Source organism: Podarcis erhardii (genome assembly GCF_964252035.2).
Source record: "Podarcis erhardii genome assembly, chromosome: 2".
NCBI classification, from domain to species: domain Eukaryota; kingdom Metazoa; phylum Chordata; class Lepidosauria; order Squamata; family Lacertidae; genus Podarcis; species Podarcis erhardii.
Window position 1 is genome coordinate 125,378,801 of NC_138498.1, and position 237,011 is coordinate 125,615,811.

Consider the following 237,011-nt stretch of genomic DNA (forward strand, 5'->3'; position numbering starts at 1 on the left):
CATCATCATCAGCTTCGATCAGCCACACAGTGGAAATAAGAGCTAAAACCGGAAGCCTGAGAGAGGGAACTTCTCCTCTCCCAGGTGGACCAATGGTTTCATTTGGTATAATGCAGCGTCCTGCGTCTCTGAGGCAACAGCTGACCTGAACCATGGAGGGGGTGGGGGAAGTGGACCCCCCTTTCCAGGGACCCCTCTGTCGAAGAACTTGGAGGTGTAGCAGATTCCTCGCCAGGAGGGAGAAGCCAAGGGCAATAAACTAAAATCTGCCCTTATTCCCTTATGGGGGACACAAGAGCCCTTCTAGAGTCCTTTGTAGGTTCTCCATCGGTCAGAGAGAATAACAGAGGGAAACCAGGATGGAGACGACTCTCCAAAAGGCCACATCTCTCTCTCTCTGTCTCCCCACTGCCAATATCCCACTGGGGGAAATGGGGGGACGTGTTGCAGGGGAGCCAGACCTGCCGGTCTTTCCCTGGGAAGCAGAACTGGTGCCGCTGCCTGACCTGCATTGCAGGATCCGGGTGCGAGTCAGGAGGGGGGCTTGCCCTCATAGCGGGGAGCTGAATGGGGGGAAAACTGCTCTGCCACTGAGTTGCACCACTCCCCCCCCCCCCATTAGCAAAGCTCAAGTTCAAACACCAGCCCCTATTTTAAAAAGGCCCCCATAATGACGACACTGGACTACCCTTTAGGGTTGTCGCACATCAAAGTGCAAGTAAATGGGTACCGCTCTGGCGGGAAGGTAAACGGCATTTCTGTGCGCTGCTCTGGTTCGCCAGAAGCGGCTTAGTCCTGCTGGCCACATGACCTGGAAGCCGTACGCCGGCTCCCTCGGCCAATAAAGCGAGATGAGCGCCGCAACCCCAGAGTCGGCCACGACTGGACCTAACGGTCAGGGGTCCCTTTACCTTTAACAAATAGACAAAGGAAGAGATTCAACTTCAAAAGACCAGATTGATGGACTGCCAACTACCTTTCTTTAGCATAACACTTGATAGATTCTCCAGCAGAGACATTTAAGCAAACACAATTATACAGCTGTGAATATAGCTGGTTATGTTATATAAAAACAGGATCAATAATAATTTCTGACCCCACAATGGGATGTCGCCAAGATAAATTAATAGATTTTGATGTAAATTGTATTTCCTCTTCTCCTTCCTCATGGCTGGACTTGAGACAACGCAGCAGCAGCAGCGTTGGAAACAGAATCTAGCCTGGGACTTCTGGGGGTTCGAGGGAGAGGATGAAGCTGCCAGGAAGGAAGACATAGGGGACAGCTGATTGTCATGGATCCCTTTTTCCAACGCTTCATAAGATCCCTGGGCAGGAGGGAGAAGCTCAGGCAGCCCCTCCAGAGACGGGGACCTCCCTCTCCCTCTGCCCCTCTGGCAATGCCGGGCTACGCGGTAGTCTCGTAATCTGGGGAACCGGGTTCGCGTCTCCGCTCCTCCACCTGCAGCTGCTGGGTGATCTTGGGCCAGTCACACTTCTCTGAAGTCTCTCAGCCCCACTCACCCCACAGAGTGTTTGTTGTGGGGGAGGAAGGGAAGGGAGAATGTGAGCCGCTTTGAGACTCCTTAAAGGGAGTGAAAGGCGGGATATCAAATCCAAACTCTTCTTCTTCTTCTTCCCCCAGGGATGATGCTTCCCATTCCTCCCTCAGTCCCCCAACTTCCTCTGCCCCCTTCCTCCCCACAGGCTCTCCTGCGCCCAGAGACCCCCTTGGCCCGGCTGCCCCCTCGCCAGGCAGGGAGAGGGTGGGGTCCCCTTCCCCCATGAGAGGAATGCAATGGGGTTGTGAGGGGGGGGGAGAGAGACCCCTTTCTGCTCCCCTCACAAGAGGGTCCCCGTTGTGTCTCTGAGGTACAAGAGAGGAGGAGCTTCACTTTAAGTTACTGTTCCAGGCCCCAAACCCGTGTCAGGATGCCAGAGATTATCACTCAGGCAGAGGGGCTGCTGAATACCTGGCCTCCCGCTTTGGGCATCATGGCCCCCCCGCTCATGGCCCAAGCTCCCCCCTTGGTCGCCACTTCCTTCCCAAACAGAACAACGTGGGACAGTTTGTGGCGTCGGGGCGTCATGCGGGGCTTTGAGGAGACACTGCGTGTGTGAATGAAGGGGGGGACACTGCCTGCTGGAGGGAGGGGCAACCCCCCCAATCATTCTAAAAAATTCTGTAACATCGGCAAAGGATTAAAAGAGATGAAGGGGGCGTGTCCCCTTCCTGCCCCGGAGGACTTTTTCCCAGGTGGGGGGGTCTCCTTCCTGCCCCGGAGGACTTTTTCCCAGGTGGGGGGGTCTCCTTCCTGCCCCGGAGGACTTTTTCCCAGGTGGGGGGGTCTCCTTCCTGCCCCAGAGGGCTTTTTCCCAGGTGGGGGGGTCTCCTTCCTGCCCCGGAGGACTTTTTCCCAGGTGGGGGGGTCTCCTTCCTGCCCCGGAGGGCTTTTTCCCAGGTGGGGGGGGGTCTCCTTCCTGCCCCAGAGGGCTTTTTCCCAGGTGGGGGGGTCTCCTTCCTGCCCCAGAGGGCTTTTTCCCAGGTGGGGGGGTCTCCTTCCTGCCCCAGAGGGCTTTTTCCCAGGTGGGGGGGGTCTCCTTCCTGCCCCAGAGGGCTTTTTCCCAGGTGGGGGGGGTCTCCTTCCTGCCCCAGAGGGCTTTTTCCCAGGTGGGGGGGTCTCCTTCCTGCCCCGGAGGACTTTTTCCCAGGTGGGGGGGTCTCCTTCCTGCCCCGGAGGACTTTTTCCCAGGTGGGGGGGTCTCCTTCCTGCCCCAGAGGGCTTTTTCCCAGGTGGGGGGGTCTCCTTCCTGCCCCGGAGGGCTTTTTCCCAGGTGGGGGGGTCTCCTTCCTGCCCCGGAGGACTTTTTCCCAGGTGGGGGGGGGTCTCCTTCCTGCCCCAGAGGGCTTTTTCCCAGGTGGGGGGGTCTCCTTCCTGCCCCAGAGGGCTTTTTCCCAGGTGGGGGGGGTCTCCTTCCTGCCCCGGAGGGCTTTTTCCCAGGTGGGGGGGGTCTCCTTCCTGCCCCGGAGGGCTTTTTCCCAGTTGGGGGGGCATGTCCCCTTCCTGCCCCGGAGGGCTTTTTCCCAGGTGGGGGGGGTCTCCTTCCTGCCCCAGAGGGCTTTTTCCCAGGTGGGGGGGGTCTCCTTCCCTGCCGCCTCCGGGGATCGAACCCGGGACTTTCTCAGGAGAGAATCCGGAAAACGGAGCTGGTTTGGAAGGAGGAGAATTTGTGTCTTCGGGGAGGGAGGGGCCACTCATTCCTTTCCTCCCCCCCCCCCGTCAGTGAGCTCCGCTTCCTAGAGAGGCAGGGAGGTTTGGAGGGGAGGGGCCAAGGGGGGAGGGGAGGGGCCTGATCCACCTTCCCGGAAGAGGAGCAGCTCTGCGGAGGAGGAGGAGGGAAAAGAGGTGCGAAATATATCTATATATGGGGGGGGGGGAGAAGGAGGCGCTTTTCCTCCCCCGGAATCTGCAAACAGGGCAGCTGGGAAGGGGGGCAGGATTTGGGGCGGGGGGAGAAAGGAAAGGGGGGGATTCCTCCCCCTCCCCCTCCCTTCTGGGGATCCGGCGAGCGGGGGAGGGGCTTGTTTAGGAGAAATGAGCCCCTCCCCCCGAGGGGGCGCCTCCTTGGAGACCCCCAGCCCTTTGTCTTGCGGGGAAGGAAATGGGAATAGCAAAGCGAGCAAGGGAGGGGGGAGAAGAAATGCTCAGCCCCCCCCCCCGGGAAGGAAATGGGAGCCCCCCCCCCCGGGCAGGGAATTGAACCCAGGCCCCAGTTCCGGCAGGCAAGGCTTGGTGGGTCACCTTTGGGGGGAGAGTGGGGAGTCCATGGAAGGGTTAGTAGGGGCGAGAGAGGCCTGGATGGAGACCCCCCCCCCCGTCTCCCTCCTGGGATGGGGAGAGATTTGGCAGGAAGGCTGAGCCGGCCAGGGGGGGCCTCGGGGCAAAGGGGACCCTGGGGGGGCGGAGGGAGGAAGGGAGCATCCCTGGGGAGGGATCGAAGCCATCTCGGAGAAAGAGAGAGGGCCTGGGGGGCCGCCTGCCTTGACTTCTCCCTCCTGCCCAGGAATCTGCCAGGACTAGACCAGGGAGAGTTCCCTGAGCAGGGGCCCCGATCCAGCCACCCTCTCCTCCCCTGAAGCTCAGTCCTTGCCCTGCCTCAGGTCCCAGATCAGGATCTGCAGGGGGCACTGGGGGGCTGTTTGAGCGAGTCCAACCATGGGGGGAAAGAGGAAGCCCCCTTTATCATCCCCCCCCCTTTGAGACTTCTCTCTGGGCAACTCCAGTCGCTCCCACATGCCTGTGTTTCTGTGCAGAAGCATCTAAGGGGCTCTCCCCCCCCCCCCAGACACCTGGGCCCAACTCCTTCTCGCCTGGTTTCCATTATTCCCACTATATCAGTTCACTTAACTCTGTGGGATTTAAGGGATGGGGAAGATTGTTATGGAAAAGGGTGGGTTCCCGTGTTCCCCCCTCAAGAGCCTGCCTTATTATTATTAGCTCATACCTAGAACTAACTCAGTTGGTCTTTAAGGTGCTACTGGAAGGAATTTTTTTATTTTGTTTTGACCATGGCAGACCAACACGGCTACCTATCTGTAAGTGGTACCTCAGGTTAAATACGCTTCAGGTTACAGACTCCACTAACCCAGGATGAGAACAGAAATTGTGGTCCAGCAGCGCAGCAGCAGCAGGAGGCCCCATTATGTTAAGAACACTTTCTTAACCACCGGAACGAAGTAAGTACTTAACCCGAGGTACCACTGTACTGCAGTTTCAATTATTGTTATTTTTATTTATTTATTTATTTATTTATTTATTTAATTAATCTATTAGTTGCTTTCTCTTGCCCAGGGCAGCCCAAAGTGACTTACAACCAGTTGTTGTTGTTGTTGTTGTTATTGTTATGTTCCACGGTGACGCTCCAAGGCCTTCTTTGTGCGTGTTTCCTGTATTTTGGGGAAAGAGAAAAGGCTGTTCTCAGGGACTGCTCCACCAGGAGGGAAACTGAGGCAGCCCCCTCAGGCAGGAGATGCAGGGAGGGGCAAGGAGGGGACAGAGCTGAGTCCCATTTGGCCAGCCCTGATTTAACCCTCTATCCTCTCATCCAGTGGAAGGTGCTGTCCCTTTGCCAGTGTCCCAGCCTTGGGAAGTCAAGGCTTGGGAATGTGAGCTGTTGGTTGGACTTCATCAGGAAGATGTTGGAGATCACGGAGGAAAGAGAAATGAAAGCGTTTTCAGGGGAGGGGGAAGAAGGGGAAAGTGTGTCCCACCAGATAAGACTCCCATCCTCCCTGGCCATGGGCCATCCTTGCTTGGGCAGGTGGTACTTTGAGTCCAACCACATATGTAGGGCCAGAGGTGCCTCACCTCAGTATAGACGGTTCCTCTAGGGCTCAGTGTTACTTGGGAGTTGGTGAAATTGGACCTTAAGGGTTCTTGAGACATTTTTGAGGGATTGTGATTGGTATCCAGACCCTAACACTATAAAGCCAAGGTGTCCACACTGAGCAGTTTATCAACCCTGCTGGCCGCTGGGGAAGACCTTCTTCTTTTTTTTCTTTTTTTTGAAATAATATTTATTCAAAATTTGAAAATTACAAAAAGAAAAATAGAAAAGACAGAAAAAATACAATCATTTAAAAAAAGAAAAATAACATATTAAATCTTTACATAGCTTTCTTCCTTTACTTATTTCCTTGACCTCCTCACACCTCCCATTTTTGTATTCTAGTTTAAATTGTTATTTCAGCAAATCCTTCCAACCTTGTTTCTATCTTAAAAATTTGTTTTAATATACTGTAATTTTACGTTCTCTCTTTCATCAATTCATTTTTAATTAATCCTTTATATCATTTCTACCAAAACCACGTAATTTTCTTTTTCCAACATCTTTCTAACAATCCTTAATTTTACAATATTTTTGAAAACAAAACAAATTCCTTCCAGTAGCACCTTAAAGACCAACTAAGTCAGTTCTTGGTATGAGCTTTCGTGTGCATGCACACTTCTTCAGATACACTGAAACGGAAGTTTCCAGACCCTTCTATATAGTGAGAAGGTGGGGAGGGGTATTACTCAGAAGGGTGGTGGGAATGGGTAATTGGCAGATAGCTGTGATGAGCCTGTTGACGACTCTTAACGACTGCAATAGGTCTTACAGGAAAAAGCAAGGGGTGAAAAGGTGAAAAATGGCTTTGTCATGTATAATGAGATAAGAATCCAAGGTCTTTGTTCAGACCAGGTTTCTCCATGGTTTTAAGTTTGGTGATAAGTTGTAATTCAGCAGCTTCTCTTTCCAGTCTATTTCTGAAATTCCTTTGTAGTAAAACAGCTACTTTGAGATCTTGTATAGAATGTCCTGGGAGATTGAAGTGTTCTCCTACTGGTTTCTCTGTCTTGTGATTCCTGATGTCCGATTTATGTCCGTTTATTCTTTGGCATAAGGTCTGGCCTGTTTGTCCAATATAGAGAGCTGAAGGACACTGTTGGCATTTTATGGCATACACAATGTTAGACGATGAGCAATTAAATAGTCCCGAGATGGTATGTGTGATGTTGTTGGGGCCAGTAATGGTGTTGTCCGGGTGTATGTGGCAGCAAAGTTGGCATCTGGGTTTATTGCAGGCTCTGGTGCCAGTGTCCGTGTTAGGTCTGGTTGTAGTATTATTGTGGGTTAGGAGTTGTTTAAGACTGGGTGGCTGTCTGTAGGCAATGAAAGGTCTTCCTCCCAGAGCTTGAGAAAGAGAACTGTCATTGTCCAGGAGAGGTTGCAGATCTCTGATGATGCGTTGTACTGTTTTAACTTGGGAGCTGTATGTGATGACTAGAGGTGTTCTGTTATTTTCTTTTTTGGGTCTGTCTTGCAGCAAGTTCTCTCTGGGTATCAGTCTGGCTCTGTTGATCTGTTGTCTAACTTCATCTGTTGGGTATTTTAGTTCTAAAAAGGTTTGCTGTAGATCTCTTAGGTGAGAGTCTCTGTCTGTAGAATTGGAACAGATGCGGCTGTAACGTAGTGCCTGGCTATATACAATGGACTGTTTGGTATGTTTGGGATGGTAGCTAGAGGCATGTAGATATGTTTGTCGGTCAGTTGGTTTACGGTATAAGGTGGTGTCTATGTGCCCATCCTGTATTTTTATAGTAGTGTCCAAAAAATGTATTTCTTGCATAGATTGATTCATTGTTAGGTTGATTGTGGGGTGAAAATCATTGAATTTCTGGTGGAAGGTGTTCAGGGTCTGTTGACCATGTGTCCAGATGATAAAAATATCGTCAATGTATCGCAGGTACAAGAGAGGTTTGAGTGGGTAGGAGTTTAGGAAACGTTGTTCTAAATCTGCCATGAAGATGTTGGCATACTGTGGGGCCATGCGGGTGCCCATTGCTGTGCCGCTGATCTGAAGGAACAGGTCATCACCAAATTTGAAGTTGTTGTGGGTAAGGACAAATTGGCAGAGTTTGGTGGCAAAGTCCGCTGTGGTTTTATCTGAAATGGTGTTCCTTATAGCTTGTAAACCATCGTTGTGTGGGATGTTGGTATACAGAGATTCCACATCCATAGTAGCTAGTATTTTTGAAGAAATACTTTAATTTTTTTCCAATCTTCTTCCACCGACTCTTCTCCTTGGTCCTGGATTCTGCCAGCCATCTCCGCCATTTCCATGTAGTCCATCAGTTTCATCTGCCATTCTTCCCTGGTAGGTAGGTCTTGCGTCTTCCAATACTTTGCAATAAGTATTCTTGCTGCTGTTGTGGCGTACATAAAAAAAGTTCTATCCTCCTTTCGCACCAATTGGCCGACCATGCCCAAGAGAAAGGCCTCTGGTTTCTTCTGGAAGGTATATTTTAAATACCTTTTTCATTTCATTATAGATCATCTCCCAGAAGGTCTTAATCTTTGGGCACATCCACCAAAGGTGAAAGAATGTACCCTCAATCTCTTTACATTTCCAACATTTATTATCGGGCAAATGATAAATTTTTGCAAGCTTGACTGGTGTTAAGTACCACCTGTAAATCATTTTCATTATATTCTCTCTTAAGGCATTACATGCCGTAAACTTCATACCTGTGGTCCATAACTTTTCCCAGTCAGCCATCATAATGTTATATCCATGCCCATTTAATCATAGCAGATTTAACCATTTCATCTTGTGTATTCCATTTCAACAGCAAATTATACATTCTTGATAAATTCTTAGTTTTAGGATCTAACAGTTCTGTTTCCAATTTTGATTTTTCCACCTGAAAGCCAATTTTCTTGTCCAAATTATAAACCTCCCTTATTTCATAATAATGAAGCCAGTCTCGTACTTTATTTTTTAAACTGTCAAAGCTCTGCAGTTTTAATCTATCTCCATCTTGTTCCAGAATTTCCCAATATTTCGGCCAATTTGTCTCCATATTAAGTTTTTTCAGAGCCTTAGCCTCCATTGGTGACAGCCACCTTGGCGTTTTACTTTCAAGCAAGTCCTTATATCTCATCCAGACATTAAACAATGCTTTCCTGACAATATGGCTTTTAAATGCTTTATGTGCTTTGACCTTGTCATACCACAAGTATGCATGCCACCCAAATACATTGTTAAAACCTTCTAAGTCCAAAATGTCTGTGTTTTCAAGAAGCAGCCAATCTTTGAGCCAGCAAAATGCAGCTGATTCATAAAAAGTTTAAGATCTGGCAGGGCAAATCCACCTCTTTCTTTGGCATCAGTTAAAATCTTAAATTTTATTTGAGGTTTCCTGCCCTGCCAGACAAATCTAGAGATATCTCTCTGCCATTTCTTGAAACAGTCCATCTTGTCCAAAATTTGCAGTGTTTGAAACAAAAACAGCATCTTAGGCAATACATTCATCTTTATCGGAGCAATTCGGCCCAGCAGTGATAACTTCAATTTTGACCATATTTCTAAATCCTTTTTCACTTCCATCCAACATTTTTCATAATTATCTTTAAATAAATTCACATTTTTAGCAGTCATATAAACCCCTAGGTATTTCGCTTTCTTAACCAATGTTAATCCTGTCTCCTTCTGAAACCTCTCTTTCTCAATCACTGTTAAATTTTTCTCTAACACCTTAGTTTTCAGCTTGTTCAACTTGAATCCCGCAACCTGACCAAATTCTTGAATTAATTGCAATACTCTTTTAGTATTGGATTCTGGCTGCTGTAATGTCAAAACTAAATCATCAGCAAAAGCTTTCAATTGTTACGGAAGGGGGGGGGGCATGTCTTCTTCACCTTCTTCTTCGCTACAATATATCAATTTATTTCCAATTGTCAAAAGGGACTAAAATCTATAAAATTCATAGAAAATCAGCGTGCCAGTTTGCTCAATTACTCTAGGACTCCATCACATCTCCCCTGTCCAGCATAATCCCTCAAGCAAAGTGTCAAGACCTTAATCCTTTCAAATTGTTCTGATCAGCCTTTCCTCCAGACAATGTCAGGTGGCAGACTATGCATATTTGAGACCATTGTCTTTTCATCCCCAGGAAGTGTTTATCTGTGCATATCTCCAGCTCTGCATATTCCCCCCTCCCTCCTCCATATGTTAATCTGTGCAACCCCTACCTTACTGAACTGCTGATCTGTGTAACCCCACCTTTCTGTGATGTATTCATGACGTGTTTTGCACTGTATTCTGGGACATGGAGGGAGTTTCAAAAACTCATGTCACCCCTTTCTCACTGTTCAATCTCGCCTTGAACCTGTTGCGCAATAAACTTGGATCTTCTGCAGTTTGCTCCTGTCTCCGGCTGAGCTCATTTTCCTCCGCAGGGACCCACGGACTTAGTCCGATGAGCTGGGTGGCAGAGCAGCCTCGCACCCAGATTTTTGCCGTAACAGTTGGCGCCCAACGTGGGGCATGCGGTTCTCCCGCGTTGCTGACCGGGGGCCCTGAAATCTTCAGCCGGCACCAGGCCATTTTGCCTGGGAAGATCCTTTGGACCCCCGGCCATCCTCCGGGCGGTAATCGAAAGCCCCAGGAGTTCAGCCGGGGAGCAAAGAGGGATCCAGCCGGCTTATTCATCAATCCGGGGATCATCATAGAAGACATGTGAGTATAAGGAAAAGGAAAAATCCAGTGCACTGGTGGGAAAGGGGTGGAAATCTCCTGGCAACTGAATCTCTGCCCTCCTCCTATCGCTCTTTCTTACCTTTCTCTCGGTCCGGTTAGTGAGAGAGACCGTGGACCACCGCTCGGCCCGAAAGGGGGGCTCTGAGCTCTATCCCTTTCTCTAAACCCTCCAGCCAGCCGCACCAATTGGGAGTCCGAAAGTAAGACGGAGAGACCCGACTTGAAAGATAGCCGACTCTCCGCAATGGGTATCCCAGTTGAAAGCAAGGGGCTGGAGTTCTTCTTCCGAACTTCCCGAGCGCCCTTACGGAGGGGGCAGGAAGGGGTCTTGCTTTCTGTATCAATCCCAGCCGCACTGGTCGGTGCCACGTAACACGTGTATCGTGCGTGAGCCCGCTTCCAAAAGCAAGGGGGATTTTCGGTTCGAAACTCTATCCAGGGATCACCCGATCTGGCACCGCACGGCGCGGGCGTTCAGTAGGGCCCCTTTTCCTGAGATTGACGATAGGTAGGAGGTTGCCAGGAGGGATAGCCCATGAGGAATTGGGCGGGATCGGCAGAGTGGAAAAGGACCCCAGGTTATTGACTAAGGAAATAGGAAGGAATACCGGATAGCTAGAGCTCTTTAAAAACCCTCTAAGGAAGTTGCCAAGCGACTAAAGACCCCTCTTTACTATAAATCCCGTATTAAGTATATCAATCTCCTAGATATACCAATCCTTACCACCCTTTCTCTTCCCTCTTTCTGTCTAGACACGCGTAAAACATAAAATGGGTACCCAGGCTTCCAAACGCGAGCGGGCTCACTCTGGGAAGAAGGCTTCTAGAAAGCCATCTCAGTCTCAGAAGGACCCTGACTCTCCTCTCCAATTTGTCATCACGTATTGGAAGACGATTCCTGGCCACAAATTATTATCGAAGCAAAATTAGAGAACCTCTGTTCTGAAATCTGGCCTGCCAGCACCGCCTCCGCCAAGCCCGAATTGCGTTGGCCGGCTGGTTAACTGGTGGTGTTTGAAGAGGCAAGGAGGCTCTTAAAACCATGTGGGACCTTCCTACTAATTTCACTTAATGAAGCTAAAGGAAGCAGCCCAACTCCTTGCAATAACCAACTAAAGGATGAGAGTATATATGTTTACATGTTGTCTGTTATGTGTGTTGTGTGTTAATACATATATGAGAATATGTGTGTTTACATGTTGTCTGTTATGTGTGTTGTCTGTTCCTTCTGTCTCTGACAGACTGCCTTTCTTAAGCGCGCATAGTTTAAACTGCAAGCTTGCTTCAAAATTTAATTTTTAAGGAAGCCATGCTGGACCTTATCAGTCCTAAATAAGACAAAATGAGAATGAAAGGTGCAAATGTTTACCCCACCTCGTGCTCTGCCACAACTTTTCAGATTGTGAGTCTACAGTCTATTTTGGAATGTGAATGTTTCTAATGTTTCTGGAATGTGAATGTTTCTAATGTGAATTAGATGTTTCTGCTGCAAAAGCGTAGTCGAGCACAACTGCTCTCTCAAGCTAAAATGCAGTGTATTTATTTCATGAAGCACATGCCTATGAAAGTATGGTCTTCCTTCTAAGAAAATATCTGAGTCCAGTTTTAACTTTGATTTGGTTGGACAGAAGAGTTATTGTAAGGCTCCTGATATCAGGCCTCTTTTCTTAGAAAATGCCCCCCCCCCCCGTTTCATTCTGTCTCTTTCAGGGTTTTTTTTTTCCCTTTCTCTTCTTCTGTGCCAGGTAAATTTACTTCTGAGTAAGCTTCCTTTAAAGGAAACTGCAAAAGGGGGGGGGGGCATAGATTAGGTTTACTATTCCTCTGCAAATTCAGGAAAAAATTGTCACTTTTGTATTCCCTTTAAATCAAATCTATGGCTGTTTTAACTATGCTTTATAAGAGATCCTCTCCCTATCTTAAGAAAATGTTCACTTCAATCTTTCTTTAAAGATCATTTGTCTAGGAACTTGCACTCTAAGGAACTTGCACGTCTAAGGAAGTAAACTCAAACTAATCTCAAGATCTGCTAAAGGGTTCTGTATAAAGTTGGGAATTTTTATTTTCTTCTTCCTTAGTACATGATAGGAGCACTGATTGTGCTCTCTTCCCCAGTAGTGCCTGTGTACATAAGTATGTGTGTGTAGTACAAATCTTGCTGTGAAATCTTGCTGTGAACCCTTTATTTTGGAGGGTTGGACTAGATGACCCCAGGGTCCCTTTCAACTCTCCCAATTTGTGGCTGTGTGGAAGGACATGTGTCCGCAAGCATTGCAGGGTAATTCTTAAATTCTGGTGTGGTGATGGAGTTGAAATTCAGCCTAGCTTTGCTCTTTAGTTTTAAAAAGGTGAGAGGTGAAGCTGTGATGTTCTGGCCATTTTTTCCCATATATAAGGGCGCGGCATTGTTCCACGAATGGCCAGAGGGATATTAGCCCTTTCCTGTACATAAAGGAAGCAGTCGCTTTGCTTGGGCTGAAATTGCTAGCTTTTGTTGGTGAATACTTCAATTGCTGAGTTTCTCTCTTTTGTTTTAAATCTAACCCTCTTTTAAAATCTACTTACCCTTCCCTTATTCAAATTCTAATTTTGCCAAAAGATGCAACATTTCAATAGTATAAAAGGTTTGCTGAGACATGAACTCCACACATGCACAGAGACTAGATCAGCAAGAAAAAAAAAAAAGAGGATAGGAAAAGAAATGAGAGAGAGAGAGAGGAAGGAGGGGGAACTGTAGAGGGGGGGAGAGGAGGTTTATGTAAAACTTGGAACCATTGAGAGAAATCACCCTTAATGTGTCCCAAGTTTGAAATCTTAACATGCCAAATTCTTTTCACAGGTAAATATCAAAGAATTCCACCTCTCAATGGGATTTAAATCACAGACTTTGTTTGTGTGCATTTTAGGAACAGCATTTCCTGATAGGCTTCTCACATGAAATAATTTTCCCTTTTAACAGGATATGTGAACCCCGATAACAAAGTGTTTGTCCCTTTTTTTCTCCCACAACAACTTTCTTTCTGTTCTGTGAAATCCCTGCTGTATTAATTTTCTTTCTGTTCTGTGAAATCCCTGCTGTATTAGTGACTTCCATCTCTTCGTGGCTTTGACACTTTTTAAGTTACAAATAATCTGTTTTCATTTATTTAATCCGTTTTTCCATGATGTCTATGAAGCTAATCGAAGCACAACCAAACATTGTTTGTGGAATGGTATTTGTTTACCTTTTGCCTGAGCATTTCTTATTAATTCTGTCATTTTGGCTAGTTCAAGGTACTTGCACAACTTTAAATTGCCATTCATTTTTTCTTGGTATTAAGTCATTTCCCAGTATTTTGCTGTTAACATTCTAGCCGATATGGTCACATCAAGAAACACTCTTTTATTTTCATTGTTACTTCAGATTTCTTAAAATTCTGTGTCTTAGCATTTATTTATTTTGGTTCCTCATAGGTCATTGTGTGTGTGTGTGTGTGTGTGTGTGTGTTTTATTATTATTTTAACTGTGTCTTTTAAGTCCACCCTGCCCTTACAGGATATCACTTCTACAAGTGTGTTATTACAGATCCAATGAAAGACTTCGCCACCACAACAGAAGACACCAAAGTTTCAAAGTGATGTCTCTTTCAAAGGATATAGACTGCCGGGGGGAGTGGGGCTGACAAAGGGGGGTGGAGTTGAATTACAAGGACATTTTCTGACTTTTGAACCTCAAGATACATATATAAAATATCCCAATTGTCTCAAGATATGCAACTGATATTTAATTAGTTTGTTTTGTATTATGTGTTATTACGTAGGAATGTTGAAATGTGTCTGACAGTGTGTCATTTCCACAAATGGGGGGGGCTATTTTGTGGCTATTTTTGTGTGTAAGTGTTTTATGTCTAATGTCTTATTCCTTACACCCCAGTGGAGGATCCTCATACATTTTATACCTTTTAACAGATCAGGATATTATGTAGTCCAATGTTTAGACTTAGATAAATTTATTACCATATTTCGTTGTTTCACCTGGCACTCTGCCAACTTCCCTACCCATTTTAAAAAATGTGCTAAAACCCACTTTACCAAGGAGAAGCTTCTAAGATACATGAAGGTGGATATGCTTTGGTTTAGCAGGAATGATCCCTTATACAGTTAAATTGACTTATTTCGACAAGTGCCCCTTTAAGAATGGTTTTCTTTTAACAGATTGGTTTGAAGAGTTGAGAACCATGGGGAAAGATAAATTCAAATTGGACTCAGTTTGAATTGGGCAAGTGTATCCAGGCTGCAATTAGCTTTTGGTCCTTAAAGTGCAAGTGCGCAACTTCCCATGACTGCAAGACCAATAATAAAACCCCCATAGGAAGCCAAGGCAAGGACATTTCCCTCAGGACGTGCCCGAACCTATGGCAGCTGTGGTGAGTGCCAGGCAACATGGTTAATATGAAAGCCCTAAGTGGATTCACCAGGGATTGCCACTACTGTGAGACCACAGAAAAGCTACCTTGACACCTGAGAACACAAAAATGGCGGGGGACAAAGCAAACTGCATTTTTTTTTTCAGTCAGTAGTGGACCTTCCTGCTAAATGTAAAGCATAGACCACTATTGAACAAAATACAACAGGTGTCCTTTTTGCACTACTATACTTGCAAATGGCCTTAAGAGGCATGATTTGCAAGTCCCCTTCAGGTTTGCACAAACCCACACATCTAGTACGATAGATACAAAGTTATTATTTAGTGCATATCTATATAACATACACATACATTGTATTGGTCCGTGTTGCTCCCTCCTTTGTTGCCCTGCTCAACCCACCTCCTTTTCCATTAGGGCCTATTCCCACTCACACGGCACCCCTACCTTCACCGAGATTTAGGGTGCGGAGAAAAGATTTGCAAGTTCTTACAGAACTTTAATGCAAATCTATCTCCGAATGGGGGACTGTTACGGAAGGGGGGGGGCATGTCTTCTTCACCTTCTTCTTCGCTACAATATATCAATTTATTTCCAATTGTCAAAAGGGACTAAAATCTATAAAATTCATAGAAAATCAGCGTGCCAGTTTGCTCAATTACTCTAGGACTCCATCACATCTCCCCTGTCCAGCATAATCCCTCAAGCAAAGTGTCAAGACCTTAATCCTTTCAAATTGTTCTGATCAGCCTTTCCTCCAGACAATGTCAGGTGGCAGACTATGCATATTTGAGACCATTGTCTTTTCATCCCCAGGAAGTGTTTATCTGTGCATATCTCCAGCTCTGCATATTCCCCCCTCCCTCCTCCATATGTTAATCTGTGCAACCCCTACCTTACTGAACTGCTGATCTGTGTAACCCCACCTTTCTGTGATGTATTCATGACGTGTTTTGCACTGTATTCTGGGACATGGAGGGAGTTTCAAAAACTCATGTCACCCCTTTCTCACTGTTCAATCTCGCCTTGAACCTGTTGCGCAATAAACTTGGATCTTCTGCAGTTTGCTCCTGTCTCCGGCTGAGCTCATTTTCCTCCGCAGGGACCCACGGACTTAGTCCGATGAGCTGGGTGGCAGAGCAGCCTCGCACCCAGATTTTTGCCGTAACACAATTTATACTGTTTAGCTCCAAGTTGTATACCTTTAACCAATTGGTCCTTTCTAATCATATTGAGCAGAACCTCCAGGACCGATATAAAAAGCAATGGAGAGATTGGGCAACCCTGTCGTGTTCCTTTCTCAATCTTAAACTCTTCTGTAACTACATTATTCACGATTAACTTAGCTTTTTGTTCTGAATAAATTGCACCTATACCGTTTTCAAAACCTTGGCCTACCCCCATTCCCTGTAAATTTTTCTTCATAAAACTCCAAGAAAGATTATCAAAGGCTTTCTCCGCGTCCACAAATATCAGAACTGCTTTAGTGTTAATATTTACTTGTAATTTTTCTAAAATGTTAATTATATTCCTTGTGTTATCTGACAAATGTCTCCCCGGGAGAAAGCCCGCTTGATCTTTATGAATTTCTTCTACCAGTACCTTTTTTAATCTTTTGGCCATAATTTCAGCAAAAATTTTGTAATCCACATTGAGCAAAGATATGGGACAGTAGTTCTTAAGCTGTGTCTTCTCCGATTCTGTTTTCGGTATAAGTGTAATGTAGGCTTCTTTCCACAACTCTGGTGCCTTTTTTTCCCTCCAGTATTTCATTACAAACTTCCTTCAAAGGCTGTACTAACCATTCTTTCAAAGATCTATAATATCTTGCAGTCAAGCCATCCGGCCCTGGAGATTTGCCCAATTTCATATTCTGAATGGCTCCTCCCACCTCTTGGTCTGTTATTTTATAATTTAGCATTAATTTATTCTCTTGAGAGATTTTTTGTAATCCATTTATTCTCAGAAATCGGTCAATGTCCATTTCTTTCTGGGTCTCCTGTGTATATAACTGTTTAAAATACTTCTGAAAGGTTCTGGAGGTTTAAGTATATTATGTTGGTATGAAACTGTCGTGTGACGGGCCAATGGCCGTAATAAAGATCAATCCAATCCAATCCACTTCCTGATCTCCACAGGATTCTGTATGTTCTTTCCCTCCACTACCAAATTAGTAATAGTGTTAAGTTTTTGTCTTTTTTTTCATTTGCCCAGCCAGCAGTTTCCCGCATTTATTAGCTGATTCAAATGTCTTTTGTCTCATCTGTTTAATCTTCCATTCTATTTCCTGATTCATCAATTTCATAAATTGTACTTGATGTAATTTTATCTCTCTCAGGATCTCCTGTGATTTCGGTTTTGCCCTCAGTCTCTTTTCTCCTTCCTTTATTTTCTCCAGATTTTTTTCCTTTTTTTCATTTTGGGCTCTCTTCTCAATTGCATTTTGTTGTATCAAAAACCCTCTCATAACTGCTTTACTTGCGTTCCAAATTACTCTTTTTTCAGTAGTGGTGCTCATATTTATCTCAAAGTAGTCTCTCAAGTTTTTGGGGGCCTTTTTAGTCATTTCCTCATTCCTAAACAAAGAGTCATTCATCTTCCATCTAAAGGCGCCAATTGGTGTTAATGTCATTTCCATCTTCACAGCATTGTGGTCAGAGCAAGTTTTAGAGCAGATTTCCGCTTTTTTTTTATCTTCGGGGCCAGTCCCCTAGTTACCCAAATTTGGTCAGTTCTTGTCCATGTCATTTTGGCTTCAGAGAAGAAGGTTCCTTCTCTTCCCAAGGGGTTCTTGGTTCTCCAAATATCAGCAAGGTCCATATTGTCAGCCATTTCAAAAACCGTCTTTGGTAATCTGCCATCTTTTGTCACCGCCTGTCTCTGGGCTTTATCCATATTTGTAGACACCACTCCATTCATATCTCCCATCAAGATCTAGATAGTCCAACAAAATTTCATGCAATTTCTTGAAAAATTCCAATTTCCCCTCATTCGGTGCATAGATACCTACTATCAAAAACTTCTCTCCTTGTAATTGGATTTCAATTGCAACAAATCTTCCTTGGTCATCTTTAAATAAAAATTTCGGTGACAGGCTTTCCTTTGCATAAAGTATTACTCCTCTTTTCTTAACTTTATCTGATGAAATAAATTCCTCTCCTAATCTTTTATTACTCAAAATTTTCCAATGTAGCCTTGTCACATGCATTTCTTGTAAGCAAATCAGGTCCAAATGTTCTTTTTTTAGTATATGAAATACTCTCCCCCTCTTTTCCGGGGAGTTAAGTCCATTCACATTCCAACTTAATGCTTGCAGTGTCATGATGTAATTACTCTCCTTCTCCTCCAACAGCACCCAGTAGTTTGTCTATATCAGTCGGTGGCATTGGTTTCCCTTTTTTTGGTGAACTCTTGTCCAATGCTTCTGGCTCTTTCCCAGGTCCTTTCTGCAGGTCTTCTTCATGACTTCTCAGGAACTTGTCTTTTTCCTCCACTGATCTTATTTTTATCTTTATTCCTTTGTAGCTGAAAGATAGGCCTTGGGGGAATTCCCACCTGAAAATAATGTTGTTTTTTCTCAGTAGGGCAACCAAATCTCCAAAATTGTATCTAAGATCCAAAAGGTGTTTAGGTATATCTTTGAAGATTTCCACTCTTGATTGCAGAATTATCAAAGGGTTCTGGAAATGCAAGCCCAAAATTTTATCTCTTTCTTCTTTAGATCGGAGGGTAATCAAACAATCCCTTGTTTTAATCTTTTTTCCTCCTTTTCCTAATCTGAAAGCCCTCACGATCTTAAAGTCTTATTGTTTCAATTCCGACTTCCAAAATTCTGCAAATTCTTGTGTCAAAAAATCTGTCAAGGTGCCCTTCTCCAATTCAGGTACAGCTCTGATCCTTAGGTTCGTCTGTTTTTCCTTCAATTTAGTCATGGACAACGTCAGCTTATGGTCTTCAATTTGTTTCTGTAGGCCTGGAACCTTCTCTGTTTCCAATTGCGCTAGCTTAACTTCCACAGCAGCAGTTTTTTCCTGGGTCAAGGTCGATTCCTGCAACAATTTCTGAATAGATTCTGCATTACTGTTGACCTTTTTCCCCAGACTATCTAATGTTTCTGTATTTAAGTCATTTTTTTATTTGCATTATCAACCTTCTTATTGGTCTCCTCAACCCTCGTACTGAGTTGTAACAAAGTTTCATTAATCTTAGCCAATGCATTTGCTAAAGCTTCTTCTGACATTCCACTAGGCTTAGATTATGTTGATAAAGTCCCAGATACAGTAGGAAGGCTAGCAGTTGATTGCCTTCGCTGCCCCCAGGTCTTCCCAGACCTCGATGTTCTGTCTAAAGATGACGCGTCTATTTTCTCTTTCCCATCTGCCATAACAATAAAACAGCGGAAGAGCCAAGGTCAGTCTCAGATAAGCTATTCCTGTTTACCAGTGGAAAATTCCCTTTGTTGCAGTTTCTAAGGGTCCCTCTAGGTGGAAACAGTTGCAATAGTCCAGAAAAAAGTAACTTTCTCTTCTTTAAAAAACTCCAATCGAGAAAATGAAACAGTTCCAATTTTTGTTACCTTCCAGTTGCTTTTTCTCCCCCCCAGCTGCCCCCCCCGGGAAGGAAATGGGAGGCCCCCCAGGGCTGGGACTTGAACCCAGGCCCCTCTGCAAGTTCCGGCTTCCCCCTGGCAGGAATCCCTGGGGCGCCGCGATCCTGGCTTGGTGGGTCCCCTTTGGGGGGAGAGTGGGGAGTCCATGGAAGGGTTAATGGGGGCGAGAGAGGCCTGGATGGAGGACCCCCCCGTCTCCCTCCTGGGATGGGGAGGGATTTGGCAGAAAGGCTGAGCCGGCCAGGGGGGCCTCTGGGCAAAGGGGACCCTGGGGGGTGGAGGGAGGAAGGGAAGCATCCCTGGGGAGGGATTGAAGCCATCTTGGAGAAAGAGAGAGGGACTGGGGGGCCGCCTGCCTTGACTTCTCCCTCCTGCCCAGGAGAGATCCCTGAGCAGGAGCCCCGATCCAGCCACCCTCTCCTCCCCTGAAGCTCAGTCCTTGCCCTGCCTCAGGTCCCAGATCAGGAGCTGCTGGGGGCTGTTAGAGCGATTCCAACCATGGGGGGAAAGAGGAAAGGGAGGAAGCCCATTTTATTATTTTCCCCCTTTGAGGCTTCTCTCTGGGCAACTCCAGTTGCTCCCACATGCCTGTGTTTCTGTGCAGAAGCATCTAAGGGGCTATCCCCCCCCCCAGAGACACCTGGGCCCAACTCCTCACCTGGTTTCCATTATTCCCACTATATCAGATCTCTTAAATCTGTGGGATTTAAGGGATGGGGAAGATTGTTATGGAAATGGGTGGGTTCCCGTGTTCCCCCCTCAAGAGCCTGCCTTATTATTATTATTACAGTGGTACCTCAGGTTACATACGCTTCAGGTTACAGACTCCGCTCACCCAGGATGAGAACAGAAATTGTGGTCCAGCAGCGCGGCATCAGCAGGAGGCCCCATTATGTTAAGAACACTTTCTTAACTACCGGAACGACTTGAGTACTTAACCCGAGGTACCACTGTACTGCAGTTTCAATTATTGTTATTGTTATTTATTTATTTAATCTATTAGTTGCATTCTCTTGCCCAGGGCAGCCCAAAGTGACTTACAACCAGTTGTTGTTGTTGTTGTTGTTGTTGTTGTTGTTGTTGTTGTTGTTGTTGTTGTTGTTATGTTCCACGGTGACACTCCAAGGCCTTCTTTGTCGTGTTTCCTGTATTTGGGGCGGCAGAGAAAAGGCTGTTCTCGGGGCCTGCTCCCCCACTAGGGAAACTGAGGCAGCCCCCTCAGGCAGGAGATGCAGGGAGGGGCAAGGAGGGGAGGGAGCGGAGTCCCATTTGGCCAGCCCTGATTTAACCCTCTATCCTCTCATCCAGTGGAAGGTGCTGTCCAATTGCCAGTGTCCCAGACACAATGCAGCAGCCTTGGGAAGTCAGTGGTGAAGGATGATTTGGGAATGTGAGCAGTTGGTTGGACTGTATCAGGAAGATGTTGGAGATCACGGAGGAAGGAGGAAACGAAATACAGATACAGTGGTGCCTCGCAAGGCGAAATTAATCCGTTCCGTGAGGCTCTTCGTATAGCGGTTTTTTCGTCTTGCAAGCAAGCCCAGTGACAGCTTAGCGGTTTAGCGGCTTTTAGCGGATCAGCTGATAAGCGGCTTAGGGGAAAGGGGGGGAAACCCACAGGAACTCGCAAGACATTTCGTCTTGCGAAGCAAGCCCATAGGGAGATTCGTTTTGCGAAGCACCTCCAAAACGGAAAACCCTTTCGTCTAGCGGGTTTTCCATCTTGCGAGGCGTTCGTCTTGTGGGGCACCACTGTATTCAGCGTTTTCAATGGAGGGGGAAGAAGGGGAAAGTTTGTCCCACCAGATAAGATTCCCATCCTCCCTGGCCATGGGCCATCCTTGCTTGGGCAGGTTGGTACTTTGAGTCCAACCACATCTGGAGGGCCAGAGGTGCCTCAACTCAGTATAGACGGTTCCTCTAGGGCTCAGTGTTACTTGGGAGTTGGTGAAATTGGATCTTAAGGGTTCTTGAGACATTTCTGAGGGATTGTGATTGGTATCCAGACCCTAACAGTATAAAGCCAAGGTGTCCCCACTGAGCAGTTTATGAACCCTGCTGGCTGCTGGAGAAGACCTTCTGAAGGAAATGGTTTGTCCCCAAAGTTGCTTCCTTCCTTTCTCCGCTGCTGCTGCCCACACTAAAGGAATGTCTGGATGAAATCCCAGGGATGCTTGGCTCCTATTACAAAGAGATCCAGTTGATATTCTAGAAAAAAGTGTGGCTAAGACTGAGTCACAATCGTGGCTGAGAAATACAGCCAGGGAATATGAAACTGATTAGAAGATAGATTTTTTCTTTACACATTATTGTTATTAGTATTATTATATTACATTCAGGTGGACACACCACTGGTTTCATCTTTCTATTCTTTCCGACAATTAGTGTTATTCACCTTTAATACTCACCTTTTTCAGTGTCACACATATTTTCATCTTGTGATCTTCATATGAAGAGAGGTATAACAATTTAATAAATAATTCCCAGTTGGAGCAGAGCTAGAATATCCAGAAGCCCTGGGCCACCCACAGCGAAGGAGGAAGAACAGTGAGAGAGGCCTGGACAGGGAATGTCCACTAAGATAAGCCAGTGTCAGGAGGCAGGTGCGAGACCTGGCGGCATATAATTATTATAAATCATAATTGGGGTGGGTGTCTCAATCTGGCCATCCCAGCGGTCAGGCTCCAGCTACTTTCCTTCTGCATCTCCAGCTCTCTCCATTCAATAATGCAAGGCTGAGAGATGGAGGTCCAACCCCAAGAACATTCTCCAACTGAGCACTCCTTCAACTGACCACAAGAACCAAGCCTTGTTACCAGACTTATATATGGGTCTCCCAAATCTACAGGTCAAAGGGGACAGAATGTGGCCCAAGGGGTGGAGGATTATAGTGCAGAGGATGAAGAACTTCACGATGAATTAATATTGGCCAGGTTCATGGAACATAGAGCTGCTCCCTTTCCTGTGAGAAACCACTTTTTATAAAACGTAAACCGCACAGTTCAACCGTATTCTAAGATAATGCTGCTTCATTAATGCTTAATTAAGGGTTAGGAAAGGCTGATGATGCATTACCATTATTTAACATTATTTCATCTGTCTTTCCTAAAAACTTGGAACATAAGGAGGACAGGAAAGAATGTACGAGACGTTAAAATAAGAGCAGGTGCTAATTGATGTGTGTAATATTCCTTTGTTCTCTTCCTAGGTTTCCTTCCCCCCCCCCCCGCTCCTCCCTGTTGAAAGAAGACAATGGAGAAGGCAGTCAAAATTCTGGAGGGCCATGTCCAATGGGAATAACAAAGAAACCATATAAATTCATGGAATGTGAAAAGAGAGAGGAGAAACAATTTGAAAGTATGGAGTGTGGGAAGAGTTTCACTGACAGTGGAACACTTGGAAAACATCAACGGACTCACACAGGAGAGAAACCATTTAAATGCATGGAGTGTGGAAAAAGCTTTGGTTGGAGTTCAAACCTTCGTATACATAAACACACACACACGGGGGAGAAACCATATAAATGTAAGGAGTGTGGAAAGAGCTTCAGTCAGATTGGACACCTTAAAAACCATCAACGAACCCACACAGGGGAAAAACCATATAAATGTATGGAGTGTGGAAAGAGCTTCACTGATAGTGGATCATTTAGAAAACATCAACAGACACACACGGGCGAGAAACCATTCAAATGCATGGAATGTGTAAAGAGCTTCAGTCAGCGTAGATACCTTAGAATCCATCAACGGATTCACACAGGGGAGAAACCATTTAAATGTTTGGAGTGTGGAAAGAGCTTCACTGATAGTGGAACATTTAGAAGACATCAACGGACTCACACAGGGGAGAAACCATTTGAATGTATGCTGTGTGGTAAGAGCTTCACTGTTAGTAGAACACTTAGAATGCATCATCGAACTCACACAGGGGAAAAACCATATAAATGTATGGATTGTGGAAAGAGATTCAGTCACAGTGAATCACTAAGAAAACATCAATGGACTCACACAGGGGAGAAACCATTTAAATGCATGGAGTGTGGAAAGAGCTTTATTGATGGTACAGCACTTAGTATCCATCATCAAACTCACACAGGGGAAAAACCATTTGAATGTATGGTATGTGGAAGATGCTTCGCTTGTAGTGGAACACTTAGAATCCATCAACGGACTCACACAGGGGAAAAACCATTTGAATGTATGGAATGTGGAAAGAGCTGTATTGATGGTACGGCACTTAGAATCCATCAACGGACTCACACAGGGGAAAAACCATTTGAATGTATGCTGTGTGGTAAGAGCTTCACTTCTAATGGAGCAGTAAAAAGACATCAATGGACTCACTCAAGGGAAAAACCATTAAAATGCATGGAATGTGGAAAGAGTTTTATTGAGAGTAGAGACCTGAGAGCCCATTATCGAACTCACACTGGGGAGAAACCTTTTAAATGCACCGAGTGCGGAAAGAGCTTCAATCGCAGTGGAACACTTAGAAAACATAAATGGACTCACACAGGGGAGAAACCATTTAAATGCATGGAATGTGGAAAGAGCTTTATTGATGGTACAGCACTTAGTATCCATCATCAAACTCACACAGGGGAAAAACCATTTGAATGTATGCTGTGTGGTAAGAGCTTCACTTCTGATGGAGCAGTAAGAAGACATCAATGGACTCACTCAAGGTTAAAACCATTAAAATCCATGGAATGTGGAAAGAGTTTTATTGAGAGTAGAGAGCTGAGAACCCATTATCGAACTCAGACTGGGGAGAAACCATTTAAATGCACCGAGTGCGGAAAGAGCTTCAATCGCAGTGGAACACTTAGAAAACATAAATGGACTCACACAGGGGAGAAACCATTTAAATGTAAGGAGTGTGGAAAAGGTTTCACCAATGCTGGAAATGTTAGAAGACATCAACGGACTCACACAGGAAAAATCATTTAAATGTATGGAGAGTTGAAAGAGTTTCTTTCAGAGTGGAACCCTAATTTCACACACAGGAAACTTAGACGACATCAACAGACTCACTCGGGGACAAGCAAATAAATGTATGGAGTGTGGAAAGAGTGTCAATAGAAGTGGAAACCTTAGCAAACACCAGCGAACTCAAAAAGGGAAAACCACTTACGTATATGGAGCGTACATCGAGCTTCAGTCCTGATGTTCTTAGAAACCATCAATGGACTCGCAAGGAGGAAAAGCTTTAAGAGTTAAAACCCTACAATCCACAAACTGAAAAATCTTAAATGGTTTGAATGGAAGGAGTGTTGGAAGTGTTTCAATTGCTTTATATATAGATAATTTTATTAATACAGTGGTACCTCGGGTTACATACGCTTCAGGTTACAGACTCTGCTAACCCAGAAATAGTGCTTCAGGTTAAGAACTTTGCTTCAGCATGAGTCTTGGAACTTTGAAGTGTCAGGCATAGCTCTAATGGCTTTAGCCCAAACGTAGCAGAGTTTTCCTGCACAGCGAAGAAGCTAGTTGAGGTGGAAATGACTAGTCAGCTAGACTCAGAATAACTATTTACAGGATTTATTAAAAGGAAAAGAAACCAGCAGAGTTTCTGCATACAAAACAAAGTAAAATAAACCCTTTCTCTCTCTCTCTCTTAACCATACACAGCACTCCTACTTCTAACACACCACACCCCAAACTGTGCTAGCATTCCTAGATAACAGAGTTGAGTGCTGGTCGTTAACCAATCGGAGTAAGTAGTTTTTAGGTCAAGCAGACCTTGGCTTTCTGCCAAGAGTAAATTGACACTGCCTTGAGTTAATTGTGTGAAGCCAGAATCTGTAAGTTTTCATGAGAATCAATTAACAGAAACTGAACACCCCCTCACAGATTCTGCTGGACAATTAACATCAAATAACACCTATGTAGGAGATTATTTTTCCAGCAAACCTAAACCCTTGCACATTTGCTTGTTCTTTATCTTTGCCAATGGTTTAGTTAATACATGTGCTACATTTTCTTCACTTGATACATAAAGTACATGTGATTATATTGTCTTGTACACAGCAACGTACATTTTGGTATTTTACAGAGATATGTTTGGAACGTGATTTGAAACCCTCTGTTTTACTTAAGGTTATACAAGCCTGATTATCAATGTAAATTTGTACTGGTTCTCCACAATTTACATTTAAATCTGCTAACAAATGCTTGAAATAAATCACTTCGTTGCACAATTCACTCAATGCGGCGTACTCGGATTCCGTTGATGACACACTTACAACGTCTTGCTTGCGTGACCGCCAGCTGATTAAAGCTCCACCGACCATTATGACTAGTCCTGTGACAGATTTTCTATCTGGCAAATTTCCCCAGTCACTATCACAGTAGCAACTCAACATTTCATCCTCTGAAGAATTTAATTGTAACATATAGCCAATTGTCTGTTTGAGGTATCTCAGAACTTGTTTTACCCCTTTCCAGGCATTTAGTGTGGGTTTTGAGACCAATCTACTCAATATGCCTACTGCATAGCTAATATCAGGTCTGGACCATTGTGCTAGATACAATAAACTTCCAATTACAGAATGATATATATCAGGATGTTCAAATTCAGGACTCTCATCTATATGAAGTGTTTTTATGAAACCTGGATCCATAGGCACCACTGCCCCTTTGCAATCCTGCATCCTGTATGTAGTCAGTAGTTGTTTAACTTTGTTCTGCTGACTAATTAGGCAGCTGCCATCTTGGGCCCAGCACACTTCCAACCCTAGATATGTCCTAACCGGGCCTAAGTCCTTCATTTTGAACTTACTGGACAATTGCTTGGCAAACCTTTTAGTTTATCTGTTTTGCAAGCATACAATATATCATCTACATAAATCAGACAAAACTCTTGATCACTGCCTGTACCACGTACATAAACACAATTGTCAGCTGTACTCTGCTTGAAACCAAATGACACTAAGGCCTCATGGAAACATTTGTTCCAAGATCTTGCCGCCTGTTTGAGACCATATAGAGCTTTGTTTAATTTCAACACTCTATAGGAACCTGTCTCATAACCAGGCAGTTCGGCTAGATACAGGTCTTCTGATATTGATGCATGTAAATATGCAGTCTGGATATCAAAATGGTTTAACAGGAGTTTTCTCTTTGCTCCAAGCGTTAGAATCAGCCTTACACTGTCCCCCTTAGCAGTAGGGGGGAAAGTCTCATCATAATCTTTTCCAGGCCTCTTTTCCAGGCCCACCTTCTCCTGCTGGTCTAACGCACAGTCTCTTTCCTGTAGCGCAGCAAACTTTAACTGTAAACTGTGTAGGTGTTCCTGCATTGTAACCCCAGGCTGTAACATTGCCTTGTACAATGCCTTGCGAATGAACAGCTTGGAAACCGCTGTCTCACGCACATGGAGTTCTTTAAGTGCTTGCCACACACCTCTAGCTGTCTTGATTCCCCTCACATACGGCAACTGGGAATCTTCCAGTCCCAAGACAATTGTGGCCCTTGCTCTTTGGTCTTTATCAAGGTCTTCATCATCAGGCTTCGCAGGAAACTTACTCACCACTTGCCAGAGACGATCCCTCTGCAGCACTGCCTGCATGCGTTCCGACCACAGGCTAAGAACAGTTTCAGGTTAAGAACGGACCTCCAGAACGAATTAAGTACTTAACCTGAGGCACCACTGTATATACGGTAATTTTATTTACAAATTGCGTTCAAAAATGGAAGCATTCACTTCTGGGTTCTTGGCATTTGAAAGCCCCAAACGTTCAACTTACAAAGCGTTCTACAACCGAGATTCCACTGAGAATCCAGCAATAGTGTGTTGTCTAACAATAACGAAAATCTAGCAGTGCGAAGCCACCTCTATTTTTAGTATCTATCAAAATTTTATACTTTATTCTTGGTGTTTTCCCCCTGGCAGAGTAATCATGAAATATCTCTTTGCCATTCATTAAAGAAGCTTGTATTATTTATTATTGGTATCATTTAGAATAAAAACAGTATCTTAGGTAAAAGATTTCTCTTTATGCTTGAAATCCTTCGTAAAAGTTAAAATTTAATCCTGCCCCATATTTCCAAATGTTTTTAACATTTTTTGATACTCTAACGTAATTGGAATATGTTGTAATTCAGTGTTTTTCAAATAAACCCTTATTTAGTCTCCATCTATACAATGAACTCTTTTCACCCCTCATTATCATCCATGTTGAGTTTTGATCTGATATAGTTCTTGGCTGGATCTCTACAGTCTTTAATCCTGTAGGCAGTTCCTTCAATATCCAGATCATGTTTCTTCTTCCCGCAGAATCCTTTGAATCAGAAGAACATGTTTACTCTTGTTCTAATGGGGATCTGAATCTCCAAGCATCTGGGTTGGCAAACTAAGGCCTGTGGGCTGGATCAGGCGCAATTGCCTTCTAGATCCGGCCTGCGGATGGTCCGGGAATCGCCGCATGGATTGCCAGCACGCACGTTCTTTCCCTCTCCCTCACCCGGCGGCGCTTTTCTCCTCAGGGACGAGCAATCTTGTCCCACACCGGGTGCCATCAACGGGGGGAGTCGGCTCACCCGCCTGCCTGCCTCCGAAGGGTGGCACTGGGAAGGGGGTGTGACGCTGGCTGCTGCTGAGTTTTCCTCCTGCTCCTCCTCCCTCTCCCTCAATCCGCCCTTCCTTCCTTTTCTGCGCACCTTCTCCGTGCCGCTTCCTCACGCGCTTTCTTCGTCACCCCCTCCCTCCTTCATTCCTCCCATGGCATTCAGGCGGTTTGTTGCAGCGGCCGCAGCTGCCACTTGCGGGTTGGGAAGCAGCAGCAGTTGGTGGGTAAATGCTCTGGCAATGCCCCCGTTCCCCTGCCTCCGTCTGTGGCTCCGCCGGGGCTTCTGCTTCTGTCTTCACCGGCCAACACAGCCTCCAACCTGCCCTGGCACCTGGCTGGAGAAGCCAAACTGGGGCTACTGGGACGACAACTGGGACAGGTAAAGCCAAACATCTTCAGGCCTCTTTGCGGGCGGACCAAAATTGCTCATTTCCCCCCAAAATATAGTCCGGCCCCCAACAAGGTCTGAGGGACAGTGGACTGGCCCCCTGCTGAAAAAGTTTGCTGACCCCTGATCTAGTAGATCCATTGTTGTAACAATATCAAAAAAGTATTTGGTATTTTGCCTTCTTTTGAGATACTTTCCCTCAGTGTTCTGTCATAGTCCAGTGATACTACTCCATTTTTTTTCGTGAAGAATTTATTTTCTGTACATTTGTGTGTATATGTGTGTATGAAAATTAATAAAGAGAAATTAAAAAAAATAATAAATTCACCAGTAATAATTATATTTCTGTCATAAACCTCAGACATACTTTCCTCCAGTAGTTGGAAGAAATCTCATGCGAAAAGTGGGTCTGAATCTGAAAGTCCCAGTCCCAAATCTTAATCCTGCCACCCTAAGATATTATAAGCAAGCCCCACATTCCTCTTTCCACCTGCAATAGGGAGGTTAGAACAACACTAAATACCCTGCGGGGATCATAAGAGCCACAATTGCTTAAAATTGCAGGGAGAGATAGAAAAAGTGGATTTGAAATGACCCAACCACAAGATGAAAAGTCTCCCTACTAAATGAGGGAATGGGGAGGCATGGGGGTGGGGCTGTTGAAGTCTCCCTGCTGGCAAGGGAATTCCAGAGCAATGGCGCCTCTGTCTGTCTGGAATCCCTCCCTGCCTCTGAATCCAGTGGGGGGTTTTTTAAGGGGGGGAGGAGGGGGGCTGGTGTTTGAAGCGGGGCTTGGCTGTTAGGGGGCGTAGCTCAGCAATGCAGCAGTTGCTCTGCATGCAGAAGGACCCAGGTTGAGTGCTTGGCCTGCAGAAGGAGGCCCAGAAGGAGACCCTCCCCCTCCCTGCCGCCCCCCGTGAGACTCCCCGTGAGGAGGAGAGGCAGTTGGGGGGAGGGGGCCGGGTCCCCATGGAGCCCCCAGAGCAGGAGGCCAGAGGCAGCGCCGTCCCGTCTTCTTCCCCTCCGGACGCAGGGAGGGGCTGCTCTACGTTCGTAGCTCTAGGGATGCGCGCGTCTGAAAAGTGTCGCCCGAAGTGTCGCCGCGAAATGCGCCGGAAGTTGCCAGACCGGAAAAGGAGGAGGGGCGTCGATGAAGAGCCCCCCTCCCCCCCCGTCGCCGCCCTTTCTATTGCAGACCAGGAAAGCGGACTAATCTGGAGCCAGGGAGGCGGAGGACCAAGAGGTAAAGAGGGAGGGAGAGGAGGGGGGGAATAGGGGAGGGGGGATTAGGGGAGACCCCCCCGTAAGGAAAGCGCCCTCCCTGGGGCCCGTCGACAGGGGCCCCGATCCAGGCTCCGACCCAGGGGGGAAGGGGGGACCCAACACCTGCAGGGATCTACACCTGGCAAGATCTCCTGGGCAGCAGCAGCACCCCCAGACTCCCCTTTCTCTTTCCTGGGGGGCCGAGAGATGCTCAGCTGCCCTGCCCCCCCCCCTGGACGCCTTGGCGGGAAGGGGAAGGAGGACCCCAAGCAGGGCTGGGGGTGGGGCTGAGGCCCCCCATTCTCCCGCTTTGCCCCTGGCAGGAATCCCTGGGGTCGTGGGGCGCCTGGCTGGGGAAAAGGAGAGAGGGAGTCCAGGGAAGGGTTAAAGGAAGGGGAGGAGCCTCGACAGAGACCCCTCCCCTTCCATCACATCTTATTCCCCAGTCTCCCTGCTGGCAGTCCCAGATCATCATTGCCATACAGGATTTCCCTGAATTCCACCATTTGCTAGCCAAGCCCAAACCCAAAAGTCCCACTGAGATGATGATTGATAATATTGTCATTTATCCATTTTAGACCCCTAAGTAGTAGCAATTGCAAGGACATTGTGCTGCTCTCTTCTGTACAGTTCCACCCCTATTTCAGACCTTGTGGCCGATTTAAATGTTTAGCTGCTGATAACATGGCAACGTTTAGCAGGTGATATTGGAGGTTTAGCTGGTAATAAACCACAAGTGATATTGTGAGTTTTGGTAAAGATAACATTATGATTTTTATCTGCTAATAGCCCTGCAATATTTAGCAGGTGATATTGTGAGGTTTAGCTGCTACTAACATTACAGTGTTTAGCTGGTAAGTTATCGCAATGTTGAAAAGCAGGTGTTGCCTAGGCCTTGCACACACTGTGATTCATAATATATTGCCAGCTCAGTATTAGGAAACAGTTATCACGATGTAAACTTCAAGCCAGTCTTGGGCAATATACCAATATATCACCCAGCTCTAATCATGACCTATATTTCTGACCCAGCGTACCATTGCTGATTTTACCAGTTTGTCCCCAGGAATCCCTGGGGTCGTGGGGCGCCTGGCGGGGGAAACGGAGAGAGGGAGTCCATGGAAGGGTTAAAGGAAGGGAGAGGAGCCTTGACAGAGACCCCTCCCCTTCCAGCACCCCTGACCCCCACCCCCATCACGCAACCTCCCTGCTGAGGGTTTTGGCTGTCCCAGATCATCTGTATTCACTAAGACTTATCTCCATACTTTGGATTGTCCTGAATACCACCAATTATAGCCTAGCCCAAACCCAAAAGTTCTGCTAGGATGCATCTTGACTTCCCTGCTGATGAAACTGAGTGTGTGATGATTGATAAGAGGTTGCCAGCCCTGAAAAGCCTTCAGCGCTTGCCTCAAGTCTTTGCACAATTATTACACAAAAACCCCAAGATGTGTGGAGTATTCTGCTCACAAGGTTGCACATTCATTTTTACTGCTTCATAGAATCATAGAATCATAGAGTTGGAAGAGACCACAAGGGCCATCGAGTCCAACCCCCTGCCAAGCAGGAAACACCATCAGAGCACTCCTGACATATGGCTGTCAAGCCTCTGCTTAAAGACCTCCAAAGAAGGAGACTCCACCACATGTTCCAGTTTGTCAGTGTCCTTCTTGAACTGTGGTGCCCAGAACTGGGCACAGTACTCCAGGTGAGGTCTGACCAGAGCAGAATACAGTGGCACTATTACTTCCCTTGATCTAGATGCTATACTCCTATTGATGCAGCCCAGAATTGCATTGGCTTTTTAAGCTGCCACGTCACACTGTTGGCTCATGTCAAGTTTGTGGTCAACCAAGACTCCTAGATCCTTTTCACATGTACTGCTCTCAAGCCAGGTGTCACCCATCTTGTATTTGTGCCTCTCATTTTTTTTGCCCAAGTGCAATACTTTACATTTCTCCCTGTTAAAATTCATCTTGTTTGTTTTGGCCCAGTTCTCTAATCTGTCAAGGTCGTTTTGAAGTGTGATCCTGTCCTCTGGGGTGTTAGCCACCCCTCCCAGTTTGGTGTCATCTGCAAATTTGATCAGGATGCCCTTGAGTCCATCATCCAAGTGGTTGATAAAGATGTTGAATAAGACCGGGCCCAAGACATAACCCTGTGGCACCCCACTAGTCACTCTTCTCCAGGATGAAGAGGAGCCATTGATGAGCACCCTTTGGGTTCGGTCAGTCAGCCAGTTACAAATCCACTGAGTGGTAGCATAGTCAAGTCTGCATTTTACCAGCTTCTTTACAAGAATATCATGGGGCACCTTGTCAAATGCCTTGCTGAAATCAAGTTAGGCTACATCCACTGCGTTCCCTTCATGTACCAGGCTTGTAATTCTGTCAAAAAACGAGATCAGGTTCGTCTGACATGACTTATTTTTCAGAAATCCATGCTGACTATTGGTGATCACAGCATTCCTTTCTAGGTGCTCACAGACTGTTTGCTTAATGATCTGCTCCAGAATCTTCCCTGGTATTGATGTCAGACTGACTGGGTGGTAATTATTTGGGTCCTCTCTTTCCCCCTTTTTGAAAATAGGGACAATATTTGCCCTCCTCCAGTCTGCCGGGACTTCGCCTGTTCTCCAGGAATTCTCAAAGATGACTGCCAGTGGTTCTGAGATCACATCTGCCAGTTCTTTTAATACTCTTGGATGCAGTTCATCTGGCCCTGGAGACTTGAATACATCTAAACTAGCCAAGTATTCTTGTACTATCTCCTTAGTTATTCTGGGCTGTGTTTCCTCTGCTGAATCATTTGTTCCAAATTCTTCAGGTCGGGCATTGTTTTCTTTATCGGAGAAGGAGAAGACTGAGGCAAAGAAGGCATTGAGGAGTTCAGCCCTTTCTGTGTCCCCTGTTTGCATTTCACCATCTTCTCCTCTGAGTGACACCAGATAAGACTCCCATCCTCCCTGGCCATGGGCCATCCTTGCTTGGGCAGGTGGTACTTTGAGTCCAACCACATCTGGAGGGCCAGAGATGCCTCAACTCGGCATAGACGGTTCCTCTAGGGCTCAGTGTTACTTGGGAGCTGGTGCAACTGGATCTTAAGGGTTCTTGAGACATTTCCGAGGGATTGTGATTGGTATCCAGACCCTAACACTATAAAGCCAAGGTGAGCAGTTTATCAACCCTGTTGTTCGCTGGGGAAGACCTTCTGAAGGGAATGGTTTGCCCCCAACGTTAATTCCTTCCTTCATAGAACATAGAGCAGCTCCTTTTCCTGTGAGAAACCCCTTTTTATAAAACGTAAAGCCCAAAGTTCAACCATGTTATAAGATAATACTGCTTCAATAACAATAATTAAGGGTTATAAAAGGCTGATGATGTATGACCATTATTTTACATTATTTCATTTGCCTTTCTTAAAAATTTGGAACATATGGAGGACAGGAGAGATTGTAAAAGACGTTGAAATAAGAGCAGGTGCTAATTGTAATAGTACTCTGTTCTCTTCCTAGAAAACAAATAGGATTTTCTCCCCACCCCATCGAAAGAAGACAATAGAGAAGGCAGTCAGAATTTTGGTGGGCCATGTCCAATGGGACTAACGAAGAAACCATTTAAATAAATGGAGTGTGAAAAGAGAGAAGATAAACAATTTGAAAGTATGGAGTGTGGAAGGAGCTTCACTGACAGTGGAAAACTTAGAAAACATCAATGGACTCACACAGGGGAGAAACCATTTAATTGCATGGAGTGTGGAAAGAGCTTCACTGAGAGTGGAAAACTTAGAATTCATCAACGGACTCACACAGGGGAGAAACCATTTAAATGCATGGAGTGTGGAAAGAGCTTCACTACTAGCGGAAGCCTTAGAATTCATCTACGGACTCACACTGCGGAGAAACCTTTTAAATGTATGGAGTGTGGAAAGAGCTTCAGTGGGAGTGGACAGCTTAGAATACATCAATGGACTCACACAGGGGAGAAACCATTTGAATGTATGGAGTGTGGAAAGAGCTTCACTACTAGTGGAAGCCTTAGAATTCATCAACGGACTCACACAGGGGAGAAACCATTTAAATGCATGGAGTGTGGAAAGAGCTTCGGTCAGAGTGGACACCTTAGAATTCATCTACAGACTCACACAGGGGAGAAACCATTTAAATGCATGGAGTGTGGAAAGAGCTTCAGTCAGAGTGGACACCTTAGAATTCATCAACGGAGTCACACAGGGGAGAAATCATTTAAATGCATGGAGTGCGGAAAGAGCTTCAGTCACGGTGCATACCTTAGAATTCATCTACGGACTCACACAGGGGAGAAACCATTTAAATGCATGGAGTGTGGAAAGAGCTTCAATAGAAGTGGAAACCTTAGAATTCATCTACGGACTCACACAGGGGAGAAACCATTTAAATGCATGGAGTGTGGAAAGAGCTTCAATACAAGTGGACACCTTAGAATTCATCTACAGACTCACACAGGGGAGAAACCATTTAATTGCATGGAGTGTGGAAAGAGCTTCAGTAGGAGTGGACACCTTAGAATTCATCAACGAAGTCACACTGGGGAGAAACCTTTTAAATGTATGGAGTGTGGAAAGAGCTTCAGTGGGAGTGGACATCTTAGAATTCATCAACGGAGTCACACTGGGGAGAAACCTTTTAAATGTATGGAGTGTGGAAAGAGCTTCAGTGGGAGTGGACACCTTAGAATTCATCAACGGAGTCACACTGGGGAGAAACCATTTGAATGCATGGAGTGTGGAAAGAGCTTCAGTGGGACTGGACACCTTAGAATTCATCAACGGAGTCACACAGGGGAGAAACCATTTGAATGTATGGAGTGTGGAAAGAGCTTCAGTGGGAGTGGACACCTTAGAATTCATCAACGGAGTCACACTGGGGAGAAACCATTTGAATGCATGGAGTGTGGAAAGAGCTTCAATAGAAGTGGAAACCTTAGAATTCATCAACGGAGTCACACAGGGGAGAAACCATTTAAATGCATGGAGTGTGGAAAGAGCTTCGGTCAGAGTGGACACCTTAGAATTCATCAACGGAGTCACACAGGGGAGAAACCATTTAAATGCATGGAGTGTGGAAAGAGCTTCAATAGAAGTGGACACCTTAGAATTCATCAACGGACTCACACAGGGGAGAAACCATTTAAATGCATGGAGTGTGGAAAGAGCTTCGGTCAGAGTGGACACCTTAGAATTCATCTACAGACTCACACAGGGGAGAAATCATTTAAATGCATGGAGTGCGGAAAGAGCTTCACTACTAGTGGAAACCTTAGAATTCATCAACGGACTCACACTGGGGAGAAACCATTTCAATGCATGGAGTGTGGAAAGAGCTTCGGTCAGAGTGGACACGTTAGAATTCATCTACAGACTCACACAGGGGAGAAATCATTTAAATGCATGGAGTGCGGAAAGAGCTTCACTACTAGTGGAAACCTTAGAATTCATCAACGGACTCACACTGGGGAGAAACCATTTCAATGCATGGAGTGTGGAAGGAGCTTCAGTACAAGTGGAGGTCTTACAAAACATCAACAAACTCATACAGGGGAGAAACCATATAAGTCCTAGGGAAGTGGACAGAGGTTCTGTTGTAGTGGAAGTCTTACAAACCACCAAAAGACTCCGAGGGGTAAGAGCTGTAAGAGTGGAAACACCTACAGGCCATGAATTAACTCAAAGAAGAGAAAGGGTTTAAATAGAAGGAGTGTGGATCCTGATTTGGTTATTATGCAACACATTTTAGACTCTGGAACCTTTTTCTCTCCGAGTCGACACTTTCTTTCACATCAATAACAGGAAATCAGTCTTAATTGCATGCAGCGTATGTGAGCTTCTGTTGTTTGTAACGTGGTCTAGACATTTATTTAAAGTAATGAAGGTCACATTTCACAATAGTAAGCATAATATAATATTTAATGTGAATCAGTCGTGTTGCTGCTGAATGAGGGTGGACTGAGAGTGAGCTGGTGTTGGTGTTTGGTGGAGGGAGTTGGAAATGCTTGTATCTGGGAATGGAGAGCTGCTCAAAGTGGAGCTGAGACTGGTGGTCTTGCGTGAGGAGGGAAGGGGGCACAGGGAAGAAGGGGCCGTACCAGAGCATCTCAAAGCAATGTGCTGGGGGGCAGGAACCATGGTGACACAAGTGTGTGCAGAATGCTATCCCCACAAGGAAAGCGTAAGGATGAGTATAATGGGGAAGGAGGTTCAGGCAGGTCCCCAACCCAGAGTGCTAAGGGTCAGCTTCCTCCAAATCCACCAGCTGCCCCAAGGCAGGAGCCACCTCTTGGCCTGAGGGTGGAAAACCTCCGTCCACCTTTGCGACTGGACATGATCCGAGGGCAGTGATGGCAAACCTTTTCCAGACCGAGTACCCAAACTGCAACACAAAACCCACTTTTTCATCACAAAGTGCCAACTATTGCAATGCACTCTGTGTGGGGCTACCTTTGAAGGTGACCTGGAAACTACAACTAATGCAGAATGCGGCAGCTGCACTGGTGACTGGCAGTGGCCGCCAAGGCCACAGAACATCGGTCTTGAAAGGCCTATATTGGCTCCCAGTATGTTTCCGAGCACAATTCAAAGTGTTGGTGCTGACCTTTAAAGCCCTAAATGACCTCGGTCCAGTATACCTGAAGGAGCGTCTCCACCCTCATCGTTCTGTCCAGACACTGAGGTCCAGCGCCAAGGACCTTCTGGCAGTTGTCTCCCTGCGAGAAGCCAAGTTACAGGGAACCAGGCAGAGAGCCTTCTTGGTGGTGGCACCTGCCCTGTGGAACACCCTCCCACCAGATGGCAAAGAAAACAACTACCACCATTCTTTTAGAAGACATCTGAAAGCAGCCCTGTTTAGGGAAGCTTTTAATTTTTTATGCATTATTGTAATTTAATATTTTGTTGGAAGCCGCCCAGAGTGGCGGTTGGTGATGCCTGGGTCTTTTTTCCTCTGAGGAAATCCCTTCTTGTCTGCAGATGTTATAGTGTTTGCTCCCTGTCTTAGGGTGAGCTTGATGGTCCTGCTTCCTCCTCTGCCATCACATTGTGAACCGCCCTGAAATCTACAGTTGAAGTATAGAAATTTTAAAAATAAATGAATACATGTAAATATGGGTCCCTGGGAGTGTTTTCCCCTCCTTTCTCTCCTTTGGAACTCCCTGCCTAATGAAACCAAGAGGCGCCTTCTTCATTGTTCTCTTTTGGCACCTTTTGAAAATATTCTTGCTCAGACAAGTTGACCCAGATGTTGAGGAAGCTGAGGTGGTTTTAATGTTTTTTTTCATGTGTTTGAGCTTTAAAGCATGGTTGCGATTTTCCCCTTGTTTTATATTTTTGTAAAGCATTTTGAGGTGTTGCTTTTTCCCCACAATGAACTGATGTATAAATTTTATGAAGTGAAATAAATAAAACTACCCAGAGTGTTTTCCCCTCACCAGCCTCCTGTGATTCTTGGCAGGCTGAGGGGATTTATGACCCGCCCTCCCCACTAGCAAAAAGTGGTTTAAAAATGGTGTCTGGTCTGCTGCTCTGCTGGCTGACGCTGCCTCCCAGTCTGATAAAGGGGTGCAAAGGGGGCGAATGGAGTTTGTCTCATTTCCTCAGGAGGACTGTGGTGGATAAAGTCAGGACCCACCATGGGGGCCTAGGGTCTCCTTCCTCCTTGTTTCCCAGCCCCCAAATGCCAGGGTTTGGGGCCAAAAAGTGGGCTTGGGGGGTTTGTGGAGGTGCCATCACTTAAGGGGGTCATGAGGTGTGGCAGGTGGGGGTTTCATCTGGACATCCTTTGTGTTTCCTTCCAAGTCCTGAGGGGATACTAGAAATTCCCTCAGACCTTGGTCAACCTTGAGATTTCCTGTCAGTTTCCCCCAGAAACAACAAACAGGGCAGAGTCGGGGGGGATAATAATAATAAATAACAACAACAACAATTTATTATTTATACCCCACCCATCTGGCTGAGTTTCCCCAGCCACTCTGGGCGGCTCCCAAACAAGTATTAAAAACAATACAGCGTTAAATATTAAAAACTTCCCTGAACAGAATCCTGGAGTGTTTCTGTGGAGAAAAGGGCGGATATTTTTTTCTCCTCAGAACAGGCAGGGAAATTTCTGAGGAACCTGAGCAGGCACTGTAGCACCCTGCTTGTGGTTAATGCGTAGCTGGAATGAAATATTCAACGCAGCAATAGAGAAATTAAAATAATAATTTATTTGTCAGACAAATAAATGATAGGTACAGTGGTATATGGTTACCAAAGCTCTGCCTGCCCTCCAGCCCTGATGGCCAGCACTTATATTTCCTCAGTCCAGCCCCCTTGCTCCTCCTTTGGCTGCCTCTGTCCAATCAGCCTGGTTGAAATTCCTATTGGCTGTTTGCTAGAACCAATAATAAAAGATACACCCATTTCCTATTACCTTTTATGGGAGACAAAGAGCTATATTTCCTTCTATCCATAAATGGCAGACAAGTAGCCATATATCTTACATTTGCCTCGACAAGGCACCTTAATTACCAGATCACCTTTTGCCCGTTGCCCCTGCATTCCAAAACAAATGGCTAAAACAAATGGCTCGTGGTATTAAATTCTATCTAAACAGAGATCTTGGGTTCACATTCTCACACACCATCAATGAAATAAGAATCTAACATAAGAATCTAACATTTCTTACTTTCTAAATCCTTTGCCTAATTACATTAAGCCAACAAATCTCATACATAACATAGATAGCTTTTTAGAAGAAAATGCCTTTGCAAAGTAAAAAGGAACTCAGTAAAAAACAGCTTCAAAAGAAGCCTCTTCAGTTTACACCCCCCTTTCCCAGCCAGCTGCTTTTCCCATTAGCTCTTCCCAAAATTTATTGCCCTTTAACTCTCTCAGTATACCTTAAACCTTAGGAAAATATGGCTAGAGTCTGATGGGAGGCACATGGTATTATTTTCTGTTAAACAATAAATCTTACTATTTACCAACTCTTAATTAGTGTTTTTGCAGCTTGATTGTATTCTGTAATATGTAGGGTCAGTGTAACATTTGCTCCCAGCCTGTAATTCCCTTTTACAACTTTGAGAAACTTGTCTCCTACTACTGCTATAAATCAGGGGAGCCCTTGTTCAGGAGAGCAAGAAGATAAACAACTGCCAAAGTACTTAGCCAGCTGGTTTCTGCCTGGCATGAAACATACAAACATTGGCAAATATATCTTTAAGCTCATTTTAAAATACAGGCCTTGATCAGATGCCTCAAGTCAAGGGAGTCTCCCTCCGCCTGAGGTGTTTCCCGCTCTTTTCTCCTGAGGGAGCCCAAACATGAGGAGAAAATGGCTTCCCTGTGGAGATTGGCATCCTTCCCTCCTCAGGGCCTGAAGGATCAAGGAAGGGATGCCAAGGGGGGCAACGGACTCCATGTTTCCTCCTCCAAGGGGCCCAAAGTCAGATAAGTGGAGGAATAGAAAATTCCCTCAGGAATTTTAGTCACAGGAGGATTCAAAAAATGTTTTTCCTCCCCCTAAAAAGTTCATGTTTGTGGAAACACTAGAGAAGGCATTTGGCTCTCCTGAATAGCTAGTCTGAAATCAAATTCATAGTAGAATCACCTCAGGAGACCATGTGGAGGGTTTTCCCAGGGAAAAATGGCTCCTAAATCAGTTCCCCTTTGATGGTTTCCACATAGACTGGATTGAAACACGACTTTTCTTGCTTTTATTGGGATGATTGTGTGGTAAACCACCTTGGGGTTTTGAATGGTTACATTAAAAGGCCTTAAAGAAGTCAATAACCCAAAGGTGGTGAATGTTGGAGGTATGACTGAAGGTCACCTTCTTTCAGGTGAAGTTGTGTGGAAATGGGCAGATCAACCCTTTTTCTTACACCCAGGATTGTCAAGTGTGGCGCTCCTTGAATGTTGAAATCTAAAAGAAATAAAATAGTTAAAGGACCACAGAGGGAAGCTGAAGAAAATTTCATTTGTGCGACTCAGGGGAAATACTCTCAAGGCTGTGAAATCTGCTTCTGCCTTGAAGTGGGTCAGATGAGGATCCCAGTCAGAGGGCTGATCCTTAAGATCACAAAAAAGCAGGATATTTACAGAAAAATTAACAAACTACTCTCCCAGAGGAGATAAAGTCAGCAGGGTGAGGGTGGGGAGCAGGGACTCTCTCCGAAAACGGGACTCATCCTCTGTGTCGCAGGGCTGTGGGGAGAAGCTTGCAATAAATATATTTGGCCATTCACCATTTTACGGAATCGTAGAATTGGAAGGGACCCAATGTCATGGCTAAAAATTGGCCGCTGTTTCTTTAATGCTTAAAAAAGCTGGGTCAGCATGAGTCAGCGGCCTGTACCGGGTTGTATATATAGAGTGAGAAATGTTAGTTTCGTGTTGGGTTGGTTGGTTAGTTAGTGAAAGCTGGTAGTGTTGATGTGTGTACAGTTGGTCAGTCGCTCTTGCAAAAAGACTTTTAAGAATAAAAGCATAAAGTACTCTGCAGGGATACTCTTCTCATGGGCTCTTTTATGCCAACAAGGGTCCGAGGACCAGGCTGAGGCGACAAAGGGAGATCAGAACACTTTTTTATTTTTTACAAACACTGACAGGGTCATCTAGCCCAACCTCCTGCAATGAGTAATCTCAAGCATCCATGACAGATGGCCACCCAACCTAGAAACCTCAAATGGAGGAGAGTCTCTGGACAGTGGCTGAAGCAATAAAAATATAGACTCTCCCAAACCGTAGATGCAAACTGTATCTCAGGAGATGCAAACTGTATCTCAGTGGCGGAGCAGCTGCTCTGAGTGCAGAAGGCTCAATCCCTAGCGTCTCCAGGAAGGGCTAGAAGACTTTCCATTTGAAACCTCAAGGGAGCTACTGCCAGTCCGTGTGGGCATATTGGAGCAGATCTAGTGCAGACACTGCTGAGCTGGATGGAGTCAGTCCAAGGCAGCTTCCGGTGACCCTTTTTCCCCAGGTGAAGGGCAGCTCATCCAGGGAGAGTTGGGGGGAGGAGGTGGGTGTGGGGAACCTTCTCCAGCCCAAGGGCCACGTTCTCTTCTGGGGAACCTTCTGGGGGCCACACACCAACGGTGGGCAGGAGCAGAGCATCAAAGGCGAGTGTGAAGTTTTCACAGGAGACCAGTCTCTGCAGAAGTTCACCCTCCCCTCTCCATCCTCCGTCAAGGCAAGCAAGAAACATGAATAGAAGGACAAAATCCCAGCCAGGCAAAGACTCTGCAGGAAGGGGCAATGCAAGGCTGGGGAGAGTCCCAGGGGCCACATGTAACCCCTCCCCAATTCAGTTGTGAGGCTCCACATCAGGGCTTGAAGGACCAGTCCTGGCAGTCTGACGAGATTCATGGTTGTTTTCAGGGATGTAGCAGGAACGCCCCCCCCTTCCTTTCAAATGTACTGCACAAGCACCACACGCACCCCTCCCACCTTCCCCGACCCCGGAGATGCCCCATTTAGAGGGGCATCCCCTAAAAGCCTTCCGTAAATAAGGAAGCGCTAATTTGACAGCTCTCCGTATTGAAACCCTTCTTCTATAGCTTTTCCATGGGTTGACCGTAAAACTCTTCTTCGCCGTATTCTTTTCATGGGTAGACCAGTTTTCTGAACCCTAGGTCAAACGGCTGCTGCTTCAGCCAATCAGCGTTACCGAACAGCGCCCCTTGTGGCAGCTACACAGGTACTGCAGGCTAATGCGCACCCTTCTCTATACTTTGACAGCTCTCGATACAAAGTTTCCGGGTTTAATTGACCATGACTAATCCTATCAAAATGTGTTAAGTTGCTTCCGGAAGTGAAAGTGTCTTTGAACTCTCTTTGACAGTTTTTGTTATAAATTCACTATAAATCAGCCGTACGTCGGATTTGCACCGGACCACTTTTATTTTACTTCATATGACAAGGACTATCAAAGGGGGGTGGTCAGCCATAATCCCTAAAGCATGTGAGCACGTACTCTGCAGCCCTTCCCAGTTGGCATGGCAACCCTGATAGCCATCTTGATGGGCTCAGACAGAAGACCATCAAGGACACAACGGACTGCATACACGAATGGCTTCAACACAGACTATAACAAAAGAACAGTGACCGGATTCCCCCTCAGGGGGCAGGAAACTGCGCCTACCCTTTTGTCTTCCGAAAATGACTCATGGGGAGGGAGAGAAGGGAACCAGCCAGGTGTCATGATACTCACGTTACCTGTGCAACCCTTCCCCCGACCCCTCCTGTTTATAATGTAGTCATGATGTAGTTATGATGTATTTCTAGGGGTGTAATTTAGGGGATTAGGAACTAATAAAAGTTGGGGTCCTTCTTTGTTTGGGGCTTCCATTTTGCTTCGCCTAGTAGCGGGTGGGAGTCCTGTCGCGACAGTATCTAAATAAAGGCCAAGCCTACAGGCTGCTGATTTGCTTCAAGTCATCCTGATTGGTGTCTTTATTTTTATCCAAGGGAGCCCTCGGATTTTCCGGTAACAGGGACAGCTCAGGCTCCTCCTGGGAGATTCAAGGCACAAATTCTCTAGCAGAGAGGTGCAAAAAAGTAAAATCAGGTTGAGATAACTTGAAATCAACAAGCGGAAAGGGAAACGCAAGAAGAAGCTTTCCCCAAATGACAAGCAAGCAACAGAGGTGGGGGAGGGGTGGACACTGTTGTTCTTGATCTGTGACTCCTTCCATCCACCTTCCAAGGAGGTTTTCACCCTCTGAGCAAGGACAGAGGGCAACAGGCAGGAAGAACAGAGCTTCTCCACATCCCAGGATCCTGATCGAGCAGTGAAGTCTAACTGATGAGTCCTGCAGGCAGAGGAGAGAGAGACAAGCCCATCACTGTGGGGTGAGGAACGGGGAGAAAGGGGCAGAAGAATCCTTGGGAAGATTTGGGGGACACTCCATAGGGCGGCCATCAGATATTGTGAACTTCAATTCCTATTGCTGCCAGTTATGGGCCTGGCAGGGGGGACTCTGAGGAGGGAAGGAGGCAGAGGGAGGGAGACTTGGCTGGCTTTGGCAGTGGAGAAGAGGAGCTTCAGAAGAGACGAAGGAGATCTGTCTAGATCAGAAATGGGGAACCATGGACCCTGGAGCAAATGTGGCCCCCAAGCCAAACGCCAGCCCTGGTCTCCTCACTCAGCCTCTGCTAAGGAACTTTACTTGACTGTCTCCCAGGTGGGACATTCCCCTGGAGACCCCCTTCCAGGACATGATATTGGAGTGTGTGCATCAGGGGAAGGATTGATCCATAGAAAGCCCCTCCCCTCTGTTCCAAAGGGTCTGTGGCGAAAAAGCAAGCCATTCTAAAAGCAAGCCATGGTGGGGGGCTCACCAAGAAGCCAAGAGAAGGGGGTTGGGGGGGAGGAAGATGGAAGAGCAGAGAGGAAAGTTACCTGCAGGCTGAGGATCAGCTTGCTCTGGGAGAGAGAGAAAAGGATAGAAAGATTCAGTCAGCACCAGATATCCCCTGAAATAGCTTCTCTGGGAACACCCCCCCCCCACCCCACCCCCAAGATCAAGATCAAGATAACACAGTCCAGGCACAGCTAGGAACTTTTTTCTCTTGTTCTATGCTATGGACTATGAGGGGCAAATTAATAAAAAAAACAACTTTAAAATAAGGAATTAAATGTTTTGTAGTAAGTAATTGTATGTTTTGCAGTAAGCTGCAAAATATTTGTGTCCTTTTGAGTTGAGGAGGTTTAGGTCTTCATCTACAGGTTTAAACCTCAGACCATCTCCATAAGAGCTGAGGCTCCTTTTGAGGCACCAAGAGGGACCTCCTAGGAGTGGAGAAGGAACAGAACCTTCTCCAGACCCGCTGCCTAAGAAGAGGAGGGGAGCTTGGAGCCCAGTCCAGCCCCACACCCAACCCTCCCTCTCCCCCTGGCACCCCACCCTCACCTTTCTTGTTCTTCAGGTAAAGGGCGAGTCCAGTGGCCCCAAAGACCAGCCCCAGTACAATCCCCACAATCCCCGTCCACATCTTGCTCCTGGCAGAGTCCGACTGTGGCTCTGAAGGAAAAAGCCGAGAGTGAGGAAAGGCAGGCCTGGGATCAGCCCCCTGAGGGGGGAGCAACCCATCCAGCCCCCCAGCAATGCCCCCCACTCCCTTGAGCAGGAGATGGGTCAGGGCTGGCAAGGCGTCCTACCCCATTTCACCGTGACGGGGCCTTCGAAGCTGGCGTGCTCCACCTGGCAGGTGTAGACGTCTCCACGTTCTGGCTTTGTCTCCAGCATCACCTCAATATGGAAGGTCCAGTCCCCGTTCCGGATGAGGTCCGTGGTCCACACTTTGGGCTCCTCCTCCCCGTTCCTGAACCACTTGATCTCGATCCCCGCAGGGAAGAAACGGTTGACGGTGCAAATGAGCAGAGTGTTGTGTGGTGAAGATTCAACGTTGTCTGTGGGGGTGATCTTCACCTTGGGCTGGACTGTGGGGGGGGGGCAGGCAAGGGAGATGTGGAAGGAAGGTCAGAGATTTAGGGAGGGAGGGACCCAGAGGCTTCAAGGGAGGGAGGAGAGGGGAAGGAGGGGGAGTTTTCTTTCTTTTTTTCTTTCTCTTTCTTTCTTTCTTTCTTTCTTTTTTAGTGACGCGGCAGCTAAAAAAGCCAATGCTGCATCAATAGGAGTATAGCATCTAGATCAAGGGAAGTAATAGTGCCACTGTATTCTGCTCTGGTCAGACCTCACCTGGAGTACTGTGTCCAGTTCTGGGCACCACAGTTCAAGAAGGACACTGACAAACTGGAACATGTCCAGAGGAGGGCAACCAAAATGGTCAAAGGCCTGGAAACGATGCCTTTGAGGAACGGCTAAGGGAGCTGGGCATGTTTAGCCTGGAGAAGAGGAGGTTAAGGGGTGATATGATAGCCATGTTCAAATATATAAAAGGATGTCACATAGAGGAGGGAGAAAGGTTGTTTTCTTCTGCTCCAGAGAAGCGGACACGGAGCAATGGATCCAAACTACAAGAAAGAAGATTCCACCTAAACATTAGGAAGAACTTCCTGACAGTAAGAGCTGTTTGACAGTGGAATTTGCTGCCAAGGAGTGTGGTGGAGTCTCCTTCTTTGGAGGTCTTTAAGCAGAGGCTTGACAACCATATGTTAGGAGTGCTCTGATGGTGTTTCCTGCTTGGCAGGGGGTTGGACTCGATGGCCCTTGTGGTCTATTCCAACTCTATGATTCTATGATGGCTGTTAATAACCTTTCCACTAGGGCGGCGTGGGAGATTGTGAACCGGCACTATCAGTATAGATGGTTGTCCTTTTCCCTTCGCTAATCTCACAAGCCCTTATGAGGGCAATTAATACTGCCACCTGGGCGCTGTATGGGGGTTTATGGGATTAGCTTCTAGCACCTCAAAGTCGGAGACTACAGCATATCCCATCTTTCTTTCCCCGTTTATCACCTTGGAACTCCCGTCTGTGTAAAATCTAAGATCAGGGTTTTCCAGAGGGAGGTGGTCTAAATCCTCTCGGGGTTTCTCCGCTTGTTGGACTATCTTTGCACAGTTTTGGCGGGGTGCGCCATCCTCTGGGAGAGGTAATAGGGTTGCCGGATTGAGGGAGTTGACTCTTTTAATGGTAACGTTGAATGTGGTTAGGAGGAGGGCTTCGTACCGGTTTAAACGTGGATTTGAGAAGTGGTGGCAGCCTCTCAGAGTTAGAAGGGTGGAGACAGCATGAGGAACATGGATGGTGATCTCGTGTCCCAACACTGTCTCTTGGGCCTTTTGAAGAAGGAGTGCAGTGGCAGCAATGGCTCTCAGACAACTCACTGCCCTCTTTGCCGTATTATCAAGTTGTAGGCTGTTATAGGCTACAGGCCTCTCCTGATTCCGGAAGGGCTGGGTAAGGACTCCTGAGGCTACCCCCATTTGCTCATGAATAAACAGATTGAAGGGAATACGATAATCTGGGAGGCCTAAGGCGGGGGCTGATCAAAATTCCCTCCTAAGTCGTTCAAAGGATTGATATGCTTCCTCTTCCCAGACTAATTCGTTAGGATGATCTGGCCGTGTCATAGCGGAGGGGGCTTGGTTATCTCACTGTAGCCAGCAATCCATGCCCTGCCATGCCAAGGAAGCCCCACAATTGTCTTTTGGTCTTGGGGAGTGGAATCTTGGTGACCGCTTCTATTCTGTCTGTTGCTAGGCTCTGGGTGCCTACCCCCAGGATATGTCCGAGATATTTCACTTCCTGCTTGCAGTATTGTAACTTCTTGGGGGATACTTTGTGCCCTGTGTATGCTGGCTCAATGAGGAGATGTTTAGTGTCTGCTTTACACGCCTCCTCACTGGTAGAACATATTAAAATATCATCTACATAAAGCAGATACTTGGACCCAGCAGGTAGGTGTACATCTTGTAAATCTTGGTGCAGTATTGTGGAAAATATGGTGGGCGATTCTGTGTACCCTTGGGGTAGTCTTGTCCAGGTTAATTGACTTGGTCCCCAGGTGAAGGCGAAGAGGAATTGGCTTTCAGGGACTAGAGGGATACTGAAGAACGCAGAACATAGATCAGCAGCACTGTACCATGTGGTTCCTGCTGGGATGGCATTTAGAAGGGAATTTGGGTTGCCCACCACTGGGTGGCGTGGAATTACAAACTGATTTACGAGCCTTAGGTCCTGTACAAAACGGTAACAAACTGGGGTTCCCTCCCCCATGGTTTTTTTATGGGGAGTACTGGGGTGTTGCAGGGTGATGCACAAGGAACTAGAATTCCCTTTTCGAGGAAATCTTCAATCACGGGCATCAGTCCTTCTATGGCTTCGTTTGGTAGGGGATATTGTTTAGTGCAAGGGAAGGGAACGTCTGCCCTATAGGTGATCTTAACCAGAGTAGCAGATTTAAAAAGTCCCACCGAGGTGGACTCTGTACCCCATAGCCAAGGAGGCATTTCCTCTTCTAGCTCAGGGGAGAGATCTGGAAATTGGCGTTCCAGTTTAGCATCCTGCACTATTCCTTGGAAGGTGGGGGTGGACTCTTCAGGCATGTATAGGTAGATGCATTCCCCCGAGCACTTTATTGTGACGTTTAATTTGCAAAGTAAGTCTCTGCCAAGGAGGTTTACTGGGCTGCTGTTAAGAGGAAGGTGTGTTCCGCCAATAAGGGTCCCAGAGTGACCTTGGCTGAGTGGGAGAGTGGACACGTGTGGGGTATCCCGTCCAGCCCCATGACCTTCCTGGTCTCCGATCCAGGTTCCAGGTGGCTATTTGCTAGGGTTGAATATGTGGCTCCTGTATCCAGTAGACATTCGTAGGGATGCCCATCAATCTCAATCGTGCAAGTAGTGTCTTCGGGTGATAGCGCAAGGACGGGGCAGATGGCTTGGGTTTGGTCGGGATCCCCTGTTACTTGTCAATAAGGCTCTCCCCCTCCCATCATTATATCAAGGGGAGGAGATGACGTATCCGACGAATGCATAGTTGAGGCGGAGGCTGTACCGGCGGGCCAGGATTCCCTGCACAGGTCTTCCAACTTCTGTTTGGACAATAGTCTATGGCCTGGGATCGATTTCCAGTATGTTAACACAAATGCAAGGGGAGAGTCAGGGTCCCTCTTGGATTTGGATGGCTCCCATGAAGTCTTCCTCCCGGAGGGAGCCCGCTTGTGTTTGGGCGCTTGGGTAGCCATTTCCTGAATTCACGTGTGTCTGGGATAGAGAGGGAAAAGAAAAAGGGTTCTTGTTATCCTATATAGGGGTTTTCTCTGATTCTCTTATCTTCCGTTAGCTAGCTAGTCTCACAGGGTTTCTCCCGAGTCCTGAGCTATCTGATTTCCTCCCCAGACCTTTGGCACTCGTCTTCCCCTTTTCCTATGCCTGGGGTGTTTTTCCCACTCTGCCCAGTCCTGCCCAGTTCCTCCCAGGCTATCCCGCCTGGCAACCGCCTACCTATTGTTGCAAACTTGAGAAAAGGGACCTTACTGGATGCTCGTGCAGTGCGGTGCCAGCTCAGGCAACCCCTGGATAGAGTTTTCAAACCAGAATACCACCTTTGCAATCTTATCTCCGAAGGGGGGAACTGTAGCAGGAACCCCCCCACCCCAATCATTCTGTTTGTATAAACTACACACTCACACACTACATACGCCACATTTCTGTTATAAATTCATAGAAAATCAACCATACATCGGATTTGCACTGTTCCATTTTTATTTTACTCCATATGACAAGAACTAACAAAGGGGGGTGGCTTAGTCCTGGTCAGCCATAATCCCTTCACTGTCTCAGCACATACACAGGAGCCCTGCCCATGCCAACCCTGATGATCCCAGACAGAAGACAATCAAGATCACAAAGAACTTGCATATGGGAGTGGATTCAGCAGGGATTGAAACAAAGGACAATGATCAGATCTTCCCTCAGGGGGCAGGAAACTGCAAACTCCCCTTTGTTTCCTAGAAGTTCCTGGAAGGGGAGGGGGGAAAGGAGGAACCAGCCAGGTGACAAGACATTCTGGTTACCACCAACTCCTCCCTCAGCCCCTCCTTTCTGTAATGTATGCCTCCCTCAACTCCTCCTTTCTGTAATGTATGCCTCCCTCAACCCCTCCTTTCTGTAATGTATGCATGATGTTTCTGGGGGTGGGCTAGACCTAGAGGAGGGGAATTTCAAAAGTTTTTATAAGACCTTGCACACTATTCTTCTGGGTCTTTCCTCTCACCTGCAAGTGAGGGGAATACCCTGTTGCAACAGTTCAATAAAGACCAAGCCTACAGGCTGCTGTTTTGCTCCAAGTTATCCTGGTTGGTGTCTTTGTTTTGTCCAAGGGAGCCCTCGGATTTTTCCTGTAACAGGGCTTAAAGGCAAAATTGCAAATGGTAGCCTCTTTATGTTCCAACAACAACGTTTGCAAGCTGTGAGATTGTGACAGCCTCTGCATTTTGCATTCTGCTTCAAAGAGGGAGGAGGCAATTTTATCCCAGCACTCTGCCCCCCCCCCCTATAGTGGGAATTCTCTGCATCTCGTTTTTCTGAAGGAAAAAATGCTTCAAAAAAGGACCAATCAAATAGCGTGTAAGAATGGGCACAGCCAGGGGGTGGGGGTGGACTGCTGCCCCCAATCAATAAAAATCAATTAAAATACAAAGCAAACTGAGGTTCTGACCCCAAACAAAAGGCCTCCCCCCCCAAAAAAAAAAACAATCATGGCTACGCCCACGGTTGCAGGTTATCTGTACATGAGCTTCCAGTCCCATAACTGGATTTGCACATTGGCCTGCACACTTTCTCCCTGATGTGCTAGATTTCTCCTTGCAGGCAGTGCCAATGTAATTTGGGTGTCCATGCAGCTCCTGCCTGAGGCTGGGAAGGAGGCCTTGTAGCAGGAGACCCCCCCCTTCATTGCCCCGTAAGGCACAAGCACCACACATCCCACCATCCCAACCCTGGAGATGCCCCTATAAGCCTTCCGTAAATAAGGAAGCGCTTCCCTGACAGCTCCTCATTGAAAACCCCGTAATTTTCTCATATATTTTCCCGTAACACTCCGCATCGCCCTATCTTTATTACGGGTAGACCGGCCGCCTGAACTCTAGGTCAATCGGCAGCCACCTCAACCAATCAGCGTTATCGAACAGCGCCCCTTGCGGCGGCCATGCTGGTACTGCAGGCTGCAGGCGCTCTTTTCCCTCACCTTTTGACAGCTCTCAATACAAAGTTTCCGAGTTCAATTGACCGTGACTGATTTAATCAAAATGTTGCAAGCTGCTTCCGGAAGGCGAAAGTGCTTTGAACTTCAGGGACAGTATTCTTTATAAATTCACCAAAAATCAGCCGTACCTCGGATTCTCACCGGACCACTTTTATTCTACTGCATATTACAAGGACTATCAAAGGGGGGTGGCCTGATACTGGGCAGCCATAATCCTTTGACCGAGCGGTCACGTACTCTGCGGCCCTTCCCAGCTGACGTGACAACCTTGATAGCCATCGTGATGGGCTCAGACAGAAGGCTATCAGGGACACAATAACCTGCATGTTTTAGTGTATTCCGCACGGACTTTCACAAAGGACTCTGACCGGATTCCCCTCAGGGGGCAGGAAAACTTCGCCCTTCTCTTTGTTCTTGAAAATGACTCATGTGGGGAGGGGAGAGGAGGCTCCGGCCAGGTGTCAGGACACTCGGATTACCTGTGTAGCCCCTCCTCGACTCCTCCTAATTTTAATGTAATCATGATGTAAATATGATGTAATTCTGAGGGTGTAGCTTAGGGGATTAGCAACTAATAAAAGTTAGGGTCATCCTTTGTTCGGGGCTTCCATCTTGCTTCACCTCGTGGGCGGTGGGAGTCCTGTCGTGACAGTCTTTTCCTTGAATAAAGACCGAGCCTACTGGCTGCTGTTTTGCTCTGAATTGCTCTGATCGGTGTCTTCATTTGTCCAAGAGAGCCCTCGGATTTTCCGGTAACAGCCTCTTGGAGGAAGAAACAGACCAAGAGGAGGGGGCAAGGGGGTCCCTGGACAGAAGGGGCAGGATCCAGGCAGTCTGCTCCCTGGTGACAGAAGCAGGACGTCTGGGCCCATAGCACATGTCTCCCTCCCCCACTTCTCCCTCCTTCTGCCCCCTTGTTTCTGGCAGCAGAAAGGCGCTGGGGGGAGTTTCGCTTCCCCCCACATGGAGGCCTGGAGCACAGCTCAGCATTCAGGGAAATGAAAGAGGGAAGCTGGCCACGATCCAGGAGACGGAGGTCAACCGTGAGCACAGCAAAACCTCCTCACAGAGAAGTAGCTTCCAGGCCCCCCCCCACAGCACAGCCCCCCCCCTTCAGCCCAGCAGCAATGGCTTAAGAGATTTCCTTGGAGAGCAGCCCCCTCCCTCTTGCGTCAGGAGAGCAATGTGGGTCATCTGTTCCCAAGGCAGGTGGGAGGAGGAAGACGGGAGAAGGGGCAGAGACCCCTCCAAGTCCTCAAGGCTATGGGTCACAACCCACAGGAGAGGGTGGGGGTGTTTCAGGTCAGGAAAAGCCAGGATGTGGCCCAGTCAGCCTGGCCAGGCCTCCTTCATGAGTCGGCTGTGGGGCAGAGAAAGGTCTCTTCAACCTCTCCAGACCCCAGACCCCCTTTCAACTCAAACATGCATTTCTCCATCTTTATATCTGTGAGGTTTCAGGGCTCCTGTTTCAGCCCACATGGGATCAGGCTGCGACCCACCAGTGGAAGACTAGGGGCACAGAACATGTGCTAACACCCCCAGGGAAGGAGTCCCTGCTTTCGGGGGTCTTGATCTGCCGTTTTCCCTCCTCTCCCCATTCTGTCCCTTGTAGAAACGCCTCCTTCCCAAAATGAATGCAAGTCGAAAGAGTCGTCCGGCTCTTCCTCCCCCTGGCAAGAGGCTCCAGGAGGGACATGACCCCCCAGAGAGGGGTTTGGGAGAGGCATCCCTTCTGGGGCCAAGGCTTGTGCAGGGACATCACAGGGACTGGCAGACAAGGCCCAGCCTGCTCTGCAATATTATACCTTGCAGTTGTCACAGTTTCTTTAGAAGGGGAAATGGGATCCTTTTTGCAGATCCTCTTTCAGCAAAAGAGCAAACATTCTCCTGGATCTCAAGGCAGAAGCAAAGGAGAACCTTCAGCAAAGTATCGTGTGGGGAGGGGGGTCAGGGGAGCTGCCAGGGCAAGGCTGTGGGGCAGGAGGCCAGGGCACCCCTCAGCAGAAAGAGCCGCAGGTCCTGTGAATGTGAAAGGGCCCATTTGCCTTGAAATGGGACCGTTGGAAGAAGGAGAGTCTGCCAAGGGCACTTGGTCCCAAGAGCCTAAGATCATCAAAGGGCCTCCCCCAAATTTCATCCCTTGGATCTGGGACGAGGCCTTTTCCTGGAAGGACCAAGCAGAGGGCTCTGAAGCCTTTCTCCTCCTCAAAGACTCATGGAGTTGTAGAGACCTCAGGGGTCATCTAGTCCAACCCCTACAATCCCTCTCTTCCGCAGACCAACCCTGCCTGTGGTTGGTGATGCCTGGGTCTTTTCCCCTCTGAGGAAATCCCTTCTTGTCTGCAGATTTTGTAGCGTTTGCTCCCTGTCTTAATGTGAGCTTGATGGTCCTGCTTCCTCCTCTGCCATTACATTGTGAGCCGCCCTGAAAGCTACAGTTGAAGTATAGAAATTTAATAAATAAATGAATACATGTAAATATGGGCCCCTGGGAGTGTTTGCCCCTCCTTTCTCTCCTTTGGAACTCCCTGCCTAATGAAACCAAGAGGCGCCTTCTTCATTGTTCTCTTTTTGGCACCTGAGGAAAACATTCTTGCTCAGACAAGTTGACCCAGATGTTGAGGAAGTAGAGGTGATTTTAATCTGGTTTTGTGTGTGTGTGTTTGTGCTTTAAAGCACTGTGGCAATTTTCCTCTTGGTTTATCGTTTTGTAGAGCACTTTGAGGTGTTGCTTTCCCCACAATGAACTGATGTATAAATTTTATGAAGTGAAATAAATTAAACTACCCAGAGTGTTTTCCCCTCACCAGCCTCCTGGGATTCTTGGCAGGCTGAGGGGGTTTATTATCTGCCCCCCCCACTAGCAAAAAGTGGTTTAAAAATGGTGTCTGGTCTGTTGCTCTGCTGGCTGACGCTGCCTCCCAGTCTCATCAAGGGGTGCAAAGGGGGCTAATGGAGGTTGTGTCAATCCCTCAGGAGGGCTGTGGGGGATAAAGTCAGGACCCACCATGGGGGGCACAGGGTCTCCTTCCTCCTTGCTTCCCAGCCCCCAAATGCCAGGGTTTGGGGCCAATGAGTGGGGCTGGGGGGGTTGTGGAGGTGCCATCACTTCAGGGGGGTCGTGAGGTGTGGCAGGTGGGGGTTTCATCTGGACATCCATCGTGTTTCCCTCCGAGTCCTGAGGGGATACTAGAAATTCCCTCAGACCTTGGTCAACCTTGAGATTTCCTGTCAGTTTTCCCCAGAAACAACAAATGGGACAGAGGAGTCTCTTAGGGAATCCTGGAGAGTTTCTGTGGACAAGAGGGCAGACATTTTTCCCCCTCACAACACGCAGGGACATTTGTGAGGAACCTGGTCAGAGACAAGGGAGCCTCACTCCGCCTGAGGTGTTTCCCGCTCTTTTCTCCTGAGGGAGCCCAAACATGAGGAGAAAATGGCTTCCCTGTGGAGACTGGCATCCTTCCCTCCTCAGGGCCTGAAGGGTCAAGGAAGGGATGCCCAGGGGGCAACGGACTCCATGTTTCCTCCTCCAAGGGGCCCAATGTCAGATAAATGGAGGAACAGAAAATTCCCTCAGGAGTTTGAGTCACAGGAGGATTTAAAAGATGTTTTTTTCCCTCCCCCTGAAGTTTGTGGAAACACTGGAGAAGGCATTTGGCTCTCCTGAATAGCTAATTTGAAATCAAATTCATGATAGAATCACCTCAGGAGACCATGCGGTGTGTGTGTGGAGGGTTTGCCCAGGGAAAAATGGCTCCCAAATCAGTTCCCCTTTGATGGCTGACACACAGACTGGATTGAAACAGACGTTTCTTTCTTGTATTAGGATGTTTGTGTGGTAAACCACCTTGGGGTGTTGAATTGGTTACATTAAAAGGCCTTAAAGAAGTCAATAACCCAAAGGTGGTGAATGTTGGAGGTATGACTGAAGGTCACCTTCTTTCAGGTGAAGTTGTGTGGAAATGGGCAGATCAGCCCTTTTTCTTACACCCAGGATTGTCAAGTGTGGTGCTACTTGAATGTTGACATCTAATTGAAATAAACTAGTTGAAGGACCACAGAGGGAAGCTGAAGAAAATCTTCATTGGTGCAACTCAGAGGAAATATTTTCAAGGCTGTGAAATCTGCTTCTGCCTTGATGTAGGTCGGGTGAGGATCCCAGTCAGAGGGTGTAGGGATCAGATGGGATTACCATGAGGAATTATAAAATATACATCAAGCCATCGTGTCCACGATGAAAGCATTGTGTTGACTGGGTTTAAATCCCATAAGATTCTACATTCATGCCCCTTTTGACTCTACTGCCCATTTCTCTCTCCTCACATGTCACGTTCACAGCAGTACACAGCAGTTGCTTCGCCAGGCAGGCATCTTGTGCCATAAAAGATAATGGGCAAGTTACTTTGATGTAGTTTCTTATATATAATCTTAAAATGTTAATCTTGGAGCCAGGAAACAGATCTCACATGAAGGGGATAGTGATCTGGTCTTTCTGGCCATCCTTCTTATCATGTTTATTTCTTACCTCTGGGGTTGCCAGATGCTCCCCTTTGTAGTTCTCAACTTATTTACCCCAAAATATTTGCATGCTAATTAGTGATGTAGTGTAACTTTTTCCCCACGTGGGGTTTGATGAAATGCTCAGAGGAAATATGATTGGTTCTTATGAGCACTGTGTAAAAGATTATTTTGCTAATAAAATGGCCTGGTGAGGGGTGTGGTTTACGCACTTTTCTCTGAGAGCTTTGTTTCTTGTTTTTTAATCAGGGTCCAGTCCTTCCTTTGGCCACAGAATGCAACAAGAGGGCTGATCCTTAAGATCACAAAAGAGCAGGATTATTTACAGAGAAATTAACAAACTACTCTCCCTGAGGAGATAAAGCCAGCAGGGTGAGGGTGGGGAGCAGGGACTCTCTCCGAAAACAGGACTCATCCTCCGTGTCGCAGGGCTGTGGGGAGAAGCTTTCAATAAATATATTTGGCCATTCACCATTTTATGGAATTGTAGAATTGGAGGGGACCCCAAGGTCATCTAGCACAACCTCCTGCAATGAGAAATCTCAAGGATCAGGCTCCCCATCAGGGCTTGAAGGACCAGTCCTGGCAGTCTGACAAGATTCATGGTTGTTTTCAGGGACAGCTCAGGCTCCTCCAGGGAGATTCAAGGCACAAATTCTCTAGCAGAGAGGTGCAAAGAAGGAATCAGGTTGCCATAACTTGCAATCAACAAGCGGAAAGGGAAACACAAAAAGAAGCTTCCCCCAAAGGACAAGCAAGCAACAGAGGTGGGGGAGGGGTGGACACTGTCGTTCTTGATCTGTGATTCCTTCCATCCACCTTCCAAGGAGGTTTCCACCCTCTGAGCATGGACAGAGGGCAACTGGCAGGAAGAAAAGAGCTTCTCCATGTTACCGGAAAATCCGAGGGCTCCCTTGGACAAACAAGACACTAACCAGAGCAATTTAGAAGCAAATCAGCAGCCTGTAGGCTTGGTCTTTATTGAAGAAAGACTGTCGCGACAAGACTCCCACCGCCCGCAAGATGGAAGCCCAGAACAAAAGAAGACCCCAACTTTTATTAGCTCCTAATCCCCTAAGCTACACCCCTAGAAATACATCATATTTACATCATGACTATATTAAGAACAGGAGGAGTCAGGGGAGGGATTGCACAGGTAATCTGAGTATCCTGACACCTGGCCGGAGCCCCCCTCCATTCCTCCCCATGAGTCATTTTCAGAAAACAAAGGGAAAGGCGCAGTTTCCTGCCCCCTGAGGGGAATCCGGACACGGCCCCTTTGTCATAGTCTGTGTTGAATACACAAGTGTATGCAGTTTGTTGTGTCTTTGATAGTCTTTCGTCTGAGCCCATCAAGATGACTACCAAGGTTGCTATGTCAACTGGGAAGGGCTGCAGAGTAGGTGCCTGCTCGGTCAAGGGATTATGGCCACCCCCCTTTGATAGTCCTTGTAATGTGAAGCAGAATAAAAGTGGTCCGGTGAAAATCCGATATATGGCTGATTTATGGTGAATTTATGAAGAATACTGTCATTGAAGTTCAAAGCACTTTCGCCTTCCGGAAGCGGTTTGCAACATTTTGATTAAATCAGTCACGGTCAATTGAACTCGGAAACTTTGTATTAAAAGACTGTCAAAGACAGAGAAGCGAGCGCCTGCTGCCTGCAGTACCTGCGTGGCCGCCACAAGAGGCGCTGTTCGGTAACGCTGATTGGCTGAAATGGCAGCCGATTGACCCGGAGTTCAGGCGGCCGGTCTACCCATAATAAAGATAGGACGAGGTGGAGCGTTGCAGGAAAATGCATGAAAATAAAAGGGTTCTACGCGGAGCTAGCGCTTCCTTATTTACGGAAGGCTTTCATTGGGGGGGTGATGCCCCTCTAGAAGGGGCATCTCCAGGCTCGGGAGGTGGGAGGTGTGTGTGTGGTGCTTGTGCATTACGATGTAATGAAGGGGGGGGTCTCCTGCTACAGTTCCCCCCTTCGGAGATAAGATTGCGAAGGTGGATACCGCGCAATCCTTTTCTCCGCACAAGCTAGTAAATGTCTGACGTGCCGTACCTAGGATCCGGTTTGTGCGGGGCTCCTAGGGGTCCCATCTCGATGAAAGTCGAAGGGGCTCCTGGTGGGATCATCCTATGAGAGGCAGGCGTGCGGGAGTGAAGAGACGGAACGCAGTAGTCGCACGTTTGACAGCAAAGCGGGAAGCAATAGATAGCGCAGCAGAAGAAAGCGATGCAGATGGCTACGGTGATCAGAATCAGAAGGCCATTTCCCAAGAGCTGTTTTATCCATGTGGTGCCTGGTAGCCAGCTCCAAAGTTGAGTATCGGATAGACCTTCGTGTTGAATATCTCTAAGGTCGTCGGTCAGTTTGTGGATATTGTTGAGATGACCCGTAATGTTCAAGGTCTGATCAGAGACGTACGTGCAGCACTCGGTTCCTACGAGTGCACAAACCCCTCCGGTCGACGCCAGAACGTAATCTAAAGCAAGGCGGTTAAGTATCGTTGTCTGTCTGACCAAGGTAGCAAGTGCCTCGGGCCCACATGTAGCCGCGGTGACCACACACCCAAAACAATCCCTGTAGGCAGGAGTCTATGCGGCCCGTGAGAAAGGTACAGAAAAAGCACTGGGAAACGGGGGAGGGGTCCCAAGAATCAGGCAAATTCATCACTTGTTTCCAGGCTGACAACAGATCTGGATGGGTAGAGGGGGTGCCCTGTCGCCACACAGTGATTCTACCGGTCAGGGTGATATCAATGATGTACTTACAGGTACTTTCTCCAATCATCCTGTCGTTGCCGCTGAACTTCTGACAGAGGTCACCTTTTGTAGGTCCAGTTAGGTAAATGTACTGGTGAGTTAAATTTACAGCCATCAGGTTCCAGGACTGTACGTCGGCAGAGAGGTGTTGTTGTAAGGTGAGGGGTACTCCAAGGAATGGAATGCCGCTATGGAGGTGAGCAGGAGCGTTGGCACAGATCCAGCAGTCGTCGGTGGTAGCTTGTTTTGCGATTTTGGAGACCAGTTTCACGTAGGTGTTAGAATGCCAGGTGGATAATAGGTCGTTATTGGTAGGAGTTTGAGATATGGACAGTTCCCCCCTTTGTCGAGGTGCAGTGCCTGCGGGGTGGAGGGGGTCTTGTCGATGTAGGTAGGAGAGGTTTGCAGCTACACCTCCACATCTTTGAGGTCCGGAGGTATCCCACTCCATGGGTGGGGTGGTGGAGTGATACCAGCCCTCAAGGTACGCTCTGCCATCCCAGGTGGAGGCAAGGCCCATGTCCCAGACGCAGCAGTACCTTTGGAGGCAAAGTCCTTGGAGGGTGGTGGGGCGAGGTATGGTGTCCGCTCGTTGGCAATAAAATCCATGGATCAGGCAGTCGGTTGGGTGATTTTGGTCAGTGTAAACTGATTCCCCACCGCCATTGTCTAGAATTGTCCAGTTCAGCAATTGTTGGGGTACACTGTCAGAGAATAGTGTATAGGAACCATTTATACAGCGGGCCCGGTTCCAGGGACCATCTCTGCTGAGTATAAGTTTGCCGAGTGGGGTGTAGTTCGGAGAACGGACAAACAGTTCCCAAGTTTGGTGTGTGGTTAGGGTAGGCAGTATGGAATGGCGAAGGAGAACACAGGTTTCTGGTACGCAAAAGTCAAATTCCCCAAGGCGGTCTGGCGTTCCTCTTTTCACCATTATTACATTATTTCATGTAATGAAGGGGGGGGTCTCCTGCTACATCCACATCCCTGGATCCTGATGGAGCAGCGAAGTCTAACTGATGAGTCCTGCAGGCAGTGAAGAGAGAGACAAGCCCATCACTGTGGGGGGAGGAACGGGGAGAAAGGGGCAGAAGGAATCCCTGGCAAGACTGGGGGGACACTCCATAGAGCGGCCATCAGAGATTGTGAACTACAATTCCCATCGCCACCAGTTACGGGCCTGGCAGGGGGGGCTCTGAGGAGGGAAGGAGACAGCGGGAGGGAGACTTGGCTGGCTTTGGCAGTGGAGAAGAGGAGCTTCAGAAGAGACCAAGGAGATCTGTCTAGATCAGAAATGGGGAACCACGGACCCTGGACCAAATGTGGCCCCCACGCCTCTCTTTCTGGCCCTCATGGCTCTCTCCAGACACTCCTCCTGTCCCTGCTTTGAACCCTCCAGGAGTGATTCCACCTCCCTTGAACTCTGAAGATGCCCCTTGCTTGCCTGGACCAAGAACAGAGAGGGGCAGAAAGTAATCCACTCAGCAATACGGAAATTGAGGGGATGCAGCCTTTGGGGCGAAAGAGGACCCCCCCCGGAATAGATGCCCTGCAATGGGCAGAAGAGCTTTGTTCCCCAAGGGCCAAACACCAGCCCTGGTCTCCTCACTTGGCCTTGAACTTTGCTTGACTCCCAGGTGGGACATTCCCCTGGAGACACCCTTCCGGGACATGATATTGGAGTGTGTGCATCAGGGGATGGATTTATCCATGGAAAGCCCCTCCCCTCTGTTCTACAAGGAAGCCATGGGGGGGGGGGTACACTAAGCAGCCAGGAGAAGGGGGTTGGAGGAGGAGGGGGAGGATGGAAGAGCAGAGAGGAAAGTTACTTGCAGGCTGAGGAACAGCTTGCCCTGGGAGAGAAAAAAAAGAATAGAAAGATTCAGTCAGCACCAGATGTCCCCTGAAATAGCTTCTCTGGGAACCCCCCCCCCAAGATCAAGATGACACACTCCAGGCACAGCTAGGAACTCCCCCCCCTCGTTCTGTCCTATGGACTTTGAGGGGTGAAAGAAAAGTCTTTGTAGGAAATAAATATTTCCTTCCCAATACAGAAAGGACCCTGGGGGGAAAACTCGCCAACTAATCTCTTTCCCATTACCCAATGCCCCCACCCCACACACCCTCCCATATTCCTTAGGCTGCCTCTTTTGGGGCTCTGCATTGCCCAGTTGCTGATTTGGGGATTTATTTCAGACCCAAGGGAGATGAATTCCGCCTCCTGACTGTAAGTGTCTCAAAGGCCCTTCGCTCAGCAGGGAGAGAGAGCCTTTGAATAGTAGTAATAATAATAATAATAATAATAATAATAATAATAACAACAACAACAACAATAATAATAATAACAATAATAATAATTTATTATTTATACCCCGCCCATCTGGCTGGGCTTCCCCAGCCACTCTGGGCAGCTTCCAACAAAATATTAAAATACAGTAATGCATCAAACATTAAAAGCTTCCCTAAACAGGGCTGCCTTCAGATGAAAAGTGCTGGGACCAGGAAGCTGCAAAACCTCTGTGTCCTTGCTCTGCTCAAAGGCTTCAGAGCCAGAGATGCTTTTGAATTTCTCCCTCCTATGTTGGAGGTTTAGGTCTTAATCTACAGCTTTAAACCTCAGACCATCTCCATAAGAGCTGAGGCTCCATTTGAGGCACCAAGAGGGACCTCCTAGGAGTGGAGAAGGAACAGAACCCTCTCCAGAGCCTCTGCCTAAGAACAGGAGGGGAGCCTGGAGCCCAATCCAGCCCCACACCCAACCCTCCCTCTCCCCCTGGCACCCCACCCTCACCTTTCTTCTTCTTCAGGTAAAGGGCGAGTCCAGTGGCCCCAAAGACCAGCCCCAGCACAATCCCCACAATCCCTGTCCACATCTTGCTCCTGGCAGAGTCCGACTGTGGCTCTGAAGGAAGAAAAAGCCCTGAGTGAGGAAAGGCAGGCCTGGGATCAGCCCCCTGAGGGGGGAGCAACCCATCCAGCCCCCCAGGAATGCCCCCCCACTCCCAGTAGGAAGGCGTCCTACCCCATTTCACCGTGACGGGGCCTTCGAAGCTGGCGTGCTCCACCTGGCAGGTGTAGACGTCTCCACGTTCTGGCTTTGTCTCCAGCATCACCTCAATATGGAAGGTCCAGTCCCCGTTCCGGATGAGGTCCGTGGTCCACACTTTGGGCTCCTCCTTCCCGTTCCTGAACCACTTGATCTCAATCCCCGCAGGGAAGAAGCGGTTGACGGTGCAAATCAGCAGAGTGTTGTGTGGTGAAGATTCAGCGTTGTCTGTGGGGGTGATCTTCACCTTGGGCTGCACTGTGGGAGGGAGGCAAGGGGGATGTGGAAGGAAGGTCAGAGATTTAGGCAGGGAGGGACCCGGAGGCTTCAAGGGAGGGAGGAGAGGCCACAGTTAACGGGGGAGGGGTGCTAGCCAGGGTGAAGCCTCTAGAGGGGTGCAACTGAGGCTCCCAGCTTGCAGGGGGGGCCCTTTCTCACCGCAGCCCCCCCCCCCGTGGCTCTAGAGTCTAAAAGCATCTGCTGAGCACCGGGGTGATACTAATCTGCAAGGGGAAGCAGGAAAACCTAGAAATGTATCTCCCATTCTCCCATGTTTTTGGAACTGAGTGCTGTTACGGAAGGTAGCCGTAACAGTGCGAAAGAGAAATCCTGGAGAAGGTTGCTCTCCAAGCAAAGTTGAAATGGGAAAGTTTTCTTTTTCTTTCTTCTTTTGCTTCCCTTAAAGTCTCAGAGATGAATTAGAAGTGGTGAAGAGATCAGAACATCCCCTCCTGCCCTTTTGGGAACAGAAGAAGCACTTAGGAGTATTGCTTGCTTGTGTGCTCATTTTGTGTGTGTGTGTGTGTGTGTGTGTGTGTGTGTATTTGGATCTCTAGAAGACTACATACATGTTTACACCACGTGAACACACAGAGAGGGCACTGCTGCCTACAATCAGCTACAAAAACTGAGTCCTCTTTATACTGAAAATAAAATACCTGCAATGAATGATATGTGATGCTGACATATGAAGCTCTTTGTATTTATCCCTTCCTGTAATTTGGAAGGAAAATGTAGCCAATTCTTTAATTGCAATGGTTCAGCAGCCAGCAATTTTTAAAGAAAACTTGTGGAGTATTTATTCTTTTATTTTATTCTTTAGAGCCTTAAAGTTTAATTTAAATCAAGGAGTAGATCTAGAGACGGTTTGGGACGCGAGTAAAGCCGTTATAAGAGGTTTCTTTTTAAAGGAAAGTTGTGGAGTATTTATTCTTTTATTTTATTCTTTAGAGCCTTAAACTGCCTTTACCACTCAGAAGTCCCATTGAATTCAATGGAGCTTACTCGGAGATAACTGTGTAAAGATTCTGCAGTCTTATACTGCAATCTTAAGCATTTTTACTCAGAAGTATACCACTGAGTTCAGTAGGACTTACTCTCTGGTATAATAAATAATAATAATAATAATAATAATAATAATAATAATAATAATAATAATTTTTTATTTATACCCCGCCCTCCCCAGCCAAGGCGGGGCTCAGAGCGGCTTACAAGCAATAATAAAAACAAGTTGAATGATTACAACTTAAAAACAAAATTAAAATACAACATTAAAATATTGAAACATTAAAATATTAAAATGCAGCCTCATCACAGGAGGAGAAAGGAAAAAGAAAAAAAAGAAGGGGGAGGGAATCAAATTGGCTAAAAGCCAAAGGCCAGGCGGAACAGCTCTGTCTTACAGGCCAGGCGGAAAGAAATCAGATCCTGCAGGGCCCTAGTCTCATGAGGCAGAGCGTTCCACCAGGCCGGGGCCAGAGTTGAAAAGGCCCTGGCTCTGGTTGAGGCTAATCTGACTTCCTTAGGGCCTGGGATCTCTAGGGTGTTGCTATTTATGGACCTTGAGGCTCTCCGGGAGAGGCGGTCCCGTAGGTACGAGGGTCCTAGGCCGTGAAGGGCTTTAAAGGTCAAAAGCAGCACCTTAAATCTGACCCTGTACTCTACTGGGAGCCAGTGCAGCTTGAAAAGCACTGGGTGAATATGCTCCCATGGCAGAGACCCCATGACAAAACTGGGTCTTTGCCTGAGTGACAGAAAGCCTAGTTTAGCCCACCCCCCGGGACAGTCAGTCTATCCTATGCTCCCACCCCCAACTTCCCACTCCCACCTGTGTGATCTCTGATGCCCCCCCCCATCTACCCAAAGTCAGCCCAGTTTCCCCAGTGTCAGGTGTGGGAGTTCAGAACTTAACTGGTTAAGTGTTCTGAGCTGTGCGTCACTTTCCGACGTCAGCTGTAGAAGCTGGGAGGAGTCTGGGAGGAGTCTGTATTCTTGTTGTTCTCTCTGTGTGTCTTGAGAGAGACGGACATGTTTTAACATGGCTGCAAGCAGTGATGGACAAATGTTTGAATAAAGTGCTGTAAACAGACAGATCTGTCTGTGTATGCTTGCATGGAGCAAGGGAGAAAAAGACTGTTTTACACCGCTGTATGCTACTCTGCTAAGCCGTGGCCAAAGAGACAGCAGACTTTGGTGCGCAGCTAGAAGGAAGCGTGCCGGACGCTGCAAATGACTGATTGGGATCGTAAAGCTGTCTGAGATCGCGGCTCCATCGATCAAGCTCAGAGATCGATTTCCGCATAGGTTATGGAAGGTCAGTAAACGCTCGTAAAACAGTCGGTGTGAGCTCCAGGAACGCTTTGAAGTCGGCACGGAAGCTAGCTGGAGGTTGGAAGCTGCATTCCTTGAGTCTAGCCTAATGCCGGGAAGCAGAGGGAGTTTTTGCCTGCTTCCGAGAGACAGTGAGAGCTTCTGATACAGAGAGCTGGCCGGAGGCGTAGGCTGCTTTCAGTGAGTCTTGCCTGATGCTGGAAGGCAGAGCTGCTCAGAGACAGAGCTAAAAGCTAAAAGGCAGCTGAAAAATCGTTTCTCCACGGAAGGGCGAGGCAGAGAAGCTGTACCTGATCGTAAGTAAGCTTGGGCCCCCTTGGGAGAACGGGAAGAAAATGGCAGAGAGCCAAGATATACCGGTGGAGAAGCTCACTTTAAAAAATTGGGCAACCTGGAGCAGAAGAATAAGGGGCTGGTTCTTGGTCACTGGGCTTTGGGAAGGAAGCCAGTCAGAGCCAGCTGAAGCAGGCTGTGAATCTGCGGTGCCTGGAGATGGCAAGCAGAGAATGCAAAGAGAGCTGAATATGCTCAGAGCATGCGTTGATGCTTCACTGAGGCCTCATTTGGAAGGTGTACAGACACCAGGGGCTGCCTGGAATGTGCTGCGAAGTTTGTGTGAAACTGCAGCAGGAGGCCAGGGCCCTGGAGAAGAAATGGAGAGCCCCAAGATGGCTGCGGCCCCAGTTCCCGGTACTTCAGTCTCAAGGAGCACTGTTGGGCAGATCGGGGGGGCAAAGAGTTCCAAAGGCAAGTTTAAGAAACTTTCCACTGTTGCTGAAGCGAAGAGCAGCTTCAAGGGGGGCAAGGCTGGTGGGAGGCGCCGTTCCAGGAGAAGGAAGGCCAGGCCAGCTGGGAGGAGCCCCGGGCAGTATTTTTCCAATGGAGTTCAACATCTGCGTGGCAGTTGCCCCCACCGGAGCAGAGAGCCGATGCAGGATGTTTGCAAGGACACTTCCCATGGGAATCAAGCGGGTTTCCATGGCAACAGGCCTGGGAAGACAGGCAGGCGTGGAACTGAGCCAGGTGGTCGTGGTAAACAACAGGAAGAGGCTTATCAAGTCTCTGCGAGTATGGCATTGTTCGAAGACGGCCGAATGGAAAATTTGGAAATGGCTTTTGTAATCGACTCTGCAGCTAACCGCAACATGGTTCCAGAGACATCTGCAGTCAAGATGGGGAATTGCACGGCAATTCCGGCCGGACAAACTGTTATGTTTGCAAATGGACAGAGAACCCAGATTAAAACTGTCACTAACGTTTTCCTTTCTGTTTTGCAGGAAAGGATGGAGTTTTGTATTGTTCCGGAGGTTCATCATTGTTTGTTATCTGTGCCTTATTTGTTAAGTAAGGGGTTCAAAGTTTGTTTTGAAAATGATGTCTGCACAATCTCCAGAGGAGGGAGGTTACTTGCCAAGGTTAAGAAGGGGCAGAATGACCTTTTCATTCTTAAAACGTCTCTTGGGGGTGAGGGGAAGGTTGAGAGAGCACAGGCGCAGCGTGCTACAGTTCCCACCCATGTTCAATGTGCTTGTGCATGGCATCAGAGGACCAATCATAGTTCTCTAGAAGAACTGCAAGTGCTTCCTGAGGTTACCAGAGGGTGTAAAATTAGGGATTGTGGACGTGCCATTAGTTGCACCACATGCAAGCAAGCAAAGGTGAGGGGGTGCAGTTACCCAAAGGTGGAACGGGTAACCACTAAACCTTTTGAGCTGGTTCACATAGATTTGGCCGGTCCTGTCAAGGAACCAAGTCTGGGAGGGGCCAGGTTTCTGCTAACTTTTTTGGATGATTTTTCGCAGACCACCTGGACCCACGGTCTCAAATCCAGGGAGGATGCAGCACAGCTGATCAAGAGCTGGATTGAGGGGGTGGAACAGAGATTCTCCACCAGGGTTCAAGCGATCATCAGTGACAGAAATGCTAGGTACACTGGTTCTGCTTTGCAGCAGTTCTTTTACAGAAGAGGGATACGTCACACAGTTACTTCACCCAGTAAGAGGGGGGTGGCAGAGCTGAGGAGTGAAGCTCTGGTTAAGGCTGGACAGGTGATGCTGAAAGAAGCCAGGTTACCTCCAAAGTTTTGGCTGGAGGGAATCCGTTGTGTGTCGTTCACCTGGAATCGTGTCTACAACTCACTGGTAGGTGACACACCGTACTCGTTGTTGAATGGCAGGAAACCTCAGGTTCATTTTCTGCGCAAGTTTGGATCTCCTGCGGTTGTCCCTGTGCCTAAGGCTTTGCAAGGGCCAGATGGAGCCAAAGTCCAGAAAATGATCTTCTGTGGGTATGAGCCAGACGCTCGTGCATGGAGATTTGCTTATCCGTCAGGTGATCAGAGTAAGGTGCTGGTCAGTAAACACGCTGAATTCTTTGAGCAGGATGAAAGGCCAAAGATTTCTGCACAGCGTGATGTTCTTTCAGAATGTCTCTCTGATCCAGAAGACAGTTCTGATGAGGCAGAGGAAGAAGGGGCTGAGTCTGCTGATGACGACCAGGTCACTGACCAGGGTCAGGAGCAGGGTGGGGCGTCTCCACAAGTTGTTAGGAAAGGACAGCCCAAGAGTGAGCCTAGTTCTCCTGTAAGTGTAATGGAGAGGATTCGAAGACGCTTTAAGTCAGAGGGGGAATCCTGTGATGCAGAGGACACACCTGCTGGTGACAGTGAGCCAGAGGAAACACCAGAGTTTGTGCCTAGGCGATCCAGTCGCACAACCAAGGGTATTCCACCTGAGAGGTACCAGGCCACAGGTACGTGGGTAAGTTTCGCACAGTGCGATTCTGAGAGTTGTGAGGTGATTCCACAGATGCCCAACAGGTACGCCAAGGTAGGGCGCAAGGCATTGGGGAAGGGATTGATCTCACAAGGTGTTGCTGAAGATGTTACACAGGTTTTGTCAGAAAGCAACGCAAGGGGGTGTGTGGGAGTTCAGAACTTAACTGGTTAAGTGTTCTGAGCTGTGCGTCACTTTCCGACGTCAGCTGTAGAAGCTGGGAGGAGTCTGGGAGGAGTCTGTATTCTTGTTGTTCTCTCTGTGTGTCTTGAGAGAGACGGACATGTTTTAACATGGCTGCAAGCAGTGATGGACAAATGTTTGAATAAAGTGCTGTAAACAGACGGATCTGTCTGTGTATGCTTGCATGGAGCAAGGGAGAAAAAGACTGTTTTACACCGCTGTATGCTACTCTGCTAAGCCGTGGCCAAAGAGACAGCAGACTTTGGTGCGCAGCTAGAAGGAAGCGTGCCGGACGCTGCAAATGACTGATTGGGATCGTAAAGCTGTCTGAGATCGCGGCTCCATCGATCAAGCTCAGAGATCGATTTCCGCATATCAGGCTGCGCATTCCGCAAACTGGGGGTTCCTGGGATGCCCCTCCCCTTCCTAGGACACTTTCCATCCTTCTGTCTCATTTCCCAGTCCTGGGAATCTCAGGAGTTTGTCCTTCCTTTTTTCCTAGCAAACAGGATGATCTTCAGAATTCACTGCGCAGTATCCTTAACTTACAGTACAATGGTCTCCTCAGTGTTTCCCAAACTTGGGTTTTTGGTCTATAATTCCCATCCTCCCTGACCACTGGTCCTGCTCGCTAGGGATGATGGGAATTGCACAAAAACAGCTGAGGTTCTTGTGCCTTTTAGAGCTGAGTGGAAGGCAGAAATTCAACAGGTTAAGGCATTTTCTCCTGTGGAAATGGAATTATTGGGAAAGCTTCACCTGTCAGACATCTGGGTGTGTGGGTGTGTGGGTGTGGGTGTGGGTGTGGGTGTGTGTGTGTGTGAGAGAGAGAGAGAGAGAGAGAGAGAATGAATGAGAATATCACCTATTTATATTGGGGCCCTTCACTCCAACTGAAAAACAGCACAGCAATTTGTGTGTGATATAGAGCAGATGTTATGCAAACCCACAACCCCCCCCCCCAAGTCATTATAGTAATTTTCCTTTCAATATACTTTTTATTTAGGGATGATCCCTGGAGAATAGGGGGGGGGGAGGTGGAGGGCAGCCTGGTGGCTGAAGGAAATGGACCATGTTTATAATAATAATAATTTAATCCTGAATGTATGTGATTTTGAGGTTAATTTCTAACCCCCCCCCCAATTTAAACACCCCAATTCCCTGGGAAACCTGGACATATCGTAGCCCTACCTGAATCCTTGTCAAGTGTGCAAGAAACGACATGCTAAGGTGTCACAATTATTAACTGAGTGATGTCCAAATAACAACATATTGTACTTTTAAAATGTTCAGGGTTTCTGCTTGAAATGTGCTCTCTTCTCCCCTTGAAAGGCTGCCTATTCCCCCCTTGCAGCCCCCCCACTCTAATGGAGTCCAGCGTTGGACTGCGTCCCGGGTTCAAATCCCCCCTGGGCCTTGAGTCTCCTGGGTGTCCCTGGCCAGCCCCCCCCCTCAGCCTGGCCTCCCTCACAGGGTCGTTGTGGGGGTGGAATGAGGAGAGGGGGAACCATGGACAGCACAGGCAGTAAATAAAGTTTAGGGAAGTTTTTAATGTTTGATGTTCTATTGTGCTTTTAATTCTGTTGGGAGCTGCCCAGAGTGGCTGGGGTATGATTAATAATAATAATAATAATAATAATAATAATAATAATAATTCATTACTTCTATTATTGTTGTTGTTTTATTATTTATTATATTATTGTTGTTGTTGTTGTTGTTGTTGTTGTTGTTGTTGTTGTTGTTGTTGTAAATACTGCAATTTTGTGTTGCAAGCTGCCCTGAGACCTACAGGTATAGAGCGGGATGCGAATTTAATTAATAATAAATAAATAAAGTAAGAGAGACACCCTCCAGATTGCAATACGCGAAATAGTTTGTGATGCTTCCAGGGACACAGAAACCCTGCCAGGGGTGGGGCATCAGGAGAGGCCCCTTTATCTCTCTGAAAAGCGGGAGGGGAGGGGGCGGGGGGGGGAAGTCCCGGGTCCACCCTGTTATGTACTGATGTTCTCACCCTGGGCCAGCAGGGGGATACTGTAGATAGTTATGCAAATGAAGGATCGAAAAGTGACGTTCAGTGATTGGATAGTTTGTATGCAAATGAAGGATCGAAAAGTGACGTTCAGTGATTGGATAGTTTGTATGCAAATGAAGGATCGAAAAGTGACGTTCAGTGATTGGATAGTTTTAGAAAGTTGCAACAGTTACAATTGTTCTGGAGCTCTATATAAGCAGGCTGACTGAGCTCCTCAGTTAAGTTTTTGTTCCAGCTTACAAATAAAGAGCTGCTTTGGAAGAATCGCTGTGTCGTCTGATATGTTTGCCCACAACTTAACACACCCCACACTCCCCCTCATTTTGGGTTCTTCCGGGGGGCCCATTTCCCATGACGCCCCCCTCCCCCATTCCGGACTCACCGCGCCGGGACTGGGAGAAGGGATCGAAGATCCCGTAGTTGTACCGGCAGAAGGAATCCCCGGCGGCCATCTGGCTCCGCAGGAAGTCCTTGTCCTGGTTCCATGCCTTGGCTTGGGACTCCGCCAGTTCAGCCACCGCCACGAACTTCCCTCGGTCGCTGTCGAAGTACATGAGCTCCTGCCGGTCGAAGAAGTGCCTTTGTAGGTAGCGGATCCGCTGCGTCCCGTTGAATAAGTGGCACTCGGCCTTCCCCTGGTACAGGAAATGCTCTGCGGGGGGGGGGGGGGGAGAATTAAAATTGGAGGGTGGAGACTTCCGGTTTCCAGTTGCCTTGAGGGCGCAGTTCTCACTATAGCAGAGTTGCCCCCGCCCGGCAGGAGACAGATGGTCTGTCTCTCTCCCATTCTCTCTCTCGTGTCACGTGATCCCATGGCGGGTGGGGAGGAGGGCACCACAGACTGAGCTGGGAGACCCCCCCCTCACCTCCTCCCAAAGGAAAGGGGGAAATCAGAAGGAAGGCCCTTGTGGAGAGGGAGCCACAACCTCCAAGACCCTGGACCCCATGGGCGTAGCCATGATTAAGGGAGGGGGGAGAGAACCGAGCTATCTGCTTTTGTTTGTTTGTTTGGGGGGGCAACTGCTCCCTGCCCCCGATGGCTCCGCCCATGCTTCTCCCAGTTTTTTAAAAAAGTAAACCTCCCTCCCCCCTTTGATTGCATTGCTCTCCAGCTGGAAGAAGAAATGTTGGGGGGTGGGAGAGAGACCAGGAAAAGGGCAAGATGCCGAGGAGGGTGGGAGAGCTTCTCTGCTCTGAAGGGGGCTTCACTCCAAAAAAAACCCCTCCTCTCGAGGAGACCCGCGGGAGAGCCGGTTTCACTTTCGCTTTCCCTCCCAGAGCGCAGGAAGCAACGCCTGTCTACGCAGGAGCCCATTTCAGCACCCAGAGGACCCCAAGGCAGGGAGGGTGGGCGGGGGGGGTGGCTGAGAGAGGGGACCTGCCGCGAGTAGGGGCGAGTTCAGGATCCCCGGAGCAAGGACCCATTTGACCCAGTTTCGCTGCTGCTTTCATGGGCGTAGCCAAGGGGAACAGGGAGGGGCAACTGCCCCATCAATAAAAACCAATAAAAATACATAGCAAACTGAGGTTCTGCCCCTCCCTAACAAAAATCCTGACTACACACTTGCCTGGGTTTCTTACTATTGAGAAAGAGCAGATGAAAGGTACCCTTATGCGGAAAAAGGTAAAAGGCGGATCTACACGGATCCTCGTGAATTCATATGATTTTTTCATTCAAATTAAATAAAACCACCATGATACTGTAGACCACGTCTTACTCTGTAGACAGCATCAAAAAAATCATGCACCCACTATTTCGTGGGGCCGCAGGGGCGCAAAAACATGGTTAAAAAACACAGATCCTCATGGATCCTCATGATTTTTGCACAAGACCAGCCCAAAGTCACCATCAGATCAAACATCATGGCCAGGGGCACAGCATCCACCACAAAAATTACCGATCCATGGCTTCCTGGCCATACCGTGGCCCAAAAACGTGGTTTTGAAGCACGGATCCTCATGGATCCTCATGATTTCTGCACTAGATCAACCCAAATTCACCGTCAAATCACATATCATGGCCAGGGGCACAGCATCCACCACAAAAATCACGGATCCACGGCTTCATGGCCATACCGTGGCCCAAAAACGTGGTTTTGAATTACGGATCCTCATGGATCCTCATGATTTTTGCACAAGATCAGCCCAAAGTCACCATCGGATCAAACATCATGGCCAGGGGCACAGCATGCACCACAAAAAACTCGGATCCACGGCTTTCTGGCTGTACCGTGGCACAAAAACGTGGTTTTGAAGCACGGATCCTCATGCATCCTTACACTTTTCGCATTGGGCCAGCCCAAACTCACCATCAAATCACACATCGTAGCCAGAGGCATAGCCTGCACCACTAAAAACTCGGATCCACGGCTTCCTGGCCATGCTGTGGCCCAAAAACGTGGTTTTGAAGCACGGATCCTCATGGATCTTAACGCTTTTTGCAGTGGGCCACCTCAAACTCACCGTCAAATCACACATCATGGCCATGGGCACAGCATCCACCACAAAAATCACAGATCCACGGCTTCATGGTGAAACAGTGCTCCCAAAACATGGTTCCGAACCACGGATCCTCATGGATCTTCACGCTTTTTACATTGGGCCACCCCAGACTCACCATCAAATCACACAGCATGTCCAGGGGCACAGCCTGCACAACAAAAGACTAGGATCCATGGTTATCTGGCAACACCATGGCCCAAAAACGTGGTTTTGAAGGTCGGATCCTCACGGATCCTAACGCTTTTTTCATTGGGCCAACCAAACCTCAATGGCAAATCACATATCATAGCCAGGGGCACAGCCTGCACCACAAAAAACTCGGATCCACGGTTATCTGGCAACGCCATGGACCAAAAACGTGGTTTCGAAGCACGGATCCTCATGGATCCTCATTATTTTTGCACTAGATCTGCCCAAAGTCACCATCGGATCGAACATCATGGCCAGGGGCACAGCATCCACCACAAAAATCACGGATCCACGGCTTCCTGGCAACACCATGGCCCAAAAACGTGGGGTTTTTTTGTTTTTTTTTTAAATTTTTATTAAGTTTATAAAATACAGAAAAAAAGAATAAGAGATAGGTATAAGAAAGTAGAATAAAAAAGTAACAAATTTCCATAGTCTTTTTTTCCATCAAATCTAAAGGACTTCCCCACATCCTCCAAACCCTGCATTCTCTGTAAAATACAACATCAGCAATTTGTTAACTTATTTCCAAACTTATTGTATCTTCCATTTTATCATGTTACTTAATTTCAAAAATACTGTGACTCAATTCTTATACATTTTATGTTAAACACAATAAAGTTGTTTCATTATTTTACCTCTAAGTTCTTGTGTCTTAATTTCCATTTCATTAACTTACATTTGCTGAAGCTAGAGTTTCCTAAAAGGTGCATTTTTTTTTTAACATTCATACAGCTTATAGTGTTTTTTCAAATAGTCCTTAAACTTTTTCCAGTCCTCCTCAATTGTTTCTTCTCCCAAGTCTCGGATTCTGCCAGTCATTTCAGCCAATTCCATGTAGTCCATCAACTGCGATTGCCATTCCTCCAGCGTGGGTAGATCTTGTGTCTTCCAATGCTTTGCAATCAAGATCCTAGCTGCTGTGGTAGCATACATTAAAAAAGTTCTATCTTTCTTAAGTACTCTCTGGTCCACAATGCCCAGAAGGAAGGCCTCCGGTTTCTTGGGTAAGGTAAATCTAAGTACCTTTTTTAGTTCATTATGAATCATCTCCCAAAAGGCCTTCACTTTCGGACAAGTCCACCAGAGATGAAAAAATGTCCCTTCCGCCTCTCTGCATTTCCAACATTTATTATCAGACAAGTGGTATATCTTAGCAAGCTTGACTGGGGTCATGTACCACCGGTATATCATTTTCATAATGTTTTCCTTCAAGGCACTACATGCCGTGAATTTCATTCCGGTGTTCCATAACCTTTCCCAGTCTTCAAACATAATGTTGTGCCCAATATCCTGTGCCCACTTTATCATGGCGGATTTAACTGTCTCATCCTGTGTGTTCCACTTAAGCAGCAAGTTATACATTCTCGAGAGTAATTTGTTTTTAGGCTCTAACAATTCTGTCTCTAGTTTCGATTTTTCCACCTGGAATCCATTCTTTTTGTCTATTTTAAAGACCTCCTGAATTTGAGCATAATGCAACCAATCTCGCACCTTGTTTTTTAGTTTTTCCAAGCTCAGCAACCTCCAATTGTCTCCAATTTTTTCAATTATTTCCCAATATTTAGGCCAATGGGCCTCCATATTGGGTCTCTTACGTGCCTTGGCCTCCACCGGTGAGAGCCACCTCGGTGTCTTACTCTCCAATAAGTCTTTGTATTTTGTCCAGACCATCAAAATTGCTCTTCTGACAATATGGTTTTTAAACAATTTGTGCACTTTAACCTTGTCATACCACAAATATGCATGCCACCCAAACGCATTATCGAACCCTTCCAAATCTAGGACATCAGTGTTCTCCAATAAAATCCAATCTTTCAACCAGCAGAAGGCTGCAGCTTCATAATATAACCTCAAGTCTGGCAGGGCAAATCCCCCTCTTTCTTTCGCATCGGTTAATATTTTAAACTTTATTCGGGGCTTTTTGCCCTGCCAAACAAACTTAGACATATCCTTCTGCCACTTTCCAAAACATTCCACCTTGTCCACGATCTGTAGGGCCTGAAACAAAAATAGCATTTTCGGCAAAACATTCATCTTTATAGCAGCTATTCGGCCTAACAAGGAAAGTTTCAATCTTGACCATGTTTCCAAATCTCTTTTGATTTCTGACCAACATTTCTCATAATTATCCTTGAACAAATTCAAATTTTTGGAGGTCAGATACACCCCTAGGTATTTTACTTTTTTAACCACATTTAGTTCTGTTTCTTTAGAGAACTCATCTGTTTCTGTAACTGTCAAATTTTTGGCTAAAACTTTGGTTTTTTGCTTATTTAACTTAAACCCCGCCACCCGACCAAAGTCAGATATTAATTCTAACACTCTTTTAGTACTAGAGACTGGTTCTTGTAATGTTAATACCAGGTCATCTGCAAATGCTTTCAATTTATATTGTTTCACTCCGACCTCAATTCCCTGAACCAACCGGTCCTTTCTAATCATGTTTAGCAACACCTCCAGAACTGAAATAAACAGTAGGGGGGATAGGGGGCACCCCTGACGTGTCCCTTTTTCAATTTTAAACTCCTCTGTCACCACATTGTTTACTATCAATTTAGCTTTTTGTTCTGAATAGATTGCTTCTATACCATTTTCAAACCCCCGCCCCACTCCCATCCCATCCAAATTTTTCTTCATAAACATCCAAGAAATATTATCAAAGGCTTTCTCTGCGTCAATGAAAATTAATACCGCTCTAGTGTTGAGATTTGTTTGTAGAAGTTCCAAGATATCAATAATGTTTCTTGTATTGTCAAACAAATGCCTGCCAGGGAGAAAACCAGCCTGGTCCTTATGGATCACTTCATTTAGCACTTTTTTAAATCTACTTGCCCAAATATCCGCAAAAATTTTGTAATCCACATTTAGGAGTGAGATGGGGCGGTAGTTCTTAAGCTGGGTCTTTTCAGTTTCTAATTTAGGTATCAATGTGATGAAAGCTTCTTTCCACGTTTCCGGTGCCCTCCTCCCCTCCATGATCTGGTTACAAACCTCCATCAGAGGTTGTATCAAGTAATCCTTTAAAACCTTGTAGTATTTGGAGGTTAGTCCATCAGGGCCTGGAGACTTGCCTAATTGGAGATTCTGAATGGCACTTTCAATTTCTTGCTGTGTGATGCTACAATTCAGGGTTGTTCTCATTTCCTGGGGTATTTTATGAAGTCCATTAGTTCTGAGAAATTGATCCACCTCGGAAGCTTTTTGCGGCCCTTGTGAGTAGAGTTCTTTGAAGTATCTCTGGAAGCACTTTCTAATTTCCTCAGGTTTCTGAACCATTCTCCCTTCAATCTCTAGATTAGTAACTGTATTAAGTCTTTGTCTCTTTTTCAACTGCCATGCTAGCAGTTTCCCACACTTATTAGCTGATTCGAAGGATCTTTGTTTCATTTGTTTAATTTTCCATTCCACCTCTTGATTTATCAATTTCGAGTATTGCGCCTGGAAAAATTTCACTTCTCTCAGCACGTCCTTCGACTTAGGCCTTGATCTTAATTTTTTCTCTCCATCTCTTATTTTCTCCAATATCTTCTCCTTCTTTTCATTCCAGAGCCTTTTCTTAATCGTGTTTTGTTGTATTAGAAACCCTCTCATAACTGCTTTACTTGCGTCCCAGATTATTCTTTTTTCCACGGTGGTATTTAGGTTTATCTCAAAATAGTCCTTTAAAGTTTTTTGGGCCTTCTTAACAACCTCCTGATCTCTTAATATGGTGTCATTCATTTTCCATCTAAAGGATCCAGTTGTGTTTAGTCTCAATTCCACTTTCAAAGCATTATGGTCGGAGCAGGTTTTTGGGCAAATTTCCACTTTTCTGGTCTTAGGTACCAGCCCTCTAGTTGTCCATATTTGGTCGATACGTGTCCATGTCAGATGAGCTTCAGAAAAGAAAGTTCCTTCTTTCCCTAGAGGGTTCTTAACCCTCCATATGTCAGTTAAGTCCAAATTGTCAGTCATTTCAAAAAAAGTTTTAGGTAGTCTGCCATCTTTCGATATGTTGGCTCCTTGTGACTTATCCATGTTTACAGAAACAACCCCATTCATATCGCCCAACATAATGATGTTATTATAGTCCAGGTATTCCAGCATGGTCTCATGCAACTTCTTAAAGAATTCCGATTTTCCCTCATTTGGAGCATATATTCCTAGTATCAAAAATTTTTCTCCCTGTGTCTGTATTTCAATCGCCAAAATTCGGCCGTGGTCATCTTTAAATAAAAATTTCGGTGACAGGCTCTCTTTAGCATATATCACCACTCCTCTTTTCTTGACTTTGTCCGAAGAAATAAATTCTTGGCCTAATCTTTTATTAATTAACACTTTTCTGTGAAGCCTTGTCACATGTGTTTCTTGAAGGCAAATAACGTCCAATTGTTCTTTTTTCAAAATATGGAAAACTTTCCTTCTTTTTTCCGGGGAATTTCCGCCATTTATATTCCAACTAAGAAGCTGCAGAGACATCCTGGTTCAATTTAGTGGGTCTTACAATGGGGTATCTAGGTTTCCCTCCGATCCCGGAGGTGGTAGTGCTGGTTCAGATCCAGACGGTGTAGCTTTTGAAGGTGGTCCCGGTAGTGGTGGTGGCCAAGCGGCTGCCGCTCCTTTTTGCAGGTCCTCCTCGTGGTCGTGTAGGAACTTCTGCTGGTCCTCAGGTGATTTAATTTTTATTTTCCTTCCTTTGTAAGTAAATGATAGTCCTTGTGGAAACTCCCACCTATAAGGGATTCCGTTGTGTCTCAATAATTTGGTCAGGTCTATATAAGTAGTCCTGAGATCCAAGAGATATTTGGGTATGTCTCTATAAATTTCAGCCTTTTTACCTTCTGTTTCCAAAGATTTCTTGAAATGTAGGCCTAATATCTTATCCCTCTCTTCTCTTGATCTCAGAACAACCAAACAGTCTCTGGATTTGTCTTTCTTTACAGATCTTCCCAGTCTAAAGGCCGTCACGATTTTAAAATCCTTATCCTCCTCAATTCCCCAAAATTTGGAGAACAAAAGTGTCAAAAATCCCTCTAAGTTGTCTTTCTCGAGTTCCGGAATGGCCCTTATCCTGAGGTTGTTTTCCTTACTTTTCAATTCAACCAACGACAGGTAGGCTTGTTGTTCCCCTACCTGTCTTTTCAGAGGCCTTACTTCCCCTTTAATCTCATCAACCTTTTTGTTCGCCTGTTCTGCTTTTTGATTGGCTTCCACAGCTAATTTGTAATTTTCAGCCGTAGCTCCTTGCAATTTCTCGATTGCCTGAGTGTGCTGCGAAACCTGTTCAGTTAATTTGCCAATAGAGGATGTGGCTTGGTCAATCTTTAATGTTTGATTATCCACTTTTTGATTTAGAACTGCCAGTTGTTCCAAAATTTGTTTTAAGGTTGTTTCAGATCCTCCAGTTGCCATATCTTCTGCAGCAGGTTGTACAATTTCCACCTCCTGTGCTGTCGGCACAGTTGGGACAGATAGTCTGCGTTGATGAGTTAAGGTTGTTTGCAAAAGTTGCCCAGATTTTTTCTCTTTTTCTTTATCTTTGGCTTTAGCTGCTCTTGTTCTCCCTGAGCCGCTCATTCCACACCTGCCTCTTATTCAAGGTCAAATCCTTTGTCCCATGGGAAAGGCAGGTCCAGAGTATAAACAATTAAACCACAAAAAGTTTCAATAAAGTTCAATTCCCAAGCCTCTATATCTCCACAGTCCTTTAGAGGGGGTATTTCAAAGTTTCAAGGAAGGAAAAAACTATTTTCCGCCATTAAAGTTCCTACATTCCCCCTGTTTAGATTTTTGTAGTTCCAAAACACAAAAGGAAGGTTTCCAAAGCTTCCAATTTCTTTTAGCCAAGCTACAAGGTGACAAGAGAGGTCCCAGCAACAATGTTAAACGTTAATGTCTCAGTCTATGCAACAGTTTAAATCTCCGCTACAATGTCGTCAGATTGACAGCAGTTTGACAGTTCTCTTTTAAACACTGGCAGCCCGATGACAGGGTTACCCCTTCTAACTCCGTTTAGCTCAAAAGTGGGAGGATAGTTCCAAAAAGCCAAAATCCATAAATTTCACAATTTCTTTCCCTTTTTATCTTCAAAATGCAAAGTCTATAAATGCACTCTTTATTCCACTTTTACTTTTTAAGCGCTTCAGCTCACTTCAGAGCCCTTGCTTTGATCTAATAAGCAGGACCGGGAGGCGGACTTCCTGTTACTCGCCTCCCGTTTTCAGCCGAATTTCTTCAATTTAATTAAGAATTTAAGCCCCTTACTCACGGGTATGTTGCTCCAATTCCGAAATTTTCAAGAAGAAAGGTCAGCGCTCATCAGCAGCAGCAGCGCGGCTTTGCTTCCACAAAAAGAGCGATGAACTCACAGCGCCGCTCCCCCTTTCACGTTCCGGAGCCTCTTACGAGGTTCCTTCTCCGTTTCTGGGGGGGCTCAAGGCGCCCGCCGAGTCCCACGGCCGTAGGCTCACTCTGCCTACGGTTTTTCTTAATGGGTCTCCACTTTGCCGTAGCGGACGACCCTTTTTCGCGGAGCCCCTCTTCACAGAGTAAAGAGGATCCATGGTTATCTGGCAACACCATGGCCCAAAAACGTGGTTTTGAAGGTCGGATCCTCACGGATCCTAACACTTTTTTCATTGGGCCAACCCAAACTCAATGGCAAATCACATATCATAGCCAGGGGCACAGCCTGCACCACAAAAAACTCGGATCCACGGTTATCTGGCAACGCCATGGACCAAAAACGTGGTTTCGAAGCACGGATCCTCATGGATCCTCATGAGTTTTGCATAAGATCAGCCCAAAGTCACCATTGGATCAAACATCATGGCCAGGGGCACAGCATGCAACACAAAAATCATGGATCCACGGCTTCCTGGCCGTACCGTGGCCCAAAAACGTGGTTTTGAAGCACGGATCCTCATGGATCCTTACACTTTTCGCATTGGGCCAGCCCAAACTCACCATCAAATCACACATCGTAGCCAGAGGCATAGCCTGCACCACTAAAAACTCGGATCCACGGCTTCCTGGCCATACTGTGGCCCAAAAACGTGGTTTTGAAGCACGGATCCTCATGGATCATCACACTTTCTGTATTGGGGAACCTCAAATTCATCCTTTAATCAAATATTTTGTACATAACCACAGATCTGACCACAAATATCATGGATCTACTGCTTCATGGCCCTTGTCAGATGCTACCCTGGATATATTGGCCAATTTTTAGGTGGGTGTGCTGGGATGGAGGAAACGGAGTCGGCTGAATCTCTACCTGTAATGGTTATGAGTGGGTTACTTGTGCGTAAATTGCCTTCAGTTTAGTTAGATTGTTTGCTCAACCATGTTTAGGGTTAGAGCTCGCCCTCCGTGACCTGTTAGTAACTTGGGCGTTTCTTGAATCTCTTCCAGCATAAAAGCTGTTTGACCCCAAGTCTCCTCCTATGTTCCCTGTGCGGAACGCGTCTGCGCAAGTAAGGGGACGGTAAGGGCATGCCAGCGCTCTCTCCACTGGTTTCGGTTGAAGGGTCTTGGAGCCCTGACACCGATTCCTCCATCTCCCTCTCCTCTCTATTGGTGTCACGCTGAATTCCTTCCCCCCGACTGGTTCCTTCTCCGGCATCGCTCTGGAGCCCTGCCTCCGCTTCTCTCTCTGATGTCAGTTCCCTGACACTACCCATTAAAGATGGGCGCCCAATGGCTTGGCCAGAATAATTTCAGTTTGGTTTGCCAGCTCCCAGCTCTTCATGGGGTGCAATAGTCACCTGTATCTGCCATCAGGAGTCTCGGTGTGATCCTGGATGCTTCTGTCTCTATGGAGGCATTGGTCACAAATGTAGCCAAACTGGAATTTTTGAATCTATGTCAGGTTAGGCGATCTGTACTGTAGCTGTCCCTTTCCAACCTAGCCATCCTGATCCATGCAGTAGTCACCTGCAGACTAGACTACTTTAACTTGCTGTGCATTTATACCCTGCACTCCCTGGCTCAGGTATACAGCAAGTTAAAGTAGTCTAGTCTGCAGGTGACTACTGCATGGATCACCATGGAGAGAGAGAGAGAGAGAGAGAGAGAGAGAGAGAGAGAGAGAGAGATATGCAGGACTACCCTTGAGACTGCTCCAGAAACTCCAAATGGTCTAAAATGCAGATGCATGAGTTCTTACTTGGACCTTGTGGAGAGCCCACATTCAGTTGGTTGTTCATCAGCTGGATTGGCTCCAGGTGGAGTATCGAATCAGGTTCAATGTTTTGGTGCTACTCTTTAAAGCCCTAAGCAGTCTGTGACCTTTCTTATCTGTGGGAATTATCTTCCAATACACCACCCATGAGTGTGACGCTCATCTAACATCTAACAGGTCCCTGGCCAAAAACATATCCAGCTGTCCTCAACCAGAGCCAGAACCTTTTTGGTGGAACGCTTTGTCTAATGAGACCAGGGCTCAGTGCAATCTATCTCAGTTCTCTCACTTGTCATGGTGAATGGGCTTGCACATTCCTATGACCCTTGTGAGTGAAGCGGTTGGGAATCCCGTACTCCCAGCAGGGTCACCCAAGGCGGTAAGGTCAAAGAAAATTAAATATGCTCAGAGTCCTGTAGTGATTTCGTGCTCTTTATTACAGCTTGTAAAACAGTGACTGAATTTCCCCCAAAACCTCAGGCTTTTATATACATTATTTACACAATGAGTCCCGTCTGACTGGCTGGTTCTGCTTCCCTCCTGGAGCCTGATTGGTCTTTTCCTGCAAGCCAATCAGTTCTTGCATTCTAGGATCCTACTTGCCTATTGTTCTGGGATCCAAGCTTAGTACATAACAGGGAAGGAGCTAGACAAAGAATGATCCAAGAAGTCCTCAACGGCAGAACAGGCGGGTGATAACAAGCAGTGTGTTACAACGGCTGTGAAGGTGAATGAAGGCTACAGCAGATAGGATCCACCAGTTCGTCATGACTACTCATGCCATCAGAACAGAGCCCTACTGCGAAGGCTGTGCGTTGGTCACGCACAGGCGTCTTCCAAAAACCCAACCCAACCCACCCAAACCCTCCCCCCATGGCGATCACTAAATGGCTACGGGGGCAGGAATGTGAAGCCCCTAGTCATGAACCGACACATGGGCGGTGGGTACAGATTCAGTCATTCTGACTCAAGGAATGAGGCAGTTGAGCAGCTCAGCAGCTGTATCCATGACTGAGCAGCCTTTTTTAGGATGCACTATGCTCACCCCAAAAAGGGGAAGGGGCTGGAAATGGTGCCCTAAACATAGTATGCCTCCCTTTTTCCCTGACTGGATTACCATGCCCAGGTGGAATCTCTTTTCCCATAGTTTGAATCAATTATTCTGCATCCTAGTCTCTAGAACAGCAGAAAACAAGCCTGCTCCCTCTTCAACATGACATCCCTTCAAATATTTAAACATGGCTATCATGTCACTCCTTAATCTTCTCTTCTCTAGATTAAACAAATCCAGCTCCCTAAGTCTCTCCTCATAGGGCTTGGATTCCAGACCTTTTACATTTTGGTCACCCTCCTCTGGACATGCTCCAGCTTGACAATATCCTTCTTCAACTGTGGTGCCCAGAACTGGACACAGTATTTCAGGTGTGGTCTGACCAACCAGAATAGTGTGGTAGCATTCCTTCACTTGATCTAGACACTATACTCCTATTGATGCAGCCCAGAAATGCATTGGTGTTCTTAGCTGCCACATCACACTGTTGACTCATATTCAGCTTGTGGTCGACTAAGACTCCCAGATCCCTTTCACAGGTACTGTTGTCAAGCCAAGTGTCCCCCACCTGTGCATTTCATTTTTTCTATCCAGGTGTAGTACCTTACATTTCTCCCTATTGAACTCCATATTGTTGGTTTTGGCCCAGCTCTCTAGGCTATTCAGGTCATTTTGAATTCTGACCCTGTCCTCTGGTGTATTAGCAACCCCTCCCAGTTTGCAGTCATTTGCAAATTTGATTAGCACGCCCTCTATTCCATCATCCTCAGCAGCCTGCACTGAATCAGATGCTGGAGCTACTGTTATCTTTTCCTACAGTCTGGGGAACTTTCTTCCCGATCTACTCTTCTGTCTTTTATTTCACTTCAACTGTGTGAGCTGCCACTGGCAAGGCTTCCCTGGTTCTGGTGGCATGCCGATAGATTTTGTGGCAGCTACAATATGGTAACAAGTCCTGGATGATGGGTGCACACACAATGTCCTATACGGACTGTGCATGCATGGCAGACCGTATGGACGCCGCACGTGCGGCAGCCCGTGTGGTCACCAGGAGAGCGGCTGCCCATACAGCCTGTACGGCCGCCGTGAGATGGGCTGCCAGTATGAACGCTACACGAGTAGCAGCCTGTACAGTCGCTGCGAGATCAGCTGCCCGTATGGCCCATACAGTCGCTGTGAGAGGGGCTGCCTGTACAGTTGCCGCAAGAGCGGCAGCCCACACAGACGCTGCACAAGCGGCAGCTAGTACAGCGACCGTACTGTCACTCTCCCCCCAGCATGGCACCCCGGGGCACCACCACCCCGCTGCCCCTTCGTATGCCCCTGCAGTCAATCAAATGTACTATGAACAATCTGAAGTCATGCTGGGCACAATTCACCACTAATCCTGTTCTTTTTCTAAAAACACGTGGTGGACTCCAGGAAAGCTGTCAGCAGGCACCATGATGCCCATGGGCACCACGTTGGAAACCCCCTATTTCAAAGTTTGCACTGACAACATCTGTTGGCAAGAAAACTTGCAGTTAAACCTCCATTTATAATTACCACCCCCGCAAAGCAACCAACTTTTGTCCCAAAACCATTTGTAGCTGAATTGACGCAAGACAGGTGATTGTTTTTCATGGTTACTTTGGTGGTCTCCATCTAGTTGGTTTGATAATTTACATTCACAGGTAAGATCATCACAATCTCTGCCTTGGATATTCTTGAGGTTTAGCAGCGTCAAAAATTTCCACGTGGATCCATTTGGATCCATTAAGTGGCGGGGGGCGGACCATCCGAATTGGTCCCACCTCCCTGCAGAGGAGAAGGGTCACGGAGAAGTCCAGTTGCACCAGGCAGTGATCTGACCATGGCACTTCTTTTGTTTCACTTTTACTTGGTGTCAGATCACCCACGTCACTAGAGGTGAACACCAGGTCTAAGGCATGTCCGTGACTATGAGTTGGGCCAAACTTATTCAGGGACAGCCCCATGGAGGCCATGCTTTCCACGAAGTCCCAAGCAGCCCTTGTAAGGTCGTGTTGGCATGGATGTTAAAATCCCCTAGGACAACCAAACTAGGTATCTCCAGGAGAACATCCGCCATGACCTGAAGCAGCTCAGGCAGGGAATCCTTGGTGCAGTGGGGAGGTCAGTACACCAAAATGAATCCTGTACTGCCCCATTGCCCAGCTTTCAGAACATGCACTCAGAGAACTGGGTCTTCCCAGTAGGACACCTGATGCAAGCTAGTGACTTCCTAAAAATCACTGCAAACCCCCCCCCCCAACATGACCTGGGGTTGCTGTGTGTAAGAGAAACCTGGTGGACAAGCAGCAGCTAGGACAGGACCATCTGCTTCATCCAACCAAGTCTCTGTTACACATGCCAGGTCAAGTCCTCCATCCATGATCAAGTCATGGATGGCAGCGGTCTTATGAATCATTGACCTGGCATTGCACAGCAGCACCTTCAGGTCATGTGGGTTTCCCTTGTTGAGCGTAAATATAACATTGAATCACAATTGTACAAAATAACTCAGCAAGCTGACATTTATCAAGAGTTAAACAAAGGTTAGTGTACTAAATATTATTTCCAATTCTAGGTAGTTTGCTATTGGAGAAATACCATATATGATTCTAAAAATCTAAAGCAAGAATTATTTTAAAATAAGATTTCATTTCTAGATCAGACAGACAAGATTTCTTCTACTATATATTTCTTTCTTTATCATATACACACAAAGCTTCTATTTTTAAACAGGAAATATTTTTGTAACTAAGGTCTATTATACAAATCCTTACAGATGTTCATTTTGTTACAGTTCTGTTAAGTTGTATACAAATTATAAAGATGAGTCAATTATTTACTAAATTCGCGAGTTTTGCCATTACTGCATATTCTGATAGTTTCTCTTTCGATGCATCTATTTCAGGACATATGTCAGATCTCCATATTTGGCCAACACTACTCTGACTGCTGTGGTCATATAACTAAATACTTCGACTGATGATTTCACAATACAGTAGCTGAAGGAGTCATTCCCAACAGCATAGTTTTGGGGTCCAATGCAAATTTAGGGTATTTTTTACATTTTTTCATTTCGAAATAAACTTTCCTCCAAAACTTTTTGGTCTTTTCACAGGTCCACCATAAATGGAAGAAGATTCCTTAAGGTCTATCACATTTCCAGCAATGTCTATTCATTGCATTATTCATCTTCTGTATATTTTTCCAAGTTATATACCATTGAAAGAACATTTTTGTACAGTCTTACCTCATGTTACGCCCGCTTCGGGTTATGTGTTTTTGGGTTGTGGACCACGGGAATCCTGGAAGTACCAGAAGGGGCTACTTCCGGGTTTCGCCGCTTTCACATGCGCAGAAGCGCCAAATTGCGCCGGTGCCTGTGCAGACGTGGCGCTTCAGGATGCGAATGCTGTGGGTTGCGGACGTGCCTCAGTCACGGGTTATGTCTGCAACCTGAGGTTCCACTGTACCAATTTTGTTTTAGGGCTTAACTTGCAGTAATTTTATTCCTTTATTAATAATGGTTCTCAATGTTCCACTGTGAACTGCTCTTAAAATTTTTGCATCCATTTTGTCATATAAGGTTTTGCTTGTTGGGGCTTGGTGTCATATTTGAGTAATAGTTTATAAATTTTACCCAAAAGGTAGAACTCTGTTATGATGGACTCAAATTCTGTCTTTTCACTGATTTAAAGGTTTTTCATACATTTTTTCTTGAATCTGGTTATTAGTTGACAGTATTTAAGTAGTTTCATATTTTTTCTTCTCTTTAATACTTTGGCATGTATTTGATCTGTTCTTGAAGATGAACCATATCTTGGTACAATATATAGCGTATTTTTCGCTCTGTAGGACGCACCGGACCATAGGACGCACCGAACCATAGGAGGGGGAGAACGGGGGGGGGATTCTCCCCCTATCCGCTCAGAGCCCCTTCAGCGAAGCGGGAGGAGAAACGGAGCCCCTTCCATTTCTCCTCCCGCTTCACTGAAGGGGCGCTGCGCAGAGAGGAAAAACTGTGCAGCGCCTCTTCAGCGAAGCGAAGCCTGGAGAGCAAGAGGGATTGGTGTGCACCGACTCCTCTCATTCTCCAGGCTTCAGGCGGCTATCCGCAAGCCTTCGGAGCGCAGCGGGAACTTGCGCTGCGCTCCAAAGACTTCAGGCGGCTATCCCTGAAGCCTGGACAGCGAGAGGGGTCGGTGCGCACCGACCCCTCTCGCTCTCCAGGCTTCAGCGACAGCAACGCATAGCCTCTGGAGCGCAGAGGGAGTGCTCCATCTGCGCTTCGGAGGCTTCGTGTTGCTATTTCTGAAGCCAAGGAGTCTGCATTCGCTCCATAGGACGCACACACATTTACCCTTACTTTTGGAGGGGGAAAAGTGTGTCCTATAGAGCAAAAAATACGGTACTCATATATTCTCCTATCGGCTCTAATAATAATATTGCAGTGGTGACATTAACAGTGCAGGTAAGGGCATTTTTGTGATCTTTGCAGTGCAACTCATGATTTTTGTGGTGCAGGCTGTGCCCCTGGCTATGATGTGTGATTTGACAGTGAGTTTGGGTAGCCCCGGTGTGAAAAGAGTGAGGATCCTTGAGGATACATGCTTCAAAACCACGTTTTTGGGCCACGGTATAGCCAGGAAGCTGTGGATCCATGATTTTTGTGGTGCAGGCTCTGCTCCTGGCTATGACATGTGATTTGACAGTGAGTTTGGGGTAGCCCAAAGCAAAAAGCGTTAGGATCCATGATGATCCGACCTTCAAAACCACGTTTTGGGGCAACGGTATGGCCAGGAAGCCGTGGATCCTATTTTTTTGTGGTGCGGGCTGTGATCCTGGCCATGATGTGTGATTTGACAGTGAGTTTGGGTTGGCCCTCTGGAAAATGCGTGAGGAACCATGAAGATCCATGCTTTGGAACGACGTTTTAGGGCCAAGGTGTGGCCAGGAAGCCGTGGATCTCAGGTTTTTTTGGTGCAGGCTGTGCCCCTGGCCATGATGTGTGATTTGACGCTGAATTTGGGCTGATCTAGTGCAAAAAGCGTAAGGATCCATGTGGATCCGTGCTTCAAAATCACGTTTTTTGACCACGGTATGACCAGGAAGTCGTGGATCCATGATTTTTGTGGTGCAGGCTGTGCCCCTGGCTATGACGTGTGATTTGACGGTGAGTTCGGGTTGGCCCACTGCAAAAAGCGTGAGGATCCGTGAGGATCCGTGCTTCAAAACCACGTTTTTGGGCCACGGTATAGCCAGGAAGCCGTGGATCCATGATTTTTGTGGTGGATGCTGTGCCCCTGGCCATGATGTTTGATACAAAGGTGACTTTGGGCAGATCTAGTGCAAAAATCATGAGGATCCATGAGGATCCGTACTTCGAAACCACGTTTTTGGTCCATGGCGTTGCCAGATAACCGTGGATCCGAGTTTTTTGTGGTGCAGGCTGTGCCCCTGGCTATGATATATGATTTGACAGTGAAAACAAAAAAAATTCCTTCCAGTAGCACCTTAAAGACCAACTAAGTCAGTTCTTGGTATGAGCTTTCGTGTGCATGCACACTTCTTCAGATACTTCAGATTTGACAGTGAGTTTGAGTTGGCCCAATGCAAAAAGCATGAGGATCCGTGAGGATCCGCGATTCAAAACCTACATTTTTTGGGCCATGGAGTGGCCAGGAAGCCGTGGATTTCAGTTTTTTGTGGTGCAGGCTGTGCCCATGGACATGATGTGTGATTTGACGGTGAGTTTGTGTTGGCCCACTGCAAAAAGTGTTAAGATCCGTGAAGATCCGTGCTTCAAAACCATGTTTTTGGGCCACGGTATGGCCAGGAAGCCACGTGGGTCCGTGATTTTTGTGGTAGATGCTGTGCCCCTGGCCATGGTGTTTGATCTGATAGTGACTTTGGGCTGGTCTTGTGCAAAAATCATGAGGATCCATGAAGATCCATGCTTTGGAACCACGTTTTTGGGCCACGGTAAGGCCAGGCAGGTGTGGATCCGAGTTTTTTCTGGTGTAGGCTGTGCCCCTGGCGATGATATCTGATTTGACGGTGAGTTTGGGTTGGCCCAATGCAAAAAGCGTGAGGATCCGTGAGGATCCATGCTTCAAAACCACGTTTTTGGGCCACGGTATGGCCAGATAACCGTGGATCCGAGTTTTTTGTGGTGCAGGCTATGCTCCTGGCCATGATGTTTGATCTGATGGTGACTTTTGGCTGATCTAGTGCAAAAATCATGAGGATCCATTAGGATCTGTGCTTCGGAACCACGTTTTTGGGCCACAGTATGACCAGGCAGGAGTGGATCCGAGTTTTCTTTGGTGTAGGCTGTGCCCCTGGCTATGATGTGTGATTTGACGGTGAGTTTGTGTTGGCCCAATGTGAAAAGCGTAAGGATCCATGAGGATCCGTTCTTGAAAACCACGTTTTTGGGCCACGGTATGGCCAGGAAGCCATGGATCCCTGATTTCTGTGGTGGATGCTGTGCCCCTGGACATGATGTGTAATTTGACAGTGAGTTTGGGATGATCTAGTGCAAAAATCATGAGGATTCATGAGGATCCGTGTTTTTTACCATGTTTTTGCGCCATTGCGGCACCACGAAACAGTGGATGCGTGATTTTTTTGGTTCCTCCTACAGACTAAGATGTGGTCTACAGTAGCATGGTGTTTTTATTTTTTTTCAATATAAAAATCATATGAATTCATGAGGATCCGTGCCTCGGATCCATGTTTTTGTGGTGCTGCAGCGCGGCAAAGTGTTGGATCCACGTTTTTTATAGTCCAGTTTGTAGGCGTGCCTTCTAGGTGTGATTTGACACTGCATTTGTTGGAATTATTCTTTAAAAAGTGGAGGATCCATGAGGATCCGTGTAGATCCGCCTTTTATGGAGACCCCATTTATGCCTTATGTGTAGTCCTTTATAGACTTAATAATTGGTTATGGACTAATAATGATGAGGATCATTTTGAGAGGCAGGTGAAGAAGAGCTCAGGGCCAAATTCAGCTGCGCTCCCTCCTCCCCGCCCCCCAAAAGTCCCCCAGGGCTGCCTGCCATCAGCTGTCCTGCAGGAAGACTATTTAAGGTGTGTATATTGTGGTTTTATTAAAATTCAATTGACTGTTATTTGTAAGCTGCTGGGGTAGGATTTTAATCCTGAAAGGTGGGATATAATTAATAGCAATAAATAAATGCTCTCTTCTTCCCAGTCCAAGAAGCCTGAGCTGCTCTTTTTCAGTGGGGGGGGGGAGTGTTTCCCCTTCCCTCCTGCCCCTTTGCCCCCCGTGTCTCTTGGCTCACCTGGAGGCGCCTCCACGCCCAGCCCCTCCGAAGCGGAGACCACCAGCATCCCCAGCAGGAGCCCCCCCAAGGCCAAAGGCGCAGCGCCGGAGCCCCCCATCCTTCTCTCTCCTTCGCCCCCCAAGACTCCCCAATGGGACTTGCTCCGCTCAGCCCCGGGGGGAACTCCTGCCCAGGCCCCGCCCACTCCACCTCCCCGCCCCGCGAGCGTCCAATCCGCCTCCGAGCCCAGGCAGCGTCATCGGTCGCCAGGCAGGGAACTCCTGGAAAGAGCATTATCGGGGCTCTCTTGGCTCTCGCTCGACCGGCAAGTTCCTCTTCGCCTTCTCAGCTGCTTCTGATGTCTCCATTGTTGTTGCGTCGCGTGTGAATCAAGATCTTCCCCAGAAAACCTTTGGGGGGATACAAAGCTTAACATGAATCTGTCAGTTCCATTCAAAAGTTTACTAAGGCAGCAAAAAAGGAAATTTCACACTCAGGCTTCGAAACAGCGAGATGCGCTTTTCTTCTGCTGCGTTTTAAGCCGCTAAACCTTCGTTCCTTCAATGTATGCAGAAAGAGGAAGGAAGTTTCAAGGGGGGAAATAACTGTCTCCTGAGGGAGGGGGCTCCCCCTCTTCGCCCCCAGCCTGCATCCCGAGGAGACCTGGCAGCCCCCCAGTAAGAAGACCCCTCCCCCCAATAAAAGCCCCCTCCAGCCCCCAGCTCCCCTTTGCAAGAAACATCCCCGGCGCTGGTGTCTGAGGAGCCCCATGAAGAAACACACAGGGGGGAGACAGAGAGGAGCCCCCGCAGCCCCTTCCCTGGAGGAGACCCTCCCCTTTTGGGGAGATCCAGCCCCCCCCCCAATATTAGCTGCCCTTTCCCTGCTGCTGTTTTCGCTCGGTTTCCGGCTGAGGCTTCTGCCTGGGGATGGTCCCCGTCTCTGGAGGGGCTGCCTGAGCTTCTCCCTCCTGCCCAGGGATCTTATAAAGCGTCAGAGGGAGGGATCCCTGAAAATCAGCTGCCCCCCCCTCTTCCTTCCTGGCAGCTTCATCCTCTCCCTCAAACCCCCATAAGACCCAGGCTAGATTCTGTTTCCAACGCTGCTGCTGCTGCTGCGTTGTCTCAAGTCCAGCCATGAGGAAGGAGAAGAGGAAATACAATTTACATCAAAATCTATTAATTTATCTTGGCGACTTCCCATTGTGGCGTCAGAAATTATTATTGATCCTGTTTTTATATAAAATAACCAGCTATATTCACTTCTGTATAATTATGCTTGCTTAAATGTCTCTGCTTCTCTGCTGGAGAATATATCAAGTGTTATGCTAAAGAAAGCTAGTTGGCAGTCCATCAATCTGGTCTTTTGAAGTTGAATCTCTTCCTTTGTCTATTTGGTAAAGGTAAAGGGATCCCTGACCATTAGGTCCAGTCGTGGCCAACTCTAGGATTGTGGCGCTCATCTCGCTTTACTGGCTGAGGGAGGCGGCATACAGCTTCCGGTCATGTGGCCAGCATGAATAAGCCGCTTCTGGCAAACCAGAGCAGCGCACGGAAACGCCGTTTACCTTCCCGCCGGAAGGTACCTATTTATCTACTTGCACTTTGACGTGCTTTCGAACTGCTAGGTTGGCAGGAGCAGGGACCGAGCAACGGGAGCTCACCCCGTCGCGGGGATTCGAACCGCTGACCTTCTGAACGGCAAGTTCTAGACTGTGTGGTTTAACCCACAGCGCCACCCGCGTCCCCTGTCTATTTGTTAGGGACTCGTTAGCTACCTCTTATCAGTTTACCAGGGATGTGTTAGGGAGTCATTTTATTGCTCAAGACCTTTAGATAGCCAAGAGTGAAAGATTTACAATACAAGATAACAAGGAGAATTAGCAGATGCTGGGTTTAAGACAGTATTGTTGTCGTTGTTGTTGTTGTTTAGTCGTGTCTGCCTCTTCGCGACCCCATGGACCAGAGCACGCCAGGCACTTCTGTCTTCCACTGCTTCCCGCAGTTTGGTCAAACTCAAATACCTCTTGAATATTAAAAGACACACCCCTTGCCCTTAAATTACTAATTTAAATGTACGTGGGATGTATGTGACTGTGTGTAACAGTGAGGGCACATATCAAGGAGTAAGGTGTGAAAGAGGCATTCAAGGAAGTCTGTCCGCTGCAAGTTCTTAAACCAATAGGAATTAGGGGAGGTAGAAAGGAGGAGTAAGGAGAATGAATGTTTAAAAGCATGTTACCAAGAGTCTGCCGGGGCGGCCAAATTTTCTCTGTACTTTTATTCAGTTGAATAAAACAAAGTACCGGTATATACAGGGCTCTTATTGGCATCAGCAGTGCCTGAAACAATTTAAGGTTTGATTAGCAAACCCAACACCATCCTTACATCTGTGCTGGTCTAATACTCTCTCTTCCCTGCTGCCTATCTAACCTCTTAAGCTAAAATCCTATATTACAAACTGGTGTATTTTCTTTCCATTCATAAGTCTGTTACCGGAAAAATCCGAGGGCTCCCTTGGACAAAAAGTAAAGACACCAACCAGAGTAAATTGAAGCAAATCAGCAGCCTGTAGGCTTGGTCTTTATTGAAGAAAGACTATCGCGACAGGGTGTTCCCCTCACTTGCAGGTGAGAGGAAAGACAAAGAAAAATGGTGTGCAAGACCTTATAAAAACTTTTGAAATTCCCCTCCTCTAGGTCTAGCCCACCCCCAGAAACATCATGCATGCATTACAGAAAGGAGGGGTTGAGGGAGGAGTTGTGGTGGTAACCTGAGTGTCTTGTCACCTGGCTGGTTCCTCCTTTCCCCCTCCCCATGAGTCACTTCCAGGAGACAAAGGAGAGTTTGCAGTTTCCTGCCCCCAGAGGGAAGATCTGATCATTGTCCTTTGATTCAGTCCCTGCTGAATTCACTCCCATATGCAAGTTCTTTGTGATCTTGATTGTCTTCTGTCTGGGATCATCAGGGTTGGCATAGCAACTGGGCAGGGCTCCTGTGGATGTGCTGGGATGCTGAAGGGATTATGGCTGACCAGAACCAAGCCACCCCCTTTTGATAGTCCTTGTCATATTGTTACGAAAGGGGGGGCATGTCTTCTTCACCTTCTTCACTACAATATATCCATTTATTCCCAATTGTCAATGTCAAAGGGGACTAAAATCTATAAAATCCATAGAAAATCAACGTGCCAATTTGCTCAATTTCTCTAGGACTCCATCACCCCCACCCCCTGTCTTCCATAATCCCTCAAGTAAGGTGTCAAGACCCTAATTCTGTCAAAATCACTCTGCCAAACCTTTCCTCCAGGAATGCCAGGTGACAAACTATGCATACATTGGCCATTGTCTTCCCATCTGGCACTCAGGAAGCGCTTATCTGCGCATATCTCCAGCTCTGCATATTCCCCCCTCCCTCCTCCATATGTTAATCCGATGTAACCCAACCTCTCCTTAATGTATTCATGATGTAACTGGGATGTATTTTGCACTGTATTCTGGGACATGGAGGGAGTTTCAAAAGTTCATATCACCCCTTTCTCGCTGTTCAATCTCGTCTTGAACCTGTTGCGCAATAAACCTTGGATCTCCGCATTTTGCTCCTGTCCGGCTGAGCTCATTTTCTTCCGCAGGGACCCGCGGACACTTAGTCCGACGAGCTGGGTGGCAGTGTAGCCCCGCACCCAGATTTTAGCCGTAACAATATGGAGTAAAATAAAAATGGAACAGTGCAAATCCAATGTATGGTTGATTTTTCTATGAATTTATAACAGAAGTGTGGCGTATGTAGTGTGTGAACGTGTGTGAAGTTTGTACAAACAGAATGATTGGGGTGGGGGTGGGGTTCCTGCTACAAGTAAAAACCAGTTAAAGAAATTATTTGGCGGTATTGCGTTCTTATATTGACCGAAAAGGGTCTCCGTTCTTCTTTCTGTATTTTCGTCTTTCTGGTTGCCCCAAAGAGCAAGAAGCAAAAGGCAGCTCCGTCACGTCCGCTTCGCACAGGCGGGGGGGGGGCTCCTCTACGGCCATAGCTCTAGGGGCACGCGAAGTGTTCCCAGGCAGGAGGGACGAGAGGCGGGAAGTTTGGGGAAGGGGAGGAGGGGCGACAATGGAACAACGCCCCCCTTTATATTGCAGGAAAGGAAATCGGAGTAATATCAGCAAGGGAGTCGGAGGGCAAGAGAGGACCCAGAGGTAAGGAGGCCAAGTGGGGGGAGGAGGAGAAGGGGCGGAGGGAAAGGGGCAGAGACTCCTGTCCTGGGACCCACCGACAGGGGCCCAGATGCATGCATAACCCCCGCAGGGTCTGCATTGCACCATCTCCTTGGAAGCCCCACCACCAAACTCCCGCTTCTCTTTCCTGGGGGGCCGAGAGATGCTCGGCTGCCCTGCAACCCCTTGGACGCCTTGGCCCCCATCCCTTGGCCCCCATCCCCAAGCAGGACTGGGGCGAGGCCGCCTTGGTGGGTCCCTTTGCGGGGGGGGGGGGGAGAGGGAATCGATGTAAGAGTTAAAGGAAGCGAGAGAGCCTGGACTGGATGCTGCCTAGAGAGGCCAGGAAAGAGACCCCCTCCTTCTCTCCGCCCCCTCCCCTTGGGTGGTCCCTCTGGATGGAGAGGGGGGTGCGCTGGGTGAGTTGGGCCAAGGAGAGACAGGGGGCAGAGGAAGTTTGGGGGGGGCTGAGGAGAGAGGAATGGAAGCAACATCCCTGGGGCAGGGAAGCCCAGCTTGCCAGATTTGGAGACTCCATGTAAATGAGAATTGGTGGGTGGGATTATAGTGTGCAGCAGCCCTGTAATATTCTCCTTCTATAACTTTTCTTGAGCTGATGTTGCCATACAAGTTCCAAAATAACTACGCAAAATCTACAAAGAGAATCAAAGGCCAATGGTGGCGTGAGCTTTCCAGGACCAGAATCCTCAGCCTCAGGCTTAAGCACACAAAAGCTGAAGCCATAATAATGTAATAGGTCTGTGGTGCTCAGTGTTTAGGTATATTAAGTATTTGGATTTAATTAGAACTTGTGTCTTATAGTGTGGATATGTTTTAAGACAGTCTCAATGTATCTTAGAAAGGGAGTTCTGCAAAGGGTTTTATGTGTTTGATCCGTGTTCCTGGGTAAATGCGGTGTGTCACACTTTGAGAATGTAATCAAGAAGGTATAGGAAAGTGTGCACCTGCTTCTGAGCATCAGAAATGAGCATGGAAAAAGTTAATTAACTCGTGTAAATGCCTTAAGTGTGTACCAGTTCCTTAATCCTCCTCAAACAAAAAGTGCTGATGAACACAGGGAAACTCCTTTGTTAGGTGACACCTGTGGTGGATTAATAATTAATACTTCAAAGCATCAAAAGAAGTAAATTGGTGCAGGATGATTTGGGAATGTGTGCAGTTGATTGGACTATATCAGGAAGTTGTTGGAGATCACAGAGGAAAGAAGAAATGAAATAAAGATATTAAGCATTTTCAGAAGAGGGGGAAGATGGAGAAAGTGCGTCCCCCCCAGATAAGACTCCCATCCTCCCTGGCCATGGGCCATCCTTGCTTGGGCAGAGTTCAACCACATCTGGAGGGCCAGAGATGCCTGAACTCAGCATAGAAGGTTCCTATCAAAGGTGTCCACATTCAGCAGTGTAGCAACCCCTGCCAGCACAAGGGAAAGAGCTTTTTAAAGGAAATTGTTCACCCCCAAAGCTACTTGCTTAGGATCCTACAGTGGGTCCGCCAACCTGAAGCGCCAGAGCTGCCCCTCCCCCCGCCCTGCCTTCCTCCACTGCTGCCCACACTTAAGGAATGTCTGTATGAAATCCCAGAAATGTCTGGCTCCTGTTCCAAAGAGGTCCAGTGGATATTCTAGAAAAAAGTGTGGCTAAGATTCTGAGTCACAATTGTGGCTGAGAAATACAGCCAGGGAGTATGAAACTTTATTATTATTATTATTATTATTATTATTATTATTATTATTACACTCAGGTGGACACACCACTGTTTTCATCATTTTTCTTTTCTTTCCCACAATCAGTGTTATTCACCTTTAATATTCACCTTTTTCAGTGTGACACATATTTTTATCTTGTGATCTTCAGATGAAAAACAATATACAAATTTACTAAATAATTCCCAGTTGGAGCAGAGCTAGAATATCCAGAAGCCCTTGGCCACCCATGGCAAAGGAGGAAGAACAGTGAGAGAGGCCTGGACAGGGAATCTCCGTTAAGATAAGCCAGTGTCAGGAGGCGGGTGCGAGACATGGTGGCATATAATTATTATAAATAATAATTGGGGTGGGTGTCTCAATGTGGCCATCCCAGCGGTCAGGCTCCAGCTGCTTTCCTTCTGCATCTCCAGCTCTCCATTCAAGAATGCAAGGCTGAGAGATGGAGGTCCAACCCCAAGAACATTCTCCAACTGAGCACTCCTTCAACCGACCACAAGCACCAAGCCTTATATGTGGGTCTCCAGAAATGGTCACTATGCACCTACTGAGGCCAAAGGGAGTGTGCAGGTGATTAATAAAGATCTGGAGGTTGAAGGGGACAAAATGTGGCCCAAGGGGTGGAGGATTATAGTGCAGAGGATGAAGAACTTCATGATGAACTTAGGACCCTGATGAATAGTGGGCGGGTTCATGGACATAGAGCAGCTCCCTTTCCTGTGAGAAACCACTTTATTTAAAAAGTAAACCCCACTGTATTCTGAGATAATGCTGCTTCATTAACGTTGATTAAGGGTAATGAAAGGCTGATGATGCATTACTATTATTTGACATTATTTCATTTGCTTTTCCTAAAAATTTGGAATATATGCAGGACAGGAGAGATTGTACAAGATGTTAAAATAAGAGCAGGTGCTAATTGATGTGTGTAATATTCCTTTCTTCTCTTCCTAGAAAACAAATAGGATTTTCTCTCCCCCCCCCCCCACCGCCACATCGAAAGAAGACAATGAAGAAGGCAGTCAGAATTCTGGGGGGCCATGTCCAATGGGAATAACGAAGAAACTATTTAAATGCATAGAAAGAGTGGAAAGAGAGAAAGTGTGGAAAGACAGAGGAGAAACAGTTTGAAAGTATGGAGTGTGGGAAGAGCTTCAGTGACAGTGAAACACTTAGAAAACATCAACGGACTCACACAGGAGAAAAGCCATTTAAATGCATGGAATGTGGAAAAAGCTTTGGTTCGAGTTCAAACCTTCGTATACATAAACACACACACACAGGGGAGAAACCATATAAATGTACTGAGTGTGGAAAGAGTTTCAGTCAGATTGGACACCTTAGAAACCATCAACGGACCCACACAGGGGAAAAACCTTTTAAATGCATGGACTGTGGAAAGAGCTTCACTGATAGTGGAACATTCAGAAAACATCAACGAACTCACACAGGCGAGAAACCATTTAAATGCATGGATTGTGGGAAGAGCTTCACTGATAATCAAGTACTTAGAATTCATCAACGGACTCACACAGGGGAGAAACCATTTAATTGCATGGAGTGTGGAAAGAGCTTCAGTCAGAGTGGAGACCTTAGAAAACATCAACGGACTCACACAGGAGAAAAGCCTTTTAAATGTATGGAGTGTGGAAAGAGCTTCACTTATAGTGGAATACTTAGAAAACATCAACGGACTCACACAGGGGAGAAGCCATTTAAATGTATGGAGTGTGGAAAGAGCTTCAGTAGAAGTGAAAGCCTTAATTTACATCATCGAACTCACACAGAGGAGAAACAATTTGAAAGTATGGAGTGTGGGAAGAGCTTCAGTGACAGTGAAACACTTAGAAAACATCAACGGACTCACACAGGAGAAAAGCCATTTAAATGCATGGAATGTGGAAAGAGCTTCACTGATAGTGGAACATTCAGAAAACATCAACGAACTCACACAGGCGAGAAACCATATAAATGTACTGAGTGTGGAAAGAGTTTCAGTCAGATTGGACACCTTAGAAACCATCAACGGACCCACACAGGGGAAAAACCTTTTAAATGCATGGACTGTGGAAAGAGCTTCACTGATAGTGGAACATTCAGAAAACATCAACGAACTCACACAGGCGAGAAACCATTTAAATGCATGGAATGTGGGAAGAGCTTCACTGATAATCAAGTACTTAGAATTCATCAACGGACTCACACAGGGGAGAAACCATTTAATTGCATGGAGTGTGGAAAGAGCTTCAGTCAGAGGGGAGACCTTAGAAAACATCAACGGACTCACACAGGGGAGAAGCCATTTAAATGTATGGAGTGTGGAAAGAGCTTCACTTATAGTGGAACACTTAGAAAACATCAACGGACTCACACAGGGGAGAAGCCATTTAAATGTATGGAGTGTGGAAAGAGCTTCAGTAGAAGTGAAAGCCTTAATTTACATCATCGAACTCACACAGGGGAAAAACCATATCAATGTATGGAGTGTGGAAAGAGCTTCATTGATAGTGGAACACTAAGAAACCATCAACGGACTCACACAGGGGAAAAACCATTTAAATGCATGGAATGTGGAAAGAGCTTCAGTTGGAGTGGGCAACTGAATTCACATAATCAAACACACAGGGGAGTGACTATTTAAATGTATGGAGTTTTGAAAGAGTTTCTTTCAGAGTGGAACCTTTAATTCACACACGGGAAACTTAGAAGACATCAACAGACACACCTGGGGAAAAGTATATAAATGTATAGAGTGTGGAAAGACCTTACTGCTAGTGAAACACTTACAAGCTATCAACGGACTCACAAAGGGTAGAAATCATTTAAATTCCTGGAATGTGGAAAGAGCTTTTATTGGAGTGGAAACTTAAGCAAACACCAGCGAATTCACAAAGGGGAAACCACTTACTAAAATGGGAGTGTACGTAGAGCTTCAGTTCTGCTGTTCTTACAAAACATCAATGGACTCACAAGGAGGAGGAGCTTTAAGAGCTGAAACCCTACAAACCCCTCAACACTGAAAATGCCAAAATGATTTGAAAGGAGTGCAGGAAGTGCTTCTGTTAAATTATATATATACATATATATTATTTTATTTACAGATTGCAACATACTTTCGAGGTACACATTTGTTTCACATATGACTTCCTCTCCATGGTTTCCCCACATAATTTTAAAAATTGCTGTATATTTCAGATTTTCTACAGCTTACCTTTTCTACACTCTTCTCCAACAAGTATTCAACTGTTTTTTTTCATTCAGCTCCTACCTGTGTTTGTACATGTTTACAAAAATGCTTTAAATATTCAACAAAAGGTTTCTACTCCTCCTTAAAGCCTGCCTTGATCTCTTATTTTCATAGTTAAATTTGCCAAGCCGGCATATTCCATCACTTTTAACTGCCACTCTCTTGATCAAGTGTAGCTATCTCTTGATTTTGCCATTTTTGTGCATAAAGTACTCTTGCTGTTGTCGTTCATCTGTCTTCTTGGAACATCTAACCCAGTTATCCCTAAAAGAAATGCTTCATGGTTTCTGCAGGAGCATCACCTTAAGTAATTTCCCCCCTCGTTATAATTCATCTCCCCAAAGCACCTAACCGCTTTACATGTCTAGCAGATAAGGAGAAAAGTACCTTCTGTTTCTTTACATTTCCAAGATATATATCTCACTCCAGCTTACTCAGTTTCAGATACTGCGTATAAACCATTTTCATAAAATTTTATTTCAAAGCCTAACACACTGTGAATTGTACATTCAATTTCCTCAGTTTTTCCCATGCTTCCATCTCTAGACCAATGGATTGTAGATCATTTGTCTATAATTTGCCATTGTAAGAGCATCTTCTAAATGAATTTTTCTTTGTTCTCTAGTAACTCTTTTTCAAACTGAGATCTTTGCTTAATAAACCCACACTTCTTATTTTGTTTTAAGACTTCAGTCAATTGATAGTATTCCAACCAATCTGTCTCCTGATCTTAATATCCTCTGACTTCTTTAACATTGCACCCTCTTCTGTGAAGGCCGATAGCTCCCTATAGGTCACCCATCTCTTTTCCATGTTCAGCTTCTTTTGTGAGATTGCTTCTATGGGCGAAAGCCACAAAGATATTTTCCTTTCCAACTAATCTTTATACATTTCCAAAACTCTAAATAAGTTTTTCAACATGCATGCCAAATTTATTACCGTATGCTTCTACAGTGGAACCTCACTTATCCAGGCTAAACTTATCGAAATAATAACCGTTAAGAGGGACCAACTGGCCAAAGACTTGCCTCATGTTGTAATGTTTAGTTTTGCTCCTTATGTTATTTTCTTACAGTTTTCTTTATTATTAAAGCTTAGTTTACATTTACATAAACGACTTATTTTTCTCAAAGAAAAAGGAACTCTACTGCAGAAAGGTGTGGAATGTCCTAAACGTGGGTGGGCGAGGAGGGTTGACTTTTATCTGTGTGAACCACCCCCCTTCCTTCTGCTCTCACTGGGCTTTGCTTCCCCACACAGCCAACCCTGCTCAGCATTCAGGGAAATGGAAGAGGGAAACTGGCCACGATCCAGGAGACAGGTCACCAGAAAGCAAAGCAAAACCTACTGAAAAATAATAATAATAAAAAATTGATTTATACCCCGCCTTTCCTGGTTCAGAAAACTGGGCTCAGGGCGGCTAACAACAAATTTAAAACACTTAACTGATACAACAAAGAACGGCATAAAATACAATATAAAACGTGAATAATGATAAATTCAGAATTCAAAAATCAATTTAGGGGGAATGGCGGAGCTGAAGTAGGCGGGGAAGCCCCACAAGCCCCCCTACTAGAGGAATAGTAGCACTGACCCCGTACTCAAAGCCGATGGCCACTTCTGAGACCAGGAAAGAATTCCACCCACCTTGTCACTTGCAGCTGGGCTCACTTGCCAGAGCCCACTAGAGAGCTTGTCTCCACAGGCAACTGGGTGCAGCCCACTTGCTCCCTGCTTGTGGCTCAGGGTGGCCTGCACTGCAGGGGGCTCCTCTCTCAGGTGTGGGGAACTTCTGCAGAGGGAGGGGTGTGTGACATGGCCTCTTTCTCCCTGCCCACCTCCCGTCACCCAATCCCGGGAGGTACCTCGTGGCTCTCCCACCTATCAGCACCTAGGGGAAAAAAGAGTGCCCTTTTTGCTCCAGGTGAAGTGCTGATATATTTGGTGTTGAAAGGGTGGGGAGTGGCGAGAGAGATCTTTGTGCCCAAAGTCTCTGCCACCTCCTCATCCCCAGGGGTTTGGCCTGTGTCTGGACTGCACCACTTCAGCCTGCAAGGAAGACCCTGCTGTGGCCTTGTATTGTGTGGCAAGGCAACACTCAAGAACAGTTCCCACCAACCAACATTACATCATTCCACCACTGCCCACAAGAGGGCGATCTTTCCTCTACACAGGGTAGAATCCTAGAATTGTCAAGTTGGAAGGGACCACAAGGGTCATCTAGTCCAGCCCCCTGCAATGCAGGAATATTTTGCCCAAAGTGGGGCTCAAACCCATGGCCCTGAGATTCAGAAGCTTATGCTCTACTGACTGAGCTCTAAAAAGGAGTTTCCGTTCAAGCAGAGACCAGGATAATTAGGGTTATCATATTTCAAAAAGGAAAAACCAGGAGAACCCCAAAATTGTAGAACTTTTTCTTTTTCTTTTTTTAGACAAGACCCCAAAATGCAAAAAAGCCCGTGAGTTTTCAGTTGGCTTTTCTTAAATCCAGGACAAAGTGCCATCTTTTGGAAATCCCCCCCCCCCCACATCAATTCCACCTTTGAAATCTCAGGAAAATCCAGACGTATGGCAGACCCACAATATACTCTTTCTCTAACTTGCAATGCTTCATACATTTCTCCTTACACACTTCTTGTAGTCCTACTAGCCTAATTTGTTGGTTACAGCTGCACTTCAGATAATTCGTATATTTCTTCCAATCTTCTGTAAATCTCTGGTCCTGCAGGTTTTGAATCTTTCCTGTCATTTTGTCTAATTCTGCGTAGTCCATTAAATTTGTCTGCCATTCTTCTTTTGTCGGACTTTCTGCCTCTCTTCCAACCCCAACCCCCTCCACCCGTTTAATTCACCCTCTATTTAAAACCTTTACTTATGAGGTAATACTCGTTATTTTTCTTCACAGACATTTTTATGGACATATTTTTAAGGCGATTTTGCGCCTCCCCACCCCTTAGCAACGGCCCCGAGGGGGCTGCCTGGGGGTCTCCTGCCCATGGATCTTATATGGGGTCCGTATGCCCCCCAGACCTTCACGGAAGCTCCATCCTCTTCCCTCTCTCTGTGGGGAGGGAGGGGATAGAAAGGAGACCCCCCCCTCTCTCAGGCAGCCCCATGTCTCTTCCCACCCCCAGAGGCTGGCTCCATCTCTGGACTTCACAGAGGACCTTGAAAGGCAAACTTGGGCGGGGGAAGGAGTGACCCCCCCTTTGGCTTCCCTGGATCCGCCCCTCCCCCACTCTCCTGATCCTAAGAAAGAAGTTGGGGGGCTTCCTTCCTTTTCACCCCCATCCTCTCCCCTCCCATCCGTTCTGCTTGTAGATTGAAAACCACGTCCTTCTCTCCCCCCCCCAAACCCAGGTCACCCCCATATATGATGCCCCTCCCGCACCCATCTCGACCCCCTGCTGTGGGGAGGAGGAAGGAGGGGGGCCAGGTCCCTATGGAGCCCCCAGAGGCAGCGCCGTCCCGGCATCTTCCCATCCCAACACAGGGAGGGGCTGCTCTGCAGACGTAGCTCTAGGGGCAAGCGAATCCCAAAAGGAACCGGAAGTGTCGCTGCGAAATGCGCCGGAAGTTTCCAGGAAAGGGGAGGAGGGGCGTCAGTGAAGAACCCCCCCCCCCAATCCCTTTCTCTTGCAGACCAGGAAAGCGGACTAATCTGGAGCCAGGGAGGCGGAGGACCAAGAGGTAAAGGGGGAGAGGAGGGGGGGAAATAGAGGGGGGGCATGAGAGGGGAGGACGAAGAGACCCCCCCGTAAGGAAAGCGCCCTCCCTGGGGCCCGTCGACAGGGGCCCCGATCCAGGCCCCGACCCAGGGGGGAAGGGGGGACCCAACACCTGCAGGGATCTACACCTGGCAAGATCTCCTGGGCAGCAGCAGCACCGCCAGACTCCCCTTTCTCTTTCCTGGGGGGCCGAGAGATGCTCAGCTGCCCTGCCCCCCTCCCTGGACGCCTGGGCGGGAAGGGGAAGGAGGACCCCAAGCAGGGCTGGGGGTGGCGGCTGAGGCCCCCCATTCTCCCGGCTTCCCCCTGGCAGGAATCCCTGGGGTCGTGGGGCGCCTGGCTGGGGAAACGGAGAGAGGGTGTCCATGGAAGGGTTAAAGGAAGGGGAGGAGCCTCGACAGAGACCCCTCCCCTTCCAGCACCCCTGACCCCCCTTCTCCCCCCCCTTCCCTGATGACAATACCAGGTTATCTTATTCACTAGGACTCATCTCCATACTTTGGATTGTCCTGAATACCACCATTTGGTAGCCTAGCCCAAACCCAAAAGTCCCGCTGAGATGATGATTGATAATATTGTCATTTATCCATTTTAGACCCCTAAGTAGTAGCAATTGCAAGGACATTGTGCTGCTCTCCTCTGTACAGTTCCACCCCTATTTCAGACCTTGCGGCTGATTTAAATGTTTAGCTGCTGATAACATGGCAACGTTTAGCAGGTGATATTGTGAGGTTTTGCTGGTGATAAACCGCAAGTGATATTGTGAGTTTTGGTAATGATAACATTACGATCTTTATCTCCTAATAGCACTGCAATATTTAGCAGTGCTACTAACATTACAGTGTTTAGCTGGTAAGTTATCGCAATGTTGAAAAACAGGTATCGCCTAGCCCTTGCACACATTGTGATTTGTAATATATTGCCAGTTCAGTATTAGGAAACAGTTATCACGATGTAAACTTCAAGCCAGTCTTGGACAATATACCAATATATCGCCCAGCTCTAATGATGACCTATATTTCTGACCCAGTGTATCATTGCTGATTTTACCAGTTTGTTCTTAATTTCCCATTCTGATAGCATCTTGTACATTTTGGAAATCGGTTTCTCTTTACTCGCAATAACAGCTCTTTCAAATTTTGAGTAAAATAAACCTCTCCTTTTATCTTGTCTAAACAAGACGATTTGATGGTATTGAAACCAATCTGCCACCAAACGTCCCATCTCATCCTTTTTTTCAATTTTATTTTTTCTTCCAAAAATTCCACAATATCTCTGTAAGTTGCCCATTGTCCTTCCGTATTGCATTTTTTAAAAAAAGGTATTGCTTCTGTGAGTGAGTTCCTTTTCTGCTTATACTTTTACTACTTTTTTGTCTGTTGTTTGTATTTTCTTTTATTTATTTATACTTTTCACAATCTTTATATTGTACAGATTGTATAGGATGTATGTTAGTACTGTATGTTCTGTGTGCATTTTAAGATTTGTTTTGCTTAATAACATTCAATTTTTTTAAAAAAAGAAACATATAGAGGTTGATTGAGGAAAAATATGGCCCGGAGCTGGAGGATTAGTGTTCATGGACATTTCTGCACTGCTGGGGGTTGGATTATATGGCCCCCAGGGTCTCTTCCAACTCTCCAGTTCTATGATTCTATGACATGTGGGGGGGGGGGACATGGAAGGATGTACGAGATGTAAAAATAGGAGAAGGTGCTAATTGAACTTGATGTGCTTCATATTCTTTTGTTTTCTTCTTTGAAACACGAACAGGAGTTTATGTTCCATGCACTCCAAAGAAAGCAGTGGAGAAGACAGTCAGAATTCTGGGGGGACATCTGAAATTTCCTTAGGCTTAACAAAGAAACAATTTAAATGCATTGAAAGTGGCATGTGATTCAGTCAATGAACACACAAACTTCACATCAATGAACTCAAAGAGTGGAGAAACCATTTCAGGCTATGGAGCGTGGAAAAAGCTTCAGTGATAGTGGAATGCCTGGAAAACATCAACAGACTAACACAGGGAAGAAACCATTTAAATGTGTGGAGTGTGGGAAAAGCTTCACTGGTAGCGGAACACTTAGAAGACATCAACGAACTCACACAGGAGAGAAACCATTTAAATGTATGGAATGTGGTAAGAACTTCACACAGAGGTCACACCTTCATGCGCATCAACGAAGTCACACTGGGGAGAAACCTTTTAAATGTATGGAGTGTGGAAAGAGCTTCAGGCACAGTGGAACGCTTAGAGTTCATCAACGGATTCACACAGGAGAGAAACCATATAAATGTATGGAGTGTGGAATGAGCTTTACTGATTATAGAACACTTAAAAAACACCATTGGATTCACACAGGGGAGAAACCATTTGAATGTATGGAGTGTGGAAAGAGCTTCAGAGAGAGGTCGCACCTTCACGCACACCAACGAATTCACACAGGGGAGAAACCATATAAATGTATTGAGTGTGGAAAGAGCTTCAGTGATGGTGGAACTCTTAGAGTTCATCAACGGATTCACACAGGGGAGAAACCATATAAATGTACGGAGTGTGGAAAGAGCTTCAGTGATAATAGAACACTTAGAAAACATCAACGGATTCACACAGGGGAGAAACCATTTGAATGTATGGAGTGTGGAAAGAGCTTCAGTCAGAGTTCAAACTATAGAAGGCATCAAAGGACCCACACAGGGGAGAAACCATTTAAATGTATGCAGTGTGGAATGAACTTCACTAATAGTTCACACCTTCGTTCACATGAACGAACTCACACAGGGAAGAAGCCATTTAAGTGCATGGAGTGTGGAAAGAACTTCAGGGACATTTCACAGCTTCGTTCACATGAACGAACTCACGTAGATGAGAAACCATTTAAATGCATGGATTGTGGAAAGAACTTCAGGGACATTTCACACCTTCGTGTACATCATCAAACTCACACGGGGGAGAAACCATTTGAATGCATGGAGTGCGGAAAGAGGTTTAATCGGAGTGAAACACTTAGAATCCATCATCGAACTCACACAGGGGAAAAACCATTTAAATGCATGGAGTGTGGAAAGAGCTTCAGTGACAGTGGAACACTTAGAATTCATCAACGAATTCACACAGGGGAGAAACCATATAAATGTACAGAGTGTGGAAAGAGCTTCACTTATAATAGAGCACTTAAAACACACCAACGGATTCACATGGGAGAAACCATGTAAATGTATGGAGTGCGGAAAGATCTTCAGTGACAATGGTAAATTCAGAATTCATCAATGGATTCACACAAGGGAGAAACGATATACAGTCGTATCTTGGATCCTGAACGCCTTGCAAATTGAACATTGTGGCTCTCAAACGCCACAAACCTGGAAGTAATTGTTCCGATTTGTGCGTGTTCTTTGGAACTGAACATCTGATGTGGCTTCTGCAGCTTCCAATAGGTTGCAGGAGCTTCCTGCAGCTAATCAGATGTTGTGCTTTGTATCCGAACATTTTGGAAGTCAAACAGACTTCCAGAACGCATTATGTTTGACAGAATAATATGAAATTACTTTCTAAAATGTATAAATTATTTCTAGAAGGATTTACAAAGATGAACACGTTAAATTTGTCATATGTGGTGGACATGCATGATAGTAAAAGCATTTTGGAAAATGATATATAGTGAATTGGAAAAAAATGTTTAAAATAACATTAAAAAACTGAAGCTTCTCTTTTAGGACTCATAGGTGGAGAAATTTCAAGGGAGCAGGAAAGGTTATTTATGTACTCAACGACAGCTGCGCATATGGTATTAGCCCCGATATGGAAAAAAGACAAAGTCCCTACCAGAGAAGAATGGCAGATTAAGTTGATGGACTGTGCTAAATTGACATGTGAATTTAAATAATAATTTGGAAAATTTAATAAATAGATTTCCAGAAAAAGAGAGGAAAACATAGAATTCATTAACAGATTCACACAGGGGAGAAACCATATAAATGCATGGAGTGTAAAAGGAGCTTCACTGAGACTTGAAACCTTAGAAAACATCAAGGAATTCACATAGGAAAAAACCATTTAAATCTATAAAGAAAAAGCCTCAGCCAGAGTACAGAGCTTGATATGCATCAATGGACCCACAGAGGAAAGCATTTAAATGCATGGTGTGTGGAAAGAACCTCAGACAACATCAGTGGACTTTCAAAGGGGAGAGACCATTTCAATGTATGCAGTGAGGAAAGAAGTTCACTGATAGTGGAAAACTTAAGACCTCAAGAAGCTCAGACAAGGGTGAAATCATGTAAATGTCAGGAATATAATTAGAGTTTCGTTCAAAGTTTCAGTCTTTAATGTATAGACATGTAGTTAGGGTCTCACAGTAGTAAATGTAATGTAAGATTTAATGTACTGTAATGTTACATAGGGAGGGGGAGTGTGTGAATCTTCTTACATCCCCAAGGTAATATTGCAAACCACATATATTCTTTACATTTTATAAATTAATTTTTGTTGCAACACCTCATATTCCGCTACGTGAAGTGTCCAGATAAAACGTTATCGCTGCACAACTTGCATGAGGAGGGGAGGTGGCATATTGAAGAGGAGGCAGTGCCTGAGCATCTCGAAGGAATGTGCCAGGGTAGAGGATGTTGACACAGGTTTGTGTAAAATATTTCACTGTGAGCTCAAATATCTATCTATTCCCTGAATAACAGGGGAGAAACCATACAGATGAATGTAATAACATGGAATGTGAATGGACTAAATACGAAATCCAAAGGCAATAAGATAACACATGTATTAAGAAAGCAGAAATTAGATTCAAGAAGCTGGATCCATCTCTGGGCTTCACATAAGGTCTTGCAGTGCACACCTGGGTGGGGGTGGGAAACCCCACTTTGCGGCTGGCTTGCCTGGATCAACCCCTCCCCTGCCACCCTGGCAGCTGCCCCTCCCTTACCCCCATGGCTATGTCCATGTGCTGAGATACAATCCATCTGCATCCAAAGATGGTAAATGCACAAACCTTTCCAGCTTGGGTGCTTCCTGGGCAAAGGACCCATTTTCATGATAGACAATACCTGTGGCTGGAGGCTCTACACACAGGTGTGCATATGCAGGCCAAAGATTGCCAGTATTATAGGCAAGGTGGGCGAGTTTGCCAAATTTACAGGCTGTACATAAGGAAGAGTTAGTGCAGAGGTTAGCAACCTATGGCCCACGGGCCGGTAGCAGCCTGTAGAAGTCGTCTGATTGGCCCGTGATGACCCCTGCCACCACCCGCCACCCACTCTTACCGGCACAGCACAGTGTGGGGACCAATTTCCGGGTGATGGAGCCTTTGCGCTTGTGCACAGGCACTCCTCCGACCCAGACGTGCGCCTGAAATAACGTGTGCACATGCATGCGGGAGATGCACCCATGTACACTTGCTATTGCCATGCACATCTGGGTCATTATTTCCATGCACGCCAACCCAGAAGAGTGCACATGCGCACACACTCCAGCCCATCCTCTGACTGGCGGAGCGTGGACCAGCCCATCGGCTGATAAGCTTGCCGTCCCCTGAGTTACTGGATGAATTATAGGTCACAGCAACCCTGTTATATTTTCCCATCTGTAACTTTTCATGAGCTGAAATTGCGGCACAAATTCCAAAATAACTGCAAAATCTATGAAGAGAACCACAGGTGAATGGTGGTGTGAGCTTTCCTGGTACAGAGTCCACATCATCAGCCTGCAGTCTTGTCACTAGTTCTCTGACAAACCCCCGACCCCAGAAACAACTCAGACGTGGGTCTCAAAAAATGGTCAATATGGACCTCCTTCAGCCAAAGGGACTGTGCAGTTGATTCATAAATTTCTCAAGGTCAAAGGGGAGTGGAAAATGTGGCTCAAGGGGTGGAGGATTATTATGCAGAGATTTTTTTTAAAGTACCTTATTTTTTGCTCTATAAGACTCACTTTTTCCCTCCTAAAAAGTAAGGGGAAATGTGTGTGCGTCTTATGAAGTGAATGCAGGCTGCACAGCTATCCCAGAAGCCAGAACAGCAAGAGGGATTGCTGCTTTCACTTCGCAGTGATCCCTCTTGCTGTTCTGGCTTCTGAGATTCAGAATATATTTTTTCTTGTTTTCCTCCTCCAAAAACTAGGTGCGTCTTGTGGTTTGGTGCATCTTATAGAGCGAAAAATACGGTAATTAGGAACAGAGGGCATGTACATAGACAGAGAGCAGTTCCCTTTCCTGTGAGGAACCACTTAATTGATCATGCTCCTTTATTATCGATATATATAAGACCTTAAATTTTCTTTTTCAGCCTCCCTCATAATGCAGCTGAATAATGGGATACTTTTATCAAAGTCTACTTCCAACAGGGGAAAGGAGGAGCTCCAGGGCAGGCTCTTGGTGGCCCCATTTTCCTTCATCGTCCCCATGGCTCCTGCTTTTGGGGTTTGGATTGGCCTACGGGAGAATCCCGGAATTAGCCAATCACGTGTGGCCCATTGTGTAAATAATGTATATAAAGCAGACATTTTGGGGGAACTTTCATTCCTCCTCACCACTATGAGCTGAATAAAGAGCATGAAATCCACACTCGACTCCGAGTATATTTCAGATGCATACATCCCAAAAGGAACCAACTTCTAAATGTGCCACCAAGAGTGTAGATTCGGAATAAGGAGGAGGGGCATTAGTGAAGAAACCCCCCCCCCAAAAAAAACCCTTTCTATTGCACATAAGGAAAGTGGAATAATCTGGAGCCAGGGAAGCAGAGGACCAAGAGGTAAAGAGGGAGAGGGGGGAAATATAGGCCTATATAGGACCTTCAGTCCTTGAATCAGATCATTTATAAAAAAAAAGTTTGTAATCAGTTATGTAATCACTCCTAACAGTGCCTTTTTGCCTGTGTTAAGAAAAGCTGAAACCTCTACAACAGGTATAGGCAACCTTTGGCCCTCCAGATGTTTTGGACTACAGTTCCCATCATCCCTGACCACTGGTCTTGTTAGCTAAGGATGATGGGAATTGTAGTCCAAAACACCTGGAGGGCCAAAGGTTGCCTATGCCTGCTCTACAAAAATATTCCTCCGCCATCACTCATTTCATAACACCTCCAAAAGTTCCCTGAGGGTTATCTAGTCCAACTCCCAGTATTGCAGCAATATTCAGATGTCCTTTACGGGGATTGAACCCCCAACCTTGGCATGATGAGCACCATGCTCTAACCAACAGAGCTATTGCAGCCTCAAATCAAAGCTTGATTTCGGTTCCAGCTGATGTCCGTCCTGAGGGTGTTCTTTCCTGCAGCAGGATCTTAATCCTGGCCACTTAATTCGGAGGAAACCTTGACTTCTGAGTCAAAGCGACAGATTACCCTGTGGATCTCTTAAATCTCTGCCCTGCCCACTTCCGTCCATGCGCCCTTGTGCCTTTCCTCCATCTGACTGTCCAAGGGCCAACTCAGTATCCTGTTTTTTTGTGGAAAGTCATAACCAGAAAGGGAAGTTTAAAAATTATTTGACATCTGTTAAAAAAACAGTACTCAGTCCATTGAGAATTCCTCATATGCTTATTTATTTATCGACAGACAGGAGGCGATGCGGGTCCCCAAAGTTTACACACAAACACACACACGTAGCTACAGCCCATTTATTAATTTAGCATTATTAAATTTGGACCCTGCCCGTCCTCAAAGATCCCAGGGCGGCTCACAGCATGAAAATACATAATAGAAACAAAAACGAAGGGGAAAGCCAATAAAAAAGCGCGCAAACCCGATTACACGTGGGTCGCATTCACACGATGCATTCAGAAACACTTTACTTTTCTCCAACCAACCGTTCCCCCCCCCCCACAAAAAAAAATCCCCTCCTGGGAACTGTAGTTTGTCAAGGGCTCCGGGAACTGGAGCTCCGCTGGGGACAAACTACACTTCCCGGGATGCTTTGCGGCGGGGGAAGTGTTCATAGTCGACCCGGGTCTCCGAGGCGGCCGCTCTAGGACTACGTTCCAGTACTGTTTTTAAGCCGCCATCTTGGCAGAGGGCGGAAGTGACGCGTCCAAAGGCCTGGCGGCCCCTCTGCGCCTGTGCGGGAAGGAGCGAGACCGCGGGGGATCCTGGGTGACGCGGACGCGCTGCGGGCGGAAGTTCCTCGGGTTAGAGGTCGGGAGGAGGAGCTTTAGCGGGACGTGAGTCGGGGAGGGGGCAGGTGTTGGGGGTGGGGGCAGAAAAAGAGGGGCAGGTGGGTGGGGGCACCAAGGGGAGAGGAGAGGGCGCCATGGGTGCTGGGGGGGCTGAATGGGGGAGGGGGCTTGGGTGGGGAGGGGGCTCCAGGGGTGCCTGGGGGGATCCATTGGAGGTGGGGGGGGGCAAAGGGGAGCTGGGTGGGGAGGGACCCTGGGGGGTGGCTGTCCCCTTCCCCCGTCTCCACACACCCAGAGGGGGTCAGGAAATGCCCCTGGGAGGGGGGAATGCAGAGAGTTGGGGCGGCCCCCGTGGTGACCCATAGGCAGAGGGCAGCTTCACCATGCAGAACCCCCCCCCCGGGTTCAGTGATCCCACACGGGCTTTTGTTTTGAGGATAGAGACACCCACCCACTCCAGGAGCTGGTGGCGAGGGGCCGCTCCAAACTGGAGCCCTGAGCGGGTCGTAAGCAGAGCCCTTTGACAGCTGGATCTGCCCTGTGTTTTCTCCTAGTTGCAACTTCCTGGGGGCTCTTGGCTTTTCTACCAGCAAAGCTGCACTGGCAGTTACTTGCTTTTTCTGCAGAGAGTGCCACCCCCACCCCTGCTCCTGAGCTGCCTGAGAGAAGGAGGCGATGGCTGAAGCCCTGCAGAAGAAGCTCCAGGGAGAGCTGGAGAAATACCAGCAGCTGCAGAAAGGTAAATTCCACCACCACCTCTCATCATGTATACACACACACACACACACACACACACACACACACACAGCTATTCATAAGAAAGTATCAGAGCGCCTTAGAATAGTTGTGCATGCAACAGTTCGAAAAGTTCAAATCAGACAGCAGAAAAGCTCTCATCAGGCCTTTGAAAGCTGGCTGAACTCCAGTGGCAGGGAGTCGCACAGGATGGGGCCGATTACTCTAAAGGCTCGGATTCTCCTTGTTGCCAAATGGGCCTCACCAACTTGGGGAACGAACTGCAGGTGACCTGAGTGATGAAGCTGGGGAATTGGGGTTCAGGCGGTCCCTGAAGCACCCGGGACCCAAGTTGCCCAGGGCTTTGTAAATTAATTCAAGGACCTTGAACCTGGCTCAGGAAGTGAGTCACAAGAGCACCTCAGAATCCCATTTCCCTGCTCTAGAACGTTATAGCAGCACCTCTCAGTACTGGACTTGCCTTTAAAATGTGGGAGTCTTTCCCCCCATTTCTTATACAGTGGTACCTCGGGTTAAGTACTTAATTCGTTCTGGAGGTCCGTTCTTAACCCGAAACTGTTCTTAACCTGAAGCACCACTTTAGCTAATGGGGCCTCCTGCTGCCGCCGCACCGTCGGAGCACGATTTCTGTTCTCATCCTGAAGCAAAGTTCTTAACCCGAGGTACTATTTCTGGGTTAGCAGAGTCTAAAGTGTATGTAACCTGAGGTACCACTATACGTGCTGTCTAGACACCTGTCATGCCTCAACCTCCCACCAAGAAGTAGCTGGGCCCACTTAAAAGTTATGTTCTTGGAGGTTTTGAAGCACAAGTTGGGCGGCCATCTCATGGATGCTTCAGTTGAGATTCCTGCATTGCAGGGGGCTGGACTAGATGACCCTCGGGGGTCCCTTCCAAAACTATGCTTCTGGGTTGGATTTCATTCCTGTGGACTGCCAGTCTATGTTGGTTCTAATGTTTTTCCATGTGTGTTTTACACTTTTAACTGTGTGGATTTCCGTTTTTTGTTTATTTTACTGGGGGGAACTCTTCCTCTTCCCTTTATTTTTAATAATAATAATAATAATAATTTTATAAGGTTTTACAAAGTACAGAAAAAAGGGAAAAAATCCAAAAATATAAAACACAAATGATATTCCATATTTGTCTTATTATGACTCCCTTCCCCCTCCTTCTTTGGTTCCTTATATTTTATATTATTTCCTGCCTTTCCCAATTAAGTCAAATTGTTATTTACAATCTCTTCTGCATACATAAATGTGTGTATGTGTAAAATTTATACTGCACGTTATTTATATTAAGCCTGCTAGCGTCTTTGTTTACAGTAATTTTGCAAATGCTCTATAAATGATTTCCATTCTTCCTTACAAACTTGATCTTCTTGATGTTTAAAATAAAAAAAATTCCTTCCAGTAGCACCTTAAAGACCAACTAAGTTAGTTCTAGGTATGAGCTATCGTGTGCATGCACACTTCTTCAGATACCTCATACCTAGAACTAACTTAGTTGGTCTTTAAGGTGCTACTGGAAGGAATTTTTTTTATTTTGACTATGGCAGACCAACACGGCTACCTATCTGTTTCTTGATGCTTCTTATTCTTCCGGTGAGCTTCGCCCTTTTGCATAGTCCATCAATTTCTGTGCCCGTTCTTCTTCCCCGCTTCCAGATATCAGCAAGTGCATGACGGCCCGGCAGAAACTGGAGGCTCAGCTGACTGAGAACAATGTGGTGAAGGAGGTGAGCCCCCGCCCGCCCCCCTGACCTTTGCAGAAGCCACCGCTTGAGCCGCCTCCCTCCCTGCTGACCTTTCCTTCCTCTGCAGGAGCTGGACCTGTTGGATTCGTCCAACACCGTCTACAAGCTGATTGGGCCCGTCTTGGTGAAGCAGGACATGGACGAGGCCAAAGCCACGGTCGCGAAACGGCTGGACTACATCGCAGGGGAGATGTGAGTGCTGCCTCCATCCTGCGGGGAGGCTCTGCTACTGCGATTTTTCACATATATACACACACACACACACACACACACACACACACATATATTACACACACACACACAGTGTCATACCTTGGGTGGAAGTTGCTTCAGGTTGAGCTCTTTCTTGTTGCGCTCCGCGGTGACCCAGAAGTAACAGAACGCATTACTTCTGGGTTTCGCCGCTCACGCATGCGCAGACGCTCAAAATGACGTCACACACATGCTCAGAAGCGGCAAATACAGACGCGGGTTGCGTTTGCTTCAGGATGCGAACGGGGCTCCGGAACGGATCCCGTTCGTATCCAGAGGTACCACTGTATATATACATAATTTTATTGGGATTATTCTAGTAAAGGAAAGGAGAAAAAAGGGGGGGAAGACAATAGGGGAAATTGTGTGCACTTGAAAACGTGCGCGGCATTAAGATAAATTCAACAGTGTAAATAAGTTTTGATGGATGCGATAATGGAAAACTGAATTGCTTAGTTTATGTAAAATGTGTAGGGATTTGTGTTATGCAAAATGAACCATGGAAAGAGAAGAAGGGAAGTCATTGATATTCTAAGGTTGTTTAAATGAATATTCTAAATTGTTAAACAGAATATATATATATATGAATGAAAATACAGTGGACACTCGGGTTAAGAACGTAATTTGTGCGGGATGCACGTTTGCAACCCGCAGTGTTCACAACTTGCAGCGGCGCATCTGCGCATGCGTGAGTTGCGATTCAGTGCTTATGCGCAAAGTGTGCTTTACCGCTTCTGTGCATATGCGACTTCCAAAATCCGGACGTAACCCTGGTTTCAGAGCGTCCGTAACCTGAAAAAACGCAGTCTGAAGTGTCTGTAACCCGAGGTATGATTGTATGTAAAAAAACATTTTAAAAGCAGAAGAATACGGCAATAATGGACTACTGCAATGCGCTCTATGTGGGGCTACCTTTGAAGGTGACCCAGAAACTGCAGTTAATCCACCGGTCTTGAAAGACCTACATTGGTCCCAGAACGTTTCCGAGCACAATACAAAGTGTTTGTCTGACCTTTAAAGCCCTAAATGGCCTTGGTCCAGTATTCCTGAAGGAGCATCTCCACCCCCATCGTTCTACCTGGACACTGAGGTCCAGCTCCAAGGGCCTTCTGGCAGTTCCCTCTCTGCAAGAAGTGAGGTTACAGGGAACCAGGCAGAGGGCCTTCTCATTGGTGGCACCCGCCCTGTGGAACACCCTCCCACCAGATGTCAAAGAGATAGACACCTGAAGGCAGCCCTGTTCAGGGAAGTTTTTAATGTGTGACATTTTAATGTATTTTAAATCTTTGTTGGAAGTCATTATTATTATTAATTATAACTAATTAAAAACTAAAAATAAGATAAAAGGACAGCTGGCTAGCCAGCTTGGGGAGGGGGAGACTGACGTTGGCCAAGAGCTGCAAGGTCCGTGTTCCAGCTCTGCTGTCAGAGGGGTCACTTCTCTGAACACCAGTTCCTGGGGTTCTTCGAACTGTAGTGTTGGGAGGGCTCCCCGGGTGTCATCTAGCCGAACCCCCTTGCAGTGCAGGGCTCGTGGTGTTCTCAGCCTCCCTAGGGCTTGTGAAGCCACCAGCGCTGACGCCGCCTCCGCTGTGTCCTGTCATTTCAGCAAGCGCTACGAGGGCCAGATGCAGGATTACGAGAAGAAGTCGGACCAGCAGCGGGAAACGCTGGCGCGGCTGCAGCAGGAGTTCCAGAAGGCCCAGGCCAAGGGGGCTGTGAAGGCCTGAGGGGAGTTGGGGGGGCCATTCCTGGACTGTGGGGGGAGGGATGGGGACACCGTTGCGAGGCCTGCTCCGCTGGGCAGAAATAAAAGCTAGGACCAAGTCTCCCAAATCTCTCTCAGCTGATGCCTTCCTCTTTTGCACTCGGACCTTGCCATGTGCAAAGGGGAGGGGGAGGCCCCTGAAAAGGAGACCACCACCCCCAACACAAAGCCAGCACACAAAATCCGTCCCTGTGCCCTGGCACCTGTAGGGCATCTCGACCCCATTGCTGTCTCGCGAGGAGCTCTCTCTAGAGTCAGGCTGTGGCAGCTTCGAAGGGTGGCTGGGCTGGGATCCCGGAACGGTAGAGTTGGAAGGGGGGGACCCCCGGGGCCATCTAGTCCAGCCCCCTGCCAAGGCGGGAGCAGAGCACGTTCTTTGGATGGGACCCTCCTTCAGCCAACCCACTTCCGCAAGGGCTGCAGAAAAGCCGAGAAGGGTGGGGTTTCTGGCAACTCCCGCTGCACTGGCAGAGCTTTTTAGGGAGGAGGGACATTGGGTTCGCGCTCTAGGGAAAGGATGGAAATGTAGAGTTCGGTGGGACCTCGGGGGGTCATCCATTCCAACCCCCTGCAAAGGCCGGAATCTCAGCTAAAGCATCCCTGGTGGAAGACCACCCAACCTCCAAGGAAGGAGAGCCCGCTGTGGAACAGCTCTTCCTGTCAAAAATCCTCTTTTATTGTAACCTGAAGCCCTGTGTTCGAGTCCTCCCCTCCAGAGCAGGAGAAAACCAGCTTGCTCCCTCTTCCATGTGACAGCCCTCGAGATATCTGAAGACGGCTATCATATCTCACATCTCCAGGCTTGGAGAGGTCTTGCCCCTTCTCGGGTCTCTAGGGCCAGACTGCAGCTGCCTGCTGGCTTCTCTGGGGCTGGCAAAGAGCCTGTGTTGCCCCCTACGTCAGGCTCACCTCCCCGCCAGGGACAGGTGCCTGGGAATGTTTCCAACTTTGCTGCTGTAGGCAAGAAGAGGCGAGAGCCACCTACAAGCTGGCAGAGGAAATCCTTGGGACACGTCCAAAAGGCCAAGAGGCAGCTAAGGACTCTTGGTTGTAAACAGAACCTCTGAGCACTTTGTGAAGATGGCCCAAATATTGCCATTTTGTTTAGTGCACTCTTCACGTCCTCAGAGGTACTCCCATCTCAGTCTGAGTCCCCAGGCTAGGGGGTGAGCCCTCCCCTTCTCCCCACGCACAAAGCTTTTCATACCACAAAGCTTCTTTTTATAATCATATTTTATAGAAAGTTTCAGTGTCCCTGATGCAGCCGAGTACAAATGTTTTTAACATTCAAAACATCGTTTTTCCTCCAGAGAAAGAGGGGGGGGGGAGTTATAGGCAGCAGGTAGAAAGTACTGGTTGCCCATGGGCAGCGGCAAGGGGCAGGCAGCAGCCCAACCGGTGCAGCTCAGCCCACAGAACGTTAAGGAAGGTGTTAAAAGGCTCCCGTGAAGAAGGCGTTTCTTGGGCTGAAACTTAAATAGTATAAAAATATATTGGGGACTCTGCAGAGTTTCAGACATGCTGGTGTGGAGGGACAGGAATTGCCTCCAAAAATACGTGAAAGACGAGAGCCAATTTGGAAGCTGTTTAGGATAGTATATAAAATGTTAGCTGCGTGGTGAGAAGTAGCAGCCTGCAGGAGTGCAAAAAGTGGGGAAACTCCCAACCTTCCTCGACCTGAGATCTCCTCTGGGGTTTTAAACTACAACTCCCCATCAGGTGCTGGTGGGAACTGTAGTCCAAAAGTCCTGGAATCTCAGAACTGTGACATTGGGACACCCAGGGTCATCTAGTCCAACCCCCTGCAATTCAGGAACCAGAGCTCAATGATACCTGACAGAACCCCGCCCAACCTCCAATGAATCATAGAATTCAAGTGTTGGAAGGGACCCCTAAGGGCCATCTAGCCTAACCCCATGACACACAGCCACCCAACCTTGGCTTAAAAACCTCCGAGGAAGGAGAAGGCGGTTCAGAAACACATTTACGCAGAACCTCTTTTCTTGTAACTTGAAGCCATTGGTTGGGGCTGATGGGAAATTCAGTGCAAAACCCCTGGAGGAGATCCCAACCTGAGGGTGGCTGGAGCGGAATTTGCAAAGTGGCTGTCCGTGTAAAACAGCACCCAAAAGTCACCATCTTCCCACCAGCATCAGGATTCACAGGTGACAGGTGACATTTCCCCCTCGCTTTAGGAAGGACAGATCTGGCCATGGGTCAGGCCGAACCCTTCCCCACAGCCTCACAACATAACGCCATATTTTTTTAAAAAAATTAGTGTTAATTTGCACTCAGCGCAGTGCCGAGTCTTAGAGTCACACACACCCTCCCTGAGATATGGGGCAGCTGAGCTTAGCAGAGGGGGCAGTTTGCATCTGGGATCTGTGAGGAACAGCCTCCGACAGGGACAGAATTGCTCCACTTTCCCACCGGTCCAAAAAGAGGGAGCCGTCATCAGGGCAATCCGCCAAGCCCTCCCTCCCCGCAGCAGGAAGCGAAGGGCCTCAGGGCCACTTGGCAACCCTCCCGTTGACAGTCAAGGCACTTGGGGCAGGCGGGGGGGTGGGGGGAGTCCAGAGCGAGAGGAGAAGGCGCCCACGGCAAAGAAACAGGAAGCCGGTGGTGACGGCAACAGGAAGTGCACAACGCAGATGGAAACTCTTCCAAGCGCGACACAACACCCGTGTCTTCGACAACGCAGCCTTTCCCCCTGAGCTAGAGGGGAGGGATTTCACTAGAATCGCAGAGTTCGAAGGCACCTGAAGATCATCCAGTCTAACCCCAGCGGTCCAAGGTGGGACTGCAAACCTTATCGGCCCCACGCTCTACCCGACTGAGCTGTGAACAGCATGATGAAGGAAAGGAAAGGTGCTGACACTGGAAATCGGACAACAGACTCAGGACAACGGAAGATCAGGAGGGGCCCACAAGGATCATCTAGTCCAGCCCCCTGAGAGGGCGGAATCATAGCTAAAGGATCCCAGGTGGCCACTGAAGCTGTGCTTAAAAAATGGAGGAGACTCTGCCAGCTCTGGTTCCACCATCAAGCAGGAAGTTCTTCCTAACGTTTAGCCTTGAATCTCCTTTCTCGTCGTTTGAATCCGTCGGATCGGGTCCTGCGCTCCGGTTTCCCTTTCCCCGGGTCCAAGCAGTTAAGGACATTGAGTTCCTCAAAGACTCTGGAAAACCAGGGTTCTCCGCCAGCCAGGCCTGCCAACGCAGCTCTGCCAACATTTTGCCACTTCTGACACCGCGTTGCAACCCTGTGCTGTCCCCAGTCTCAAGGGCAGTGTGGGCCGCCAGCCCTGAGCGAGCGGAAACCGAGGCCTCTGTCCGCCCAACTCAAAAGAGGGCCCTGGCTATCTTCCGCCCGGTGGCCTTGATCTTTGGGAAGGTGGCGCTGATCTCCACCCCCTTGGGGGGCGTCGGCTTGGGCGGGGGCGGCGGAGGGGGCGGCGGAGGGGGCGGCTTCTCCCGCGGGCGCTTGGGTCGCAGCATGAAGTCCAGGCAGGTGCTGCTCATCGCGTAGAAGACGTTCGCCGTGGTGGGGAAGGCCAGCTCTGCAGGGGTGGTAGGAAGAGAGAGGGGGCGGGGAGGGGTCAAGGTGGAAGAACGAGAGGAACGACTCATTTTTGGAGTTCCCTTGTAGAAAAGGAATGGCACGCCCAAAGCCAGAACCAGGGACTCCTGGGGGCGCAGCTCATCTCCCATCTTAAAAAAAACACACCTCTATTAGCATTGCTTTCCCAAACCTCTGTTGCTCTGCAGCTTTGCAGAACCCGAGCTGCCGTTTTCTTAAAAACCCAAATACAAAGCCGCAAGATTTTTGCCACTTTGTCAACATCAGGAGATGGCTTGATTAGAATCTGCTGACAGACAAGGGGAGGATAATAAAGACTTTGAAGTCCATTGGGCAGCCTTGAAGCAGGGGAAATGTTTAAAAGACATCATCCTCTGTGCTGCCTTGTTGGAAAAATATTTTTTAAGGAAACATTTACAGTGGTACCACGGGTTACAGACGCTTCAGATTACAGACGCTTCAGGTTACAGACTTCACTAACCCAGAAATAGTACCAGGTTAAGAACTTTGCTTCAGGATGAGAACAGAAATAGTGTGGCAGCAGCAGGAGGCCCCATTAGCTAAAGTGGTACCTCAGGTTAAGAACAGTTTCAGGTTAAGAACGGACCTCCAGAACGAATTAAATTCTTAACCCGAGGTACCACTGTATAAGCTGCCAGGGAAGCACTGGAAAGCTAATTGTACCCTAAAAGCAATTTGACGCACTGCAAAATCCCGCAGCCAGCAGTTAAAACCAATGGCGTAAATGCTTGCAACAGAATTGTAGAGTTGGAAGGGACCCCCAGAGCTCATCTAGTCCAACCCCCTTTGCAGCGCAGGATTCACATCCCCTCAGATTCCCCCCTCCCCACTATAAAGCACAGAGATGGGCTTCACCTCGACCTTCCGGCAGGAGCTGCACCAGTTCGTAGTTGGGGGCCAGGACCCGATCCTGGTTGTGCTTCTCCAGCGCCTTCGCGATCACAACCGGCGCCTTGTCTTGGCTCGTGACCTGCAGAGGGCAGGCAGCAATAGCACAGGGGGAGAGAGAGAGAGAGAAGAAACAGGATTTTCAGCCTTTGCCAATTGGGTGCCCCTCAGGATTTTTTGGACCAGGGCTGATTGTGAGTTTATTTCATAAAATTTACAGGCCACTGGATTGTAACAAAACAAACAAGCCTCAAAGCCGTTTTGAAAAACAATTACAGATAGGTAGCCGTGTTGGTCTGCCATAGTCAAAACAAAAAAAATTCCTTCCAGTAGCACCTTAAAGACCAACTAAGTCAGTTCTTGGTATGAGCTTTCGTGTGCATGCACACTTCTTCAGATACACTGAAACAGAAGTTTCCAGACCCTTCTATATAGTGAGAAGGTGGGGAGGGAATAAACGGACATAAATCGGACATCAGGAATCACAAGACAGAGAAACCAGTAGAAGAACACTTCAATCTCCCAGGACATTCTATACAAGATCTCAAAGTAGCTGTTTTACTACAAAGGAATTTCAGAAATAGACTGGAAAGAGAAGCTGCTGAATTACAACTTATCACCAAACTTAAAACCATGGAGACACCTGGTCTGAACAAAGACCTTGGATTCTTATCTCATTATACATGACAAAGCCATTTTTCACCTTTTCACCCCTCGCTTCTTCCTGTAAGACCTATTGCAGTCGTTAAGAGTCGTCAACAGGCTCATCACAGCTATCTGCCAATCACCCATTCCCACCACCCTTCTGAGTAATACCCCTCCCCACCCTCTCACTATATTTAAAGGTCTGGTGACTTCTGTTTCAGTGTATCTGAAGAAGTGTGCATGCACACGAAAGCTCATACCAAGAACTGACTTAGTTGGTCTTTAAGGTGCTACTGGAAGGATTTTTTTTTTGTTTTGAAAAACAATGAAACTATTGGCAGAAACGGTGTGTAAATAACTATGTAAAACCTTAAAAATGAAACAAAAACCTTTGCGGCAAACTGACAACAGATTTAAAACACACCAACGTTCTACGTTATCTGGGTAGGTCTGTCCAAAATAAAAAACATTTTAGGAGGCGCTGTTAAGATCACAGCAAAGGTTGGGTGCCCATCTGTCGGGGGCACTTGAGCTGAGATTCTTGCATTGCAGGGGGCTGTACTAGATGATTTTTGGGGGTCCTTTCTGATTCTATGGTATCTGCTTGGTGTCACTCAGCAGGGAGTTCCACAGTCAGGAGCTGCCATGCCGGAAAATCCATTTTATTACAGATGCAGAACGGGTGTTACATAGCCCCTGAGAATGGGCCAGTTCAGCCAATCACAGAATCATATTGAGTTAGTGGGAAGGGGCCCCCAGGGGTCATCCAGCCCAGCCCTTGCAGTCTAAGCAGCTGAGTGGCTGCATGTGGGGTCAGGCCACGACACAGATAACCTGGTCCCGCGTCATAGCGCAAAAGAGCTGGCAGGCACCTGGCTGGGGAACCGTAGAGCTGCAGCCCGGGAAGGGCAGCCTTTCTCAACCTGTGGGTCCCCAGATATTGTTGGACTACAACTCCCATCATCCCTGGCCTTGCTAGCTAGGAGTGATGGGAGTTGTAGTTCAACAACATCTGGGGACCCACAGGTTGTGAAAGGCTGCCTTAGGGCCATCTAGGCCAGGTACCCCCAAACTCAGCCTTCCAGATGTGCTGGGACTACAACTCCCATCATCCCTAGCTAACAGGACTGGTGGTCAGGGATGATGGGAATAGTAGTCCCTCTGTATTTATCACTCCTGTTATACAGAAATCTCCAAATGGGTCCAAATTTCAATGTCTAAAACTCCCGGTAGAGGGCAAGGACCTGGAGATTACGCTAAGGGTGGCCAAATTCTGTGTGACTGCCATAAAACTTAGGGAACAAACTGTACAACCAAATGATTCAGGTTTTAAATGAAAATTTTAGGTTATATTTTAGTGATCAATATTATATATATATATATATATATATATATACACACACACGCACACACACACACACACTGCTGCTATACAGTGGTACCTCGGGTTACAGACGCTTCAGGTTACAGACTCTGCTAACCCAGAAATAGTACCTCGAGTTAAGAACTTTGCTTCAGGATGAGAACAGAAATCGTGCTCCGGCAGCACAGCGGCAGCAGGAGGCCCCATTAGCTAAAGTGGTGCTTCAGGTTAAGAACAGTTTCAGGCTAAGAACGGACCTCCAGAACGAATTAAGTACGTAACCTGAGGTACCACTGTATCTGAATTGTCTCTGTTGTACCCAGTTGCAATTCAATTTATCCCTGTTGTGTTTTATGATTTTCCTGATACTGTAAATGACCCGGAACTGGTCTGTGACTGTAATAACAAAATTCATTCCACTGTAGTCCCGAAACATCTGGAGGGCCGAGTTTGGGGGGTGCCTGGTCCAGACCAACCTCCTGCCGCGCACGAGGGACAGCTAAGGGCTGTTTCTGCGCCCCCCTCCCCGGCCAGGGCCCCTCTTCCCCTGGGGTCCTGCCCCCTTCGCTCACCAAGATGCTCTTGTAGAGGGTGCCGTTGTGCAGAGCCATGCTGACGCGGATGATGCGGCAGTCCGAGGGGAGTCCGCTGTCCGGGGCGGGGGCCGTGGGGTAGGCTGACCCACAGGATGCCGAGCGCCGGTGGCCACGGACGAAGGTGCCCCCCACGACAGGGGGTGGGGCCAAGCCCTCCGGGGAGGAGGGAGAGGCGTTCTCCGGGGCCGTGTCCAGCGAGGAGACGGAGGGCCACTTCATACGCTGGGGAGGCAGCGGGAGGCAAGGGTTAGCGAGGGATGCGTCCTGCTCAGTGCTGTCTACACGGGCCGGCAGCAGAGGGGGACTTCGAGAAATCTCCCACCACAGTTCTAATATTCACAACGATGCCCCTTTTGGCACAGTTGCTTCTTATGGGTCCCCAGTAGGTACCTCATTTATTTGTTTGTTAAATTTCCACAGATCCCAGGGCTGTTAGGAGCATGGAAAAAAATGCAACATAAAAGCACCAACAGGCAGCCGCTGAAAGAGTAAATTGGCCTCATTCCAAATCCAGGTACGTTTGAAGGTGGCTTACAAATAAAATGGAAACAGATTAAAGCGTCATAGGAAAGACAATTGTGAAAAAGCAATTAAACACAAATAGGTAGGTAGATAAGATACATTAGGGTTGCCATATTTCCAAATGTGAAAATCCGGACAGAGTTGCTGACTTTCTGGAGCTATTTTTCTTCTTTCCCTGGAGCTTTTTTCTGCAGATTTTATCACAGTTTTCATCCCTTTTGCCATATTTCCGGGTTTCCCCCAACATTTCGCTAGTTTCAGGAAAATCCCCCCACCCCCAGACGCCATTTTCCAGACCCAAATCCCGGAAGTGTGTGGGAAACCCTGGAGGTATGGCAGCCCTAAGATAGAAACCAGATGAGAGATTAAAGGTACAGGAAATCACAGTAAAAGCAGCATAGCACCAGCCCCTTCCTTAAAAAGTGATACTAAGCAGGACCCTTGTTCTGCTTATGAAGTGAAAATTCCCGCAGAGCTCACAAATCGCAGCTGGGAAAGGACATCGTCCTGGCCCCCCAACTCACCTGGGTCTGGTGCGGTTGCCCGTGGGGGGTGGGGGAACCAGGTGGAGGCAGCAGGAGGTCTGGCGGGGCTTGTGGGGAGCTGGGCTTGTCCCAGGACACAAGGGTGCTCATCCCAATCGAGGTGGCCAGGCTGGAGGAGAAAGGAGAAATGTCTGGTGGTTGGGAAAGCAGGTGAGACCCAGCTCTACCGTGCTAGGGTTTTACGATTCCAGCTGGACACCTGTGATTTGGACTCTCCTTCATGGGAGCAGAGGTTGGGTGGCCATTTGAGCACCAGCAGTGCTTGAGCTGAGATTTCCGCATTGCAGCGGTTTGGGCTAGATGTCCCTCAGGGGTCCCCCTTCCAGCTCTACAATTCTGTTATTTGAAAAGAAAGCTTCAAAATTAGAGGGCGGGGAGAGAGAAGAGGTGGGGCTGGTCTTCCTCTTTCGCCGGAGGTTTCTCAAGCAGAGGACGCGTGGCCAGCTGTCATGGATTCAATTCTGGCAAGGGGTTGGGCTAGATGTCCCTCGGGGGTCCCTCCCATCTCTCCCGGGCCCTTCCCGCCTCTCACTCTGCGCAGTGGGTGATCACCAGGGTGGGCTTCATGGGGCGGCCAGGGGTTGCTGCTTCCGCAGGCGGCTCGATCGTGCAGGAGAGCTGGTAGCTGGCAGAGAGAAAGAGGGAGAATGTCCGCTTTAAATATTTTACTTTTAATAATAATAATAATAATAATAATAATAATAATAATAATAATAATTTCCCAGAAGAGAAAACAGCAGCTGTGTTTCAGTCTGTTGCCCCCCATAAACTCCCTACATCTGTTCCAAACCTCCGGACCAGACTGGGAAGGGGAGGGGCCAGGAAAACCTTCCTTGGAGATTTTGAAGCTGTCGGTCAAGGATTCTATAGCTGAGTTTCCTGCATTGCAAGGGGGTTGGGTGGCCCTGCGGAAATCTTGGCACTGACAGGACACTTTGGTTGACCACTGCCCGGGGTCTTGCGGCATCTTGAAAGCTTGACCCCTTTTTTCTGGAATCAAGATGCCATGGACAGTTGTGGAAAATTCGTCAGGAGTTTCTGAAGGACAGGGTCATAAAATCATAGAATATTCCGAGTCAGAAGGGACCCAGGGGTCATCCAGTCCAACCCCTGCCTTGCAGGAATCTCGGCTCTAGCCTCCACAACAGAGGCAAGGAAGGAGAGCTCACCGCTCCACTGTCTGCAGCTATCTCCTGTCTGGACTACTGAAGGTGACTCGGAAACTACAACTAATCCAGAATGCGGCAGCTAGACTGGTGACTGGGAGCGGCCACCGAGACCACATAACACCGGTCTTGAAAGACCTACATTGGCTCCCAGTACGTTTCTGAGCACAATTCAAAGTGTTTAAAGCCCTAAACGGCCTCAGTCCAGTATATCTGAAGGAGCGTCTCCACCCTCATCATTCTGCGCGGACATTGAGGTCCAGCTCCGAGGGCCTTCTGGTGGTTCCCTCATTGCAAGAAGCCAAGTTACAGGGAACCAGGCAGAGGGCCTTCTCCGTAGTGGCACCTGCCCTGTGGAACCATCTCCCACCAGATGTCAAAGAGAAGAACAACCACCAGACTTTTAGAAGACGTCTGAAGGCAGCCCTGTTTAGGGAAGCTTTTAATGTTTAACAGACCACTGTATTTTAATACTTTGTTGGAAGCCGCCCAGAGTGGCTGGGGAAACCCAGCCAAATGGGCGGGGTATAAATAATAAATTATTACACTGCAATGTGAACCGCTCTGAAGTTTACAAATAAAGAGCAGTACACAAACTTTGATGGGCTTTTGAGGGGTCAGTCTGCATGATATCTGGGGGGTCCCCTCCACAAATTCCAGCTAAACATTTGCAGAAACAGAGGGGCTCAGGGCATGTCAGGGGGGTGGGCCGCGTGACCTCCGGGAACCCCCTTCCAACCGATTTAGGATTCTAGGGCCAAAGAGCAGACTGGGTTTCGGGTGGGATCCTGAGACCCACCTCTGGCCCTCGCTGAGTCGGGGCAAGCGCTGGAGCCATCGCTGGAGGTGCCGGTCAGGGCTCAGGGCGTAGTTGCGGCAGTTGGCCTGCAGGAGTCGAAGCTGGGTGAGGATCTCGAATTCCTATTTTTTGAGGGGGGGACACAAAGAAAAATGGGCATTAATAATAGAAGGCGCGCCCCCCCATTTTTAAAGGGGTGCCCATTGCATGCTCCTCCCCTCTCCCAATGTGGCACGTACCTTGCGGTGCTTCTCGAAGTTGATGTACCCGTTCTGCAAAGAGAAAGAGTCACAGAATTGTAGATTTAGTCGGACCCCAAGAAACTCAGGGGGGAAGGGAGACGTAATTATTCCAGAAATGAGCGCAAATGCATCCCACCAGACAGCTCCAGCCCCACCAGGGCCAGCAAAAGTCGCCTGCCTCCTGCTCTTCACAGAATTCCTAAATTGCGCTCGTTTCTGGAGTGCAGCCTGAGATCTCTTCATTTGCCCCAATAAAATTGGCTCATTGATTCAAGCCTGCTGCGATTCCCACCCCAGAGTTCTCTCCCAGGGAAGGGACTCCCTGGTTGCCTCTCTGCGCGAGTTGCCGTTCCGTCATCCTCCTGCCAACCCACCTCTGCATTTGGAAGCCGCTGGGTCACTTCGCCGTAGAATCACAGAAGGGACCTTCCAAGGTCATCCAGCCCACCCTACAAGGCAGCAGTCTCCACCAAAGCCTCCCTGACAACTGGACATCCAACGTCTGCTGAGAAACCTCCAAGGAAGGAGAGTCCACCGCCTTCCGAGAGAGTTGAGATTCCTGCATTGCAGGGGGTTTGGCCCTCGGCGGTCCCTTCAAAACCCAAAATTCTGTGGTTCTACGAGTCTGCTCCCCTGCCGAACGGTCTGCCCGGGATTGGCGTCTCCCCGCCTGCCACCCGGTCCTCACCTGCAGCCTGTTCCGTGTCGCTGCGTCCAGCATCACCAAGTCCTTGAGGAAAGTGCCCAGGTAGGGGACCACGCCCTGTGAGGAAGAGATCGAGAGAGGAAGGAGGTCAGAGACGGGGAGACCTGCATTCCTGGCCCCTCGGCCCTAGCCCGCCTCCCCTCCTCTGGGTACCACGGGGCGATGCTCCAAAGATCTCCGCTGCTGCCTGCGCTGGATTGGGTCCGCCCCAGCCCCTCGAGGGTAGCCATCCTGTGGGGAGCAGGAGAAGAGAAGAGAATTCAGAACTGCATTATTTTAGGATAAATTGCATGGCGAAATGTGCAAATCGGTCCAAATTGCATTCAAAAACGTGTTCAGTAGTAGGGTCTCAGGAGACTCCCTCGAAAGGCGAACGTCTCTCCCCCATTGGAGGTTTTCAAGCAGAGGCCTAGGACCCTCGTACCTACGGGACCGCCTCTCCCGGTATGCCCCACGGAGAGCCTCAAGGTCCATAAATAACAACACCCTAGAGGTCCTGGGCCCTAAGGAAGTCAGATTAGTCTCAACCAGAGCCAGGGTCTTTTCAACACTGGCTCCGGCCTGGTGGAACCCTCTGCCTCATGAGACCAGGGCCCTGCAGAGTTGTTCCGCCTGGCCTTTGGCTTGGAATCAACTTGATCCCCTTCCCCTTTTTCCTTTTTCCTTTCTCCTTCTGTGATGGAACTCCTATTCGGAGACTTCCCTGGCTTTTTTCTGGCCCACGGTCTTGGCTGCGGAGGGCAGGGTATAAATAATTTTTATTATGATGATGATTATTATTATAGAGGCTGGATGGCTGTCTGCCAGGGACTCTTTCGCTGCAATTCCTACAAAGCCTTGAGTCTCAGGCCATGTCCCGGATTTCGGAGACATGCAGAGGAACACTTGACACACCCCATCCGGTTTTGCTTCGGCACCTGAACTTCAATGTTTGTTTTCACGGGCCGTTTCTTTCGTTTCCGCTCGTGAGCTGCCTCGGAAGAGTTTGTTGCCCGGAAAGTGAGGACTGTAAGCACCGATGGTGCAAAAACAAACAAGCCGAGTGAGAAGGTGGCTCAGAGATGCAAGGGATTTGCTCAGGATAGGATATGCAATAGATTAGGAACTGCAGTTCGCAAAAAGTCAAAGCCCTGAACATTTTTATGCCAGGGGAAAGGCGGTGTGTGGGGGTTTAAAAGTCCACCAGACATCGAGAGCCAGGGTAGTGCAGTGGTTAGAGTGGCAGAATGCGACCTGGGAGAGAATCATAGAATCTTAGAGCTGGAAGGGACCTAGGGTCATTTAGTCCAACCCCCTGCAATGCGGGAATCTCAGCTAAATCATCCATGACAGATGGCCACCCAACCTCTGCTTTAAAATCTCCAAGGAAGGAGAGCCCACCACCTCTCGTGGGAGACCGTTCCACTGTCAATCAGCTCTTACTGTCGAATATTGGAATCTCCTTTCTTGTAACCTGAAGCCATGGGTTCGAGTCCTACCCTCTGGAGCGGGAGAAAACAAGCCTGCTCCCTCCTCCATGGGACAGCCCTTAAGATATTTGAAGTTTCCCCTCAAGTCTCCTCTTTTCCAGGCTAAACATACCCAGCTCCTTCAACCGCTCCTCCAGACCCTTGATCCTATTGGTCTCCCTCCTCTGCACACCTTCCAGCTTGTCAACATCCTTAAATTGTGGTGCCCAGAACTGGACACTGTACGCCAAGTGTGGTCTGAGTAAGGCAGAATAGAGTGGGACTATCACTTCCCTTGATCTGGACCCTAGACTTGATGCAGCCTAGAATCGCATTAGCTTTTTTTGCTGCTGCATCACCCTGTGGACTCAGATTCAGCTAGTGGTCCACCAAGACCCCTGGATCCTCCTCACGTGTACTGCTAGTCAGCCAGGTGTCCCCCATCCTCTATTTGTGCAGCTGGTTCTTCCTGCCTAAGTGCAGAGCCTGACGTTTGTCCCTGTTGAAATTCATTTTGTTAGCCTGGGCCCAGTACTCCAATCTGTTACGGTCATTTTGGATCCCGATTCTGCGGAAAACATGGAATAAATACCTGGAAGAGGAGCCTCCGGCTCTGGCTGTAGTTGTCCTCTTCTGAGCAGACGGCGCTCAGCTCCTCATAGCAGCGGAGGGAGTCCCTGGGGGGGGGGGGGAGAGAAGCTGAGTAGGGCAGTCTCAAAAGGGAACCCTCTCCCTCAACCGCACCCCAGCACTAAAATACGACAGAGACAACAGGTCAGCCAGGCCACCTTTAATGGGCTGCGCCCAGAAATGGAAACAAGAGGAGATTCCAACAAAAGAAGAATGGCAAACAAAATTAATGGACTGTGCAGAATTGGATAAAACGACAGGAAGTATTCGAAACCTGTGGGACCAGAGATTTACAGAAGATTGGAAGAAGTATACGAACTATTTGAAGAGCAACTGTATTGCCAACAAATTACACTAGCAGGACTACAAGAAGCTGTGCAAGGAGAAATCTGTGAAGCGTTGCAAATTAGAGAAAGAACAGTGATATTCGTTATGAATTAAATGTAATGGAAGAAGTGGGAAATGTGCATTTAGAGATTAGATTGGAAGATTTTCAGACGAGATTGATGAAAAATTGTATAAGATGTCAAAATATGTTTAAATATGTTTTTAAAAATTGTATAAGATGTCTAAATATGTTTAAATATGCTGAAAATTAATTAAAAAATTATATAAAAAGAAGTTTAATGGGCTGCACCCTGCCTAAGAGGGATCAGGCTTGTGTGTTTGTAGGGACCTCCCTAGACACCTCTGCTGCATTGGTTAGCTGTGATTCTGGGGTTGGACTAGATGACCCAGAGGTGTCTCAACCAACCCTACAATTCCAGAGGGTGCCTGTAGGGAAGAAAAGCGCTTTAGGAAGAGGACCTAAGGACCTGGGCAAGAAGAGGGGAATGCCAGGGTAGATGGCAGCCTAGTTTTTGTTGCTGCCAGAAAGAAGCTCAGGGTCTCAGAGACGGGGGTGTGTGTGTGTGTGTGTGTGTGTGTGTGTGTGTGTGTGTTTTTCTGTGAGGGGAAGGAGCTCTGAAGCAGAGGATCGGGGCCCACCTGGATGTCTCCTCCCAGGTCCTCTTGAGGCGATGCAAAGGGGTGGACTTCAGTGCAGAGACGACGGCATAGAGAGAGGAGAAGTTGCGGAGGAGAAAACACTCCTGGGAGGGGAAAGAGAAAATAAGGAAAGGGTCTGTCCACCGCCTTCCTGGGAGGGTTTTATGCAAAGGCCACGTGTTTAAATCTAAACAACAACGACAAATGCAGCTTACAAACATTCCAAACAAATAGATAAGGCAGCAGTTGGCAAACACCGCACCATAGACCCAGAAACGTTGCTGTTGTTTGTTTATTGTTATTATTATTCCTGCCTTCCCATTCCAACTCCACCATGGCATTCTGTATTGCTCAGTTGGTATAGCACAAGACTCTCAATCTGAGGGTCATGGGTTCGAGTGGCGCATTGGGCAAAAGATTCCAGCATTGCAGAGTGTAGGGGGTGCAAATATCCAGAGTGGGGGGGGGGGTCCCGGTGGGATTGCTATGAGGAATTATGAAAAATGAAGCAAGCCATTGTGTCTGCGATGCGTTGACTGGGTTTGATTCATTGACAACAGTTTCTGATCGAATCCCCCAGGCCTCTCCACCTCTGCCATTTGCTTTCTCTACGCCTGACAGGCACGTATAAGCATTCTGAAACACAGGCCAGTTGCTTCATCAGGAATCCTCAGTACATAAAGATTTGGGAATGCTACAGCAGAGGGTTGGGCTAGATGACCCTCGGGTGGCCCCTTCCAACCCTAACCATTCAATGGCTCTATGAATTCCATCATTCTGTTACGATTTCAGCCTACCCACAAAGCTTAATCCAGCATGAAGCGGGAAAGGGACAGAAGGAACCGCGACGCCCTCCTTGCAAGGAGGACTCACCTCTGCCACGCGGATCCACTTCTCCAGCAGCCGTGCCCTCTGCGCCGCCCGCAGCTCCGTGTCGCCCAGGCAGGAGGAGACGACGGCGTTGGCCACGCGGTTGAACTGGGCCACGGTGGCGCGGACGGAGGGGCAGGCCCCCTCGTGGCCCCTCTTGTCCCGCTGCGACCACAGCTGGCCCTGGCACTCGTGGGGCACCAGGCGCAGGAAGAGCTCCTGCGGAGAGAGAAGAAACTGAAGGGGGGGAGGAAGAGAGGAGAGCCCCCCCCAAAGCCCCCAATCCCTGGCAGGCTGGCTTAAAAGGAACCCGAAACCTAGGTGAATGGCGAGGGATTCTCTGACCAGGAAGAACAGCTTGTGTTTTATTATTATTATTATTATTATTATTATTATTATTATTAATAATAATAATAATAATAATTTTTTACCAACCACCCAAACACAAACAATGAAACCCCCCAGGCGGCTGATACATTGGGTATACAATATTCAATAACATACATTTTCAATAATATACATATTCAAATCAACCATATGTACACTTCTAAATGCCTTAACGCTCCTCCCTCCACAAGGTTTATTTAACTTTTAACATTTCAATTGCCCCAATAATTCAATATCTTCTCAGACCAATCCTCCTCTTTCTCACTGACCAAGAATAGCTTTCGTTGACGGAAGGCAAAACCTCCCAAGTCTCCAGTCCTCATGCCCGAAGAGGTGGAGGGTGGGCCATGACAGAGGGCAGAACAAGGGTTGTGGAGCTCATCCAGACCCCCTGCAGGATCCCCCCAGGCCCTCTCCCCTGCCCCCCCCCGTCACACTCACAGCATCCTGCGCGGTGAGATGAGCAGCCACGTCTTCCGCCTGGAGCCCCAGGATGTAGTGGGGGTCTGGGGGCCCTTCGTCCGTGATGCCCTCGTCCTCCCGGGGGTCCTCCTGGCCTTTGGGAGCTCCCTCTTGGCCGGCTGCCAGGAGGGTCTTCTCAGGGTCTGATCCGCTACCCAGCGCCCAGCGCAGCCAGGCTCCCAGCTGCTCCTTCAGGCCAGCGTCCAACCCCACAAAGTCCTCCGGGTACCCGTCCAGCCAGGAGCACAGCAGAGACCCCAGGGCCCTGTGGGGAGGGGAAAGGGGGGAGTCTGTGACTGCTGGGATCCCAGGAAGCCCCACCCACCCCAGCACAACAGCCAGTCAGAGAGGCCCATTATGGGAAACGGGCAAGTGGGATTCAAACCCCCAAGAGCCCTCTCTCCCTTTCTGTGGTTTCCAGCATACAATCATAGAATCGTTGGAAGGGGCCTGCTGGTCATCTAGTCTAACCCCGTTTCTCTCCAGGTGTATCGGCCTCTTCTTCGCCTTCCCTCTGAATGAAAAAGCCCCAAAGAGATGGCTCAGTCCATAGCTCTCAGAGTCGTGAGTTCCCACCAAGGGGGAAAGATTCCTGAATTGCACTTGACTACATTGCAGAGAGGCGCAGGTCAATTCTGTGTCTAGGGCAGCTGTCTCCCAGCTCCATCTGATACGCAGGATGAGACCCTACCTGCCCGCCGACTGTCTCGCCAGAGTGGTGCATGCTCTGGTTATCTCCCGCTTAGAGTACTGCAATGCGCTCTATGTGGGGCTCCCTTTGAAGGTGACCCGGAAACTACAGCTAATCCAGAATGCGGCAGCCAGACTGGTGACTGGGAGCGGCCGCCGGGACCACATAACACCGGTCTTGAAAGACCTACACTGGCTCCCAGTACATTTCCAGGCACAATTCAAAGTGTTGGTGCTGACCTTTAAAGCCCTAAACGGCCCAGTAGACCTGAAGGAGCGTCTCCACCCCGGACACCTGAAGAAGTGTGCATGCACACGAAAGCTCATACCAAGAACTGACATAGTTGGTCTTTAAGGTGCTACTGGAAGGAATTTTTTTTGTCCTGACACCTGGGTCCAGCTCCAAGGGCCTTCTGGCGGTTCCCTCCCTGCAAGAAGTGAGGTTGCAGGGAACCAGGCAGAGGGCCTTCTCGGTGGTGGCGCCTGCCCTGTGGAACGCCCTCCCATCAGATGCCAAGGAAATAAACAACTACCAGACTTTTAGAAGACATCTGAAGGCAGCCCTGTTTAGGGAAGTTTTGACGTTTTATTCTGTTTTTAATGCTCTGTTGAAAGCCACCCAGAGTGGATGGGGAAACCCAGCCAGATGGGCAGGGTATAAATAATAAATTATTATTATTATTATTATTATTATTATTATTATTATTATTATTATTTGACTGGATGACTACCTGGGGTCCCTCCAAACTCTCCCATTCTATGGCTCTATGACCTTTCCGGTTGCCCTGTTCTGAACCCGTCTCAGAGACACCCTACCCCAGACAGCAGGTGCAGCCTCCCAGATCAGGGAGTCTCTGGTGACTCATTCGTGCGAGGGAGCCAAGCCCACGTGCCCTGGCTTCGCCCCCGCCCCCCACCCCAGTCCACGTGCCTCACCCCCCATCCCTCCCGGGAGCCCACGGCAAGACCAGACGCAGCCGGCAAGCGCCTCGTCTCTCCGGAGGGCGTTTCAGGGAGGGTGTTGTCTCCCGCACCCGCTTCCCACTGAAGGCTCAAAGGAGCAGCCCTGCTTGACCCTCTCTTGACCTAATGTCCTGTCTCCAAAAGGGGACAGCCCAGGAGGACAGTCTCCCAGGCCAGCAGAAAATATCTATATTCTGCAAGTCGGGAGGAGAGGAGGGAATGACTATGTTTGTGTTCGTTTGGGTTATTTTGCTTCAACCACTTATTTGTGTTTTAATCTTGTATTTTTATCTAGTGAATTGCCCTGAAAGCTTTTGAGGGATGATATAGAAATCCTAATCCTAATAATGGGATAGATGTAAATCCTTCCTCAATGGTGAACTGATGCCTGTTTTTTTATTTATTTATTAAAAATATGTATACGTATACCGACCTATCATTAAAAAAAAAAGAGGTTTACAAGATAACAAGGTAACTTTTTAACATGGTCTTGTGCAAAGAAGGCTTTATGGTTTTATTGCTATAAACGTCTTTGATTATCTTTTTTATATGACACAAACCTGGACAAATATTTTCACCAAGGCTTTCTCTGAGATTCCTGCCTGTCGGGGGCTGGACTAGATGACCACAGGGGGACCCCTTCCAACTCTACCCTTCTCTGTTTCTGCGTACGGGATTGCACTAACGTGAGGCCGTTCAGAAGCAAGGCTGGAGACGGAGCTCAAACCCGGAACCCAAAGGCTCGCGACGACCACTGTGCCTCTGAGCATGTGCCGAGTTCAGGGACCTCTGAGGTTCCTGCACGGCAAGGGGTTGGGCTAGATGACCGCCAGGGTTCCTTCCAGTGCTACGATTCAATGACCTTACCCAGTTCATAATCATAACACCAACACAGGCAGCCATCCTTCTGGTAGAGAGAGGAGAGAGTCCAGAAGCAGCTTAGGAATTAGCTCAGAAAATGGGATTTAGGCTGCGGAGGGGGATATTTCTTTTGGGGAGGGGGCTGTTATTAAGTGCTCAGGGGAGCAGGGAAAAGGAAGCAGGCAGCCACTCACCGCTGAAGGTCTGCTGTTTCCGGGGTAGCGTCTGAACTTGAACCCACAACCGCCTGCAGCCTGCGGGGCGGGGGGAGGAAGTGAGAATACCAAGGGACTCAGTAAATTACAGTAAGTAATCCTTCTACTCTCTAGCCCAGCCAGCGACCCGCCACCTCTCCACAGTTTCAGGCGGCTGCCCAGCAGGCAGAAACCCAACCGGTGATGTTCTGTTCTTACCATGAAAACTCAGCAATGTTAACGATGCCGCACAAGCTGCACCTGCTGGGTTTCCACCTGCGGACCAAACAAACAGCACTGCCAATGTTCCCCCCCCCAGACCATCTCCCCTCCATTGCAAACCTCTCGAGCAGCAGCCCCAGGACCAGGCCGGTCGTGGCGAACGTCCGGTAGGTGGCCAGGAAGGCCGGCACGTAGCAGGTGTCCCCAAGCGAAGGGGCTTCCAGAAGGTGCCTGACAAGGCGGGGCAGCGATCCGGCCTTCAGCACCCGAGAGCAGCTGGCCGGGGACCCTGAAACCCCCAATGCCGTGGCATCAGCAGCCCCTGGGTGACCCGAAGTGCTTGGCGGGTCCTCGCCCTGTGGGGTGGGGGCAGAAAAAAAGGGATGGGCTCCAATGACAAGGAAGGAGGCTCGGTTTGTGAGCTGTAAGTTGTGGATTTCTTAGCAGCGGTTCCCTGCATGGCCGGCGGGTTGAGCTGGATGACCTCTGGGGAGTCCCAATCAATTTTTCAATTTTATGTAAACAGAGGCAGCCTCCTCCTCCTCCTCCTAATCTGGCCTGTGGCAGGTCATTCCCTTGCTTGGCTTGTGCACCACCAGGGCCTCTAACTGTTGCACATCAAGCAGAGATTCAACAGGTGACGTTTCGCCAAATGCCACAAAAAAGCAGCAATGTGAGTGATACGCCTTTTAATGACGCTTCTCTTCCTTTGGCAATATATACCCCCCAGGCATGGGCACGACTTACCCCAGAGAACAGGCTGGCCTTGTTGGCGCCCCCTGGCAGCCGAGAGCTGACGGTGTAGATGGCGCCTTCCTCCTTCTCCTCCCACAAGGTCACTGGGGGCTACGGTGGGGGGAGAAAAAATGACATTTTAGCCCGTTTGCAATTCCTGCCCACCCCCCAAGTTGCCACCAGAGTGCTCCGTCATTTATGTCTATTTATTTGTGGGTCTGCGGCATTTCCGTCCCTCAAGCCTCCCCCTCAACAACCCTGAGAGGGAGGCCAGGCTGGGAGAAGGCAGCCTGCCAGAATTTGAACCCAAGTCCTCAAGCCACGGCACCACCTTGGCTTCACCCCCCCATAAAACCCTCTGAGCCTTACCTTCACAGGCAGGCAGTACCAACGGGTGCGGGTGAGGATCCCCCCCTCTGCGGAGCCCCCTCCCGGCTCCAGGCAGCCCCCCAGGCGGAGGAAAACCTTCATGGGGGTGGCAGATCACCCCCCCCCCTTTGCACCCCTCCTGCCCCCAGCTGGAGAAAGTGGGGGGGGTCCTCTTAGCTGCAGAAGATGGGCAGAAGGAGGGCTGGGATGGGGGGGCCCAGGCTGAACTCCCGGCCCCCCACCCAGGCCTCGTGTGTGTTTCTTTCCTGCCTCCCTTTCGGTGTCGGTTCCTCTCCTTCCGCTTCTCAGGATTGGGCCCGGCCCCTTCCCCGCCCTGCAGAGGACTTCCCCAAAAACAGGCCAAACCAGATTCCACTTCTCTCTCTCAGCCAACCCCCCCAACAACAACAACAGGGCCTTTGCCTGGAAGCCCCGCGATACACATGCACACCCAGGCAGCAGGCAGGCAGGCCGGAGTCCAACAGGTGCAGCTGCCAGCTGGGAAGGCGTGCCCACAGCACCGGATCAAAGGTGCTCGCCTCCAGAGACGGAGCTTTGTCACCCGGGCAACGGAGCCACACAGTGGGTCAATAGAGAGCAGCAGGCAGACACGCAAACACACACACACACCTGTCCCAGCCTGCACACCGAGAATGCAAAGAGGCGCACTGCGCCAACCCTGCAGTGCAGGCCGGAGGAGGAGGGGGGCAGCGCGATCACGACCCCCAAGCGGACCAGCCCCACATAATGAGGCGGGCGGGCGGGTGGGACACCTGTCTGCAAAGGGGGACCACCTCTGGAAGCAGCCGGTGGGGGTTGGACTAGATGACCCTGGGCATTGCTGGGATTCGCCAGAGATTTTTAAACAGGGCTTTGTAAAGGACCGTGGTTCCTGCATGGCTACGGCTGGGCTGGATGACCCCGGGGGGGCCCCTTCTATGGCTCGTGGGCACGGGCGAGGGAACTCTTGAACCCAGTACCTGCCAAGCATACCCGCAGAGAGTAACTCCTGCATCCCTCCCCCACCCCAACAAACCCCTCCCTGCTGCTACTGACCTGCTCAGGAGTTGGGGGTCCTCCTCCGCGCTCCGACTCGGGGGTCCTGCTCCGGAAAGCGCTGAGGGTCACACCGGCGTCGCCTCCCCCGTCCAGCAGGTGGCGAAGAGAGCGGGGGAACATCCGGACCCCCTCCCCTCACGCCCGAGGGCAGCTGGGGGGGGGGAGAGAAGCAGGGTGTTTTTCCCCATGGGTCTTTTTTGGGGGGTCTCCCTCCCTATTGCCCGTTTTCACCCCAAACCCTAACTGCAAACGCGCCTCCTCTTAAGGGTGCTTGCGACGAGGGTCCCACGGGCAAGAATCCCACCCCAAAACTTTTTTAAAAGCCCTAAACCGCTTGCAAGAAACTCTTGCCTCCTTCCTTCCGAAAACTTGCACGGGGTTGGAATGGATGACCCCTGGGGTCCCCTCCCTCCAACTCCACTCCAGCTCCTGCGGATGATGCCTCGCCCCCCTCCCCTTCCATGGGGGCCAGCCCTCTCCCTGCGGGGTCTCACCTGGGTGCTGGAGGGCAGGACCCCATGGGGTGCCGCTGGGCTGCAGGGCAGGGACCCAGGAGTGCCCCGTTGCTTTGCCAGGCGCCGGCCAAGGGAGGGGGCAGGATGGAAAGTCCGGAAGCGGAGCCAGCTGGGAGCGGAGCCAGGGACAAAGTGAAGGAAGGGGAAACCGGAGCCGGACTCCCTGGGAGCGGAGCCAGGGGACTGGGGAAAGTCCGGGACTGGATTCCGCCTCGGGAAGGGAGCGGGAGACGCTGGCAGAGCCGGAGCGCCGAGTAGAGGAAGCCCTGAGCAGCCCCAAACCACGGAACTGGAGTTTGCCCAGGAATGGCTAGGGGAGAGCTGGAAGCAGAAGGAAAACCTGGAACCGGCCTTCACGGACTGAGCGTGGCAGGTGCAGAGCCCAGAGGGGAAGTCGATGCAAACGAGGTCAGCTTCAGCGAAAGCCTGGGGTGGAGCGCTAGGAGGATCGGGCTGGTGTGAATTATGCCAAACTGCAGAACTGGATTCTGAGTGTGGAGCCCCAGTATTGAGAGAGGGATGGGTCCTCTGACTTTAGGAGAGGGCGGGTGGAAAACATGGAACCGGCTCGTGCAGGGAAGCTGGAGAGGTGGGCAAATTGCTGGAACAGCTGAGACTGCCGCCTGTGTGTGTGACTCCACAAATGGTGCGGACACATCCCTTGAACTGAAGATGTGGAATTCAGAAATACAACGATGAACGCTGTTGAGAGCTATTTTAAACATGGGAAGAAGATGATGTTTTCAGCAGCTGCCAAAAGCTGTGAAGGAGCCTGCCTGGGTGTCAATAGGCAGGGAGTTCCAAAGCTCCGTTTTCTTACAGAGGCAGAAATGGATTTACGTGGCACCAGCAGCACTGCCAATTGCACCGATCAAAGTCGCAAAGCGGGTGCATTGGGGTCCATGCAGACCCCAGTCATGTGCAGATCCAGCGTTTGCCAACCTGGTGCCCTCCAACGGTTGTGGAACAGTATGCCCACTGGCTGGCCAGGGCTGATGGGAGTTGCAGTACACACACATCTAATAAATAAATACAGTAGTCCACAACTTCTGGGGAACACCAGCCTGGCCCCTTTCTCTTAACAATGGAGAAATGGCCTGCCAAGACGGGGTTGGACTAGATGAGCCTTGGGAGGCCCCTCTTGCAAATCTACAAAGGGAACTGAGGCCAAGGATTCTGGTTGCGAGGACACAGGAGAAATCCAGTCTCCATTGCCCAGCCTTTGGCTGCAGCTTCGAAAATATATTCCCCTGGGGAGAGAGATTCTGTTGTGTTCTGCATACGTGTTTTCCCTTCGCCCCACAGCAGGATTTGGCCTCTCCCTCTCCCCCAGGACTCCTTCCATCTCCCCCAGAGCAGGAAGGAGCACAATGGGGGTCTGGAAACCCAGTTTCCTGTCTCCAGGAAGGGGTTGTGTCACCCAAGCAGGGAGGGGCTTCCTTCAGCCTCTCCCTCCCCTCCCTTGCTAATTTAACACCTTCGATCCCAGTATCAAAGTGCACCTTTCCCTAGACCAGAGCTTTCCAAATTGTGTGTTGGCTGCAGTGCGTAGGTGTGCCCTGCGAATGCTCATTTTTAATCCTTGTTGGAAGCTGCCCAGAGTAGCTGGGGAAACCCAGCCAGATGGGCGGGGTACAAATAATAAATTATTACTATTACTATTATTATTATTGTAAAACTGAATGACTGTGTTGCAAAATGATGCACATCCAAAAAGTGTGTCGCCAACAGGAAAAGTTTGAAAAGCTCTGGCCCATATTAATAGGGATGGCCAGCATGCCCCGCTGGCTGAGAGCTGCGTGACAGGCAGGAGTCCCACTGGTATAGTTCCTGCTGGCATCATTCTGCTTCTTCACGCAGCTAACGTGCGGAGTTCGCTGGAGCAGGAGGCAGGGATGGCTTTAGAAGAGGATCGTACAAATCCACGTAGAAGGAGATGGAGTCCAAGGTTGGAGGTTCTGGACCCCAGTTGCTGGAAACCCCCAGGGGGAAGTCCTCTTGCACCCGGGCCCTGCTTGTGGGTTGGAGCATCGGGTTGTGAGAACAGGACTTTGGACCAGGCTGAAGCTTCCCCTCTTGAACTTCCACCTGCACGGGCGACTTTAAAGTCACCAAAACTCCTTTCTGTCCTGAGTCCCACCAGGTTCCAGTAATGCCTCCCAGGCCATCTTGGCCATCCTTTATTTTAAAAAAGCATGTTCGGTGCAACCGAAGGAATTGTTTCATTTGTTTATGTATCCTATGGCGGTGGCGGCAAGAAGAGGGATATAAGATTTTGGAGAAACATGGAATTAAGAAATGCCAGGCTTGGGATTATTTGTGTTTTGGAGAGGGAGAAATATAAAATGCAAAGGGATTCGTGGGTAGCCTGGCCAAACTAGGGCTGTTAAGCGGACAGCAGAGACCCATGGAGAGCCATTGAAGGTCCTCAGCAAGACTTCTTGCCCCAGGTGTGACCAGAGACGGGGGGGGGGGGGCAGATTTGGGAGGTTGCAGGGTAACTGCTCCAGGGGAGGGCAAGGGGTTTGGGGGAAGCAGAAGGGGCAGAAGGGCAGAGAGCCATCTTGGCGAGGTTTGGGCTTCTGTTCTCCAGAGACGCAGGCCCTGTGGGGCACCTGAAAGCCCACGGGCCCCTGGCCAGAGAGAGGGGCAGGAGCCAGCCTTTCTCCACGAGGGTCCGCGTGCAAAAATGGAAAGGAGCCCTTGCCCAAACGAAAGGGGGGAAAGGCTTATGAAGATGGCGGAAGAATATGCTGAGATGCCATGAGAAAGAAAGAATTTCTTGGAGGATGGAAATGTTTGCCAGATGGAGGGCAATTGCTCTCAATGGATGCCATTGCTGGACTCCCCTCCCGAAGGAGGCAGGGCCTTCCACTTGCAAAGTCATTTCCAGGGGGAAGGGAGGCAGGGATGGCTGGGTCTTTGTGTGTGTGTGTGTGTGTGTGAGAGAGAGAGAAAGAAATCGTCACAGTTTTGTGACAATTTCCCCTTGCCCTCTCCTTCGCCCGGTTTCCTGAGGGAGTTTTCCCCCTGAGTTTCCCTCTTGGCTGCTCCCCCTCCCAGCTTCTCCTTCATTTCTCCTGCCTTCTCTCCATGTTTCTCTCTCCCCCCACCCATTGTTTGGGGCCAGCTGGATTCCTCCCCCCCCCCCCCCCATGGCCAGGCAGGCCCAAGAGGAGCCCAGGAGGCGACAGGGCCAGGAGACGCCATTTCCCGCCCTTTTCTGAAAAAGGCGGGAACGCCATTTTGTTTCTTCCAGAGGCCCCAGCGGCTCCCAGAGATGCCATGGCTCCCCTGTGGGCCTCGGGGGTCCCACGCTCTCGGGGTCTCTCCTCCCAGATGAAGGAGGGCGGAGCTTTGGTCCTCAGCCGCCTTCCTGCCATGATGGCTTGGCCTCCGCAGGGCAGCCTCTCTCCTCGCCATGTTGGCCCCACAGAGGAGGAGGCCTCTCCATTAGGAGACGCCAGGCAAGTGGCCTTGGGGGATCCGCCAAGTTCTGCGCCAGGACAGGCAGTGAGGAGGGAGGCCCAAGAAGAAGAATAAGGAGAAGGGCTTTATCTCCCCAGCTGCATGAGGGGTCGGCTGCTAGGGTGAGAATAACCCCAGCCGGCGATCTCACAAATTCTGTGCCCATCAACAGAGGAGTCCGGCAAGGATGTATCCTAGCTCCTTTTATTTTCAATTTATTCATTAGTGACATGAGGATACCATTGGCTGAATCTCAGGAAATCACCCATGCCCCCCATCTCGCAAACTATCGTTGCCCATTATTATGCTGATGATGCTGTGATTTTATCCTTCTCAAGAATTGGCCTCAGGAGAGCATTAAAATTATTTGTTTCACATTGTAAAACAAATCCCCTCACTATAAATCAATCTAAATCAAAAGTACTAATTTTCTCAAAAAGTCGGAAATCCTATAAGTGGCAATTAGATGGAAAACCTATTGAACAGGTCTATAAATTTCAATACCTGGGAGTTTTCCTCCAATATAATCTGGGTTGGAAGGCGCATATTGCACATATTTTAAACAAGGCCAAGGCCCTATCCTTTGCGCTTTTGCGCTTTTTCTTTTCGGACGGGGCTCTTCATGTTCCATCTGCCCTGAAAGTATTCAAAGCTAAAGTAATTGCAACATTGGCATATGCTGTTCCTTTATGGGGGACCGCAGTAAACTTGATGCCCTTGGAGGTAATTCAAAACCAATTTCTAAGACAACTGCTAAAACTTCCTCAATGCGTTAGTAACGCAGCTATTCGCTTAGAATTAAAAACTACATCTTTAGAAAATACTCTTTGGAGGCGCAGCCTTTGTTACTGGTTGTCCTTAAGGCATAGGCTCCCGAATCTGTATTTGATTCAATGCCTCTGGAGAGATAATTTTCCCGTCCTAGGGGCAAAAGAGATCCATTCCGAAGTAGTGACCTATGGATTGTCTCCATCAGAATTATTGGAATTGGACCTAGCCACAGCAAAAAAAACCCTCACTCAAAAACTTGAGGAGATTGACTTACAACAAAACACCATTTTGGGTAGTGGCACTTGCTCACCATTAAATCTTGGCATAATGCCCTCACAGCAGTTACCATCTTATTTGACTTCTTTGTCTGTAGCGGCCCACAGATATGCCTTTATTAAGGCAAGATTTAACGCCTTTCCTTCCAATGTCTTGAATAATAGATTTTCCAATGGTCGGATCTCAGCGGTGTGTGTATGTGATAATAGATCTATAGAATCTTTACAACATATACTATTCTGCTGTTCACTACATTCAGTTTCTCGGAGCAGATTTTTGTCCCCTTTATTATTGGAAATCTCAGGTGACTCCTTAGAAACACAGCTAATACATTTGTTGCAAGATTCTGATCCGAGTAGGTCCCTTTCTGTTGCCAGATTTCTGATAACAGTATTAGCCTATAAAAAGAAAAATGGATTACTCTATGATTATTGATTTTGCCTAAATAATATTGATTTATACTGATAATTTGATACTTTAAGCGCTATATTCTTATTTTAATGGAATTTAGAAACTTACGGATTGAGATGTACTTGACTTACAGGTGATTTAATTTATTAATTTTATCTTGTTACACCTGTTCTGCTGTATGATGTATTGAATGTGGGCCTATGGCCGTAATAAACTATCTATCTATCTGAGTCCTAGTATGCTTGGCTGCTCCTTTCCGCTGTATAGTAAACTTCAGAAGAGCATGATCACTCGCGCCTAATGATCCTTCCACTTCTACCCCACTAACCAGGTCATCAACATTGGTTAGGACCAGATCTAAAATGGCTGTTCCTCTTGTTGCTTCTCCCACTTTATGGACAATGAAGTTGTCTGCAAGGCCAGTGAGGAATCTGTTTGACCTTATGCTCTTGGTTGAGTTTGACATCCAACAAATATTCGGGTAATTGAAGTCCCCCATTACTACTATCTCCCTTCCTTTTGCATGCTTGGCCATCTGTTCCAGGAAGGCGTCATCTATGTCCTCCGTTTGGCTTGGGGATCTATAGTAAACTCCCACAATAAGGTCACTGTTATTCTTCTCTCCCTTAGTTTTGACCCATATGCTCTCACTTTGGCTTTGAGGTTCTAAATCTTGGATCTCTTCACAGGTATACACATCCCTGACATATAACGCCACTCCTCCTCCTTTCTTGTCTGGTCTGTTTCTCTGAAATAGATTGTATCCCTCTATTATTACATTCCAATCGTGGGACTTATCCCACCAGGTTTCAGTGATGCCTATTATGTCATATTTAGTTTGCTGTACCAAGAGCTCAAGCTCATCTTGTTTATTTCCCATGCTTTGCGCATTAGTGTACAGACATTGAAGTCCATTAATCATTCCCCCATGTCTCTTATTTAAGGATTTTTTTCCTCCCACCACTAGGTCTGCGTGCTGTTTGCTCCATTTGGTCTACGACATTTGGATGATCATCTTCATCAATTGATAGACTCCTACCTTCAGGAGCACTGTCTCCCTCCCCCACATTAGTCAGTTTAAAGCCCTCCTGATGAGGTTTCTGAGATTTTTGGCAAAAACATTCCTCCCAACCGTTGTGAGGTGCAGCCCATCGCTTGCTAGAAGTCCATCTTCAAAAAACTGCAGTCCGTGATCTAAGAATCCAAACCATTCCTGTTTACACCATTTGCGAAGCCAGCTGTTCACTTCCACTATTTTTCCCTCTCTCCCTGGGCCATGTCATTCAACTGCTTAAAATTCTACAAGGCAGGCTTAAGCAGTATGTGGACCAAGAACTCCCAGAAGTGCAAGCTGGATTTCGAAGGGGCAGAGAAACCAGAGACCAACTTGCAAACATGCGCTGGATTATGGAGAAAGCTAGAGAGTTCCAGAAAAACATCGACTTCTGCTTCATTGACTAAGCAAAAGGATTTGACTGTGTTTACCACAGCAAACTATGGCAAGCTCTTAAAGAAATGGGAGTGCCTGATCACCTCATCTGTCTCCTGAAAAATCTCTATGTGGGACAAGAAGCTACAGTTAGAACTGGATATAAAACAAGTGATTGGTTCAAAATTGGGAAAGGAGTATGACAAGGCTGTATATTGTCTCCTTGCTTATTTCATTCATACGCAGAATTCATCATGCGAAAGGCTGGACTGGATGACTCCCAAGCCAGAATTAAGATTGCCGGAAGAAATATCAATAACCTCAGATATGCAGATGACATAACCTTGATGGCAGAAAATGAGGAGAAATTAAAGAACTTTTTAATGAGGGTGAAAGAGGAGAGTGCAAAATATGGTCTGAAGCTTAACAACAACAAAACTAAAATCATGGCCATCACCTCCTGGCAAATAGAAGGGGAAGAAATGGAGGCAGTGAAAGATTTTACTTCCTTGGGTACCATGATCACTGCAGATGGTGATGGCAGTCATGAAATTAAATGACGCCTGCTTCTTGGGAGAAAAGCAATGACAAACCTAGTGTCAGGAGTGCGTGCAGGAGCCAGGCCCTGGGACCAGTAGGACTTTGCAGGACTGGGGCCTTCCTAAGTTTGTTCTGAAGAGGCAAGGTGCAGCTGCACAGGTGAGGCCGACTGGTAACTCACACCACCTGGTGGCAAGAGCCAGGAAGGGATATAAGGTCAGCATTTCCCTTCGGCTCTTTGCCACAGCAACACGTTTCCTGCCTTGCTGCGTTTGGCTTCTTGCTTCCCGACCCTTGGACCCTTGACTTCATGACTCCTTGCTTCCTGACCCTCGGACCCTTGACTTCGTGACTCCCTGCTTCCTGACCCTTGGACCTCTGGCTTCTGGACTCTCGTTCCTGCTCCCACTCTGCCATCTTGCCCCCGGTCTCGACATCCTCAGCCGGGACTTTGATTGCCTGTAGACTGGACCGTGACACCTTAAAAAAAGCATCTTAAAAAGCAGAGACATCACTTTGCTGACAAAGGTCCATATAGTTAAAGCTATAGTTTTCCCAGTAGTGATATATGGAAGTGAGAGCTGGGCCATCAAGAAGGCTGATCGCCGAAGAATGGATCCTTTTGAATTCTGGTGCTGGAGGAGACTCTTGAGAGTCCCATGGACTGCAAAAAAATTAAACCTATCCATTCTTAAGGAAATCAGCCCTGAGTGCTCACTGGAAGGACAGATCCTGAAGCTGAGGCTCCAATACTTTGGCCACCTCGTGAGAAGAAAAGACTCCCTATCATGTTTTCAATATTCTGTTGGGAGCTGCCCAGCGTGGCTGTGGAACACCAGCCAGATGGGGAGGGTACAAGTAATAAATTATTATTTTTAAAAAATTCTTCCAGTAGCACCTTAAAGACCAAGTAAGTTTATTAATGCATGATATCTGAAGTAGTGTACATGCACACGAAAGCTAAAACCAGTAACAAACTTTATTTTGTTTTGATTATGGCAGATCAACACAGCTACCCACTTGTATCTGTTTTTGTTATTAGTTCTTTAAACATTCCAAGCACTATTAGGGTTTCTCTCCTGTATGAAATCGTTGATGGGAAGTGAGAGCATCCTTCCATCTGAAGCTCTTTCCACATTCCAAGCACTGATAGGGTTTCTCTCCTGTATGAATTCTTTGATGGGAAGTGAGAGCATCCTTCCGACTGAAGCTCTTTCTACATTCCAAGCATTGATAGGGATTCTCCCCTGTATGAATTTTTTGATGGGAGGTGAAACTAATCTTCCATCTGAAGCTCTTTCCACATTCCAAGCACTGATAGGGTTTCTCCCCTTTATGAATTCTTTGATGGGAAGTGAGAGCATCCTTCCGACTGAAGCTCTTTCTACATTCCAAGCATTGATAGGGTTTCTCCCCAGTATGAATTCTGTGATGGGAAGTGAGTCTATCCCTATCACGAAAGCTCTTTCCACATTCCAAGCATTGATAGGGTTTCTGACCTGTATGGGTTTTTTGATGGGTCAGGAGATGGGCCCTTTGGGTGAAGCTCTTTCCACATTCCAAGCATTGATAGGGTTTCTCCCCTGTATGAATTCTTTGATGAGCAGCGAGTTTTCCCCTCTCACGAAAGCTCTTTCCACATTCCTGGCACTGATAGGGTTTCTCACCTGTATGAATTCTTTGATGGATGGTGAGTTGGTTGCTGTGACTGAAGCTCTTTCCACATTCGAAGCATTTATATGGTTTCTGACCTGTATGAATTATTTGATGGGAAGTGAGATTATTCTTCTGAGTGAAGCTGTTTCCACATTCATGGCACTGAAAAGGTTTTTCCCCTGTATGAATTCTTTGATGGGAAGTGAGACGTTTCCTCTGACTGAAGCTCTTTCCACATTCCAAGCACTGATAGGGTTTCTCCCCTGTATGAATTTTTCGATGGGAAGCGAGGTTTCCACTCAAACGAAAGCTCTTTCCACATTCCAAGCACTGATAGGGTTTCTCCCCTGTATGAATTCTTTGATGGGTTGTCAGATTCGAACTCTGTCTGAAGCTCTTTCCACATTCCAAGCACTGATAAGGCTTCTCCCCTGTATGAATTCTTTGATGAAAAGTGAGAGAGACTCTGTGACTGAATCTCTTTCCACATTCCAAGCACTGGTAGGGTGTCCCCCCTGTATGAATTCTTTGATGGGAAGTGAGATTGCTACTATGATTGAATCTCTTTCCACATTCCAGGCACTGATAGGGTTTCTCCCCTGTATGTATTTTTTGATGGTAAGTGAGCTCTGATCTCCGTCTGAAGCTCTTTCCACATTCCAAGCACCGATGGGGTGTCTCTCCTGTATGAATTCTTTGATGGGAAGCGAGGTTGCTCTTCTGACTGAAGCACTTTCTGCACTGCAAACACTGATAGGGTTTCTCTCCTGTATGAATTCTTTGATGGGAAATGAGAGTATCCTTCCGACTGAATCTCTTCCTACATTCCAAGCACTGATACAATTTTTCTCTATTGTGAGTTTTTTTGTGTGATGTGAGCCTATCCCTCCGGATGAATCTCTTTGTTTGATGGGAGGTGGACTGGGAGGTCTGATGGATGTTATCTCCACAGGCTGAATATTTATTTGACTCCTCCGCTATGTGGATCCTGTTGTGGTCCCCTTTGTTCTTCCCTTCCAATTCATCACCATCTGCAAAGAAGAGAGAAGCTAATTAGAGCTTCAGGAAAAAATGAAGCACCAGATTATTGAACGATGTTAATGAATTAAAAAATTCCTTCCAGTAGCACCTTAGAGACCAACTAAGTTTGTTACTGGTATGAGCTTTTATGTGCATGCACACTTCTTCAGATACACTGAAACAGAAGTCACCAGAGCCTTATATATAGTGAGAGGGTGGGGAGAGGTATTACTCAGAAGGGTGGTGGGAATGGGTGATTGTCTGATAGGTGTGGTAAATCTGTTGAAGACTGTTAAAGACTGCAATTGGTCTTACAGGAAAAAGCAAATAGTGAGATGGGCAAAACAGCTTTATCATGTATAATGAGATAAGAATCCAATGTCTCTATTCAGACCAGGTCTCTCCAGAGTTTTAAGTCTGGTAATAAGTTGCAATTCAGCAACTTCTCTTTCCAGTCTATTTCTGAAATTCTTTTGTAATAAGTCAGCTACTTTGAGATCTTGTATAGAATGTCCGGGGAGACTGAAGTATTCTCCTACTGGTTTGTCTTGTGATTCCTGATATCAGATTTATGTCCATTTATCCTTTGGCGTAGGGTTTGGCCTGTTTGTCCAATATAGAGAGCTGAAGGGCATTGTTAGCATTTGATGGCATATGCAATGTTAGAAGATGAGCAACTAAATAGTCCTGAGATGGTATGTTTGTTGTTGTTGAGGCCAGTAATGGTGTTATCCAGGTGTATGTGGCAGCAAAGTTGGCACCTGGGTTTATTGCAGGCTCTGGTACCAGTGTTCATATTAAGTCCTGTTGCTGTATTATTGTGGGTGAGGAGTTGTTTAAGGTTGGGTGGCTGTCTGTAGGCAATGAAAGGTCTTCTTCCCAGAGCTTGAGAAAGAGAACTGTCATTGTCTAGGAGAGGTTGTAGATCTCTGATGATGCGTTGTAGTGTTTTAACTTGGGAGCTGTATGTGATTACTAGTGGTGTTCTGTTATTTTCTTTTTTGGGTCTTTTCTTGCAGCAAGTTCTCTCTGGGTATCAGTCTGGCTCTGTTGATCTGTTGTTTAACTTCATCAGGCGGATATTTTAGTTCTAAAAGGTTTGCTGTAGATCTCTTAGGTGAGAGTCTCTGTCTGTAGAGTTGGAACAGATGTGGCTGTAATGTAATGGATTGGTATGTTTGGGACGGTAGCTAGAAGCATGTAGATATGTTTGTCGGTCAGTTAGTTTACGGTGTAAGGTGGTGTCTATACTCCCATCCTGTTTTTTATAGTAGTGTCCAAAAATGTATTTCTTGCATAGATTTGTTCATTGTTAGGTTAATGGTGGGGTGAAAGTCATTGAATGTCTGGTGGAAGGTGTCCAGGGTCTGTTGACCATGTCTCCAGATAATAAAAATATCGTCAATGTATTGCAGGTACAAGAGAGGTTTGAGTGGGTAGGAGTTTAGGAAACGTTGTTCAAAATCTGCCAGGAAGATGTTGGCATACTGTGGGGCCATGCGGGTGCCCATTGCTGTGCCACTGATCTGGAGGAACAGGTCATCAGTGTGGTATAGTGGTTAAGAGCAGTTAAGAGTGGTTAAGAGCGGTGAACCGGGTTCGCATCTCCGCTCCTCCACATGCAGCTGCTGGGTGACCTTGGGCTGGTCACACTTCTCTGAAGTCTCTCAGCCTCACTCACCTCACAGAGTGTTTGTTGTGAGGGAGGAAGGGAAAGGAGAATGTTAACCGCTTTGAGACTCCTTAGGGTAGTGATAAAGCGGGATATCAAATCCAAACTCCTCCTCTTCTTCTTCATCATCATCACCAAATTTGAAGTTGTTGTGGGTAAGAACCAAATGCAAAGTTTGGTAGCAAAGTCCGCTGTGATTTGATCTGAAATGGTGTTCCTTATAGCTTGTAAACCATTGTTGTGTGGGATGTTGGCATGCAGAGATTCCCCATCCATAGTGGCTAGTATAGTATTGTTAGGAAGATTATTCAAAGATTGTATTTTCCTCAGAAAATCTGTGGTGTCACGTACGTAGCTGGGAGCACTGATGGCATATGGTTTCAGAACAGAGTCCATATAATCGGAAACACCCACAGTAATAGTGCCAATACCTGAGATGATGTGGTGTCCTGGATTTCCTGGTTTGTGTATTTTAGGTAGAAGATAGAACGTTCCTGCTAGAGGTTCTCCTGGTGTGTTTGTGAGGATCTGTTCTTGGATGTGTGGAGGTCGTTCCTGTGAAGAGAATCATAACTTACAGGGTTAAACAGTTCTGAGTGACGTCTCACATTCTGAGGCGTGGCTATATTCACAGAGGGGACTGTTTCTCTGTGTCTTTTTCCTTTCGCTTTTGCGGCGAGGCAGAAAGATGTGCGCTCTTTCGCCGGGGTGATTTATGTTGTTTTTCTGCACGATTAAAGACTATTGGAGTTAAGCAAGAAAGCCTGCGTGCAGTCTGATTTATCACACACACATTGTAACAGTTTCTACCGCTGTGACGACTCTGCTACGGGAAGCTGACAGAGAGCTATCCACGGGAGTCCAGTGGGGCACAGGGAAGCCTGCCGGACCCCATCCAACAGCCACAGTTCCTTAACAATCTTGTTCAGTTCTTTGTTACATTCTTGTGTGGGGTCCGAGTCCAATTTTATGTAAAAGGCGGTATTAGAATCTGTGAGCCTCCTGGATGTAATCAGTTTTGTTCATGATGACGACAGCTCCACCCTTGTCCGCCTCTTTAGTTATAATGTCTGGGTTGTTCCTGAGATTATCTATGGCTCTCCTTTCAGCATGGTTTAGATTTTGTTGTAAGTGATGGTGTTTTCTGGTCACATCTGTTTGGATTCTGTGGCGGAAGCCCAATGCAAAACTCCCGAGGATCCATTTGGATCCATGCTTTGTAAGCACATCTGTCAGGGGCTCAGGAGCAGAGGCACAGGAGAGGGAGGAAATGGAGAGCGAGGGGGAGGAATCCGAGGGGAGCGTAGGCGGTGACAGTGGTCCGAGGGATTCCATGAGCCTCTCCAGCGAATTGGAAGATTCACAGAAGGGAGCGCCGATGGCCAGGGCAAGGGGGGTGCCAAGGGGGAAACCCCAGAAGGAAGGGGCCAGCGGGGACTCCCAGAGCAGCAGTTGGAAATCAGGACCAGCTTCCCCACCAGAGCGCAGTGGGGGTCCCAGGCATCGGGACCAGTGTTCTCACCACCAGCAAGAGGAGATGAGTCAGGGTTGACCACGCCTCCATCGGAGAGCGGGGAAACGGTCAAGAGGAAAGTTACCGGCTGGGCGCGCGCGCCAAGTTCAAATGTACAGGCGAGCGGCACAGCAGGTAGCCCGGATAGGGAACCAGGTCCTAAAGCCCGCCGGAAGGAGGGGCAAGAATCAGGGGGGTCAGCGTCAGAAGAGTCCAGAAAGGGTGAAACCCCAGGGGGCAGACGGACCCAGAGGAGGAAAGAACAACGGAAGAGGTGGAGTAAGGCTAGAGTCTTAAACTGGTGTCTAGGGGGCGGAGATTCAGATGGAGCTTCGCCGGTCTAGGTTCTAAGACGTAGTTGCACGCTACGGTTTGGAAATGGAAACTAATCTTCAATAAAGACTTTTGTACGTTATTACTGACTAGTGTTGGTCCTCTGTGAGCTGGGACCTCGATGCAGCTCTGACAGTAAGCTCCATCTCCTATATAAAACCTCGCAACGTGGGTGGACGCAGCGAGGGGCGAAGATTGGTGCTTCGCGAGCTCACAAAAGCAGGACAAGATGACTAACGAAGAACAAATAGCTACCCTGCGAGACGCAGTGACACAACTTAACTCAGAAATACTAGCATCCAGGAAGAGGGAAGACGACGCAGCCGCTGCCTGCCAGGATCTGCAAACCAGGTTGGAAATGTTGACTAAACAGGGGCTACCGGGAGCCAGACCAAAAGGGATTGGGCTGGGAAAGAGAGGAGGGAGCCTTGTGTCTCATTTCGATGGGAATCTGCAGCAATATCCTAACTTCAGAGCAGACGTGGTTTTTGCGCTAAAGTTGCTGGAGAGGGACTTTAGAGATGAGCAGGAGAAAGTGGGCTTCATAATAAGTCATCTCCATGGAGAAGCTAAAGCGTGGTTGCGCAATCTCTGGAGAGATAAAGATCCAGCCCTCCAAAATGCGGATGCCTTCATTAAAGCGATGGATGCGTGCTTTTTATCAGAAATAGATGTAGATATCGCCAGTAAAGAGGTACATGGATTAAAACAAGGCAGAGCCACTGTAAGACAATATCACTCCCGCTTTTTTGCATTGATCAACACGCTGGGATGGGAAAAAGATTCAGCTGCCGTCAGGGACCTGTTCTGGGAGGGGTTGAATGGGGCTGTGAAAGACGAAATTGCAAGGGGGGAGAGACCCCAGACCACTAGGGACGTGGTTCAGAAAGCGCTGACGATAGGGGTGCGTCTGGAGGAACGTCCTTGGAGCAAAGACGAAGGGCGTTGGGGACGCACGCCAGCGAGAGCACCTCCCTTCTTTCCCAGAGACACAGCGCGCGCTCAATCCACGCCTCCACTGGGAGGGGGAGAGGAGCCGATGGAGTTAGGTGGTGCCAAGGCTCAGTCAGCAGCCAGAGCCCTAACGCCGGGAGCAGTGAAAACGAAGCCTCCTAGAGGGAACAGGAAGTGTTACATCTGCGACAGTGCTCAGCACATGGCAAGAGAGTGTCCCCAGAGGCTACACAAGCACACTGCAGCCTCAGCGACAGTAACAGAAGCAGTTCAGCAGAGAGAGCCGCAGCAGGGAAACGACGAAGTCTGGCTGGAAGCAGAGGCACTGGGGCCCAGCCAGACGAGTCAGTGAAGCAGTCCCCAGGAATATTGCAGCCCACAGACCCCCTCCCACCCAAACCAGTGGTGCAACTCACTGCATCCCTCCAGCTACCCAATGGGATCACCATGGAAGTCCCTATTACCATTGACTCTGGCAGCAATGCAGACTTCATAGGAGTGGATTTCATCAATCAACAGGGCGTAGCGCTCCTGCCTGCCACGATGCCCCTGAAAGTAGTGACAGTCGATGGCAGAGAATTGCTGGGGGGGGGCAAGTGGTACAGCAAACGCCGCCAATGGTGATGCGCATTGGAAATCACCGCGAAGTCATCAGCTTCAACGTCACCCAACTGTCGGACACCCCCATAGTATTGGGCATGAGTTGGCTGGACAGGCACAGCCCGATGTTAGCATGGTACCAGCGCCAATTGACTTTCGGCTCCTCCTACTGCGCAGAACACTGCATCCCGACTAACCAGGAGGATGAGGGGCAAGAGGATGACCCACAACTACAACTGGGCATGCTGCAAGCGGTACCCGACAAGTACAAGGCGTTTTTGGAGGTCTTCTGCGAGAAGGAGGCGGACAGGCTACCTCCCCACAGGCCCTACGACTGCCAGATTGACCTCCTGCCGGGGGCGACGCTGCCGACGGGGAAACTGTATTCCATGTCTGAGGATGAAATGAAGGAACTCAGGGAGTTCATAGATCACAACTTGAAGCGGGGATTCATCCGAGAATCCAAGGCAGTGGGGGGCAGTCCCGTGTTTTTTGTGAAGAAGTGGGACACGCCCCAAAAGAGGCTTGTAGTTGATTACAGAATTTTGAATTCGAAAACCAAGCCCACGGCCTTCCCCATGCCCAAGATCGATGACCTGCTGGCGACGGTGAGGAAGGGTCGCATCTTTACCAAGTTGGATCTACGCAGAGCGTACAATCTTATACGCATGCGGGAGGGCGACGAGTGGAAGACGGCCATGTATACGCCGCTGGGCACCTATGAATATAGAGTTATGCCGTTTGGATTACAAAATGGCTCCCACTGTTTCCAAGCCTTCATGCACCACGTCTTAGCGGGTCTCCTCTACAAGAAGTGCGTCTGCTTTCTGGACGACATCCTGATCTTCTCGGAATCACAGGAGGCTCACGAGAGGGACGTCAAGGAAGTCCTACAGCATTCAAGGCGTGGCGGCACTTCCTCATCGGAGCCAAACACACAGTGCAGGTCCGCACGGACCATAAGAACCTGGAGTACTGGCGCACGGCGAGGTTCCTGAACCAGAGACACATCCGCTGGGCGGAGTTCTTTGCAGATTTCGACTTCAGGATAGAATACGTCCCGGGGGACAACAACATCATGGCGGATGCGCTATCCAGGAAACCGCAGTATCTTGAAGAGGCACCGGCGGCGGCCAAGCACATTTTCGCACCGCAAGCGTGGGCATGCGCCTCAGCCACAGTGGACCTGGATGCGGTATGTCTCGCGCTGCAGACGGACTCCTTCGCTCAAGCCAAGATGGAGGAGGTGCGCAGTGGCACAGCGAAGGACGACGAGTTCCAGATACGCGACTGACTGCTCATCCGCAAAGGGGCCCTCTACGTGCCAGGAGACGACCTCCGCGCGAAGGTACTGCAGCAGTTGCACGACGCGCCCAGCGCTGGGCACTTTGGCAAAGAGAAGACTGTAGAATTAGTAGCCAGAGACTTTTGGTGGCCCAAGATGAGGGGGGAAGTCGCGGATTACGTCACGAGGTGCGACACATGCCAAAGGACCAAGCCAGTACACAGGCCGCCGGCGGGACTGCTGGAACCGCTACAGACCCCGCTCGAACCGTGGGAGAGGGTAGCCCTGGACTTTGTCACGGATCTGCCCAGCTCGCGGGGCAAAACAGCAGTTCTCGTGGTGGTGGACATGTTCACCAAGATGGCCCACTTCATTCCGTGCGCAAAGGTGGCCACAGCGGAACAGACCGCCAAGCTGTTCATAGACCACGTGTTCAAGGTTCACGGTCTACCACGGTCTATCCTGTCCGACAGGGGGCGCCAGTTCATCTCGAACTTCTGGCAGAAGCTGATGGGCATCCTGAACGTCAAGATCAACCTAGTGTCGGCGAGACACCCGCAGACCAACGGACAGGCGGAGAGGGTCAACGCCATCATGCAGCAATACCTGAGATGCTACGCGAATCAGCAGCCTGCCACATGGGTGGACTACCTACCGTTGGCCGAGTTTGCCTACAACAACACGAAGCACGTGTCCACGGGGGTGACACCGTTCTTCGCCAACAATGGGCGGCATCCCAGAACTTTCCCGGGATTAGAGACAGCGGGGGAGGGGGAGCCACAGGGAGCAGAGGCCTTAGCAGCGGAGTTACGGGAAGTCCACGAGCAACTCCGAAGGCAGTTAGAGCTAGCAAAACACGCTTACAAAATGCAGGCAGACAGGCACAGGAGAGTGGGGGAAGACATCCAGGTGGGGGACTGGGTCTGGTTAGCAGCCCAGGCAGTGCCGGCCAGATCGTTAGCTAAGAAGAAGCTTGGACACAAGCAGCTAGGCCCTTACCAAGTCGAGGCACAGATCAACCCTGTGGCCTTCCGGTTGACACTCCCGGAGGGATCCAGAATGCACCCGGTCTTTCATAGATCGGTGCTCACGCCCTACAAGGCACCTCACAGGTTCCAGGTGCCAGGGACGGCTCCAAGCCCGCTCAGAGACGCGCCCACTAAAGGGGGGTCGCCGAGGGTGGAGCCGCTCAACGAGGTCATGGAGATTTTGGACTCGAGATGGGGGGAAGAGGGGGTTGAATATCTCCTCGCCAGGGAAGGTACCCCGGCCAGCGCCAACAGCTGGGTACCGTCTTATGCGGTGGAGGAGCACTACCTCAAAGACGAGTTCCACACACTTTTCCCACACAGGCCCATGCCGGCAGATTATTTCGACGAGTATCTGTTCACACCCACACTCTCAGCCAGCATGTTTCAGGGTTTCTCTTCAGCTGAGGACATGACGCTAGAGACCAGCTCTCCAGAGGGATCTCTCTCGGGGTTTGGCACAGGGGGCTCCTATTGGTGGGAAGATCAACCTGAGGTGGGGTGGCGCAGAGAACTGCCGAGAGGGCCATTGCACGCAGCGTCACCCCAGGCGACAGGGGGAGAGGGGGCCATGGGCGAGTTGGGGGAAGATCCCGGGTTCGAACACACTGCCCAGGAGATGGAAGCAGAGGAGATCGCCGTCGACGAGACCATGGAGGACTACGCAGACTTATCCGGCTGGCTGCACCCCACGGGGAACGAACTGTATCCTGCACTCACCCCCACCACACTGGAGCACCCAGAACCCGCACCTGAAGAGGGGGAGGGGGAAGGGGGGGCTTCGAGGGGGGATGGATGTCAGGGGCTCAGGAGCAGAGGCACAGGAGAGGGAGGAAATGGAGAGCGAGGGGGAGGAATCCGAGGGGAGCGTAGGCAGTGACAGTGGTCCGAGGGATTCCATGAGCCTCTCCAGCGAATCGGAAGATTCACAGAAGGGAGCGCCGATGGCCAGGGCAAGGGGGGTGCCAAGGGGGAAACCCCAGAAGGAAGGGGCCAGCGGGGACTCCCAGAGCATTAGTTGGAAATCAGGACCAGCTTCCCCACCAGAGCGCAGTGGGGGGGGAGGAGTCCCAGGCATCGGGACCAGTGTTCTGTTGGGATTCGCAGGATACTGGATAAGTCTGCAGGCTTCCACAGGATGATGCAATACTCTGCTGGGTCAGAGTGACTCAGCAGGAGTGTAATTGGCTATCACCTGTTTTAAAAGGAAAGCCTGTGTAACAGTGGGTGTGGTGGTTGTCCTGTATGGTGGTTGTGCTGTAGTGGAGAGTATTCGTTTGTAAGTACTCTGTATGGACTGTTTCTTTTGTAAATGCCTGCTTATAACTCACATTAAAAAGACTGCACTGTAAAAACCTGGAACTCTTAGCGTCTCTGCTGAAAGCGCAGCGTGGAAAACGCGACAGGGTTATGGGCCCAGCACGCTTCCGCTGCGCAAGAGTACAGGTGGCAGTTATCTAGCCGTGGGTGCTGGAGGTGAGCTGCAGGGATGGAGCAGTCCAGAACTGGCGTGTTGCTGGAGAAGCTGACAGCCACGAACTACAGCACCTGGTCAGTCCGCACGCAACACTTCCTCAAGCGTGAGGGCCTGTGGAAGGTGGTGGAAACTACACCGCAGCCCCCTGAGTGGGATGAGGACGATGAAAAGCTGGCACTTGCAGAGGCCCAGCTTGAAAAGGATGAGAAAGCTTTGGCTACAATCATCCTTGGAGTGGACAACAGCCAGCTAGTCTACGTAGCTGATAAGGTGACGGCAAGTGAGGCGTGGAATGCGCTCAAGGCTGTCCATGTGCGAGAGACAGCTGGCTCACTGATAACACTGACCAGGAGACTGTACCGGTGTTGGAAGAAACCGGGGGACTCCCTGATGAACCACCTAAAATTCCTAACAGGCTGTTTCCAGGAGCTAGCCTTAAGAGGGAGGCCTGTGGGGGAAGAGGACAAAGTCTTTATAGTCCTGAGTTCCCTTGATGACAGCTATGATATGCTGGTCAACTCCCTCGAGTCTGTAGAGACTGATAAGCTGACTCTGGAATACGTTACCGGACGGTTGTATGCAGAGGAGGACAGGCGTGCAGAGCGAAAGATGACCTCAGCCCAGCTGTTGGAGCATCCCAGAGGGAACAGTCGGGAAGAGCAGAGGTGTCGGGAGCCGGAGAAACAGCCAGGAGGAGCTGCTGCAGACCAGCCGGTGGTCAACAGAGTAAAAAGGTGTTTTTGCTGCAAGTCCAGTGGACATCTGCTGCGGGACTGCCCGAGAAAACAACAAAAACAGCAGAAGCACAGGAGGCAGCAGAGAGAGTCTACCGCTTGGGTGTCTGCAGATGGTCAAGAAAATGAAGAACTGTGGGTTCTGGACAGTGGAGCTTCTCAAACCTTTTGTAAAAGAAAAGGACTGCTAACTGATGCTAGGGCTTCAAACAAAAAACATGTAAGTCTTGCTACGGGCCAGAAAGCTAATGTGGTTTGTGAGGGGGAGGTTGTGTTCCCACAGCTGGGACACACATTCAGGAATGTGTTGTGTGTGCCTAGTTTGCAAAACAATCTCCTGAGCATTCCTGACTTGGCAAAAGCAGGCTTTGAAGTAAACTTTGTGGGAGATAAGTGCCAGATAAAGCAAAATGGGGCAGTGTTGGCAAATGCTAACCTTAGAACTAATATGTATGTACTGCAGTGTGAGTCTAAGGTTGTTAATGTGCAAAATGTCCCGACCCATGATATGTGTATTCATCTCCTGCACAGGCGTCTGGCTCATGCTAGCTATAAGGTGCTAAACAAAACATTGGAGTTGTGTGGGGGAATGAAAAACATAAAAAGCTGTGATAATTACTTAGACTGTAATATCTGCAAGGAGGTTAAAAGCAGGGCTTGCCCAGTAGCAAGAGCAAGCCAGAGAGAAACCAAAAAACCACTGGAGTTGATTCATGCTGATGTAACTGGTCCTTTTCCACCAAGTGTCTGTTGGTTTCTGCTCTCTTCACTGTGCAGCGAAAGTGCTTGTCACGAGACAGGTGTTTACATTTCACAGTCAGCGTACTGTTGGAGTTTTCCCACGGGAAAGGGAGACTGGATGTGACGTACACTGGTTTCCTGTTTTTCACTGTTCTTTGCAGTTCAGTGTGTGATTCTCTCCGTGCTTTAGAGGAGAGATGACGCTTTCTCTGCTCCGGCAGAGGGAAAATGTTTTTCTGTAAATTACCAGCTTTGAAGTGTAAATAAAGTAATATAGAGCATGTTGGCACGTACTTTTCATCATTCCGCTGTGCACTGGACACTGCTTATCTCCAACATTTGGTTCCGGGCCCAGAAAAACGCAGTGTTTTGAGAAGTCGGGCTCCTGGCAAAGGAACAAAGGAGCAAAGAGACGAAGTGCCGGCAAGGGATCGGAATGCAGAGGAACGGATCGGACGATATCTCTGCGCGTCAAAATGATTGATGAAGGTATGTGCTACAGCTCCGGGCAGCCTGCCAGCTTCTAATTAATGGCTTTATGGCTGGACTTTGAACTTTTATAGCCGGTTTTGCCGTGCCACAGGCAAAAGGCTAAGAGGCTAGATTTTTCCTATGCTGGGGGAAATCGAAAGTAAAGTGCTGTTGAAGCTGCAGCAGTGTCGCAGCATGAATTTAAGACAGCAGAGAGAACTTTCGCTTTTGAACTTGCCTTTGGAATGCGGTTTGAAGCAGCTGCAGATAAGCAAAACAGTTAAGCAGAAAGGCACAGGTTCTCAGGCAGAGGCTGTTTTGAATTTGCCTTTGGATTGAAGCAGCTGTTCATAGATGCAACATGTATAAAGCAGCATGATTTAAAGCTGCAAAGATGATGCAAAAGGCTAGTGCCAGAGTTATGATGGCTAGCTGCAGAAGGCTGGATGAGGCAAGTGGGGAATTTGATACCACTGATCAGCCAAATGCTCAACTCACAGTAGCCTGTGATACTGCCATGATTCAGAATGAAGCTGATCGGCGGGGTGTTAGCTGCATGGGCAATGGGGAGACTTCACAGACGTCATCCCATAGTGCAGTGGAACCACCAGATGGCGCCAAAGCTTTGAAGGCAGTGAAATGCTACTTGTGTGGACGTCTAGGCCATATGAAGAGGGAATGCAGATATCCCAGGGCCAAGACAGAGCAGCGCAGTGAAAGCTCATCGCGTGGAAAAGGCCAGAGCAAAGGCAAAGGTCCGGTGTCCAGGACAACGCAGCACAAGGCAATGGTCTCACGCTACGCTCCAAAGGTTGCAGAGGTTGCAGAGGTCCAGAAGACGTCTAGATCTTTCTTCGTGGTTGATTCAGCAGCGACCCATCACATGTGCAACGATAAGCGACTGTTCGTGTCTTTTACACCGCAGGAAGGTGCGATTCATCAGGCGGATGACCACACCATCCCCAGTAAAGGCTATGGAACTGTTGTTCTTCACAGTTTGGACTTATCGATACAGGACGTGCTTTATGTGCCGGACGCGAAACACAATCTGCTTAGCGTTGGACAGCTGATGGAGAGGAAAATTGACGTTTCCTTTAAGAACAATAGATGCATCATCACAAAGAAAAATGATTACCAATTGTATGCTGAATTTGTTGATCGTTTGTTTGTTTTGTATTATGATGATGTTGTGCAGGATGACACTTGTTGCATTGCAGGTTCTAACAAAAGTTTGCATGCAGAATGTATTCACGATTTTCACAGAAAATTTGCTCATTTGCATTTTGAGGCAGTATCTAAGATGCCTGCCTTGGTTGAAGGTATGACTATTAAACCCTGCAGGTACCACATGAAGTGCAGAGCATGCGCAGCAAACAAGGTGAAAATGGCTGCGAAAGGTAAGGTGTCTAGTAAGCAAGCTACAGAACCATACCAGGTTGTTCATGCTGATTTGGTTGGACCACTAGCGCCCTCTTTGGGTGGAAACAGGTACTTCATGGTTCTCATTGATGCATTTTCCAGGTATATTTATGTGTACAATCTCAAGCAGAAATCAGAGGCTTTTCCTAGGTTCAAGGAATTCTGTGCTTGGTTGGAAAATGTGCATGGTAAGAAGATAAAGATTTTTTTCAGTGATCGTGGGGGAGAATTCACTTCTCAGCAGTTTGAAGCTTTTCTGTCTGAGAAAGGAATTCAACATGATTTGTCTAGTCCTCGCTCGCCATGGCAGAATGGACTTGCGGAACGAGCAAATCAGACATTGCTTCAAGGGTTAAAAACCTTGCTGCATGATGCTAATCTTCCAGAGAGTTATTGGGCCGAAGCTCTCTCATGTTTCACTTACAGTTATAATCGCAGGTTATCTTCAGCGATTGGTTGTACCCCGTATGAGAAGATGTTTGGCAAGAAGCCATACATCAAACACATGAAAATTTTTGGTTCTGACATGTGGGTTCAATCACCACAAAACTCCAAGTTAGACAAGCGTGGATTGCATGGTATCTTTCTAGGTTATCAGAAAGGGTCTTACAGAATAATGATGACTGACTCTAAGCAAATTAAGCTCACAAGAAGTGTTGAGTACAATGCCAAGTGGGGGGAGAATGTGGGAATTTTCCAATGTTATCCTGATGACAGTGATGAGACTGAGGATAGTCAAAAGCAACCGCAACAACCCACACCCACTGATGAAGGTTCTGATTCTGAGTCTGAAACTGAATCAGGTGATTCAGAGGATTTCAAGAGTGCGAAAGCCTCTATGCGACCCTCTGAAAGCTCTGATCAAGAATTGGAGGAACCATTGTTCACAATAGGTCACTTTTCTCCTAAGAAGGAAGAGGAGAGTGTTGAAGACTTAAGGCTAATTCGTAGGTCACAGAGAGCCACAAAAGGCAGACCTCCAAAGAGATTTGCTGATGAGTTTGCTAAGATAGCAGTAACAGCTGTTAAAAGCTCCAAGAAGGTTTTTGAACCTTCAAGTTTCCAAGAAATCCAGGATTTGGATTCAAAAGAAGCTGAGCCATGGTTAAATGCCATGAAGGCTGAGCTTGATTCCTTGGAAAGGAACAAAACATGGGAACTTGTTCCAGTAGTTCCAGGAATGAAATTGCTTGGAAGCAAATGGGTCTTCAAAGCGAAGACTGATCAAAATGGCAAGATAGTCAGACACAAAGCCAGATTGGTAGCCAGAGGTTTTGCACAGGTACCAGGTGAAGACTATCACGAGACCTACTCACCCACAGTGAGGTATGAGAGCATTAGGCTTATGCTCAAGCTAGCTGCAGAGGAAAATCTACACATTAGTCACCATGATGTGAATACAGCTTTTCTGTACGGATCTCTAGATGAATCACTTTATATGCTTCCACCTGATGGCGTACAGGTAAAACAGGGATTTGTTTGTGCTCTGAAAAAGTCCCTTTATGGTCTCAAACAAAGTGCACGGTGTTGGCACACAAAACTCACTGAAGTATTGTTTTCTCTAGGTTTTAAGCAAGGGAAAGCTGATCCATGTGTATTTGTCAAAGAGGAGGGGCAAAAGAAACTGTATTGTTTGTTTTATGTTGATGATCTTTTATTCTTTTGGGAAGATGTCACAATGTACAATAATGCCCTAGCTCAACTGAAAGAGCACTTTGACATGAAAGATCTTGGTGAGGTAAACAACTACCTATCTCTGGAAATAGAGAGAGATCAAGATGGTAACATTCTAGTACACCAGTCACGGAAAATTGCTGATGTGTTAAGCAAACTAAACCTGATGGATGCTAACCCTGTAGACACACCGATGACAACAGGTTATCAGGTTGATGACACTGAAGAAGCATTTTCTGACACTACACTGTACAGAAGTGTGCTAGGCAAGCTAAACTTCATTGCCAGATGTTCAAGACCAGACATTGCTGTTAGCTGTAATTTGCTAAGCAGACAAGTCAACAATCCTACTGTTAAGGATTGGAAAGCTCTGAAACGCATAGCACGGTATTTAAAAGGCACTATGCATTACAGACTGAGATTTAACAATCAGAAGTCTGGTGGTCTTGAGATATTTGCAGATGCAAGTTTTGGAAGTGACACTACAGACAGGAAAAGTACGTCTGGAGTTTGCTATATGTACAATCAGGGTCTATTTGATTGGTCATGCAAGAAGCAAACAACAGTTAGCTTAAGTACTTGTGAAGCTGAACTGAATGCACTGTCTTATTCACTTAAGGATTGTGAATGGTTGTTACAATTGTGCAAAGACATGAAAATTCCTGTCAAATGTCCAATCCAGGTTTACCAGGACAACAAAGCATGTTTGGCTTTGCTGAATTCTGAAGGTTGTAAGCAAAGCACGAAGCACTTACAATTGAAGTTGCAACATGCTAGGGAACGTATTCAGAAGGGACTCGTAACGGTGTCCTATATGCCAGGTAATGAAATTCCTGCTGATGTATTGTCCAAGATTGTATCAAGGGATCAACACTGTACCTATGTGCAGAAGTTGGGTTTGTACTGATATTGTACGAACACGCTGCCCAGTGGTGTTCACAGAAAGGGGGAGGATGTTGGTTTCTGCTCTCTTCACTGTGCAGCGAAAGTGCTTGTCACGAGACAGGTGTTTACATTTCACAGTCAGCGTACTGTTGGAGTTTTCCCACGGGAAAGGGAGACTGGATGTGACGTACACTGGTTTCCTGTTTTTCACTGTTCTTTGCAGTTCAGTGTGTGATTCTCTCCGTGCTTTAGAGGAGAGATGACGCTTTCTCTGCTCCGGCAGAGGGAAAATGTTTTTCTGTAAATTACCAGCTTTGAAGTGTAAATAAAGTAATATAGAGCATGTTGGCACGTACTTTTCATCATTCTGCTGTGCACTGGACACTGCTTATCTCCAACAGTGTCTCCCACAACAAGTACTGTTTGATCCTAGTGGATGACTATTCTAGTTTTGGCTGGGTCTATCCATTAAAGCAAAAGTCTGACGTTGCCCAAACTTTGAAGTTCTGGGTAAGAAGGGTAGAAAGGCAACTTGGCGAAAAGGTGTGCTCTATTCAGACAGACAGGGGAGGAGAGTTTATGGCAAGCTCCCTAAGAAACTGGTTGCGTTCCCAAGGTATTAAACATAGGCTTACCAATGTGGCAACGCCTCAGGAGAATGGAGTAGCAGAACGTAGGGGAGGTGTCTTGCAGACACAAATGAAAGCATTATTAGCAGATGCAAATCTTCCAATTAAGTACTGGGCTGAGAGTATTAAGACCGCAAATTATATTGGGAATCGCTTATGGTCAAGGGTACTAGATGACATACCCTATAAAATTCTCTATAACAAAAGTCCCAGTTTGCAACATTTGAGAATCTTTGGGACAAAGGCGTGGGTTGACATACCTGTAAAGAACTGAAGAAAAGGTGGGAAAAGGGCACAGCAGTTGCTATTTCTTGGGTATGAAAGTGGTACGAAAGCCTACAGGTTTGAAGATGATAAAAATCTTTTGAGTTATAGTCGATCAGCCAGCTTTAATGAACAAAGAAACTGGCCCAAGATACATGCAAACCTGCTGCCAGAAAAAGTTTTACTGCCGAGCGTACCTGTTAAGGCAGCTGAAACAAAGCTAAGAATTGGTAGCTCTCCCAGAGAAACTGAAAGGGAGGAGGTAAAGGTTGAGCATTTTTCTCCAGCTGCTAGTATGGAGCAGGGGGGGAAAGAAAGTGCAACAGGGACAGGAGGAGGTAGATCTCCAGAGTCAATCCACCCCAAAAGCAGTCCTGAAGGTAGCCCAGGGGGTGAGATTAATGAACCAAGGAGGTCTGCAAGAAGTAATAAAGGTCAACCTCCAGACCGTTATGGGTTCCCAGCCACCATAAACCAGGTTTGTGTAACTGAGCCAGAAAACTTTGAAGAAGTGCAAGAGTTACCTACTCTAGAGAAAGAGGCGTGGTTAAAGGCAATGCAGGCAGAGTATAACTCTCTGCTAAACAACAATGTGTTTGTCCCTACAGAATTGCCTGAAGGTAAAAAGCCCATAAGCTGTAAGTGGGTTTTTAAAGTGAAAAAGCTGGCTGATGGTAGTTATCAGAGGAAAGCCAGATTGGTTGCAAGGGGCTTTACACAAAGAAAAATGATACATTATGATGAAGTGTTTGCCCCAACAGCAAAGGCTGAAACAGTAAAATCAGTTTTAGCAATGGCAAGTCTGAGAGGGTTAAAAGTTAATCATTTTGATGTTGCCTCAGCATATTTAAATGCTCCTATTGATGCCGAGGTGTATTTACAGCAAATACCAGGTTATGAGCTGGAAAAAGACGGCATGGTGTTAAAGCTGCAAAGGGCACTATATGGTTTACACCAAAGTGCACGTCTATGGCATGAATGCATAGACACAACTTTGAAAAAGATGGGATTCAAACAAAGCCTGGCTGATTCCTGTTTATATTCAGCAATGGTGCAAGGAAGTGTTTGTTATTTACTTTTGTATGTTGACGATATCTGTCTGATAACAACTGCACAAAAGCAAGTGTCTTGGTTTATAAACAGCCTAGGTAACAAATACAAACTGAAGTATTTGGGAGAGATTCAGAATTACTTAGGAGTAGAGGTTCAGAGAAATGAAGAGGGCGTCTACTCTCTAAGTCAGAAGGAAAAAATTGAAAAGTTACTAAAGACATATGGAATGGAGAGGGCAAATGAGGCTGACACTCCCATAACAACCCAGTACAAAAATGAACCAGAAGGACAAAAATGTGAGAATGCAACAGCATTTCATTCTCTGTTGGGTTCTCTGTTATATTTAAGTTGTTGGACAAGACCTGACATAACATTGGCAGTGCACATGTTAAGCCAAAGAAGTGCAGACCCGGCTCAGAGAGATTGGGTAGCACTTAAAAGAATCCTAAGATATCTGAAAGGCACAAAAGATTACAAACTGGTGCTGGATACAGGATATGATCAGCAAGTGTATGCATACGCTGATGCCAGTTGGGGGGACAGAGAAAATGGAAAGTCTACCACTGGCTATGCCATATATATTGGAAATGCCCTGGTTCAGTGGAAATCCCAGAAACAAACATTTGTTGCCACAAGTACTTGTGAAGCAGAGTACTCAGCCATAAGCAAATGTGTGTCACAAATAGAGTGGTTTGCTTGCCTAACAAAAGAACTTGGAATACCTTCTGAAATGCCAATCACTGTGCTAAGTGACAACATGGCTGCACAACAGCTTGCCAACCAACAGAACTTTAAAAGCAAGAGTAAACATATAGCTATAAGATACGGAAATGTGAAAAATGCTTTGGAAAGAAATGTGTTAAAGGTACAGCACTGTAACACAAAATGTAATGTGGCAGATTTGTATACAAAATGTTTGGATGCTCCTAAATTTCGAGACTTAAGAGAATTATTAGGTCTCAAGCCTTTGACTTAAGGAGGAGTGTTGGGATTCGCAGGATACTGGATAAGTCTGCAGGCTTCCACAGGATGATGCAATACTCTGCTGGGTCAGAGTGACTCAACAGGAGTGTAATTGGCTATCACCTGTTTTAAAAGGAAAGCCTGTGTAACAGTGGGTGTGGTGGTTGTCCTGTATGGTGGTTGTGCTGTAGTGGAGAGTATTCGTTTGTAAGTACTCTGTATGGACTGTTTCTTTTGTAAATGCCTGCTTATAACTCACATTAAAAAGACTGCACTGGAAAAACCTGGAACTCTTAGCGTCTCTGCTGAAAGCGCCGCGTGGAAAACGCGACATGTTCTCACCACCAGCAAGAGGAGATGAGTCAGGGTTGACCACGCCTCCATCGGAGAGCGGGGAAACGGTCAAGAGGAAAGTTACCGGCTGGGCACGCGCGCCAAGTTCAAATGTACAGGCGAGCGGCACAGCAGGTAGCCCGGATAGGGAACCAGGTCCTAAAGCCCGCCAGAAGGAGGGGCAAGAATCAGGGGGGTCAGCGTCAGAAGAGTCCAGAAAGGATGAAACCCCAGGGGGCAGACGGACCCAGAGGAGGAAAGAACAACGGAAGAGGTGGAGTAAGGCTAGGGTCTTAAACTGGTGTCTAGGGGGCAGAGATTCAGATGGAGCTTCGCCGGTCTAGGTTCTAAGACGTAGAGTTGCACACTACGGTTTGGAAATGGAAACTAATCTTCAATAAAGACTTTTGTACGTTATTACTGACTAGTGTTGGTCCTCTGTGAGCTGGGACCTAGAGGCAGCTCTGACAACATATTTGCACCACTGAGACCCCACACAACAGTGGGTGCGTGTGTTTTTTGGTGCAGGCTGTAGCCATGGACATGCTATGTGATCTGATGGTGAATTTGGGGTGAACCAATGTAAAAATCCTGAGAATCCATGGGCTTTTACCTCCCCCTTGCCAGGCAGCCTCCTTTACCACTAGCGTCCCTTATCTCCCTCCCGATCCCTTACCGATCAGCTGCTTCCTTTCAACACTCCCTTCCCTCTTGTTTGCCTTAGTGTCTTTTCCTTAGCTGGAGCAGTTCTTTGCTCCTCCCTTTCTTCTAATTACTCTCCTCATTGCTTTAGTCTTCCTGTCTCCTCTCCTTGCAAGTTTGCTGTCTTTACCTCCCCCCTCCCAGGCAGCCTCCTTTATCGCTAGCGTCCCTTATCTCGCTCCCGATCGCTTGCCGATCAGCGGCTTTGTTTCAACACCCACTTCCCTCTTTCCAAAAAAAAAAAAAAGCATGATCTGCTTTTTGCCCCTGGGCAATTCATCTCCAAGGACCACACATTCACCCCATAAGATACACAGACATTTCCCCTTACTTTTTAGGAAGAAAAAAGTGTGTCTTATGGAGCAAAAAACATGGTATTTTTCGCTCTATAGGACGCACCAGACCATAGGAGGGGGAGAACAGGGGGGGGAATTCTCCTCCCTCTCTGCTCAGCGCCCTTTCAGCAAAGCAGCAAGAGAAACGGAACACCTTCCATTTCTCCTCCCGCTTTGCTGAAGGAGCGCTGCGCAGAGAGGGAAAACTGTGCAGCGCCTCTCCAGCGAAGCGAAGCCTGGAGAGCAAGAGGGATCGGTGTGCACCGGCCCTTCTCGCTCTCCAGGCTTAAGACGGCTATGCGCTAGCCTTCAGAGCGCAGGGGGAACTCCTGCTGCACTCCGAAGGCTTGCGGATAGCTGCCTGAAGCCCCCGGAGCGCAGCGCGAACTGCCGATGCGCTCCGGGGGCTTCAGGCGGCTTCAGCAAAAGCAACACGAAGCCTCCAGAGCGTGGGGGGAGCTCTCCCTCTGTGCTCTGGAAGCTTCGTGTTGCTATTGCTGAAGCCAAGGGGCCTGCATTCGCTCCATAGGACGCACACACATTTCCCCTTCATTTTTGGAGGGGGAAAAGTGCATCCTATAGAGCGAAAAATATGGTATAACTCACACTTCATCTAACCACAACAGCCACAAGAGCTCCTGACTAGGCATTCAGTTATGCAATGTTGAATGCTCTCTATTCTCTCCTGTTTCCTCATTTTTTGTGCCAGTTTAAAACATTTCATGAACCCAGAACTCACACACTGACCGCTAATGATGAATCGTATGTTACAGATATTCCTGCAAATAGATTCTGCTAGTTTTGAGATATACAAATGACATGAGAAGACGTGGTCTACATCAGGGGTCGGCAAGCTTTACCTCACCTGGGCTGGTTCACTCTTGTGGAGACCGCTCCGTGGGCAGGATCACGTGTGTAGACACGGGACTCACCGAGCGGACGGCTCAGGGGCAGCTCAGGGGCCGGTTAAATGACCCCTGTGAGCCACTTGTGGACCGTAAACTGCTGACCCCTGGTCTACATATTTTATCATTTAGTGATCCTATGATCCTTGTTTTTAAAAGCAAATAAAAGTTATTCCAAAAAGAAAAGAAAAAGGCAATACAGGGAGGATGGAGGATTAGGATTCAGTTCCAGAAATGTGTGTACAGAAGTCTGATCCATGGAAAATGTGTACAAGGAAGTAACCTTAAGCCTAAGCAACATACAGTGGTACCTTGGGTTACATACGCTTCAGGTTACATACGCTTCAGGTTACAGACTCCGCTAACCCAGAAATAGTGCTTCAGGTTAAGAACTTTGCTTCAGGAGGCGGTGAAGGCGGTGAAGGTCCTGTGTGAGTGCCTGGAGGCGATTGGAGGTTGGATGGCGGCTAACAGATTGAGGTTGAATCCTGACAAGACAGAAGTACTGTTTTTGGGGGACAGGAGGCGGGCAGGTGTGGAGGATTCCCTGGTCCTGAATGGGGTAACTGTGCCCCTGAAGGACCAGGTGCGCAGCCTGGGAGTCATTCTGGACTCACAGCTGTCCATGGAGGCGCAGGTTAACTCTGTGTCCAGGGCAGTTGTCTACCAGCTCCACCTGGTACGCAGGCTAAGACCCTACCTCCCCGCGGACTGTCTCGCCAGAGTGGTGCATGCTCTAGTTATCTCACGCTTGGACTACTGCAACGCGCTCTACTTGGGGCTACCTTTGAAGGTGACCCGGAAACTGCAATTAATCCAGAATGTGGCAGCTAGACTGGTGACTGGGAGTGGCCGCCGGGACCACATAACACCGGTTCTGAGAGATCTGCATTGGCTCCCAGTACGTTTCCGAGCACGATTCAAAGTGTTGGTGCTGACCTTTAAAGCCCTAAACGGCCTCGGTCCTGTATACCTGAAGGAGCGTCTCCACCCCCATCGTTCAGCCCGGATACTGAGATCCAGCGCCGAGGGCCTTCTGGCGGTTCCCTCATTGCGAGAAGTGAGGCTACAGGGAACCAGACAGAGGGCCTTCTCGGTAGTGGCGCCCGCCCTGTGGAATGCCCTCCCATCAGATGTCAAAGAGATAAATAATTACCTGACATTCAGAAGACATCTTAAGGCAGCCCTGTTCAGGGAAGTTTTTAATATGTAATGCTGTACTGTTTTTAACACTGATTGGGAGCTGCCCAGAGTGGCTGGGGAAACTCAGCCAGATGGGCGGGGTATAAATAATAAAATTATTATTATTATTATTATTATTATTATTATTATTCAGGATGAGAACAGAAATCGTGCTCCGGTGGCGCGGCAGCAGCAGGAGGCTCCATTAGCTAAAGTGGTGCTTCAGGTTAAGAACAGTTTCAGGTTAAGAACAGACCTCCAGAACGAATTAAGTACTTAACCCGAGGTACGACTGTACAGCCTATAACTTGAATCCGTATTCATGTTAATAGAAAAAAACAACAGAACTATTTGTTACATTTCAGTGGAAGAATAAGAACCAAAACTCCTTGTTTACATCTGTTATAATTGTGACTTCCTTCTATCATGTCTAATAGTTTACCAGTTTATACCATATAATTAATTGCAATCTGTTTTGTTTCTTTTTTCAGTTACATCAATACCTATCTCCTAACATTGTTCTGCATAAATATATGATATTTTAATCTTACAAATCTGTTTTCCCAAAGAAAACCCACGGTCGCTCGTGATTCATACTCCATTGGGGATTTCACCTGAGGGAAAGGGAAGCAGAGGGCTGGCCCAGCAGTGCCAGGGAGAGAAAATGACGTTGCATCGTTGCAGCTTCCGATCGGCTCTTCCCATTTCAAGAGCCAATCAAAAGTCACGCCTCAGAAGTTGAAGAGACTTCAAGAACGGATTCCAACTGTATTCCTAGCTCAAAATGCCTGCAGATTACAAAGGGGCAGGCAAGCAGGCAGGTGGAGGAGCCCAATAAACTGCTCTCCTTCTCCATCTCCATCTGCCTGCCTGCCTCCTCCCACCCCCAAACTGAGCAAGCCCTGATACCTCTTTGGCTCCCTCCATCAAGGTCCCCATTTTCACTCCCCTGGGACTCACCAGATCTCTCGGAGGTCCCTGGGAGGGAACGCTCAGAGGCTGTGGGGAGGGATGCAGGAGACAACCTGACCAGGTCAACCGTCCATCTTCCCCCTTCCATCCTCACTAGGTTTGCAGGATCCGTCTCTTTCATCCTTCCTGAGGAGTAAAGGAGCCAAAAGAAGCTGCAGGGTCCTGAGAGAGAGGAAGAAGCAAAGGAAGCCTCAGAGGCCCTGCAGGGATTCTCCTGCCCTAGATATTCTCCTGCCCCTGGAGAACCACAAACGGGGCGGCCCCTTCCCAACAGAAGCCCCATTTCTAAACATCTCCAGGATGGCATGGTCTGCACACTAGTGACCTGAGAGTAGACCTCATTGAACTCAGTGGGGATAACTGACAGAACTTGATGCAAAAACCAGTCACCGTCCTGTCCCCAAGCCTGAAAACTGCAACCCCAGAGCATGGGCAGAAAACAGCAGAGTAGCTATTACATGTAGGTGCCCCCATGCTAGGTGCTTTGTATGGAGAGCACCGTTGACTCACTTTAGAAGCCTCTCATTGCAAGCCAGGCAGATGTTGTGGCCATATATAATAATAATAATAATAATAATAATAATAATAATAATAATAATTTATTTATATCCCGCCTCTGTCAGGGGTTGCATGGGGACCAAATCTTTGGGGAAGATTTGAGGATACAATTTGCTGTTTTCTCCCTGAGCTCCTGATGGAATTTATGTGTAGTTTATTGGATCCTGAAGCCTGGAGCACCATTCCTAAGTACTTATAGTTTAAGACTTGTTCTAGTTTATGGCCTGGGAGTTCCCAGCTTCTAAGCTTTGGTTATTCCCCGAAAGCGAGAATTTAACTCACGATGTTATATCTAGTGGGCTGGATCTGGAGCACAAAGGGTCAGGTTTTGCTTGCATGAGGCCTTTGCTCCTTCTTCAGACTTATCAGTCAGGAACGTAAGAGGTCAAATCTGGAGAGTATTTCATTCTGGGCGTCTTGTGGCAGAGCACAAAAGGATTGTAATAAATTCTTTTCAGTTCTGTCAATAAGGTCATTTCCCAGATTCCTCAAGTACAAGGACCCTGGGGTGTCTGAGTTATCGGGGCCTGGTAGGGACCCCAGGATCTCCTGCAATGCGTTTGCAAAGTTTTGGTGGAAGAATATTCCCAGATAAAACAGGAGATACCCCCCCACACACACATCAATAGTTTTCCATTCACGAAAGTTGTGGGTGTGTTAAAATCTCAGACGCTGTAGCTGGCGCTATTGGGCTCCCTCGAAATTGCAGAGGTTTGTCCTACAGAGATCTGTATGGAATTTCAAAACTGATCTGATGATCCAGCAGGGAGCCTTACCAGAGAGTCCAGGATCCCACACTTCACCCCCTTGACTTCCTCCTGCAGAGCTCTCTGGTCAGGATCCAGCAACGCCCAGTCCTTGTGTGTGAAACGAAAAGCTACGTCTTCAAAACATACTGGACCCTAAGAGAGAAAGGGAGAATGAAGACCATCTTCTACACATTGCTCCGTTCTTTTCTGCCTTTTAATAGCTGCACTGTTTTAATTCTATTCTTTTCCTGCATGCTTATTTCAACATCGGAATGGAACAATTTAAATGATGGGTATTAATCTTTGTGTAAATGGGGGAATTCCACGTTGTAATAATTTTATGATTATGATTATACGGCACTCATCTTCACATAATTCTCCCATTTTCCAGATGGAAGGACCTCCTCTCTCAGCATCCCCCCCCACGTCCTCAAACCAACTTCAGGGGGCACCAGGAGGGGGAGGGGAGGGAAAGCCCCATTGTGCATTGTGAGGGGGGGAATGGTTGGTTCGTTGGCCTCCATCTGTCTTGGGAGACCATGGAAGAGAGTGCCTTTGGGAGTGAGATCCAGCTGTTGTAAGGTAACAGCGCCAGCCGTGGGTGTGGAGAGCGACAGGAGAGAGACATGTGTTGTTGCATCTGGGATAGAAGTGGTCCGGTTGTGCTGCTGCAGATGCAGAAAGGCTTCTCTTCTCCGTGTGCTCAAAGCCCCCCTCCCCAAAAATGAAGGCAGCATCTGGATCCCAAGGAAGAACAGAGCTGCAGACCTCCTGCGAACTTGCCCCCTCCCTGGCTTGGCAAAGAGGACAAAGAGGACCCTCTGCTCCCTGACTTGGGGGTCTCCCCCCACCCTGCATGATCTGAGCAGGGACCCTCATGCCCCCTCCCTGCACCCCTGGGACCCCTGAGGGGAAAGAGAGAGGGGACTCACGGAGGAAGCTTTTGCAAAGGAGAGAAAACAAAGCAGCCTCCTCTCCGCTTGCAGGAAGGGATGTGGGAGGGAGGGAATTGTCATGGAGGACCTTGACCCCCCCTCACTTCCTGTCCTCTCTAGGAATCCAGCTTTGCTCCTTTTAACCCTTGCAAAGCCGAGGGACCCTCTCCCTCTCTGCTGTTTTCCTACTTCTGCGCCTGCGCTCAAGGGGCTGCCCCCCCCCTGTGCCAAGGACTCTGCCCAAAGGAGCCCACATCTGATCCAGACTGACCGGAAGGGAGACGGGGGTGGCCAGGGGGGGGGGTTACCTTGGCTCTCCCCCTCCTTCAAAACAGAGGCTCCTGGATCCCAAGGAAAGGCTGGGATGGAGAAGAGGCTAAGAAATGGCTCCATCAAGACACCCCTCAAAAAAAACAAAACACCCTCCCGATCAGCGAGTGGGGGGGAAGAATGGAGGGGGGGGCTTCCCAGCCAGGAGATTCCTCCCCCTCCGAAAATAATCTCCCCCCCCCCCCCGCCAAGCGGACTTTCCTGCTTCTGCAGCCCAGGAAGAGAGACAGACGAGGAAATGTCCCATGCGAGGAATGAAACGCACGTGCGATCCGGGGGGGGAGGTGGAAGCCCCCCCCCCGTAAAAGCACCACAGGCAGGAAAGGCGAAGCCCAGGAGAGGGAGGGAGGGAGGGGGGCACATGCTGCTCAGGGGGCAGCCCCCCACCACCACTCTGGGACTCTTTCCCCCCTCCCCAACTCCATCCCTTCCCTGTGTTTCCTGCCAGAAAACCAGTTTATACTGGGCTCTCAGAACCATTTGACCCCGTTTCTATATAAATGATGGAGATTTCCTACTCATTAAATTTGAAAAGAAAAATACTGTTGTTTACTACGTGGCCAAAATCATTTCTAAATACAATACAACCGATTTTCAAGTGTCATATCTCAGGGGAACACCAGGATCTTGTATGTTGTTTTGCAGTTGCCAAAACCAAATTTATGAAAGGGCTCATCTCTTTATCCTTCATCTCTTTACAGTGGAACCTTGGGTTAAGAACTTAATTCGTTCTGGAGGTCCGTTCTTAGCCTGAAACTGTTCTTAACCTGAAGCACCACTCTAGCTAATGAGCTAGTTATTTAAACAAAAGTTTTTCTTCCCATGAATTTCAGTTTACAGATGGGGGGACGACATTCCACCCTCCTCTATCTTCCTCTTCTTCAGTGCATTCAAGCATTTGTTGCCCCCAGTGGAGGCGGCTGTTGGTTTATACATTGACCTGGGGAGGAACTTATGGGGCCCTACCTTTGGCATGCCGTTTAGCCACCTGCTTTGTGTACGAGTGTCCTGTCTTTCCAGGACTCCTCTGGTGATGTGGCTGGCATACAGACACCTGTTTAAGGGGGAGGCGTTAGGAGGGATGACTCCCCCCTCTGCAGAGGACACTGCAAGTTGAAGACCCTGCCTGTCTCTGTAAACTGAACTTCAGGGTAAGAAAATATTCTGCTTAAAAAATTTATTCTGATTCATTTTTTGATTGTTTTAAAGAGTTGTTTCTACCAATAATGTTAGTGTTTCAGTCTCATTATAAATCACATTCAGATTTGTTTATTTTTAAAATCCAGTCATTTCAAATATATATGTAGGAGAAATTCAAAAAGAGATTACCCACGCATAAAAACCCAAAAGAAAAGGATGCAGTCTCCAAGTGAAAAGATAGGCTTTTATTGAAATACAAATGTGCATGCAAAGAACCACATCCAAAACAATGGTTTTTAAAAAAATACACTTCCAAATTGCACATGTCATTCCTATTAACCAATCACAGAATCACAGCAATCTTAATAGTTGCAATCCAATGTCACAATAATCAACCAACCAAAATCATTTGACTCTTCAGATCAGCCCTCCTCATAATATATCATGTGATTACATATAACTATTTTCAGTGTCTTCCTTTATTAAGACTTTGTTCTAATACCGTATTTTTCGCACTATAGGACGCACCGGTCCATAGGACGCACCTAGATTTGGGGGGGGGAATAAAGGGGGAAATTTTTATTCCCCCCCCCCCCGCCTGGCGCGGGGCTGGGGCGGGGGAAGCCCGAGCTTTCCCCTCCCCCAGAAGGGGACCCAGAGCCATGCCAAAGCTGCGCGCAGCTTTGGCATCGCTCTGGGAGCTTGCGGGGCTGGGGGAGGAGGAAGCCCTCCGCCAGCCTCCAAACCATGTCGCGAGTTTGCGGGGCTGGCGACGGGGAGGAGCAGGCTTCTCCCCCCCCCCTCCCCGCCAGCCTTCTAACCACGTTGGGGGACAGCGGGATGGCGGTGTTCCGCCTCCCCGCTGTCCCCCGAGCTTGTGGGGCTGGCGGTGGGGCTCTCCAGGCTTCAGCGAAAGCCGGCATTCGCACCATAGGACGCACACACATTTCCCCTTCATTTTTGGAGGGGAAAAAGTGTGTCCTATAGTGCAAAAAATACGGTATATGTCTTCCTTTATTAAGACTTTGGCTAATTCACTAAGTGTCTTCCAATGTCCTCTTTCATCCGTCTACAAAACAGTTCAAGATGAATCACAATTGCCATGCCTAGCAGATTCTCCTTTCATGCATTCAACAGTCCCCATAGAGTCCAACACTTAATACTTTTCAGAATTCCGGAACCGACATTTGCTACGTACAGGACCTAAAAGCAGCTGGTTCTGTAATGTAAAAGGTAGGCAGGCACAGGCTCTTTCAGTTTAACTAGGCAATAGGCTAAAAAGAAAATGGAATCACCCAAATGCGGTTTTATGAAATTGTTATTTTCTCCAACGTATGCATGTTATGAAAAGGGCTGTCACCTGCAGGATGGAGCAAGATGGTCCTTCTCCTGCTCCAGAGGGTGAGACCTGAGACAATGGCTTCAAGTTACAAGAAAGGAGATCCAACTCCATATCAGGAAGTACTTTAGGACAGGAAGAGTTCTTCCAGAGTGGAAGGTGGTGGACTCTCCTTCATTGGAGTTTTTGAAGCAGAGGTTGGATGGTCATCAGTCTTGGAGGAGATCCTGAGATTCCTGCCTTGCACAGGGGCTGGACCAGGTGACACTGAGGACCCCTTCATACTCTCCCATTCTACGATTCTGTGATGGAAACTTGGGCCAGTCTTGCCACAGAAACTAGGGAGCTAAAGATGCTTCTGGCAATGGGGCAGAAGGTCATGGCTAAAGTCTTTGAGGGCAGAAACTGGAAAATACTGGAGGTTCTGTTCTTTTCTGCTGAGGCAGTATCTGCTTTGTGAGGAGGAAAGCGACAAAGATCATCAAGTGTATGAAAACAAAGCCTTATGGGGAACAGTTGAAGGAGCTGGGTATGTTGAGCCTGGAAAAGAGGATATATGAAAGCCATCTTCCAATATCTCAGAGGCTGACACATGGAAGATGGAGCAAACTAGCTCCTCCTGCTCCAGAGGGACACACTTAAACCAGTGGATTCAAGTTGCAAAAAATTAGATTCTGACTAAAAATCAGGAAGAACTTCCTGGTGATTAGAGTTGTTTGACAGTGGACTGGTCTCCCTCTGGAATTTGAGGCAAGGTGCAGCTGCACAGGTGAGGCCGACTGGTAACTCACAGCACCTGGTGGCAAGAGCCAGGAAGGGATATAAGGTCAGCATTTCCCTTCGGCTCTTTGCCACAACAACACATTTCCTGCCTTGCTGCATTTGGCTTCTTGCTTCCTGACTCTTGGACCCTTGACTTCATGACTCCTTGCTTCCTGACCCTCGGACCCTTGACTTCGTGACTCCCTGCTTCCTGATCCTTGGACCTCTGGCTTCTAGAGTCTCGTTCCTGCTCCCACTCTGCCATCTTGCCCCCGGTCTCGACGTCCTCAGCCAGGACTTCAATTGCCCGTAGACTGGACCGTGACACCTAGACAGCATCTTAAAAAGCAGAGACATCACCTTGCTGACAAAGGTCCATATAGTTAAAGCTATGGTTTTCCCAGTAGTGATGTATGGAAGTGAGAGCTGGGCCATCATAAAATCATAGAGTTGGAATAGACCACAAGGGCCATCGAGTCCAACCCCCTGCCAAGCAGGAAACACCATCAGAGCACTCCTGACATATGGTTGTCAAGGCTCTGCTTAAAGACCTCCAAAGAAGGAGACTCCACCACACTCCTTGGCAGCAAATCCCACTGTCGAACGGCTCTTACTGTCAGGAAGTTCTTTCTAATGTTTAGGTGGAATCTTCTTGTAGTTTGGAACCATTGCTCCGTGTCCGCTGCTCTGGAGCAGCAGAAAACAACCTTTCTCCCTCCTCTATATGACATCCTTTTATATATTTGAACATGGCTATCATATCACCCCTTAACCTCCTCTTCTCCAGGCTAAACATGCCCAGCTCCCTTAGCCGTTCCTCATAAGGCATCGTTTCCAGGCCTTTGACCATTTTGGTTGCCCTCCTCTGGACACGTTCCAGTTTGTCAGTGTCCTTCTTGAACTGTGGCGCCCAGAACTGGACACAGTACTCCAGGTGGGGTCTGACCAGAGCAGAATACAGTGGCACTATTACTTCCCTTGATCTAGATGCTATACTCCTATTGATGCAGCCCAGAATTGCATTGGCTTTTTTAGCTGCCGCGTCACACTGTTGGCTCATGTCAAGTTTGTGGTCAACCGAGAGACTTCCAGGTTAGCGCCATCGCCGAATGGCGGATTCCCTCCGAGCTCCGGAGGGAATCGGCTCAGCAGGGATCAGGTTCTGCCGTGCCGGCGACGCGGGGACCCTTAAAAACCACGGGTGCGAAAGCCCGTGGACTTGGTGGGCACCGTTAGCGCCCTTCCCGACCCGTGAAGGAGCCTTTTTAAAGGCTACGGAACGGGGGATGGGGAGCGGCGCGGTGCTGAGAGTCCTCTGCTTCCCCTGCTGAGCGAAGCCACATGCCATTTGACGGAGAGCGCTGACTTCTTCTTCTGAACATTTGGATTAAAACAACAACCCGTGAGTAATACGGAAATTGGACTTAAAAGGGAAATTCTTTGTCTTTTTTGAAATTCGGTACGAGCGGGGGAGGTGCAAAGAGGAAGTCCGCCTCCCCCCCACTGTAGACAACTTAAAGCAAGGATTTAACAATTAAGGTCGAGAGAAGAGCCTCTTCCTCATTGGGAAAAAGTTATTAATTCCATGAGTTAAAATTACAAGTAATTGTGCTGGAGGATAAAAGCGGATCGAGATTTAAAGTACAACCCCCCCCCCCCGGAACCGGGAGTAACCCGCTAGAGAGCCTGGGGAAGAGACGTAGAGATTTTGACAGCTGTCAAAGTAGCTGTCAAAGTGAAGTACAAAAAGAGAACTTTGTTCTGGAGACTTTGCTGGCTAGATTTGTTACAATTTGGATATAATGTGTTGAAAACAAGGAATAACAAGTTAATTTGACTTTGGGCTTGGATTTGGAAGGAAACTAAGTAACTATAACCCCTCTAGAGGGGGTTCTGGGACATTACAAGAATGGCTGTAAGTGGAAAAATACTGATGGAGTTGAACAGGACTTTTTATCTCCTGGGAAAACTTCAAGAACAGAGCACTGTTTTGTCTACAGAAGTATCTACACTGAAGGAAACAATAGAAGTATCTATTGAAAATGGAAGGGACTCGACGCAAGTTTTGGTTCCTGAACAAAAAGCTTCTGTAGCGAAATTGGAAATACTTACAACTGAACAGGGAAAGAAACTATCGCAGAAGACCAAGGAAGGCCAAGGGCCTGTCAGGAAGGACATAAAGGAAAACAGGAATTGGATCATGGAAATTTGGTTTAAATTGGACATGGAAGATGGGAGAGATCTCCCGATGGGGGGATTAGAAGACCTATGGAGTACAAATTTGAGCAAGATGGAAGTGGGAGCATTGGGGGCACTCAGGCTCAAAAGGATAGGCCTAGATGCAAGAAAAACGGATACTTTTGAGACAGCTTTTACGAGACTGGATGCCTGACATAAAAGACTATCAAAAAAACCAGCAAAGAGGAGCAGAGAGAGAATTAAGAGCCTCGGATGTGAGATTGCCAGGCTGACACTAGATAGACTGATGGATTTTGGGGATTGAAACCGGGAAAGAGGGGAGGGAAAATGGGAATCCAAAGGGGGTACAATCATATTTTGAATTTTTCTTTCTTTTTATGTGTGGTTTTTTGAAATGAATATAAAAAAGGGAAATTTGTGGAAGGGAACTGGGGTCGACCTTAGAAAAAAGATGTTTATGTTTAAAGACCATGGAATATGAAAGAGGGTACTTAAAATGAGCTAAATTGAATAAGGGGTTGAAAACGATAAGGTTAGAAATTTGGGATAGGAACTTGTTGAATTAAATAAACAGAAATGGAATACAAGAAGGGGAGGGGTGGGGAAGTCCTGGAAAGATATTATTGAAATTAAGGTTTAAAATGTAAATGTTTCTTTTTTCTTTTTCTTTTTTATTGTTCTTTTTTTTGTTGGATTTTTTACTTTTGGAAACCTCAATAAATATGATTAAAAAAAAAAAAAAAAACAAGTTTGTGGTCAACCAAGACTCCTAGATCCTTTTCACATGTACTGCTCTCAAGCCAGGTGTCACCCATCTTGTATTTGTGCCTCTCATTTTTTTTGCCCAAGTGCAATACTTTACATTTCTCCCTGTTAAAGTTCATCTTGTTTGTTTTGGCCCAGTTCTCTAATCTGTCAAGGTCGTTTTGAAGTGTGATCCTGTCCTCTGGGGTGTTAGCCACCCCTCCCAGTTTGGTGTCATCTGCAAATTTGATCAGGATGCCCTTGAGTCCATCATCCAAGTCGTTGATAAAGATGTTGAATAAGACCAGGCCCCAGACAGAACCCTGTGGCACCCCACTAGTCACTCTTCTCCAGGATGAAGAGGAACCATTGATGAGCACCCTTTGGGTTCGGTCAGTCAGCCAGTTACAAATCCACTGAGTGGTAGCATAGTCAAGACCGCATTTTACCAGCTTCTTTACAAGAATATCATGGGGCACCTTGTCGAATGCCTTGCTGAAATCAAGGTAGGCTACATCCACTGCGTTCCCTTCATCTACCAGGCTTGTAATTCTGTCAAAAAACGAGATCAGGTTAGTCTGACGTCTTATTTTTCAGAAATCCATGCTGACTATTGGTGATCACAGCATTCCTTTCTAGGTGCTCACAGACTGTTTGCTTAATGATCTGCTCCAGAATCTTCCCTGGTATTGATGTCAGACTGACTGGGTGGTAATTATTTGGGTCCTCTTTCCCCCTTTTTGAAAATAGGGACAACATTTGCCCTCCTCCAGTCTGCCGGGACTTCGCCTGTTCTCCAGGAATTCTCAAAGATGACTGCCAGTGGTTCTGAGATCACATCTGCCAGTTCTTTTAATACTCTTGGATGCAGTTCATCTGGCCCTGGAGACTTGAATACATCTAAACTAGCCAAGTATTCTTGTACTATCTCCTTAGTTATTCTGGGCTGTGTTTCCTCTGCTGAATCATTTGCTCCAAATTCTTCAGGTCAGGCATTGTTTTCTTTATCGGAGAAGACTGAGGCAAAGAAGGCATTGAGGAGTTCAGCCCTTTCTGTGTCCCCTGTTTGCATTTCACCACCTTCTCCTCTGAGTGACCCCACGGTTTCTTTGTTCTTCCTTTTGCTACGGACATACCCATAAAAGCCTTTTTTGTTGCTTTTAACCTCTCTAGCAAGCCTGAGTTCATTCTGTGCTTTAGCTTTTCTGACTGTGTCTACATGTGCTGGCTATTTGTGTGAATTCCTCTTTGGTGGTTTCCCCCCTTTTCCATTTTTTGTACACATCCTTTTTTAATCTTAACTCAGTTAAAAGTTCTTTAGATAGCCACCCTGGCTTCTTTAGGCACCTTCCATGTTTCCGTCTCATTGGTATTGCCTGAAGTTGTGCTTTTACTATCTCCCTCTTAACAAACTCCCAGCCATCATGAACTCCCTTTCCTTTTAGTATTACTGTCCATGGGATCTCACCCAGCACTTCCCTAAGTTTTATGAAGTCGGCTTTCTTAAAGTCAAGAAATTGAGTCCTAGTATGCTTGGCTGCTCCTTTCCGCTGTATAGTAAACTTCAGAAGAGCATGATCACTCGTGTCTAATGATCCTTCCACTTCTACCCCACTAACCAGGTCATCAACATTGGTTAGGACCAGATCTAAAATGGCTGTTCCTCTTGTTGCTTCTCCCACTTTCTGGACAATGAAGTTGTCTGCAAGGCCAGTGAGGAATCTGTTTGACCATATGCTCTTGGTTGAGTTTGACATCCAACAAATATCCGGGTAACTGAAGTCCCCCATTACTACTATCTCCCTTCCTTTTGCATGCTTGGCCATCTGTTCCAGGAAGGCATCATCTATGTCCTCCGTTTGGCTTGGGGATCTATAGTAAACTCCCACAATGAGGTCTCTGTTATTCTTCTCTCCCTTAATTTTGACCCAAATGCTCTCACTTTGGCTTTGAGGTTCTAAATCTTGCATCTCTTCACAGGTATACACATCTCTGACATATAACGCCACTCCTCCTCCTTTCTTGTCTGGTCTGTTTCTCTGAAATAGATTGTATCCCTCCATTATTACATTCCAATCATGGGACTTATCCCACCAGGTTCCAGTGATGCCTATTATGTCATATTTAGTTTGCTGTACCAAGAGCTCAAGCTCATCTTGTTTATTTCCCATGCTTTGTGCATTAGTGTACAGACATTGAAATCCATTAATCATTCCCCCGTGTCTCTTATTTAAGGATTTTTTCCTCCCACCACTAGGTCTGCGTGCTGTTTGCTCCATTTGGTCTATGACATTTGGATGATCATCTTCATCAATTGATAGACTCCTACCTTCAGGAGCACTGTCTCCCTGCCCCACATTAGTCAGTTTAAAGCCCTCCTGATGAGGTTTCTGAGATTTTTGGCAAAATCATTCCTCCCAACCATTGTGAGGTGCAGCCCATCGCTTGCCAGAAGTCCATCTCCAAGAAACTGCAGTCCATGATCTAAGAATCCAAACCGTTCCTGTTTATACCATTTGCGAAGCCAGCTGTTCACTTCCACTATTTTTCCCTCTCTCCCTGGGCCACGTCGTTCAACTGGGAGGACACGTGAGATGACAATTTGTGCATTTACCGTAATTTTCCCTCTATAACACGCAGATTTTTTCTCTGAAAAAGGAAGGGGAAATGTCTGTGCGTGTTATTGAGCGAATGTGTGGTCCCTGGAGCCAAATGGCAAAAAAAAAATCAGGCAAAAATCAAATCGCGCGTCTCGGAAAAGGGAAACCTGAAAAGAGGAAGTGGCTGCTTTTCTGCATTCTGCCTCAGGGTCTTACTGCCCACCCTCCTCTGTTTCCTTGCTGTGTTTGCTCAAACGGAACAAAGAGCAGGGAAAGCCCCTCCCCTCCAGGCAAGAAGAGGGGAAAGCAGAGTGAAAACATGCAGGAGGGAGAGAGAGAGAGAGAGAGAGCGCGCGCGCGCGCGCTAGCTGGCTGGCTTGGGTGGGTGGGTGGGTGGGTGGGTGAGTGGGGGAAAACTTTTGCCTTCCTTTCCTCCCTCCCGTTATACCCCTCTCCTGCATTCTTAGCCAGCTGCTTCTCTGCACACCCCTCTCGTGCTCCTTGTCCATTCTGTTTTTCCTTCCCTCCCCACTTAAAATGTGGTTAAAAAGCATGGATCCACATGGATCCTCAGGATCTTTGCATTGGGTCACCCCAAATTTACCATCAGATCACATAGCATGTCCATGGCTACAGCCTGCCCCCCCAAAATCACGCACCCACTGTTGCCTGGGGCTGCAATGGTGCAAAAATGTGGTTAAAAAGCATGGATCTACATGGATCCTCAGGATCTTTGCATTGGGTCACCCCAAATTCACCATCAGATCACATAGCATGTCCATGGCTACAGCCTGCCCCCCAAAAATCACGCACCCACTGTTGTCTGGGGCTGCAATGGTGCAAAAACGTGGTTACAAAACATGGATCCACATGGATCCTCAGGATCTTTGCATTCGGCCACCCCAAATTCACCATCAGAGCACATAGCATGTCCATGGCTACAGCCTGCCCCCCCAAAAATCACGCACCCACTGTTGCCTGGGGCTGCAATGGTGCAAAAACGTGGTTACAAAACATGGATCCACATGGATCCTCAGGATCTTTGCATTGGGTCAGCCCAAATTCCCCATCAGAGCACATAGCATGTCCATGGCTACAGCCTGCCCCCCCAAAATCACACACCCACTGTTGCCTGGGGCTGCAATGGTGCAAAAACGTGTTTACAAAGCATGGATCCACAGGGATTCTCAGGATTTTTGCATTGGGTCACCCCAAATTCACCATCAGATCACATGTCTGTGGCCACAGCATGAAGCACAAAAATGATACATCCACTGTTTCATTCAGAATGTTTTTTCCCTTGTTTTCCTCCTCTAAAAACGATGTGCGTGTTATGGTCAGGTGCGTGTTATAGAGCGAAAAATACGGTAATTGCTTCAATTTCCTGCCCAGAGCCTCGTAGTCTCTTTTGATCTTCTGGAGGCTATTGCTTGCAGTGTCATTGGTTCCCACATGAACCAAGAGGAAGGGGTATTTGTCAGTGGGTTTTATGATTCCTTGCAGTTGTTCAGTTACATCTTGGATCTTAGCCCCGGGGAGACAGCACACCTCCCGAGACATCTTGTCAGGCCCACAGATCACTGCTTCTGTTCCCCTCAGTAGGGACCCCCTATCACCACTACCCGCCTCCTCTTAGGTTTGGTTGGGGTTCTTCTGTGAGCTGTCTGTTCCAAGGTCGCCTGCACATTCCCTGAGGACTGACTTTGCTGCTCGTCTTCATATACCTGATCGACTGTAATGAGGGAGAGATCCTCAAATGGAGTCTGTTCTTCGTCTTCCATGCTAGGGGAGAGGACTTCAAAGCGATTGTGTATTTCTAAACAATCAGAGCGAACCCTGGGCCTCCTACTTCTTTGAGTCACGTTTCTCCATATATCTGGCACCTGTGTTGGTGAAGTAGCCTCCTTCTCAGGGGTGCCCCCTGTCTCCTCCTTGGTGGAGACGGTGTTCTCTGTTGCTTCCAAGAAGAGCTCCAGAAGAAGGCTGATCGCTGAAGAATGGACGCTTTTGAATTCTGGTGCTGGAAGAGACTCTTGAGAGTCCCATGGACTGTAAAAAGATCAAACTTATCCATTCTGAAGGAAATCAGCCCTGAGTGCTGACTGGAAGGACAGATCCTGAAGCTGAGGCTCCAATACTTTGTCCACCTCATGAGAAGAAAAAACTCCCTAGAAAAGACCCTGATGTTGGGAAAGATTGAGGGCACAAGGAGGAGGAGACAACAGAGGATGAGATGGTTGGGCAGTGTTCTCAAAGATACCAACATGAGTCTGACCAAAGTGCGGGAGACAGTGGAAGACAGGAGTGCCTGGCGTGCTCTGGTCCATGGGGTCACAAAGAGTCCAACACGACTAAATGACTAAACAACAACTCCGCTTGATGTTTTATCATGTTTTCAATGTTCTGTTGGGAGCTGCCCAGTGTGGCTGTGGGACACCAGCTAGATGGGCAGGGTACAAGTAATAAATTATTATTTTTTAAAAATTCTTTCAGTAGCACCTTAAAGACCAAGTAAGTTTATTCATGCATGGTATCTGAAGTAGTGTACATGCACACGAAAGCTCATACCAATAACAAACTTAGTTGGTCTTTAAGGTGCTACTGGAAGAATTCCCCCCCCCCGATCATGGCAGACCAACACAGCTGCCTACCTGTATCTGTTATTACAGTGGTGCCCCGCAAGACGAATGCCTCGCAAGACGGAAAACCTGCAAGACGAAAGGGTTTTCCGTTTGCGAGTTGCTTCGCAAGACGAATTTCCCTATGGGCTTGCTTCGCAAGAAGAAAGCCCATAGGGAAATCTCCGGGGACCTCTTTTAAATGCTGGCGGTGGGGAGCAAAGCCTTTCCCCCCCTCCAGCCTTCAGAAGAGGTCCAGGAAGGCCGGCGGGTGCCAAAAGGCTTTGCTCCCCACCGCCAGCATTTTAAAAGCTGTCCGGGATAGCAGGGAAGCGCTTCCCGCTGTCCCGGACGGCTTTTGAAGGCAGGCGGGGGGGGAGCAAAGACTTTCGCCCCCCGCCGGCCTTCAGAAGAGGTCCAGGACCTCTTCTGAAGACTCAAAGAGGTCCAGGACCTCTTCTGAAGGCTGGCGGGGGGCAAAAGTCTTTGTCCCCCCTGCCTGCCTTCCCGGGGGCTTTTAAATCGCCCCGGGACAGCGGAGAAGTCCTCCACTGTCCCGGGGTTTTTTAAAATGCTGGGTGTGGGAAGAAAAGCCCTTGTCCCCCCCCCCCAGCCTTCAGAAGAGGTCGGGGGACAGACTGTCCCCGGACCTGGTCTGAAGGCGGTTTCCATAGGAACGCATTGATTTTCAATGCATTCCTATGGGAAACCGTGCTTCGCAAGACGAAAAACTCGCAAGAAGAAAAAACTTGCGGAACGAATTAATTTCGTCTTGCGAGGCACCACTGTATTATTAGTTCTTTAAACATTCCAAGCACTGTTAGTGTTGGGAGTCATTCTTCAAAGAAACAGTAAGGATGTTTGTACCTTTAAGAACTGTTTCTGTGAGCTTTGGGCAGATTGGTTACAGCTGGTCATGATTAGGAAGGAAAACTTGCAGTTTGAACTTTGCCTGCAGGAAAAACACCCACAAGCTTTGCTGTTTGTTGCTTTGTCATAAATCTTTATTTGATTTGGGTTTGCATCGGTCTCGTGGTGTTAGTCTTCTGTCATCTGCCACCAGAGGAAAACCCCCCTCTAACAGTTATGGTTTCTCTCCTGTATGAAATTTTTGATGGGAGGTGAAACTAACCTTCCATCTGAAGCTCTTTCCACATTCCAAGCACTGATAGGGTTTCTCCCCTTTATGAATTCTTTGATGGGAAGTGAGAGCATCCTTCCGACTGAAGCTCTTTCTACATTCCAAGCATTGATAGGGTTTCTCCCCAGTATGAATTCTTTGATGGGAAGTGAGTTTACCCCTATCACGAAAGCTCTTTCCACATTCCAAGCATTGATAGGGTTTCTGACCTGTATGGGTTTTTTGATGGGTCAGGAGATGGGCCCTTTGGGTGAAGCTCTTTCTACATTCCAAGCATTGATAGGGTTTCTCCCCTGTATGAATTCTTTGATGAGCAGCGAGTTTTCCCCTCTCACGAAAGCTCTTTCCACATTCCTGGCACTGATAGGGTTTCTCACCTGTATGAATTCTTTGATGGATCGTGAGTTCGTGGCTGTGACTGAAGCTCTTTCCACATTGGAAGCATTTATATGGTTTCTGACCTGTATGAATTCTTTGATGGGAAGTGAGATTATTCTTCTGAATGAAGCTCTTTCCACATTCATGGCACTGAAAAGGTTTCTCCCCTGTATGAATTCTTTGATGGGAAGTAAGACTAGTCCTAAAATTGAAGCTCTTTCCGCATTCCAAGCACTGATAGGGTTTCTCCCCTGTGTGAATTCTTTGATGGGAAGTGAGAATTTGGCGGTTACTGAAGCTCTTTCCACATTCCAAGCACTGATAGGGTTTCTCCCCTGTATGAATTCTTTGATGGTAAGTGAGACCATTCCTCTGTCTGAAGCTCTTTCCACATTCCAGGCACTGATAGCGTTTCTCCCCTGTATGACTTATTAGATGGGAAGTGAGGCTGTGGCTCTGACTGAAGCTCTTTCCACATTCCAAGCACTGATAAGGCTTCTCCCCTGTATGAATTCTTTGATGGGAAGTGAGCTCTGAGCTCAGTCTGAATCTCTTTCCACATTCCAAGCACTGATAGGGTTTCTCCCCTGTATGAATTCTGTGATGGGAAGTGAGCTCCGAGCTCTGTCTGAATCTCTTTCCACATTCCAAGCACTTATAGGGTGTCTCCCCTGTATGAATCCTTTGATGGGTTGTCAGATTGCTCCTCTGACTGAAGCACTTTCCACACTGCAAACACTGATAGGGTTTCTCTCCTGTATGAATTCTTCGATGCAAAATGAGAGAATCCTTCCGACTGAAGCTCTTTCCACATTCCAAGCACTGATACAATTTCTCTCCACTGTGAGTTCTTTCGTTTGAAGTAAGGCTATCCCTCTGAATGAAGCTGTTTCCTTGATGGGAGGTGGACTGGGAGCTCTGACGAATGTTCTCTCCATACCCTGTATATTTACTTGACTTCTCCGCTATGTGGATTCTGTTGTGGTCCCCTTTGTTCTTCCCTTCCAATTCATCACCATCTGCAATGAAGAGAGAAGCTAATTAGAGCGTCAGGAAGATTATTCTCCATATTATTGAACGATGTTAATGAATTAAAAAATTCATTCCAGTAGCACCTTAGAGACCAACTAAGTTTGTTATTGGTATGCACTTTTGTGTGCATGTACACTTCTTCAGATACAATGAAACAGAAGTCACCAGACCCTTATATATAGTGAGAGGGTGGGGAGAGCTATTACTCAGAAGGGTGGTGGGAAAGGGTGATTGTCTGATAGGTGTGGTAAATCTGTTGAAGACTGTTAAAGACTGCAATTGGTCTTACAGGAAAAAGCAAGGGGTGAGATGGCTAAAAATAGCTACATATAACATGTATAATAAGATAAGAATCCAATGTCTGGGGGGCCACTAGGTGGCACGTTGGAAGATGGCTGACAATAACATCTCTCTGACCCATACGAGGTACTAAGGGGCTGCTATGGGAAGTATGCAGCCTTCCTAAGGATGCGGGGGGGGGGGCTCTGCCCTGCCAGCGGTGTTCACAATGCACCCCCTGATACGAGTGATGGGGGTGCCGAACACTTGGCAAAAGGCCCTTGGTGAAGTCAGATCTTCCTGACGCCGATTCCAATCAGCGTGTGCTGGTTGCTTCAGCTTGGAATTATAATTGGAAACATATGATTGGAAATGAAGCTGAAAACACATACATCAAGTAAAGCTCGAAGATAAGACTGCTGATTAATGGATCTCTGCGACCAGGAGTGATGGACGGATAAGTAAATCTTCTGATGAATTACCACAAGGAAACTGTATGTTTGGAACGAAGGGGGGGGGGTGGAGGAAAAAACTCTTTTTTTTCCTGCATGATGTGAAATAAATAACCCTTCACCCCAGAAAGAAACAAGATCGTTGCGTTTTTATGAAACACAGGCAGGATTTTAAGAACTATGTGGGACGGATTAAAACAGGAAAGAAGACTGGAGAATGGTGAGAAAAGTGGAAAATTCTTATGACGCAGTTAAAATATGGCGTCGGAGGAAGAAGGACTGGGGGAGGAGAATCAGGACTGTTTGAAAGAGAAGGAATGTTGGAATGCAAGTTTGACCTGACAGAGCCCCCAGACTCATTTGATTTATTTGAAAAATAAAGGACAGATTGGAGACTGAGCTTGTGTATGGAAGCGTTGTACAGAGGCTGTCCCTGATCGATATGATTTTTGGAAGAGTACAAAAATCCACATAGAATGCCAGCTTACAACCTGCTTGTGAAAATCATCAGAGATCGCAAAGAAAGGAATTTATGATAACAACAAGAAGAGAAAGGAAGTAATAAAGGACTATCCAGATCAAACTGGACAGAACTGTCTAATGAAAGCAGTAAGAAAGTGATGCTGTTTTGGACTCGAGCGGAGTTTGATGTATGGGCACCCCCAACAAAATTTAAAATTTGACTGTATAATTTGGAACTAATGTGATATGATAATGTGATGTGATTGGCCTGTTAATAAAAATTATTTTCAAAAAAATAAAATAATAAATAAATAAATCCAATGTCTGTATTCAGACCAGGTCTCTCCATGGCTTTAAGTTTGGTAATAAGTTGTAATTCAGCAATTTGATGGCATACATAATGTTAGAAGATGAGCAATTAAATAGTCCTGAGATGGTATTTTTGATGTTGTTGAGGCCAGTAATTAAGAATGTTAATGAATGCTTGTGATAGAGGAAGAACTGAAAATAATTAGTTATGAGGCCTTACTATAATTTTTACTACCTTTGTTAGCTAATATTTACTGATATATTACTTGGCTTTTATCTGGGATAGATAATGTTTGGCTCAGTCATGGAATTATCTTCATCTCCAAGGTCAGTCATCTCTTTGGTCAATAAAATGCAGACAAAAGCAAAAACAAAAACAACAAACCTGACAGAACTTACTTCAACTACCCTAAAAAATCTGAAGATGACATTTAAAAAGGCCTGGGTAGTTCAAAAAAGCCTGGTCATTGCTTAAACAAGCTTGACGAAATGAAGAATATTCAGAGAGAAAACAGTTGATATCCCTCCATTCAGGATTCACGGTGAGGATGTTGGAATCCCAGATGATGATGATGATGATGATAACAACAACAACAACAATAAAAATAAATATATATTATTTGTATCCCGCCTTTCCCGACCAAAGCCATGGTCAGAGCGGCTAACAACAGGTAAAAAAATCATAAAATCACACAGTCAATTAATTAAACCACCAGGTTAGAGTTCTATGAAGATTACAGAAGGAGAGAGGGGGTCAGACTGTGCCCTGGCCAAAGGCCTGGTGGAACAGCTCTGTCTTGCAGGCCCTGAGGAAAGATGTCAAGTCCCGCAGGGCCCTAGTCTCTTGTAACAAAGCATTCCACCAGATCGGAGCCACTGCTAAAAAATCCCTGGCTCTGGTTGAGGCCAGCCTAACCTCCCTGTGGCCCGGGACCTCCAATATGTTTTTGTTTGAAGACTGTAAGGTCCTCCGTGGGACATACCAGGAGAGGCGGTCCCGTAGGTACGAGGGTCCTAGGCTGTATAGGGCTTTAAAGGTTAAAACCCGCACCTTAAACCTGACCCTGTACTCCAGCGGGAGCTAGTGCAGCTGGTATAGCACTGGGTGAATGTGATCCTGCTGTGAGGACCCCGTAAGGAGTCTGTCATGGGGCTGCCAGGGAATGCCCCGGAGCTGAGGGAGGGGGAAGAACAAGAGCCGTTAGAAAAGACAGGAGAGGGAGAGGAGGACAAGCAAGCGGAAGGAACTCGAGCAGCAAGGACGCTCCCGGATGCTGGAGACCATCAACACCACTCGACCAGTTCAGAGGGAGGACAGAGAGAGAGTCAATGCCCACTCCTTCAGCACAGGGCAGAAGGGGGTTAAAATGTATGGAATAAAGGAGGCGCTTGGGGCTTCCCAAGCTCCTCTGCTGGAGGAGGAGCCAAAAGCTCCCACTTCCTGGATCTGCTACCAAGGATTCAGATGCATGAAAGCTATGTCCTGTACCTTGTAAATATGTATGTAAATAAACACTGTAAATATATCTCTGAGTGAGCAGAGGTATTTCTTGCGAAACGCTTCCAGACCCACCAGAGTCCTGCCTTAACATTCTGTACCTGCTGGAATTTCTGGGTCAGTCTCAAGGGCATCCCCACGTAGAGTGAGTTACAATAATCAAGCCTGGAGGTGACTGTCGTGTGGATCACAGTGGCTAGGTCAGGGCGAGAGAAGTAAGGAGCCAACTGCTCAGCTTTTCATCTCCATCAAAATAGTGAAGGTTCGTCACATAGAACAGGGGTCAGGAAGGTTTACCTTGCCTGGGTCAGTTCAGCCCTGCGAAGATCCCGCCATGGGCCGGATCGCTCATGCGTCTGATTTCCGGCACCACAGAAGCAAGTCCCTGCCCTGGACTGGTTTAGTGCAGCACGCGGGGACTCGCTGAGTGGGCGGCTTGGTTCGGGGGTGGCTTGTGGCCCGTTTAAACGACTCCCCCATGGGCCGCAGGTTGCTGACCCCTGACATAGAGGTATGTATGGAATTTCAAAACTGATTTTATGATCCAACAGGGAGTTTTACCGAGAGGGTCCATGATCCCACGGTTCTCCTCCTTTACTTCCTTCTGCAGAGCTCTGTGGTCAGGATCCAGCAACGTCCATGCCTTGTCTATGAAACCTACACCCCATCAGCAGTTGCCTCACTCTGATTGGTCTAAATTTAAATTTATACATAAATCACTTTCTTCAGTTTGAACCCCCCTCCCATGTTCATGAGGAGACCAACTCTGTATTGTTTCATTGGAAACATAAGAGGAAAAGTGACTATAACTCACACTAAATCTAAACACAACGGCCACAAGAGCTCCTGACTAGACATTCAGCTATGCAATGTTGAATGCTCTCTGTTCTCTCCTGTTCCCTCATTTTTTGTTCCAGTTTAAAACATTTCATGAACCCAGAACTCACATACTGACCGCTAATGATGATGAATCGTAGGTTATAGATATTCCTGCAAATAGATTCTGCTAGTTTTGAGATGTACAAATGGCATGAGAAGACTCGGTCTACATCAGGGGTCAGCAAGCTCTACCTTGCCTGGCCTGGTTCACTCTCACGGAGATCACTCTGTTGGCAGGATCACGTGTGTACACACAGGACTCGCCAAGCGGACGGCTCAGGGGCAGCTTAAATGACCCCCGTGAGCCGCTTGCGGCCTGTGGACTGTAGATTGCTGACCCCCGGTCTACATATTTCATCATTTAGTGGTCCTATGATCCTTGTTTTTAAAAGCAAAGTTATTCCAAAAGGAAAAGAAAAAGGCAACACACAGAGGACGCAGGATCAGGATTCAGTTCCAGAAATTTGTGTGCAGAAGTCTGATCCATGGAAAATGTGTAAAAGGAAGTAACCTTAAACCTAAACAGCATACAGCTTATAACTTGAATCTGTATTCAAGTTAATAGAAAAAAACAACAGCACTGTTTGTTCTATTTCAGTGGAAGAAGAACCAAAACTCCTTGTTGACATCTGTTATAATAAAGTTTGTTTGCAACCTGTTTCCCAAAGAAAACCCACGGTCGCTCGTGATTCATACTCCATTGGGGATTTCGCCTGAGGGAAAGGGAAGCAGAGGGCTGGCCCAGCAGTGCCAGGGAGAGAAAGTGACGTTGCATCGTTGCAGCTTCCGATCGGCTCTTCCCATTTCAAGAGCCAATCAAAAGTCACGCCTTGGAAGTTGAACCGACTTCCAGAACGGATTCTGTTCGACTTCTGAGGTTCAACTGTATTCCTAGCTCAAAATGCCTGCAGGAGACAAAGGGGCAGGCAGGAAGCAGGTGGAGGAGCCCCAAAAACTGCTCTCCTTCTCCATCTCCATCCGCCTGCCTGCCTCCCCCGACCCCCAAGCTGAGCAAGCCCTGATACCTCTCTGGCTCCCTCCATCAAGGTCCCCATTTTCACTCCCCTGGGACTCACCAGATCTCTCAGAGGTCCCTGGGAGGGAATGCTCTGAGGCTGTGAGGAGGGATGCAGGAGACAACCTGACCAGGTCAACCGTCCATCTTCCCCCTTCCATCCTCACTAGCTTTGCAGGATCCGTCTCTTTCATCCTTCCTGAGGAGTCAAGGAGCCAAAACGAGCTGCAGGGTCCTGGGAGAGAGGAAGAAGCAAAGGGAGCCTCAGAGGCCCTGCAGGGATTCTCTTGCCCTAGATATTCTCCTGCCCCTGGAGAAGCACAAATGGGGCAGCCCCTCCCCAAGAGAAGCCCCATTTCTAAACATCTCCAGTAATTCCAATTTCCTCTGTATACTCCTCACCCTACTTTGTAAGGCTGGCATGGTCTGCACACTAGTGACCTGACAGGTGATCCCTTTGAACTCAATGGGGATAACTGACAGAACTTGGTGCAAAAACCAATCACCATCCTGTCCCCAAGCCTGAAAACTGCAACCCCAGAGCATGGGCAGGAAATAGCAGAGTAGATATTACATGTAGGTGCCCCCATGCTAGGTGCTCTGTATGGAGAGCCCTGTTCACAATATTTGAGCTCTCTCACCACAAGCCAGATGTTGTGGCCATATTTGCCTCCGTCAGGGGTTGCATGGGGACCAAATCTGTACGTGGAAGCAGAGGAGATGACGATGCCACATTTCTGAAATATCTTGAGACTAATACACCCCTCCTCCTTAGATATTATCTGGTGTTTATACACCATCTTCACAAGTCTCCAGTCTCAAAATGTGGCCCCCACCCTGGCATGGAAGCCAACAAAATATAGATCTTCCACATGTCCTAAATCTGTTGTGTTCTTAAGAACACCAGGCATGTATACCCTTTTAAAAAACTCCAGAGGTGAGCTTTACACTCCTCTTGTGACAAGATTCCCAAAGGCTTAGGGTAGCTTGATAGAACTAGTCTATTTTGAGATAACACCAATTTGCCTTTCTTGTTTATCAAAACCCACAGACCCTCTGCTATATTTTCTCCCAGAAGGTTTTACAAGTACCTATCAGGATAATAAGAATTTTATCACAGTCAGGGGGAAAAAAAGGATTTTATGCATTCTATGGCCTCTGTTTGTAGTACAAGCCACCCAGTTATTGATAATCGCTCCTCATTTGTCCCAGAATGTTGGGAAAAGGAGTCTTTTATCCTTGCTTTAGCATTTCCTGAAAATACATCTGAAATTTGCTTTCACATTAGTTCATCTACTTGTTTAGCCTGAACAGGGGAGAGGCATGTTTTGTTGCATCTGGGACAGAGGAAGTGGTCCAGTTGTGCCGCTGCAGATGCAGACGGGCTTTTCTCCTCCCTGTGCTCCCCCCACGTGGGAATGTTCCCGTCTGGCTGCAGCCTCTGTTCACAAATGTGACTTACTCCTCAGTCTGAAGGGGGTTTCTTTGCATGCCCAGACCCAAAGCCCCCTCCCCCAAAATGAAGGCAGCATCTGGATCCCAAGGAAGAGCAGAGCTGCAGACCTCCTGCAAACTGGCTTGGCAGAGAGAACAAGGGAGGACCAGTGTGGTGTGGTGGTTAAGAGCGGTAGTCTCGTAATCTGGTGAACCGGGTTCGCGTCTCCGCTCCTCCACATGCAGCTGCTGGGTGACCTTGGGCCAGTCACACTTCTCTGAAGTCTCTCAGCCCCACTCACCTCACGGAGTGTTTGTTGTGGGGGAGGAAGGGAAAGGAGAATGTTGACCGCTTTGAGACTTCTTCGCTTGGTGATAAAGTGGGATATCAAATCCAAACTCCTCCTCTTCTTCTCTCTTCTCCCCCCACCGAGCATGATCTGAGCAGGGACCCTCATGCCCCCTCCCTGCACCCCTGGGACCCCTGAGGGGAAAGAGAGAGGGGACTCACCGAGGAAGCTTTTGCAAAGGAGAGAAAACAAAGCAGCCTCCTCTCCGCTTGCAGGAAGGGATGTGGGAGGGAGGGAATTGTCATGGAGGACCTTGACCCCCCCTCACTTCCTGTCCTCTCTAGGAATCCAGCTTTGCTCCTTTTAACCCTTGCAAAGCCGAGGGCACCCCCTCCCTCTCCCTACCTGCTGTTTGCTTACTTCTGCGCCTGCGCTCAAGGGGCTGCCCCCCTCTGTGCCAAAGACGGGGATGGCAATGAGGGGGGTTACCGTGGCTCTCCCCCTCTTCCAACACAGAGGCTCCTGGATCCCAAGGAAAGGCTGGGATGGAGAAGAGGCTAAGAAATGGCTCCATCAAGACACCCCTCAAAAAAAAAAAACACCCTCCCGATCAGCGAGTGGGGGGAAGAATGGGGGGGGGGTTTCCCAGCCAGGAGATCCCTCCCCCTCCGAAAATAATCTCTCCCCCCGCCCCACAAGCGGACTTTCCTGCTTCTTCAGCCCAGGAAAAGAGACAGATGAGAAAGTGTCCCATGCGAGGAATGAAACGCAAACGCCATCCTGGGGGGGGGAGGTGAAAGCCCCCCCCCCGTAACAGCACCACAGGCAGGAAAGGCGAAGCCCGCTATTGGGGAGGGAGGGAGGGAGAGGGGCACATGCTGCTCAGGGGGCAGCCCCCCCCACTCTGGGACTCTTTCCCCCTTCCCAACTCCATCCTTTCCCTGCGCTTCCTGCCAGAAAACCAGTTTATACTGGGCTCTCAGAACCATTTGACCCCATTTCTCACCCCAGAGCAGGACCAATCAGAAGCCTCTCCATTTGAGAGCTGACCAATCCCCTTTCAGATTCCCCTGGGCCTCGTCCTCTCCTTCGCCCGGTTTCCTGAGGGAGTTTCCCCCCTGAGTTTCCCTCTTGGCTGCTCCCCCTCACAGCTTATCCCTCATTTCTCCTTCTCTTAATGTTCCTCTCCCCCCCCCTCAATGTTTGGGGAAGGGAACAGCTGCATCCCCCCCCCCCCGCCATGGCCAAGCAGGAACCCACGGAGGGCCAGGAGATGGCGATTCCTGCCCTTTTTCTGGAAAAGGCGGGAACGCCATTTTGTTTCATCTGTGTTATCTAGTGAAGTTTCACCCTGGGCCAGCAGGGGGATACTGTAGATAGTTTTCACTCAGGTCTGTAGATAGATTTCACTCAGGTCCACGTCAGTTATTTTAGGCGGGAAACTCTGGGTTGTTGTTGCTACAATGTTGACAGCCGGCTGCCTATAAAAGCAGGCCGGCTGAGCTGTTTGCTAGTCAGTTCTATTCCAGCTTACAAAATAAAGAGTTGCTTTGGAGAAATCGCTGTGTTGTCTGCTATGTCAACCCACAACATAACAATCTGGAGGCCCCAGCCGCTCCCAGAGACATCATGGCTCCCTGTAGACCTCGGGGGTGCCACGCTCTCGGGGTCTCTCCTCCCAGCTGAAGGAGGGCGGCAGCTTCAGGGGCCAGCGCTCATGGGGCGTCCTCAGCCGCCTTCCTGCCATTATGGCTTTGCCTCCACAGAGCAGCCTTGCTCCTCGCCAGAGGCCTTCTTGCTCCTCAGGGTCCCAGGAGCCCTTTCTGAACAGCCCTCGCTTGTACTTCCCCCTCAGGCGGTAGTCGCTTCCACTCCAGATCCCTGCAGGTCTCGGGGGCCACTGGAGCCCAGTGGGGAGACTGAGGGGAACTGACTGAACTGGGGTCCTCCCAGTCCAGCCCAGACAAGAAAGAGAGGGAGCTCTCAGAAGAGGAAGCCATTGCGGAGATGAACCGGATTGGCTGCTCTCTGCTGAGGGTCTCCTGCCTTTCTTCAAGGCTTCCTGGGGGCTGCCATGGCCAGAGGAAGAGGCAGGCCCCCCACCCTGAATCCCCTGCAGGGCCCTGGGGGGCAGCCAGAGCTCTTCCTCTTGCCATGGCCAGGCCTGCCTCAGTTTCCTTCCCCAAGGCCTTGGAGGAACCTCGGGGTGCGGAATGACAACCCCAAAAGGAGCTTAGGTTCCTGGCCAATGGGGAAAGGAACATTATATTGCAGGAGTCCAGGAATCACCTCCAAGGTCCAGGGACTGATCCGCCCTGGCTTCCTCCTCCTTGGAGGTCCCTTCTGGAGAAGGGGTCCCAGGTCTCTATGGGGGGAACGGGGAGAAGCGACCCTGAGGCCTGCGTTCGAGTCCAATGCTTTTGCCTTTTACGCCCCGGCCACCTTCCCTCTGGTGTTTATGTGAGCTCTAGACATGGGACCACATACAGAGCCTCCCCTTTAGGGATTCCTGCTCCTTCCTTGCCCAGGGAAGCAGCCTCTCTGGCGGGGAGGGGGGCACATTGATACACCAACAATATTTCAATTTCGAGAAACATGTCTATAGATGTGTGAGTACAACAGTTGTGACCACGCCGCCCACCAGTTAGCCGTTGGCGTTTCACAAGAGTAGGTGTGTTTTTAGTGCAGCCAAATGAACAATTATGAGAAATGTACAAGTGTTCCAACGCTGTTTCAAATCCTTAAGATTTAAAAACACCAAAGGTAAGTTATTCCACTCAGTAATCAGGATTACACGTGATTTTTAAATAAATTCAGTGGTTTTATTAATAAATGTTAGATTTTTAAAAATGTCCGTTGGGGCACTTTGATACACTAAGACATGGGGCACATTGATACGTATAGAAGTGCCCTGCTAGTGTACAATTATTGATGTTCCCAATCCTGAAAATATAAATGTTGGAGATTTTTACTCATTAAATTTGGAAAGAAAAATGCTGTTGTTTACTACAAGAGTCAGTGTGGTGTACTGGTTAAGAGCCGTGTTGGTCTGCCATAGTCAAAGCAAAATAAAAAAATTCCTTCCAGTAGCACCTTAAAGACCAACTAAGTTAGTTCTAGGTATGAGCTTTCGTGTGCATGCACACTTCTTCAGATACACTGAAACAGAAGTCACCAGACCCTTCTATATAGTGAGAAGGTGGGGAGGGGTATTACTCAGAAGGGTGGTGGGAATGGGTGATTGGGAATGGGTGATGAGCCTGTTGAGATGTCAACAGGTTTACCACATCTATTAGCCAATCACCCATTCCCACCACCCTTCTGAGTAATACCCCTCCCCACCTTCTCACTATATAGAAGGGTCTGGTGACTTCTGTTTCAGTGTATCTGAAGAAGTGTGCATGCACACAAAAGCTCATACCAAGAACTAACTTAGTTGGTCTTTAAGGTGCTACTGGAAGGAATTTTTTTATTTTGCTTTGGTTAAGAGCGATAGACTCGTAATCCGGGGAGCTGGGTTCGCATCTCCACTCCTCCACATGCAGCTGCTGGGTGACCTTGGGCCAGTCACACTTCTTTGAAGTCTCTTAGCTCCACTCACCTCACAGAGTGTTTGTTGTGGGGGAGGAAGGGAAGGGAGAATGTTAGTCGCTTTGAGACTCCTTCGGGTATTGATAAAGCGGGATATCCGTGTGCTAGTAGCGGGTTAGTCATGCTGGCCACATGACCCGGAAAGCTGTGTGTGGACAAACGACAGCTCCCTCGGCCTGAAAGCGAGCTGAGCGCCGCAACACAGTCGCCTTTGACTTAAATGTCCAGGGGTCCTTTACCTTTTACCTTCACTTGCAACTCTACAATTCTATGATTGGGCAGTGAGACTGTTTCTCTAGGTGAAGCTTCTTCCACTTTCCAAACACTGATATGTTTCCTCCCCTGGCATGAATTATTTGATGGACCATTTGATGCTCCGCATAAGAGACTCCTGGGAGGCCGGAGGGACACTGCCCTGCTGTGAGTCCTGAAGATCTCAAACTCACTGGAACAAACTCTGGGGTTGGGGCAAATGTCAGAAATGTTTTAAAATGTTTTAAAATAGTTTTCAATCTGTGGTGTTTAAAATTTTGGTGGTTTTTTGTTCTGTTTTTGCTCTGTTGGGGGTGGGATGAAAGTTTAATTGTGGCTGGGGATTACTTTAATTTTATTATAAAGTTGATTTTTTTAAAAAAATTAGTTTCTACTGTCTTACTGGTTTATTGTATAGTTTGTTTTCTGCACTGAAGGGGAGAAGATCAGGGCAGCCTGGAAGTGGGGACCAACCAACAGAATGGCTGGGGCAGGTTCCATGGGAGAGAGGAGATGCACTGGGACACATGATCTCAGTGATCATGGGTAGGAGGAGGAGTTACACTTAGACCAGACCATGTCCTTACCAAGGAGGCAGGTTTAGTCATTGTTTGAAGACTATCCCTGCCTCCAGGTCTGGTCTTGACTGGAAGGATACTGGAATCAACAAGAGAGAGCCACATGACCTGTGTGAGATTTTTAGACCAGCTTCGGCCCGTCTTATCTTGAGCCCGAACAGCGTAGTCCACACAGCGGAAGGATGAGCAGTATGTGCCACATTCTTAACTTTATTTACACTTCTATGCTGAGAGAACACGCATCTTGCCTCTGCGAGAGCAGAGAAGCAACTCCTCTCGGAAACAAAGAACACCGAGAGAAACAGTGAAAAACAGGAAACCAGTGAACGTCACATCCAGTCTCCCATTCCCGTGGGAACCCAACAGTACTCTGACTGTGGAATGTAAACAACTGTCTTGTGACAAGACAAGCATTTTGCTGCACAGTGAAGGAAGCAGAAACCAACAACCTGAAGGGGCTGCTGTGCAATGCCAGGTCAACGATTCACAAGACAGCGGTCATCCAGGACTTGATCGTGGATGGAGGACTTGACTTGGCATCCGTGACAGAGACTTGGTTGGTTGAAGCAGATAGACCTGTTCTTGCCGCTGCTTGTCCATCAGGTTTCTCTTACGCACAGCAACCCTTTCAGCTGATTCCCTGGTGGTCCACTAGAATGTGGAGATAACCACGACTATTGACTGTCTGGCTCTGAAGCGCAATCTCTGATTGAATGGAGCGCGGACAGCCCTGAGGTTTTCCTCAGAGCTGAGGGCAATGAAAGAATTGCTGAGACCTCTAGAGCACAAGTGGCGGAAAACTCATTCTGAATCGGACCAGACACGGTTTACAGCTCAATGCCAAGCCTACCAAGTGGCAATGTGGCTGCCTCAGGGTTCCATCCTCTCCCCCATGCTTTTCAACATCTATATGAAGCCACTGGGAGAAATCATCAGGGGATGTGGGCTGGGTGTTCATCATTATGCAGATAATACCCAGCTCTACCTCTCTTTTACATCAGAACCAGTGAAGGCAATGAATGGCCTGTATGAGTGTCTGGAGATGGTTGGAGAATGGATGGCAGTTAACAGATTGAAGCTAAATCCTGACAACACAGAAGTACTGTTTTGGGGGGACAGGGAGCAGGCAGCTGTGGGGGACTCCCTGGTCCTAAATGGGGTAATTGCCCCTCAAGGACCAGGTGCACAGCCTGGGAGTCATTTTGGACTCACAGCTGTCTATGGGGATGCAAGTCAATTCTGTGTCCAGGGCAGCTGTTTAAATAAATAAATATTTAAATAAATATTGACATCCTGGGCATCAGTGAACTAAAATGGAGGGGAATGGGCAAATTCAGTTTGGATGACCATTGTGTCTCCCATAATCCCATAAAAGCCCAACAAAAGAGTGGCGAAAGCTGTACTGGGATACAATCTCAAAAATGATAGAATGATCTCGATACGATTCCAAGGCAGACCTTTTTGTTGGGATTTCTGCTCCGTGTCTGCAGTCATGAGATTGTTGTCTATCACATGACGGTGTATGTTTTCATTCCACAGAGTGGGAAGTGACGGAGACAGGATATTTATGTTACTGTGTTCCATGAAGTGGGACTATTGTCCTTTGTTCTTTATCTTTGCTGTCTGATGAGAAAGAGGATGGAACTAAGTCAGAATTCTCTGAGTGTATTATATGTAAATAAAGTAGATTAGCCAAAATGCTGAGCTACTGAGTTCTGTTACGCGAACCGCTAATACTCTGCTCTTCCGTAAGTGTGCTGATGCTTCTTGGCATTAGTTGCTGTGATGTTCGGGCTGAAGAAAGCTTTTGTAGCTCCCAATCAACCAGGAGGGAGACAGCATGCCAAGCGGACATGTGTCTTTATCAAGGTCCTACCCATGTAGGATGCGCCTAACATTGGTTATGGGCCCAGGGATCAGGGCCACAGACCCAGTGCCAGTAGAGGAAAGACTGGGAGCTGTTTTTGTCCCGGTTGGAGTTTCCTGGAACTGGCACCGTGAGGCAAGCCTCTTCAGAGACAGAAGAGAAAAAGCAGATAGACTGTGAGTACAGCAGCTGCCTGTGTTGTGTAGTGCCAGTATGGTGTAGTGGTTAAGAGCAGTCAAATGCTAATCTGGTGAACCGGGTTCGATTCCCCGCTCCTCCATATGCTGCTGTTGGGTGACCTTGGGCAAGTCACACTTCTCTGAAGTCCCTCAGCCCCACTCACCTCACAGAGTGTTTGTTGTGGGGAAGGAAGGGAAAGGAGATTGTTAGCCGCTTTGAGACTCCTTAGGGTAGAGATAAAGCGGGATATCAAATCCAAATTCTTCTTCTACTAAAAGTGAAAGTAGGCTGCCTGGAACGTTTGTGCAGCTGACAAGTAGCTTGAACAGAGAAGCTTTGATTTATGACTGCTTCTGAGTGTTCTTGGCTCCGTTTAATCTCTGGGACAGAGACTGAGCAGGAACAGATCCCATTCCCTAAGTTTCCATGGAGGGAACTGGGAGGAAGAAGTCCCATCCCCTGAGTTAGGGAAATGGGGGCTAAAGGACCAAAATGGTTAGGACCTAACAGAAGCAGAAGACATCAAGAAGAGGTGGCAAGAATACACAGAGGAATTATACCGGAAAGATATGGATGTCTCTTATACCCAAGGTAGTGTGGCTGCTGACCTTGAGCCAGACATCCTGGAGAGTGAAGTCAAATGGGCCTTAGAAAGCACTGCTAATAACAAGGCCAGTGGAAGCAATGATATTCCAGCTGAACTATTTAAAATTTTAAAAGATGATGCTGTTAAGGTGCTACACTCAATATGCCAGCAAGTTTGGAAAACTCAGCAGTGGCCAGAGGATTGGAGAAGATCAGTCTATATCCCAATCCCAAAGAAGGGCAGTGCCAAAGAATGCTCCAACTTCCGCACAATTGCGCTCATTTCACATGCTAGCAAGGTTATGCTTAAAATTCTACAAGGAAGGCTCAAGCAGTATGTGGATTGAGAACTCCCAGAAGTGCAAGCTGGATTTAGAAGAGGCAGAGGAACCAGAGACCAAATTGCAAAAATGTGCTGGATTATGGAGAAAGCTAGAGAGTTCCAGAAAGACATCTACTTCTGCTTCATTGATTATGCAAAAGCCTTTGACTGTGTCGACCACAGCAAACTATGGCAAGTTCTTAAAGAAATGGGAGTGCCTGATCACCTCATCTGTCTCCTGAGAAATCTCTATGTGGGACAAGAAGCTACAGTTAGAACTGGATATGGAACAACTGATTGGTTCAAGTTTGGGAAAGGAATACGACAAGGCTGTATATTGTCTCCCTGCTTATTTAACTTATACACAGAATTCATCATGCGAAAGGCTGGGCTGGATGAATCCCTAGCCGGAATAAAGATTGCCGGAAGAAATATCAACAACCTCAGATATAGAGATGACACAACCTTGATGGCAGAAAGTGAGGAGGAATTAAAAGAACCTTTTAAGGAGGGTGAAAGAGGAGAGTGAAAAATGTGGTCTGAAGCTCAACAACAATAAAACTAAGATCATGGCCACTTGGCCCATCACCTCCTGGCAAATAGAAGGGGAAGAAATGGAGGCAGTGAGAGATTTTACTTCCTTGGGTTCCATGATCACTGCAGATGGTGACGACAGTAGTCACGAAATTAAAAGACGCCTGCAATGACAAACCTAGACAGCATCTTAAAAAGCAGAGACATCACCTTGCCAACAAAGTTCCGTATAGTTAAAGCTGTGATTTTCCCAGTAATGAAGTATGGAAGTGAGAGCTGGACCATAAAGAAGGCTAATGGCCGAAGAATTGATGCTTTTGAATTATGGTGCTGGAGGAGACTCTTGAGAGTCCCATGGACTGCAAGAAGATCAAACCTCTCTATTCTGAAGGAAATGAGCCCTGAGTACTCACTGGAAGGACACATCCTGAAGCTGAGGCTCCAAGACTTTGGCCACCTCATGAGAAGACTCCCTGGAAAAGACCCTGATGTTGGGAAAGATTGTAGGCACAAGGAGAAGGGCACGACAGAGGATGAGATGGTTGGACAGTGTTCTTGAAGCTACCAACATGAGTTTGGGGTCATGAAGAGTCGGACACGACTAAACAACTAAACAACAACAATATTTGATTTATTATCATGTTTGAAATAGTCTGTTGGGAGCTGCCCAGCGTTAAGAATTTTTTAAATTTTGTTTTGATTATGGCAGACCAACACAGCTTCCTACCTGTATCTGTTGTTGTTGTTATTATTAGTTCTTTAAACATTCTAAGCACTATTAGGGTTTCTCCTCTTCATGATTTCTTTGATGGGAAGTGAGATAATCCTTCCGAATGAAGCTCTTTCCACATTCCAAGCATTGATAGGATTTCTCCCCTTTATGAATTCTTTGATGGGAAGTGAGAGCATCCTTCCGACTGAAGCTCTTTCTACATTCCAAGCATTGATAGGGATTCTCCCCTGTATGAATTTTTTGATGGGAGGTGAAACCAATCTTCCATCTGAAGCTCTTTCCACATTCCAAGCACTGATAGGGTTTCTCCCCTTTATGAATTCTTTGATGGGAAGTGAGAGCATCCTTCCGACTGAAGCTCTTTCTACATTCCAAGCATTGATAGGGTTTCTCCCCAGTATGAATTCTTTGATGGGAAGTGAGTTTACCCCTATCACAAAAGCTCTTTCCACATTCCAAGCATTGATAGGGTTTCTGACCTGTATGAGTTTTTTGATGGGTCAGGAGATGGGCCCTTTGGCTGAAGCTCTTTCCACATTCCAAGCACTGATAGGGTTTCTCCCCTGTATGAATTCTTTGATGAGCAGCGAGTTTTCCCCTCTCACGAAAGCTCTTTCCACATTCCTGGCACTGATAGGGTTTCTCACCTGTATGAATTCTTTGATGGATGGTGAGTTTGTGGCTGTGACTGAAGCTCTTTCCACATTGGAAGCATTTATATGGTTTCTGACCTGTATGAATTCTTTGATGGGAAGTGAGACTACTTTTCTGATTGAAGCTCTTTCCACATTCATGGCACTGAAAAGGTTTCTCCCCTGTATGAATTCTTTGATGGGAAGTAAGACTAGTCCTAAAATTGAAGCTCTTTCCACATTCCAAGCACTGATAGGGTTTCTCCCCTGTATGAATTCTTTGATGGGAAGTGAGAATTTGGCGGTTACTGAAGCTCTTTCCACATTCCAAGCACTGATAGGGTTTCTCCCCTGTATGAATTCTTTGATGGTAAGTGAGACTGTGCCTCTGTCTGAAGCTCTTTCCACATTCCAGGCACTGATAGGGTTTCTCCCCTGTATGATTTATTTGATGGGAAGTGAGACTGTTGCTCTGACTGAAGCTCTTTCCACATTCCAAGCACTGATAAGGCTTCTCCCCTGTATGAATTCTTTGATGGGAAGTGAGCTCTGAGCTCAGTCTGAATCTCTTTCCACATTCCAAGCACTGATAGGGTTTCTCCCCTGTATGAATTCTGTGATGGGAAGTGAGCTCTGAGCTCTGTCTGAATCTCTTTCCACATTCCAAGCACTTATAGGGTGTCTCCCCTGTATGAATCCTTTGATGGGTTGTCAGATTGCTCCTCTGACTGAAGCACTTTCCACACTGCAAACACTGATAGGGTTTCTCTCCTGTATGAATTCTTCGATGCGAAATGAGAGAATCCTTCCGACTGAAGCTCTTTCCACATTCCAAGCACTGATGCAATTTCTCACCACTGTGAGTTATTTCGTGTGAAGTAAGGCTATCCCTCTGAATGAAGCTGTTTCCTTGATGGGAGGTGGACTGGGAGCTCTGACGGATGTTCTCTCCACACCCTGAATATTTATTTGACTTCTCCGCTGTGTGGATTCTGTTGTGATCCCCTTTGTTCTTCCCTTCCCATTCATCACCATCTGCAATGAAGAGAGAAGCTAATTAGAGCCTCAGGAAGATTATTCCCCAGATTATTGAACGATGTTAATGAATTAAAAAATTCCTTCCAGTAGCACCTTAGAGATCACCTAAGTCTGTTATTGGTATGCGCTTTCGTGTACATGCACACTTCTTCAGATACACTGACACAGAAGTCACCAGACCCTTATATATAGTGAGAGGGTGGGGAGAGGTATTACTCAGAAAGGTGATGGGAATGGGTGATTGTCTGATAGGTGTGGTAAATCTGTTGAAGACTGTTAAAGACTGCAATTGGTCTTACAGGAAATAGCATGGGGTGAGATGGCTAAAAATAGCTACATATACCATCTATAATGAGATAAGAATCCAATGTCTCTATTCAGACCAGGTCTCTCCATGGTTTTAAGTTTGGTAATAAGTTGCAATTCAGCAACTTCTCTTTCCAGTCTATTTGTGAAATTCTTTTGTAATAAGACAGCTACTTTGAGATCTTGTTTAAAATGTCCTGGGAGACTGAAGTGTTCTCCTACTGGTTTCTCTGTCTTGTGATTCCTGATATCAGATTTATGTCCATTTATCATTTGGCGTAGGGTTTGGCCTGTTTGTCCAATATTGAGAGCTGAAGGGCACTGTTGGCATTTGATGGCATACACAATGTTAGAAGATGAGCAATTAAATAGTCCTGAGATGGTATTTTTGATGTTGTTGAGGCCAGTAATTAACAATGTTAATGAATGCTTGTGATAGAGGAAGAACTGAAAATAATTACTTATGAGGCCTTACTATAATTTTTACTACCTTTGTTGGCTGATATTTATTGATATATTACTTGGCTCTTATCTGGGATAGATAATGGACTTCCAGGTTAGAGGACTTCCGGGTTAGCGCCATCTGAAATGGCGGAATTCCTCTGAACGAGAGGAATGCGCTCTGTGGAAATCGGGTCTGGCCACCGCGGCGAAGGCGGAGACCCTTCAAAAATCACAGGCGGGTGAAGCCTGTGAACGTGGGATTCGGCGGGCACCATCAACTCACGGGGAAACCCATTTTCGGGGATCCGGAGTGAAGTGGGGTGAGCAGCGCGGTGCTTTGAATCGACTGCTACTTAAAAGTAACTACCCGTGAGTAGATTGAAGAATTGGAATTTTAAAAGTTCAAATTTGACAACGAAACGGGAGGTTCAAAACAGGAAGTCCGCCTTCCCCTTTTGTAAATAGACGGAAGCAAAACGGCTCAAGCTAAAGCCTTGGAAAGTTTACTGTAAAGGTTTAAATTTCCAGTGTCAAAAATAGCGAACCCCCCTTGGAAGCAGGAGAAGAGGGGGGTGTTTTGGACTGTATTTGCCTGCAAAAGAGAGGGAAGGAGGCTAAAATTCCACAACTCAGAACCTGGGAACGGGCTGCCATTAAGACTGTTGTACTTTGGAGCCTGCATTGACTGTGAATAGACCGCTCACTGACAGCCAGTTAAATAAGAGAGATACACTGACAGCCAGTTAAATAAGAGAGATACTCCTACATCTTTTAGTTTTAAAGGAAGGAAAATAAAAATAAGATCAGTAGAAGACAAAGTAAAGTTTTTGAACAACTACGAGGAAGATTTGCAGAAGGAACTTGGAAAAGAGTCAAAAGCGTCTGACAGAGGATCGCCACACAGAGGATCAGAGCAAAGAGCATTGGACAGAAGATCACCAAAAAGAGGAATAGTGGACAGAGCAACATTACCTTTTGGACTGGACCGCCTAGTGAACGTGACACTGACACCACCAACGGAAGAAGAGCAGGCATTGGGTGCAGTTGGAGGAAAACCAGAGTAACTACATTATGGCACTGCAAGTATTAAGTTGGAACATTAATGGTCTGAACTCCCCGGAAAAAAGGCGGAGAGTCTTTCATTTACTTAAAAAAGAACAATTGGACTGTCTGCAAGAAACACATGTGATAAGGCTACATAGGAAGATATTGAGTAATAAAAGACTGGGCCAAGAATTTATTTCATCAGACAAAGTTAAAAAAAAGAGAAAGTCCTCTATGCAAAAGAGAGCCTATCACCAAAATTTATATTTAAAGATGACCAAGGAAGATTCGTTGCAATTGAAATTCAATCACAAGGAGAGAAATTTTTGATAGTAGGTATTTATGCACCTAATGAAGGAAAATTGGAATTCTTCAAGAAGAGAGGGAACTTTCTTCTCTGAGGCTAAAATGACATGGACAAGAATTGACCAAATTTGGGTAACTAGAGGACTGGCCCTGAAGACTAGTAAAGTGGAAATCTGCCCTAAAACTTGCTCCGACCATAATGCTGTGAAGATGGAATGAAACTGACACCAATTGGTTCCTTTAGATGGAGGATGAATGATACTTTGTTTAGGAATGAGGAAGTGACTAAGAAGGCCCAAAAAACTTTGAGAGACTATTTTGAGATAAATATGAACACTACTGTGGAAAAAAGAGTAATCTGGGACGCAAGTAAAGCGGTTATGAGAGGATTTCTGATACAACAGAATGCAATTAAGAAGAGAACCCAAAACGAGGAAAAAAATAAAATCCTGGAGAAAATAAAGGAAGGAGAGAAGAAATTGAGAGCGAAACCAAAGTCGTAGGAGATCCTGAAAGAGATAAAGTTATATCAAGTACAATATATGAAAATGATGAATCAGGAAATAGAATGGAAGATTAAACAGATGAGACAAAAGAAATTTGAATCAGCAAATAAGTGTGGAAAACTGTTGGCTTGGCAAATGAAAAAAAGACAAAAGCTTAATACCATTACAAATTTGGAAGTGGAAGGAAAGAATATACAGAATCCAGTGGAAATTAGAAAGTGCTTCCAGAGGTATTTCAAACAACTATATACACAGGAGACGCAGAAAGAAATGGACATTGATAGATTTTTGAAAATTAATGGACTACAAAAAATCTCCCAGGAAAATAAGTTAATGCTGAATTACAAAATAACGGAGCAGGAAGTAGAAGGGGCCATTCAGAACATGCAATTGGGTAAATCCCCAGGACCGGATGGATTGACTTCAAGATACTACAGATTTCTGAAAGAATGGTTAATACAACCTTTAAAGGAAGTCTGTAATGAAATTCTGGAAGGGAAAAGGGCACCAGAGTCGTGGAAGGAAGCTTATATCACACTTATACTGAAAATAGAGTCTGAAAAGACACAACTCAAGAACTACCGCCCCATATCACTGCTTAATGTGGATTATAAAATTTTTGCAGATATTTTGGCTAAAAGATTAAAAAAGGTGTTAGCAGAAGAAATCCATAAAGATCAAGCGGGCTTTCTCCCGGGCAGACACTTGTCTGACAATACGAGGAACATAATTAATATCTTAGAAAAATTACAAGTGAAAATTTATACTAAAGCAGTTTTGATATTTGTGGACGTGGAGAAAGCCTTCGATAATATTTCTTGGAGTTTTATGAAGAAGAATTTACAGGGGATGGGGGTTGGTCAAGATTTTGGAAATGGTATAGGTGCAATTTATTCAGAACAGAAGGCTAAATTAATTGTGAACAATGTAGTGACGGAAGAATTTAAGATTGAGAAAGGAACACGGCAAGGTTGCCCAATCTCTCCATTGCTTTTTATATCGGTCCTGGAGGTTTTGCTAAATATGATTAGAAGGGACCAATTGGTTAAAGGTATACAAGTGGGAGCTAAACAGTACAAATTGAAAGCATTTGCTGACGACTTAGTATTGACTTTACAGGAGCCAGAATCTAGTACTAAAAGAGTACTGGAATTGATTCAAGATTTTGGTCAGATAGCAGGCTTTAAGTTGAACAAGATGAAAACTAAGGTTTTAGAGAAAAATCTAACTGCGACGGAGAGAGATAAGTTTCAGAAGGAGACAGGATTAACATTGGTTAAGAAAGTGAAATATTTAGAGGTTAATATGACTGCTAAGAACGTGAATTTATTTAAGGATAATTATGAAAAATCTTGGACTGAAGTGAAAAAGGACTTAGAAATATGGTCAAATTTGAAGTTATCACTGTTAGGCCGATTTGCTGTGATAAAAATGAATGTATTGCCGAGGATGCTGTTTCTGTTTCAAACATTGCAAATTTTGGACAAAATGGACTGTTTCAAGAAGTGGCAAAGAGATATCTCTAGATCTGTCTGGCAGGGCAAGAAGCCTCGAATAAAATTTAAGATATTAACAGATGCTAAAGAAAGAGGTGGATTTGCCCTGCCAGACCTTAAACTTTATTATGAATCAGCCGCTTTTTGTTGGCTGAGAGAATGGATGCTTCTTGAAAACACTGATGTGTTGGATTTGGAAGGTTTCAACAATGTATTTGGTTGGCATGCATATCTGTGGTATAATAATAATAATAATAAAAAATTTTATTTATATCCCGCCCTCCCCAGCCGAAGCCGGGCTCAGGGCGGCTAACAACACTAAAACAGTACAGCATTATAAAACAGTATAAAAATGGATTAAAATGAATTAAAATCAAAATTGATGGCAACCATAAACTAAAGTTTGTAAAGATTGCCAGAGGAGGGAGTCAGGCTGCGCCCTGACCAAAGGCCAGGTGGAACAGCTCTGTCTTGCAGGCCCTGCGGAAAGATGTCAAGTCCTGCAGGGCCCTTGTCTCTTGTGAGAGAGCGTTCCACCAGGTTGGAGCCGCAGCCGAAAAAGCCCTGGCTCTAGTTGAGGCCAGCCTAACCTCTCTGTGGCTTGGGACCTTAATAAGGTTAAAGCACACAAAGCGTTTAAAAACCATATTGTCAGAAAAGCACTGTTTAATGTCTGGATAAGATATAAGGACTTGTTAGAAAATAAAACCCCAAGATGGCTGTCACCAATGGAAGCAAAGGCTCAGAAAAAACTCAATATGGAGGCCAAATGGCCGAAGTATTGGGAAATTCTGGAACAAGAGGGAGATAGATTAAAACTGCAGAGTTTTGAAAAACTAAAAAACACAGTGCGAGACTGGCTCCATTATTATCAAATAATGGAGGCATATAATTTGGACAAAAAACTAGGTTTCCAGGTGGAAAAATCAAAATTGGAAACAGAATTGTTAGACCCCAAAGTTAAGAATTTGTCAAGAATGCATAACTTGCTGTTGAAATGGAATACTCAGGATGAAACGGTGAAATCTGCTATGATTAAATGGGCACAAGATGTTGGACATAACATTATGATGGCTGACTGGGAACAGTTATGGACCACAGGTATGAAGTTTACGGCATGTAATGCCTTAAAAGAGAATTTAATGAAAATGATTTATAGGTGGTACATAACACCAGTCAAGCTCACAAAAATCTATCATTTGCCTGATAATAAATGCTGGAAATGTAATGAGACTGAAGGTACATTCTTCCACCTTTGGTGGACATGCCCAAGGATTAAGAACTTCTGGGAGATGATTTATAATGAAATGAAAAAGGTATTTAAATATACTTTTCTGAAGAAACCAGAGGCCTTTCTCCTGGGCATGGTCGGCCAATTGGTGCCAAAGAAGGATAGAACCTATTTTAATGTATGCTACAACAGCAGCAAGAATACTTATTGCAAAGCATTGGAAGACACAAGATCTACCCACCCGGGAAGAATGGCAGATGAAGCTGATGGACTACATGGAATTGGCGGAAATGACTGGCAGAATCCGAGACCAGGGAGAAGAGTCGGTGGAAGAAGATTGGAAAAAATTTAAAGTATATTTACAGAAATATTGCAAAATTAATGAATGTTAGAAGGATGCTGGAACGAAGTTACATGGCTTTAGCAGAAATGTGATAAAGAATTAAGTAAAAATAGATTGTTAATGGACCAAAGTGGAAAATTTAAGGTTAGACTATCTTAAGATAAATTTTAGAACGAAAATTGAGAAAGATGGAAAGGACTTGCTGAAATAGCTAATTGAACTAGAATACAAAAAAGGGAGGTGTGAGGAGGTCGATGAAACAAGTATATGAGAGGTAAAGACATGGAAAGGTTGGATGTGTTTTTAAATGTTTTTTCCCCCTTTGTTTTACTGGTTTTTTTTGTTGTTTTTTTGATGTATTGTAGGGTATTGTTTTGTTTTGTTTAATTTTCTATTGTTCTTTTTTCTTTTTCTGTAACTTTCAAACCCCTAATAAATATTATTTTAAAAAATAATAATAGATAATGTTTGGCTCAGTCATGGAATTATCTTCATCTCCAAGGTCAGTCATCTCTTTGGTCAATAAAATGCAGACAAAAGCAAAAACAAAAATAACAAACCTGACAGAACTTATTTCAACTACCCTAAAAAATCTGAAGATGACATTTAAAAAGGCCTGGGTAGTTCAAAGAAGCCTGGTCATTGCTTAAAAAAGCTTGACGAAATGAAGAATATTCACAGAGAAAACAGTTGATATCCCCCCATTCAGGATTCACGGTGAGGATGTTGGAATCCCAGATGATGATGATGATGATGATGATAAATTTTTATTTGTATCCCGCCCTTCCCGACCAAAGCCACGATCAGAGTGGCTAACAACAGATAAAAAAATCATAAAATCACACAGTCAATTTATTAAAATACATTTTAGAAATAATTCAGAATCATATTAATAGCAACCACCAGGTTAGAGTTCTATGAAGATTACAGAAGGAGAGAGGGGGTCAGACTGTGCCCTGGCCAAAGGCCTGGTGGAACAGCTCTGTCTTGCAGGCCCTGAGGAAAGATGTCAAGTCCCGCAGGGCCCTAGTCTCTTGTGACAGAGCATTCCACCAGATCGGAGCCACGGCTAAAAAAGCCCTGGCTCTGGTTGAGGCCAGCCTAACCTCCCTGTGGCCCGGGACCTCCAAAATGTTTTTGTTTGAAGACTGTAAGGTCCTCCGTGGGACATACCAGGAGAGGCGGTCTCATAGGTACGAGGGTCCTAGGCTGTATAGGGCTTTAAAGGTTAAAACCCGCACCTTAAACCTGACCCTGTACTCCAGCGGGAGCTAGTGCAGCTGGTATAGCACTGGGTGAATGTGATCCTGCTGTGAGGACCCCGTAAGGAGACTGTCACTGGGCTGCCAGGGAATGCCCCGGAGCTGAAGGAGGGGGAAGAACAAGAGCCGTTAGAAAAGACAGGAGAGGGAGAGGAGGACAAGTAAGCGGAAGGAACTCAAGCGGCGAGGACGCTCCCGGATGCTGGAGACCATCAACACCACTCGACCAGTTCAGAGGGAGGACAGAGAGGGAGTCAATGCCCACTCCTTCAGCACAGGACTGAAAGGGGTTAAAATGTAGGGAACAAAGGAGGTTCCTGGGTCTTCCCAAGCTCCTGTGCTGGAGGAGGAGCCAAAAGCTCCCACATCCTGGATCTGCTACCAAGGATTCAGATGCATGAAAGCTATGTCCTGTACCTTGTAAATATGTACAGTGGTGCCTCGCAAGACGAAATTAATTCGTTCCGCAAGTCTTTTCGTCTTGCGAAGCACGGTTTCCCATAGGAATGCATTGAAAATCAATCAATGCGTTCCTATGGAAACCGCTTTCAGACCAGGTCCGGGGACAGTCTGTCCCCCGACCTCTTCTGAAGGCCGGCGGGGGGCGAAAGTCTTTGCTTCCCCCCCCCCCGCCTGCCTTCCCGGGACAGCGGAGACTTCTCTGCTGTCCCGGGGCGATTTTAAAATGCTGGCGGGCGGCATTGAAGCCTTCGCTGCCGCCCGCCATCATTTTAAAAACCCCAGGACAGCGGAGGACTTCTCCACTGTCCGGGGCGATCTTAAAATGCTGGCGGGCGGCAGCGCTGCCGCCCGCCAGCATTTTAAAATCGCCTCGGGACAGCAGAGGAATTCTCCGCTGTCCCGGGGCGATTTAAAAGCCCCCGGGAAGGCAGGCAGGGGGGACAAAGACTTTTGCCCCCCGCCAGCCTTCAAAAGCCGTCCGGGACAGCGGAGAAACGCGCTGAGTTTCTCCGCTCTCCCGGGAAAGCAGGCAGGGGGGAGCAAAGACTTTTGACCCCCGCCGGCCTTCAGAAGAGGTCCAGGACCTCTTCTGAAGGCGGGCGGGCGGGCGGCAAAAGTCTTTGCTCCCCCCTGCCTGCCTTCAAAAGCCATCCAGGATAGCGGGAAGCGCTTCCCTGCTATCCCGGACTACTTTTAAAATGCTGGCGGTGGGGAGCAAAGCCTTTCGGCCCCCGCCGACCTTCCTGGACCTCTTCTGAAGGCCGGGGGGGGGGAAGGCTTTGCTCCCCACCGCCAGCATTTAAAAGAGGTCCCTGGAGATTTCCCTATGGGCTTTCTTCTTGCGAAGCAATCCCATAGGGAAATTCGTTTTGCGAAGCGCCTCCAAAACGGAAAACCCTTTCGTCTAGCGGGTTTTTCGTCTTGCGAGGCGTTCGTCTTGCGGGGCACCACTGTATGTAAATAAAGACTGTAAATATATCTCTGAGTGAGCAGAGGTATTTCTTGCGAAACGCTTCCAGACCCACCAGAGTCCTGCCTTAACATTCTGTATCTGCTGGAGTTTCTGGGTCAGTCTCAAGGGCATCCCCACGTAGAGTGAGTTACAATAATCAAGCCTGGAGGTGTCTGTCGTGTGGATCACAGTGGCTAGGTCAGGGCGAGAGAAGTAAGGAGCCAACTGCTCAGCTTTTCATCTCCATCAAAATAGTGAAGGTTCATCACACAGAGCAGGGGTCAGGAAGGTTTACCTTGCCTGGGCCGGTTCAGTTCTGTGGAGATCCCGCCATGGGCCAGATCGCTTACATGTCTGCGTCTGATTTCCGGCACCATGGAAGCGAGTCCCCGCCCTGGACTGGTTTAGTGCAGCACGCGGGGACTCGCTGAGTGGGCGGCTTGGTTCGGGGGTGGCTTGTGGCCCGTTTAAACGACCCCCCCATGGGCCGCAGGTTGCTGACCCCTGACATAGAGGTATGTATGGAATTTCAAAACTGATTTTATGATCCAACAGGGAGTTTTACCGAAAGGGTCCATGATCCCACGGTTCTCCTCCTTTACTTCCTTCTGCAGAGCTCTGTGGTCAGGATCCAGCAATGTCCATGCCTTGTCAGTTAAACCTACACCCCATCAGCAATTGCCTCACTCTGATTGGTCTAAATTTAAATTTATACATAAATCACTTTCTTCAGTTTGAACCCCCCTCCCGTTTTCATGAGACCAACTCTGTATTGTTTCATTGGAAACATAAGAGGAAAAGTGACTATAACTCACACTAAATCTAAACACAACGGCCACAAGAGCTCCTGACTAGACATTCAGCTATGCGATGTTGAATGCTCTCTGTTCTCTCCTGTTGCCTCATTTTTTGTTCCAGTTTAAAACATTTCATGAACCCAGAACTCACATACTGACCGCTAATGATGATGAATCGTATGTTACAGATATTCCTGCAAATAGATTCTGCTAGTTTTGAGATGTACAAATGGCATGAGAAGACTCAGTCTACATCAGGGGTCGGCAAGCTTTACCTTGCCTGGCCTGGTTCACTCTCACGGAGATCACTCTGTTGGCAGGATCACGTGTGTACACACAGGACTCGCCAAGCGGACGGCTCAGGGGAAGCTTAAATGACCCCCGTGAGTCGCTTGCGGCCCGTGGACCGTAGATTGCTGACCCCCAGTCTACATATTTCATCATTTAGTGGTCCTATGATCCTTGTTTTTAAAAGCAAATAAAATTATTCCAAAAAGAAAAGAAAAAGGCAACACACGGAAGACGCAGGATTAGGATTCAGTTCCAGAAATTTGTGTGCAGAAGTCTGATCCATGGAAAATGTGTAAAAGGAAGTAACCTTAAACCTAAACAGCATACAGCTTATAACTTGAATCTGTATTCAAGTTAATAGAAAAAAAACAACAGCACTGTTTGTTCCATTTCAGTGGAAGAAGAACCAAAACTCATTGTTTACATCTGTTATAATAAAGTTTGTTTGCAACCTGTTTCCCAAAGAAAACCCACGGTCGCTCGTGATTCATACTCCATTGGGGATTTCGCCTGAGGGAAAGGGAAGCAGAGGGCTGGCCCAGCAGTGCCAGGGAGAGAAAGTGACGTTGCATCGTTGCAGCTTCCGATCGGCTCTTCCCATTTCAAGAGCCAATCAAAAGTCACGCCTTGGAAGTTGAACCGACTTCCAGAACGGATTCTGTTCGACTTCTGAGGTTCAACTGTATTCCTAGCTCAAAATGCCTGCAGGAGACAAAGGGGCAGGCAGGAAGCAGGTGGAGGAGCCCAATAAACTGCTCTCCTTCTCCATCTCCATCCGCCTGCCTGCCTCCCCCGACCCCCAAGCTGAGCAAGCCCTGATACCTCTCTGGCTCCCTCCATCAAGGTCCCCATTTTCACTCCCCTGGGACTCACCAGATCTCTCGGAGGTCCCTGGGAGGGAATGCTCTGAGGCTGTGAGGAGGGATGCAGGAGACAACCTGACCAGGTCAACCGTCCATATTCCTCCTTCCATCCTCACTAGCTTTGCAGGATCCGCCTCTTTCATCCTTCCTGAGGAGCCAAAACGAGCTGCAGGGTCCTGGGAGAGAGGAAGAAGCAAAGGGAGCCTCAGAGGTCCTGCAGGGATTCTCTTGCCCTAGATATTCTCCTGCCCCTGGAGAAGCACAAATGGGGCAGCCCCTCCCCAAGAGAAGCCCCATTTCTAAACATCTCCAGTGATTCCAATTTCCTCTGTATACTCCTCACCCTACTTTGTAAGGCTGGCATGGTCTGCACACTAGTGACCTGACAGGTGATCCCTTTGAACTCAATGGGGATAACTGACAGAACTTGGTGCAAAAACCAGTCACGGTCCTGTCCCCAAGCCTGAAAACTGCAACCCCAGAGCAAGGGCAGAAAATAGCAGAGTAGATATTAAATGTAGGTGCCCCCATGCTAGGTGCTCTGTATGGAGAGCCCTGTTCACAATCTTTGAGCTCTCTCACCACAAGCCAGATGTTGTGGCCATATTTGCCTCCGTCAGATGTTGCATGGGGACCAAATCTGTACGTGGAAGCAGAGGAGATGACGATGCCACATTTCTGAAATATCTTGAGACTAATACACCCCTCCTCCTTAGATATTATCTGGTGTTTATACACCATCTTCACAAGTCTCCAGTCTCAATATGTGGCCCCCACCCTGGCATGGAAGCCAACAAAATATAGATCTTCCACATGTCCTAAATCTGTTGTGTTCTTAAGAACACCAGGCATGTATACCCTTTTAAAAAACTCCAGAGGTGAGCTTTACACTCCTCTTGTGACAAGATTCCCAAAGGCTTAGGGTAGCTTGATAGAACTAGTCTATTTTGAGATAACACCAATTTGCCTTTCTTGTTTATCAAAACCCACAGACCCTCTGCTATATTTTCTCCCAGAAGGTTTTACAAGTACCTATCAGGATAATAATAATTTTATCACAGTCAGGGAAAAAAAAAGGATTTTATGCATTCTATGGCCTCTGTTTGTAGTACAAGCCACCCAGTTATTGATAATCGCTCATTTGTCCCAGAATGTTGGGAAAAGGAGTCTTTTATCCTTGCTTTAGCATTTCCTGAAAATACATCTGAAATTTGCTTTCACATTAGTTCATCTACTTGTTTAGCCTGAACAGGGGAGAGGCATGTTTTGTTGCATCTGGGACAGAGGAAGTGGTCCAGTTGTGCCGCTGCAGATGCAGACGGGCTTTTCTCCTCCCTGTGCTCCCCCCACGTGGGAATGTTCCCGTCTGGCTGCAGCCTCTGTTCACAAATGTGACTTACTCCTCAGTCTGAAGGGGGTTTCTTTGCATGCCCAGACCCAAAGCCCCCTCCCCCAAAATGAAGGCAGCATCTGGATCCCAAGGAAGAGCAGAGCTGCAGACCTCCTGCAAACTGGCTTGGCAGAGAGAACAAGGGAGGACCAGTGTGGTGTGGTGGTTAAGAGCGGTAGTCTCGTAATCTGGTGAACCGGGTTCGCGTCTCCGCTCCTCCACATGCAGCTGCTGGGTGACCTTGGGCCAGTCACACTTCTTTGAAGTCTCTCAGCCCCACTCACCTCACGGAGTGTTTGTTGTGGGGGAGGAAGGGAAAGGAGAATGTTGACCGCTTTGAGACTTCTTCGCTTGGTGATAAAGTGGGATATCAAATCCAAACTCCTCCTCTTCTTCTCTCTTCTCCCCCCACCGAGCATGATCTGAGCAGGGACCCTCATGCCCCCTCCCTGCACCCCTGGGACCCCTGAGGGGAAAGAGAGAGGGGACTCACCGAGGAAGCTTTTGCAAAGGAGAGAAAACAAAGCAATCTCCTCTCCGCTTGCAGGAAGGGATGTGGGAGGGAGGGAATTGTCATGGAGGACCTTGACCCCCCCTCACTTCCTGTCCTCTCTAGGAATCCAGCTTTGCTCCTTTTAACCCTTGCAAAGCCGAGGGCACCCCCTCCCTCTCCCTACCTGCTGTTTGCTTACTTCTGCGCCTGCGCTCAAGGGGCTGCCCCCCTCTGTGCCAAAGACGGGGATGGCAATGAGGGGGGTTACCGTGGCTCTCCCCCTCTTCCAACACAGAGGCTCCTGGATCCCAAGGAAAGGCTGGGATGGAGAAGAGGCTAAGAAATGGCTCCATCAAGACACCCCTCAAAAAAAACAAAACACCCTCCCGATCAGCGAGTGGGGGGAAGAATGGGGGGGGCCCAGCCAGGAGATCCCTCCCCCTCCGAAAATAATCTCTCCCCCCGCCCCACAAGCGGACTTTCCTGCTTCTGCAGCCCAGGAAAAGAGACAGATGAGAAAGTGTCCCATGCGAGGAATGAAACAGACACGCCATCCTGGGGGGGGGAGGTGAAAGCCCCCCCCCCCGTAACAGCACCACAGGCAGGAAAGGCGAAGCCCGCTATTGGGGAGGGAGGGAGGGGGCACATGCTGCTCAGGGGGCAGCCCCCCCCCACTCTGGGACTCTTTCCCCCCTCCCCAACTCCATCCTTTCCCTGCGTTTCCTGCCAGAAAACCAGTTTATACTGGGCTCTCAGAACCATTTGACCCCATTTCTCACCCCAGAGCAGGACCAATCAGAAGCCTCTCCATTTGAGAGCTGACCAATCCCCTTTCAGATTCCCCTGGGCCTCGTCCTCTCCTTCGCCCGGTTTCCTGAGGGAGTTTCCCCCCTGAGTTTCCCTCTTGGTTTTTCCCCCTCACAGCATATCCCTCATTTTTCCTCACTTTTAATGTTCCTCTCCCCCCCCCCTCAATGTCTGGGGAAGGGAACAGTTTGGGAGCAGCTGCATACCCCCCCCCCCCGCCATGGCCAAGCAGGAACCCACGGAGGCGGCAGGGCCAGGAGATGGCATTTCCTGCTCTTTTCCGAAAAAGGCGGGAACGCCATTTTGTTTCATCTGGAGGCCCCAGCCGCTCCCAGAGACGTCATGGCTCCCTGTGGACCTCAAGGGTGCCATGCTCTCGGGGGTCTCTCCTCCCAGTGAAGGAGGGCGGCAGCTTTGGGGGCCAGCAGTCCTGCCATGATGGCTTTGCCTCCACAGAGCAGCCTTGCTCCTCACCAGACCCCTTCTGGCTCCTCAGGGTCCCAGGAGCCCTTTCTGAACAGCCCTCGCTTGTACTTCCCCCTCAGTTCAACAGGAGAAGTCGCTTCCACTCCGGATCCCTGCAGGTCTCAGGGGGCCACTGGAGCCCAGTGGGGAGACTGAGGGAAAGTGGATCAACTGGGGTCCTCCCAGTCCAGTCCAGCCCAGACAAGAAAGAGAGGGAGCTCTCAGAAGAGGAAGCCATTGCAGAGAAGAACCAGACTTGGCTGCTCTCTGCTGAGGGTCTCCTGCCTTTCTTCAAGGCTTCCTGGGGGCTGCCATGGCCAGAGGAAGAGGCAGGCCCCCCACCCTGAATCCCCTGCATGGCCCTGGGGGGCAGTCAGAGGTCTTCCTATTGCCATGGCCAGGCCTGCCTCAGTTTCCTTCCCCAAGGCCTTGGAGGAACCTTGAGGTGCGGAATGACAACCCCAAAAGGAGCTTTGGTTCCTGGCCAATGGGGAAAGGAACATTATATTGCATCTTTTAAGAGGAGTCCAGGCATTGCCTCCAAGGTCCAGGGACTGATCCGCCCTGGCTTCCTCCTTCTCGGAGGTCTCTCCTGGAGAAGGGGTCCCAGGTCTCCATGGGGGGAATGGGGAGAAGCGTCCCTGAGGCCTGCGTTCGAGGCCATTGCTACGCCTTTTATGCCCCAGCCACCTTCCCTCTGGTGTTTATGTGAGATCTTGATAAGGGATCATATACAAATCCTCCCCTTTAGGGATTCCTGCTCCTTCCTTGCCCAGGGAAGCAGCCTCACTAGCATGTAGGGGGGAGGGGGGCACATTGATACACCAGCAATATTTCAATTTCGAGAAACATGTCTATACATGTGTGAGTACAACAGTTGTGACCACGCTGCCCACCAGTTAGCTGTTGGCGTTTGACAAGAGTAGGTGTGTTTTTAGTGCAGCCAAATGAAAAATTATGAGAAATGTAAAAGTGCTCCAATGCTGTTTTAAATCCTTAAGATTTAAAAAGACCAAAGGTAAGTTATTCCACTCAGTAATCAGGATTACACGTGATTTTTAAATAAATTCAGTGGTTTTATTAATAAATGTAGTTACAGATAGGTAGCCGTGTTGGTCTGCCATAGTGAAAACAAAAAAAATTCCTTCCAGTAGCACCTTAAAGACCAACTAAGTCAGTTCTTGGTATGAGCTTTCGTGTGCGTGCACACTTCTTCAGATACCTATCTGAAGAAGTGTGCATGCACACGAAAGCTCATACCAAGAACTGACTTAGTTGGTCTTTAAGGTGCTACTGGAAGGAATTTTTTTTGTTTTTATTAATAAATGTTAGATTTTTAAAAATGTCCGTTGGGGCACTTTGATACACTAAGACATGGGGCACATTGATATGTATAGAAGTGCCCTGCTAGTGTACAATTATTGATGTTCCCAATCCTGAAAATATAAATGTTGGAGATTTTTTACTCATTAAATTTGGAAAGAAAAATGCTGTTGTTTACTAGAAGAGTCAGTGTGGTGTACTGGTTAAGAGCGATAGACTCGTAATCCGGGGAGCCGGGTTTGCGTATCCGGTCTTCCACATGCAGCTGCTGGGTGACCTTGGGGTAGTCACACTTCTTTGAAGTCTCTTAGCCCCACTCACCTCACAGTGTGTTTGTTGTGGGGGAGGAAGGGAAGGGAGAATGTTAGTCGCTTTGAGACTCCTTCGGGTATTGATAAAGCGGGATATCCGTGTGCTAGTAGCGGGTTAGTCATGCTGGCCACATGACTCGGAAAGCTGTGTGTGGACAAACGACAGCTCCCTCGGCCTGAAAGCGAGCTGAGCGCCGCAACACAGTCGCCTTTGACTTAAACGTCCAGGGGTCCTTTACCTTTTACTTTTACTTGCAACTCTACAATTCTATGATTGGGCAGTGAGACTGTTTCTCTAGGTGAAGCTTCTTCCACTTTCCAAACACTGATATGCTTCCTCCCCTGGCATGAATTATGGGTGACCTTGGGCTAGTCACACTTCTTTGAAGTCTCTTAGCCCCACTCACCTCACAGTGTGTTTGTTGTGTGGGAGGAAAGGAAGGGAGAATGTTAGTCGCTTTGAGACTCCTTCAGGTAATGATAAAGCGGGATATCAAATCCAAACTCTTCTTCTACGTGGCCAAAATCATTTCTAAATATAATACGACCAATTTTCAAGTGTCATATCTCAGGGAAAAACCAGGATCTTGTATGTTGTTTTGCAGTTGCCAAAACCAAATTTATCAAAGGGCTCATCTTCCTGGTACCGTATTTTTCGCACCATAGGACGCACCGGACAATAGGACGCACCTTGTTTTAGAGGGGGGAGAACAAGGGGAAAAATTCTTCTGCTCTCTGCCCAGCGCCCCTTCAGCGAAGCGGCAGGAAGCGCTGCGCAGAGAGTGGGAGAATTTTCCCACTTTTGTTTTCCCGCTCTAAAACAAGGTGCCGTTTAAGGTGCGTTCAGGCGGCTACCTTGGAAGCCTGGAGAGCGAGAGGGGTCGGTGCGCACCGACCCCTCTCGCTCTCCAGGCTTCAGGTTCCTTTCGACCTGCTCTTTGGGGCTGGCGGGGGAAGCCCACCACCAGCCCAAAGAGCAGGTCAGGGAGCAGCGGCCATAGGCGCGCGTCACCTCCAGCCGGGAGAGGGTCGCGGGGGGCTGCTTTAGCCCCGTGCGTGCTCTCCCGGCTGGAGAGGTGACGCGCGCCTATGGAGGCTCCTGCCATAGGCGCGCGTCACCTCTCCAGCCGGGAGAGTGCGCGTGGAGCTAAAGCAGCCCCCCGCGACCCTCTCCCGGCTGGAGAGGTGACGCGCGCATGTGGCAGGAGCCTCCATAGCCGAGCATCACCTCTCCAGCCGGGAGAGCGTGCGCGGGACTAAAGCAGCCCCCCGCGACCGTCTCCCGGCTGGAGACGCGGGGCTGGGGCGGGGGAAGCCCGAGCTTCCCCCTCCCCCAGAACGGGACCCAGAGCCGGGAGAAGAGCTTTGGCATCGCTCTGGGAGCTTGCGGGGCTGGGGGAGGAGGAAGCCCTCCGCCAGCCTCCAAACCATGTCGGGAGATAGCGGGAGGGCGCGCTGCGCCTCTCCCGCTGTCTCCCGAGTTTGCGGGGCTGGCGACGGGGAGGAGCAGGCTTCTCCCCCCCCCCCGCCAGCCTTCTAGCCAAGTCGGGGGACAGCGGGAAGGGCGCGCTACGCCTCTCCCGCTGTCTCCTGAGTTTGCGGGGCTGGTGACGGGGAGGAGCAGGCTTCTCCCCCCGCCAGCCTTCTAACCAAGTCGGGGGACAGCGGGATGGCGGCGTTCCGCCTCCCCGCTGTCCCCCGAGCTTGTGGGGCTGGCGGTGGGGCTCTCCTGAAGCCTGGAGAGCGAGAGGGGTCGGTGCGCACCGACCCCTCTCGCTCTCCAGCTTCAGCGAAAGCCTGCATTCGCACCATAGGACGCACACACATTTCCCCTTCATTTTTGGAGGGGAAAAAGTGCGTCCTATGGTGCGAAAAATACGGTAATTAGAGTTGTTTGACAGTGGACTGGTCTCCCTCTGGAGTTTGTGGTCTCTCCTTCACTGGCGGTTTTTAAGAAGAGGTTGGATGGCTATCTCTCAGGGATGCTGAAAGTGAGATTCAGGTGTTGCAGAGGGTTGGACTGGATGACCCCAGGGTACTTGGAACTCTTGTAGGGACGCGGGTGGCGCTGTGGTCTAAACCACTGAGCCTCTTGGGTTTGCTGATCGGAAGGTCGGCGGTTAAAATCCCCACGATGGGGTGAGCTCCCATTGCTCTGTCCCAGCTCCTGCCAACCTAGCAGTTCGAAAGCACACCAGTGCAAGTAGATAAATAGGTACCACAGCAGTGGGAAGGTAAACGGTGTTTCTGTGCGCTCTGGCACTCGTCATGGTCCTCCGTGTGCCAGTAGCAGTTTAGTCATGCTATCCACATGACTCGGAAAGCTGTGTGTGGACAAACGACAGCTCCCTCAGCCTGAAAGCGAGATGAGCGCTGTAACACAGTCTCCTTTGACTTAAACGTCCAGAGGTCCTTTACATTTTACTTTTACTTGCAACTCTAGAATTCTACTGCAAGAAGATCAAACCTCTCCATTCTGAAGGAAATCAGCCCTGAGTGCTCATTGGAAGGTCAGATCGTGAAGCTGAGGCTCCAGTACTTGGGCCACCTCATGAGAAGAGAAGACTCCCTGGAAAAGACCCTGATGTTGGGAAAGATTGCAGGCACAAGGAGAAGGGGACGACAGAGGATGAGATGGTTGGGCAGTGTTCTCAAAGCTGCCAGCATGAGTCTGACCAAAGTGCGGGAGGCAGTGGAAGACAGGAGTGCCTGGCGTGCTCTGGTCCATGGGGTCACGAAGAGTCGGACACGACTAAACGACTAAACAACAACAACGCTTGAGGTTTTATCAGGTTTTCAATATTATGTTGGGAGCTGCCCAGCGTATCTGTGGAACACCAGCCAGATGGGGAGGGTACAACTAATAAATTATTATTTTTTTAAAAAAAATTCTTCCAGTAGCACCTTAAAGACCAGCTAAGTTTATTCATGCATGGTATCTGAAGTAGTGTACATGCACACGAAAGCTCATACCAATAGCAAACTTTTTAATTTTGTTTCGATTATGACAGATCAACATGGCTACCTACCTATATCTGTTGTTATTATTGTTTCTTCTTTAAACATTCCAAGCACTGTTAGGGTTTCTCCCCTGTATGAATTATTTGATGGGAAGTAAGACTATCCCTCCGACTGAAGCTCTTTTTACATTCCAAGCATTGATAGGGTTTCTCCCCTGTATGAATTCTTCGATGAGAAGCGAGTTTTCCCCTCTCACGAAAGCTCTTTCCACATTCCTGGCACTGATAGGGCTTCTCACCTGTATGAATTCTTCGATGAGAAGCGAGTTTTCTCCCCTCACGAAAGCTCTTTCCACATTCCAAGCATTGATAGGGTTTCTCACCTGTATGAATTCTTCGATGAGAAGCGAGTTTTCCCCCCTCACGAAAGCTCTTTCCACATTCCAAGCATTGATAGGGTTTCTCACCTGTATGAATTCTTCGATGAGAAGCGAGTTTTCCCCCCTCACGAAAGCTATTTCCACATTCCTGGCACTGATAGGGTTTCTCACCTGTATGAATTCTTTGATGGGAAGTGAGAGAGTTGCTCCGACTGAAGCTCTTTCCACATTCGAAGCATTTATATGGTCTCTGACCTGTATGAATTCTTTGATGGGAAGTGAGATTGGCCCTCTGAGTGAAGCTCTTTCCACACTCATAGCACTGAAAAGGTTTTTCCCCGGTATGAATTCTTCGATGGGAAGTGAGACTTTTCCTCTGACTGAAGCACTTTCTGCATTGCAAACACTGATAGGGTTTCTCCCCTGTATGAATTCTTTGATGGGAAGTGAGTTTTCCACTCTCACTAAAGCTCTTTCCACATTCCAAGCACTGATAGGGTTTTTCCCCTTTATGAAATCTTTGATGGGTTGTCAGAATGCTACTATGGCTGAAGGTCTTTCTACATTCCAAGCACTGGTATGGTTTCTCCCCTGTATGAATTCTTTGATGGAACGTGAAAGAGACTCTGTGACTGAATTTCTTTCCACATTCCAAGCACTGATAGGGTTTCTCCCCTGTATGAATTCTGCGATGGGAAGTGAGGTGTGAGCTCAGTCTGAATTTCTTTCCACATTCCAAGCACTGATAGGGTTTCTCCCCTGTATGAATTCTATGATGGGAAGTGAGAGTATCCTTCCGACTGAAGCTCTTTCCACATTCCAAGCATTGATAGGGTTTCTGATCTGTATGAGTTTTTTGATGCATCAGGAGATGGGCCCTTTGGGTGAAGCTCTTTCTACATTTCAAGCATTGATAGGGTTTCTCCCCTGTATGAATTCTTCGATGGGAAGTGAGAGTATGCTTCCGACTGAAGCTCTTTCCACATTCCAAGCACTGATGCAATTTCTCACCACTGTGAGTTCTTTCGTGTGAAGTAAGGCTATCCCTCTGAATGAAGCTCTTTCTTTGATGGGAGGTGGACTGGGAGCTCTGACGGATGTTCTCTCCATACCCTGAATATTTACTTGACTTCTCCGCTATGTGGATTCTGTTGTGGTCCCCTTTGTTCTTCCCCTCCAATTCATCACCATCTGCAATTAAGAGAGAAGCTAATTAGAGCCCCAGGAAGATTATTCCCCAGATTATTGAACGATGTTAATGAATTAAAAAATTCCTTCCAGTAGCACCTTAGAGACCAATTAAGTTTGTTATTGGTATGAGCTTTCGTGTGCATGCACACTTCTTCAGACACACTGAAACAGAAGTCACTAGAGCCTTATATATAGTGAGAGGGTGGGGAGGGGTATTTCTCAGAAGGATGCTGGGAATGGTTGATTGTCTGATAGGTGTGGTAAACCTGTTGATGACTGCAATTGGTCCTACATGAAAAAGCAAGGGGTGAGATGGGTAAAACAGCTTTATCATGTATAATGAGATAAGAATCCAATGTCTCTATTCAGACCAGGTCTCTCCAGGGTTTTAAGTTTGGTAATAAGTTGCAATTCAGCAACTTCTCTTTCCAGTCTATTTCTGAAATTCTTTTGTAATAAGACAGCTACTTGAGATCTTGTATAGAATGTCCTGGGAGATTGAAGTGTTCTCCTACTAGTTTCTCTATCTTGTGATTCCTGATATCAGATTTATGTCCATTTATCCTTTGGCGTAGGGTTTGGCCTGTTTGTCCAATATAGAGAGCTGAAGGGCACTGTTGGCATTTGATGGCATACACAATGTTAGAAGAAGAGCAATTAAATAGTCCTCAGATGGTATGTATCACAGGTACAAGAGAGGTTTAAGTGGATAGGAGTTTAGGAAATGTTGTTAGAAATCTGCCATGAAGATGTTGGCATACTGTGGGGCCATGCGGGGGCCCATTGCTGTGCCGCTGATCTGGAGGAACAGGTCATCACCAAATTTGAAGTTGCTGTGGGTAATGACCAAATGGCAGAGTTTGGTAGCAAAGTCCGCTGTGATTTTATCTAAAATGGTGTTCCTTATAGCTTGTAAACCATCGTGTGGGATGTTGGTATACAGAGATTCCACATCCATAGTGGCTACTATAGTATTGTTAGGTAGATTATTCAAATCTGTGGTGTCACATACGTAGCTGGGAGCACTGATGGCATATGGTTTCAGGACAGAGTCCATATAATCGGAAACACCCACATGTGCCAATACCTGAGATGATGGGGCGTCCTGGATTTCCTGGTTTGTGTATTTTAGGTAGAAGATAGAAAGTTCCTGTTCAAGTTTTTGCTGGTGTGTTTGTGAGGATCTGTTCTTAGATGTGTGGAGGTAGCTCCTCAACAATCTTGCTCAGTTCTTTGTTATATTCTTTTGTGGGGTCTGAGTCCAATTTTATGTAAAAGGCGGTACTAGAAAGTTGTCTGTGAGCCTCCTGGATGTAATCAGTTTTGTTCATGATGACGACGACAGCTCCACCCTTGTTCGCCTCTTTAGTTATAATGTCTGGGTTGTTCCTGAGATTATCTATGGCTCTCCTTTCAGCATGGTTTAGATTTTGTTGTAAGCGATGGTGTTTTCTCGTCACATCTGTTTGGATTCTGTGGCGGAAGCCCAGTGCAAAAATCCTGAGGATCCATGTGGCTCTGTGCTTTGTAACCACGTTTTTGCACCATTATGGCCCCACGAAACAGTGATTTTTTTGGTTCAGGCTGTAGCCATGGACATGCTATGTGATCTGATGGTGAATTTGGGGTGACCTAATATAAAAATCCTGAGGATCCATAGACTTTTACCTCCCCCCTCCCAGGCAGCCTCCTTTATCGCTAGCGTCCCTTATCTCCCTCCTGACCCCTTACCGATCAGCTGCTTCCTTTCAACACTCCCTTCCCTCGTTTGCCTTAGTGTCTTTTCCTTAGATGGAGCAGTTCTTTGCTCCTCCCTTTCTTCTAATTACTCTCCTCATTGCTTTAGTCTTCCTTTCTCCTCTCCTTGCAAGTTTGCTGTCTTTATCTCCCTCCTCCCGGGCAGCCTTCTTTATTGCTAGCATCTCTTATCTCGCTCCCGATCGCTTGCCAATCAGCGGCTTTGTTTCAACACCCACTTCCCTCTTTCAAAAAAAGGGGGGGGGAGCATGATCTGCGTTTTGCCCCTGGGCAATTCAGCTCCAAGGACCACGCATTCGCCCCATAAGACACACAGACATTTCCCCTTACTTTTTAGGAAGAAAAAGGTGTGTCTTATGGAGCAAAAAATACAGTAATTAAAATACATTCTAGAATCAATTCAGAATGAAATTAATGGCAACCATTGGGTTAGAGTTCTATGAAGATTACAGAAGGAGAGAAGGGGTCAGACTGTCCATGATCCCAGGATTCTCCTCCTTTACTTCCTTAGGCAGAACTCTTTGGTCAGGATCCATTAACGTCCATGCCTTGTCTGTGAAACCTACACCCCATCAGCAGTTGCCTCAATCTGATTGGTCTAAATATAAATTTATACATAAATCACTTTCTTCAGTTTGAACCCCTGTCCTGTGTTCGTGAGGAGACCAACTCCGTATTATTTCATTGGTAACAGAAGAGGAAAAAATACTATTAATCACACTTAATCTAAACACAACGGCCACAAGAGCTCCTGACTAGGCATTGAGCTATGCAATGTTGAATGCTCTCTGTTCCCTCCTGTTCCCTCATTTTTTGTTCCAGTTTAAAACATTTCATGAACCCAGAACTCACATACTGACCACTAATGATGAATCGTATGTTATAGATATTCCTGCAAATAGATTCTGCTAGTTTTGAGATATACAAATGACATGAGAAGACTGGGTCTACATCAGGGGTCGGCAAGCTTTACCTCGCCTGGGCTGGTTCACTCTCACGGAGATCGCTCTGTGGGCAGGATCAAGTGTGTACACACAGGACTCACCAAGCGGACGGCTTGGTTTGGGGGCAGCTCAGTTAAATGACCCCCGTGAGCCACTTGCGGCCCGTGGGACATAGATTGCTGACCCCTGGTCTACATATTTGCATCATTTAGTGGTCCTATGATCTGTGTTTTTAAAAGCAAATAACAGCTAGTCCAAAAAGAAAAGAAAAAGGCAACACACAGAGGACGCAGGATCAGGATTCAGTTCCAGAGATGTGTGAGGATAAGCCTGATCCATGGACTATACGACTGTATTCCTAGCTCAAAATGCCTGCAGATTACAAAGGCACAGGCAGGCAGGCAGGCAGGCAGGTGGAGGAGCCCAATAAACTGCTCTCCTTCTCCATCTCCATCCGCCTGCCTGCCTCCCCCGACCCCCAAGCTGAGCAAGCCCTGATACCTCTCTGGCTCCCTCCATCAAGGTCCCCATTTTCATTCCCCTGGAACTTACCAGATCTCTCGGAGGTCCCCGGGAGGGAACGCTCAGAGGTTGTGAGGAGGGATGCAGGAGACAACCTGACCAGGTCAACCGTCCATCTTCCCCCTTCCATCCTCGCTAGGTTTGCAGGATCCGTCTCCTTCATCCTTCCTGAGGAGTCAAGGAGCCAAAACAAGCTGCAGTGTCCTGGGAGAGAGGAAGAAGCAAAGGGAGCCTCAGAGGTCCTGCAGGGATTCTCCTGCCCTAGATATTCTCCTACCCCTAGAGAAGCACAAATGGGGCAGCCCCTCCCCAAGAGAAGCCCCATTTCTAAACATCTCCAGTAATTCCAATTTCCTCTGTATACTCCTCACCCCACTTCGTAAGGCTGGCACGGTCTGCACAGTAGTGACCTGAGAGTAGATCCCTTTGAACCCTCAGTGGGGATAACTGACAGAACTTGGTGCAAAAACCAGTCACCATCCTGTCCCCAAGCCTGAAAACTGCAACCCCAGAGCATGTGCAGAAAATAGCAGAGTAGATATTACATGTAGGTGCCCCCATTCTAGGTGCTTTGTGTGGAGAGCCCTGCTGACACGCTTTAGAAGCCTCTCATTGCAAGCCAGGCAGATGTTGTGGCCACATTTAACAACAACAACAACAACAACTTATTATTTATATCCCGCCTCTGTCAGGGCTTGCATGGGGACCAAATCTTTTGGGAAGTTTTTCATCTCCAATTGGTAGGAAAGAAGGTTCAGTAACCTGCTGTTAGTGGGGGGGGGGGTGGCTTTTCAGCCCATAAATCTAACTCACGGTGTTATATCTAGTGGGCTGGATCTGGAGCACAAAGGGTCAGGTTTTGCTTGCATGAGGCCTTCTGCTCCTTCTCCAAACTTATCAGTCAGGAACATAAGAGGTCAAATCTGGAGAGTATTTCATTCTGGGCGTCTTGTGGCAGAGCACAGAAGGATTGTAATAAATTCTTTTCAGTTCTGTCAATAAGGTCATTTCCCAGATTCCTCAAGTACAAGGACCCTGGGATGTCTGAGTTATCGGGGCCTGGTAGGGACCCCAGGATCTCCTGCAATGCTCTTACAAAGTTTTGGTAGAAGAATATTCCCAGAAAAAACAAGAGATACCCCCCCCCACACACACACATCGATGGTTTTCCATTCAAGGAAAGTTGTGGGTGTGTTAAAATCTCAGATGCTGTAGCTGGCGTTATTGGGCTCTCTCAATATTGCAGAGGTTTGTCCTACAGAGATCTGTATGGAATTTCAAAACTGATCTGATGATCCAGCAGGGAGCCTTACCAGAGAGTCCTGCAGGATGTATCTCACCCGGGATACAGTCTGTTTGTACTACTGCCTTCTGGCAGGAGATACAGAAACATCAAGTCAAGGACAAACAGACTGAAAAATAGTTTCTACCCAAGAGCTGTGGCCTTCTTAAATGCTGTAACTCGATAGTGTGACCTGGGAGTTTGATGAGTGTGGGTGTGGGTGTGGGTGTGGCTGGAATGTGGTTTGTTTGGTTGTTGTTGTTGTTTTGCTTTTGTTGTTTTTAAGGGATGGCATCCAATTTCGTTGCACTTGTGCAATGTTGCACTTGTGTAATGACAATAAAGAATCTATCTATCTATCTATCTATCCCACACTTCACCCCCTTGACTTCCTCCTGCAGAGCTCTCTGGTCAGGATCCAGCAACGCCCAGTCCTTGTGTGTGAAACAAAAAGCTACGTCTTCAAAACATACTGGACCCTAAGAGAGAAAGGGAGAATGAAGACCATCTTCTACACATTGCTCCGTTCTTTTCTGCCTTTTAATAGCTGCACTGTTTATTATATATATATATATATATATATATAAATATTTATTGAAGGTTTTTTTTGATACCATACAAATGAAAGAGAAACAAAATAACACATATCATAACATATTTTCTTAGCTTCTTTGGACTCCCTCACATCTCCCGCTCCTACGTTCCTAATTTATAAATATCTCACCAGCAATTTATCTCCTTATTTCCATTCTTGTTATCTATTTTTCCAATATTTTATCTCTATTTTTAGATATCGTTTATTCAAACCTGAGAAATTTAAATTTAGCCTAATAATTATCCAAAGTTTGTCTTTTCTTCAATTTAACTTATCTTCATATTTCACTTCATCTAGCTTAATGGTGCCAAGTTATTTATAATCTAGCATCCTTCTTAACATTCATACAATTTACAATGTTTCTGTAGGTAAGTCTTGAATTCCTTCCAGTCTTCTTCTGCCGTCTCCTCTCCCAGGTATCGGATTCTGCCAGTCATCTCGGCCAGTTCCATATAGTCTATCAGTTGCATCTGCCATTCTTCCAGTGTGGGTAAATCTTGGGTTTTCCAATGCTTGGCAACGAGTATCCTTGCTGCTGTTGTTGCATACATAAAAAATGTTCGGTCCTTCTTTAACACCCTCTGGCCAACAATACCCAGAAGGAAGGCCTCTGGTTTCTTAGGGAAGGTATACTTAAATACCTTTTTCAGCTCATTATATATCATTTCCCAGAAAGCCTTATGCGGAAATCGATCTCTGAGCTTGATCGATGGAGCCGCGATCTCAGACAGCTTTACGATCCCAATCAGTCATTTGCAGCGTCCGGCACGCTTCCTTCTAGCTGCGCACCAAAGTCTGCTGTCTCTTTGGCCACGGCTTAGCAGAGTAGCATACAGCGGTGTAAAACAGTCTTTTTCTCCCTTGCTCCATGCAAGCATACACAGACAGATTCGTCTATTTACAGCTTTTATTCAAACATTTGTCCATCACTGCTTGCAGCCATGTCCGTCTCTCTCAAGACACACAGAGAGAACAACAAGATACAGTCTCCTCCCAGACTCCTCCCAGCTTCCATAGCTGACGTCAGAAAGTGACGCACAGCTCAGAACACTTAACCAGTTAAGTTCTGAACTCCCACACACCCCCTTGCGTTGCTTTCTGACAAAACCTGTGTAACATCTTCAGCAACACCTTGTGAGATCAATCCCTTCCCCAATGCCTTGCGCCCTACCTTGGCGTACCTGTTGGGCATCTGTGGAATCACCTCACAACTCTCAGAATCGCACTGTGCGAAACTTACCCACGTACCTGTGGCCTGGTACCTCTCAGGTGGAATACCCTTGGTTGTGCGACTGGATCGCCTAGGCACAAACTCAGGTGTTCCCTCTGACTCACTCTGATCAGCAGGTGTGTCCTCTGCATCCCAGGATTCCCCCTCTGACTTAAAGCGTCTTCGAATCCTCTCCATTACACTCACAGGAGAACTAGGCTCACTCTTGGGCTGTCCTTTCCTAACAACTTGTGGAGACGCCCCACCCTGCTCTTGACCCTGGTCAGTGACCTGGTCGTCATCAGCAGACTCAGCCTCTTCTTCCTCCTCACCAGAACTGTCCTCTGAATCAGAGAGACATTCTGAAAGAACATCACGCTGTGCAGAAATCTTTGGCCTTTCATCCTGCTCAAAGAATTCAGCGTGTTTACTGATCAGCACCTTACTCTGATCACCTGACGGATAAGCAAATCTCCATGCACGAGCATCTGGCTCATACCCACAGAAGATCATTTTCTGGACTTTGGCTCCATCTGGCCCTTGCAAAGCCTTAGGCACAGGGACAACCGCAGGAGATCCAAACTTGCGCAGAAAGTGAACCTGGGGTTTCCTGCCATTCAACAACGAGTACGGTGTGTCACCTACCAGTGAGTTGTAGACACGATTCCAGGTGAACGACACACAACGGATTCCCTCCAGCCAAAACTTTGGAGGTAACCTGGCTTCTTTCAGCATCACCTGTGCAGCCTTAACCATAGCTTCACTCCTCAGCTCTGCCACCCCCCTCTTACTGGGTGAAGTAACTGTGTGACGTATCCCTCTTCTGTGAAAGAACTGCTGCAAAGCAGAACCAGTGTACCTAGCATTTCTGTCACTGACGATCGCTTGAACCCTGGTGGAGAATCTCTGTTCCACCCCCTCAATCCAGCTCTTGATCAGCTGTGCTGCATCCTCCCTGGATTTGAGGCCGTGGGTCCAGGTGCTCTGCGAAAAATCATCCAAAAAAGTTAGCAGAAACCTGGCCCCTCCCAGACTTGGTTCCTTGACAGGACCTGCCAAATCTATGTGAACCAGCTCAAAAGGTTTAGTGGTTACCCGTTCCACCTTTGGGTAACTGCACCCTTTCACCTTTGCTTGCTTGCATGTGGTGCAATTAATGGCACGTCCACAATCTCTAATTTTACACCCTCTGGTAACCTCAGGAAGCACTTGCAGTTCCTCTACAGAACTATGATTGGTCCTCTGATGCCATGCACAAGCACATTGAACATGAGTGGGAACTGTAGCACGCTGCGCCTGTGCTCTCTCAACCTTCCCCTCACCCCCAAGAGACGTTTTAAGAATGAAAAGATCATTCTGCCCCTTCTTAACCTTGGCAAGTACCCTCTCCCCTTTGGAGATTGTGCAGACATCATCCTGAAAACAAACCTGAAACCCTTTTTTCAACAAATAAGGCACAGATAACAAACAATGATGCGCCTCTGGGACAATACAAAACTCCATCCTTTCCTGCAAAACAGAAAAATAGGCATTAGCAAATTTATAAACTTCAGCCCTTTGTCCATTTGCAAACTTAACAGTTTGTCCCTTCGGAACTGGCGTGCAATTCCACATCTCGACTGCAGGGGTCTCTGGAACCATGTTGCGGTTAGCTGTAGAGTCGATTACAAAAGCCATTTTGAAATTTTCCATTCGGCCGTCTTCGAACAATGCCATACTTGCAGAGACTTGATAAGCCTCTTCCTGTTGTTTACCACGACCACCTGGCTCAGTTCCACGCCTGCCTGTCTTCCCAGGCCTGTTGCCATGGAAACCCGCTTGATTCCCATGGGAAGTGTCCTTGCAAACATCCTGCATCGGCTCTCTGCTCCGGTGGGGGCAGCTGCCATGCAGACGTTGTACTCCAGTGGAAAAATACTGCCCGGGGCTCCTCCCAGCTGGCCTGGCCTTCCTTCTCCTGGAACGGTGCCTCCCACCAGCCTGGCCCCCTCTGAAGGCACTCTTAGAGGAAAACTTTTCAAACTTGCCTTTGGAACTCTTCGCCCCCCCGATCTGCCCAACAGTGCTCCTTGAGACTGAAGTACCGGGAACTGGGGCCGCAGCCATCTTGGGGCTCTCCATTTCTTCTCCAGGGCCCTGGCCTCCTGCTGCAGTTTCACACAAACTTCGCAGCACCTTCCAGGCAGCCCCTGGTGTCTGTACACCCTCCAAATGAGGCCTCAGTGAAGCATCAACACATGCTCTGAGCATATTCAGCTCTTGTTGCATTCTCTGCTTGCCATCTCCAGGCACCGCAGATTCACAGCCTGCTTCAGCTGGCTCTGACTGGCTTCCTTCCCAAAGCCCAGTGACCAAGAACCAGCCCCTGATTCTTCTGCTCCAGGTTGCCCAACTTTTTAAAGTGAGCTTTTCCACCGGAATGTCCTGGCTCTCTGCCATGTTCTCCCGTTCTCCCAAGGTGCCCCTCAAGCTGTACTCACTCAGAACTCAGTACCAGCTCCTCCGGGCTCTCCCTTCTCCGTGGAGAAACGATTTTTCAGCTGCCTTTTAGCTTTTAGCTCTGTCTCTGAGCAGCTCTGCCTTCCAGCATCAGGCAAGACTCATGGAATGCAGCCTCCAACCTCCGGCTAGCTTCCGTGCCGACTTCAAAGCATTCCAGTAGCTCAATTCTGACTGTTTTACGAGCGTTTACTGACCTTCCATAACCTATGCGGAAATCGATCTCTGAGCTTGATCGATGGAGCCGCGATCTCAGACAGCTTTACGATCCCAATCAGTCATTTGCAGCGTCCGGCACGCTTCCTTCTAGCTGCGCACCAAAGTCTGCTGTCTCTTTGGCCACGGCTTAGCAGAGTAGCATACAGCGGTGTAAAACAGTCTTTTTCTCCCTTGCTCCATGCAAGCATACACAGACAGATTCGTCTATTTACAGCTTTTATTCAAACATTTGTCCATCACTGCTTGCAGCCATGTCCGTCTCTCTCAAGACACACAGAGAGAACAACAAGATACAGTCTCCTCCCAGACTCCTCCCAGCTTCCATAGCTGACGTCAGAAAGTGACGCACAGCTCAGAACACTTAACCAGTTAAGTTCTGAACTCCCACAAGCCTTCACTCTAGGGCAGGTCCACCAGAGGTGAAAGAAAGTTCATTCGTTTTCTTTACATTTCCAACACTTATTATCAGACAAGTGGTATATTTTTGCAAGTTTGACTGGGGTCATGTACCATCTATATATCATTTTCATAACATTTTCTATCAAAGCATTACATGCAGTGAAATTCAGCCCAACGGTCCACAACCTTTCCCAGTCTTCAAACATGATATTATACCCAATGTCCTGTGCCCACTTTATCATAGCCGATTTGACCGTTTCATCTTGTGTGTTCCATTTTAACAGCAAGTTATACATTCTTGAAAGTACCTTAGTCTTAGGCTCTAACAATTCTGTTTCCAACTTCGATTTTTCCACCTGGAATCCTAACTTTTTATCAAGTTTAAAGACTTCTTTAATCTGAGCGTAATGTAACCAATCTCGCACTTTGTCTTTCATTTTTTCCATACTCTGCAATTTCCAGTTATCTCCATCTTTTTCTATTATTTCCCAATACTTCGGCCATTCGGCCTCCATATTGAGTCTTTTGCGGGCCTTAGCTTCCAATGGTGAAAGCCACCTTGGAGTTTTATTTTCCAATAAGTCTTTGTATTTTGTCCAGACATTAAACACTGCTTTTCTGACAATATGGTTCTTGAAAACCTTGTTAATCTTAACCTTGTCATACCACAAATATGCATGCCAACCAAAAGCATTGTTAAAACCTTCCAAATCCAGTACATCAGTGTTTTCGAGAAGCAGCCAATCTTTTAGCCAGCAGAAAGCTGCTGATTCGTAATACAACCTTAAGTCTGGCAGGGCAAAGCCCCCTCTTTCTTTCGCATCAGTTAATATCTTAAACTTAATTCTGGGCTTTTTGCCCTGCCAGACAAATTTGGAAATATCTCTCTGCCATTTCCCAAAGCACTCCGTTTTGTCCACAATCTGTAAAGTTTGAAACAGAAACAACATTTTTGGCAATACATTCATCTTTATAGCAGCAATCCGGCCTAACAAGGAAAGTTTCAGTCTTGACCAACTTTCTAAATCTCTCTTAATTTCTGACCAGCATTTCTCATAATTATCCTTAAATAAGCTCAAATTTTTTGCTGTTATGTTCACCCCTAGGTATTTTACCTTTTTAACCACGTTTAACTCTGTCTCTTTCTGAAACCTTTCTGACTCTGTAGCTGTTAGGTTTTTTTCCAGTACCTTGGTTTTTTGCTTGTTTAATTTAAATCCCGCCACCCGACCAAACTCTTGAATCAATTGTAATACCCTTTTCGTGCTAGATTCTGGCTCCTGTAAGGTCAAAACCAGGTCATCTGCAAAGGCTTTAAGTTTGTACTGTTTCGCTCCGACCTGAATTCCTTCAACCAACCGGTCTCCTCTAATCATGTTCAAGAGCACCTCCAGGACCGAAATAAATAACAGGGGAGAGATAGGGCAACCCTGTCGTGTTCCTTTTTCAATATTAAACTCTTCTGTCACCACATTATTAACTATCAATTTAGCCTTTTGTTCTGAATAGATTGCATCTATCCCATTTTCAAAACCCCTTCCCACTCCCATCCCTTCCAAATTTTTCTTCATAAATTTCCAAGAAATATTATCAAAGGCCTTCTCTGCATCTATAAAAATTAACACAGCTTTTGTATTGATATTTGTTTGTAGAAGTTCCAAGATATCAATAATGTTCCTTGTGTTAGCAAACAAATGTCTGCCTGGGAGAAAGCCTGCCTGGTCCTTATGAATTACTTCATTTAAAACTTTTTAAAGTCTATTTGCTAAAATGTCTGCAAATATTTTTTTTTTTTTTTTTATAATAATTTTTATTGATTTTACAACATAAACAAAAAACAAACAAACATAATGCGACTTCCCCAAACCTCCCCTTCACTGCATCCAAATTTCAGAATTTTTAGCAATTCTTCATCCCATTTTTATATTTAGTTCTCTTTAAAAAGAGTTTCTGCTTTATAAATTTCGATTTATAGCTGTAATTCTTTGTGTCCAATCCCCTGACATCTTAACATTCCGAAATTTTACAACAATTTTTAAGATAGATTTTAAATTTTTTCCAGTCCTCCTCCACTGTCTCTTTCCTCTGGTCACGGATTCTGCCGGTCATCTCTGCCAGTCCCATAAATTCAGTCACCTTGGTCTGCCATTCTTCCAGAGTAGGTAATTCTTTAGTCTTCCAATACTTCGCCAAAAGGATTCTTGCTGCTGTTGTTGCGTACATAAAAAAGGTCCTATCTTTCTTTGGTACCAGTTGGCCGACCATGCCCAGGAGAAAAGCCTCCGGTTTCTTTACAAATGTCCACTTAAGGATTTTCTTAATTTCATTATAGATCATTTCCCAGTAGGCCTTAATCTTTGGGCAGGTCCACCAAAGGTGATAAAAGGTTCCTTCACATTCATTACACTTCCAACAATTGTTATTGGGCAAATGATATATCTTTGCTAGCTTGACTGGGGTCATGTACCACCTATAGATCATTTTCATTAAGTTCTCTTTCAGGGCACTACATGCCGTAAATTTAATACCTGTGGTCCATAACTGCTCCCAGTCAGCAAACATAATATCATGGCCGATATCTTGTGCCCACTTAATCATGGCTGATTTAACCGTTTCATCTTGTGTGTTCCATTTTAGCAGCAGATTATACATTCTAGACAAATTCTTAGTATTGGGTTCTAGCAATTCTGTTTCTAACTTTGACCTCTCCTTCTGAAATCCTAGTTTTCTGTCCTGCTTAAAAGTTTCATTAATCTGGTAATAATGTAACCAATCTCGGACTTTAGGTTTCAATTTCTCAAAACTCTGTAGTTTCAACTTTTCACCATCATATTCTATAATTTCACAATATTTTGGCCAGTCTGTATCCATGTTCAATCTTTTTACCGCCTTAGCTTCCATTGGTGACAGCCACCTGGGGGTTTTACTTTCAAACAAATCTTTATATCGATTCCATACATTATACAGTGCTTTCCTAATAATATGATTTTTAAAATTTCTATGTACCTTTACCTTGTCATACCATAAATATGCATGCCAACCAAAACTATTATCATAACCTTCCAAGTCCAGAATATCTGTATTCTCAAGAAGTAGCCATGGTTTCAGCCAGCAAAAAGCTGCTGCTTCATAATAAAGTTTTAAGTCCGGCAGGGCAAAGCCCCCTCTATCCTTTGCGTCAGTCAAAATCTTAAATTTAATTCTGGGTTTTTTGCCCTGCCAGACAAATTTAGATATATCTTTCTGCCACTTCTTGAAACAGTCCATCTTATCTAAAATTTGCAATGTCTGGAACAAAAACAGCAATCTCGGCAATACATTCATCTTAATTACAGCAATTCGGCCTAACAAGGAAAGTCTCAATCTTGACCATATATCAAAATCTTTCTTCACTTCAGCCCAGCATTTCTCATAATTATCTTTAAATAGGTTCACATTCTTAGATGTTAAATTCACCCCCAGATATTTTACCTTTTTAGTAATTTCCAAACCAGTTTCTCTTTGAAAACTATCTTTTTCCTCCACCGTAAGATTTTTTTCCAACACCTTTGTCTTGTGTTTATTCAATTTAAAACCTGCTACCTGACCAAATATTTCAATAAGTTCCAGAACTCTTTTTGTGCTAGTTTCTGGCTGTTGTAATGTCAAAACTAAGTCGTCTGCAAATGCTCTTAGCTTATAATGTTTAGTTCCGACCTGTATACCTTTAACCAGCTGGTCTCTTCTAATCATATTAAGGAAAACCTCCAGTACCGATATAAACAATAGAGGGGAAATTGGGCATCCCTGTCGTGTCCCTTTCTCTATTGGAATTTCATCCATAACCATACCATTTACAATAAGTTTAGCCTTTTGCTCAGAATAAATTGCACTTATACCATTTTCAAAGTTCTTGCCTACCCCCATTCCTTGGAGATTCCTCTTCATAAAGCTCCAACAAATATTGTCAAAGGCTTTCTCTGCATCCACAAAAATCAAAACAGCTTTTCTATTTATATCAGTTTCCAAAAGTTCTAGAATATCTATAATATTCCTCACATTGTCTGACAATTGCCTGCCTGGTAGAAAGCCTGTTTGGTCCCTGTGAATCTCCTCTGACAAAACTTTTTTGAATCTTTTTGCTAGAATGTCTGCAAAAATTTTATAATCCACATTCAAAAGTGATATAGGGCGGTAATTCTTAACTTGATGTTTCTCAGTTTCTGTCTTTGGTATAAGTGAGATGAATGCTTCCTTCCACGATTCGGGAGCCTTTTTCCCCTCCAAAATTTGATTGCAGACTTCTTTCAGTGGTTGTATTAACCAATCCTTCAATACTTTATAATATCTCGCGGTTAGTCCATCTGGTCCTGGTGATTTTCCCAGCTTCATATCCTGGATGGCACTCTCTATTTCTTGATCTGTAATTTTCTCATTTAAACTCCTTCTGTTGTTTTCAGAGATTTTTGATAGTCCGTATTTTCCAATAAATTCTTCTATCTCCTGTTCATTTTTTGGCCCTTGTTTGTATAATTTCTTAAAGAAGCTTTGAAAACAATTACTTATCTCATTTGGTTTATTAATAGACTTCCCATCTACTTCAAGTGATGTCACTGTATTCAGTTTTTGTCTCTTTTTCAGTTGCCAAGACAGTAGCTTCCCACATTTATCTGCAGATTCAAAGGTCTTTTGTCTCATTTGTTTAATTTTCCATTCTATTTCCTGGTTCATCAATTCCATATATTGTGTTTGATAAAATTTTATTTCTCTTAATATCTCCTGGGATTTAGGCTTAGATCTCAGTTTCTTCTCCCCTTCTTTTATTAGATTCCAAATTTTCTCTTTCTTCTCATTCTGTTTTTTCCTCTTTATTGAATTCTGTTGTATTAGGAAGCCACGCATTGCGTCCCAAATGATTCTTTTTTCTGTGTCTGATCTTAAATTGATCTCGAAGTAGTCTTTAAGTGTTTTTTGGGCCTTTTTGCAAATTTCCTCATCTCCAAAGAGGGTGTCATTCATTCTCCATCTAAAGATTCCAGCTGTTGTCAGTTTCATTTCCATCTTGACAGCATTGTGGTCAGAGCAGGTCTTTGGGCAGATTTCTGTTTTTTTAACCTTTGATGCCAGATTACTAGAAATCCATATTTGATCAATTCTAGTCCATGTCATTTTTGCTTCAGAGAAGAAGGTCCCCTCCCTTTCCAGAGGGTTCCTAGTTCTCCAAATATCAATCAGATCCATAGTGTCAGTCAGGTCAAAAAAAGTCTTTGGTAGTCTTCCATCATTAGATATTGTTTGTCTTTGGGCCTTATCCATATTTGTAGAGACGACTCCATTCATGTCACCCATCATTATAATTTTAAAATCCAAAAAGTCCATTAAAGTCTCATGCAACTTCTTAAAGAATTCAGCCTTCCCCTCATTTGGTGCATAAACTCCAACAATCAATATTTTTTCTCCATGAATTTGGATTTCCACTGCCAGGTATCTTCCTTGATCATCCTTAAAGATCAATTTTGGTTCAAATTTTTCCTTGACATAAATCACAACTCCTCTTTTCTTGACTCTGTCCGATGATATAAATTCTTGTCCTAATCTCTTATTTGTTAAAAGTTTTCTATGTATCCTGGCAATGTGGGTTTCTTGTAAACAGATTACATCTAGATGTTCCTTCTTTAATAAATGAAATACTTGGCCCCTTTTTCGAGGGTGGTTCAAACCATTACAGTTCCAACTGAAGAGTTGCAGAGACATTTTGGTTACTGGGTAGATCTTCCACCGACTGCACCCAGTTGTTGTTCCTCCTCAGTCGGTGCTCGGTTCAGTCCAAAAGATAGATTTGAGATGTCCGGTACTTCCTCCTCACTGACAGTTCCTTTCTGAAGATCCTCTTGATTTCTTTCCAAAAAGATCTCTTTATCCTGGTTTGTTTTTATTTTAATTTTCTTCCCTTTGTAGCTAAAGGACAGCCCTTGTGGAAATTCCCACCTGAATGGGATATTGTTCTTCTTAAGTAGATCAACTAGTTCTTTAAATTGAGATCTAACCTCCAAAAAATATTTAGGAATATCCTTGAAGATTTGAATCTGAGAATTTTTAATGACCAAGGCCTTCTGGAAGTGTAGGTTCAATATTTTGTCTCTTTGTTCCTTTGATCCTAAGGTAATTAAACAATCTCTTGGCTTCTTCCCTTGCTTCCTGCCAATCCGAAAGGCTGAAGTTATCATAAATTCATCTTCCTCTCCATCTAGCTCATCATTCCAGAAGTCTTGAAATTTATCTGTGAGAAATTCCCCAAGCTTGTCCTCTTCCTCTTCTGGAACCAGTCTTAATTTCAGATTCTTACTTTTCCTTTCCAGTTCTAGTAGGGCTAATGCTGAATCATGTTCATGTACTTTTTTTACAATAGGCGCAAACTTTCCTTTGGTTTCTTCAGCAGTGGACCTGGCACTCTCGGCTATTCTCCTTGTTTCCGTGGATTCTTGAACCAAACGGTTTATAGAATCTGTATTAGATGAAATTGTTGTTGTATTCAGGTCTAGTCTTGTTGTCAGTTCCGTCAGTTTCTTAGAGTTCTCTGTAGACTGTTTGGTAAGTTCTGCAGATTGCTTAGTGAGTACTTCTAGTGACTGATTTATTTTAAGCAGGGCCTGTGTCATTGACTCCATTGATGCTGCTGTTATTTTTTCTTGTGCAGCTGCTGCTCCTGATAAGGAGCCTCTTTTTTGAGCTTGTTTTTGAGCCTGCTTTGTTTTACTTCTTGTTGAAATCTCTTCTGGCGGGTTGCTCATAACTCAAGGTCATTCACACAGGAAAGTTGCAAGTGGAAAATCCCACTGGATACACTGTAATATAACTAAAGCCCTCTAGAGGGGGAAATTGTAACCATCCAAAGGCACCCAGAACAAAGAAACAGAAAGTCCAAAGGCAAAAGTCCCATTAAAAGTCTTTAGTTTGTAGCACTTTACTGTTAAAATTGTAATCCACCAAAGTCCCGAGTATGTTTCAAAATAAGTCTTATTTTGTAGCCGCTGTCCTTTGACAGCTCACTTGACAGTTCCTTTTTTCAGGCGATCGCTGCTCCGGCAGCCTGGCCAGAAGTATCGGCAGCAGAGGTTTTTTATTCCTTATCCCTTTCTTTTGCAGGTTAAATTGATTCTGTTTCCTCCCCCCCTTCTCCTGCACAACAGGGGGGAGATCCTTTCGATGTCTGGTTTAATAAGAGTTAAAATGAAAGTCCATTTAAACACAGCTTAGTCTTTTCATTGCTCCGTTAGTCATGCAGTTCCGGGAGGCTGACTTCCTTAATTTTGCCTTCCCGTTTTCAGCCAAATCTTCTAAATTTTAAGTCCCGTTTTACTTTTGCGATCTTACTCACGGGTATTGTTGTTGCCAATCGTTGATTTCAGAAAGGAATCGGCGCTCTCCGTTAATGGCGACGCGGCTTCACTCCGTAAGCTGGGTAGCGATCCTCAGCACCGCGCTCACCCCGATGCCGCTCCGGAGCCTTTAAAAAGGCTCTTTCACGATGCCGGGGGGGCGCGAAGGTGCCCACCGAATCTCCTTGCTCACAGGCTTCAGCGCCTGTGATTTTAGGGGTCCCCCGCTTGCCGTAGCGGGTAAGACCCGAACTTACGGAGCAGTCCTGCCTCGGAGCTCGAGGCTAGGACCGCCATCAAACGCTGGCGCCGACCGGAACAATGTCTGCAAATATTTTGTAATCCACATTTAAAAGGGAGATGGGACGGTAGTTCTTGAGTTGTGTCTTTTCCATTTCCAATTTAGGTATCAATGTGATGAAAGCTTCTTTCCACGATTCCGGCGCCTTCTTCCCCTCCATAATTTCGTTGCCAACCTCCATCAATGGATGTATCAAATAGTCTTTCAGTGTCTTATAGTACTTGGCAGTGAACCCGTCTGGCCCTGGAGATTTGCCCAGTTGCATTTTCTGAATGGCTTGTTCAATCTCTTGTCGTGTTATTTTGCAGTTCAGGATTGATCTATTTTCCTGTGATAGTTTTGGTAATCCATTCTTTATCAAAAATTGCTCTATTTCAACCTCATTTTAATAGCGGCACTGTTTAAATTCTATTCTTTTCCTGCATGCTTATTTCAACATTGTAATGGAACAATTTTAATGATGGGTATTAATCTTTGTGAGAGCTGGACCATAAAAAAGGCTGATCGCCAAAGAATTGATGCTTTTGAATTCTGGTGCTGGAGGAGACTTTTGAGAGTCCCATGGACTGCAAGAAGATCCAACCTATCCATTCTTAAGGAAATCAGCCCTGAGTGCTCACTGGAAGGACAGATCCTGAAGCTGAGGCTCCAATACTTTGGCCACCTCATGAGAAGAGAAGACTCCCTGGAAAAGACCCTGATGTTGGGAAAGATGGAGGGCACAAGGAGAAGGGGATGACAGAGGACAAGATGGTTGGATAGTGTTCTCGAAGAGACCAGCATGCGTCTGACCAAACTGCGGGAGGCAGTGGAAGACAGGAGTGCCTGGTGTGCTCTGGTCCAGGGGGTCACGAAGAGTCAGGCACGACTAAACAACAATTAGTCTTTGTGTAAATGGGGGAATTCCACATTGTAATAATTTTATGATTATGATTATACGGCACGCATCTTCACATAATTCTTCAAAGTGTTCCCAATTTTCCAGATGGGAGGACCTCCTCTCTCAGCATCTGGTGGGGTGGACTCCCCCCCCCAACGTCCTCAAGCCAACTTCAAGGGGCATCAGGAGAGAGAGGAGAGGGAAAGCCCCATTGTGCATTGTGAGGGGGTGGGAATGGTTGGTTGGCCTTCATCTGTCTTGGGAGACCATGGAAGAGAGTGCCTTTGGGAGTGAGATCCAGCTGTTGGAAGGTAACAGCGCCAGCCATGGGTGTGGAGAGCGACAGGAGAGAGACATGTGTTGTTGCATCTGGGACAGAGGAAGTGGTCCAGTTGTGCCGCTGCAGATGCAGAAGGGCTTTTCTTCTCCCTGTGCTCAAAGCCCCCTCCCCAAAAAGGAAGGCAGCATCTGGATCCCAAGGAAGAACAGAGCTGCAGACCTCCTGAGAACTGGCCCCCTCCCTGGCTTGGCATAGAGGACAAAGAGGACCCTCTGCTCCCTGACTTGGGGGTCTCCCCCCACCCTGCATGATCTGAGCAGGGACCCTCATGCCCCCTCCCTGCACCCCTGGGACCCCTGAGGGGAAAGAGAGAGGGGACTCACGGAGGAAGCTTTTGCAAAGGAGAGAAAACAAAGCAGCCTCCTCTCTGCTTGCAGGAAGGGATGTGGGAGGGAAGGATTTGGCATGGAGGAACTTGACCTCCGCTTCACTTCCTGTCCTCTCTAGGAATCCAGCTCTGCTCCTTTTAACCCTTGGCAAGCCGAGGGCACAGACACCACCCCTCCCTCTCCTCAGCCTACAGTTTTCCTGTTTCTGCGCCTGCACTTATGGGCTCCCCTTCCTCCCTCCCTCCCCCCTCTGCCCAAGGAGCCCAAATCTCCATCTCTGCGCTTGTCTTCGGTGGCTGAATGATGGATGCCAACCGCTTGTCGTAGCTACCCGGACCATAGCTGTCAACTTTCAGATTTGGAAATAAGGCATCAGCAGCCTCACCTGTCCCGGGGACAGTCTACGGGATATCTAACAATCCGGGATAGCA

The 237,011-nt window shown here is 47.3% G+C and overlaps 8 protein-coding genes, 2 long non-coding RNA genes and 1 pseudogene across 14 annotated transcripts; 6 read left to right on the top strand and 5 right to left on the bottom strand.

The window, feature by feature from the left end:
- The first annotated feature begins 22,200 nt into the window (after nucleotides 1-22,200).
- On the top strand, nucleotides 22,201-37,359 carry LOC309334668 (uncharacterized protein). Of its 2 annotated transcripts, none has more exons than XM_081849187.1 (2): nucleotides 22,201-22,301; nucleotides 32,831-36,232. In XM_081849187.1, exon 2 carries the CDS (start codon nucleotides 32,941-32,943, stop codon nucleotides 34,912-34,914), a length of 1,974 nt encoding a protein of 657 aa, XP_081705313.1. In that variant the 5' UTR covers nucleotides 22,201-22,301; nucleotides 32,831-32,940; the 3' UTR covers nucleotides 34,915-36,232. The 2 variants fall into 2 exon arrangements, with proteins under 2 accessions (XP_081705313.1, XP_081705312.1); XM_081849186.1 differs by lacking the exon at nucleotides 22,201-22,301 and adding an exon at nucleotides 29,202-29,296 and having other exon boundaries at nucleotides 32,831-37,359.
- Nucleotides 37,360-41,816: 4,457 nt separating this feature from the next.
- Nucleotides 41,817-86,412, bottom strand: LOC309334732 (H-2 class II histocompatibility antigen, E-S beta chain-like; annotated as a pseudogene). Its single transcript, XR_014161666.1, has 6 exons — nucleotides 86,156-86,412; nucleotides 67,316-67,585; nucleotides 59,308-59,589; nucleotides 59,077-59,187; nucleotides 58,115-58,138; nucleotides 41,817-42,137 (listed from the first exon to the last, which is right to left on the bottom strand). The product of XR_014161666.1 is annotated as an H-2 class II histocompatibility antigen, E-S beta chain-like (transcript).
- A 3,826-nt stretch (nucleotides 86,413-90,238) lies between these two features.
- Nucleotides 90,239-95,019, top strand: LOC309334702 (uncharacterized protein). The gene is made up of 2 exons (XM_081849285.1): nucleotides 90,239-90,332; nucleotides 93,028-95,019. The coding sequence occupies exon 2, from the start codon at nucleotides 93,209-93,211 to the stop codon at nucleotides 94,712-94,714; it is 1,506 nt and encodes a 501-aa protein (XP_081705411.1). The 5' UTR covers nucleotides 90,239-90,332; nucleotides 93,028-93,208; the 3' UTR covers nucleotides 94,715-95,019.
- Nucleotides 95,020-98,666: 3,647 nt separating this feature from the next.
- On the top strand, nucleotides 98,667-103,364 carry LOC309334719 (uncharacterized protein). Its single transcript, XM_081849320.1, has 2 exons — nucleotides 98,667-99,010; nucleotides 100,822-103,364. The coding sequence occupies exon 2, from the start codon at nucleotides 101,011-101,013 to the stop codon at nucleotides 102,262-102,264; it is 1,254 nt and encodes a 417-aa protein (XP_081705446.1). The 5' UTR covers nucleotides 98,667-99,010; nucleotides 100,822-101,010; the 3' UTR covers nucleotides 102,265-103,364.
- A 4,251-nt stretch (nucleotides 103,365-107,615) lies between these two features.
- Nucleotides 107,616-113,024, top strand: PFDN6 (prefoldin subunit 6). The gene is made up of 5 exons (XM_081849361.1): nucleotides 107,616-107,913; nucleotides 109,598-109,668; nucleotides 109,754-109,878; nucleotides 111,548-112,872; nucleotides 112,904-113,024. Exons 1-4 carry the CDS (start codon nucleotides 107,850-107,852, stop codon nucleotides 111,666-111,668), a joined length of 381 nt encoding a protein of 126 aa, XP_081705487.1. The 5' UTR covers nucleotides 107,616-107,849; the 3' UTR covers nucleotides 111,669-112,872; nucleotides 112,904-113,024.
- RGL2 (ral guanine nucleotide dissociation stimulator like 2) lies at nucleotides 112,924-133,385 on the bottom strand. Of its 2 annotated transcripts, XM_081849160.1 has the most exons (18): nucleotides 133,151-133,385; nucleotides 132,654-132,807; nucleotides 131,241-131,339; nucleotides 130,614-130,849; nucleotides 130,272-130,331; nucleotides 127,543-127,828; nucleotides 126,718-126,933; nucleotides 125,845-125,948; nucleotides 124,820-124,904; nucleotides 122,933-123,010; nucleotides 122,762-122,836; nucleotides 122,071-122,103; nucleotides 121,832-121,953; nucleotides 120,399-120,491; nucleotides 119,846-119,975; nucleotides 118,776-119,021; nucleotides 116,163-116,277; nucleotides 112,924-115,266 (listed from the first exon to the last, which is right to left on the bottom strand). In XM_081849160.1, exons 2-18 carry the CDS (start codon nucleotides 132,774-132,776, stop codon nucleotides 115,049-115,051), a joined length of 2,319 nt encoding a protein of 772 aa, XP_081705286.1. In that variant the 5' UTR covers nucleotides 132,777-132,807; nucleotides 133,151-133,385; the 3' UTR covers nucleotides 112,924-115,048. The 2 variants fall into 2 exon arrangements, with proteins under 2 accessions (XP_081705286.1, XP_081705287.1); XM_081849161.1 differs by lacking the exons at nucleotides 132,654-132,807; nucleotides 133,151-133,385 and adding an exon at nucleotides 131,598-131,966.
- A 7,449-nt stretch (nucleotides 133,386-140,834) lies between these two features.
- LOC309334663 (uncharacterized protein) lies at nucleotides 140,835-236,746 on the bottom strand. Its single transcript, XM_081849176.1, has 5 exons — nucleotides 236,575-236,746; nucleotides 221,199-221,372; nucleotides 186,347-186,520; nucleotides 164,804-165,028; nucleotides 140,835-142,753 (listed from the first exon to the last, which is right to left on the bottom strand). Exons 2-5 carry the CDS (start codon nucleotides 221,329-221,331, stop codon nucleotides 141,132-141,134), a joined length of 2,154 nt encoding a protein of 717 aa, XP_081705302.1. The 5' UTR covers nucleotides 221,332-221,372; nucleotides 236,575-236,746; the 3' UTR covers nucleotides 140,835-141,131.
- Nucleotides 176,623-179,424, top strand: LOC309334755. Of its 2 annotated transcripts, XR_014153249.1 has the most exons (3): nucleotides 176,623-177,152; nucleotides 177,322-179,255; nucleotides 179,286-179,424. It is a non-coding gene; the product is annotated as an uncharacterized lncRNA (long non-coding RNA). The 2 variants fall into 2 exon arrangements; XR_014153248.1 differs by having other exon boundaries at nucleotides 176,623-179,255.
- On the top strand, nucleotides 193,797-194,956 carry LOC309334746. The gene is made up of 2 exons (XR_014153239.1): nucleotides 193,797-194,497; nucleotides 194,756-194,956. It is a non-coding gene; the product is annotated as an uncharacterized lncRNA (long non-coding RNA).
- On the bottom strand, nucleotides 196,544-210,685 carry LOC309334675 (uncharacterized protein). Its single transcript, XM_081849216.1, has 3 exons — nucleotides 210,508-210,685; nucleotides 208,635-208,800; nucleotides 196,544-198,318 (listed from the first exon to the last, which is right to left on the bottom strand). Exons 1-3 carry the CDS (start codon nucleotides 210,589-210,591, stop codon nucleotides 196,697-196,699), a joined length of 1,872 nt encoding a protein of 623 aa, XP_081705342.1. The 5' UTR covers nucleotides 210,592-210,685; the 3' UTR covers nucleotides 196,544-196,696.
- Nucleotides 216,381-220,238, bottom strand: LOC309336359 (uncharacterized protein; the record flags this gene model as incomplete). The annotated part of the gene is made up of 3 exons (XM_081851979.1): nucleotides 216,381-217,944; nucleotides 219,032-219,094; nucleotides 220,175-220,238. 3 exons carry the CDS (start codon nucleotides 220,236-220,238, stop codon nucleotides 216,491-216,493), a joined length of 1,581 nt encoding a protein of 526 aa, XP_081708105.1. The 3' UTR covers nucleotides 216,381-216,490.
- Nucleotides 236,747-237,011: the final 265 nt, after the last annotated feature.

Coding starts and splice junctions, on each gene's coding strand:
- LOC309334668 (XM_081849187.1), top strand. CDS start 32,941: ATGGAGTGTGAAAAGAGAGAAGATAAACAATTTGAAAGTATGGAGTGT.
- LOC309334702 (XM_081849285.1), top strand. CDS start 93,209: ATGGAGTGTGGGAAGAGCTTCAGTGACAGTGAAACACTTAGAAAACAT.
- LOC309334719 (XM_081849320.1), top strand. CDS start 101,011: ATGGAGCGTGGAAAAAGCTTCAGTGATAGTGGAATGCCTGGAAAACAT.
- PFDN6 (XM_081849361.1), top strand. CDS start 107,850: ATGGCTGAAGCCCTGCAGAAGAAGCTCCAGGGAGAGCTGGAGAAATAC. Junction 107,914..109,597: donor ATACCAGCAGCTGCAGAAAG/GTAAATTCCACC, acceptor CCCCGCTTCCAG/ATATCAGCAAGTGCATGACG. Junction 109,669..109,753: donor AGAACAATGTGGTGAAGGAG/GTGAGCCCCCGC, acceptor CTTCCTCTGCAG/GAGCTGGACCTGTTGGATTC.
- RGL2 (XM_081849160.1), bottom strand. CDS start 132,776: ATGTTCCCCCGCTCTCTTCGCCACCTGCTGGACGGGGGAGGCGACGCC. Junction 126,934..127,542: donor ATCTCACCGCGCAGGATGCT/GTGAGTGTGACG, acceptor CTCTCTCCGCAG/GAGCTCTTCCTGCGCCTGGT. Junction 122,104..122,761: donor CGACACGGAACAGGCTGCAG/GTGAGGACCGGG, acceptor TTCTCTTTGCAG/AACGGGTACATCAACTTCGA.
- LOC309334675 (XM_081849216.1), bottom strand. CDS start 210,591: ATGACAATTCCCTCCCTCCCACATCCCTTCCTGCAAGCGGAGAGGAGA. Junction 208,801..210,507: donor CCTTTGCAAAAGCTTCCTCG/GTGAGTCCCCTC, acceptor CCTCTCTCCCAG/GACCCTGCAGCTCGTTTTGG. Junction 198,319..208,634: donor AGGGACCTCCGAGAGATCTG/GTGAGTCCCAGG, acceptor TCTTCATTGCAG/ATGGTGATGAATGGGAAGGG.
- LOC309334663 (XM_081849176.1), bottom strand. CDS start 221,331: ATGAAGGAGACGGATCCTGCAAACCTAGCGAGGATGGAAGGGGGAAGA. Junction 186,521..221,198: donor GGGGACCTCCGAGAGATCTG/GTAAGTTCCAGG, acceptor CCTCTCTCCCAG/GACCCTGCAGCTCGTTTTGG. Junction 165,029..186,346: donor AGGGACCTCTGAGAGATCTG/GTGAGTCCCAGG, acceptor CCTCTCTCTCAG/GACCCTGCAGCTTCTTTTGG.